Raw genomic sequence first — 263030 nt, 5'->3', positions numbered from 1 at the left:
TGACATCATTTGAGTCAATAGGAGGTGTACTTGTGGATGTATTTCAAGGCCTACCTTCAAACTCAGTTCCTCTTTGCTTGACATCATGGGAAAATCCAAATAAATCAGCCAAGACCTCAGAAAAATATTTGTAGACCTCCACAAGTCTGGTTCATCCTTGGGAGCAATTTCCAAACGCCTGAAGGTACCACGTTCAGCTGTACAAAAATAGTACGCAAGTATAAACACCATGGGACCACACAGCCGTCATTCCGCTCAGGAAGGAGACGCCTTCTGTCTCCTAGATATGAACGTACTTTGGTGCGAAAAGTGCAAATCAATCCCAGTACAACAGCAAAGGACCTTGTGAAAATGCTGGAGGAAACGGGTACAAACGTATCTATATCCACAGTAAAACGAGTCCTATATCGACATAACCTGAAAGACTGCTCAGCAAGAAAGAAGCCATTGCTCCAAAACCTCCATAAAAAAGCCAGATTACGGTTTGCAACTGCACATGGGGAAAAATATTGGACTTTTTGGAGAAATGTCCCCATGTCTGATGAAACAAAAATAGGACTGTTTGGCCATAATGACCATCATTATGTTTGGAGGAAAAAGGGTGAGGCTTGCAAGCCGAAGAACCCCATCCCAACCGTGAAGCACGGGGGTGGCAGCATCATGTTGTGGGTGTGCTTTTCTGCAGGAGGGACTGGTGCACTTCACAAACTAGATGGCATCATGAGGATAGAAAATTATGTGGATATATTGAAGCAACATCAAGACATCAGTCAGGAAGTTAAAGCTTGGTCACACATGGGTCTTCCAAATGGACAATGACCCCAAGCATACTTCCAAAGTTGTGGCAAAATGGCTTAAGGACAACACAGTCAAGCTATTGGAGTGGCCATCACAAAGCCCTGACCTCAATCCTATAGAAAATTTGTGGGCAGAACTGAAAAAGCGTGTGCGAGCAAGGAGGCCTACAAACCTGACAAACCTACAAACCTCCTCCTCTGTCAGGAGGAATGGGCCAAAATTCACCCAATTTATTGTGGGAAGCTTGTGGAAGGCTACCCGAAACGTTTGACCCAAGTGAAACAATTTAAAGGCAATGCTACCAAATACTAATTGAGTGAATGTAAACTTCTGACCCACAGGGAATGTGATGAATTAAATAAAAGCTGAAATAATTCTCACTATTATTCTGACATTTCACATTCTTAAAATAAAGTGATGATCCTAACTGACCTAAAACAGGGAATTTGTACTTGGATTAAATGTCAGGAATTGTGAAAAACTGAGTTTAAATGTATTTGTCTAAGGTGTATGTAAACTTCCGACTTCAACTGTATGTATTACAATTATACACTTCAACAGTGTTTACCAATCTTGGTCCTGGGACATCAATGGTTACATATTTTAACTAATAGACTAGAAACAGGATTTAACTAGTTAAAGGCTGATTTGTAATTCATATATAGAGAAATAAAATTTAAAAAACAGTACACTACACTTCCTATGCAAATACCCTAAAACCAGTTCATCTCAATATCTAATGCCCTTGAATTTATTTTGGGCAACATACATATGCACAATGTGGACCCTGTCGTCGTAATAGATGGACCAAGGCGCAGCGGGTACGTGAATGCTCATTTTTATTTAATAAAAAACGATAAACAGCCGAGAAAACAGTCTTGTAGGCAATACAAGAAACAATCTCCCACAAACATACTCCTAATTATAGGACCTTCAATCAGAGGCAACGATAGACAGCTGCCTCCAACTGAAGGCCCCAACACCAATTAGCAAAACATAGTAATACAAATGACTAGACAGAACATAGAAATAAACTAACATAGAACAATAACCAAAAACCCCAGAATACATAAATCTAACACCCCTCTACATACACAACCACCCCGAACCATATAAAACAAATACCCCCTGCCACGTCCTGACCAAACTCAAATAACAAATAACCCCTTTACTGGTCAGGACGTGACAGACCCAGAGGATATCACTTGAAAGTATCAATTAAAACGCTTATTTCCAAACTGGTCCTCAATGGTAAAAACAATAACACATGATTAAACGACAAGACAAAATAACAAACAACCATAAATACATTCATTTATATTGACATCCTAAAAAGTGGCACTATTCACTGCATTTCTCCCTAACCTTAAATCAACCATATTAATTTCACATTTAAACAATCTATTAATTGCACATCATACCAATCCTTCAAATAAATACACCTGACAGGCAGAAGGGGCACAAGGGGCAATGGAGTGGTTTCCCTTACTTAGACAACCTTGCCAAATGAAAAACTTTGCCTGCTTTTTAAAGCTATTTTTACTTTTTATTTGCTTGATCTCCAAGGGAAGGCTATTCCACAGAAAAATGCCTGGCAAGGAAATACGTGCTGTGTTGGTTATAGACCATATCAATGTGTTTTTTTAAGATGTCAAACATATGATTAAGTTTAAGTTGCTCCACTCTGGACTCCAAAGGTAACAAGCAAACCTCCCAGAACTCCTATGTGGGTCCTAGGGGGGACATTCAGCATACACCTGATAACATTATTTTGCATGACCTGCGTTCTCTTTTTCAGCTTTTTTGATAGCCCACTATACTAAGCAGAGCAGGCATCATCAAAATGACACTGAATCAAGGTTGAGACAAGCCGTTTATTAACTTTAATGATAAAATATCTAGTGTAACGATATAAAAATGTCAATTTGTTTGCCATTTTAAAAATAATTTTAGCAGCAATCAGGTCTCCAGAAAGGGATTGATCTAGGGACACACCAAGATAAGTTACACTTGTTTTAGATTCAATCTCCTTGCCTGCACAGTTTACTGTTATCTTGTCAGCCCTAAGCAATCTATGTTCTGTTCCAAGACCTAAACCAATTCACTGCTACATAATTTAGACCCATGCATTTCAGTTTCATCAGGAGAATATCGTGGTCTACAGTGTCAAAAGCTTTCTGCAAGTCCAATATGACCATACCTGTATAGTTCCCCTTCTCACTTTCCTGCTTAATGTGTTCAAAAAGGTGGATAAGGCAAGTAACAGTGGAATGAGCTGTTCTAAAGCTAGATTGTAGTTCATAAAGAAGTTTGTGCTCAAGAAGGTATCCCTCAAGTTGATTAAAAACTAATCTCTCAACAACTTTGGATAAGGTGCTGTGGATTGACACAGGCCTGTAGCTTCCTACATTTGGACTGTTTTGAGATCCTTGGGAAATGTACCACTACTAATAGAAAGGTTTACAATATGTTTCATCATTTTAGCAGTGACACAAGCACTATCCTTATGAATCGTTCAGGAAGGTTATCCAGCCCAGTTGCTTTGTTTGTGCTCATTAAGCATAGTAGATTGTTAACGTTGTCCTCTGTTACCATGCACAGCTCAAACAAATAATTTGTGATACTTTTGCTATGTTAAAAGTTGTTAATGAAAGACTGGCCAGTGTCCAGAGCAGTTAGGTAACTTATTAACCAGAGATGAGGTTATAGTGGTAAAAAATGTGTTAAAATAATTTGCAACCTTTGTCTGGTCATAACATAAAACATCATCAATATCCAGGCCAATACTACAGGATTTTACCTTATGGGGAGTTTTCAAGCCAATGTCCTTTAAAGTTTTCCACAGTATACGAGGCTGATGTAAGTTGTCATTAACAACGTCTATATAATGCATTGATCTGATAAACACAGGATAGGTGTAGTATTTCATCAAATGAGAGACTTAATTTCAACCAGTAGAGAATGTGAAATGCTTTATTGAAAGAAGTTCATTATCCAAGTGTTATAAATACATGCATTATACATATTATAATTGTAATATTATAAATAGAAGTTCAATCTGTACCTCAATACACATCTTTGGGGGGCATTATAAAAACAGAGGAAGAAAGAGGAGGTGGCGAGAGAGGTGTAAAAGACAGAAAGGGAAAGAGGTAAGAATATAGGAGCAGGGAAGGCAGCATATGACTAATGAATCAGTGTTACCCATATATTCTCTCAGTTCATCACAATTACATAAGTGTCTCTAGTAGAGGTCGACTGATTATGATTTTTCAACGCTGATATTGATTATTGGAGGACCAAAAAAGCCAATATCGATTAATCGGCCGATTTTTTAAAAATGTTTTAAATTTATTTTTATTTATTTGTAATAATGACAATTACAACAATTCTGAATGAACACTTTTATTTTAACTTAATATAATACACCAATAAAATCTATTTAGCCTCAAATAAATAATGAAACGTTCAATTTGGTTTAAATAATGCAATAACAAAGTGTTGGGGAAGAAAGTAAAAGGGCAATATGTGCCATGTAAAAAAGCTAACGTTTAAAAAAGCTAACGTTTAAGTTCCTTGCTCAGAACATGAGAACATATGAAAGCTGGTGGTTCCTTTTAACATGAGTCTTCAATATTCTCAGGTAAAACGTTTTAGATTGTAGTTATTATAGGAATTATAGGACTATTTATCTCTATACCATTTGTATTTCATATACCTTTGACTATTAGATGTTCTTATTGGCACTTTAGTATTGCCAGTGTAACATTATAGCTTCCGTCCCTCTGCTCGCCCCTACCTGGGCTCAAACCAGGAACACATCACAAACAGCCACCATCGAAGCATCGTTATCCATTGCTCCACAAATGCCGCGGTCCTTGCAGAGCAAGGGGAACAACTACTTCAAGGTCTCAGAGCGAGTGCCATCACTGATTGAAACGTTGTTAGCACGCACCCCGCTAACTAGCTAGCCATTTCACATCGGTTATACCAGCCTAATCTCGGGAGTTGATAGGCTTGAAGTCATAAACAGCTCAATGCTTGAAGCACAACGAAGAGCTGCTGGAAAACGCACGAAAGTGCTGTTTGAATGATTGCTTATGAGCTTGCTGCTGCCTACCACCGCTCAGTCAGACTGCTCTATCAAATATCAAATCATAGACTTAATTATAACATAATAACACACAGAAATACGAGCCTTAGGTCATTAATATGGTAAAATCCGAAAACTATCATTTCGAAAACAAAACGTTTGTTCAGTCAGTGAAATACGGAACCGTTCCGTATTTTATCTAACGGGTGGCATCCCTAAGTCTAAATATTGCTGTTACATTGTACAACCTTCAATGTTATGTTATAATTATGTACAATTCTGGCAAAATAATTACGGTCTTTGTTAGGAATAAATGGTCTTCACACAGTTCGCAACGAGCCAGGCGGCCCAAACTGCTGCATATACCCTGACTGCTTGAACGGAATGCAAGAGAAGTGACACAATTTCCCTAGTTAAAAGAAAGTCATGTTAGCAGTCAATATTAACTAAATATGCTGGTTTAAAAATATATACTTGTGTATTGATTTTAAAGAAAGGCATTGATGTTTATGGTTAGGTACACATTGGTGCAACGTCAGTTCTTTTTTCGCGAATGCGCTTGATAAAGCATCACCCGTTTGGAGAAGTAGGCTGTGATTCGATGAGAAATTAACAGGCACCGCATCGATTATATGCAACGCAGGACACGCTAGATAAACTAGTAATATCTTCAACCATGTGTAGTTAACTAGTGATTATGTTAAGGTTGATTGTTTTTTATAAGATAAGTTCAATGCTAGCTAGCAATTTACCTTGACTTCTTGCTGCACTCGCATAACAGGTGGTCAGCCTGCCACGCAGGCTCCTCGTGGAGTGCAATGTAAGGCAGGTAGTTAGAGCGTTGGACTAGTAACCGGAAGGTTGCAAGATCGAATCCCCGAGCTGACAAGGTAAAAATCTGTCGTTCCGCCCCTGAACAAGGCAGTTAACCCACCGTTCCTAGGCCGTCATTGAAAATAAGAATGTGTTCTTAACTGACTTGCCTAGTTAAATAAAGGTATATATTTTTTAAATCGTCCACAATCGGCGTTCAGAAATGCCGATTACCGATTGTTATGAAAACTTGAAATCGGCCCCAATTAATCGGCCATACTGATTAATCGGTCGACCTCTAATCTCTAGTCACCTGAAGGTTATCTTTAAGCGGGTGAGGTGGCGATGATGGGACTGGGGATTGGCATCCTCTCTCACATCAAAACAAATCTGCAGACGAGAGACAGATGGAGAGCGAGAGAGAGCATGTTTAAGCCTTGTGTTCTTATTTTTAATTCTAACATTGTTAGTCATCATAATAATCAAGAGGTGAAATGCAAAACTGACCTTGGATCATTAACTCTGGGACTACTGCATCTCTATCTGTATTTCAATGTAAAGCATCTTTTTAATAAAATTCCTGTTGACATGACCAAGTGACCTCTCACCTCTGATCATGCTGTGCCCTCTATGTAGCCAGTTCAGATGTGGGAGGGGTTCACTGACACAGCTGATATAACCTAGAGGATTTAGGGAGAAGAGGAGAGAGGGATGAAGTGAAGTTGAGAGACTGTTATTGAAAAATAAGGTAGTTAAAGTGACCGTGTTCAACAGGAATTTCTGTGTGGCCTCTCCTGGTGTCCACACCACACTAAGTGGCTGCAGAGTACTTTATGCTGAAAAACATGAACGGACACACGAGGACAAACAATATAGAGTAGTTATAGACATAATGAAGTATCTTACTATTCTCCATGATTGGCCCTCTTGCCTATTCTTTGAAGGTGGAAGGAGCCACAGTTACACACCTAAGCCTGCTTACTGCACAACACAATCCATCAATCAGATTGATACATGAGTGTGTGGGTTATTGGGTGTCTAATTGTTCTAAATTTTTTCAATATGGGTGATTTAAAATAGCCTGTTTTTGTACAGACATCACACCCTTACCTAAACAGCACCCTCACCTGAGAAGTAGAAATCAAAAGGAGAGAAACTGAAAATTGAATAACTGCAGTTGACATAGCTAAGTAAACGGAAGAATAATCTTATCACAATGTGAATGGCTCTTAAAAGAGCCTTTGTTGTGCATAGTGTAGTCTATGGTGTTGCCAGGGAACAGCACCCTCTTCAAAGGAGGTGAAGATCTCCCACACACTGATTGCCTCTCTTGCTGCGTTGTTGGACCCCATCCTTGAAACATCTTGCAGAGCAGCACACGGCGGCGAGTTTCAGATCCCCTCCTGGTCCTCGTGTCCATCCTCATGAAGTTATGCAGGACACAGGTAGCCTTCAGACACCTGAAATCCTCCAGGAGGCAGTCCCAGATGGCCCTGGTCACCCAGCCTTGCAGTGCCCTACATGTTAACTGTAGGCAATCGTTTTGAAGGAATCTCCAGTTACAAGGTGTCTGTAGGAATATGGAAGACAATGTAATTATTAGACTTTTACATCACCAGGTCATTGTGGATTACTGAAGTCAAATATCCCTGATAAGAAATCATTATAACATTGGATTGATAGATGCATGGGCACACATATGTGCATGGTTAGCATGTGACAATAACAGGGTCATATCAAGGATAGCATCACAAATGAATACATAAATGCCACTTTAAGCTTGATGATGAGTTGCTCATTTGAATCAGCTGTGCAGTGCTAAGGCAAAAACAAAAATGTGCACCCCTTTGAGTTCCCAGGACCAGGACTGAGAACCACTGCTCTTCATTGGGACCTCTTCATATGAAGACAGGCTTTCATAGCTCTCTTTATCTGAGGACAGAAATCCTCACAAGAAACAGACTTTATTATAGTGAAATTACACTGCACTGAATATTATGTTACTATTATCTCCGTCTTTACTTCTAGGGACAGGAACTACACAAAAGTACCTGCCCTATCCAGAATAGCCTACTCTTTCACTTTGACAGTTGTGGCTGCTATCCTTTCCCGCTCCTCCATGGCTGTTAGCTAGCTACCTGCAAATGCATTTGGAGTTAGTTTTTTACAGTGATAAATACATCAAGATAGCTAGCTAATATGAAGTTAGGTAGCTGGTGATATTTAATTAACTTAGCTAGCTATCTATACAGCATGTGAAGCTGTCTAGATTTAGCAGCTCATTTGAGTTAGCCTGCACTGTAGCTACAGTGAGGGGAAAAAGTATTTGATCCCCTGCTGATTTTGTATGTTTGCCCACTGACAAAGAAAGGATCAGTCTATAATTTTAATGGTAGGTTTTTTTGAACAGTGAGAGACAGAATAACAATAAAAATATCCAGAAAAACGCTTGTCAAAAATGTTATAAATTGATTTGCATTTTAATGAGGGAAATAAGTATTTGACCCCCTCTCAATCAGAAAGATTTCTGGCTCCCAGGTGTCTTTTATACAGGTAACGAGCTGAGATTAGGAGCACACTCTTAAAGGGAGTGCTCCTAATCTCAGTTTGTTACCTGTATAAAAGACACCTGTCCACAGAAGCAATCAATCAATCAGATTCCAAACTCTCCACCATGGCCAAGACCAAAGAGCTCTCCAAGGATGTCAGGGACAAGATTGTAGACCTACACAAGGCTGGAATGGGCTACAAGACCATCGCCAAGCAGCTTGATGAGAAGGTGACAACAGTTGGTGCGATTATTCGCAAATGGAAGAAACACAAGAGAACTGTCAATCTCCCTCGGCCTGGGGCTCCATGTAAGATCTCACCTCATGGAGTTACAATGATCATGAGAACGGTGAGGAATCAGCCCAGAACTACACGGGAGGATCTTGTCAATGATCTCAAGGCAGCTGGGACCATAGTCACCAAGAAAATAATTGGTAACACACTACGCCGTGAAGGACTGAAATCCTGCAGCGCCCACAAGGTCCCCCTGCTCAAGAAAGCACATATACATGCCCGTCTGAAGTTTGCTAATGAATATCTGAATGATTCAGAGGACAACTGGGTGAAAGTGTTGTGGTCAGATGAGACCAAAATGGAGCTCTTTGGCATCAACTCAACTCGCTGTGTTTGGAGGAGGAATGCTGCCTATGACCCCAAGAATACCATCCCCACCGTAAAACATGGAGGTGGAAACATTATGCTTTGGGGGTGTTTTTCTGCTAAGGGGACAGGACAACTTCACCGCATCAAAGGGACGATGGACGGGGCCATGTACCGTCAAATCTTGGGTGAGAACCTCCTTCCCTCAGCCAGGGCATTGAAAATGCGTCGTGGATGGGTATTCCAGCATGACAATGACCCAAAACACACGGCCAAGGCAACAAAGGAGTGGCTCAAGAAGAAGCACATTAAGGTCCTGGAGTGGCCTAGCCAGTCTCCAGACCTTAATCCCATAGAAAATCTGTGGAGGGAGCTGAAGGTTCGAGTTGCCAAACATCAGCCTCGAAACCTTAATGACTTGGAGAAGATCTGCAAAGAGGAGTGGGACAAAATCCCTCCTGAGATGTGTGCAAACCTGGTGGCCAACTACAAGAAACGTCTGACCTCTGTGATTGGCAACAAGGGTTTTGCCACCAAGTATTAAGCCATGTTTTGCAGAGGGGTCAAATACTTATTTCCCTCATTAAAATGCAAATCATTTTATAACATTTTTGACAAGCGTTTTTCTGTATTTTTTGTTGTTGTTATTCTGTCTCTCACTGTTCAAATAAACCTACCATTAAAATTATAGACTGATCATTTCTTTGTCAGTGGGCAAACGTACAAAATCAGCAGGGGACCAAATACTTTTTTCGCTCACTGTAGTTAGCTAATAATACATAGGTTTTTTTACATTTTCGAAATGTATTTACTTACCTGAATAGGGTCTTCCAGCCATGTGGCCAGTTGGAAACAGGTCAGCAAAGTGTGTTTGTCACGAGCGTTTTAGAGGATATTACTATTGAACTAGGTACCCATTTAATAACCAGACCTTCATACAAACTTGCTATGCTGAATTCTTGACCCACAATAGAACGTGCTCCTATATGCTGCCATATGCTGCCAGCACGCCCACAGCGAGTCACAATGGGTGGCCTAAGCGGCACGCGGCAATTTACCGCTATCTAGTGTACATGCACCGTAAGCCTTTAGCAGGTACTAAGCTCACATTTGGAATTGTTTTATCATGGTCGTACCATGAATCATTTAGCTATTTGATTTGGAATTTTAGGACCCCTTTAGGTATCCCTTAAAATTATTTGATAAAATATTGAATTTGGTCTTTACTACTATACCCCATAGAAACGCATTGAATTCATAAATGGCAAAAAAGACAGTCAAAAAATGTATCACAAGGTTTTGAAAGTGTCTGTCCTATATCTAGGAGATCAGGAAGTATGTTTTTTTGGACATATTTAACCCCTTATTTTTGTTGTCAAAAAACTACCTCCATACTTCCATTCGTTTGTATGTGTTACCTTCAGATGAGTCCCGTGACACTTTTGGGGGTCGTATAGCAAAACGGGAGAACAATATGGTGTCCGTGAGAGTTTCCATAGTGGGGTCATATCATACTGAACAAAAATATAAACGCAACATTTAAAGTGTTGGTCCCATGTGTCATGAGCTGAAATAAAAGAACCCAGAAATGTTCCATATCCACAAAAGCTTATTTCTCTCAAATGTTGTGCACAAATTTCTTTACATCCCTGTCAGTGAGCGTTTCTCCTTTGCCAAGATAATCCATCCGTGGCATATCAAGAAGCTGATTAAACAGCATGATCATTACTCAGGTGTAGCTAGTGCTGGGGACTGTAAAAGGTCCCCAAAAAATGCCACAGATGTCTCAAGTTTTGATGGAGCGTGCAATTGGCATGCTGACTGCAGGAATGTCCACCAGATCTGTTGCAAGAGAATTTAATGTTCATTTCTCTACAATAAGCCGCCTCCAACATCTTTTTACAGAATTCACATCCAGCTTTTTAACCTGCGGGATCATCTGAGACCAGCCACTCGGACAGCTGATGAAATTGTGGATTTGCACAACCGAATAGTTTCTGCACAAACTGTCAGAAACAGTCTCAGGGAAGCTCATCTGCGAGCTCGTCGTCCTCACCAGGGTCTTGACCTGACTGCAGTTTGGCATCGTCACCGACTTCAGTGGGCAAATGCTCACCTTCGATGGCCACACAGGAGAAGTGTGCTCTTCACGGGTGAATCCCGGTTTCAACTGCATTGGGCAGATGGCAGATAGCGTGTATGGCGTCGTGTGGGTTAGCGGTTTGCTGATGTCAACGTTGTGAACAGATTGCCTCATGGTGGCGATGGGGTTATGGTATGGGAAGGCATAAGCTACGGACAACATGCACAATTGCATACCGTGACAAGATCCTGAGGCCTTTGTCGTGCCATTCATCCGCCGCCATCACCTCATGTTTCAGCATGATAATGCACGGCCCCATGTCGCAAGGATCTGTACACAATTCCTGGAAGCTGAAAATGTCACCGTTCTTCCATGGCTTACATACTCACCAGACATGTCACCCATTGAACATGTTTGGGATGCTCTGAATTGACGTGTACGACAGTGTGTTCCAGTTCCTGCCAATATCCAGTAACTTCGCAAAACAATTGAAGAGGAGTGGGACAACATTCCACAGGCCACAATTAACAGCCTGATCAACTCTCTGCAAAGTAGATGTTGCGCTGCATGAGGAAAATGGTGATCCAGACTGGTTTTCTGATCCATGCCCCTACCTTTTTTTTTAAGGTATCTGTGACAAACAGATGCATATCTGTATTCCCAGTCTTGTGAAATCCATAGATTAGGGCCCAATTCATTTTATTTCAATTGACTGATTTCCTTATATTAACTGTAACTTAGTGAAATCTTTGAAGTTGTTGCATGTTGGGTTAATATTTTTGTTCAGTGTTGTCACATTGGTAACAATGATTCGGGAGACAGACGCAGGAATGCGCAATAGTTTTTTAAATTATACTCCAAATTATGGCCCGCCGTGTAAGGGCACAGGGACGAAGACCAAACAAACACGTAAAAAAAACACAGGGTTGAAACCCAAGCAAAAGAACGAGGAGTACTTCAAATAAATGACACACACGCACAATGATTAACCCACGGGACGAGACTAGTAATCATCTGGCAATCTTAGCACGAAAGCTAAAACACACAGCACAGCTACTGACACGCACCGACGGACATTGTAACAATAATCGACAGCACTATGGTGACCAAAGGGCACATATATACAAATACAATCAGTGGGAATAGGGGCAGGGGTGCGCAATGAAATTTCCAGAGGGATCCGTGACAAGTGTAGTACATTGAAAGGGGGAATCTCCTGAGGACCTACCAGTTGACCAGGAGCACTATCCTGTCCTGGAGGCCAAACAAGTCAGTACCAACTACTACAAATTCTGTATAACATATCTGTGGTGCGTAACAGCACAATCACTGATCGGGAATTCGGTTTTACCATCATTCAGGGTAAACAATGTGAAAAACATTGCATTACACGAAGTAAGATAATAAACAACATTAAAACATTTAGGTTTGGTGCAAAATTGTTGGTAGATAACATTACCAGCCATAACGTTATAATTAGCAGTGTCCCAGCCATAACTTCCCATATAGTAGACGTCCAGCTCCTGATGCACAAGGCAAGTTGATGGACAGGAGAGCTTGCGTGTTTGAGGATAGCGGGGGATAGTAATGGACTCAGAGTCATGGATGGATGGAGAGAAGGAGTTCCCTGCAGAAGGCCCTGTCGCCAAAGCTATGAAGCTTGGACCTGGAGATGACAAGGTGGCCAACTGTGGTAGAACAGAGTGAGTGTGTGGGTTGGTAGGGGAGAATAAGGTCTAAGAGATAAAGGGGGGTGCAAGGTGTTGAAGAGCTTTGTAGGTCAGAAGGAAGAACTTGTATTCAATGCGGTGGGAGACAGGGTGCTAGTGGAGTTCACGGAGAATGGCGCTGATGATGGGTGGCATGTAGCTTAGTGGTTTGAGCATTGGGCCAGTAACAGAAAGGTCGCTAGTTCTAATCCCCGAGCCGACTAGGTGAAAAATCTGTCGATGTGCCATTGAGCAAGATACTTAACCCTAATTGCTCCAGGGTCGCTGTTGATAATGGCAGACCCTGGCTGTGACCCCACTCTTCAAGGGGTATCTCAGGGAGAGTTGGGTTATGCAAAAATACACATTTCCAATTCACACATGCTTATTAATACACGTGTACATGTGTGAAATAGGACAAAAATAAGCACCCACCAAATTATTCTTATTGTATGCTTCCAGAACTTAGTGTGGGTGAGGAGTCAGGCTGCAGGGTTCTGAACAATTTGGAGCTTATGGAGGCAGCAGTAGTCGAGTCGTGAGGAGATGAATGCACTAACAGTTTGATGAAAGCTTTTTGTCCTCTTTTCTTTTTCTGTCAGACGGTCCAGCACCATCCTCAGACAATTGCTTTAATTTTTGGTGTAATTCTCATTTCTGGATAAGGCTTAAAATAAATACAGGACAAAGTCTTGCTATGTCACATGATTGCGCAAAACACAGGGCCCTATTTATAAACAACATCCTTAGAAGATTGTCAGTGTACGGCTGTAACTCGAAACAGAGATTTTAGGATCATTATAGTTCAGCCACCTTTCGTCCGTCTCAAGTGTCATCGACTGGGTGCCCTGGATGCGTTTGCTCACTGTGACCTCCAGCCTTGCCCTTTGCGCGCTACAGCACTATCCACAGCTGCTTGGCCAGGTCATCCGACAGGCCCTGCACCTCGCCAAAGTAGTTTTGAATGAGGTTCATGTTGTGCGTGTTCTTGCTGTCCATGCGGTACTGATCGTACATGACGTAAGTCCATGAGCCCTCCAGGTTCATCAGCTTGTGGTGGCCCTGCAGCAGCTCGGCTTGCTCTATCAGGTGTGTATGCCACCATCTCAGGCACTGCACAGGAAGGGAGGAGGAATATCAAATACATTGTTACCGTACAGCAGGGCTCTTCAACCCTGTTCCAGGAGATCTACCCTACTGTAGGTTTTCGCTCCAACCCGAGTGTTAATTTACCTGATTTAGCTTATCAACCAGCTAATAGTTAGAATCAGGTGAGATAGATTATGGTTGGAGTGAAAACCTACAGGACGGTAGCTTTCCAGGTGGAGGCTTGAAGTGCCGTGCCTTACAATGTCACATCAAATGCAATGCAAACCAACAATAATAGTTCCCAATCAAGTGGCATCTTATGTTGCAGCTGAGCATACCTGAAAATATATTCTTCAGGTTCTCCACAGCTGAGGCAATCTAACTGTGTTGCATCCCAGTATATTTTTCATCCTTCAGGATTCAATGATTATGCTTTGCCTCCAGTCCTTGCTGATGTCTACCGGGGAGATCTGGATGTCCTTCACGTCCCCCAGGACATAGTGGAGCTGACTAAGGCCTGTACGTACTCCGCCTAACTGGGACTGGCTGGCAGCTTGGAGAGTGGTGACAAACAATTGTAAATGGTTTAGATATGGCTTAACAGCAAGCAGACTCCATCAGTTTACACACACACACACGTTCTCACACTGAGGTGTCAGTATGTCAGTTCTCTCAATCTCCATCTCTCGACAGGCTTGATGATACGTTCTGATGTCCACCAGAGTTTTCTGGGAGTTTGCAGTTCCCTGTCTGAACTCGTCTTTTATTTTATTTTATTTATTTTATTTCACCTTTATTTAACATGGTAGGCAAGTTGAGAACAAGTTCTCATTTACAATTGCGACCTGGCCAAGATAAAGCAAAGCAGTTCGACACATATAACAACACAGAGTTACACATGGAGTAAAACAAACATACAGTCAATAATACAGTAGAAAAATAAGTCTATATACAATGTGAGCAAATGAGGTGAGATAAGGGAGGTAAAGGCAAAGAAGGCCATGGTGGCAAAGTAAATACAATATAGCAAGTAAAACACGGGAATGGTAGATTTGTAGTGGAAGAAAGTGCAAAGTAGAAATAGAAATAATGGGGTGCAAAGGAGCTAAATAAATACATACAGTAGGGGAAGAGGTAGTTGTTTGGGCTAAATTATAGATGGGCTATGTACAGGTGCAGTGATCTGTGATCTGTCTACAGAAGGAGTGTTCACTGGAGAGAATAGAATCAGGGAGAGAGAGTCAGGGAGAGGGAATCAAAGAGAGACTTCCAACTGTGGATCTAAAACGTTATTAAAAATGTCCAGAAAAATTACCTTAACGTTTTTATCACTCCTTACCTTGTCACTCTCCTGTCCATCTCGCTGATGTGTTCATTGTTCAGGTCCATGAGTAAATGGCTGGGCTCTGATTCCTGTCTGCACTCCTCCATTGGGACATTCAGGACCTCAGCCTTGGCCAGCCTGACATCTACAGGACGAAGGAGGGGACCACTGAATAAGGAATTCAAATCAACAGGCTTTTGGATATGTATTTAGAATTAAACATTTCTGTACTTTCTGTATTTTGGAATCTCTCTCTCGCTGTGTCTCTCACATAGCTAATAAATCAATGGCTAGTCCAACATTATTAGCTGTTCCAGCTGGTAGATATCCTTTGATACGTACAGTAGCTAGTGTTAATGGTAAGCAATACATTTTTTGGACCAACCTTTACTTGGCGGTACTTTTCTAAATTCCTGACTTGGAAACCATCGCTGTCTTCATGGTCAGTTGCAGGTGGAACGTTGGACTTTAGAAAATGCTCCGTTATTATTTTAAATATTTTCTCATTGATTTAGACAAGTGAGTGTCATTCAAAGCGACGCTTGATTTCCTAGATACCTTCATGACATGCAGCACTTTGGGGTGGACACCTACCCATCTCGCTGAGAGAAGATTTAAAGTAGACAAGATGGCGGCATACACATTGTTTGAGTTCTTCACGGAGTAAAAATATATACATTTTTAATAACGGAGCATTTTTTTTAAAATTCCAACGTTCCACATGTAACTAGCCATGGAAGTTTAGAAGATTTCCCTGCCTGATAAATAACAAAATAGCAGTAAATTATAAAATAGCCTCCACCAATCTTGCCTTACAATCAGTCCGTCAGTCTTGCATTAGAATAATGAGGATTAAACTTACTCTGCCAAAACGCACTGTCCTCTGGTCAAGCATTGTCAAAAATGCTTGATGTGGCATGCCTGGCGCAACCATCTTCAGCTTTTCATATGAAAAGGTCATGTTTGTTGAGAAGACAGCGGCAGGTCAATAGCCACTCCTTTGCAGGTCTTTCATGCCTGCTGTACCAGTCTCCTTGCCGTTCTCACAATGGAGCTCTGGCAATGCCAAATTCTAATGACCTAAAGAGAGGAATGGGTCAGGAAAGTAGATCGATTTAAAAGTCAAACATATTGGAATAAGACAAACTAAATAAAGATATACTGCATCCTTACCACTTATGGTTATAAGTCTAACAGACCTGCCAGGACAAACCCTAGTTGCCTACTGTGGACACAAGCCAAAATTTTGCAGTATCTCTACAGGCAGAATACGAGCTAAATAAATACATCAGATATCAGAATACAACTAACAAAAAAGGTTGTTCAACATGGCAAGGAAGGCAAATAAAATGAGTGATCTTTAAATCAGTAACAAATTGGTTTGGAGAAGGGCTGCCGTCAATCACTGCATTGCGAGGCAGTGGCTGTAGGAAGCCTTTAACTATGGCATCCCGATTGTGGACCACAAAAATGGAATGCCTGGCTCTGTCACAATTGGCACAGAAGAAGGGGCACGGAAGGAAATTTCTACCGCACATGACAGCTGGGTTGAACACTGTTGACATCTGGGTGATGATCCTCTACTGCCAGCCAGTTATCAATGAGATATGGCCTCGCCTCCTTCCATCCTTTTGAAGACATTTGCTGTCTGGTAGCCCAGTCTGATGAGGCCGTTGAGTGGTGGTGGTGAGGCCTCATCGTGGACATCGAAACTGTCCAAGAGCTCCTGGTGTTCTTGGAGTAGGGCATCTGTCCAATAAATAGCCGAAAGATTAAGAAAGTGTTTAAAAGTGACAGATCTAGGTATTATGCACTTGAATCATCACACAACTAATTCAAAGGAGTCAAAGGACCACAGCAAGAGGAGCATGGCAATCAACAATGGTCGCGTGTCACGAGCCGTGGAAGCCGAAGACTGCGGCCTCCCGCAAAGCAGTCTACACTCTCAACGAGAGGCCCGGAGCAGATACAAACAACTAATAGTTTCGCCACCCTGGAGCCTGATCTTCCTGCACCTTCGTCGCTGGGGGTACCTGTGTCTGGAGCCTGATCTTCCTGCACCTTCGTCGCTGGGGGTACCTGTGTCTGGAGCCTGATCTTCCTGCACCTTCGTCGCTGGGGGTACCTGTGTCTGGAGCCTGATCTTCCTGCACCTTCGTCGCTGGGGGTACCTGTGTCTGGAGCCTGATCTTCCTGCACCTTCGATGCTGGGGGTACCTGTGTCTGCAGCCGCTGTGCCTACTCCTACGTCTTCCCCTATGATTTTTAAGTCGACGTCAGCAAACTTCTGTCCCTGCTCTGGATCAAGCAGGGCTTCTCCATCTGTCGGAGACCTGCTCCAGGCACCGGGAGCTACGGGCTCAAGTTATCACGCCTCTTTCCTGTCCTTAAAGGGTTCTCCAAATCCTGTGAGGCGTGTGAGTAGGCGGATATCCTCGTCCATCTCGCTAGCTGGGTTTTTGGGCAGCTCCATGGTCAGAAACGTGACTGTTCTTGGTGCAAAAACAATGTCCTGTCCCGGAGCTTGAGTAAATTAAATTACTAAGCTGCTCCCGAATGTACTATGTCAGCACATGAAAATAGATTCTATCGTAGTCCATGTGGGTTTTAATGGCATTATGAAGGGTTCCTCTGAACAGTTGAAACTGGATTTGAAAGAGGTTTAGACACTAATAAAATACCCATCATATCTGGCCATGTGCCCTCTCTGAATCGTGGCATTGAACGCTTTAGCAGGATTCTTTCTCTTCACAACTGGCTATGTGATATTGTAGCTCAATGGGTGTAGTAGCTTTTGTTGACAATTTTGATACCTGTTGGAAAAAAAACACGTTTTATAAGGAGGATGGGGTCCACCTAAATCATTTGGGTTCCTGGATCCTTTCACAGCATTAAAATGCTGCGTTGAGACAATGACTTATCAATGACCTAAACCCAGCCCAGTTAATCCCTACCATTGGGTCACTGAGTTGTCATAATGCTTCAGCAATGTACATTATACCAGTGGCATTGGTAGACACAATGTAAGTAAGCAAGTTTATGTCCCTGAATGCTTCTGCCGATCCTACAGCTATTGTATGCAGAAATCATGTGCATATGAACCAGACTTATGCTTTTAGCACTGAGGCGGTGTGCCCTAGTAGGAAGTCCACTGTGTGCAGCTCACCCTGCGCTAACATAAATAACATGAGAATGTCTACTTCTGCTAACCTTCCCAGTAAAGCAATGAGAACAAGCAAGCATCCTCGAAAAGTGCTCAAAATAGCCCACGTTAACATATGTAGCTTAATTACTTGCTAGTAACGTTCATATTCTGACTATCTCTGAAACCGACTTAGATAATACCTTTGATGATACCAAGGTGGCAATACAAGGTTATAACATTTACAGAAAAAACAGAAATGCCAATGTTGGAGGTGTTGCTGTTTATATTCAGAACTACATTCCTGTAAAGCTTAGAGCTCATGTTAAATACTATTGAAGTAATATGGCTACAGGTTCATCTGCCAGAGAGGTATATTTTCTGGGTGATTTAAATATTGACTGGCTATCATCAAGCTGCCCACTCAAAAAAAAGCTTCAAACTGTAACCAGTGCCTGCAACCTGGTTCAGGTTATCAATCAACCTACCAGGGAAGTTACAAACAGCACAGGAATTAAATCATCAACATGTATTGATCCTATCTTTACTAATGCTGCAGAAATTAGCTTGAAATAGTATAGTTAAACTCTATAAATAGGAGTGAACATATTGATAGATTGACTGTATGGTTGAGGCGGCAGAGCCCACTGTGGTTCAGCACAATTGTTTTTATTGATTGCAACACTAAGGGATGGTACATTTCATGTTAACATCATGCTTTCATTTGTGTTTGGCGCTCATTATCAGTTTATAAGTTCGAGTTTTAGCACGCTAAATGTCCCTTAACTTGAGCTAAGAGCTCTTGGGGCATTTAAGACCTGAGCGATGCCTGACAGGCAACCCTGTCTCCCAGGGTCTATGCCATCCTCAAGACCATAGCCAATCACATGCAAGCAACAACACAGCTAACTTGGCTAGTCTTCTGAGTGAGTGAGTGAGTGAGCGAGCGAGCAAGCTAGTTAGCCAGTTAGCCAGGTAGTCTTGTTAGCTAGCTAGCTAGTGTCGTGTCTTTGGCTATGCCGGATTAAGTGATATGACATGCTATTCTATAAAATCCTTTCTCTGTAATTAATATTACCTGATTGAGCTAATCATGTAAATGTAATTAACTAGAAAGTCGGGGCACCATGAAAGAGTGTTTATAGAGCTGTTATCTTCCAAATAAACTCTGAAAGACCTAGTAATATTTTACATCAATAGCAGTCAATATTAATCGTCACCTTATTTCAGTCTCATCTGAAAGTTGTAAATTCTTGGTTATCTTCACAAACCCTGGCTAACAAGTTGAATCAGCAATACAAAATTGGGATAATTATTTATTTACTAAATACCTAACTAATCACACAGAATTACATATACACAGAATGCAAATTATGTCATACAGAAAACATCCCTGGGGCACAGAACCTGTATGACGGCTTGTTACACAAAGAGAGGGAGTTGGGCTTGAATGAAAGAGCGGGAAGACTGGGGAACAAAGGGAGAAGCTAAGCTTTTGTAAATACAGTATCTTATGCTTTCTAAATTACCGCCCATTTGGAAAAGGGAAATGCAATAAATATTTACTCTGAGCTGCGCTTCGGTAGGTTGGTCGAAGATGCTGGCCGTGTTGGCCAACAGAGATCTTCCTGTCCTCGGAAGAATGTCTCTGGTGGTAAATTGGATACGTTGTAGTATCTTCGTTGTATGTTAGACTGGATACGTCGTCCGTCCTTTCCTAGCCCACGCTTACAGCTGCTGTTGCTAACTCAATGGCTAGGAGGTCTCACTTATTTAGTGAATAAGAGTTCAAAGTTCATACCATTCACAACCAAAGCTCACGCTGAGGTTGGCTTAGTTCTGTAGTTGACATGTTAGTCCTTTTTAACGTATGGACCGTTGTCCTATCGTCCTCAGAACAGGAGGTTACATTTTTGTCAAGGGCTTATATAGTGGAGGGAGAGAAGGGTGTGTTTCATAGTTTATAACCCATGTCTCTTCACAGGGGCAGACCACTGATTGAGCAGGGCTCTAACCTTATGAAAACCCAATTCTCTCATTTGGAAGCTAAAATTACGTTTAATCTTTTCACAAATAGTTTCATTTAAATTGCATTTAAATTGAACAACAATTCCATGTGAATCTGATAACTAGAATGTGTAGACTTTCCCAGATACAGTTTATGTCGTCCTGTCATCAGTCATAATGTCTCAGATGACAACCGAACAGACATCATATTCATTAAGTACCAACGCATATTTTCAACTGGTTCTATTACCGAAATATGGTTCCTTTCCCCCCACTTGTTTGATGTTCCCAGACTCTCTATGTTTAACAAAGGCTATTCAAGAGTCCTTCAGTAGAGTCAGAGAGAGAGGGAAGGGAGAAAGGTATTTATGGGGGGTCATAAACCTTACCCACAGGCCAACTTCATGACACTAGCTTGTTATCTATGCTGGTTGTTAGCTTGCATAACTGATATGTGTATAATTGTACGGGACACTTCATGTTTTGTGGATAATATTTACATTTACAGTGGGTGAGCTCCATTCCTAACAGGCTGATCAGATTCCATTTCAGCCTCAGAGCTTGATCAGATTCAATATCAGCCTCAGAGGCTGATAAGTCAGGATTCTGCCTTGTAGGCTGTCTGCAAGGAGCCTTACATATGAAACAGCCTACAATGCAGCATCCTGACTTCTCAGCCTCTGAATATGAAATTGAAAAGGAGCTCACCCACTGTAAATGTAAATATATAAATATAAAGTGTCCCTTATAATCGCACACTTATAATTACACACAAATCAGTTATGCAAGCTAACAACCAGCATAGATAACTAGCTTACAAGACTACATAGCTAATTAGCTAGCTCACGTTGGAAAACAGGGTTGCCTGTCAGGCATCGTTAAATACCTGCATTGCGCTCAACGCAGCCACAGGGCTCCTTGATTAAGTGGTTATCGTGCATGTGAACAAACTAATGGATGATGCGTGGTACTTTTGATTATCTCATGATCTCTCCAAAACAACTTTTGTTATGATGCGATCATGAGACAAATAGGTTGTGCTCTCAACATAACGAGGGAACTATTTAAAAAAAAAAAGTTTACCCCTTTTTTGCCCCACTTTCGTGGTATCCAGTTGGTAGTTACAGTCTTGTCCCATCGCTGTAACTCCCGTATGGACTCTGGAGAGGTGAAGGTCGAGAGCCATGCGTCCTCCGAAAAACGACCCAGCCAAGCCGCACTGCTTCTTGACACAATGCCCGCTTAACCTGGAAGCCAGCCACACCAATGTGTTGGAGGAAACACCGTACACCTGGCGACCGTGTCAGCGTGCAGCGCACGGACCGCCACAGGAGTCGCTAGAGCGACATGGGACAAGGACATCCCGGCCGGCCAAACCCTACCCTAACCCGGATGACGCTGGGCCAATTGTGAGTCAATGTAGAAAATAGTAAAAAATAAAGATAAACCCTTGAATGAGTAGGTGTGTCAAAATGTTTGACTGGTACTGTACTGTAGATGGATGTGAATAAAAACTATTCCATAAGAGCATCCTTAACAAAGTCAAGGACTTTCGTTATCATCCTACAGATGGCAGTATTGCAGTACTAGTGTCAGTGATTTTAAAGAAGTTTATCACAAGTCCGGACTCGAACCCACGTTGGCAAGCATCCATACCAGAGGAAAGTGTATTGTTTATCGTTCTACAGTACACCTGTCAATCAACTGATCAACACATCCTATGGCACGCTGTAGACCTATTATTAATAAGGTGGTAACCTAACATAGCAGGTGTAAAATAAATGCCTGAGCGGCGTTTCTTTCTTTCGAGTCCTGACGAGAGAACAAAAACTGTCGGGTGGTTCTCATCTGCACTGTTTAACCAATCCTGTAAATGTGGAGAAGTTAAGATGGAATATCACCTTGTTAACCTGTTAGGGCTAGGGGGCAGTATTTACACGGCCGGATAAAAAAAACGTACCCGATTTAATCTGGTTATTACTACTGCCCAGAAACTAGAATATGCATATAATTATTGGCTTTGGATAGAAAACACCCTAAAGTTTCTAAAACTGTTTGAATGGTGTCTGTGAGTATAACAGAACTCATATGGCAGGCAAAAACCTGAGAAGATTCTGTACAGGAAGTGCCCTCTCTGACCATTCCTTGAGCTTCTTGACTCTTTTTATTGAAAACGTAGGAGCTTTGCTGTAACGTGACACTTCCTACGGCTCCCATAGGCTCTCAGAACCCGGGAAAAAGCTGAATGATGTCGAGGCAGCCCCTGGCTGAAAAACATTAGCGCGTTTGGATAGTGGTCGGTCAGAGTACTATGAGACTGAGGCGCGTGCATGAGGCAACCCCATGTTTTTATTTTCTCTCTCTTTGTACTAAAACACAGATTCCCGGTCGGAATATTATCGCTTTTTTACGAGAAAAATGGCATAAAAATGGATTTTAAACAGCGGTTGACATGCTTCGAAGTACGGTAATGGAATATTTAGAATTTTTTGGTCACGAAACGCGTCGTGCGCATCACCCTTCTTTACACTTCGGATAGTGTCTTGAACGCACGAACAAAACAGAGGATATTTGAACATAACTATGGATTATTTTGAACCAAACCAACATTTGTTATTGAAGTAGAAGTCCTGGGAGTGCATTCTGACGAAGAACAGCAAAGGTAATAACATTTTTCTTATAGTAAATCTGACTTTGGTGAGGGCTAAACTTGGTGGGTGTCTAAATAGCTAGCCCTGTGATGCCGGGCTATCTACTTAGAATATTGCAAAATGTGCTTTCACCGAAAAGCTATTTTAAAATCGGACATAGCGAGTGCATAGAGGAGTTCTGTATCTATAATTCTTAAAATAATTGTTATGTTTTTTGTGAACGTTTATCGTGAGTAATTTAGTAAATTCACCGGAAGTTTGCGGGGGGTATGCTAGTTCTGAACGTCACATGCTAATGTAAAAAGCTGGTTTTTGATATAAATATGAACTTGATTGAACAAAACATGCATGTATTGTATAACATAATGTCCTAGGTGTGTCATCTGATGAAGATCATCAAAGGTTAGTGCTGCATTTAGCTGTGGTTTGGGTTTATGTGACATTATATGCTAGCTTGAAAAATGGGTGTCTGATTATTTCTGGCTGGGTACTCTGCTGACATAATCTAATGTTTTGCTTTTGTTGTAAAGCCTTTTTGAAATCGGACAGTGTGATTAGATTAACGAGAGTCTTGTCTTTAAAATGGTGTAAAATAGTCATATGTTTGAGAAATTTAAGTAATAGCATTTCTAAGGTATTTGAATAATGCGCCACAGGATTCCACTGGCTGTTACGTAGGTGGGATGATTTCGTCCCACCGACCCTAGAGAAGTTAACATCCAAAAACAGGCTCTCTTTCCATTTCCCCTGAAAACCAGATGCATCCGGTTGATTCTGGCCAAAGGTATCACCCCAGTTCACTTTCACAAATTTCCTCAAAAGTTAATTTGGCCTATGCTGTAGTTCTGCTTTACATACAGCAATTACCAAGAACAAGCCTGCTTCTTTCTTCGAATAGGCTATAAGGCCTAGTATAAAAAAATAAAAAGTCCTATAGCTTTTATAGGAAATCTTTCCTGATGGACCTTATGGGTCCTTGAGGCAAATTTGTTCAGCATGTGTAAAGACGCCTACATATAAAGTCTAAGCCTAACTGGGCAGTGGATATGAGGGTTTAAATGAACTTGCTTATAACGGCGCCATCTATAGGCCAATCAGTGCCATTCTTTTTGACCAAGTTACTTATGGCCTCTAGTTTCTGTGTGCCAAATTAGAAAAGAAAGTGACCAGTCTATGCTTGGTTTATTTGATCATGTCAAGGAAAAAAAATTATAATCTAAGTATAACAAAAGGTTTCACAGCTTCACTGTGAACGCCTAATAAGTATCCAACAAGTTATTGTAGTCTGGCTTTTCCTGTGACTCCACAAGATTTAAGAGGATTATCTGAGGCAGCGGAGAGGCCAGGAGCGTAATTGTGCAACGTAACAATGGAGACAAACAGGCTTAAGATGTGTAGCCTAAGTTAGAAGCTTATGCATATTAGCCCATTATTCAATAGCTCAATGTTAGGATTACACACACACACACACACACACACACACACACACACACACACACACACACACACACACACACACACACACACACAGTAGTAACCCTCTAATATTACCACCTAATAAGTCATTACCTAATAAGTCCCGCTGAATTTGCAATTGATGTACAGTGAAGGGATACAAGCCATCCACTGCTCTGAGGTCAGCTTTGAACTTCCCTATTTCCCCTTGGTGTCTAACCCTTTGATCCTGAATCAAAGATAGACACGGAAGGGTCAAAGGGTTAAGCAGTGCATAGCAAAACCGATGATAAATAGATAAACCTTATCCCTCTCTCCTTCCATCCCTACTCCTCCCTCCCTTCATATTGTAAAGATGAGTCTTGTGTGGTTGAAAACCCATCATCATACAGAGACAGTAATATAACCCAACAGTCAGGGGCGGAAATCCCGGGGGGGACGGGGGACACACGACCCCCCCCATCCTGGGAAAAATATGATTTGTCCCCCCCAATATATCACTGAAACATAACTATGTAATTTAAATAATATTAATAATACGCAATGAAAGCAATTGTGCTGATTATAGACACTTAATAGCGCGTTTTCAAGTTTCAAAAGATTGCGACCCCCCCGCCCTTTGCCTCACAATGGTTTGATCCACTGCCAGTTACTTAGTTTGCACGTAACTGCGGTGAGGTTCAGCCAGTCAATCGCGCACACACACACTAGCTGAATATGCAGAGCTAGCGCGCAAATATTAACTATTAAGCTAGCTAGTACCTATTCCATTTATGTGGCGTCGTCAAAGATGGAATCTTTGCTATCGTCAATGTATTCCAAGATCAGCATGAAGATGATGATGTAAGTTAGTGCTTCAAAGTCCCTGTGATAAGGTTAGCGATAAACTGAAGTCCAAACTGAACAGAACTACACTCTCTTCTACCATTGTCTTAAATATATTTAATGGTCTCGTTGCAAAAGCTAAATTGCCGCAAGGGAACTTTTATTTATTTATTTTATTTCACCTTTATTTAACCCGGGTAGCAAAGATTATAGCAAACACCACTGAAACTGAATCGGTGCTTGCTAGCTTTGCAAATTCAGCTATTGTTGGAAGCCAGCCAATATGAAACAAACTATTAAAATTACAAAAGGTTGCAGCATATGTTGTGTAAATGGTGAACTCATACAGCTGTCAACTCTTGTCATTTTAATCCGTTTCACATTTGCTAGCTACCTTTTAGATCGAAGCCCAAATAGAATGATAAAAGATAAGATGATAGAAGCCCATCTCCTACTGTAAATAACCTACACACTGTGTGTGTCAGCCAGCCAGGTAGAAAAATGGCAGAAAAATAAGACAGACATCAGAGTATTTTTCAGTACACCAAAACGCAAAGTAAGAACCCTGGTAGCCTAATATCTCAAAGACTAGTTGATAAAATGTTCATAAGAAAGAAATTAAATTCTAATGGAAATGTTTCACAATGATGTCATTAGGCAGAGCAGGCAACAGATGGCACACAGACAGCAGAGTTGGGGACAGATATGCAGGGACAGACTGGCAGAGACGGAGTCTCAGGTAAGTTTGTTGAGTCTTTGTTTGGCAACATTATGAAAGGTTCTAAATTTTTTTGACTTGTAAAATAGGAACATAATTGGAAAATGCCATGGATACCCCCACTCTCAACTTAAACTGGTGACTGAACTAAGATTTGTTAAAGGCAATGGTATTGCTGTTGTGAGTAGTTGTGTAGTTTTGGGTACCGGTAGTTAGGAGTACGGCAAACACCTTATTTCTTTGGTTCCTCAATATACATTTACCATATTATAATGTAGGCTATGTGTTACACTATGTGTTACTACTTTTGGTGTCCCCCTCAGGAATTGCTCTCATGTAATTGTCCCCTCCAAAGTTGATATCAGATTTTCGCCCCTGCCAACAGTCCCAAGGTGGGGTTGATTAAATGGAATCAAATTGGATTTATAAAGCAAACATACAGTACCAGTCACAAGTTTAGACACACCTACTCATTCAAGGGTTTTTCTTAATTCTACATAGTAGAATAATAGTGAAGACATCAAAACTATGAAATATCACATATGGAATCATGTGGTAACCAAAAAGAAGTGTTCAACAAATCAAAATATATTTTATATTTGAGATTCTTCAAATAGCCACCCTTTGCCTTTGTAACGATGTGAGCTGAGAGTCGGGAAGCAAGTTCAGGGAGTGAGTGTTTTAATAAATAAATGAAACATAACACAAAACAAGAAACACGAACAACGTGAGGCGTCATTCTGTAACGATGTGCACTGATTGTCGGGAAGCAAAAGGAACAGCTAAGCGTTCAACACCATACTGCCCTCAAAGCACATCACTAAGCTAAGGACCCTGGGACTAAACACCTCCCTCTGCAACTGGATCCTGGACTTCCTGACGGGCAGCCCCCAGGTGGTAAGGGTAGGTAACAAGACATCTGCTACGCTGATTCTCAACACGGGGGCCTCTCAGGGGTGCGTGCTCAGTCCCCTCCTGTACTCCCTGTTCACTCATGACTGCATGGCCAGGCATGACTCCAATACCATCATTAAGTTTTCCGACGACACATCAGTGGTAGGCCTGATCACCGACAATGATGAGACATTATATAGGGAGGACGTCAGAGACCTGGCCGTGTGGTGCCAGAATAACAACCTCTCCCTCAACATCAAGACAAAGGAGATGATTGTGGACTACAGGAAGAGGAGGACCGAGCATGACCCCATTCTCATTGACGGGGCTGTAGTGGAGCATGTTGAGAGCTTCAAGTTCCTTCATGTCCAGATCACCAACGAACTATCATGGTCCAAACATACCAAGACAGTCGTGAAGAGGGCACGAAAAAGCCTATTCCCCCTCAGGAGACTGAAAAGATCCTCAAAAGTTATATAGCTGCACCATCGAGAACATCCTGACTGGTTGCATCACTGCCTGGTATGGCAACTGCTTGACCTCCGACCGCAAGGGTAGTGCGTATGGCCCAGTTTATCACTGGGGCCAAGCTTCCTGCCATCCAGGACTTCTGTACCAAGCAGTGTCAGAGGAAGGCCCTAAAAATTGTCAACGACTCCAGCCACCCTAGTCACAGACTGTTCTTTCTACCACCGCATGGCAAGCGGTACCGGAGCGCCAAGTCTAGGTCCAAAAGGCTTCTTAACAGCTTCTACCCCCAAGCAATGACTCACTCCCCCCTCTCTTTTACGCTGCTGCTACTCTCCGTTTATTATCTATGTATAGTCACTTTAACTCTACCTACATGTGCATATTACCTCGACTAACCTGTGCCCCCATACATTGACTCTGTTCTGGTACCCCCTGTATATAGCTTCGCTACTGTTATTTTTTACTTATCTATTTTTTACTTAACACTTATTTTTCTTAAAACTGCCTTGTTGGTTAAGGGCTTGTAAGTAAGAATTTCACTGTAAGGTCTGCACCTGTTGTATTTTATTTTATTGATTTGATTTAAAAGTTAATTTGTGATTTTTTTTTCCTTCTTAATGCTTTTGAGCCAATCATTTGTGTTGTGGCGAGGTAGGGGTGGTATACAGAAGATACCTGTCACGGATTCCCCCAGTACTGCTGCTCATTCCGTGCACCAGTCTTGGAGGTCTACGTCATCGGCCTCTAGGCGTCACTGAACTGTCTCATTACGCACACCTGATTCCAATTCCCCTGATTTGTAATTGTATATATGTGCCCTCTTTTCACCATTGTCTTGTCGGTTATTGTTCCTATGTCCGTTGGTCTTGTGAGTACCTGTGCATTGTTGTTTCGGCTTTCGTGCTGCGTGTATTGTGTTTTTGTTATTACGGGTCTCGTCCCATGTATTGTTATTACGGGTATTGTCCGTGAACTTATTAGAGGTTTAACCTTGCTCTTTTGTTTGGGTTACATGCCTGTGTTTTTGTATACGTGTTTGTTTTGGGGTTCATCCCCGTGTCTTTTCATGGCACGTTGTATTTTTGGGTGGAGTATTAAAACCCCCTATTACGTATTCCTGCGCCTGTCTCCAGTCCTTTATAGAACGTGACAATAGCCCTATTTGGTAAAAGACATAGTCCATATTCTGGCAAGAACAGCTCAAATAAGCAAAGAGAAACAACAGTCCATCATTACTTTAAGACATGAAGGTCAGTAAATATGGAACATTTCAAGAACTTTTAAAGTTTCTTCAAGTGCAGTCGCCAAAACCATCAAGTGTTATGATGAAGCTGGCTCTCATGAGGACCGCCACAGGAAAGGAAGTCCCAGAGTTACCTCTGCTACAGAGGATAAGTTCATTAGAGTTACCAGCCTCAGAAATTGCAGCCCAAATAAATGCTCACAGAGTTCTAGTAACATCTCAACATCAACTGTTCAGAGGAGACTGTGAATCAGGCCTTCGTGGTCGGATTGCTGCAAGGAAACCACTATTAAAGGACACTAATAAGAAAAAGAGACTTGCTTGGGCCAAGAAACACAAGTAATGGACATTAGACTGGTGGAAATCTGTCGTTTGGTCTGATGAATCCAAATTTGAGATTTTTGGTTCCAACCGCCATGTCTTTGTGAGACACAGAGTAGGTGAACGGATGATCTCCGCATGTGTGGTTCCCACCGTGAAGCATGGAGGAGGAGGTGTCATGGTGTGAGGGTGCTTTGCTGGTGAAACTGTCAGTGTCATCCCATCTGGTTTGCACTTAGTGAGACTTTAATTTGTTTTTCAACAAGACAATGACCCAACACACCTCCAGGCTGTGTAAGGGCTATTTGACCCAGGAGAGTGATGGAGTACTGCATCAGATGACCTGGCCTCCACAATCACCCGACCTCAACCCAATTAAGATGGTTTGGGATGAGTTGGACCGCAGAGTGAAGGAAAAGCAGTGAACAAATGCTCAGCATATGTGGGAAATAATTCAAGACTTTTGGGAAAGCATTCTTCATGAAGCTAGTTGAGAGAATACCAAGAGTGTGCCAAGCTGTTATCCAGGCAAAGGTTGGCTAAAATATATTTTGATTTGTTTAAACCTCTTGCATCTAGACGTTCCGCTAGCGGAACGCCTCGCCAAATATCCAATGGAAGAACGTGGCGCGAAATACAAAAACCTCAAATGCAATAATTTCAATTTTTCAAACATACGACTATTTTACACCATTTTAAAGACAAGACTCTCGTTAATCTAACCACATTGTCCGATTTCGAAAAGGCTTTACAGCGAAAGCAAAACATTAGATTATGTTAGGAGAGTACACAGCCAAAAATAATCACACAGCCATTTTCAAAGCAAGCTTATATGTCACATAAACCCAAAACACAGCTAAATGAAACACTAACCTTTGATGATCTTCATCAGATGACACTCCTAGGACATTATGTTATACAATACATGCATGTTTTGTTCAATCAAGTTCATATTTATATCCAAAAACAGCTTTTTACATTAGCATGTGATGATCACAACATGCATTCCCACCCAAAACTTACGGTGAATTTACTAAATTACTCATCATAAACGTTGACAAAATACAGAACAATTATTTTAAGAATTATAGATACAGAACTCCTTTATGCAATCGCTATGTCAGATTTTAAAATAGCTTTTCGGTGAAAGCACATTTTGCAATATTCTGAGTAAATAGCTTAGCCATCATGGCTAGCTATTTTGACACCCGCCAACTTCGGGGCACACTAAACTCAGAATTACTATTAGAAAAATGGTATTACCTTTGCTGATCTTTGTCAGAATGCACTCCCAGGACTGCTACTTCCACAAGAAATGTTGTTTTTGTTCCAAATAATCCATAGTTATGTCCAAATATGTCCAAATTGTTTGTGCGTTCAGGTCACTATCCAAAGGGTAACGCGCAAGCGCATATCGAGACAAAAGAATTCAAAATGTTCCTTTACCGTACTTAGAAGCATGTCAAACGCTGTTTAAAATACATTTTTATGGTGTTTTTCTTGTAAAATAGCGATAATATTCCAACCTGGAAAAATAGGAAAAGAAAAAACAGCATGGTCATGGGACCGCGCATCTCCAATCTCTTTGTCACTAGGCAGACCACTGACAAACTGTGCTAGTATACTCTGCCCAGAGACAGGAGACGCCTCAATCCGCTTTCTGAAGGCTTTAGAGAGCCAATGGAATCCTTAGAAAGTGCTTCATAACAGCTCAAATACTGTAGTTTTGATGGAGAACCAAAAGAAGAACTACAATTTCATAGACAGGCCACTTCCTGCTTGGAATCTTCTCAGGTTTTTGCCTGCCATATGAGTTCTGTTATACTCACAGACACCATTCAAACAGTTTTAGAAACATCAGTGTTTTCTATCCAAATCTACTAATAATATGCATATTCTCGTTTCTGGGCAAGAGTATTAACCAGTTTAAATCGGGTACGTTTTTTTCATCCGGCCGTGAAAATACTGCCCCCTATCCCAAACAGGTTAACACTTTTTTGGTTACTACATGATTCCATATGTGTTATTTCATAGTTCTGATGTCTTCACTATTATTCTACAATGTAGAAAATATATTTTTAAATCTTGAATGAGTATGTGTCCAAACTTTTGACTGGTACTGTATATTCACGGATTGCACGTTGCATCACAATACTGTTTTGAACGATCGATTTAGGATTGATGCCCCACTGAGCATTCTACATCCTCATTAGGTGCTGATGAAGATTTGGTGTAAAGTGCATTACTGGAGCTTTAAAACACGATGCCATTTCTAAAGGCGGCAAATACTTAGTAGGAAAACCTTTTGTAATCATTTTGATGTTGCCAGATTGACTTTAGTTACAGTATAACGTTAGCTAGCTAGCTAAGATTAAGGGGAGACCTCCAGATTTTAGCTAGCTAACATTAGCATTGCTAGTTATTTTTGATGAACTTTGCTAGCTAATGACAATATTGCCATCTGTCCAAAATATATTTCACAACATGATGATGATTGCAAAGTTGTTTCCTACTAAATATGTGCATACTTTAGCAATGTTATTGTATTCCCAAGCCCCTGTAGTGTAATTTAGACGACACAGTCATTAGCCCTTGTTAAAAGTCATTAGTCCCCGTCCTAATTTTGAGCATCAACATGGCTACGTGACGGTGCAACCCATGAGTACTTATATAATGTTTCACTAGGTTCTGAATAGCACCCCAGACCTAAACCCAAAAAGAGCCAGCTCAGGCAACAGTGGTAAGGGAAAACTGCCTCGTTAGGAAAAAGCAGATGCTTGTTTCTATGATTCACTGGGTCATTGTTATATTTCCCTCATTTATTTCCCTCATACGGCTGTCCTGGTCTGTGATATAACATTACGACTTGTATGGAAAGTGTGGTGGCTCTGCTAAGCGCAAAACTTCTAGAATAAAGAATTTATTAGTGTTCTATTCCAGAGTGGAATGTAAATGGTATGATCACTCTTGTCTCAGGTAATGGTGGTCCTTCTGTGTGTGTGTGTGTGTGTTCACTACCCTGTCCTCATCCTTTCACCCTACTGCAGTTTGTCATTACCTCTAGGGCCTATGTATATTATTGTTTAATATTACAGGGGTCAGAGCACAATGATGATACATACCCTGTTCTTATCTCTCCATCCTCTTATGATGGACACTCATCCATCCGTTTTCACCTTTCTCACTCTTCCACATGGTTTTAGTGAGGCTTTGAAACCCTTCCATAAATCTGCAGATTACTGCCAAGAGTCACTTAACCCTCCTGGATTTACCACTGCCATTTTCTTCTGTTCTTCATCTCATCAGTCTCTACTGCTTCTGTTCTCATATGTCTCCTCTGTTTTTCAATCTCTCCCTCTCAGCCCCCGACACACTGACCGGCCCAGGCCCTCTTAATGTCATAAAGATGTTAGACACGTTGTGATAATGATACTATAACGATGTTACAGAGTTAGGGAATAATTTCTCTGCTTTTACCTGTATGACTAGATAAGATGTGTGTAAATGTGTCAGAGTCTGTAACTATGAGCCCTTCAGGCCGTCTACTGTCTTATGCTCAATGATCCACAGCCACAAATATGTGATAGTCCGCAGGCTCATTATTACACATTTACTAAGCTAATTTCATTGGACGCTCACGGACGTATGTCACATTTACCGTGCAGCTCGGCGGCTTTGAACTCAGTAGCGTACTCTGCTGTGCTCCTCTGAACCCAGTCCTCTGTGTTAATGACTGTCAGTCATTGCAAACTAATTTAGAGGTAAACTAATACATCAGACAAAATTACATTCAATCAATGAGTTGGTGTTGGTGACTGATAACTCACCCCAGGCTAATCGTAGGCTAATTACAACCAACTGATCAGAGAGAGAGATGCCAACCATAGTTTGTCCTGTGTAATTAGGCATTTACAAAAAAAAGTGTCTGTTACAGGCTTTGGTTTTTATATTTTGAGGTTGGACATTAGCACGTGGGGTGCACCGATTGGTGTCACCTCGTTAGTCAGAACATATTACACCTGTGCTGGTTGGTCATCTCGATAGTGGGAAGGTGTTTCTCCTGTGCTGGCCCAGGTGCTATTTAAGAGTGGCTGGCCCAGTGCTTCAGTTGTCTTGAGAAACATGGAGGGTTAACACCTTGAGTTGGCTCTCCCAATTTGATTTCCAGACAAACAATCCCTTATCTGATCTTCCCTGTTTTTTGTTTTGCTCTACTTTTTTGTTTTCTTCCTGTCTAAGTTTGGTGTGGGATTTTCTTTTGTTTGCCTCTTCTTGGGCAAATTTAGTGGGTGCTGATAATGGATGTCTTTTAGGTCCCAGTTGTTGCTGCTAGTCAACCTTCAGTGGACACTCCTATAAGTGTCTTTCAAAACACCTCCTAAATCCCCACCAATTTGCGCTGTTTGTCACGCCCTGATCTGTTTCACCTGTCTTTGTTATTGTCTCCACCCACCTCCAGGTGTCTCCTGTGTTCCCCATAAGTCCCCGGTTGTCATGGATCCCCCCGGTACTGATGCTTATTCTGTTCACCAGTTCCTGAGGTCTACGTCACTGGCTTTCTAGGCTTCACTGAACGGGATTCATTATCATCAACCCCGGACTGTCTTGTCTGATTACACACACCTGGTTCCCATTTCACCTGATTAGTATGTTATATATGTGCCCTCTGTTCCCTCTGTCTTTGTCGGTTATTGTTCCCATGTCCGTTGGTGGTATGAGTACCTATGCGTTGGTGCAGCTGTTATGCTGCGTGCTTTATATATTGTGTATTACGGGTATCGTCCCGTTTTGTTCGAGGTTTACCCTCGCCCTTTTGTTTGGGTGCAGCCCAGTGTTTGTATACGTGTTTGTTTTGGGTGTATTTAAAACCCCTATTGTGTATTCCTGCGTCTGTCTCCAAATCCATGTACCAGTGTGACAGAATAACCCACCTGCAAAATGGAGACCGCAGGAAAGACTGAGCTGGCGACCATTGTAGGGACAGTACAGCACCACGAGGACTGTCAATCCAGACTTGGTATTGCCATGGACCGTGTGCCGGCAACCATCCTGCGCTTGGAGGGGAGTGTGCAGTCCCTCCAGTCTCCAGCACCGATTCCGGCACCAGCTCCCACACCCCGACCTACCTCCGTTCCATCCGAGCCGGTTCGTGGAATTCCCCTGTCCCACCCGGAGCGCTTTGACGGTGCACCAGCAAGATGCAAGGGTTTCCATCTACAATGTGACCTGTACCTCGCTCGCTACGCTGGGGCTGTTTCCGGAAGAGACAGGGTTGCCACCGTCATCTTGCCGTGGTCTGGGAGACGGGTGGACCTGAGGTTGAGTCCTACGAGCGCTTCACCCTCCTCTTCCGCTCGGGGTTTGATCATCCTATGGAGGGCCGAGAGAAGGGTGAGCGTCTACTCCGACTACGCCAGGGATCTACGCCAGGGATCTAGGACCGCCTCGGAGTTCACCCTGGAGTTCCGGACCATCGTGGCCTCCACCAGATGGAACGAGTTGGCTCTGGTCACCATTTTCCGCAGAAGACTGCAGGAGGAGGTACAGCTGGAGTTTTCCTGCTGTGATGAGAACCTGTCATTTGACCAGCCCTCCCGAGAGGACATGTCTATCCACTCTCCTATGCGGAGACCGAGGCCATGGAGACATATGTACAGGAGAATCTCCAGCAGAGTATTATCCGTCCTTCTAAGTCACCAGCCTCCGCAAGCTTCTTTTTTGTCAAGAAGAACGATGGGGGACTGCGCCCCTGCATTGGTTTATCAAACACTGAACAAGGCCACCGTCAAGTTCAGCTATCCTTTACCCCTCATCCCAACTATCATGGAACAAATACACGGCGCAGTACTTCGCGAAGCTTGACTAGAGGAGCGCCTACAATCTGGTGCGCATTCGTTCAGGCAATGAATGGAAGACTACTTTTTCCACAACCACAGGTCATTACGAGTATCCCGTAATGCCCTTTGGCCTGTCTAATGCTCCTTCAGTCTTCCAAGCCTTCGAGCCTGGACTATATGAAATCGTGAATTGGAACCTGGCAAAGAATAATGTGAAGGCGGACGCACTGTCTCACCTCTATGAGGCAGAGGAGAGGCAGGAAGAGGAGATCCCCATCATCCCTCTGTTCTGCATCATCGCACCAGGCCCTGCGTATGGAACCCGCACCTGCATAGTGCCTACGCCTACGTGCCCACAGGTGTGCGGGACCGTCTCCACAGGTGTGCGGGACCATCTCCTTTCCTGGGCGCACACGTCACTTGTGTCGGGTCATCCTGGGACAGTATGTACCATCGCCTGCCTAACGGAGAAGTACTGGTGGCCCACCTTGGCAAGGGACGTCCGTGTTTACATCTCGTCCTGCTTCATCTGCTCAATCTAAGACACCCAGACACCTCCCTTATGGAAAGCTCCTTCCCCTGCTGGTTCCACAACAACCCTGGTCTCACCTCTCGGTGGACTTTGTCACTGACCATCACCCCTCCCAGGGGAACACCGCCATTCTCGTCGTTGTGGACCAGTTTTCAAAGCTTATCACCTCCTTCCTCTGCCTGGGCTTCCATCGGCCATGCAAACAAACCACGGAGGCTCTTTTTACGCACGTCTTCCGGCACTATGGGATACCGGAGGATATTGTGTCAGATTGTGGCCCTTAGTTCACCACATGGGTATGGAAGGCGTCCATGGAACGACTGGGAGGCACGGTCAGTCTCACCTCCGGCCATTGGCCTCAAGCAAATGGGCAGGTGGAGAAGGTCAACCAGGAGGTGGGCAGGTTCCTGCGGTGTTACTGCCAGGATCGGCCGGGGGAGTGGGTGGATTTTCTACCTTGGGCTGAGTACACGCAGAATTCCCTCCGCCACTCCTCCACTAACCTCACTCCTTTCCAGTGTGTTGGGGTATCAGCCGGCCCTGGCACCTTAGCATCCGAGCCAGACCGAGGCTCCTGCGGTGGATGAGGGGTTTTGGTGCGCTGAGGAGATCTGGAACGCTGCGCACACTCATCTCCAGCGCGTCGTGCGTCGGCACAAGGAACAGGCCGACCACCACCGCAGTGAGGTGCCTGTTTTCTCCCCAGGCGACCGGGTCTGGCTCTCCACCCGGAACCTGCCCCTCCGCCTGCCCTGCCGGAATTTGAGACCGCACTGTGTGGGGCCGTTTACAACTCCCTGTTGATTACCGCGTTAACCCAACCTTTCATGTGTCTCTCCTCAGGCCAGTGGTGCCTGGTCCCCTCGCTGAGGCTGGACCCAGTGACGCCCCGCCTCCTCCTCTGGGCATCGAGGGAGGTCTGGCGTACTCGATGCGAGAGGTCCTGGTTTCGAGGCATCGGGGGGTGTCTTCAATACCTCATCAACTGGTTAGGGGTACGGCCCAGAGGAGCGGTGCTGGGTTCCTGCGGTGGACATCCTGGACGCTTGGCTGACCAGGGATTTTCACCGTCGGCACCCAGACCGACCCGCACCGTGCCCCTGTGGTCGTCCCGTTGCTGGTCGGGGGGGTACGGTACTGTCACGGATCATTCTGTTTACCAGTTCCGAACGTCTACGTCACCGGCTTTCTTGACTTCACTGAACGGGATTCATTATCATCAACCCCGGATTGTCTTGTCTGATTACACACACCTCGTTCCCATTTCCCCAGATTAGTATGTCATATATGTGCCCTCTGTTCCTTCTGTCTTTGTCGGTTATTGTTCCCATGTCTGTTGGTGGTGTGAGTACCTATGCGTTGGTGCAGCTGTTATGCTGCGTGCTTTATATATTGTGTATTATGGGTATCATCCCGTTTTTTTCAACAAGGTTCACCCTTGCTCTTTTGTTTGGGTGCAGCCCAGTGTTTTTGTATACGTGTTTGTTTTGGGTGTATTAAAAACCCCTATTGTGTATTCCTGTGCCTGCCTCCAAATCCTTTACACCAGCGTGACACCCGTGTATTTATCCCTGTGTTTCCTGTCTCTGTGCCAGTTCGTCTTGTTTTGCCAAGTCAACCAGTGTTTCTCCTAGCTTCTATTTTTCCCAGTCTCTGTTTTTTCCTAGCACACCTGGTTTTGACCCTTGCCTCTCCTTACGCCGTATCCGCCTGCCTGACCACTCTGCCTGTTCTGACCTCAAGCCTGCCTTTCCCCTTGTACTGATTGGACTCGGACCTGTTCACTGAACCCCTGCCTGTCCTGACCTCGAGCCTGCCTATCGCCTGGTACTGTTTGGACTCTGACCTGGTTTATGAACTCTCGCCTGTCCCTGACCTGCATTTGCCTACCCCTTTTGGTATAATAAATATTGGAGCTCAACCATCTGCCTCCTGTGTCTGCATTTGGGTCTCACCTTGTGCCCTTATAGTACTAACTGGCCATGACAGACCCAGCAGACTGGGACCAGCTCCATCACGCTGTCTCCCTGCAGGGAGCCACCATTGGGAGGCATGAGGAGCTACTGCTGGACCTTTTGGAAGGGCTTCATTCCCTGACAGAACGCCACGACCAAGGGTTCAAGGCTATAATGGAGCAAATCAGTGAGTTAGCTCATAGGCAGCCCACCACCTCTGAGACCTCCCAACCACCCAGTAACCTTTCTACTACTAGTGGAATTGTTCAACCTACCCCAGCAGGCAATCCTGGTACCTGACGGGCATTCCTTTCCCAGTGCTCCCTCATTTTCGAACTCCAGTCCTCTTTGTTCCCATCGGACCAATCGAAGATGGCGTATTTAATCACGCTAATGTCCGGAATGCCGCTCTCCTGGGCAACGGCTGTGTGGTAGCAGCAATCCGCTGTGTGCCATAGCCTGGAGGAATTCATGGCAGAAGTGAGGAAGGTTTTCGATTCTCCGGTGACCGGGAGGGCATCCAGAGGCTCTGTTTGACACCTTTCTCCAAAGACTGTCAGAGGGGATAAAGAACGAGCTCGCAGCTCGGGAAATACCACTGGACCTCGATTCCCTCTTTGCCCTAGCGATTAGGCTTGATGGGCGCCTACGAGAATGCCGGTGTGAGAGGTTGGGTTTCATGAACACTAGTTCATCTGCTGATGCTGGAGCCTGTCCAAAGGAATCCGGAAATCCCCGAAGTTTGTATTTCCGTTGAGAGCCGAAAACACCAGAGGTTCCCAGAGAATAATCGGTGACGGGTGAGGTGGATACTCCTGAGCCCATGCAACTGGGAAGAGCTAGGTTATCGTCGGTTGGGGAACACTCACATAGAATTTAGCCTAATTGTTGTCTGTACTGTACGGGACATTATATATCCACTTGCCCAGTTAAGAAACCCTTTTCTTTAGTGGGTACAAGTACTCTGGTGAGCCAGACTGGGAGTCCCCTAACTTCCATCCCCCGTCCACCTTTTTTTTGTGATTCTGCTGTGGGGAGACCTCCAGGTGCTCATTGACTCTGGGACTGATGAATGTTTTATGGATGCTACCATGGTTTCTGAATTAGGAATTCTCACTCAACTTCTCTCTGTCCCCATGGATGCAAGGGCACTGGACGGTTGCTCTATTGAAAGAGTCACCCATAGCACTGTGCCCGTTCATATACGGGTATCAGGAAACCACAGTGAGACCATAACAGTTCCACATCAATTTTCATTTATTTTTTAATTACATTTTGTTTAATTAATTCCCCCCCCCCCCCCCCATGTTCCTGTGGTTTTGGAACTTTCTTGGCTCCAGAAACACAATCCTGTTATTGACTGGACCACGAGCTCCATCCTGGGTTGGAGCCCGTTTTGTCATTCTCATTGCCTAAAAGCAGCACAGCCGTCCTTGAGACGTTCCCCTCAGGACGTAAGCAAAGCCACAGATGTCTCTGCTGTCCCCACTGAGTACCATGACCTCCTGGAGGTCTTCAGTAAGGCACGGGCTACTTCTCTTCCCCCGCACAGCACTTATGATTGTGCCATTGATCTCCTCCCAGGCACCACACCACCTCGTGGTCGGCTATATTCTCTATCCCGCCCGGAAACCAAGGCCATGGAGGAGTACATTGAGGATTCTCCGGCTACTGGAGGCATTCGTCCATCTACATCTCCTGCCGGCGCGGGGTTTTTCTTCGTGGAGAAGGACAAGACCCTGCGTCCGTGCATTGACTACCAGGGTCTGAATGATATAACAATCAAGAATCGTTACACCCTACCACTCCTCTCCTCAGCTTTTGAACCTCTACAGGGGGCCACCATTTTTTCCAAACTGGACCTTTGGAATGCCTACCACCTGGTTCGGATACGCGAAGGCGATGAGTGGAAGACAGCCTTTAACACAGCCAGTGGACATTATGAATACCAGGTCATGATGTTTGGACTCACAAGGCTCCAGGCTCTGGTAAACGATATGCTCCGGGACGTGCTAAACCGGTTCGTGTTCGTCTACCTTGACAACATCCTGTTTTTCTTTCCGGTCTGCCCAAGAACACATCCTTCATGTCAGACAAGTCCTTCAGCGCCTCCTGGAGAAACAATTGTTTGTGAAAGCAGAAAAGTGAGTTCCACCGCTCTACAATCTCCTTTCTGGGATATGTCATCGCTAATGGAAATGTTCAAATGGATCCGGAAAAAGTGAAAGCAGTGGTAGAGTGGCCTCAACCTACTTCCAGGGTACAGTTACAATGTTTCCTGGGGTTCGCTAACTTCTACCGCCGTTTCATTACAGTACCCTGGCGGCCCCCCTCTCTGCACTCGCCTCTCCCAAAGTACCGTTCACATGGTCTCCAGCGGTCGACAGGGTGCCTGTCACATCGGTCAAGCCTTCGTGGACCTGAAGCATCGGTTTCATCACAGCACCCATCTTTGTCCACCCAGATCCGTCCCGTCAATTTGTGGTAGAGGTTGATGCTTCTGATGTTGGAGTGGGGGCCATCCTGTCCCAGCGATCTGCCCAGGACTAGAAGCTCCATCCCTGTGCTTTCCTGTCCCATCGTCTCAATCCTGCAGAGAGGAACTACGACGTAGGCAACCGAGAACTCCTGGCAGTCAAGATGGCGCTGGAAGCATGGACGCATTGGCTGGAAGGAGCAGAACAGCCATTCTTGGTTTGGACCGATCATGAAAATTTGGAATATCTCCATATAGCCAAGCGCCTTAACTCCAGGCAGGCCCGGTGGGCTTTATTGTTCATAAGATTCAACTTCACCATTTCCTACCGCCCAGCGTCCAAAAATGTGAAGCCTGACACCCGTTGCCGCCTATACAGTTCCGCTGCCACACCCTCGGTTTCCGAAACCATTCTCCCTACCTCATGCCTTGCAGCTTCAGTGGATTAGGGTATTGAAACCTTGGTCCGCAAGGCACAACGTTCCCAGCCTGAACCGGCTAACCGGTTGTTTGTCCCCAACTCAGTCCGGTCCTGGGTCCTGGAATGGGCTCATTTCTCCAGGCTGACCTGTCATCCAGGTTCCCGTCGTACCCTAGCCTTCCTCCGACAACGTTTCTGGTGGCCCACAATGGTTCCTGGCATCTGCCTTCATCGCGGCGTGCACATTGTGTGCTCAGAACAAGACATCCTTCAGCCACTGCCTGTCCCTCATCGTCCCTGGTCCCATATCTCTCTGGACTTTGTCACTGGGCTTCCCCCGTCTGATGGCAACACCGTCATTCTGACAGTAGTGGATCGGTTCTCCAAGGCCATCCATTTCATCCCTCTCTCCAAATTACCCTCTGCCAAGGAGACGGCCCAGCTTATGGTGCAGCACATCTTCCAGATCCATGGACTCCCGTTGGACATGGTCTCCCACCGGGGTCCTCAGTTCTCATCTGGAAGGCGTTCTTGATAATTCTCTTATCTAATAAAGGTAAATGAATCAATAAACCATGATGAATTATTAGTCATACAGCATGGTTAATGAATAATCAATGTAATGATCAATGTAGTGATCGATTGGTCTGATTAGTCCCAGAAAGTCCAGGAACCACTGGAGAGGGAAAGAAATGTGTGTATGTAATTAGTGTAGAGAGCAGGGGACAGATGGTAAAGGGAGTAAAACTTCAAAAGGTTCCTAACCTTGAGGGAAAGGAACAGGCTGAGCTAGGTAGTGATAAACAGTGTGGGAAGTCAATGGGGGATGCAGGTCACCAACAGTTTGTGTGTAAATGCATGTGCGTAAGTAAGCAAGAACTATAAAATGACTTTTGTTATCCTGACCTCAGAACGTTCTCTGAATAAAGCTACAGAAACCTTTTGCAGAAGGCTGAGTCCTTGCCTAATTATTTAACCCATTGTCTTACAAACCTTGGGAATTAGTCAAGGCGAATTGATTATTGATTATAATCATCAAGATATCAAATTATTCTAACAGTTCTGCACCCTTATTGGGTCATCGGTCACCCTGTCTTGCGGATTCCATCCCCAATCCAACAGCCAGTCGGAGCAAGCTAACCAGGACCTAGAAACCACCCTATGATGCCTGGTCTCAACCAACCCCACTACCTGGAGCCGACAACTGGTCTGGGTGGAGGATGCCTGGAACACCCTTCCCTTTTCAGCCACGGAATTCTCCCCATATGAGTGCTCTATGGGGTATCAACCTCCACTCTTCCCAGAACAAGAGGTCAACGTACCCTCGGCCCAGATTTTTGTCCGCCGCTGTTGGCGTACCTGGAGAAGAGCAGACCAACTCCAGGTATCGTCGATAAGCGGACTGCCACCGGACTCCAGCTCCCCGCTACTGCATTGGGCAGAGGGTATAGCTTTCAACTCGGGACCTGCCCCTTTGGGTGGAGTCCTGCAAACTGTCCCCCTGTTTCATTGGTCCTTTTCCCATCTCCAGGGTCCTTAGTTCCACAGCTGTCCGTCTTGTGTTACCCCGTACCCGCCGTATTCACCCTACTTTCCATGTGTCTAGGATTAAGCCCGTGTCTCATAGCCCTTTGTCTTCTGTCTCTGTGTCATCGATGGCCATCCTGTATGCACGGTGAAACGCCTCCTGGGTGTTCGACCACGGGGCAGGGGTTTCCAGTACCTGGTTGACCAGGAGGGTTACGGCCCAGAGAAGAGGTGCTGGGTTCCCGCTAGAGACATCCTGGACCTGCTTCCCATCGCCAACTTTCACCGCTGACATCCCAGTCAGCCAGGTATGCGCCCAGGTAGGACGCCAGGTGGCATCCCTGGGGGGGGGGGGGGGGGGGGGGGGGTACTGTCATGTCCTGTCCTGATCTGGTTCACCTGTCTTTGTGATTGTCTCCACCCACCTCCAGGTGTCTGACCTCTCGCCTGCCTATTGCCTGGTACTGTTTGGACTCTGACCTGGTTTATGAACTCTCGCCTGACCTGCCTTTTGCTTTCCCCTTTTGGTATAATAAATATCAGAGCATAACCATCTGACTCCTGTGTCTGCATTTGGGTCTCTCCTTGTGCCCATATACTGTTTTTTAGATAAGTGAAACCCAATCTTTCATGAATAAGTTAATCTAAATCCTTTTGTTTTGCATATAGATTATTCAATGCTTCTTTAGTACATTTATCAACATGATGTGTAATGTTAGATTTTCTGTTGTAAGTCTTTTCTCTGTTGACCGATATTTTTGTATTTGAGATGAAAATTGTATTGAATGGCCTTTAAAAAGGTACATATAGGCATCCCATACGATAATTGGGTCTGCTGAACATGTATTGTGCAAGAATTTCTATGAATTCCTTCGTTTTTGTTAAGAAAGAACTGTCATTCAATAAACCCTGGTTCAATTTACAATATCCCTGTCCTTGTGGAAAGTCTGTCATAGTCATAAGGAGGGATATAAGTTGATGATCTGACTGAAGGACTGCTACATAACTTGGCAGACTTCAGTAGCTGTGCTAATTTATAGACACTCCTGTGAATCTCAAATGGCTGCAAATCAATCAGGGAGGCGACTTTGTGCAAACTGTCCCCATGGCCTACAAGTCCGAACGTGGATCTCAGTCTCTCAATGCAATCAAAGTCAAACAAGATTTAATATATTGGAAATCATGATTGATAAAAAGAACACATATCCAAAGCAGAGCGCTGCAAATCCAATTAAAGGCCCAATGCAGACCTTTTGGCAGAAAGGTTTGGAACATTGTGATGCCGCTATGGAAAGTGGAAACTCCCACCCTTGCAAACCTGCTGAATAGAAGGTCCTTGTAGATTATATTTTCAACCAGCAACTATTAGGAAATAACACTACACTCTTAGAAAAAAGGGTTCTTCATCTGTCCCCATAGGAGAACCCTTTTTGGTTCTATGTAGAACCATCTGTAGAAAGGGCTCTACATGGAACCCAAAACAGTTCTACCTGGAGCCAAAATGGTTTCTTCAAAGGGGTCCCCTATGGGGACAGCCGAATAACCCCTTTAGGTCCTAGATAAATGTTTTTATTGTAGCTATGTTTCCATGCAAATATTCTAAAATGCGCATACAGAAATTGCTGCGGATAAAAATCATTGCGTGATGACATGCTGCACACAAAATGTACTTTTTTGCAAATGTTTTCATGTACCGAATAAAAATCTAAAGTTCAATGTGTTTCTATCACATTTTCAACTCTACGGATTGTTTTGTCACAAAAACTGTTGAATAAAATATCAAATGTGCCTACTCTGGTCTTGGCACGTGCGCTCTAGCCAACAGCTCGCAGATACAGTGCGGGTAGGCTAGTCTACATTAATTGATTAATATGGATAAGAGCAAGAATATTTGAGCGAGTGGCACAGCGGTCTAAGGCACTGCATCTCAGTGCTAGATGCGTCACTACAGACCCTGGTTAAATTCCAGGCTGTATCACAACTGGCCGTGATCGGGAGTCCCATAGGGTGGCGCACAATTGGCCCAGCGTTGTCCGGGTTAAGGGAGGGTTTGGCCCGGGGGGGGCTTTACTTGGCTCATCGCGCTCTAGCAACTGCTTGTGGCGGGCCTGGCGCCTGAAGGCTGACCTTGGTCGTCAGGTGAAAGGTGTTTCCTCTGACACATTGGTGCGGCTGGCTTCTAGGTTAAGGGGGCGGGTGTCAAGAAGTGCAGTTTGGCGTGTCATGTTTCGGAGGACGTATGACTCGACCATTGCCTCTTAAGCAGTTGGGGAGTTGCAGTGATGAGACAAGATCCAAATTAGGGAGAAAAAGGGAGGTAAAAAAAAATATATACTAAATGGTATTGGTTGATTGGCCGATACACTTGGAATCCAGTACGATTATGAAATACACTTGAGTAGGAGAGCTGATCTAGGATCAGATCCCCCCTGTCCATATAATTGTATTCATCATGATCTAAATCAGGCAAAACTGATAACAGATCAGCACTCCTACTATGAGACTTTTGGAGTAATTGTGAATACTTTCTATGAATGTGGCCTGATTTAGGCCTTTTTTATGAATCGGTCTCTATTCCCCTGAAATGTGACCTGAAATTGTGAGGGTGGGAATGTGGTGGGATTGACGGATTTCACACCCATTCTGGCTCCTCAGAGGAGGAAGGGGAGGACCATCCGCAGTGAAATTCAGAAAAATAAACATTTAAAAAGTTATCCTTTTTAGATAAATCTACACAAAAAACATATTCACGTCACCAAATAATTGATAACACACTATTATGCAATGAAGGTATACAGCAGCCTCAACAGCACTCTGTCGGGTAGCACCATGGTATAGCCTTAGGACACCTAGTGTCACGTCCTGACCAGTAAAAGGGGTTATTTGTTATTGTCGTTTGGTCAGGGCGTGGCAGGGGGTGTTTGTTTTGTGTGTTTCGGGGTTTTTCGTTTATGTTCTACATTTTCTATTTCTATGTGTTTATCTAGTTTTTCTATTTCTATGTTGGGGTTTTGGTAGGACCTCCAATTAGAGGCAGCTGGTTGTCGTTTGCTCTAATTGGAGGCCATATTTAGTTGGGGTTTGTTTCACTTGTGTTTTGTGGGTGGTTGTTCCTAGTATAGTCTGTGCACCTTACTGGACTGTTTTCGTTGTTTGTTTTGTTTAAGTGTCTTCTCTTTAATAAAGTAAAGAAGATGATCAATATACCTGCTGCATTTTGGTCCACTCCTTACGATGCCCATTACACCTAGCTTCCGTCCTCCTCTGGGTACATTGACTTCAATACAAAATCTAGGTGACTCATGGTTCTCATCCCCTTCCATAGACTTACACAGTAATTATGACAACTTCCAGACCACATTCTTAAACCTATCAGAGCTCTTGCAGCATGAACTGACATGTCCACCCAATCAAAGGATCAGAGAATGAATCTAGTACTGAAAGCATACAGTGCATTCGGAAAGTATTCAGACCCCTGGACTTTTTTCACCTTTTGTTACGTTACAGCCTTATTCTAAAATGGATTAAATAAATAAGAATTCTCAATCTACACACCATACCCCATAATGACAAAGCGAAAATGGGTTTCTAGGCACAGATCTGGGAAAGGGAACCAAAACATTTCTGCAGCATTGAAGGTCCCTAAGAACACGTGGCCTCCATAATTCTTAAATGGAAGAAGTTTGGAACCACCAAGAGTCTTCCTAGAGCTGGCCGCCCTGCCAAACTGAGCAAGCGGGGGAGAAGGGCCTTGGTCAGGGAGGTGACCAGGAACCCGATAGTCACCCTGACAGAGCTCCAGAGTTCCTCTGTGGAGATGAGAGAACCTTCCAGAAGGACAAACATCTCTGCATCACTCCACCAATCTGGCCTTTATGGTAGAGTGGCCAGACGGAAGGCACTCCTCAGTAAAAGGCACATGACAGCCCGCTTGGAGTTTGCCAAAAGGCACCTAAAGAACTCTCATACCATGAGAAACAAGATTCTCTGGTCTGATGAAACCAAGATTGAACTCTTTGGCCTGAATGTCAAGCGTCACATCTGGAGGAAACCTGGCACCATCCCTACGGTGAAGCATGGTGGCATCATCATGCTGTGGGGATGTTTGTCAGTGGCAGGTACTGGGAGACTAGTCAGGATCGAGGGAAAGATGAACGAAGCAAAGAACAGAGAGATCCTTGATGAAAACCTGCTCCAGAGCGCTCAGGACTTCAGACTGGGGCGAAGGTTCACCTTCCAACAGGACAACAACCCTAAACAGAGTGCCAAGACAATGCAGGAGTGGCTTCGGGACAAGTCTCTGAATGTCCTTGAGTGGCCCAGCCAGAGCCCGTTCTTGAACCCGATCGAACATCTCTAGAGAGACCTGAAAATTGCTGTGCGGTAACACTCCCCATCCAACCTGACAGAGCATGAGAGGATCTGCAGAGAAGAATGAGAGAAACTCCCCAAATACAGGTGTGCCAAGCTTGTAGCGTCATACCCAATAAGATTTGAGGCTGTAATCGCTGCCGAAGGTGCTTCAACAAAGTACGGAGTAAAGGGTCTGAATATTTCTATAAATGTAATCCGTTTTTTATTTTGACTACATTTGCAAAAAATGCAAAAAACAGTTTTTGCTTTGTCATTATGGGGTATTGTATGTAGATTGATGAGGAAAAAACACAATCTAATCAATTTTAGAATAAGGTTGTAATGTAACAAAATGTGGAAAAAGTCAAGGGGTCTGAATACTTTACGAATTAGGTTTTTTGTAACTGGCCTATCCCCAATGCCCAATAATGTCAAAGTGGAATTATGTTTTTAGAAATATTTACAAATTAATAAAAAATGAAGAGCTGAAATGTATTCAATCCCTTTGTTATTGCAAGCCTAAATAAATTCAAAAACAATGTCTATTGATATCTTATATTCTGAGAACATGGCAACAATTTTGATGGAATATTCTCCTAACCATCAGAAAATGTTTTTGCACCGTCTCTTGAAACTTGTCCAGAACATTATATTGTATATTCTGAGGACCAGAGGAGGCTGGTGGGAGGAGCTATTCCATACATTACAATGATCCCAACCTTCTATAGCTTCTCTCACCAGCCTTCTTTGCTGAAAACATGGTAACCACATTCTGGGTAAGTTCTGTTAAGCAAAACATGCTAAATAGGTTCTCATTTGTTTTTTTCCAACATACAGTTGAAGTCGGAAGTTTACATACACCTTAGCCAAATACATTTGAACTCAGTTTTTCACAATTCCTGACATTTAATCCTAGTAAAAATTCCCTGTCTTAGGTCAGTTAGGATGAGCACTTTATTGTAAGAATGTGAAATGTCAGAATAATAGTAGAGTGAATTATTTATTTTAGCTTTTATTTTTTTCATCACATTCCCAGTGGGTAAGAAGTTTACATACACTCAATTAGTATTTGGTAGCATTGCCTTTATATTGTTTAACTTGGGTCAAACGTTTCGGGTAGCCTTCCACAAGCTTCCCACAATAAGTTGGGTGAATTTTGGCCCATTCCTCCTGACAGAGCTGGTGTAACTGAGTCAGGTTTGTAGGCCTCCTTGCTTGCACACGCTTTTTCAGTTCTGCCCACAAATGTTCTATAAGATTGAGGTCAGGGCTTTGTGATGGCCACTCCAATAGCTTGACTGTGTTGTCCTTAAGCCATTTTGCCACAACTTTGGAAGTATGCTTGGGGTCATTGTCCATTTGGAAGACCCATTTGTGACCAAGCTTTAACTTCCTGACTGATGTCTTGAGATGTTGCTTCAATATATCCACATAATTTTCCATCCTCATGAAGCCATCTATTTTGTGAAGTGCACCAGTCCCTCCTGCAGCAAAGCACCCCCACAACATGCTGCTGCCACCACCGTGCTTCACGGTTGGGATGGGGTTCTTCGGCTTGCAAGCCTCCCCCGTGTTCCTCCAAACATAACGATGGTCATTATGGCCAAAAAGTTATATTTTTGTTTCATCAGACCAGAGGACATTTCTCCAAAAAGTACGATCTTTGTCCCCATGTGCAGTTGCAAAATGTATTCTGGCTTTGGAGCAGTGGCTTCTTCCTTGCTGAGCGGCCTTTCAGGTTATGTCGATATAGGACTCGTTTTTACTGTGGATATAGATACTTTGTACCCGTTTCCTCCAGCATCTTCACAAGGTCCTTTGCTGTTGTTTTGGGATTGATTTGCACTTTTCTCTAGGAGATAGAACGTGTCTCCTTCCTGAGCGGTATGGCGGCCGTGTGGTCCCATGGTGTTTATACTTGCGTACTATTATTTATACAGATGAACGTAGTACCTTCAGGCGTTTGGAAATTGCTCCCAAGGATGAACCAGACTTGTGGAGGTCTACAATTTTTTTTCTGAAGTCTTGGCTGATTTCTTTTGATTTTCCCATGATGTAAAGCAAAGAGGCACTTCGTTTGAAGGTAGACCTTGAAATACATCCACAGGTACACCTCCAATTGACTCAAATGATGTCAATTAGTCTATCAGAAGCTTCTAAAGCAATTACATAATTTTCTGGAATTTTCCAAAATGTTTAAAGGCAGAGTCAACTTAGTGTATGTAAACTTCTGACTCACTTGTGATACAGTGAATTATAAGTGAAATAATCTGTCTGTAAACAATTGTTGGAAAAATTACTTGTGTCATGCACAAAGTAGATGTCCTAACCGACTTTCCAAAACTATAATTTGTTAACAAGAAATTTGTTGAGTGGTTGAAAAACAAGTTTTAATGACTCCAACCTAAGTGTATGTAAACTTCCGACTTCAACTGTACATACAGTACCAGTCAAAGGTTTGGACACACTTACTCATTCAAGGGTTTTTATTTTAGTTTTTACTATTTTCTACATTGTAGAATAATAGTGAAGACAAACTATGAAATAACACATGTGGAATCATGTAGTAACCAATAAAGTGTTAAACAAATCAAAACATATTTTAGATTTTATAATCTTCAAAGTAGCCACCCTTTGCCTTGATGACAGCTTCCTGTTTATTAGTTGCAACATGCATGCACATGGTGCTAGCAACCCAGCTCATCTGGAGGTGATATATTATACCCATTACCCACCTGGCAAACCTGGTCTTGTGGATCAATGGTGATGTTAGATGTTGTGTAATTTGTCTCCATTGCTCTCACACCCTTCAATCTTTCTTATTTTATCTCCCTCGGTTTTTCAATTCAATTTCTATTTCAATTTACATTTAAGGGCTTTATTGGCATGGGAAACATATGTTAACATTGCCCAAGCAACTGAAGTAGATAATATACAAAAGTTAAATAAACAATAACAATTAACAGTAAACATTAACTCACAGAAGTTCCAAAAGAATAAAGACATTTCAAATGTCATATTATGTATATATACAGTGCTGTAACGATGTGCAAATAGTTAAAGTACAAAAGGGAAAATAAATAAATATAAATATGGGTTGTATTTACAATGGTGTTTGTTCTTCACTGGTTGCCCTTTTCTTGTGGCAACAGGTCACAAATCTTGCTGATGTGATGGCACACCGTGGTATTTCACCCAGTAGATATGGGAGTTTATCAAAATTGGGTTTGTTTTAGAATTCTTTGTGGATCTGTGTAATCTGAGGGAAATATGTGTTTCTAATATGGGTCATACATTTGGCTCTGTTTTTCTCTCCCTCAATCCCGCTCTCTCTCTCTGTCTCTCTCTTTCTCTCCCTCCCTCCTTCTCTCTCTGTCTCACTTCTTCATTGTCAGACAGACCATAATTATCCTACTCCGTAGACACTTAAATAGCACTGCCTGTTAGTGAAAGAGCATCCGTGCATGCCTGAGTGCTTGCGTAGGTGTTCAGACTATGCAGATTAGGTCAATGTAGTTTTATTGTAGTAGTGTGGTGAAGTGTCAGTAACCGTCTGTTGTGGAAACCCAGAAACAACGTTTCTTGGTGCTAGGTGTTGATTGGGGCCATAAAGAAGTTCCGCCAATCAGATGACTAAGCTGAACGAGCCTCTCCATCTCTGGGGGTGTGTCTCTGTTGCTATGCCATCTCTGGGCAGAGTGAACCGCTCAGAACCAGAACTATGAGACAGGTTTACGGTCACTGATGAGCATTCAACCAAGGGTTTATGTAGAGCAGATGGACATTTTGGAGAGGGACATGTTTTTATCTCAGTGTCACATGCATTGAGAGCAGTGACCTACAGTACTACAGTCATGCCTCTTTGGGCTAATTCAGACCCGGCCTCGCTTCCACTCTCTTTCTCTCACTCTTGACCTCCGTCTGTCTCTCTTTCCCTTTCTCTTGCTCTATTTCTCTATATCTGAAACACACGTGCAAATAGATTCAGTACACTAAAGCTCTAAGTAAAACATTTTCCAAACGCCTCTCAGGTGGCCTGAGCAAAGCAATGAACATAAACACACAGCCAACACTGACTTTGACTGTATCATTTAATCTTGACACAAATAAGCGGATAGAGAGAACACTGAGACCTAGACCTACAGGCCACACTCTGCTCTGACACACACACACACACACACACACACACACACACACACACACACACACACACACACACACACACACACACACACACACACACACACACACACACACACACACACACACACACACACACACACACACACACACACACACACACACACACACACACACACACACACTCAGTGGCAACCATCTGGAAGGGTTACATATCAACACCTGGCATATCTGATCCTGTGTATCTAGTGTGTGATGTTGATCTTTGGGGGGACTTTACAGAAGAGAACATTGATTATTATTATTATGTGTTGTGTCCAGCGATCCTAGGCACAAACAAGCTACTGTAGATCATGGTACATGGTCCCTGTCAAATAAACAAATGGGAAGTTGAGAAACTTTAATCTATGAGCTATTTACAAAGTTAACAGCATCTTTAAATTAAGCACTTTGGGTTGCTGACCCAAGCACTGACTTCCAGTTCATTGGGAGGAACGAGGTCAGGTCACTCTATATGAGAAACGGTTATGGTCTTCTCTGATGTGTTCTCCATTTGGCCGTGTGTCTGTATTTTACACAGTGGTGAATTTAGGCATAGGCGGCAACTAGCCAGGGGCGGCACGGAGTGCCCGCACAATTTTTGGGGGAATGGTGACATTTGCGCGATCAGTTTTCTATCGCTCATTTGCACGTCACATCAATGATATCATGTTACCGTGTGGGACTGTGGGTTAAATAACCTTGTCGGAGTGGGAGACCTGATTCTAGTTTGTGAGCTAGGCAGGTTACTGCCTGGGAAGGTCTCCCACTCAGAAGTACGAGATGGGGGGGTAGGTTGACCTCCGGTCTCCCCACTGGAAGCCCGAGGTAGGGGGATGCGGGGGAATCTATCAAATAGCGCACCTCTAACTTTGTACAGTACTAATGCAATTAGTAAAATCAGTCACACTACGAAATGCTACCAAATAAACCACAATTCATTCATAATACTGTGAATATATAGTTTCACAGACATATCATTTTTTTCTGGTTTGTTCGAAATCGTTAAGAATAATATAAAACCAGTCTGCACACCACCAAGGTGAATTGGTTTAGTCTTGACTCTTGGTTGACAGTGTTGGGGGATGGATAATGTATTGATGCTCGAGTGCCAAATCAACACAAATTTGTTTCCATTTGTCTTTGTTACTTCTTTCTGATATTTATGAGTCTTTTTTCGCATATATTTGTATATTTATATAGTTTTATTTATGTGTTGTTCCAAATGTCTGAATAAAAATTACTGCTTTTTTGGGGGGGAGGGGCGAAGGGTGGGTTCGCCCAGGGAGCCATACAGGCTAGAACCACCACTGATTTTGCATCTCGTGTTCTTAAGCCAACTCTGTCCCTCGGTTATTGGTGATTCCAGGCAGAATTCCAATGTATTCCGGTCTTATGAAGTCAGGGCTCTTAGTATTTTTAGAAATACAGTTCAGAGACAGTTATACTGTTATTACTGTGTGTGTGTGTGTATGTATGCGTGTGCGTGCATGCATTTGTGCGTGTGTGTCTGACATGTCAGTGATGATGTGGCTGACGGATTCTGTTCAAATGTGATTTTGATCAAATCCATATTCTTTCCAGGTGTAATCCAAACAACAAGCCAAGTCAGTCTCTCCCTGGTCAGTGTACCGGAGGAGCAGCAGTCAAGTAGAGGGAACCCTCTGCACATCCTAAGGTTTGTTTGTTAGCGGCACGGACCACAGCAAAACACATAGGCCATGTTTCAGCGCAATTCTGTGTTATTGATAACTGCGTCTGATTCTGCATCTAGCAATTGACCCCAAGGGAAACTGGACACACAGAAATGTAAATAAGACATTAGGTCCCCCACTATGGACTGTTACGCTCACTCAGTTATGGGAGTTTATGAGTTATATATGTGTAAGGTACAGTACACTATATATACAAAAGTATGTGGACACATCTTCAAATTAGTGGATTCGCCTATTTCAGACACACCCGTTGCTGACAGGTGTATAAAATTGAGCACACAGCCATGTAATCTCCATAGACAAACATTGGGAGTAGAATGGCCTTACTGAAGAGCTCAGTGACTTTCAATGTATCACCGTCATAGGACGTCACCTTTCCAACAAGTCAGTTTGTCAAATTTCTGCCCTGCTAGAGCTGCCCCGGTCAACTGTAAGTGCTGTTATTGTGAAGAGGGAAATGTCTAGGAGCAATAACGGCTCAGTCGCGAAGGGGTAGGCCACACAAGCTCACAGAACCGGTGAGGGCTGAAGCGCGTGAAAATCGTCTGTCCTCGGTTGCAACACTCACTACCGAGTCCCAAACTGCCACTGGAAGCAACGTCAGCACAAGAACTGTTCATCAGAAGCTTCATGAAATGGGTTTCCATGGCCGAGCAGCCGCACACAAGCCTAAGATCATCATGTGCAATGTCAAGTGTCAGCTGGAGTGGTATAAAGCTCACCGCCATTGGACTCTGGAGCAGTGGAAATGCGTTCTCTGGAGGGATGAATCAGGCTTCCCCATCTGGCAGTCCGCCGAACAAATCTGGGTTTGGCAGAAGCCAGGAGAACGCTACCTGCCCCAATGCATAGTGCCAACTGTAAAGTTTGGTGGAGGAGGAATAATGGTCTGGGACTGTTTTTCATGGTTCGGGCTAGGCCCCTTAGTTCCAGTGAAGGGAAATCTTAATGCTACAGCATACAATGCCATTCTAGACGATTTTGTGCTTCCAACTTTGTGGCAACAGTTTGGGAAAGGCCCTTCCTGTTTCAGCTTGACAATGCCCCCGTGTACAAAGCGAGGTCCATACAGAAATGGTTTGTCGAAATCGGTGTGGAAGAACTTGACTGGCCTGTACAAAGCCCTGACCTCAACCCCATCGAACACCGTTGGGATGAATTAGAATGTCGACTGTGAGCCTAAACGCCCAACATCAGTGCCCGACCTCACTAATGCTCTTGTGGCTGAATGGAAGAAAGTCCCGCAGCAATGTATCAACATCTAGTGGAAAGCCTTCCCAGAAGAGTGGAGGCTGTTATAGCAGCAAAGGGGGGACCAACTCCATATTAATGCCCATGATTTTGGAATGAGACGTTCGACCAGCAGGTGTTCACATACTTTGGGTCATGTAGTGTTTGTATACTGTGTGTGTGTGTGTTGTATCAGCTCGCTGTTGCTCCTCTGTCTGTTCCACCATCCCTCCACCATAATATCCCTTATTCCCAGTAGGCCTATGCCTTTACCCTGCTCCTGTCCCCCTCACTTTTTCCCCTCGCTGGAGTCTTTCATGACTTTTAAAAATCCAATATCATCATGTATGGGAACTGTGTCATTTCACTCTCACACTCACACAGTGCTCTGTGGTTTCGTCCTGGGCTCTGATGGTGATTTAAATCTCTAATGGCCACTTAAGGAATTCTGGGATTTTGTTGATTTTTCAGCCAGAAGAACCTCAAGTCAGAAGTCAGAACGCTATGTACTCAATGGATGTGACCATAATGTAATACACACACACTCTCATAGACACACACTCATGCACGTACGCACACACACTCCCTCAATCACATATCTTTTAATTCATTGTCATTTGAGAAGTGAAACCCCTGAATTAAAAATAGAACACGTACCTCTGTAAGTGACAGAAAGATTCATCCATGAAGATAATGAACCCCTCTCCTCTGGCTCATATAGCGAGGATCGCTACAGTGCCCCCCTTAGAACAAGAAGGCATGTCCCCGTGCTTCGACTTTCTTTCAAGCCGCCTCACATGTCCGCCTCTTCATTTCGATGGCCTCATGGCCGCAATCCCACTTCTGACACCAGTGTAGCAAACGGTGGGGCAGGGAAGCGAACAAGGTTCACTAGCGTGAAAGGCAGACACCATTCGCATCGCATCAATAGGGTTAACCCACTTGGTGGGAATTGTAATGATTGCTACAATATAACTCACACACACACACACTCTCATAGACACACACTCATGAGCACACACTCCCTCAATCACATATCTCTGAAATCATTGTCCTTTGAGAAGTGAAACCACAGAATGAAATAGAACATCTCTATGAGTGACACAAGGATTCATCCATAAAGATAATGAACCCCTCTCCTTTATATATTATTCATTTACCATCTTAGACATGTATATGGGTATATGAGTCATTCTGATTGAACAGCTTCTGTTAATGTTTGATGCTCATCTTAAATAAGTCATCTCAGAGTCAAATGGTCTGTCATCTCCTAACTGTTCTCTGGGGGGCCGTGGCTCGTGGTGTTCATATGAAGTAATCATATCATAGCACACCAAGACAGTCGTGAAGAGGGCACGGCAAAACCTCTGTTCCCCTCAGGAGACTGAAAAGATTTGGTATGGGTCCTCAGACCCGCGAAAGGTTCTACAGCTGCACCATCGAGAGCATCCTGACGGGTTGCATCACTGCCTGGTATGGGAACTGCTCGGGCTCTGACCGCAAGGCACTACAGAGGGTAGTGCGTACGGCCCAGTATATCACTGGGGCCAAGCTTCCAGCCATACAGGACCTCTAGCGGGACCGGAGCACCAAGTCTAGGTCCAAGAGGCTTCTAAACAGCTTCTACCCCCAAGCCATAAGACTCCTGAACAGCTAATCAAATGGCTACCCAGACTATTTGCATTGCCCCCCTTTTACGCTGCTGCTACTCTGTTATTATCTATGGATAGTCACTTGAATAACTCTACCTACATGTACATATCAATTACCTCGACTAACCGGTGCCCCCGCACATTGACTCTGTTCCCGGTACCCCCTGTATATAGCCTCACTATTGTGAGTCACGTGGCATTCAGTTGCTATTCGATTGAATGCTAGAATGGGCAAAACGAGGTGCACCGGATCCAGTATGTCAGAAACGGCCGCCCTCCTGGGCTTTTCACGCACGGCCGTGTCTAGGGTTTAATGGGAATGGTGCGACAAACAAAAAACATCCAGTCAACAGCAGTCCCGGGGGTGAAAAACGTCTCGTTGATGATAGATTGAATGAGAATAGCAAGAATCATGCAAGCTAACAGGAAGGCAACAAACAGACAATTAACGGCGCAGTACAAGAGTGGTGGGCAGAATGGCATCTCGGAACGCACAACTCGTCGATCCTTGTCACGGATGGGCTACTGCAGCAGACGAACACACCGAGTTCCACTTCTGTGGGGAATGCTTTCCTGGCACACGTTAGGTCCATTGATACCAATTGAGCAACGATTGAACACCACAGCGTATCTAAACATTGTTGCCAACCAAACCCAATAGAGTATCATTGGGATGAGAAGGAATGGGCTGTTCGCAGTATGAACGTACCACCGTCCAATCTGCAGCAACTGCTTGATGTCAGCATGGACCAACATCCCTGTGGAACGTTTCTGGCACCTTGTAGAATCCATTCCCTGAAGAGTACAGGCTGTTCTGGAGCCGGTACTAAGTTGGTGTACCTAATAAACTGTCTGGTGAGTGTATAACATTCACATAGTAGGAAAGTTCCATCTTCGTCACTGTTTCCGCTCAGGTAATGATCATGGAAAGGTTCGATTTAATGTATGGTCTACCCACTCTAACCCCCTGATTTCCATCTTTCTCAACCCCCTCTATCCCCCTGCTCTACCTCTGCTCTCCATCGCTTGATCCCTCTTTTTCGCTGCCCCCCTCTCGCCCCCTCAGGCCACAGTATGACCATGTCAGCACTCCCACACTCACAGCCCATGTGTGAAACCTGCATCTGCTTAACGTTTCCTAATCTATACCAGAACAGTGTGAGTTCACAGTGTGTGTGTCTGCGTACACATAGTATGCGATGTGTATTTGTGTGTATGTGCAACAGCGCCTAGTGAAAGTCTACACACCCCTTCGAGTCTTTCCATTTTGCTGCCTTAAAATTACATTTAAAAAAAGAGATTACATTCGATTTTTCTTCCTGCAGATCTACACAACCGACTCCAGATCTTCCAAGTGAAGGAAAGTTCTAGAAAATGTTCCTAATACATTTTTCTAAAATAATTGCATATGTCCTCACACCCCAGAGTTAATACTTAGTGGAAGCACCTTTGGCAGCCATTACAGCTGGGAATCATTTTGAATAATATTCAACCAACTTTGCACAACTATTAGGGTGTGAATGGAATGTGTTTTATTATGCACTAATGGAATTTTTGGGATATAAATCAACGGTAATGTGATGGCTGGGGATTAATCAGTTGATACATTTTACTGTTTAGAAACGGACTCATTCTCTGTCTCTTTCCATCCCCCCCCCCCTCCCCCCCCCCCCCCAATTATATATAGAACAGTTGGAGTTGCGTGAAGTAAAGGAATGTATGGTCATCTAACTACATATAGAGGAGAGTGGGGTAAGTTTAGCCATTTATTGATTTTTTTACATTTGGCATTACTCCGTCAAGGGAAATATAGTATTTTTTCTAACAAAAGATATTGACATTTTTCAGGATGTTGTGTATTCCTGGAAATAATCAGAATGAATGTAAACATTACAGTTTGGACAAGCAATGTTTTCAAAACAAAGTGGTCTCTTGGCAAAACTTACCAAGCCTCATACAGCTAGGTAAGTTTGGCTACCCAGACTATTTGCATTGACCCCCACCCCCAATTTTGTCGCTGCTGCTAATCTCTGTTTATTAGCCATACACTAGACACGTTACCTACATGTACATATTACCTAAATTATCTGGAGTAACCTGGGCCCCGCACATTGACTCTGTACCGGTACCCCCAGTATATAGACTCGTTACTGTTATTTTATTGTTGCTCTTTAATTATTTGGGGGTTTTTTCTTTCTTTTTTACTTCAGTGGTTTTTAGTCAATAGTTTCCGAACGCTTATTTTTCTCAAAACTGCATTGCTGGTTAAGGGCTTGTAAGTAAGCATTTCACTGTAAGGTCTACACCTGTTGTATTTGGCACATGTGGCAAATACAATTTGATTTGGTTTGATATAGGCACCCTTATGAAAAGGGTCAGACGAGACAAATTGGACAAGACAAAGCTCTGGTGTGACGCTGATGTACGAGTTTGTATGTGTGAATGATATGGAATGGTGTGTGTGTGTGTATGTGTATCAGTGTATTTTTTAAGGCTCTGCCATAGAACAACCTGTTTTCCAAGGCATGCAAAAGTGCAATCTGTTTGAACTCAGGAGAGCGAAAATTAGGGAATGAAAGAGAGAGAATGATAGAGGGAGATTGACAAAAGGAGAGAATAAGATGAGAGAGAGATCAGGACTGCTGCTGTAGGGGACAGTGATGGGAAGGAGGGGGACCATTAATGAGGTTACATACTGGAAACAGTGAGGGGTAGATGGGCTGTCTGCGATCAGACAAACTCCTTTTAATTCTGTTAGGACTGCTCCAGGTGAAGAAAATCATTCCCAGACAATAGCTTCGTTGAACCATGTCTTTTTAAAGGCAGAATGGAATCTCATTCCCCTTTCATATTTGCCTTTCGGAATCTAGCCCCGGACTCCGGTGGGGACACGTTCCCATGTTTTGAGTGGGTTTCTTTCAGTTCATTTCAGGTAGCTGTATGCTTGTCTCCTTTAATCAAATCATCCCCTTGGGCCCTTAGTTATACTGGAATGGGATTTCCTCAGGGCGAGAGAGAGCGAGAAAGAAGGCTGTTTATCTCATTTTCTTATGTACAAATACACAGATAAGCTCCATGCACAGATAAGCTAGGACAGGAAACTATAGATCAAAAACAGACCATCAAAGCACAAAATGCCTCTAACCATCCACAACTCCATATATTAGTCAAATACATACATCCACTAATTTGCTGCTCTGTACTCATATCTACAGACAGTGAGAGACACAATGCTTTAAGCTAAGCACACCAGAAACACAGCCTTCAATCCAAAAACGGCACCCTGTTCCCTATACACTGCACTACTTTTGCCAGTGCCCAAGTGCACTATATAGGGAATATGGTGGTATTTGGGACTGAACCACTGTCTATCTATCTTTCGGGGGGGTGGCAGGTAGCCTAGTGGTTAGAGCGTCGGACTAGTAACCGAAAGGTTGCAAGATCGAATCCCCGAGCTGACAAGGTAAAAATCTGTCATTCTGCCCCTGAACAAGGCAGTTAACCCACTGTTCCTAGGCCGTCATTGAAAATAAGAATTTGTTCATAACTGACTTGCCTAGTTAAAATTATTATTATTTTTTTTATAATCAGATCTGGTAAATGAGGGTTGTGTAACATAGACATGGTCCTCTCCTCTCTCGGTCCGTGGCTAACCTAATAGAGCTGGGCCTGTGGCTGGCTTAAGTGATGTGATGAGGGCACTTACTGCCTGGTTAGTCTGAACAGTCCTCAGGGGCTTCAAGTAGCCTCATGGGGAGAGATACAGGGAGTTTCTAGGATTTGTTTAATGGGGTGGCCAAGGGGGGACCAGGAACCAGTCATTGGTGGCCATGGGAAGTCAGCAAATTATATCACAAATAGCATTAAAAATTGTCTTAAACAATGATGCATTGTATTGAATAACTGTTTATTTGTATCTGCCTTAACCGGTAGGCTACCTGTTAACCTTTTTATTCTAACCAATTTTTGTAAACCAACATTTACAATTTTTATTCCGAAAAATAAAGACAAATGGCATTGACAAAATGATTGGCACCCCGGAGCTAGTGCGTGGTTGTACAGCCTTTGGCCAAGATAACTGCAGACGAATGCTTATTGTAGCCAACAATGAGCTTGCTACACCTTTCTACGGACAATTTGGCCCACTTTTCACCAGCAAAATGCTTTCATTATTTAATATTTGAGGGGTGCCCTCTACTGCTGTTTTCAGAACTCGCCATAGGGTTTGGATGCGATTCAGATCTGGACACTTCTTTGGCCAGTCCAGCATCACTTAACCATTCATGGGTTCTTTTTGATGTGTGTTTGGGGTCATTCTCCTACTGGAAGACCCACAACCTTCAATGTAGACTCAGCTTTTGGACACTAAGTTGTACATTGGACTATACAAAACACCTGATAATCATGATGCCTTGCGCAAGTTCACGGCCCCCAGTACCAGAAGCAGCAAAGCAACCCAACAGCATTATCAAATCTCCTGCATCTTTGATTTTAAGGAGGGTGTTCTTGTCATTGAATGCTTCAATTTGGTTGTCAGTAAATTCAGCGCTGATCTGTATTGCCAAGGAGCTGTAATTTTGTTTCATTGCGCCACAAAACATTTCCCCCAGGATTTAGGCTCGTTTAGGTGGGTGTTTTAGATATTCAAATCAGGCATTCTTGTGTCTCCTTCACCAGTGGGACCTTTTTGTATTGTTTCTAAAAGATAAAATAACATCTAAACATAAATGTAAAAATAGAACACCCTCCCTACAATCAATTATTGGCGAGGTTTGATATTGCTGAGAAGTGCAAGGATGCCAATATATTAAATATTTTTTCCTCACGAATCTACACACAATACCCCATAATGACAAAGCAAAAACAGGTTATACATTTTTGCAAATGTATATTAAAAAAATACATAAATATCACATTTACATAAGTACTCAGACCCTTCACAAAGTACTTTAATAAAATAAACAACTTTGTTGACGCACCTTCGGCAGCGATTACAGCCTCAAGTCCTTTGGGGTATGACGCTACAAGCTTGACACACCTGTATTTGGGGAGTTTCTCCCATTCTTTTCTGCAGATCTTCTCAACCTTTGTCAGGTTGGCTGGGGAGCATCGCTGCATAGCTATTGTCAGGTCTCCCAAGAGATGTTCGATCGGGTTCAAGTCCGGGCTCTGGCTGGGCCACTCAAGGTGTCCTCCAGACCTGACACTTGGCATTCAGGCCCAAGAGTTCATTCTTGGTTTCATCAGACTAGAGAATCTTGTTTCTCATGGTCTGAGTCCTTTGGGTGCCTTTTGGCAAACTCCAAGCGGGCTGTCATGAGCCTTTAACTGAAGAGTGGCTTCCGTCTGGCCACTCTACCATAAAGGCCTGATTGGTGGAGTGCTGCAGAGCTGGTTGTCCTTCTGGAAGTTTCTTCCATCTCCACAGAGAAACTCTGGAGCTCTGTCAGAGTGACCATCGGGTTCTTGGTCACCTCCCTGAACAAGGCCCTTCTACCCCGATTGCTCGATTTGGCCGGGTGGCCAGCTCCAGGAAGAGTCTTGAGGTTGGTCCAAACTTCAATGTTGCAGAATTTCTTTTGGTACCCTTCTCCAGATCTGTGCCTCTTGTCTCAGAGCTCTACGGACAATTCCTTCGACCTCATGGCTTGGTTTTTGCTCTGACATGCACTGTCAACTGTGAGACCTTATATAGACAGGTGTGTGCCTTTCCAAATCATGTCTAAACCAATTGAATTCACCACAGGTGAATCTAGTTGTACAAACAGCTCAAGGATGATCAATGGAAACAGGATGCACCTGAACTCAATTTCGAGTCTCATAGCAAAGGGTCTCAATACTTATGTAAATAAGGTATTTGTTTTTTATTTTTAATAAATTAGCAAACATTCCTAAAAACCTGTTTTTGCTTTGTCATTATGGGGTATGGTGTGTAGATTGATGAGGAAAAAAAGTTATTTAATACATTTTAGAATAAGGCTGTAACGTAACAAAATGTGGAAAAGGTCAAGGGGTCTGAATACTTTCTGAATGAACTGTATGCCTTCATTCAGATCAGTGGCGGTCAGTGCCATTTATGAGGGAGGATGATAAAAAAAAAATTATGAGCATGGCCTTATTTCTATTACAGCATATTGGATGACTGTCATTCATATTCTATTCACCCAGTTCAAGGTAACATCGATAGGTTTAGGCTACTACATGATACTCTTACTTTTCCCTATACCCATCTATGAACGAAAGTTTACAACGTAGCTGAACACGAAAGAAAGACTTGAGGTGACAGACAGGGACACATGGACAGACAGTGACACATTCAATACTACCTTGCACACTCTTGCCTGCATCTAGCTGACCGAGGGTGTAATCATTAGTCCAGCAGTTGCAAACGAGAGCTTCTATTGGACAAATTCAGGTATGTTGATCCCGTTTCGTTTGCTTCCATTTAAGAAACGTTTTTCAATAGAATCAGAAGAATGAATACAAACTTGATCACATGTAAACAGTCCACTTTCATAGCTACATTCAAACAGCTCGTTGTATTCCTTCTCGCATCTATGCACTCTTTTCCTCTCACCTTTTCCCTTCGCTTGTGGACTTCAATGCACAACACATCAGCTGTCTGTGGCCAGGCGAAAAAAACGTTTCCAAGCCAAACCTTCATATCATAACCGCTACACATAGCCTATATCGTTGTCACCATATTAACTAAAGTAATGTCATAGTCAACATAGCTAATAGAACTAACACATTAGTAAACCTGCTACAATCATGCAGTACAGTGTACAGTCAGTAAGCAGTTTAGCACCGGGCCCCGGTGGCAATAAATTTGTTAACCTGTTATGGCTAGGGGGCAATATTTTCACGGCCGGATAAAAAACGTACCCGATTGAATCTGATTATTACTCCTACCCAGAAACTAGAATATGCATATAATTATTGGCTTTGGATAGAAAACACCCTAAAGTTTCTAAAACTGTTTGAATGGTGTCTGTGAGTATAACAGAACTCATATGGCAGGCAAAAACCTGAGAAGATTCCATACAGGAAGTGACCTGTCTGACAAGTTCTTGTTCATCTTGGCTCTTTTTATTGAAGACTGAGGATCTTTGCTGTAACGTGACACTTCCTACGGCTCCCATAGGCTCTCAGAACCCGGGAAAAAGCTGAATGATATCGAGGCAGCCTCTGGCTGAAACACATTATCGCCTTTGGTAAGTGGCCGATCAGAGGACAATGGGCTTAGGCGCGTGCACGAGTCGACCCCATGCTTTATTTTCTTTCGTCTTTTTACCTAAACGCAGATTCCCGGTCGGAATATTATCGCTTTTTTATGAGAAAAATTGCATAAAAATTTATTTTAAACATGCTTCGAAGTACGGTAATGGAATATTTAGAATTTTTTTGTCACGAAATGCGTCGTGCTCGTCACCCTTCTTTACCATTCGGATAGTGTCTTGAACGCACGAACAAAACGCCACTATTTGGATATAACAATGGATTATTTGGGACCAAACCAACATTTGTTATTGAAGTAGAAGTCCTGGGAGTGCATTCTGACGAAGAACAGCAAAGGTAATAACATTTTTCTTATAGTAAATCTGACTTTGGTGAGTGCTAAACTTGCTGGGTGTCTAAATAACTAGCCCTGTGATGCCGGGCTATCTACTGAGAATATTGCAAAATGTGCTTTCACCGAAAAGCTATTTTAAAATCGGACATAGCGAGTGCATAGAGGAGTTCTGTATCTATAATTCTTAAAATAATTGTTATGTTTTTTGTGAACGTTTATCGTGAGTAATTTAGTAAATTCACCGGAAGTTTGCGGGGGGTATGCTAGTTCTGAACATCACATGCTAATGTAAAAAGCTGTTTTTTGATATAAATATGAACTTGATTGAACAAAACATGCATGTATTGTATAACATAATGTCCTAGGGGTGTCATCTGATGAAGATCATCAAAGGTTAGTGCTGCATTTAGCTGTGGTTTGGATTTATGTGACATTATATGCTAGCTTGAAAAATGGGTGTCTGATTATTTCTGGCTGGGTACTCTGCTGACATAATCTAATGTTTTGCTTTCGTTGTAAAGCCTTTTTGAAATCGGATAGTGTGGTTAGATAAAGGAGAGTCTTGTCTTTAAAATGGTGTAAAATAGTCATATGTTTGAAAAATTGAAGTTTTTGTATTTTTGAGGAATTTGTAATTCGCGCCACGCCCATCATTGGCTATTGGAGCAGGTGTTCTGCTAGCGGAACGTCTAGATGTAAGAGGTTAAACCAAAAGCTTATCTTGACTTGAAAGAATTCCAGTGTTGGATAGTCATAGCCAGCTAGATAACATAACATCCCTCTTTTTGACCCAGGTGTTTGATTAGGCTAGCTGAATTTGCTAGCTATGTAAGTGAAAGTGAAAAGAAAATTACAAAATATCTCCCCCTCTCTCTCGCTCCTCCAACTATTGTCGTTCTCTCTATTTGCACTGCACTGCAGTGCAAGCTAGCTGTAGCTTATGCTTTCAGTACTAGATTAATTATCTGATCCTTTGATTGGGTGGACAACATGTCAGTTCATACTGCAAGAGCTCTGGAGGATGTCCTCCAGAAGTTGTCATAATTACTGTGTAAGTCTATGGAAGGGGATGAGAACCATGAGCCTCCTAAGTCAATGTACCCAGAGGAGGACGGAAGATTGCTTTCCTTCGGCTACACCATTGTGCTACCCTACAGAGTGCTGTTGAGGCTACTGTAGACCTTAATTGCAAAACAGTGTGTTTTACTCTATTTGGTGACATGATCATGTATTTTGTATAGTTTTATCTAAAAAAGGCTAACTTTTTAAAATGTTTCACTATTTTTATGAAATTCACTCAGTAGGATGGTCCTCCCCTTCATCCACTGAGGAGCCCCCACTGATTCAGATATAGATCTCTGTTCAATATCACTTACCCTTCCATTGTTTGACCAGTTGTCTGGGACTGGGATGTTGTTAAGAAGTACCAGTTCGTAGGAAAGTTCTCTGCACTTGAAGCCCATGAAACTAGACCACGAGATTTGTGATATGTTAAGCAAGCTCAGACTCCATGTCATCAGATAAGACATTGTGTGCCTCTGCTACTCTATCATAGCCTCTCTTTTGCACAGATACATGCTATTTTTGTCAATGTACCTCTTCAGGGTCATTCAGGCAGTTTTTTTTTATCCTTGCTGCTGTGCTAATGGATTTCTTCCCATCTCTTACTTCCTTGGCTGCTCTCTCAAGAACCTCAAGGGTGGCCAGACCAATGCTTGTTTTATGTTTGTGTGACGCACACAAATATACAGTGCTGCTTGAAAGTTGTTAACCCCTTGTGCAAGTACAGATTATTTTAATTCTGGCCATGAAATCTTCATTTAGAACCAATCTTTTTGATCTAACATAACAGGTTTATATTTACCATATGTATACACCATATGGAACCTGTTTCAGGAAACTAGGCATATGTCGCGGGTCACTACTTCACAGGAGAGCCGTTTGAATGTAAACTTTTTTTGTATTAAAATGAGTTTTTTGGCTGAAATGCCTTCTTGAACATGTGAACTTTCATGTGCCTTAAGAACAAACTTGTATGCCATCTGTAAATACAAATAAAATTGTTAAAATTACGAGCCTAGTTGGTTTAGCCACAGAAAAAGTCAACAACCTTCCCGCTAGCCATGATTGGCTGAGATAATGAGTGGGCTGGACATGCTAAGAGATGAGCTTGGATTGGGCTGCCATATAACACGCCTCTGTCTATTTGAGCTCGTCAGTATGTGTAGGTAATCCTGTCTAACGTAGCTTTAAAAAATGTTTTATTGCGTAGTAAAACTGCATAAGTGTGGCTCTCCACTTTCTGGAGGACTGAGTTTTGAAATCGGTGGAATTCGAGTAAGATAGCTAAGGAGACGGAGAAAACACCTGTCTCTGGATTACATCTTCAAACTAAGGGCAACCATGGCATCCGTGACAGGCTCAGGTCAGGAGACGCGTCCATCCATGATGTATACGGGTAAGATAGTCTAGCTAGCTACATTTTCAGATATTACACATCTCTAATTTTGACAAAGTGGTTTCATTTCAAGTTAAAATGCACTGTTAGCTAGCTAACGTTAGCTGGCTGGCTCGCTATGTATATGATCTTATTATTCCTATCGCAGAGCCATTTGCTTGGCTAGTTATAGCCTAATGTTAACTAGCTAACATTAAACCTGGTTGGTTAGCTACCTGCAGATTCATGCAGGGTAGTAACGTCATGAGTTGGGATTATTGTTCATTGTTTAGCTAGCTACATGTCTTAACAAAATACTCCACTATGCAAGTATCCATTTCAATAGAATGTCACTGCAACAAATGTTTCAGAGCACTCTCGTCTGAGTGTGCCAGAGCGCAAAATAACTGATGAATGCTGACGAAATGCTCAACACCTGTTGAATATGGCTGGTGTCAGTAAACATCGGGAAAAAAGCGTAATTGTTGCCAGGAGCACAGTTAGTAACCAACGCTCTGGATAACATGAAAACAGCCTAACCAGCTCTGCTAGGGTGAGTAAAATGGTCAGAGTTTTGGTCGGGGCTAAAGCTTAAGATGATTCTTATGGCATTGAGCACAGTCAGTGTGAAACAGTGACTTGACACAACGGGCCAAGCAAGCTGTACAAACAAAACGGAAATGACACAGGACGTCTTTTTAATGAAAAGGGTTGCAGTCAGCCGTGAAGCATTCATCTGAGTTCCCTGTGGCTCAGTTGGTAGAGCATGGTGTTTGCAACGCCAGCATAGTGTGTGCAACGCCAGGGTTGTGGGTTCGATTCCCATGGGGGGCCAGTACAAAAAACAAAACAAAAAAATGCATGAAATGAAATGTATGCATTCACTACTGTAAGTTGCTCTGGATAAGAGCATCTGCTAAATGACTAAAATGTAAAATATATGTATACGGAGGACGTTAGATGGCTGGCTCGCTAGCTGACATTATGTTTATGATCTGTGTGTAGTAATGTTCTCAGAATGTTTTTCTGCTACATGCATGATTTTTCCTCTCCACCAACATTAGTGTAGAGGAAATCATGCGTGTAACAGAAAAACTAAATTTAAAAAGGAATTAGTGCAGGTGCAAAAATAAGTGAACCCCAAGTTGCATTGGTTAAATCAAGTAGGTAAGTAGAATCAGGTGGGTAAATAATTGGGTACCAAATTAACCAATCAAAGGAGATATCATTAGGAAAGAGTTTGGGCGGGACTGATAAATAGAGATAAGAAACATGGTAAGTTTGGTGTTTACCCATCCAGGTGAATGCAAAGCAGACCATGCTGAGAGGAAAGGAGATCTCAGAGGACATCTGTCTGGGGAAGGCTATAAAATCATCCCAAAAAGATTTGAGCTCCATCAGTCCACTGTGAGGCAAATAATGTATTATATACAGAGCCTTTAACGTGCCAGCAACTTATGATAATGGGGCCAACATGAGATGCAAAAACAAAGATGTCCAAGCCAGACTTCTGGAAATTAATACAAGAGTTCTATTTGTGCCATGTGGGGCTCACACATCGAACCTGGTTGTGGCTGATGCTGCTAAAAGTTCTGTCGATGCCACAGGTTACTTTGGCATCTTACACAAACTGTACACCTTGTTCTCATGCCTCCACACAGCGATGGGCCATCCTGAAAAAAACATGTGGATCACTTTGAAGATGTGGACTGAGAAAGTGGGAGAGTAAAGATAAGAGTGTCGAGCCACTGAGGTGTCAGGCAGCAGCGGTGAGAGCGGCACTGATTGAGGTGAGGGATCAAACCAAAGACCCTGTGATAAAGATTGAGGCAGTCTCCCAGTATGCATGTGGATGTTGCAGTCAGTCTTCTCAGAAAGACAATGAGAGGTCTCAGCAACTACAGGGCAACAGGCGTTATGACTGCACAAACATCAGCCAAGGATATTTGCGAGGGTATGAATGTAGAGGACGTTCTACAACAAAAAAGGCTGAGGTCTACATAGCGGCACTTTTCATACGAATCATTTGAATCAATGGTAGCCATCTTGAATTATGTGGGGACAACAGACTGGGATAGGGAGCGATTGAATATGACCGTAAACACACCAGCCAGCTGGTCTCCGAATGCTTTGAGGACGCGGCTAGGGATGCCATCTGGGCCAGCAGCCTTGCGAGGGTTAACACGTTTAAATGTTTTACTCACGTCAGCCATGGAGGAGGAGGGGGGGCGGGTGCAGTCCTTGTTAGTGGGCCGCAACAGTGGCATGTATTATCCTCAAAGTGGGCAAAGGAGGTGTTTAGTTTGTCTGGAGGCATGACGTTGGTGTCCGTGACGTGGCTGGATTTATTTTTGTAGTCCATGATTTCCTGTAGACCCTGCCACATACGTCGCGTGTCTGAGCCATTGAATTGCGACTCCACCTTGTCCCTGTACTGGCATTTCGCTTGTTTGATTGCCTTCCGGAGGGAATAGCTACACTGTTAATATTCAGACATATTCCCAAACCTCTTTCCATGGTTAAATGCAGTGGATCGTGCTTTCAGTTTTGCGAGAATGCCGCCACCCATCCACAGTTTCTGGTTAGGGTAGGTTTTAATAGTCACAGTGGGTACAACATCTCCAATGCACATCTTTATAAACGCACTCACCAAGTCAGCGTATAGGTCGATGTTGTTCTCTGAGGCTGACCGGAACCTATTCCAGTCCGCGTGATCAAAACAATCTTGAAGCGTGGCTTCCGATTTGTCGGACCAGCGTTGAATGATTCTCGTCATTGGTACATACTGTTTGAGTTTCTGTCTATAAGACGGAAGGAGCAAGATGACGTCGTGGTCGGATTTGCCGAAAGGAGGGCAGGGGAAGGCTTTGAAGTTAGAGTAGCAATGGTCGAGGGTATTGCGCATGCGCTTAGCGCAATCAATATGCTGGAAGAATTTAGCTAGACTTGATCTCATTCGCTTTTTTTAAATCCCCAGGTATAATAAATGCAGCCTCAGGATGTATGGTTTCCAGTTTGTATATAGTCCGGTGAAGTTCCTTGGTGTCTGCTTGAGGGGGAATGTACAGGGCTGAGACTATAACTGACGAGAATTCTCTTGGTAGGTAAAATGGCCAGCACTTGTAAGGAATTCTAGATCGGGTGAGCAGAAGGACTTGAGTTCCTGTATGTTGAGTCGTTAATCATAAAGCATACACCCCCGCCCTTCCTTTTCACCGAGAGGTGTTTATCTCTGTTGGCGCAATGCATGATGAAGCCCGGTGGCTGAACCGATTCCGACAACATATCCCGAGAGAGCCACATTTTCATGAAACAGAGAATGTTACAATCTCTGATGTCTCTCTAGAAGGCAACCCTTGCTCAAATTTTGTCTACCTTGTTGTCAAGAGACTGGACATTGGCTAGTAGTATACTCGGGAGCGGTGTGCGATGTGCATGTCTACGGAGCCTGGCCAGGTGGCCGCTTCGTCTGCCCCTTCTGCGGCGTCGTTGTTTTGGATCGCCTACTGGAATTAGCTCCATTGTCCTGGGTGGTGGTCCGAACAGAGGATCCGCTTCAGGAAAGTCGTATTCCTGGTCGTAATGTTGGTAAGTTGACATTGCTCTCATATACAATAGTTATTCCCAGCTGTATGTAATAAGACTTAAGAGTTCCTGGGGTAACAATGAAAGAAGTAATACATAAAAAAACAAAATACTGCAGAGTTTCCTAAGAACTCGAAGCAAGGGGAACATCCCTGTCAGCACCATGCTGGTATTTTGCAGCCCAAATAAATGCTTCACAGAGTTCAAGTACCAGACACATCTCAACATCAACTGTTCAGAGGAGACTGCGTGAATCGGCCTTCGTGGTCGAATTGCTACAAAAAAAACACTACTAAAAGGACACCGATAAGAAGAAGAGACTTGCTTGGGACAAGAAACACAATCAATGGACATTAGACTGGTGGAAATATGTCCTTTTGTCTGATTAATCCAAATTTGACATTTTTGGTTCCAACTGCAGTGTCTTTGTGAGACACAGAGTAGGCGAACAGATGATCTCAGCTTTTCTGGTGACACTGTCAGTGATTTATTTAGAATTCAAGAAACACTTAACCAGCATGGCTTCCACAGCATTCTGCAACAATACGCCATCAGGCTCCCGAGTGGCACAGCGTTCTAAGGCACTGCATCTCAGTGCTAGAGGCATCACTACAGACCCTAGTTCGATTCCAGGCTGTATCACAACCAGCCGTGATTGGGAGTCCCATAGGGCGGCACACAATTGGCCCAGCATCGTCCAGGTTAGGGTTTGGTAGGCCGTCATTGTAAATTCGAAATTGTTCTTAACACACTTGCCTAGTTAAATAAAAGTAAAATATTTTTTTAATCTGGTTTGCACTTAGTCCCACTATCATTTGTTTTTCAACAGGACAATGACCCAACACACCTTCATGCTATGTGAGGGCTATTTAACCAAGAAGGAGAGTGATGGAGTGCTGCAACAGATGATCTGGCCTCCACAATCATCTGACCTCAACCCAATTGAGATGGTTTGGAATGAGTTGGACCGCAGAGTGAAGGAAAAGCCAACATGTAATGCGCAATGTGCAATATTAGACTCAAAATATTGAGATAGACTATGTAGTTAACCATGCTATGAGTTTGGTGATGTTTGAAGGCAATTGAAAAGAGTTTTAACCCGACTGAAAAACTGGTATTTTCCCCATTGTAAGTAATGAATGTTGACTAGGTTGCTAATGGTTTATATGTAAGAGAAGGGATTAAGATGGCGTCTGAACTTTTTGTACAATGTTTTATATCCTATTTGTTTTATTTTCTATGAACAAAGGCTCAGCTTAGTTCAGGTAATACAGTATATGTTAATATGTGATGTCACGATAAAATATGTGAATATTTATACGGAAAAAGCGTTTAACAGTTTGCTAGATTTATGTTAATCAAATTTAGCTTGGCTAAGCACTAACTAGCTCTAGTCTAAGCTAGTTGGTTTCAATTAATGTTAGCTGACATGTTAATGGTTTATGATGTAATGGTTGTAGCATTGTTTAGCACAGGCCTCCAGTAATTTATAGCTTTTTATAAATTGACACTGATAGTACATTTAAGCAATAAGGCCCGAGGGGGTGTGGTATATGGCCAATATACCACGGCTAAGGGCTGTTCTTATGCACTATGCAACACAGTGTGCCTGGACACAGGCTTAGCCGTGGTATATTGGCCATATATCCCAAACCCCCAGATACCTTTTGGCTATTTTAAACCGGTTACCAATGTAATTAGAGCAGGTAAAATAAATGTTTTGTTGTACTCGTGGTATATGGTCTGATATACCACGGCTGTCAGCCAATCAGCATTAAGGGTTCAAACCAGCCAGTTTACAATGAGTTATATACTGCTCAAAAAAATAAAGGGAACACTTAAACAACACATCCTAGATCTGAATGAATGAAATAATCTTATTAAGTACTTTTTCCTTTACATAGTTGAATGTGCTGACAACAAAATCACACAAAAATAATCAATGGAAATCCAATTTATCAACCCATGGAGGTCTGGATTTGGAGTCAAAATTAAAGTGGAAAACCACACTACAGGCTGATCCAACTTTGATGTAATGTCCTTAAAACAAGTCAAAATGAGGCTCAGTAGTGTGTGTGGCCTCCACGTGCCTGTATGACCTCCCTACAATGCCTGGGCATGCTCCTGATGAGGTGGCGGATGGTCTCCTGAGGGATCTCCTCCCAGACCTGGACTAAAGCATCCGCTAACTCCTGGACAGTCTGTGGTGCAACGTGGCGTTGGTGGATGGAGCGAGACATGATGTCCCAGATGTGCTCAATTGGATTCAGGTCTGGGGAACGGGCGGGCCAGTCCATAGCATCAATGCCTTCCTCTTGCAGGAACTGCTGACACACTCCAGCCACATGAGGTCTAGCATGGTCTTGCATTAGGAGGAACCGCACCAGCATATGGTCTCACAAGGGGTCTGAGGATCTCATCTCGGTACCTAATGGCAGTCAGGCTACCTCTGGCGAGCACATGGAGGGCTGTGCGGCCCCCCCAAAGAAATGCCACCCCACACCATGACTGACCCACCGCCAAACCGGTCATGCTGGAGGATGTTGCAGGCAGCAGAACGTTCTCCACGGCGTCTCCAGACTCTGTCACGTCTGTCACGTGCTCAGTGTGAACCTGCTTTCATCTGTGAAGAGCACAGGGCGCCAGTGGCAAATTTGCCAATCTTGGTGTTCTCTGGCAAATGCCAAACGTCCTGCACGGTGTTGAGCTGTAAGCACAACCCCCACCTGTGGACGTCGGGCCCTCATACCACCCTCATGGAGTCTGTTTCTGACCGTTTGAGCAGACACATGCACATTTGTGGCCTGCTGGAGGCCATTTTGCAGGGCTCTGGCAGTGCTCCTCCTGCTCCTCCTTGCACAAAGGCGGAGGTAGCGGACCTGCTGCTGGGTTGTTGCCCTCCTACGGCCTCCTCCACGTCTCCTGATGTACTGGCCTGTCTCCTGGTAGCGCCTCCATGCTCTGGACACTACGCTGACAGACACAGCAAACCTTCTTGCCACAGCTCACATTGATGTGCCATCCTGGATGAGCTGCACTACCTGAGCCACTTGTGTGGGTTGTAGACTCCGTCTCATGCTACCACTAGAGTGAAAGCACCGCCAGCATTCAAAAGTGACCAAAACATCAGCCAGGAAGCATAGGAACTGAGAAGTGGTCTGTGGTCCCCACCTGCAGAACCACTCCTTTATTGGGGGTGTCTTGCTAATTGCCTATAATTTCCACCTGTTGTCTATTCCATTTGCACAACAGCATGTGAAATGTATTGTCAATCAGTGTTGCTTCCTAAGTGGACAGTTTGATTTCACAGAAGTGTGATTGACTTGGAATTACATTGTGTTGTTTAAGTGTTCCCTTTATTGTTTTGAGCAGTGTATATAATGTGAGTGTGTAGATGTATGGTGATAGTTTTTTTGAGACCTTTTATTTTAGATACTTGGATATGTAATGGGAAGTATGAATAATACAATGAAGTTCTGGCCTGGTTTAGATCTTATCTGTCGGAAAGATATCAGTTTGTCTCTGTGAATGGTTTGTCCTCTGACAAATCAACTGTAAATTTCGCTGTTCCTCAAGGTTCTGTTTTAGGACCACCTATTGTTTTCACTATATATTTCAACTCTTGGGGATGTCATTCAAAAACATAATGTTAAATTTCACTGCTATGCGGATGACACACAGCTGTACATTTCAATGAAACATGGTGAAGCCCCAAAATTGCCCTCACTAGAAGCCTGTGTTTCAGACATAAGGAAGTGGATGGCTGCAAACTTTCTACTTTTAAACTCGGACAAAACAGAGATGCTTGTTCTAGGTCCCAAGAAACAAAGAGATCTTCTGTTGAATCTGATAATTAATCTTGATGGCTGTACAGTCGTCTCAAATAAAACTGTGAAGGACCTCGGCGTTACTCTGGGCCCTGATCTCTCTTTTGAAGAACATATCAAGACTGTTTCAAGGACAGCTTTTTTCCATCTAAGTAACATTGCAAAAATCAGAAACTTTCTGTCCAAAAATGATGCAGAAAAATGTATCCATGCTTTTGTAACTTCTAGGTTGGACTACTACAATGCTCTACTTTCCGGCTACCCGGATAAAGCACTAAATAAACTTCAGTTAGTGCTAAATATGGCTGCTAGAATCCTGACTAGAACCAAAAAATGTGATCATATTACTCCAGTGCTAGCCTCCCTACACTGGCTTCCTGTTAAGGCAAGGGCTGATTTCAAGGTTTTACTGCTAACCTACAAAGCATTACATGGGCTTGCTACTACCTATCTTTCTGATTTGGTCCTGCTGTACATACCTACACGCACGCTACGGTCACAAGACGCAGGCCTCCTAATTGTCCCTAGAATTTCTAAGCAAACAGCTGGAGGCAGGGCTTTCTCCTATAGAGCTCCATTTTTATGGAATGGTCTGCCTACCCATGTGACAGACACAGACTCGGTCTCAACCTTTAAGTCTTTATTGAAGACTCATCTCTTCAGTAGGTCCTAGGATTGAGTGTAGTCTGGCCCAGGAGTGTGAAGGTGAACGGAAAGGCACTGGAGCAACAAACCACCCTTGCCGTCTCTGCCTGGCCAGTTCCCCTCTCTCCACTGGGATTCTCTGCCTCTAACCCTATTACAGGGGCTGAGTCACTGGCCTACTGGTGCTCTTCCATGCCGTCCCTAGGAGGGGAGCGTCACTTGCGTGGGTTGAGTCACTGACGTGGCCTTCCTGTCTGGGTTGGCGTCCCCCCTTGGGTTGTGCCGTGGAGGAGACCTTTGTGGGCTATACTCGGCCTTGTCTCAGGATGGTAAGTTGGTGGGTGAAGATATCCCTCTAGTGGTGTGGGGGCTGTGCTTTGGCAAAGTGGGTGGGGTTATATCCTGCCTGTTTGGCCCTGTCGGTGGTATCATCGGATGGGGCCACAGTGTCTCCTGACCCCTCCTGTCTCAGCCTCCAGTATCTATGCTGCAATAGTTAATGTGTCGGGGGGCTAGGGTCAGTCTGTTATATCTGGATTATTTCTCCTGTCTTATCCGGTGTCCTGTGTGAATTTAAGTATGCTCTCTCTAATTCTCTCTTTCTTTCTCTCTCTCTCTCTCTCTCGGAGAACCTGAGCCCTAGGACCATGCCTCAGGACTACCTGGCATGATGACTCCTTGCTGTCCCCGGTCCACCTGGCCGTGCTGCTGCTTCAGTTTCAACTGTTCTGCCTGCGGCTATGGAACCCTGACCTGTTCACCGGACGTGCTACCTGTCCCAGACCTGCTGTTTTCAACTCTCTAGAGACAGTAGGAGCGGTAGAGATACTCTCAATGATCAGCTATGAAAAGCCAACTGACATTTACTCTTGAGGTGCTGACTTGTTGCACCCTCAACAACTACTGTGATTATTATTATTTGACCATGCTGGTCATTTATGAACATTTGAACATCTTGGCCATGTTCTGTTATAATCTCCACCCGGCCCAGCCAGAAGAGGACTGGCCACCCCTCATAGCCTGGTTCCTCTCTAGGTTTTGGCCTTTCTAGGGAGTTTTTCCTAGCCACCGTGCTTCTACACCTGCATTACTTGCTGTTTGGGGTTTTAGGCTGGGTTTCTGTACAGCACTTTGAGATATCAGTTGATGTAAGAAGGGCTATATAAATACATTTGATTTGAGTTGAGTTGTAATGTACTGTTTAATTGATTTTGGGAACAAAAGATGAACAAAAGAGAACAATATTTTAATACATCTTGGAGAGTACCTACTACTAAACACTAATGTTTCTCCGTCTCATCATCTCACCCTGTTAATTCAGGTTTCTCATCTGCTGACCACATCTCAGTCAAGGCGTGTTACATTTGTATACAGTGGGCATGAAGATAGCAATAAAAATGCACTACAAAGCAGATATCTTGAGTTCATATGCATGATACATTGCAAAAATACTATTCATGGGGGGGAATTCCAACCTGGGTTATTCATGAGTAAATGGAACTTAATTCCCTTTTGATTCACTATGCGTATTCTGACCTTGAATTTAAGCATGAAAATATCATACTATTCACCCGCTATTGATTTGGGGTGGAGATCAAATGAAGGTGTGGTGGAGGGGTGTCTATAGATACTCCATATTCTGACCTTGACTTAATTCCCTCATAATGCCACCATATTTACCCGTGATGAAACCATGAAAAAGGTTGAGCGAACCAGGTCCAAGTAGAAAAGGCATCTTTCTTCCCCCCCCCCCCCCAATAGAAATAACAGCATTCTCCAATCACTGTAATGTATAAATCGATAAAGAGTTAGGTAAATGAGTAATCCATTTGGAAAACGGGATTGTAAATACAAAGAGCAATTGTTTTAGATAATTTTTCCTTATGATCCCTGGAGACTAATGTGAAACCAGTCATATGGAAGCAAACTGAAAATCATTACAACGTGACATGTATTGCGGCCCATTTTCCACAGTGAAGTAGGCTATAAATAGCTGTGCCGTTATTCAACATTTTAATTGTAATTTGCAGGGATGAAATTTGGAGACCCAAGGGAAGGGAAGGGAAAATCTAGTCAGTTGCAAAGCATAATGTATCTTCTGCATTTAACCCAACCCCTCTGAACTAGAGAGGTGAGGGGGCTGCCTTCATCGGCTCCCAGGTAGCAGTTGTTGTTGGAGGTTAACTACCTTGCTCAAGGGCAGAACAGAAGATTCTTCCACCTTGCCGACTCGGAGATTTGAACTAGCAACCTTTCAGCTACAGGCCCAACGCTCTTAAACGATGGGCTGCACCAAGCAAAAGGCTTTTGTATCGCCGAACCGATCAAGTTGATTTATGCGCATTATGTTTTAATTATTTGCCCTGCCTTTTCTCAGTTTTATTTTACAATTAGTAGAATGTTAAATATTAGCCAATATCAGTAATACCCATATAATTGTAACTTTAGTGTTAGTTTCCTTCAATGTGTAGACTAAATGTTGCATCATTCCATTCCGTTACTTTCTCAGTAAGGAAAGTAGCTATTGGCTGTCCTAAGTCGTCATCACCTAATTTGCATAATTGGTCATGTGCATGTAATTGTGATGGACAGACACTGTAGGAGAGAGGAATAACGTCGTGGGAGAGACAAAAAGTGAGTAAAAAACACCCTAAATATGTTTAGAACTACAAATGAACTTTCTTCTGTCAATTCTTGGTTTTTTTTATGTCACAATTCCAACCCTCCTCCTTTACCCGGGCTTGGGACCGACAAAAGTGACCCAAAAGAGACACTCTGGCGGAGTTACTTAGTATTTTATTTAATTTTTTTTGTTTAGTTTTCTTAATTTGGTTTTTAACCTTAAGGTCCACTTAGGAGCCTACAACAAGTCGCAGTAAAACATGAACATTTTTAACCATAACATTTTTTTGGTACACAATCTAAATGTCCCAAAAAGAGACAATAGAAAAAAACTGTCAATGGCAATGTGAGAAAATTATGGTAACAAGTCTGGCCCTAATTCAGGTTAATATTTTTTTAAATGTAAGCCAGGGCGGGATCAGCCAGCGGCGGCTTCCCGCATGCGCGATTCATTTGCAGTCTGGACGAGGAGGGGTGAACATCTCCTGCTCTGACTGCAGCTGGGAGGGACTGCTACGCAAGGACTGGGCCGCCTGTGAGTGCTTTGGGACGGGGGTGGGGCCCACGGCAGCACCCTCTGCTCATTGAGAAGAGTAAGAACGATACGTGCTTTCACGTCAGAGTCTCCAATAACACCAGAAAAAGTCGCTAGATTTGTCGCTAGTCGCTTTTTTGAAAATGTGTCGCTCGAGGGGTCTGAATACTTGCTAAATATAGCGACAAAGTCACTAAATTGGCAACACTGGTCACATCCGTGTAGTTGTTCCTGAGGGTTGCTATAGTAGATCATATTAGGCTAACGTTGTGCAATAATTTGGGACATGTAGCCAATTTGAATCCTTATGGAATGCAGACCATACGTAGCCGTTTAAGCCTGGAGCACAGTTCACGATGACTGACCTTTGTCATTACAGTTACATTATTAGTGAGGATTAGGGTAGATTTATTGGACTAGCCTATTGTTCAACCCCTATTGTACACTTTTTTCACCTTCCAATATTTAATGGTTTGAACTTGAATATGGCAACTTTCAGGATGAATGAAACCCCAAAAATGTATTCATCAATACATTGTGTGTAAAAGCTCTCCACATACTTTCCTAACCTTAAAATGTGCCTAAATATCTACAAAAGCAGAGTATTTTTTAAACCAGCTGGTGCCGAAACGGAGACAAATATGCATGTATTTAGATGGCTTCCTTTCATTGATCACTAATATTCTGAAGCTGTTATTTCGATGCATTCTAGTGAGTCTGTGACCATATTAAAAGGTACACCGTATTTAAAGGGATGGCTTAAGGTTAATGTACTAAAAACTCAATTGAATGAAAACTCCACAAGAAAATCTGTTGGCCAGCAAGTGGGAGGGTTTTCAGTGGTTTAATAAAATGTATTCAGACTGTGGAAGGGAACCATGCCTGCGAAGCCGGTTACGCGCCTGCATAAGGTAAGTCTGAATACCAATTATTGAGAACTGCGTAGTAATGGCATACGAAGGAAAAACGTACATTTCCTAAGTCTCAATCGGCTCCATTATGCATAAAACAGCCAATTTACCCCATGGACATTGGCTCAAGTTACCCCAAGGCAAACATTTGTACTATATTAGCCAACACAGCTACAAGGATGCACTTTCATGCTAGGTTTAAGACCTCATATTGTAGACCCCAGCTGATGTATAGAACAATCTTAAAATGATATACTTATGTTTCATGACGCTTGTATCTAAACCAAACACATTAATTGACTTTGTGAAAATGTGTTTTATGAACCTAACTTGGTTACCACCCGTGTTGGGGAGTAGTGAACTACATGTAGTTCAATTAATGTCTTTAACTACATTTTGCAGTAGGTGGTAGTTGAACTAAATTTGAATCTAGGTAGTGTTTTCAGTACTTAATTACTTGTTTTGCCATGCAGCAGTGTAGCTAACTACTAGAACTACACCCTAATTGACACTTTATTTTTTATTATTTTTTTTTTGGGGGGGGGGGGGGGGGGGAGGGGAGGGGTTTAATAGGCTAAATTACACATTCTGTTATCATATGACCCCACAAAGTAGTTTGGATGGACTGAACTACTTTTTAAAAGTAACTATAGTTAAGTAAACCATTTTTCTTAAGGGTAACTTTAGTGTAGCTTAACTTCTTCTAGTGTGAAGTAATTGGTAGCTTGGTAAACTATATTTTCACTGATTCCTGCAGATGAGCATATGCTCTTAACCTCTCAACCAGGCCCAACATGATTGATTGTTCTCTATCCGTAAAGGGCCCGTGTGGGTGCAGGCTTTTATTCCAGCCCAGTAGCATGAAGTGCTTTGAACCGGATCATGTAGACCCCTCCCACAGTATCATATCCAACATCCTCTCTATCCCTAATTTGTCAAGCTAGATATGGGAGACCACTAGGGCCAACACAACAGCATGCCTGCCAGTAGGGTTCTGACATATTATTTAAAGGGTAATTCTACCACTTTTCAACCTCATATTCATTATCTCCACCAAGAAACCATGTATTATATAAATATATATACACACTATTCTATAAAGAGCTAGGTCCAGAGGATGTATAAGTGGAGTAACTAGCAGGACTCTACTGGCATCTGGTGGCAGCAGGGCCATAGGCAAGACTGCATCCTGAAGAGGGTTCTGTAGATATGCATAGTGTCACTAGATGGCAGACCAGTCTGCATCAACACACAGCGGAATGTGCAGGTCCTGGGGGCAGTGTAAATGTAAATCTTGGTGGGGCAAAAAATATGTTTTAGATACATGCCAGCAAACCCACAACACTAAACAATACATTAATTGCACTATAACGGTGACAAACGGTGCCCGCAAACTGTTAGCGTCTACATAAAGCTGTCCCAACAGCAGAGCTTTCTTTTCAGCACCCTGGAGTGAATCCTTACCACCGCTACACCTGGCTATCAGCAGAGACTTGTCTGGCAGCGAAACAGTTCATTCAGCCTCATTTACTGCCTTTAAAAAAATAACAATAAATGCTGATGTTACTGACTTGCTTAAACAAATGTGGTTTCTACTGACAATTGAGATGTACAAACTATTGTATAAAGGCACGATGAGCGGATCAGAGGCAATCCGTAATTTAGATGAAGACAATGAGCGTGCTAAGACGGACGTAGTCAATATAACTATTTGCTAAGTACTTTTGAAATGTACAGCGACAGAATTCAGAACATGGGCCATTCTTACAGTATTCTCCCTGTACACCAAGTCAGAATTGTAGGATAAATAAAGGGGGCATATAAGCAGACAATGAAAGCTCTTACAATATTCGATAATGACATTTCTATAGGCTACATGTGCACCACCAAGTCAGAACAGTAGGCTAAGTTATGAGGCGGAAAGGAACCAAATTATTAGGGTGAGGCACATATACTGTAGCTAAGAAAATAATACTAAGTGTATCTCCCTGGCATATTACATAATTTGTGCAGCAGCATACAAGACATTTTTGGACTCACCTTGTGCTGTGCTCACTTGAACAGGAAGATGGCGCGGCGGTCCTTCTTGTGGGCAAATTTTGTCATCAAAGTCTCATTTCTCAGTTCCAAGTTGTTTTGAATGCGGCAGAAGTCATGCTGGATTGACATGGCCAATGTAATCAAACTTTTCTGGCCCATGGTATTGCATGTGACTGTTTATCATCTTAAGCTTAAACCCAGACTTGGACCACACACCCTCTCCACTGAATAGCAGGCTAGTGATTGCTTTGCAACCGTTGCGGTTAGCCACTGATTCATTCCAAACCACTCATTGTTGAAATTGCGATTTCCAACATGTTGTGCAATGTATGTATGTATGTATGTATGTATGTATGTATGTATGTATGTATGTATGTATGCAAACACACATACATACAGTACCAGTCAAAAGTTTGGACACCTACTCATTCAAGGGTTTTTCTTTATTTTTTACATTGTAAAATAATAGTGAAGACATCAAAACAATGAAATAACACATATGGAGTTATGTAGTAACCCAAAAAAGTTAAACAAATCAAAATATTTGATTTATAGCCTTTGACCGCTTTGCACACTCTTGGCATTCTCTCAACCAGCTTCATCTGGAATGCTTTAACTGTCTTGAAGGAGTTCCCACATATGCTGAGCACTTGTTGGACACTTTTCCTTCACTCTGCGGTCAAACTCATCCTAAACCATCTCAATTGGGTTGAGGTCGGGTGATTGTGGAGGCCAAGTCATCTGATGCAGCACTCCATCACTCTCCTTGGTCAAATAGCCCTTACACAGCCTGGAGGTGTGTTGGGTCATTGTCCTGTTGAAAAACAAATGATAGTCCCCTTAAGTGCAAACCAGATGGGATGGCGTATCGCTGCAGAATGATGTGGTAGACATGCTGGTTAAGTGTGCCTTGAATAAAATCACAGACAGTGTCACCAGCAAAGCACCCCCACACCTCTTCTTCAAAGTGTCACGGTGGGAACCACACATGCAGAGATCATCCGTTCACCGATTCTGCGGCTCACAGAGACACGGCGGTTGGAACCAAAAATCTCAAATTTGGAGTCACCAGTCTAATGTCCATTGCTCGTGTTTCTTGGCCCAAGCAAGTCTCTTCTTCTTATTGGTGTCCTTTAGTAGTGGTTTCTTTGTAGCAACTCAAACATGAAGGCCTGATTCATGCAGTCTCTTCTAAACAGTTGATGTTGATATGTGTCTGTTGCTTGAACTCTGAAGAATTTATTTGGGCTGCAATTTCTCAGGCTGGTGACTCGAACTTATCCTCTGCAGCAGATGAAACTCTGGGTCGTACTTTCCTGTGGTGGTCCTCATGAGAGCCAGTTTCATCATAGCGCTTGATGGTTTTTGCGACTGCACTTTTTGAAGGTTCTTGAAATTTTCCGGATTGACTGACCTTCATGTCTCAAAGTAATGATAGACTGTCGTTTCTCTTTGCTTATTTGAGCTGTTCTTGCATATATGGACTGTCGTTTCTCTTTGCTTATTTGAGCTGTTCTTGCATATATGGACTTGGTATTTTAACAAATAGGGCTATCTTCTGTATACCACCCCTACCTTGTCACAACAACTGATTGTCTCAAACACATTAAGGACCAAAAGGCTACTCAACAGCTTCTACCCCCAAGCCATTAGACTGCTGAACAATTCATAAAAATCACCACCCAACAATTTACATTGACCCCCCCCCCCCATGTACAGATTACCTCAACTAGCCTATACCCCTGCACACTGACTCAGTACCGGTGCCCCCTGTATATAGCCTCGTTATTGTGTTACTTTTTATTATTACTTTTTATTTTAGCCTACTTGGTAAATATTTTCTTCTTCTTGAACTGCACTGTTGGTTAAGGGCTTGTAAGTAAGCATTTCACAGTAAAGTCTACAATTGTTGTATTCGGCGCATGTGGCAAATAAAGTTTGATTCAATTTTTGATTTGATGGAAAGAATTCCAGATAACTATCTCATGAAGCTGGTTGAGAGAATGCCAAGAGTGTGCAAAGCTGTCATCAAGGCCAAGGGTGGCTAATTTTGTACGCTTGCCCACTGACAAAGAAATGATCAGTCTATCATTTTAATGGTAGGTTTATTTGAACAGTGAGAGACAGAATAACAACAAAAAAATCCTGAAAAACGCATGTCAAAAATGTTATAAACATGATTTGCATTTCAATGAGGGAAATAAGTATTTGACCCCTCTGCAAAACATGACTTAGTACTTGGTGGCAAACCCCTTGTTGGCAATCACAGAGGTCAGAGGTTTCTTGTAGTTGGCCACCAGGTTTGCACAAATCTCAGGAGGAGTGATTTTGTCCCACTCCTCTTTGCAGATCTTCTCCAAGTCATTCAGGTTTCAAGGCTGACGTTTGGCAACTCGAACCTTCAGCTCCCTCCACAGATTTTCTATGGGATTAAGGTCTGGAGACTGGCTAGGCCACTCCAGGACCTTAATGTGCTTCTTCTTGAGCCACTCCTTTGTTGCCTTGGCCGTGTGTTTTGGGTCATTGTCATGCTGGAATACCCATCCATGACCCATTGTCAATGCCCTGGCTGAGGGAAGGATTTGACGGTACATGGCCCCGTCCATCGTCCCTTTGATGCGGTGAATTTGTCCTGTCCCCTTAGCAGAAAAACACCCCTAAAGCATAATGTTTCCACCTCCATGTTTGACGGTGGGGATGGTGTTCTTGGGGTCATAGGCAGCATTCCTCCTCCTCCAAACATGGTGAGTTGAGTTGATGCCAAAGAGCTCCATTTTGGTCTCATCTGACCACAACACTTTCACCCAGTTGTCCTCTGAATCATTCAGAAGTTCCTCGGCAAACTTCAGACGGGCATGTATATGTGTTTTTTTGAGCAGGGGGATCTTGTGGGCGCTGCAGGATTTCAGTCCTTCACGGCGTAGTGTGTTACCAATTGTTTTCTTGGTGACTATGGTCCCAGCTGCCTTCAGATCATTGACAAGATCCTCCCGTGTAGTTCTGGGCTGATTCCTCACCGTTCTCATGATCATTGCAACTCCATGAGATGAGATCTTGCATGGACCCCCAGGCCGAGGGAGATTGACAGTTCTTTTGTGTTTCTTCCATTTGCGAATAATCACACCAACTGTTGTCACCTTCTCACCAAGCTGCTTGGCGATGATCTTGTAGCCCATTCCAGCCTTGTGTAGGTCTACAATCTTGTCCCTGACATCCTTGGAGAGCTCTTTGGTCTTGGCCATGGTGGAGAGTTTGGAATCTGATTGATTGATTGGTTCTGTGGACAGGTGTCTTTTATACAGGTAACAAGCTCTCCCTTTAAGAGTGTGCTCCTAATCTCAGCTCGTTACCTGTATAAAAGACACCTGGGAGCCAGAAATCTTTCTGATTGAGAGGGGGTCAAATACTTATTTCCCTCATTAAAATGCAAATGAATTTTTGACATTTGTTTTTCTGGATTTTTTGGTTGTTATTCTGTCTCTCACTGTTCAAATAAACCTACCATTAAAATTATAGACTGATCATTTCTTTGTCAGTGGGCAAATGTACAAAATCAGCAGGTGATCAAATACTTTTCCCCCCTCACTGTATATAGACAGAGAGAGATACAGAGAGAGATACAGAGAGAGAGATACAGAGAGAGATACAGAGAGAGCACATACTTTTTGCTAAACAGGTGGGGCCCAAAACATGCGGTCTCTGCCCCACCTGCCCTGAATGACGGGTCGCCACTGCCTGGGGGGGATCCACTCCATATGCAAGTTTTCAGTACAAATAACTCCCATTCCAAAACTAACCCTGCGTTCATAACCAAGTGGGAAGGTGGTATTTACCACATACGCTGGGAAAAATCCACATGCTGACCTATAACGTAAGCAATTACCTCAATATTAGCATTTTTGGAAGTTAAATGCAAACAACAAAACATTATTTATAAAAAGCAATCTTGGTTTAATATGGTTTTTGAACACTATAATTTGTTTACAAGCATGATAGCTGTACTTTTAGTTTATGGTTCACACAGCTTGTTGCCATTAGCCAATTAAATCAAAATCAAATCAAATTTTATTTGTAACATGCGCCGAATGCAACAGGTGTAGACTTTACCGTGAAATGCTTACGTATGAGCTCTTTCCCAACGATGCAGAGTTCAAAATAAGAAAATAAAAACATGAGGAATAAAATACACAAGAATGAATCTACAGTATATACAGGGAGTACCAGTATGATATCAATGTGCAGGGGTATGATATTTGTGGTAGATATGTACAGTGCCTGAAAAGTATTCATACCCCTTCACTTATTCCACATGTTGTTGTGTGACAGCCTGAATTCAAAATATGTAAGTATTCACACCCCTGAGTCAATACATGTTAGAATCACCTTTGCCAGTGGTTACAGCTGTGAGTTTTTCGGGGTAAGTCTCTACTTTTCCCCAAACTTAACTCTTTCTATTCAGGACATGAAGTTAATTTCTTTGCCACATTTTTTGCAGTTTTACTTTCGTGCCTTATTGCAAACAGGACGCATGTTTTGGACTATTTTTATTCTGTTCAGTTTTCCTTCTTTTCACTCTGTCATTTAGGTTAGTATTGTTGAGTAACTACAATGTTGTTGATCCATCCTCAGTTTTCTCCTATCACAGCCATTAAACTGTTTTAAAGTCACCATTGGCCTCATGGTGAAATTCCTGAGCTGTTACCTTCCTCTCTAGGTTAGGAAGGACACCTGTATCTTTGTAGAGACTGGGTGTATTGACACACCATCGAAAGTGTAATTAATAACTTCAACATGCTCAAAGGGATTTTCAATGTCTGCTTTTTTTTACCCATCTACCAATAGGTTTCCTTCTTTGCGAGACATTGGTAAACCTCGCTGGTCTTTGTGGTTGAATCTGTGTTTGAAATTCACTGCTCATCTGAGGGACCTTACAGATAATTGTATGTGTTAGGTACAGAGATAAGGTAGTCATTAAAAAGGTGATCACTATTATTGCACACATAGTGAGTCCATGCAACCTATGTGATTTGTTAAGCACATGTATACTCCTGAACTTATTTAGGCTTGCCATGACACAGGTGTTGAATACTTTTTGACTCAAGACATTTCAGCTTTTCATTTTTAATTAATTTGTCAAAATGTCTAAAAATATTATTCCACTGACATTATGGGGTATTGTGTTTAGGCCAGTGTAACACAACAAAGTGGAAAAAGTAAAGGGCTAGGAAAATACAGAGATGTATGTTCCTAGGTCAAGGGGCGTGAATACTTTCTGAAGGCACTGTACATATAGGCAGGGGAAAATTGAAACAATCTGCATTTCTCAACGAGGTCAAAGCACGTGAACTCATCCAACTGGATTTACGGCTTCACAACTGGTAAATACCACCTTCCCACTTGGTTATGAACGCAGGGTAAGTTAAATGGCCAACTAGGCCTATTTTAGGTACTCCAGGTATAACTAACTATATTTATGACAATTTTCCATAGGATAATTCTTGGTAGATTTCAGTTAGTTGGTTGCCTTTCTAATTAATGCTTGGCTAGAGTGAAATCCAGTACTGTGTCCTCAGAATAAAAATTCAAAAAGCAACATTTGCTGCATTTACACACAGCCCAAATGTGATCTTTTGCCACTAATTGGTATTTTGACCAATCAGATCTTTTGCCAATAATTGGGCAAAAGATCAGAATTGGGCTGCCTGTGTAAACGCCGCTATTATGGCTTCTCATTATCTGTGTCATACAAGCCCTTAGAGCCCCTTTCAACTATATCCAGTCTTTCTCTGTTGGCACTTAACTCAAAGAGTTGAAATGTGTCTCCTCTCTACAGTAGAACATGTTATTTTAGGCTACCAGCAGGCACACACCTGTGTTGCACTGCTGACCCAAACCCCCTCTGAATGAATCTCACAAATTATCTAATTAGGATTTTAATAAATGACCTATTAGTCATAAATCCTAATTGGACACGGGTCCTATCCGACGCCCTTTATTATGACCGAGACACGAAGCACTATAAAGCCTTGTTCACAATGCATGCCTTAATGCTCAAATCAGTTTTGGAATACTGACTGTCCAAACAGAAATTTACAAGTGACCAAATCGGATGTGTGTTCAAACAGCAGTCATTTGCTGACTCGGCTACGCTAGTTGTCACTATGGGTGTGTGCACAGTGGTGTAGGAAGATTGGTGGTGGTGCTAGAGTGTTAGAACACTTTTAAAGCCTCAAAGGATAAGATGATCCAACTTTCAAAAACAAGTACTTTTTGGTTAGCCACAGCAGTCAACTAGCTAGCTAGGTAGTTGTTTGGCTTTAGCACATTCACTGTTTGGTTTGTAAACAATAAACAAGCTAGTTAGCTACCACATGTTCTTGTCTGTCAACAGAGTAGCCAGATATGCCAAGTAACAGTCTAAAAACAACTTGAGCGGAAATAATTCAGATTTGACCATTCAAACAAGTTACATGGCCAAGAAAGATTTGTATCTGATTTCAAAGCACCTACAAAAAGGTTACTTTAAATATCTGATTCCACGTGCTTTTTGGCTGTTCAGACTGCAGGAAAAAGAAGAGTTTCGAATAAATAAAATAAGATTTGAGTCACTTCAAACTGCCAATGTGAACAAGGCTTCAGTGGTCACGGTAGGCCTAACTGTCAATCATATCTGGGAACCCGCCCCCGAGTCCCACCCTTTCCCATGGCATGCTGGAGCGGAGTAGAGTTGACCATAGTTTGTATGAAAGGTTACTACAGTGTTAGATCACAGACACATACTGTACATAGTACTCACGCAAACACCCCGGGAGAGACTTGTACACGAGAAACTCCGGCGAACGAGAGACCAGGGTGTGCTCCGCTGGAAAACCTAGTGGGCGTGCACCCCTCTCTTACCGCAGCCCGGTGTGTGTGTAGGCTACTGCCGCTGCCTCTCCTGCGCTCATTGAGATCGCTAATGAGAAATTGTTTCAACCTGCTTCCCAGTTGACAGCTCACAGAGAACCCGAACTTAGCATGGCTCAGGCAGTCACTGGTGGCTCAATGGAGAGGGTGATTCTGGATGATTGAGCGTTTTATCCGCCATCCCTTGGGGAGGAATAATACATTCTGTTGTTGCGGCAGTGAGTGGATCTATTCCCTAGTATGTAACCTGTGGTTTGGGAGAGCGCCTCCGGCATCGTAGACGCGCGGTGGAGCGGAATAATCAAGGTTTGGACCGTTATCTGATTGACCATCGTTAGTGCGCCGACATGTCGAACCTGGTCAGGAGCAAGAAGGACAAAGAGATAATTGCAGAGTATGAAAGCCAGGTGAAAGGTATGCTTTTTATTAGTAAGGCGTCACACGCACGCGAACCTACGCACACACTGATATGTACGCACACATATACACCCCTCATACACACCCCTCTCTCATAGGCACATTCATATATATATATATATATATATATATATACACACACACAACACCTGCCCATGTTATGTCTGATTCTACTGCCTCTCACACAGGCTTGTTTGGAGAATGGATGTGTAGTGGGGATGACACCTCAGTATGAGACGTCAGTATTTCTGGGTTCATCCTGAGTGCTGCAAGGTGCCTGAGGGGGAGAGGATAAGGAGAGAGGGAGGAGGGGAATCTGCAGAGCCCTTGATCATTCTCAGCCATGTGGAAGTGTGGGTGTTTGACAGTAGTAGGTTACACTACAGTCAGTGGGTATAGAGTGGAGTAGTAGGTGGGTATAGAGTGGAGTAGTAGGTGGGTATAGAGTGGAGTAGTAGGTGGGTATAGAGTGGAGTAGTAGGTGGGTATAGAGTGGAGTAGTAGGTGGGTATAGAGTGGAGTAGTAGGTGGGTATAGAGTGGAGTAGTAGGTGGGTATAGAGTGGAGTAGTAGGTGGGTATAGAGTGGAGTAGTAGGTGGGTATAGAGTGGAGTAGTAGGTGGGTATAGAGTGGAGTAGTAGGTGGGTATTCACCATAGCTGGGAGCTCTGTCTGTCTCTGTCTGTGTTGGTCTGTTCCACTGTTGGTTTACATATATTGGTTTACCTCAGAGGCTGTGACTGCAGCAGGCTCCCCCCGGTGTGTGTGTGTGTGCGTGACGAACTGTATATAATGAGCACTGCACTCTGCGTATGGCGGGAGTGGGACACGGCGTAGGTTTCATCGTCTTGTCAACCCCACTGATGTCCTCGGAGAGAGGCTTGATGTGGTTACTGTGACAGTGACAGTGCTGTAACTATGGAACACAAACACTGAACATGGCTCTACACCCATCATAATTATATGGGCATGTTGCAGGGCTGTGTGGGATGAATTCTCTTCCTCTCTCACTCTCTCCCACAGAGCACATAAAACATATTCTCACTTTATCACCTGCAGTGCCTTCATGCCCACATGATAACTTATCTCAGAAAAGGAAATGGCTTTCACTTTTCACAGGAAAGAGCTCCACATTGTTGTGAAAAAGCCTGATGTCCCTGCAGGTTGATATCAAAGAGAAAGGAGGAAATGGAGACGGCTGTTGGAGAGTTTGGACTGAAATGGCATGACGTGTGTGTGTGTGTGTGTGTGTTTGTGTGTGCATGCATTCTGATCAGGAAAGGTCACAAATACATCCTCAGCTCAGTCACGCACACATTGCTGAAATTCTCATAGAAGAGCTTCTTTACTCTCATTCTCTCCCTCTCCCTCCTACTGTGCTCTTTCTATCACTGAGGAACTCTGAATGCACAGGCTCTTCCCTGGGCACACACACACTGAATCGACAGTGACATTGAGTGATTAGATTTAATGGAGAGCACCGGAGAGCGTGTGTGTGCGCCCATCCCCAGTCTGGCAGCTGGCCAAAACACTTGGGGATGCCCTGCATTACAATGACCACTTAAAGATACAGCGCCGCTTTGCTGCTGCTCTCTCCCGTCTTAGCGGAGGTACCTGTATGTATCTGAATTGTCGCTATGTGGATTTGCAGTCTGCCTTCCCTCCCCGGGCTGTGATTGGTCGGGAGCAGCTGTGTTTATGAGGGGGGCTGTTCTACTCACGTGAGGATGTCACAGTGAGAGTGTTGAGTGTCACGTCATCAGTGAGAGGGTTGATCTGAAGCCCAGGTATACCCAGGTATTCACACCTCTGTTATGTATTCCAACATGCTAATGTCTGGCTGTCTCTGTGTGCAAAGATATGGGAGATTTTTTAAATGTTTTATAACATCAAGTGATGGCTTGGATCATATAAGCCTGAATGATAAATACAAAATAGGGAAAGAGAGAGTGGGGAGAGAGGAATGGAAGTAGAGTGGGAGAGAAGAGTGAAGGAGGGGGGGGGCTGTGAAAGTGAGCTCTGCTTTTGCCTGCGTCTGCATGTGTGTGCGATTTACTGACCCCACATCTACATGCCTGGGAGAGGAGGAGGGAGAGAATGAAGGGGGAGGAGGGAAGAGAGGGAGGAAGCAAAGAAGGAGAGATGGAGAGAGAGAGCACTCACAACAGTGTGAGACTGAAGGAAGAAGAATTTGGTGACCAATGTCAACACTTCCGTGTGTGTGTCCCTTTATGATCATCCAGCGGTGTTCTGCCCTTGTGTCCTTGGACCTGGTTGTCATGGAAATGGGCCAGGATGAGATTCCTCTTCCTGTTCAGCTGTGACATCACACACACACACTCTCTCCAGGTGTCTAAGCCATGAAAGGTAATCTAGTGTCAGATTGGTGAAATGAATTGTTCTTGGACAATCTTAGACAACATACAAGAGCAAAATCATGGTGGAAGAACAAGAGAAGGGAAATGTTTTACTACATTTCAACATTGTCCAACAGAAATTGTGTATCTCACTCACTCCTCAGGCCCGCTCTCTCTCACTCCCTCCCCTGTGTCTACCCCTCCATTTCTCCCTTCCTTTCTTAATCCCTCTCTCCATCCCGCCCTCCATCTCTCGCATAGCACGTCTGTCTCTAAGGAGTCATCTTGGACCGCATCCTTTGGCCACAATAACATTAAAGAACACGCACACATTAAACCCACACAAACACATTATACAAACACACACACACACACCAATCCCACAGTCAGCATGGCAGTGCACACTTCAGTGGTTGTGCTGTTTCAGAGCGAGGGATCTATCTGACACAGGAAAGAGAAGAGAGGACTGGCAGAGAATGCACAATCATAACTCTCCCACTCCTCCTCTCTCTCTCACACACATACACACATTACATTTCCCTCTCTCTCTCCCTTCTTCATTTCCTTTCTCTCTCCTTATCTCGGTCTCTCCCTTTCACACGGTCTCTCTCATGCACACGCTGACACACCAATCTCCAGGGGACCCTCTCCACTCCACTACCTGTTGTCTTGGCAACCACACACTGTGTGTGAACCATGTGACGAAGAAGGTGAAGACGGAGCTCAGATCTGCCGCATCGACATTGACAAACACACACATATTATATATATATATGCACACACACACACATACATATGCACAGATACGCTTCATAAAGATTCCAATAGAATAATATCATGGCCTTTAGCCTGAAGAATCTGATTTCCAGTCATGCATGCTCTCTCGTGTGTGTGTGTGTGTGTGTGTGTGTGTGTGTTTGCTTGCACACGCATGCACGTCCCCCACTGTGATAGTGGATATCTAGTGGGCATGTGTTCTAACGCAAAATGGCTGCCATGTGCATCACCCAGGTGGGTGCCTAGCTTCACATTAGTGGGGGATGGAGAGAGGTGTTCCCATCATCTGTAAAGGGCTTTGAGACCTGGTGAAAAACACTATATGAATACAATTCATTAGTATATGGGCCAGTACTCTGCAAAGGTGTTACGTCTGCATATGTTAGTGAGTGTGTATTACTAGAGGTGTCTGTGTAACTGAATGATTGTGTTTGTCTGTAGAGGTCTGGTTTAGGGTGTACAAATTGTATTTGTCACATGCAAATACTCTGGGTAGTCATTTGATTAGGAGTCTTATGGCTTGGGGGTAGAAGCTATTTAGGAGCCTCTTGGACCTAGACTTGGCACTCCGGTACCGCTTACTATGCGGTAGCAGAGAGAACAGTCTATGACTAGGGTGGCTGGAGTCTGACAATTTTTTTAGGGCCTTCCTCTGACACCGCCTGGTATAGAGGTCCGGGATGGCAGAAGCTTGGCCCCAGTGATGTACTGGGCCGTACGCACTACCCTCTGTAGTGCCTTGCGGTCAGAGGCCGAGCAGTTGCCATACCAGGCAGCGATACAACCCGTCAGGATGCTCTCGATGGTGCAGCTGTTAAACCTTGAGGATCTGAGGACCCATGCCAAATATTTTCAGTCTCCAGAGGGGGAATAGGTTTTGTTGTGCCCTCTTCACGGCTGTCTTGGTGTGCTTGGACCATGTTAGTTGTTGGTGATGTAGACACCAAGGAACTTGAAGCTCTCAACCTGCTCCAATGCAGCCCTGTCGATGAGAATGGGGGCGTGCTTGGTCCTCCTTTTCCTGTAGTCCACAATCATCTCCTTTGTCTTGATCACATTGAGGGAGAGGTTGTTATTCTGGCACCACACAGCCAGGTCTCTGACCTCCTCCCTATAGGCTGTCTCAATGTTGTCGGTGATCAGGCCTACCACTGTTGTGTCAACAGCAAACTTAATGATGGTGTTGGTGTCGTGCCTGGCCGTGCAGTCATGAGTGAACAGGGAGTACAGGAGGGGACTGCGCATGCATCTCTGAGGGGCCCCCGTGTTGAGGATCAGCGTGGCGGATGTGCTGTTACCTACCCTTACCACCTGGGGGCAGCCCGTCAGGAAGTCCAGGATCCAGTTGCAGAGGGAGGTGTTTAGTCCCAGGGTCCTTAGCTTTGTGATGAGCTTTGAGGGCACTATGGTGTTGAACACTGAGCTGTAGTCAATGAATAGCATTCTCACATTGGTGTTCCTTTTGTCCAGGTGTGAAAGGGCAGTGTGGAGTGCAATAGAGATTGCATTATCTGTGGCTCTGTTTGGTGCAGTATGCAAATTGCAGTGGGTCTAGGGTTTCTGGGATAATGGAGTTGATGTGAGCCATGACCAGCTTTTCAAAGCATTTCACGGCTACAGACGTGAGTGCTACGGGTCTGTAGTCATTTAGGCAGGTTATCTTAGTGTTCTTGGGCACTAAGAACGCTAAGGTAACCTGTGTCCATATCAGTGCAGGGATGTGTGTAAACATGTCTGATTGGTTTACAGTATGTCTCTCTCTCTAATCGTATGTGTGTATACAGTATATCTCTGATTATGAGTGTATCTGTGTGTAGATGTGCGAGCCCAGCTGGTGGAGCAGCAGCGGTGTCTGGAACAGCAGACCGAGATGAGGGTGCAGCTGCTGCAGGACCTGCAGGACTTCTTCAGGAAGAAGGCTGAGATCGAGACAGAGTACTCCAGGAACCTGGAGAAACTAGCTGAGAGGTTCATGGCCAAGACACGCAGCACCAAGGACCACCAGCAGTACAAGTAAGAAGACGACGTGTGTGTGTGTGTGTGTGTGTGTGTGTGTGTGTGTGTGTGTGTGTGTGTGTGTGTGTGTGTGTGTGTGTGGTGTGTGTGTGTGCATAGCTCATACTGTATGTGTTTAAGTGTAAACAGTGGCTTAATGCATGTGTTTGTGTTGATTTGAGTACAACCTCTGCGATCTTTCTCTCTCCTATAGAAAGGACCAGAACTTGCTGTCTCCAGTTAACTGCTGGTACCTGCTGCTGAACCAGGTAATGAAAGTGTTTGTTTGAATGTGTGAAGGCACATATTGCTGACATGTTGGTTCTCTTCATTAAATAGTTGCCTATGTTTAGGCAATGTAAACACTTGATCTCTTTCTCTCTCTCTTCAGGTGAGGAGGGAGAGTAAGGACCACGCCACCCTCAGTGACCTCTACCTGAACAACGTCATCACCCGCCTCACGCACATCAGCGACGACTCCGCCCGCCTGCTTAAAAGAGTGAGCCAATCACAGCCTCTTCTCATGCACGTGTCACAAATGACTTTCCCAAGGGAATAGAGGGTTTTATAGCTTTAACGACAAGTCTGATAGTATGAGAGGGAGCAAGAAGAGGACTAGAAGAGTTAACGTTTTCGAAGGAAAAGTAAAGGCTCATATTTTCCCAGAAGCCTCTTAGTTTGAGAGGGAGCTATAAAAGGAGCCACAAAGAGTTAACCTGATGGGTTTTAATCAAAAGTACAGAATTGGCCCACATTGTCCCCTGTGTATTTTCAGTGTTTTCCCCTGTGTATGTTCAGAGAAGCCTGCCTCCGAGTACTGTAGAACAAGTTAAACACACACACCCACACAAACCCCTTCCGAGTTCAACTCATCATGTTCATTATTAATCTCTCTGTGGCTCCTGTTTTATTAATGAGAGCTAAAGTGCTGAGAGACCTGATAGCTGGTAGCTACATACAGTACGCCTAGACATAGAAGCTTCGTAACTGTGTTATAACTGCTACCCCTCATCACTGTCAAACGCTCCCTAAAACATTTCAGCGAGCAGGCCTTTCTAATCGACCTGGCCGGGGTATCCTGGAATGACATTGACCTCATCCCGTCAGTAGATGTTGCCTGTCTATTCTTTAAAAAGTGCCTTCCTCACCATCTTAAATAAGCATGCCCCATTCAAAAAATGTAGAACTAGGAATAGATATAGTCCTTGGTTCACTCCAGACCTGTCTGCCCTTGACCAGCACAAAAACATCCTCTGGCATTCTGCATTAGAATCGAATAGCCCCCGTGATATGCAACTTTTCAGGGAAGTTAGGAACAAATATACACAGGCAGTTAGAAAAGCTAAGGCTAGCTTTTTCAAACAGAAATTTGCATCCTGTAGTACTAACTCAAAAAAGTTCTGGGACACTGTAAAGTCCATGGAGAATAAGAGCACCTCCTCCCAGCTGCCCACTGCTCTGAGGCTAGGAAACACTGTTACCACTGATAAATCCACTATAATTGAGAATTTCAATAAGCATTTCTCTACGGCTGGCCATGCTTTCCACCTGGCTACCCCAACCCTGGTCAACTGCCCGGCACCCTCCACAGCATCCCGCCAAAGCCCCCACCATTTCTCCTTCACCCAAATCCAGATAGCAGATGTTCTGAAAGTGCTGCAAAATCTGGACCCCTACAAATCAGCCGGGCTAGACAATCTGGACCCTCTCTTTCTAAAATGATCGGCCAAAATTGTTGCAACCCCTATTACTAGCCTGTTCAACCTCTCTTTCGTATCGTCTGAGATTGCAAAAGATTGGAAAGCTGCCGCGGTCATCCCCCTCTTGAAAGGGGGTGACACTCTAGACCCAAACTGTTACAGACCCATATCTATCCTACCCTGTCTTTCTAAGGTCTTCGAAACCAAGTTAACAAACAGATTACCGACCATTTCGAATCCCACCGTACCTTCTCCGCTATGCAATCTGGTTTCAGAGCTGGTCATGGGTGCACCTCAGCCACGCTCAAGGTCCTAAACGATATCTTAACCGCCATCGATAAGAGACATTACTGTGCAGCCGTATTCATCGACCTGGCCAAGGCTTTCGACTCTGTCAATCACCACATTCTTATTGGCAGACTCGACAGCCTTGGTTTCTCAAATGATTGCCTCGCCTGGTTTACCAACTACTTCTCTGATAGAGTTCAGTGTGTCAAATCGGAGGGCCTGTTGTCCGGACCTCTGGCAGTCTATGGGGGTGCCACAGGGTTCAATTCTCGGGCCGACTCTCTTCTCTGTATACATCAATGATGTTGCTCTTGCTGCTGGTGATTCTCTGATCCACCTCTACGCAGACGACACCATTCTGTATACTTCTGGCCCCTCTTTGGACACTGTGTTAACTAACCTCCAGACGAGCTTCAATGCCATACAACTCTCCTTCCGTGGCCTCCAACTGCTCTTAAACGCATGCTATTCAATCGATCACTGCCCGCACCTGCTCGCCCGTCCAGCATCACTACTCTGGACGGCTCTGACTTAGAATACGTGGACAACTACAAATACCTAGGTGTCTGGTTAGACTGTAAACTCTCCTTCCAGACTCACATTAAGCATCTCCAATCCAAAATTATATCTAGAATCGGCTTCCTATATCGCAACAAAGCATCCTTCACTCATGCTGCCAAGCATACCCTCGTAAAACTGACCATCCTACCGATCCTCGACATCGGTGATGTCATCTATAAAATAGCCTCCAACACTCTACTCAACAAACTGGATGCAGTCTATCACAGTGCCATCCGTTTTGTCACCAAAGCCCCATACACTACCCACCATTGCGACCTGTACGCTCTCGTTGGTTGGCCCTCGCTTCATACTCATCGCCAAACCCACTGGCTACAGGTTATCAACAAGTCTCTGCTAGGTCAAGCCCCGCCTGCTCAGCTCACTGGTCACCATAGCAGCACCCACTCGTAGCACGCGCTCCAGCAGGTATATCTCACTGGTCATCCCCAAAGCCAATTCCTCCTTTGGTCGTCTTTCCTTCCAGTTCTCTGCTGCCAATGACTGGAACGAACTGCAAAAATATCTGAAGCTGGAGACTCATATCTCCCTCACTAGCTTTAAGCACCAGCTGTCAGAGCAGCTCACAGATCACTGCACCTGTACATAGCCCACTTGTAAACAGCCCATCTGTCTACCTACCTCATCCCCATACTCTATTTATTTATCTTGCTCCTTTGCACCCCAGTATCTCTACTTGCACATTAATCTTCTGCACATCTACCATTCCAGTGTTTATTTGCTATATTGTAATTACTTCGCCACCATGGCCTATTTATTGCCTTAACTCCTCATCTTACCTCATTTGCACTCACTGTATATACTTTTAGTTTTCTTTTGTTCTACTGTATTATTGACTGTATGTTTTGTTTATTCCATGTGTAACTCTGTTATTGTATGTGTCGAATTGCTATGCTTTATCTTGGCCAGGTCGCAGTTGCAAATGAGAACTTGTTCTCAACTAGCCTACCTGGTTAAATAAAGGTGAAATAAAAAAAGTAATGAAGCTTTCGTTTTAGAAGTGGGGGGACATAATGTTTTGTATATATTTTTTTACAGTTGGATAAACACTCCAAACAGCCTACCCGACCGCTCGGAGGCGTCCGCATGGTCCTAAAGCACATCGTTGCCTCGTTTTGTATCACATTCCAATGATAAAACTGGGGGGGACAAAAATGAAATTTCAGAATGTGGGAGGGACATGTCCCCATCCCCAGTGAAAGTTGCGCCCCTGTATGAAGCTCTAGTACACAGATGACACTTGTCAGTCACTGTGAGTGTGCCCAGGATGACACCGGCTGGTGACCATGACAACGCTGAGTTTCTGACAGCCTGGTGTCCATGGTGACAGGCTCAGCTGGTCCGCCTCACAGTAAGAAGGCTAGTGGAATGGGATTCATCCATTCTGGGATTTCAGAGTAATTTGGCTTAATGCAGTATTAATGCTCTACAGAATGCTATAACTCAAACTCCCAAACTGAAAGGAGCTGTTTAATACATGAGGACTCAGACACACACACAGGAGCTAGGAGCTGCAGCTCAGCTCCTGCCACTATATGTTTTATTTATGGATTCATCCGTTTATGGATTTATTTATTTATCTGATTATGAAACGTTTCTCATTTGCAGTGATGACCTGTGTGTGCGTTACTAAATTCTACAGTTCTCCTCCCTTCTCCACTGTGTTGATGAAATATCTCTCTCCCCTCTCTCTCGTCTACCCTCTCCTCCTCCCCTCCCTCCACTCTCAGAGTAAAGAGATCACCTTTCAGCTGCAGGAGGACTTGATGAAGCTCCTTAATGAACTCTACACCGTAAGTGACATCATCTATAACCGCCACACGCAGTCTCCATTAAACATATAACTTCAGGGCTTTTTTACGGTCACTTTTCCTGTGCTTAAACAATACATCAAAAACTGCCACACTTCATTTTAAACATTGCGACATGAACTTTGAGGAATGAGTCACTTTTGCTGTGCTCTACCAATACTTGTAATTTCAGCAAAATGCTGCAAAGGAAAGTTGCTGACTAAGTGAAAGCTTGGCAGCTTTAAAAGCTGCTGGTGTAAATAAATAAACGCATGAGCTAACAAGAACTTAGAGAGGGGACAGGTCTGTTCCTAACCTCACGGGAAGGGAGGCTTAGGGTGGGTGCAACATTTATCAGGTGTATTTCTATAGGTGACTGTGGTATGAGCAGTAAGGTCATGTTCAGGAGGCACGAAACAGGAGAAAACCCTTTCAAAACGGAGGAGGTACTACCTGAACTTGTCCAATGAGGGGCATTCTTTCTGCCTTCCATGTAAAAACATTCCCGTCCATTAGTGCCTTCTGAACACGACCCAGACGATTTGCCTGGGCAGACTTGTTGACAGATGGATGCATTGTGGGCTGTGGTTGCTAGGTGATGAAGACATACCACATGTACCATGGGGAGACGCTGAACGCGGAGACCAAGCTGAGGGATGCCGAGCGTCAGGTGGGGGTTGGCAAAGTGGGGCCTGGCGGGGGGGTGGAGCCGTTATTCGGCATGCGTATAGAGGAACGCCACCAGAGACGCAACGCCGCCCGCAAGATGGAAAAGATGAGGGAGAAGGTACAGAGACCCATGAGGGACACGCTCTCTTTTCCTGCATTCATTTTGAGTTTTTTAGGAGTCTAAAAAGTCTCACTGTTCTTTTCTCCCCACCTTCCTTCTCTCTTGCTCTCTCTCTCTCGCTCTCACTCCAGAGGAAAGCTAAGTACTCTGAGAACAAGCTGAAGTCTCTGAAGGCCAGGAATGAGTACCTGCTGACGATGGAGGCCACCAACTCCTCTGTGTTCAAATACTACATCCACGACCTGCCCGATATCATAGACGTGAGCACACACACAAACAAGCCGATCTCCCTTTTACCTAAGCAGTGTTGGCAAAAAGTGTTAGAGAAAGAAAGACACATTACCATCTCATCTCTCTCCCCCCCTCAGTGTTGTGACCTGGGGTACCACTCCAGTCTGAGTCGTGCGTTGAAGACCTACCTGTCTGCAGAGCTGAGTCTGGAGGCCTCCAGGCGGACAGGGTTGGAAGTACTGGAGGGGGCCGTAGAGGGCCTAGATCCTGCCCGAGACAGACAGCGCCTGCTGGGCCTCTACCCTACCGCCTTCTGCCCCCCGCCACGCTTCAGCTTCCAGCCCCACATGGGGGACCCGGTGAGTGTGCAAAAACACACAAGCACGCATGCACACACATACATACTCACACAGACATACGCACGCCCAGTGACACACACACCACCAGGTAAGCTCCCAGTCATGTTGTGTGTTGTTCCTGTTTCCTGTCAGGTGACCCAGATAGCCGCCCAGCCACAGGTGCAGGCAGAGCTCACATCTAGGCTGCAGCAGCTCCAGTCACGCCTCTCCACCCTGAAGATAGAGAACGAGGAGGTGAGACACACACACAGTCATATGTACTTCACTTTCCCAGTGTGCTTTGTTGTAGAGATGAGACCAGGCATATACAGTTTCCCAGTGTGCTTTGCTGTAGTTTGGTTGATTCTCAGACTACATGCTGTGGGGAGAAGGAGAGGAAGGTTGGGTTGATTTTGCAACAGATGTAGACCTACAAATAAACCGTTTTCGTGCCCTGAAGCTATAGCTTTTTTGGGTTATGTATAGTGTGTTTTTGGAGTGTGGATTACTGTTGATCAGATTGTATATGGATTGTTGTGGAATGGGAGGGCAGCTGTTGTCTCACCCTGAAGGGCACAGAAGTGTTGGTGGAGACTGGAGTAATGAGCTGCATCTGCAGGTCTCAGCACATACACACACACACACACACACACCGTAATTACCATACACAAATAAACACACTCATACACCACCTGCACCATACAGATTTAAGATGTGCGAACACACTCGCTCAAACCTCATCCACAAATACATGAACAGACATAATCTGTGAGTGATTACTTTGGTCTAACTCCATTTCCCCTACACCCAGGTGAAGAAGACATGGGGGGCCACTCTCACCACCCTTCAGGACATGACAGTGCTGGATGACTATGACGTTTCCCAGAGTTTCACGCACAGCCCCTCTTCAGAGTCAGTCAAGTCCAGCGTGTCGGACGGCTACCTAAACAAACCCAGCATTGCCAAGCGCCGTGCCAACCAACAGGAGACTGAGCTCTTCTACTTCACGGTGAGACACACACACACACAGGCTAGATGATAGACAGTTAGGTAGATGTACAGTTAATAAAAGCTGCATGTTCTTCTGTCTGTGGTCCATAGAAGTTCCGTGAGTATCTGGAGGGCAGTAATCTGATCTCCAAGCTACAGGCCAAACACGACCTACTGAAGAAAGCCATGGCCGAGGGTAAGAGACTCCACACTCTCGTCTTCTCATTCTTTCTCGCTGTTGACCCTCTTTCTCTCTGTTAGCCTGGTCCACCATCTTGAACGCTGCGCTCTCGTTTTGTTTCACTTGGATCCATGTAGTGAAACAGAATGTAAGCTCGCGATATCAGGATGGTTGAACGAGGCTCTCTCTCTCACTGCCTCTTTTACGGCTTAGAAATATGCCTTGTGTGCTAATGCCCTCCCTCCCTGTCTGACAATAAAACTCCTCTCTGTCTGCCTGTCTTTCATGTCTCTCCAGGGTATATAGCAGACACGCTGACTACCAGGTATAGCTCTTCAACGTGTTATTGACTTAAGCACTGTTTCTATCTTTTAGATTGTCTCACCTCTTGTCTTTGAGCTCTGCAAAACAAAACTGAGTCACTCTTGTCTCTGTTTCTCTCCTTCTAGCCGTGGACGAAAGAACTCCCATAGCAAACACCAGGTAGTTTTCAATCTTCCTCCTGCTGGTTGTGTGGTTGGCCTCTGCTGGTTGCTTAATTGCCTGGATGTGTTTTTTAGGATTCGACTAAAGCCATTCCTCTGCTGGTGGAGAGCTGCATCCGTTACATCAACCTCCATGGTGAGTCCGACTGTTGAAAACAACATGGTGGATCCTCCACTTAGCCTATTTGGGGGTTAGGAGCCAAATCCATACCGCTTACACCTTTCAAGTTCCTCTGATGTGTACTGTCTAGACTCTCATAACTGCCTCCCATCTCCTTCAGGTCTTCAGCACCAGGGCATATTTCGTGTGTCGGGGTCGCAGGTGGAGGTCAATGACATCAAGAACTCATTTGAGAGAGGTGAGAGGTCATTGTGAGGTCATCATACTTGTGCTTCCAGGTCAGGGGAGAGGAAACTGACCATGTCCGTCTCTCTGTTGTCAAGGTAATGACCCCCTGATTGATGAGGAGAATAACCATGACATCAACTCGGTGGCCGGTGTACTGAAGCTCTACTTCCGGGGGCTGGAGAACCCCCTCTTTCCCAAGGAAAGGTTCAATGACCTAATTTCCTGTGTCCGTGAGTAGCATTTCCTTTCTCTATGCTGTGGGGTGGCGGTGGGACAGGAGGACAGGGGTCACAGTTTTAACGGGGGGATGTTTATTTTTTTGTGTGTATGCAATTAGTGTGTGTGTTTGAAAAAAATGATCAGCTGTGAAGCTTTTGTGATTTACCATGACTGCGGGTGACATTTGAACAGCTCTAACATGCAATGTGTTGCAAAAACGACTTTATCAGCAGTCGATACGGCCCTTCAAAATGTATTTAAAATGCAACAGATTCCAATTGCTTTGCATGCTTCGCATAAATGCAGTTTGTTTTAGGTCTCCATAAATGATCAGCGGCTGTTCATTGACAAAAAGAGCAGTTTTGAAATGCAGTAATAAAAAGTCTTATGAGTAATACATTCCATTTTGGCGCTGTCAAAATGGGTCCCTCTATCTCTCTCTCTGTATCTCTCTCTCTTCCTCCCACACACAATCTCCCAGTCCCATTTCTTTGTCCCCAACTCAGTTTCTTTCTGTCTTTCTGAAACACACACAGAGCGAGCTGCCTCTCTGTGGGCTGCTTATATTTCAGGATGTGTCAGGATTACACTCATGAGTTCCTGGGAATATTACTGACAGCTGGTGTGTGTGTGTGTGTGTGTGTGTGTGTGTGTGTGTGTGTGTGTTCCCACAGGTATAGAGAGCCTGTATGACAGAGCTCAGTATATTCGTAAGATTCTACTGGGTGTTCCACGGGCGACTCTGGTCGTGATGAGATACCTGTTCGCCTTCCTGAACCAGTGAGTGTCTGTACGCTAACACAGAACCACGTCTGGGTTAATATAGAACCCACAGAACCAGTACTGGGTTAGTCTAGAACCAAGCAGAACCAGGTCTGGACTAGTCAAGAACACACAGAACCAGGTATGGACTAGTATAGAACCCAGAGAACCACACAGAACCAGTACTGGACTAGTGTTGCACACAGAACAAGTACTGGGTTAGTTGAGAACACACAGAACCAGTCCCGGGTTAGTCTAGAACATATAGGACTGCAATAGTCTAGATCACATACACAACACAGTCTGTCTGTATTTGGCTGAGCACGATGTCTCATCTCTGCAGCTCCAAATAGAGATGGAGGAGGAAGTGTGAACGGGAGGAGAGAGGGAGAAGTGTGAGGTGCAGGTGTGATCTACCACAGCAGAGAATGTTAGCTTGCAGAATGTTTGATTACAGTATTCGGTATGAGTATGATGGACATTCAGTATACTGCTATTTGTATCCTGGAGTGATTTGCTTCCTGCTTTTATTGCTGGCTCAGTAGCCCACATGTTTTATTTAACATTTATCAGGAAGTATTCCAAAAGCATGGAAATCTAAATATGTGCTGCCACTCCATAAGAGTGGGGATACAAATGATATTGACAACTGTCACCCCATTTCAATACTACCTTCTTTAGATAACATTCTTGAATCCTTGGTTAATGTACAACTTTGTTCCTTTTTATCTGATAATTGCACTTTTAATATAAACCAATCAGGGTTTAGACCTGGGTGTAGTACTACCACAGCAACCATGCTAGTTGTTAATAATCTTGTCAATGCCTTGAATGCTAAAAGAGCTGTGCTGCCTTGTTTATTGACCTGTCAAAGGCGTTCGACACTGTTGATCATTCTGTTATGCTGAAGAAGTTATAAAAAAATAGGCCTGGGATATACAGCCAGTTTTATGGTTTCAGAATTATCTTAGCGACAGAACTCAGGCCATCTTGACAAATTGGTTTGAATCTGAATTTCTTGAGAATCAAAAAGGTGTTCCTCAGCGTTCGATTTTGGGTCCAATATTGCTCACCTATATTAATGACACACTGTTAATACTTGTAACACTCATCTCTATGCAGATGACACAGTTTTGTATCCCTGTGCCACCTCGGTGCAGCAGGCCATTCGTGAACTTCAGCATGACTTTGTTTCAATTCAGAAATCACTTGCAGATCATAAATTGGTGTTAAATACAAGTAAAACCAGGCTCATGCTCTTCTCTAGGTCACGAAATGTTGACCCTGAGGACCTGCATAATTGCCTTACAAATGGAGCCCAAATTGAGCTTGTTTCTCAATAGAAGTACCTGGGTGTCTGGATTGATGACAAGTTGTCCTTCGTAACACATATGGTCTTCCCTGTGGCTCAGTTGGTAGAGCATGGTGTTTGCAACACCAGGGTTGTGGGTTCGATTCCCACGGGGGGCCAGTAAAAAAAAAAGTAAAATTATGCATTCGCTCTGGATAAGAGCGTCTGCTAAATGACTAAAATGTAAATGTAATGCATATAGAAAATCTGACTAAGATCCTAGATTTATTTCGATATAAAAAAACAATCATGCCTCAGTATTGAAAATGGGAGAAAGACTGTTCAAACAACGCTTCTCCCTGTATTGGATTTTGGTGATATTGTTTATGCATGCAGCAACCTCTATTTTGAGACCTTTGGACGCAGTCTACCATGCCGCAATACATTTTATCACGGGGGACAATTTTAGGACTCATTGTAGTCTGTATAAAAAGGTGGGATGGACCGCTCTCTGTAAGAAGAGAGCTGCATTCTCTTATTTATTTACAAAGCAATCTGACAATCTGCCTCCATATGTAACTTCATGAAGTTAAGAATCATAAATTATCAAATCCCTTCTCAGGAATGGATAACAATAGAGATCTCCACAGATTTGGGAAAATCTGCGTTTTTGTTTTTTTGCCTCTAATCTGTGGAACGGTCTGCAGAGTTCACTGCAGTTGCATGTGCTGGTGCCACTCAGGCAGTTTGCATTAATGATTGAGGACCTCTATGTAGTTTAATGTGATTGCTTTTATTAAATATGTTTATTTTGTTATTGTGTGCTGAATTATTGTTTTATACACAATGTATATGTACACAGAGCTCTGTTGTAAAATAGATTTTGAATCTCAATGTGACTCCGTTTTAAATAAAGTTTAAAGAAAAAAAGGAAAAAAAAAAAAAAGTGATGTGGTGTTTAATTAAGTACTAACATTTGCCCTGTGCCCCCTGCACAGCTTATCCCAGTACAGCGATGAGAACATGATGGATGCTGGGAACCTGGCTATCGTCTTCGGCCCCACCCTGCTGCCCACGCCCGACGCCCTGGACCAGGTGGCCTGCCAGGCGCATGTTAATGAGGTCATCAAGACGGTCATCCTGCACCACGACATCTTCCCCGACCCCCCGGAGCTGCCTGGGCCCGTCTATGAGAAGTGCATGACTGGAGACCAGTACTGGTGAGACAGATGGACTATACTGTATACTCCAGCCTTGCAACCAACCATCTGTGCTTTTATATTTCTGTTCATCCATTTTGTGAAATATCAAGAGGGCCCGGTTCTAGCAAGTTTGTCTAGTATTGCTGACTGCTGCAGTTATGGTACTTACACTGCCTTTTTCTTCCTTCTCCTCCCCCACACCCAAACTCTTTCTCTCCCCCTCTCCCTTTCTAGCGAGAGTCCGTTCAGCGAGCCGGGTGGGGAGGCGGAGCCCGACGGCGGCACAGAGACTCAGACCAGTGAGGAGGGTATGCTTTGACCTCTACACAATCACCCAGTGGGCTTCTCTCTCTCATCCACCAATGGATAGAGAGCTGTCTCCATGGCAACAGCTAGCATAGAGACCCCCCTCTCTCCCATTGAAGGGGGGAAGGGGTGCGGTGGAGTGATGGTTAGCTAAGACTCTTATGCTCCGATTTCTCTTTCGCGTCTGCCTCGTTCCTCATTGGCTGAGCTCTGGCAAGGTCGAGCCGGGGAGAAAAGTTATTGACAGGTCCCGATCATACGATCTGGCTCTAATCTCTCCTTTCTCTCTGTTTCTCTCTTCCTCCCTCCCCATCTTTCTTTCTCTCTCCGTTTCTCTCGGTCTCTCAGAGGGGGAAGCAGTTGAAGCGGTGGCCAGGTTTGACTATACAGGCCGGTCAGGGCGGGAGCTCTCCTTTAAGAAGGGAGTGACCCTGCAGCTGTTCCAGCGTGCGTCACATGACTGGTGGGAGGGGCGACTCAACGGCACCCATGGCCTGGTGCCTCACCAGTACATAACACTGAAGGACAGGCAAGTACACGGCTACAGCATAGCTAGCACATAGCATACACGCTAAGTAACACAACCATGCCAAGAGAAGATGTCTGTAAAATATGCCTTCAGCGGCATCCCGTTGTGGACTGTTATCAAATTAACTGTAGAATGAGGAATTGACGTATCAAAGGAACTGCCCATTTTTTGATTATTTAAACTTGTTTTTTGGGATTTATGGATTTACGACCAAAGTTAATTAAATTGCAGTGAACAATTACTGGGCACTGGTATTGATTGACTGATTTGATCATTTGTCTGATTAGTTAGAGTGCCCTGATTGGTTGGGTAACAGGTTCTGTTTAAAACTGATTTGGTTAGGGAGCAGGTTCTGTTTAGTGCTGATTGGTTGATATAAGAGGTGATGTGTGGTGTTTCAGGCCTGACTCTGCATCGACAGTGGACAGCGACAGTGGGAGCACTAGCAATGACGACAAGAAAGCCAGAAGTGAGCTGAGCTCTCCTACTGACAGACAGCCAGAAACCTACAACAGGTCAGTAGTTAGATCGCCTGAGACCTACAACAGGTCAGTAGTTGGATCGCCTGAGTGGAGGCCAAATTACAGAGGAGGAACTTCTTGATGCAATTAAAGCATTTAAGTCTGGGAAAACTCCAGGGCTGGATGGCATACTGAACTTTTTTTGATATACTCAGAGGACCATTATTAGCATGTTTCAACCAGTCCTATATAAATAGTAGATTATCACTCAACAAGGTCTGATTTCATTATAACTGAAACAGGATCCAAGTAGTGTGTGTATATATATAAAGATCCAGTCCATTTTTTTTTTTTTTAATCGGAGGCCTCTTACACTTCAGTGTTGTGATGCAAAAATTCTAGCTAAATGCTTAGCGCATAGAATTAAAAAGGTTTTGTCAGATATTATTAATCCTAATCAGACAAGTTTTTTTACATGGACGATACATTAGAGATAATAAGTCAAGTACTAGAAACAATAGAACACGATGAAATATCTGCAAAACCAGACTTGGTTTTCATAGCTGACTTTGAAAAGGCTTTTGATAAGTTTATATATAAATGCCTGGAATATTTCAATTTGAGAATCTCTTATAAAATGGGTTAAAGTTGTGTATAGCAAACCTAGGTGTAAAAAAGTAAATAATTGCTACATCTCAGAAAGTTTTAAACTGTCAAGAGGAGTAAAACAAGGTTGTCCACTATCAGCATATCTATTTATTATTGACATCGAAATGTTAGCGGTTAAAATTAGATCCAACAATAATATTAAGGGATTAGAAATTCATGGCTTAAAAACAAGTGTCATTGTACGCTGATGATTCATATTTTCTTTTAAATCCACAATTAGAATCCATCCACAGCCTCAGAGGATCTAGATACTTTTTCTAACCTCTGGATTAAAACCAAATTATTATATTACGTATTGTATCAACAAAAAAAATGCAACTTTTACATTACCGTGTAGTTTACCAATAAAATGGTCTGACGGGGATGTGGACATACTCAGTATACATATCCCGAAAGAAATAAATGATCTGACTCCAATACATTTTTCACAGATCTTCATTGTGAAGGGTTTAAACACTGTTTCACATGCTTGTTCAATTAACCATAAACAATTAATGAACATGCACCTGTGGAACTGTCAAGACACTAACAGCTTACAGTCGGTAAGCAATTAAGGTCACAGTTATGAAAACTTAGGACACTAACAAGGCCTTTCTACTGACTCTGAAAAACACAATGAAGATCTGATACTTGGATTTTTACAAATTATCTTTGAAAGACAGGGTCCTGAAAAAGGGACGTTTCTTTTTTTTTTGCTGAGATATAGATAGATATATATGGGATACAATCTTCCCAGCTCTCTAGATTTTGCTGCGAGGAGGCAGTCATTTGATTATTTATTTTGGTACTGTCCTTATGTAGCTCATTTTTGGTCACAGGTCCAGGAATGGCTGAAGAATCACAACATTTACGTAAAGCTAACAGTGCAAATACTGGGTGATTTTTAAAAGTCAGTCAATTGATAAATAATCTAATTATTTTCAAAAAAATTGTAATCTTTAAATTTACAATCTGTAGAAACTATGAGAATAGAAAGGTTGAATACTTTTGTGAAGCATCACGGCACAGTTGAAAAATATATGTCAAATAGAAATCTAATATGGATAGTGTTAAGAGATAGATGGGAGGGGTTGAATGGAGCTGAAGGGTGGGACTAATAAGATAAATGTAAAACATATGGGGTCTATAAAATGTATATAGGTTCAGAACTTTTGAAATAACAGTTACAAATAGAAATCAAACTGGATGGACATCAGAACTAGAGGAAGGCCAGGACTAAAAACAATCAAAATCTAACTATTGTGTATAGTATGTAGAAGCCTAAGTGTTTTTGTTTAATAGTTTACTTCAATTGGGGGAGGGGTGGTAGGGTTTGTGGGGAATAATAAAGGAAGGTAAATTCTAAAAATGTATATGGTTTATGTATATCAATATACCGGTATATATTTACCCAGAAAATATGGGGGATTTGAAATGATGCAGACAATTACATTTTTTATTTCTTTTTACCTTTATTTAACTAGGCAAGTCCGTTAAGAACAAAGTCTTATTTTAAATGACAGCCTATGAACAGTGGATTAACTGCCTGTTCAGGGGCAGAAGGACAGATTGGTACCTTGTCAGCTCGGGGATTTGAACTTGCAACCTTTCGGTTACTAGTCCAACGCTCTAACCACTCGGCATTGATGGAAGTAACAATCTGCAATATTAAGCTGATCCACCCCATAAAAAAAACAGGTGAGTAGTTAGCTCGCCTGAGACCTACAACAGGTCAGTAGTTAATAACACACCACAGACCTACAACTTGCACAAAGCTAAGCTAGCGGTTTGTGGAGTGTATTGATTTAGTCAAGCTCTAATCTTAGTTAACGGTCTATACTGTACGTCTCTCGACAGCAGCCACCGCAGGAAGCGGACTGACATTTTCCGCCGCCCCCTCGGTCGCTCTAAAGACCATGGTAACGTGGGTGTGTTGGAGAGGAACTCGCCGCCCGTCACTGGTCACTTCAGCCCGCGGGAGCTCCTTCTGGGGCGGGGCACTGGCTTAACCCCGCCTCTCGACAGCCCCGAGCGTCGTCGCCGTTCCACTGCCGCGGTAACAGTTACCGTGAGCCGCCACGATTCTCTGCGTCGGCCTGAAGACACGCCCATCCGGCGCTCCAGCAGCGGGCAACACGGCTTCAGCTCCAGAACCCTGGACCCAGACACACTGGCACAGGTACACACACATACAGTTGAAGTCGGAAATTTACATACACTTAGGTTGGAATCATTAAAACTTGTTTTTCAACCACTCCACAAACTATAGTTTTGGAAAGTCGGTTAGGACATCTACTTTGTGCATGACACGTAATTTTTCCAACAACTGTTCAGAGATTATTTCATTCACAATTCCAGTGGGTCAGAAGTTTACATACACTAAGTTGATTCTGCCTTTAAACAGCTTGGAAAATTCAGTCATGGCTTTAGAAGCTTCTGATAGGCTAATTGACATCATTTGAATCAATTGGAGGTGTACCTGTGGATATATTTCAAGGCCTACCTTCAAACTCTGTGCCACTTTGCTTGACATCATGGGAAAATCTAAAGAAATCAGCCAAGACCTCAGAAAAAAAAATTGTAGACCTCCACAAGTCTGGTTCATCCTTGGGAGTAATTTCCAAACGCCTGAAGGTACCACGGTCATCTGTACAAACAATAGTACGCAAGTATAAATACCATGGGACCACGCAGCCGTCACACCGCTCAGGAAGGAGACGCGTTCTGTCTCCTAGAGATGAACGTACTTTAGTGGACCTTGTGAAGATGCTATGCTGGAGGAAATGGGTACAAAATGATCTATATCCACAGTAAAACGAGTCCTATAGCGACATAACCTGAAAGGCCGCTCAGCAAGGAAGAAGCCACTACTTCAAAACCGCCATAAAAAAGCCAGACTACAGTTTACAACTGCACATGGGGACAAAGATCGTACTTTTTGAAGAAATGTCCTCTGAAACAAAAATAGAACTGTTTGGCCATAATGACCATCGTTATGTTTGGAGGAAAAAGGGGGAGGCTTGCAAGCCGAAGAACATCATCCCAACCGTGAAGCACGGGGGTGGCATCATCATGTTGCTTTGCTACAGGAGGGACTGGTGCACTTCACAAAATAGATGGCATCATGAGGATATATTGAAGCAACATCTTAAGACATCAGTCAGGAAGTTAAAGCTTGGTTGCAAATGGGTCTTCCAAATGGACAATGACCCCAAGAATACTTCCAAAGTTGTGGCAAAATGGCTTAAGGACAACAAAGTCAAGGTATTGGAGTGGTCATCACAAAGCCCTGACCTCAATCCCATAGAAAATGTGTGGGCAGAACTGAGAAAGCATGTGCGAGCAAGGCCTACAAAACTGACTGAGTTACACCAGCTCTGTCAGGAGGAACGGACCAAAATTCACACAACTTATTGTGGGAAGCTTGTGGAAGGCTACTTGAAACATTTGACCCATATTAAACAATTTAAAGGCAATGCTACCAAATATTGAGTGTATGTAAACTTCTGACCCACTGGGAATGTGATGAAAGAAATCCTTCTCTCTACTATTATTCTGACATTCGACATTCTTAAAATAAAGTGGTGATCCTAACTGACCTAAGACAGTTAAACAGAATTTTTACTAGGATTAAATGTCAGGATTTGTGAAAGTGAGTTTAAATGTATTTGGCTAAGGTGTATGTAAACTTCTGACTTCAACTGTACTTGCAGACAGACACCTGCTGCACACATCAAACTACACTTCATCTTATATTTTCTCTATTTCCTCCACCCTGCCTCGTTCCCCTCTCTCCGTAGGACATAGAGGAGAGTGTGAGTGTGGCTCTGGGGCAGCTGAAGCAGATGGAGCGTGGGGGCTGCAGACCGGCTCCTGACGTGGTCCTGGACACTCTGGAGCAGGTTAAGAACAGCCCAATCACAGCCTGCTCCTCTGAGTCACCCAGCCCCCACAGCACCCCCTCCACCCCAGGGACTCCTGGTACACCAAGTCCCCTCAGCCCTCTGAGCCCCCTCATTCCCCTCCCTGGCCCCCCTCCCGCACCACTCCGATCCACCAACCCCTCCCCCGACACCCTGGGCTCCTTCAAGCCCGTTTTGGGGACTCCACTCCGTATGGGGGCTCCACTTCGCCCCCCAGCCCTGAGGCCCAAACCCCTGGTGCCCCCCAAGAGCAACACCCCCCCTCTGCCCCCGCTGCTGGACAAGTCCTGCACCATGTGATGAGCCAAACCAGGCCAACCCGGGCCAAAATAAAGAATAGGAGAACAGGGTACCTGCTTACTGTTTAGAAACCTGAACATGGGTAGAAAGCGGTAGGACAGATCTGAAACTAAAAGGGTTTTATGTAGTAATACAAAATAATACATGATATACCATGATATTTATGTGTGTTGTCAGGTTGGTGTGTACTCTTGTTGGTGTATAGGAGTTAACTTTCTCCATGTATCGAAGCATTTATCAAAGGGTAGCTATGTAAAATGGGACTGCTGAATGGGAGAAGTACAAGAAAAAAAGTATAAGCTAAAGAAAGCAGAACCCTATCCTGTAAAAGAGATGTAGTCACAGATGTGTGGGAAGTGTAGTTCTCCAGTGAAATGTAGTTTCAGTGACGTGAACGTTGATTATGTAATGACAATAGGCTCTTCAGCTAATGAAGGTCTATCACCAAAAGGCTGCTGTATTCTTAGTGTAGTTCAATTGGCTGCTGTATCTACAAGTGATTTTCATTGGCGAAGCAAAAAGAAAGGGACAATGCGGAGTGAGGAGGTGCCTGATGGGTAAAGGGAGGCTCACACAGTGTGGAAACAAGGGAGGATGTCTGATCTTTTTTATTTCACTTGGTTCCGCTGCTAAGCTCACTAATGCCTCAACCAAAGCCTCTCGAGGCATTGGTGACAAAACTCACATTCTATTTAACCAATGTTCAGCTATTTTAATGAATGTTCCAGTGTTTAATTACGACTGTTCAGCTCTCTATTGAATGTTCAGTGGGCACTAATGTCACAGGGCCGGCGGTGGCGTTAACCCTCACTACTAGAAAACAGCCTTCTCTTGTGTTCGACCGATACACACACTCAGGCCAGGGGAAATCATTTGGAGGTACAGTGGGTTAGGAGTTTGTAGAGTTCGTTTCCCTCAGCCTGGGTATGTGTGATTTCTTTCCCCCTTGCCCTGTTTGTGTGTTTCCTCTGCCTGCCCTCGTTCTGTTCCTTTGTAAGTGCGATGGTGAATAAAATGGATTATTCATGTCTGCCTTTAGTACCAGAACATGTGCAGGACAGGGGTGCGTGTGTGCTGGCACTTAGTTTGTGTGGGAATATAGTGTGTCTGTTTGTTACACTGAAGTCACTAAATAACCTTAAGTTCACAGTAAGCAAACCGGGTGGGGCTCTTGGGTGTAAATGCCCAAAATACACTTGAACAACGGCACACTGAATGTGTCCTTTACTGGGTTGGGAACTATTGTGTGTGTGTGTTTGAGGAGTCCTGGGGATGTGTGTCTCCAAGAATGGGCTATGGGTGTGCATTGGTTTGTGTGTGTCAATGTGAAAGTGCCTTTTTTTACCCGTCTTTGTGGGGAGTTGTAATCCACTCACGCATGTCCTGAACGAAGAGCAGCAGCACTTAGAATGAAATAATCAAAATGTTTTAGTAGAAGACTGAATTATGAATCCTAGAGTTAATCTATTGTGACATTGCACTTTGATGTATAGGGAAAATTGTGTACTTGGCATGTAACATGTGAACAGGTGCATTTTAAGGGATGTTGGCTTCTCTCTGAATGTGTCTGATAATTAAAGGAAATGGTTTTGTCTGTTAGTGTTGCTGTATCTGAAACTCCTGAGCTTCCTAAAGATGAGCTCTTATAGCCAAATGCATAGTATCGATGTTGTATTTATATTATAAATAAAAAAAGGGAAGAAATTAACAAGTGCGTTTTGGATAGTCAAGCCTTCATTATTGCCTTGTTTATCACCTGCTGGGTGTGGGGCCGGGATGGAGATGTGCTACAGTTGGCCGTCTGAACACTCAGTAACGTCTCAGTCTTAAGAAACGTGTGAAATCACCTCTTACACACACGTCATGATGCTTTTTTTCTACAGTCATTTGGGAATTAAACCGATAAATAAGTACAACTAAATAGAGGATGACATACCAGAGAACTAATTAAGCACTTCTGTTGACGGTAAACAAACAATGTTAACAAAAGTATACAAATTAAGCAAAGGCTTTCAGTACATAGCACCATTATATCCCTGACGGGTAGGAAGTTGTCTAACCTGTGATGGAATAGAATCAAGTCAAAGAAACAGGTCAAATGTCTCAATAGTCAGTTCACTGTGAGAAGGCCACACTGCGTCAGTGACGCATCTCTTTTGGTCTGGAACTGATTTTACAAAACAAACTAAAGGATTCAAAGCATGATGCTCAACAGAACAAACAGTTGGACCACGGGTTGAAGCCATTCTCTGAATTAAGACAAGCTGATGTTGAGCTTCTAATTATATTTCAAGTAGTAAAGCAAAAGGTCCTGGCCGCCCAATTTAAGAAGCTAAAACCAATCAGAACGTTGCAACAATGTCACTCGAAGCTTTCCTAATGATTAGACAACTTGTTCATCCTGTCTATGGAACTGGAACAATGCCTCATCTCTGTTATAACGTTACACGCACGCACCTCTCTACCCCTTATGGGGACACAGTCAGTTTATGAAGCATGGCATATCTCTCTCTCAGCCCTTGGAGCCAGGTTTGAGGGTGCTGAATGGTTTGGAGTTCCTCAGCGAGCCAGAGATCTCCTGCAGGAAGGCGGCGATGTGCGAGTCCTTCTCGGACTTCCTACCGTCGAAGATGACCACCAGGGTGAAGTGTGATTCTGGTCGGGTCAGGTAGTAAGTGCTCTGGACTTTGTCGTCGTAGAAGTGTACCACCTTGTCCAGCGCGTTGAGCTCTGCCTCGCGGTCGCCCATCATCATGATGACGTTGGGCCAGTGCGTGAGCGGCCGCTCACCCCCGGGAAGGGACACCACGGCGGGGAACTGCTCCACCCCCTTGGGCGCCTCGCGGTACGAGTGCGGGTGGTGGTAGCCGTGGCCCTGGAAGCTGTCCAAGCCGCGGTTGTCGAACACCAGCGAGACGTTGTTGGCATCGTGTTTGCGGATAAACGAACAGATCTTGCCGTGGTAATCGGGCGCCGTGCGTGCAGTCAGGGCCTTCATGTCTGCGGACGTCGTCTGGCGGCTCAGCGCCTCATGGAAGTAGAAGCTGAATTTAGCAAGGAGCGCCCCCTGGAAGCGCTGCAGCCACATGTACAGGTGGGGCAGCTGCACGGCTTTCTGGGACTGGCCTCCGAACAGGTGCTTGCGGGTCTCCCTCTGTAGCTGGAGGAGCTGTCCCCAGGCGGTCAGCTTAGAGCTAGCCCCATGCAGGCTGAGCAGGGCGGGCAGGAAGTGCCACTCTGACACCTGGGCCTGGCAGCGCAGGAGCTGTGTTACTACATCCACCTCTGTCTGGAAGCCCCCCTCCAAGCGGCCCAGGATGGGGTGGTGGAATCTGGGAGGGAGGGGGGGGGGGAGATGGAGGGGGTCATTGGAGAGCAAGCTATTTCTAATATAAGGGAGAAATGCTGGTGTTGTCAGACGGCAGTCTAAAAACTGATCACACTCCACTACAAATCAATTGTGTTCACTATTCAGTAAGACCAATTATCCTAATGATAAATAGCCTTATTAGTACTAATGCTGATTAATATACTGGAAGAGATATTGGATGTTTCTGGTGTTCTGTGATGCAAAGGGTGTGGCGACTGGGTGTGGAGGTGCTGGCCCTGATTAGCAGTTAATATCCTGTGTAGTCTCAATGCTGATTACGTTCCCTGGCTGTGTCGACTGCTGTGCGAGAGTCACCTTCACCCCTGACTGCACAACCACCCATGTGTACCAGATTGTGACTCGCTGCAGTGTGGATCGTGGCTCGCTGCAGTGTGAACTGCAACTCAGCCGCACAGTGGGCTTTTCTGTGTTGGGCTTGCTTTGGTTCCGGCTGAGCTACATTTGATATCTGCTGATTTCAGCAGAAAGCTCCCCACCCCTCCCTCCCCGTCATGCTCCACCCACCCGCCCCTCCCCCCACATACTCTTGCCGTCTCTTTTTTCCTGCAATTTCTCAGCCACTTACACACTATTACAGCCTGCACGCACAGCTGAGCTTACACACGACACGTCCCACACACCTGGAGCTGTATTTCTGCACCACCGCCTCGAGGGTGGCGACCAGCTCCTCAGAGTTGATGTTCTTCTGGCTGCCCAGCGCGTGCATCGTCTCGTACAGGTCAGCCATCTCCATGCGGGCCTGGGTGAAGTGGCACAGCTGTTCCGACAGGTGAGACAGCAGGTCCTCCAGGTAGGGTGCGGAGCCTGGCTGGGCGTGGCGCCCCATGGTTACCACCTTCCTCAGCGCATTGAACAGGGAGGTGTAGATGGTGCGGATGGAGTCCTTGCGGCTGAAGAACGACTGGCCGCCTGCAAGAGTGGGTTATGATCCTGATTAACATATTGGAGCAACAGAGAAAACAGTCCATGTTGGAAATTGTTGTTTGGGGAGCTATAGCCTAATGTAGCTGACCTAAAAACACGCCAGAGCGGAGTCCCAACAACTGTTTTTCAGGGGAAATGGAAGTTAGGTTAAATACTGTATCTGTGAAAACCGGAAACATCCGTTTTCAGCCGACCCCTCAGAGAGTGGGGTAGACACGATGTGCTGTCTTTTTGTTAGGTGGGTTTATCTGCGGTTGGCATCCAACGTTATGGTGCATTACCGCCACCTACTGTACTGGAGTGTTGGAAAAGGAGAAACTAAATCATACCTACCAGCCCCATTGCTCTTAAAAAAGATCATATTTGAGACACATATACATACATATATATATATACACACGTGTATATATGTATGTATGTATGTATGTATATATATGTGTATATGTATATATATATGTATAGATATAGATAGATAGATATCGATATATATATCTATATATATACACACACACACACACACACACACATATATATATATATATACTGCTCAAAAAAATAAAACACTTAAACAACACAATGTAACTCCAAGTCAATCACACTTCTGTGAAATCAAACTGTCCACTTAGGAAGCAACACTGATTGACAATAAATTTCACATGCTGTTGTGCAAATGGAATAGAAAACAGGTGGAAATTATAGGCAATAAGCAAGACACCCCCAATAAAGGTGTGGTTCTGCAGGTGGAGACCACAGACCACTTCTCAGTTCCTATGCTTCCTGGCTGATGTTTTGGTCACTTTTGAATGCTGGCGGTGCTTTCACTCTAGTGGTAGCATGAGACGGAGTCTACAACCCACACAAGTGGCTCAGGTAGTGCAGCTCATCCAGGATGGCACATCAATGCGAGCTGTTGCAAGAAGGTTTGCTGTGTCTGTCAGCGTAGTGTCCAGAGCATGGAGGCGCTACCAGGAGACAGGCCAGTACATCAGGAGACGTGGAGGAGGCCGTAGGAGGGCAACAACCCAGCAGCAGGAGCGCTACCTCCGCCTTTGTGCAAGGAGGAGCAGGAGGAGCACTGCCAGAGCCCTGCAAAATGACCTCCAGCAGGCCACAAATGTGCATGTGTCTGCTCAAACGGTCCAAAACAGACTCCATGAGGGTGGTATGAGGGCCCGACGTCCACAGGTGGGGGTTGTGCTTACAGCCCAACACCGTGCAGGACGTTTGGCATTTGCCAGAGAACACCAAGATTGGCAAATTCGCCACTGGCGCCCTGTGCTCTTCACAGATGAAAGCAGGTTCACACTGAGCACGTGACAGAGTCTGGAGACGCCGTGGAGAACGTTCTGCTGCCTGCAACATCCTCCAGCATGACCGTTTGGCGGTGGGTCAGTCATGGTGTGGGGTGGCATTTCTTTGGGGGGCCGCACAGCCCTCCATGTGCTCGCCAGAGGTAGCCTGACTGCCATTAGGTACCGAGATGAGATCCTCAGACCCCTTGTGAGACCATATGCTGGTGCGGTTGGCCCTGGGTTCCTCCTAATGCAAGACAATGCTAGACCTCATGTGGCTGGAGTGTGTCAGCAGTTCCTGCAAGAGGAAGGCATTGATGCTATGGACTGGCCCGCCCGTTCCCCAGACCTGAATCCAATTGAGCACATCTGGGACATCATGTCTCGCTCCATCCACCAACACCACGTTGCACCACAGACTGTCCAGGAGTTGGCGGATGCTTTAGCCCAGGTCTGGGAGGAGATCCCTCAGGAGACCATCCGCCACCTCATCAGGAGCATGCCCAGGCGTTGTAGGGATGTCATACAGGCACGTGGAGGCCACACACACTACTGAGCCTCATTTTGACTTGTTTTAAGGACATTACATCAAAGTTGGATCAGCCTGTAGTGTGGTTTTCCACTTTAATTTTGAGTGTGACTCCAAATCCAGACCTCCATGGGTTGATAAAATGGATTTCCATTGATTATTTTTGTGTGATTTTGTTGTCAGCACATTCAACTATGTAAAGAAAAAAGTATTTAATAAGATTATTTATTTCATTCAGATCTAGGATGTGTTGTTTAAGTGTTCCCTTTATTTTTTTGAGTAGTGTATATATATACTCTAAACTAATTCCCTTCTCCCCTTCTCCCTCATACTAGATCTCATCCTCTCTCTTACCCTCTGATTCTGCCCAGACTGGAGCAATACATGCTCAACTGTCTCTGTTTCCTGGCAATAATCATACTTTCCTGTTGGATGCTTTCCTATCACATTTAAGGACTTATTCAACCAGCTGTGTCCTACCTTTAATCTTGTAAAAATAGTCTCCCTTCCTGCTGTCCTCCCCTCCCTGACATTCCTCTGTACTTGAAATAAATGCCTGCCCTTAGTATCTATTCCACTACTCCTGCCATCTCTGCACCATCACTGTCCATATCAGGCTTTTTACCTCTGCCGTGCTCATTGAAACTACAACATCAAACATCCCCACTAAGTGCTTGTTTAGCCAGTACATCAACTGCGTCGTTCCCCTCCACCCCCACGTGGGCTGGGACCCAAGTAAATCTTATCTGTATAACCATCTGTCTTATCCTGCCATGGGTTTGTAGTACCTCAAAGCAGGTCTTGTCTGCTACGTGAGCTAAAGAATTGACTTCCTCCACCCACTTCAAGGCCAACGGTATGGCCATTAGCTGCTCCGTATATACAGCCAGATGATCTGTAATACCTTTCCTGACTGCCATCTCACATTCCTGCACTACAAATGCTGACCCAGTGTATCCGGTCTTTGGATCTTTGAACCATCTGTGTAAATGTAACCATTTGCGTGAATAGCTACCATTGGACTAAACTCCCTTCCATACAGTCCCATCTCCCCCTCGCCTGGGTATTGCCCACCCACCCAAAGCTCGTGTTCTGTCCTCGCTCATGTTCCCAGCATGCCTGTAAAATCCCTTTTGCAGGATGCGACACCCCATGTCCCTGTAGGTTGACCCAATAATGAATTGCCAGCTGCTGTCTCCTAATCTGCAATGGCATATCCCCCATCTCCACCTGTACTGTAGTGCAGCCACTGGGGAGGTCCAAAACACCCCACTACATATTCTGAGTCCTTGCCCCTGTATGACATCTAGCCTTTCTAATGAGGTCCGAGCTGCCGAACCATACGCTATACTGCCATAGTCTATTACAGATCAGATCAATGCAACATACACGGTCCTCAATGAGGAACGCCCAGCCTCCCACTCCTTCCCTGTCTGACAGCGCATCACATTTAGTACCTTCTTACACTTTCCCACCACTCTCTCAATGTGTTCTGCCCAAATGACCTCAAGCATACCACATCTCCCACCTTCCTCCTGGTAAAGTGAGTTCTCTACAGAAAACCTGAATCCCCACAATGCCCACCGCTCTGCCTTATCAATCGCTTCCTGTACCTTGCTGACTATGTATGGCACATTTCTTCCCCTCTTCCATAAGGCCCCATCATCTGAAAATAACGACCTCCCAATATCCGGCCATACCTGAGAGTAAACATCATTGACCATAATTGAGAACAGAGGTCTAATCACGATCCCCTGCGGTGTACGGTTATCCACCAGGTAGCTGCTTGATAGAGACTTTCCCCACCCTCACCTGGATAGACCTTCCAAACAGGAAATCCTTTATCCAGTTGTACTTTTTCCTCCTACCCCCATAACATCGACGTGATATTAGCTGCTGAATACACAAGTCATAAAAATGTGGGCTTGTATCGCCACCTGCTGTTAGAAACCTACACCTCAACGTTCTATTATGGAACGTGACTTTCTCGTCTGGATAATAACACCATGGTGATACTAGTCCCACTTGTAATAGTGGGTATAATTTGTGTTACGTTCCAACAGGAATCTGTTCCAAAAACGTCGTAAAGTACAAGGTTGCCAACAAACAACGCATACAAAGTAGCATCATCAATTCAACTAGTTGACGAATAGGCATCAACTCACCACGTAGCGTATTCTTAATGTTTGTCCATAGGCTACCAGAGCGAGGACATACATTTTCCGGAATAAACGTGGTGAGTGAAAAACGTAATTAAATAGCCCACTGGTATGGTAGCCCAGTACTGGTATGGTAGCCCACCTGGTATTTTATTCTGCCACTATACAACTTTGTATGCGTTGTTGACAACCTTGTTATTTACTTAGTTTTTGGAACAGACAGGAACGTTCCACAAATTATACCCACCCCTTGTAATAGGTTACATTAATTGCACTGAGGGGTGTCATTTTGCCACACCAATGAGTTTTGTAGTGAAACAAAAAGGTCATTTTCTGTCGGTGCATGTTTACATGGGGTACTTTTTACCCAGTTTTTGACCCAGGAACGTCATGTTGTGATAGGCCTTCTCCGCTGCGGAAAGGTGAGCGAAGGCGGTGAGGAGAGCGGCCCAGATGGCCGCTGCGCTCTTGCTGCTGTCCTTCTCTTTCTCCACATAGTCCTTCGCTCGGTCGAACGAGAACATTCCGAGCTGCGTGAAGAAACTCTCCAGAATCGCCCGCTCACGTGGCACCGGCCGCAGTTCGTCCTCACTCGGAGCCTCCGTCATGCTTTTAGGATAGCTAATACAGCGAGTTAACTTGTGAATAGAATAGTTATTGCCGTACTAAACTGGTCGCATACTAGCTAAATACTACTGCTATCATGCTAGCTAGCCATCCATTTTTTAGCAACACCACTCTCGGCCCAAACTGAATTTCTGTCAGAATGTATTGTTCACCTAGTACTGGCATAAAATAAACCTTAAGCGTTAAATAAAAATGTAACTACCTTTCCGTAGACGCCATCTTGGTTTCACATCACAACACTACGGCAAATCAGAAGTGACTGGCGAGACCGTGGGAAGAGTTGCAATCCGAACCTCTAGCGGCCTCTTCTGGCTTGGACTGGTTCAAAACTACAAGTAGATACAGAAACACTTGAATGGAAATATGAAAATAAATAGTTTCATTCCATAATTTTCGTTGGATAGAGCTGTGTTAATATTTCGGTACTTACCAAGTTGTAGAGAGTGTCATGTCATCCCTATGCCATGGGAACGAAATACCACCTGGACTTACCATTTATTTTGTCCTTAATACCTGCGTTCTGTTTTGTATGATGTAAGATTGTACATTGTTAATCTGTATTTTGAATAAAAAAATAATAAAAACACCTGAATTTACCGTACAAAACATGCAAACAAACACCCAATGTAACACAATTTGGCTGTTAAAGTATCCTTGAACACCCTTCAGATTTGCTGGGGTGAGTGTTAGCAGCATTTGACATGAACTATTATTGGCTGATTTCAATACTCTAGAAAAAATGTAATCTTCTAAAACCTTACACAGCACATTTTTGCCACACAGGCAAGAAGAAGGTAATGGTTATTGTTAAGGTTAGGGTAGGGACGTCCCAAGGGTACTGGATAGCACTGACCACATTTTCATCTCTCACGCTGTTAATCAGTCACAGATGGATGAAATAATCAGTGACCACAGACCCAGAGAGAGGGGACAATCAAATCAAATGTATTTATATAGCCCTTCGTACATCAGCTGATATCTCAAAGTGCTGTACAGAAACCCAGCCTAAAACCCCAAACAGCAAGCAATGCATGTGAATTACACCACAACGACCAATAATGTTTATCAATAGTATAATATAGGGGCCAAAACTGATTGTGTGCCATATTGGTAACATATTATTGAAAATAGAATGCTTGAGATTTTGAATCAGAACACGTTCTACTTTTATCCACAACGGGGCGACAATCGCCATTGCATTTCTGTGATGCTCTGAATTGAACTCGATCGCCCCTGCGTGGAGAAAAGTAAAACTACTAGCACTGACAATCTGTTGCTGCTTTGCTGCTTCCGCCTTCCCATCCGCAAATGAGAGGCATCAACAATGTCCAACTACTCCAGAGTAATTCATCATGCCACCAGTATATTATGCAGCAACAAAGGTTCCCTGGCCCTCCAGCAATTGCACAGGAAAGTATTCCAGCGTGTTGAAATAACCGAGGACGACTTTTGGTACATCGTAAAGAAGTGTTCTCGGTTTGTTGCGGTGCGGAACCGAGAGAGGACGGACGACTGTGTGATTGTCGCCAAAACGTCGTTGCGACTATGTAAAAATTACACAAAGCAAGATTGCAGAGATTGCCAGGAGCTTCACCTTTGCAAGTATTTTGTTTATGGAAACTGTAGATTTGGGAAAGGCAGGTAAGAGAAACCTCGACCGTGGTGAGTAGTTTTTGCTAGGTTGAAGAGGGGAGTGTCTAGTTAGCAGCAGCATAGCATATATGAGCTAGCTATCACGCCCCCTTTTATTCTGTATTGATCAATCTGGACAAATAGCACCTGCATCCTCTAGTCTAGTCCACTAATGTATGAAAAACTTGTGTTAGCAAATTTTATTATTATCATCAGGTATATTATAAATACAACATATTGCCATATGATGCAGAATTGCCTATTTCCTTAAATTCCTTGATTTGGAACAAGGCATATCATGATCATGAGTTTTCAGTAGCCTACACACAAAAAAAATTATGCTTGATGTCTTTATGGTACACTCCTGTCTGTTTACCTACTCTACTCCGGTCTGTGTGTGTGTGCTGTTCTCTCTCTGTAGGAAGCAGTGTAAGTTCTCCCATGATGTGCGTTCAGAGCATAACTACACGCTCCTGAGGGAGTGCACTCTGCATGAGCTGCACGAGGATGACCTGTTCCTGTTACTGCTGCAGAATGATCCCACCCTGCTGCCGGAGGTAACACATACACACACCAACAGATTGCAGCCCAAATAAATGCTTCACAGAAACACACACAGCAAATTAATTCAGCACAGGCCGCTCCACTACAGACTAGAGCCCCACTACACACCTGGATGGAGCCTTACCATCCAGGAGGCCTGGTGGTCTCCATTATGAAATGAGCCCAGTTCCAATCCCTAGCACCTCTCCCTAAGCCCTTGTAGACTTTCATATACCCTTTCTCCCTTAGATGAATACAGTAGAAACGCAATGCTGTTTCTCATGCTCTCTTTGTGTGTGAATTTGTCTCTTTTGCTCCATGAAGTCTTGCTCCTTTAAGTAAAATGTGGGACATTTCTGCATTACAGGTTTCTGCCCTCAGGGAGTGTAGCAGTGTTCTGAGTGCTCTTTGTGTACGAGCTCATGGGTAGAAGGCGTAGACCTCTATCTTTCTCTCTCACTCTTTTTATCTCTCTCTCATTCTATCTCCCCAAAGAGGGAAGGACAGGAGTAGCTTACATCCTGGCATTCCAGAGAAGGGAATTCTGGACAAGTTTATAGGCAGGTTCAGTGCCAGTGAGAAGGGAATTCTGCACACTGATTGGACGATACAGCTCCGAACCACATGCACCCGTAATCTGATTGGACAACTATACAGAGGCCTTGGAGAGACAAACAAGTTTCTCAAAAAGAAAAAGGAAAAAACGTGTTCAGTTTAACGAGAGTAATGTTGGCTCATCCAGTCTAAACAAATATCACAGTAAATCAATGAAAAGGTTGAGAAGACAAAAGAAAAAAACAATGCGAATACCACCACGTCCAGCCTAAAGCCCAGTGTGGGTGAAGAGTGATCTGAGATGAAGACAAGCCACCACGTCCAGCCTAAAGCCCAGTGTGGGTGAAGAGTGATCTGAGATGAAGACAAGCCACCACGTCCAGCCTAAAGCCCAGTGTGGGTGAAGAGTGATCTGAGATGAAGACAAGCCACCTTGGACCTGTGGGACTTCTTGTGTGTAAAAAAAAAAAAGAACAAAAAAAAGAGCAAACAAAGAATGTTATATTTTTTTAAAGAAAAAATAAAGAAAAAAATGGAAATATAAAAACTTACGCTGTTGATGTGGGTTTGTCCCCAGGAAGTATTCGTTACCCAGAGAGGTAAAGTAGAACTTCTTGGTGTGTGAGGTTAGATCATTTCTTTGGCCGATGACCATGTAAGCCTTCTAAAGGCAACTGCTTGACCCAGCCCCTCTGGTTGGCTATGTGTGACTGCATTTCCACGATGATTGTCTCTGACATTGTTGCCGTGTGTTCCTGACGTCAGGTGTGCTCTCACTACAACAAGGGCTCCGGGCCCCACGGCACATGTACCTTCAGGGACGGCTGCACCAAGGTGCACATGTGCATGCACTTTGTGCATGATGACTGCATGTTCGGGCCTAAGTGCAAGAGGCAGCACGTCATCGACCAGCATGGCCGCCGCATGCTGGAGGAGAGGGGCCTCAGCGGTGACATCATCAACGACCTTCCCTTCGTCTACCAGAACCTCCACCGCCTCAACACACCCACTACACCCTCCATTGCTAAAGGTACATAAATCCCTCCCCTGGAGTGTGTGTGTGTGTGTGTGTGTGTGTGTGTGTGTGTGTGTGTGTGTGTGTGTGTGTGTGTGTGTGTGTGTGTGTGTGTGTGTGTGTGTGTGTGTGTGTGTGTGTGTGTGTGTGTGTGTGTGTGTGTGTGTGTGTGTGTGTGTGTGTGTGTGTGTGTGTGTGTTCGTTCTTTTGGCTTGATCTGCAGTATACAGTGAGGGGGGAAAAAGTATTTGAACCCCTGCAGATTTTGTATGTTTGCCCACTGACAAAGAAATTATCAGTCTATCATTTTAATGGTAGGTTTATTTGAACAGCGAGAGACAGAATAACAACAAAAAAATCCAGAAAAACGCATGTCAAAAATGTTATAAATTGATTTGCATTTTATTGAGGGAAATAAGTATTTGACCCCCTCTCAATCAGAAAGATTTCTGGCTCAAGGTGTCTTTTATACAGGTAACGAGCTGAGATTAGGAGCACACTCTTAAAGGGAGTGCTCCTAATCTCAGCTTGTTACCTGTATAAAAGACACCTGTCCACAGAAGCAATCAATCAATCAGATTCCAAACTCTCCACCATGGCCAAGACCAAAGAGCTCTCCAAGGATGTCAGGGACAAGATTGTAGACCTACACAAGGCTGGAATGGGCTACAAGACCATCGCCAAGCAGTTTGGTGAGAAGGTGACAACAGTTGGTGCGATTATTCGCAAATGGAAGAAACACAAAAGAACTGTCAATCTCCCTCGGCCTGGGGCTCCATGCAAGATCTCACCTCGTGGAGTTGCAATGATCATGAGAACGGTGAGGAATCAGCCCAGAACTACACGGGAGGATCTTGTCAATGATCTGAAGGCAGCTGGGACCATAGTCACCAAGAAAACAATTGGTAACACACTACGCCGTGAAGGACTGAAATCCTGCAGCGCCCGCAAGGTCCCCTTGCTCAAGAAAGCACATATACATGCCCATCTGAAGTTTGCCAATGAATATCTGAATGATTCAGAGGACAACTGGGTGAAAGTGTTGTGGTCAGATGAGACCAAAATGGAGCTCTTTGGCATCAACTTAACTCGCCGTGTTTGGAGGAGGAGGAATGCTGCCTATGACCCCAAGAACCTCCATCCCCACCGTCAAACATGGAGGTGGAAACATGCTTTGGGGGTGTTTTTCTGTTAAGGGGACAGGACAACTTCACCGCATCAAAGGGACGATGGACGGGGCCATGTACCGTCAAATCTTGGGTGAGAACCTCTTTCCCTCAGCCAGGGCATTGAAAATGGGTCGTGGATGGGTATTCCAGGCACGACAATGACCCAAAACACACGGCCAAGGCAACAAAGGAGTGGCTCAAGAAGAAGCACATTAAGGTCCTGGAGTGGCCTAGCCAGTCCCCAGACCTTAATCCCATAGAAAATCTGTGGAGGGAGCTGAAGGTTCGAGTTGCCAAACGTCAGCCTCGAAACCTTAATGACTTGGAGAAGATCTGCAAAGAGGAGTGGGACAAAATCCCTCCTGTGATGTGTGCAAACCTGGTGGCCAACTACAAAAAGCATCTGACCTCTGTGATTGCCAACAAGGGTTTTGCCACCAAGTACTAAGTCATGTTTTGCAGAGGGGTCAAATACTTATTTCCCTCATTAAAATGCAAATCAATTTATAACATTTTTGACATGCGTTTTTCTGGATTTTTTTGTTGTTATTCTGTCTCTCACTGTTCAAATAAACCTACCATTAAAATTATAGACTCATCATTTGTTTGTCAGTGGGCAAACGTACAAAATCAGCAGGGGATCAAATACTTTTTTCCCTCACTGTATGTGTATAATCCCTCTGTATATGTGTGTATCAGAGCGTGTAGGTGAGCTGGTCTCCAGTCCTGTGATCAAGAAAGAGGACAGGAAGGAGATTTGTCTGCATTTCATACGCAGGAACTGTAGATTCCAGGGTGAGCTCTCTTCTCCTTGATGTTATATATTTATTTATTTTTGCCTGTTGAAATTGTATTTGTCACATGCGCTGAATACAACAGGTGTATACATTACCGTGAAATGCTGACTTACAAAGCCTTAACCAACAATGCAGTTTGTGAAACAGTTAAGAAAATATTTACTAAATAAACTAAAGTTAAAAAATAAAATAAAAAGTAACACAATCAAATTTTATAATAATAAGGAGGCTATATACAGGGGGTAGTCAATGTGTGTGGGTACAGGTTAGTCGAGGTGATATGTACAGTACCAGTCAAAAGTTTGGACACACCTACTCATTCGAGGGTTTTTCTTTATTTTTACTATTTTCTACATTGTAGAATAATAGTGAAGACATAACAACTATGAAATAACACATGGAGTCATGTAGTAACCAAAAAAGTGTTAAACGAATCAAAATATTTTTGAGATTCTTCAAAGTAGCCGCCCTTTGCCTAGATGATAGCTTTGCACAGTCTTGGCATTCTCTCAACCAGCTAAATGAGGTACCTGGAATGCATTTAAATTAACAGGTGTGCCTTGTTAATTTGTGGAGTTTTTCTTCTTAATGTGTTTGAGCCAATCAGATGTGTTGTGACAAGGTAGGGGTGGTATACAGAAGATAGCCCTATTTGGTAAAAGACCAAGTCCATATTATGACAAGAACAGCTCAAAAAAAGCAAAGAGAAACGGAAAATGCCATGAAGCACTATGATGAAACTGGCTCTCATGAGGACTGCCACAGGAAAGGAATACCCAGTTAACTCTGCTGCAGAGGATAAGTTCAGTAGAGTTAACTGCACCTCAGATTGCAGCCCAAATAAATGCTTCACTGAGTTCAAGTAACAGTCATAACTCAACATCAACTGTTCAGAGGAGACTGCGTGAATCAGGCCTTCATGGTCGAATTGCTACAAAGAAACCACTACTAAAGGACACTAATAAGAAGAAGAGACATGAAACGTGAGCAATGGACATTAGACCGGTGGAAATCTGTCCTTTGGTCTGATGAGTCCAAATTTGAGATTTTTAGTTCCAGCCGCCTTGTCTTTGTGAGACGCAGAGTAGGTGAACGGATGATCTCCACATGTGTGGTTCCCACCGTGAAGCATAGAGGTGGTGGTGTGATGGTATGGGGTGCTTTGCTGGTGACACTGTTGGTGAATTATTTACACACTTAACCAGCATGGCTACCACATCGTTCTGCAGCGATACGCCATCCCATCTGGTTTGCGCTTAGGGGGACTATCATTTATTTTTCAACAGGACAATGACCCAATAACACCTCCAGGCTGTGTAAGGGCTATTTGACCAAGAAGGAGAGTGATGAAGTGCTGCATCAGATGACCTGGCCTCCACAATCACCCAACCTCAACCCAATTGAGATGGTTTGGGATGAGTTGGACCGTAGAGTGAAGGAAAAGCAGCCAACAAGTGCTCAGCATATGTGGGAACTCCTTCAAGACTGTTGGAAAAGCATTCATCATGAAGCTGGTTGAGAGAATGCCAAGAGTGTGCAAAGCTGTCATAAAGGGTGGCTACTTTGAAGAATCTAAAATATATTTAGATTTGTGTAACACTTGGCTACTACATGATTCCATATGTGTTATTTCATAGTTTTGATGTCTTCATTATTATTCTACAATGTAGAAAATAGTAAAAATAAAGAAGAACCCTTGAATGAGTAGGTGTGTCCAAACTTTTGACTTGTACTGTAGGTAGGGATAAAGTGACTGCATAGATAGTTAACCGTGAGTAGCAGCAATGTAAAAACAAAGGGAGGGGGGGTTCAATGTAAATAGTCTGGGTGGCCATTTGATTAATTGTTCACAGTCTTATAGCTTCAGTGTAGAAGCTGTTAAGGAGCCTTTTGGACCTAGACTTGGCGCGCCCCTTTTGGTATATTTTCTATGCTTTTGGTATGTTTTGTTGTGGTTCTTTCATGCTTGTGTGTGTAATGCGTTTGTGTGCCCAGACCAGTGTATCCGTGTGCATTTTAACTTGCCCTATAAGTGGGAGGTGTTTGATGGGAACGGCTGGATACGCCTGCATCACACTGAGGACATCGAGAGAGCCTTCTGTGACCCCCGGAACACACACAGGTCAGCGTTCACCACTGCCCACTAAAATTGAAAGTGGACTCTTACGCACCTTTCAAACCAAGACATTTTTCCTCCAACTTTAGCATCCTGCTAACTTTTATTTCAGCGAACCAACCTAGTCATGATTGCGGTAAAATTCTGCCTACGGCTTAGTATGAAATGTCGCCGTAATGCACTATGCTCTTAAAGGAAAATTCCACCCAAAACACCTTTATTTTTGTATTTTGGAAGTTATATATCTTAACTTGATTGCTGACATGCAAAACAATTTGGGACTATATCAACAATCGACTAATGAAACAAATACCAAAATATAGTTTTGGGGAGTTTTTCTTTAACCTCTATGGGACCCCTTCCCATTCTCATCCCGTTAACAGGATTGAGTTTGACAACAGCCAGTGGAAAATCAGAGCACCAAATTTAAAACAGCTAATATCTCATAATTCCATTTTCTCAAACAATCAACTATTTTACACCATTTTAAAGATAAACTTCTCGTTAATCTAACCACATTGTCCGATTTCAAAAAGGCTTTACGGCGAAAGCATAAAATTAGATTATGTTAGGACATAAACTTCACAAGAAACACCACACAGCCATTTTCCAAGCAAATAGATGCATCACAAAAACCCAAAACACAGCTAAATGAAGCACTAACCTTTGACGATCTTCATCAGATGACACTCCTAGGACATTATGTTACACAATACATGTATGTTTAATGATAATGTTCATATTATATCCAAAAACAGCCTTTTACATTGGCGCGTAATGTTGAGAAATGTTTTCCCTCCAAACCCCCGGTGAATCAGCACAATGAGCACACACAGTACGTAAATTCTCATCGTAAACATTGATCAATATAGAAGTGTTATGCACAGAATTATAGATACACTTCTCCTAAATGTAATCGCTTTGTCCGATTTCAAAAAAGGTTCACGGCGAAAGCACAATTTGCAATAATCTGAGTACACCCCAGATGACACTAACAACTAGCAAACAGAAACCCGCCATCTTGGAGTAAAAAAAACTAAGAAATTACATTATAAATATTCACTTACCTTTGATTATCTTCATCAGAAGGCACTCCCAGGAATCCCAGCTCCACAATAAATGTTCGATAAAGTTCATATGAGTTCTGTTATACTCACAGACACCATTCAAACAGTTTTAGAAACTTCAGAGTGTTTTCTATCCAAATCTACTAATACTATGCATATTCTAGTTTCTAGGACAGAGTAGTAACCTGTTTAAATTGGGTACGTTTTTCATCCGGCCATGAAAATACTGCCCCCTAGCCCTAAGAGGTTTGAAGCTCTTGATGGTAGCTTGGCAGCACCCTTACTACTATCCTCCTAGCCGTTCCAAACTTTGCGAGGCATGTCACTTCAACAAGCCCAGGACATTAACTGTTTTCGTAACCACACCTGGAAATATTCAACAATAATATCACTGAATGATGAACATATTGGAATAAAGTAGGCTAACGCAATTGAAGGCATCAAATTGTTGCTTACTGAAACTCCGAAAGTCACCATTGTTATAATACATTTGAAGCATAGCCTACCCGTGTGTGGTCAACTATTTCAGCACCGTTTTGCGCTGCTTTGAGACACGCGTGGGGCCTCTTGATAATTCAATCAATGTCAGATTTTTATTTTCACTGAATCTCCATTTGGATGTTGGTTAGGCTACAATTAGGCTGTGGAAATGTTAGCTAAGTTGAGGTAAGTGCTGCTCATAATTGTCTTGTCTAGTTGGCTCATGTATTGATACTGATCAGAACATTTTGGCAGTATGTTATGTGGATTATTGTGCTCTTCACTTGCAGTCGTTTAGTAGCCTAGTCCTACCAGACCAAAAGATTGTGACTTGTCTTAATCAATGTGATTTTCTTTCACTGAATCTCCGTCTGTAGGCTATATTTGGTTAATTCTCTGGCTGGGAAAATAAGTAGAGATGGTATAGCTCATCTATTTGTTCGCTTATTTATCACTGATAGAAACATTTAGCATGCAATAATGTAGCCTAAATCAAATATAGGCCTAACTCCAAAAGCCTGCAGAAGTTGTGAAATATGAACACGAGACATGCTTTTTAAAATCTAGATTGCTTCTATTTTCAGTCGGTTTCATGATAAAGATACTCTCAATCTAAGACCCTACCCCTGCTCCCTAACAAAGCGGTGTGAGGGTAGGAAAGTGATGAAACGTGGATTTAAAAAAAAAAAAAAAAAAAGCATGGGCTTACCTTGGGCTCTGTTTCAAAATAAAACTTTTTTATATGACAGCGGTTCCACACTTTGCCATGACGCAAAAATATCGGCCAGTCCTATCCTTTGTATTTTATACGTTCGTCTCCTTCTATAAAATACACTGAACAGAAATGTGACCGACCACCTCGATTCGGTCTTATGTAGCAAAATTTAAATGGTGTTTTTTTTACCTTGGATAAAAGTAGAGACTCAGAGCCACAAAATGGTATACCATACACTGCAGTGGAGGAACAACGGGAAAGTACTTCTGTTTCAAAAGTTGATAAACTTGTAACCTCACTTTTGAGAAAATGTCCCTTGAATGTTTTGGTACACCTTTTCTCTGTCTATTGTTCGCACCCTCTTAAGCCATAGCCCCACCCATCTCTTTTTAATGATTCACATGTGAGGCCATGTGCTGAACAGGGTGAGTAAGGCAGTGTAGTAAACAACCAAAGATTAAGACTAAAAGTGGTGAAAGTAGTGGCCTACAATAAGGAAAAACTCCAGGTAAAAATACACTTTATTTAGTCCTTGGCCTTTATCCTAATCTGACTTTGGTGCAGGTCATGTTGTTATTCACATTACCGTCTCTGGCAAACACACACTATATCAAATAAAATCTAAGTATATTTGTCACATGCACAGGATACAGAAGGTGTAAACGGTACAGTGAAATGGTTATCAAAAATAATGTGTCCAGATAAAAAATAATGTCTAAATATTTTATAATTATTAGATGATGCTTACCCAGACAGACACACTTGTCTAAATTGATGGGTCATGTGAAACAAATGCTATAACCACCTGCCAGCCACATCTACTTAATTGGATTGGTCACTATTGTCTAGACACGTTCATGAAATACAATAAATAGAATGTCGTAATCACTCCCAGACACACCTGGCTAACTTGATGGGTCATGTAATCTGGCAAAGTGGAGTCTTTTGTTTAGACATGTAGCAAAAAAATGAACCATAATCCCAACCCATACTACTAGCAATACAAACTGATTGTCATAGCTAGCCACCATGCATGAAATGCTATAGTATGAACCTGCAGCTATCTAAAGCTTACCAACTAGGTTCAATGTTAGCTAGCTAACATTAGGCTTTAACTAGCAATGCAAATGGCTTTCTAAGATACTAATAATATTACTACACAGATCATACATGTAACGTTAGCTAGCGAGCCAGCAAGCTGCTGTTCCCAAGCTAGCTAACAGTACGCTTTAACTTGCAATGAAAACAACTTTCTAATGTAATTTGAAATGTACAGTATAATATCTAAAAATGAAGCTAGATTCTTATACATGGATTGAACGCTTCACGGCAGACTGGAACCCATTTTTACTCCGTTACAACTTGTTTGGCCCCGTTGTGTCAAGTCACTCCAGTTCACACAGTCCATCACAACTTTTCCCTCTGATCTTTGTCGATAGCGCCTGCTAAATTGGTTAACATGTATGCTCTCGTTGACTGGCCCTCGCTTCATATTCGTCGCCAAACCCACTGGCTCCAGGTCATCTATAAGTCTCTCCTAGGTAAAGTCCCGCCTTATCTCAGCTCACTGGTCACCATAGCAGCACCCACCCGTACGTAGCACGCGCTCCAGCAGGTATATCTCACTGGTCATCCCCACAGCCAATTCCTCCTTTGGCCGCCTTTCCTTCCAGTTCTCTGCTACCAATGACTGGAATGAATTGCAAAAATCACTGAAGCTGGAGACCCATATCTCCCTCACTAACTTTAAGCACCAGCTGTCAGAGCAGCTCACAGATCACTGCACCTGTACATAGCCCATCTGTCAACAGCCCATCCAACTACCTCATCCCCATACTGTGTTTTTTTGTTGTTGTTTTTTTGCTCCTTTGCACCCCAGTATCTCTACTTGCACATTCATCTTCTCCACATCTATCACTCCGGTGTTTAATTGCTAAATTGTAATTAATTCGCCACTATGGCCTATTTATTGCCTACCTCCCTTATCTTACCTCATTTGCACACACTGTATATAGACTTTTTCTCGATTGTGTTATTGATTGTGTTTTTTTATTCCATGTGAAACTCTGTGTTGTTGTTTGAGTCGCACTGCTTTGCTTTATCTTGGCCAGGTCGCAGTTGTAAATGAAAACTTGTTCTCAACTAGCCTACCTGGTTAAATAAAGGTGAAATAAAATACATTCAGGGCACCAATGTTTTCGAGAGCAGTAGCAACACTTTTGCAGTTCTCCATTGATAACGTTATATCTTTCAAAAAAGCTGCAGTAACAAGGGTCATTTACACATACTGAGCAGCTCACGTTATAGACATAAGCATGCGAAATCGAAAACTGTGATTATTAAAAAGATTATTGAACCCAAAACTGAACTTACCTCAAAAAGCACTAATCGCTCTGCACTAGTAGTATCCTAAACCTATCGATGTTACATTTAGCTGGGTGAAATATGGTGTAATAGAAATAAAGCCCTGCTAATGAAGTAAAAAACGTCCTCCCTCGTCTTAAACGGCATCGACCGCCACTGTCGTCCACCCATATCGGCCCACATGCACTCTCTCTCTTTAACTTGCCGGCATGTGCACGCGAGATATAAAAGGCTTATCCAAGTAAGAATGTGGTAAAAATAGAACTGTATGAACTGGGTTCCAATAAACATTAGCAGATTTTTTTTTACAGGCAACATACCGTAAAGTCTGACTGTAAAATTAAAACAATTCATGAATGTCTCCCTCTCTCTCTCTCTCAGCCCGGGCTCTCGGCCAGTAGACTTCCTAACGATGACACAGGAGTCGGACCCCGTGCGGCGCCTGTCCACGGTTTCCTCAGTAACAAAGCCGGCTCACTACATCCTGACCACTGAGTGGGTGTGGTACTACAAGGGCGACCACGAGAACTGGATTGAGTTTGGAAGACCCGTGAGTCTGGAGGGAGAAGGGGAGGCATTGAGCTTTGTGGTGGTTGTTTTGTGGTTGAGATGTGGTTGAGAGGATTCAGTGATGTTAAGTTGTTGTGGTTGAGTTATGGTTTTAGAGCATTCAGTATTGATAAGGGACAAGATTCAATGCAAGGCGCTCTATAGAGCAGCACGTTACTCTAGAGTTTTAATTTAGCATGAGCCGACATGCACAGCGTTTACCGTGAATGCTATCTCCGCGAATGTCGGGGAAATTACCATTGAAAGGCGCATTGTCGGCTGTCCAGTGTGCTGCTCTATAAAACGCCTTGGATTGAATCCCGGCTAAAATATGTATTGGTGTTGCGGTCAGGACGATAAACAGCGTACGACATCCCTCTCGTCCCGGGAGCTGGAAGAAGCGTACCTGGCAGACAGATCTGCTGAGGTCACCATTATGAAAGGTCACCGCAACTACTACCTCAGTTTTCAAGGTAAAGCTCTTATTATATCCCCAACATGCACCTGCACTGAAATAGCTGTCTAATAAATAAACCTGATCAATATGTTTATATCAAAACATGCAGTGACCAGGACAAGGAGTCATTCATCTTTGACCTCTCCCTTCCTTCTCTTTATTGTACCCTTCCTTTCTCTGCCCTACCCTCATCTCCTCTGCCCCTCTCCTCATCAACTTGTCCTCCACTTTCAAACCTTCCTGCAGACATGTACCAGCGGAACCCCAAACACAACACCAAGAGGAGGGTGCGTCGCCGACCACGCTTCATCTCCGTCATGGAAGTGGAGAACAAGACTGCACCGTAGAGAGAGAGAGAGAGAGAGAAGGAAGGAAGGGAGAGAAAATAAATGGGAGGAATAAATGGGCAGATCTGTTCCTCTCTGAATGAATGTAGTACCTTTACTCTGGATCTGGTGAGTGGGGATAAATTGGACTGGCCGACAGTCACCCCAATACAACACAGTATGTAAATCACTCGATACCACAGGGATGACTACCAGATACAGCCATGAAGAGCCAGCAACAGGAAATCAGTGTGTTGATCATTTCAAATAATGTTACTGATATAATATGCATTTTGTTTGCAATCATTTTTTGGGGGTTCATTGGAAAACCTGGTGCCCTCAACTGAAGTCTGTTTTTACGTTTTCTGTAAGCAAGTAATCAATATCTAGGTACAACTCGTCTTTTATGTACAAACTGTCTGACTGTAGACAAATGAGGAAGTACGTTTTTTTATTTCCTGTATATTTTAACATTTAGAATATCTATCAAGTTATGAGTTAATCGCGGTCTGTAGTATATAACTCTATTTCCTAGCATGCATCTCTATATTTGTGTAAAGATGTAATAAACTATAGACTGGTCTGCCATGTTTATTTGTGGAATAGTTTTGTCTATTTTATGTTAACCAAGCAGGGGCGGAAATCCCGGGGGGACACGACCCCCCCATCCTGGGAAAAATATGATTTGTCCCCCCCAATATATCACTGAAACATAACTATGTAATTTAAATAATATTAATAATACGCAATGAAAGCAATTGTGCTGATTATAGACACTTAATAGCGCGTTTTTAAGTTTCAAAAGATTGCAACCCCCCCCCACCCTTTGCCTCACAATGGTTTGATCCACTGCCAGTTCCTTAGCTTGCTAGGTAACAGAGAGGTCGTATCTACTGTCTGAAAGGCACTCAATGCACGTAACTGACGTGAGGTTAATCCAGTCAATCGCGCACACACACTAGCTGAATATGCAGAGCTAGCGCGCAAATATTAACTATTAAGCTAGCTAGTATCTATTCCATTTATGTGGCGTCGTCAAAGATGGAATCAGCATGCAGATGATGTAAGTTAGTGCTTCAAAGTCCCTGTGATAAGGTTAGCGATAAACTGAAATCCAAACTGAACAGAACTACACTCTCTTCTACCATTGTCTTAAATATATTTAATGGTCTCGTTGCAAAAGCTAAATTGTCGCAAGGGAACTTTTATTTATTTTATTTCACCTTTATTTAACCCGGGTAGCAAAGATTATAGCAAACACCACTGAAACTGAATTGGTGCTCGCTAGCTTTGCAAATTCAGCTATTGTTGGAAGCCAGCCAATATGAAACAAACTATTAAAATTAGAAAAGGTTGCAGCATATGTTGTGTAAATGGTGAACTCATACAGCTGTCAACTCTTGTCATTTTAATCCGTTTCACATTTGCTAGCTACCTTTTACATCGAAGCCCAACTAGAATGATTGAAGATGATAGAAGCTCATCTCCTACTGTAAATAACCTACACACTGTGTGTGTAGCCAGCCAGCCAGCCAGCCAGGTAGAAAAATGGCAGAAAAATAATAGACGGACCTCAGAGTATTTTTCAATACACCAAAACGCATAGTAAAAACCCTAGTAGCCTAATATCTCAAAGACTAGTTGATAAAATGTTCATAAGAAAGAAATTAAATTCTAATGGAAATGTTTCACAATGATGTCATTAGGCAGAGCAGGCAACAGATGGCACACAGACAGCAGAGTTGGGGACAGATATGCAGGGACAGACTGGCAGAGACGGAGTCTCAGGTAAGTTTGTTGAGTCTTTGTTTGGCAACATTATGAAAGGTTCTCAATTTTTTTGACTTGTAAAATAGGAACATAATTGGAAAATGCCATGGATACCCCCACTCTCAACTTAAACTGGTGACTGAACTAAGATTTGTTAAAGGCAATGGTATTGCTGTTGTGATTAGTTGTGTAGTTTTGGGTACCGGTAGTTAGGAGTACGGCAAACACCTTATTTCTTTGGTTCCTCAATATACATTTACCATATTACAAAGTAGGCTATGTTTTACAGCACTAGTTTTGGTGTCCCCCTCAGGAATTGCTCTTGAGAAAATTTCATGTAATTGTCCCCTCCAAAGTTGATATCAGATTTTCGCCCCTGTATTCAAGACCATACTCAAACTATCATTTGCATGTATCCCCATGTTTATCATAATTAATTACACAGAAACCTTATTTTGAAGATCATTTGGCCCAAATATTCTAAATGAAAGCCATATAGATCCATGATTCACAAGGGCCTATGCCTTGCATCAAGCAGGACAAGTTAACCGGTATTTTGAGTGCTATTCTCCCAGCACACGCATTTGAGGAATGCTAGGGGTGTTGCAGAGAACGCTCTGCTGCAAAACCATCTAAGCGATGCGCGCCTCCCAATAATAAACCCAATTATAGCGTGCTCATGATTTGTGTGTGGAATCGAATGTCATTTTCGGGTATTTATGGACTGTAAATTAGAGGCGTTATGATAAATTCCTATTTGAGGCGGACATATGATACTGAGACGTGTCCAGAATCTCAGGTTTTCCAATGATGAGCGTGTGACGTTTCACCGCGAGATCAACACGGCGCGGCTTACGTTCAAGTGGTCGGCCGCGAACAGATTCAGTCATTACTGGCGACATTGGGAGTTATTTATCTAACGGAAAATAACTGGTTTTCAGGTTCTGCATTTTGCAACATAGTAATTGTGTTCGTTTTCTCCTTGCCGGGGAGCGCGTGGCTGCATGGGCCTGGGAGAGGCGTGACGCGCCTGTACCGCATCTCCGGGATGGCAGGTAGGCTCCATCACATCGCGGTGAAAAAATAGGCTATGGAAAGAAAGAAATGCGCCGAATGCTATAGGCTACCTGTGTATTTGAGATATTTTGATTAGGCTTTAGTCTTTTCTTTCAGTTACACATAGGTTAGTTTAACATTATCAGCCGATTGTCAGCATTGTCTAAAAAAAAAAAGGCTTCCAACATCTCGCCCTTGTCGCCCTTTTTTTTAATCACTGAAATGTATCAATTTGTCTATTGCTGCGAAAGTGTAGGCATACTGTGGGGAACTGTAAGAATGTCCGCTAGACGAGGTAGCCTAATGATACAGATAGGATATACGCTGGGAATTGTCATGACCGACAGTATTATAGGTTAATTATGATACAACTAAATCCGTTGACTATTTCAAAAAGGCCTAATAAATAAAGGAACCGCACAGGGGCCGTCGGATGTGTGAGATGCATGATGTTTGTTGGCAGACGTGGCCTAGTATAAGCCTCCCAATAATGGGGTCAGCCAGCTATCAAATGTGTCAGGACACTGGTAAGGCGTCTGTTGCTTTAGTAGCCTAGTTAAAAATAGGCATTAACCCATTCAATGTTTCTATACAATGAAGATATTTTTATTATTCGGCCTTTATCTCAATAGATTTGTATTATTAGATATTTGCATATAGGGCCTCCTGGTCGCCAGAAAGCATGCAGTGATGATGCTATTGAGGAGAGATGGCATCGCACGTGTGTGATGTGAGAACTAGCGTGCCATGGAGAGTCTGATTCTGATGAGCGCGTGTTCGAGGATGTGCCCCGGAGTCTCTCAGGGCCTGCGCACTAATTGCGCGCGCCTGCTGGTAGCTTCCTTGCTGGTGTCCATGACGATGTCAAGCTCACCAGTTGCAGGTACGTGACATATAATTGTCTTACCCTCATAGGCATGGATGGCTGATAAGATTTACTGTTCACACCTGGTTTCATCAAGGTACACTGTGAGACAGGGCCAGTATTTGACTTTTCCTTGACTTTTATTTGACTTTCCCAGTATTTGACTTGCCCTTGACTTTTGGAGCTGGCCTTGGTGCTGAATGCACTAACTTCCATATTCACCCCCATCTCCTCACTCGTCACCTAGTGTCTTTCTGTCCTTTTAACTCTGTTCATTCATCCTCCTCCATCTCTGTGACTCGGTTATGTTGTCAGGGACAGATGGACAGTGGATGCCTACACACACAGTCATCCCTCAGTCAGTCCCACTCACTGGCCTTGAGGCATCACACACACATACGGCACATACAAACACCCCCTCAAAGTCAAATATATCCTGACTTAAAATAAAGAAATCTGTGGGTAGCTGTGTGACAGGGGCAGATGGACTGCTGCCTGGTGATGAAGGATGTTTAGCACTGCTGATTGGATCATTGTCATCAAAGCAATGTGGATCGACCGAAGGGTGCTGCATGCTATTCTTAGAAACACAAGTCTTTTCTCTCAGCTATCTTCATTCCTGCAGTCTCGTTCTCTTTCTTTCTCCTCTCTCTCGATTACTCTTCCCCTCTCTACTTCTATTTCTCTGTATTTTTTTCTGCTCTCTCCATCACTAACTCCCTCTCTGTGTCAATGTAATGCGTGTGTGCGCGTGCGTGCGTGTGATTTGATCCTGCTGTTGGCTGGGACGCCTCTGAGCTGTGTGCCGTGTCTGCAGCATACCAATGAGCTCGCCGCCACACAGCACGTGACGCTGCCGCAATGCACGGCAGTGCCTAGTCAAGGCTAGGTGGAGGAGGCAGGGTGCTCGCCATAATGTAACTTACTATACTGCCGTGTGTATGTATGTGTGTGTGTGTGTGTGTGTGTGTGTGTGTGTGTGTGTGTGTGTGTGTGTGTGTGGATGGATGGATGGATGAGGAGCAGGGATTTATTCTGTTTGAGTCAAAGTAACCATCCCAGAGTGGTTATCATACATCTGTACTATAGCAGTTTGTGATACAGTATATTGTGCATAAAATCATGATAAATGAACAGTGGCACTGGGTGTTTTTCAATGCCTATGTGTGCGTGTAAGTGACGATTGTGTGTGCAGGGCCGACCCTCCAAATATGAGACAGTCGGGGTCTCAACTTACTGCTGAGAGTTAGAATAGTAGAATACACAAGGTGCCATTTTGAAATTTGGTACTGCATCAGCAGTTTTCCTTTTATGTCAGTCACTCAATTAGCCCATGTCGGCTAACATTTTAGCCAGCTATCTAAACCTTGTATGTAGTAATCATGCAGGGCACGTGCCCAGGGGCCCTGACCTCCAGGGGACCCCCATTGATTTGTTAGTCACTCACCCAGATATTGTATTAACATGGCTTAAGTCATACGGCAACATTTGTGGAATTGCTGGAAATTGGCATTAAAACCGAAAAAAAATCACCTTTTAGCAAAATGTGTATAAATTGCAGGAAATTGGATTTTAAAACTGCTACATTTCTCTGCCCCATGACAAAATGTGTAAAATTGCAGAAAGATGTATTTAAAACTGTCTCTATTCATGTCAAAATGTTTAAAATTGCAGGACTTTTTTATTTGTATTGAGCCAAGAGGGGGAGACACAAATGTTTTGCCCATGAGATAGAGGTCACACAAGCAAATCTCGCTTAGGGCCCCTAAAAGGCTAGGGTCGGCTCTCTCTGTGTGTGTGTGTGAGAGAGCTCAGTGCTGGCCTCTATCCTCTGCTCATTGTATTCTCTAGATGGAGCTCAGCTTTAACTAGGTCTCTCAGACACCAGCAGGGATTCTGCTCAGCCTGCTGTGTTCATACATGAATTTTAACCACGCCACATGTACACGGCCCTGCGAAAGACTAGCGTCCTGTCTAGGGAGCGTACTTGTACATCAAGCTGCCTCGCGCTACAGAAACAGGAGAGGCTCCTGCACTATGGGCCATTCTGGCCTGGACAGTCACATGTGTTGTGACTGTAGTTTTTCTCCACAGGCGGTGTGGACTCCAACGGAACGACAGCAACACGGTCCTCATCGCGGTCGTCATCGTCACCCTCTTCCAGATGGCCAGGTGCCACCCCACCCAAAGACACTAGTCACCATGGTAACACTGACGCTGCCTCAGTGGACGATGAAGCTCAGGGCATACATCTCCTCCTGAGACCCCCGGACCTGCTGTCCCCCAGCCACCCCCCTCCTCTGCCCCCCCACAGCCAGCCCACCCTCACCCCTCCCCCGCCCTGGGAGCACGCCCCCTCCCTAGAGGAGGCCTGGGAGTCCGGTGACTACCTGGAAACGCTCTCCTTCATGGGCCCAGAGGGGGAGGAACTGGCCCTGGCCACACCCTTACCCAGTCACACCTACGACCCTGACGACGGGGCCTCCTATGACACCTCCTTCCCCTCCCGCCCAACCCTCCCCCTGTCCTCCAGGCTCCTCCGACCCAATACGTCCCCCACCTCCCCCCTCCGGGAGGGTCTCCCCTTCACCCACCCTGCCCAGCCTGAGGGATACCCTCACTGGGATGAAGAAGACTATGACCTGGGGGACATCTTTCCTCTGGAGCCCACGGAGCTGCTGCTGCCGGATATGAACAGTCTGGAGTACTACACCAATCTGCTGGCCAGAGAGAGAGACGAGGAGAGGGAACGGGAGAGAGAGAGGGAACGGGAGAGAGAGAGGGAACGGGAGAGAGAGAGGGAACGGGAGAGAGAGAGGGAAAGGGAGCGAGAACGGGAGAGAGAGAGGGAAAGGGAGCGAGAACGGGAGAGAGAGAGGGAAAAGGAGCGAGAACGGGAGAGAGACAGGGAAAGGGAGCGAGAACGGGAGAGAGACAGGGAGAGTGATAGGGAGAGGGATAGAGATGGAGAAAGAGACAGAGATAGAGAAATTGTCATCCCACCCCCAAAGACCACCCCCAAACTTGGCATCACACCCACCACTACCACAAAAACACACACACACACTCAGCCCACATCCCCCTCCCCTAGCACAGGGCCCCCTCCTGCCCAGGGCCACAAGCACCCCCTTGTCCCCTCAGCAGGTCCCACCTCTCCCCTGACCCTCTCACCCACTCTCTGGGATGGTCAGGGTACCCCCACCCCTGGAGTTAGACCCACCTCCAGAGTACCCCCTCAGCCTCCTGTTCCGCGGCCCAGAGTCCCCCCAGCTACCCCTGGCAGACACCCTCCACTGCCCCCATCTAACACCACCAGCCTGGCTCGCCCCCCCATGCTGCGACCTCCAGGGAGGGACCCCATAAAACCACCACCACCTGTGACCGAGGTCCCCAGCAACCGACCGACGACCACTACCAAGGCAACCACTGTTACCACGACAACGCCTGGCACCCTGGCGAGCATCACCCGGACTCCCCCAGCCCCTCCAGGACGCCAGTACCTGTGTAACGTCACCAAGCCTGACATGTACCTGGTCAGAGTGGGTAAGACACCACCAGTAGAACTCATAGTAGACTAGAGATGGAGGTACATATGAGAGGCAATTGTATGCCAATATAGTAGATGGGGATGCATTACACTTTGCTCTACTGTTCAGGCCTGTCAATGTGTTGTGCTGGGATCTCATGGTCACCTGTTTTAAAGGGAACACATCCCTTGCTTAGCGTATAGCTTAGGAGTGTGTTTTCAGAGAATGCGTTGGCAATAGTTGAATGCAGGTTGTTTGAGGTTAAACCTGTCTCTTCCTAGTCCTGCCTAAGTCTGGCTCCACTGTGGGCTTTGGCCAGGTCAGGGACATCTTGAAGAGGGAGTTCAACTGCTCAGTGGAGTTGCAGGTAGGCCTACTATCAATACTCACTGGGGAAGCTTTGGGGAAAGAGCATGATTGTAATCATGAGATGCATTGCAGGAATGTGCAAATTTGCCCTTCACAAATGTCTTGAAAGCCACTCATGCCTGGCTTCCTTCTCCTCTCTCTCCCTCTGCTCTCTTCTCCCTCCCAACCTCCTCTACTCCACTCTCTCCTTCTGCTCTCTTCTCCCTCCCAACCCCCCCTCTCTCTCCTCTCTCTCTCTCTCTTCTTCTGCCAGTTCCTGAGAACTCCGTCTAGCTTTGCGTTCCGTGTTGTGGCGGGACCTCTGATCTTCACCGCCATGTCTGTCGTCAACGCTCTGCGCCAATCAACACAAAGCTCCTCCTTGTTCCCCACTGTCTCACCCCTCTACGTCATACCTGAACACAAGTACCAGATACACTCTGGTAGGAACCTCTCTCTCTCGCTCTCTCATACCTGAACACAAGTACCAGATACACTCTGGTAGGAACCTCTCTCTCTCGCTCTCTCTCACTTCCTCTCTCTGGCATATATGAATTAATCCTGCTATAGGACTCATTGCGACCAGCAGGTCAAACGAACGACTAAAATGAACGAGTCACTCAGAAAAACGAATCACATATGATTCGTTTTTCTGAGTGACTCGTTCATTTTAATCATTCGTCTGACCTGCTGGTCGCAATGAGTCCTATAGCAGGATTGATACACGCTCATATATTGGCACATGGAAGTAGCTCATGATGCAGGCAGCGTAGAGAAGAAAAATACATGTTCAGAACTGATCACTGATCTCCCGAATGAACTGAATGTTGTGATGACACCGCTTTGTAGAACCAAAACATACACCGCCTCTGCTCAACCAATTTGAATTGTTTAGGGGGCCGCAGTTTGAACGATATTGTGCTCATCACCCTCATGGCAGTCAAGCAATGCATTCCGCCAGGAGTCGTATGCCTTGCAATCTACAAATAGACATAGTTTAAATCAAACTTTTACAAGTCTGTCACAAAATGCAGCTCCAATAAGCCCCCCCTATGGTGAACAATGTGAACTAGAGGCTTGTAGAATCATGACTTGAGTTTTCAGTTCATCGTTGGCTGGTAGGGGTTCCTGCATGCTCTGGTCATTACTAACTCAAATGAACGGAATTAGTCGAAAGATTTGTTCTTTTGACTGAACATGTCAAAGTTCTGAGCCAAACTTCCTATCGCTAGTGTGTGTGTGCGCGTTTTAGTGCTGCATTGGACAATGTGTGTACTGTCAGTGTGATAATCTATAATGTGTGTATTTTCTAGTGCTGCAGTTTGTGCCCGGTCACGTGGATGTGCGCGTGTGTAACTTCAGTGAGCGAGTGGAGAGAGGACTGCTGATGGCCTACACAGAGACGCGCAGACGAGCACATGAATTTGGCAACGTTACTGTACAGGTAAGAGTCGTAGCCGTGAAAGTGTGTGTACTGGCCATTTACTTGGGTAGGTTCAGCGGAGCTGAGGAAAGAGATTCAGATCAATCAAAAAGTTTGTCAATCTGTAACGTGTGTGTGTGTGTTTACCTCCAGCTTCTGAACATCACCATGGGTCAGGCCAAGCAGCAGGGTGACCAGAAGGTTCCGGTGGACATCACGTTTGCGTTGCATGATGGGCGGGGCTACCTGTTGGGGTCCGAGGTCAGCGGTCACCTGAGACACCTAAGCACGGTGGAGTTCAGCTTCTACCTGGGTTTCCCTGCGCTGCAGATCGCTGAACGTAAATCACACACACACACACCACACACATCTCATCTACCCCTCACTGACACTACACGCACACCCCATCTATACACCAGTTACTATCCCACACATGCATGTGCACACACACACTGATACACTCTCACACCTGGGTGCTGTTTGTAGCATCCTGACCATATGCATGTACTGTACTCACACACATACCCATTCTAAATGAGTTACTTGCCCCACGGACATCAGTGAGTAACCTGATCGTATCTTATCCATCCTCTCCAGCCTTCCATTACCCTGAGCTGAACGTTTCTCACCATCTACGCTCCTCCTGGGTCCGCACAGGTACGAATTTGTGCTTCGGGACTTTCAGACTTAAGCTCAATGTTGAGAGAGTGACTGTGCTAGAGCAGCATGCTTGTGTTTGTGTGTTGCAGTCATGATGGCCGTTTTTGAGAAGTGCATTTGTGTTGTGTGTGTGTGTGTGTGTATTGCAGTGTTATTGGGTGTCCAGGAGCAGACTGTGACTGAGCGGAGCTTCAAGGCTCGTCTGGAGCGCCGTCTGGCCCTGCTGCTGGAGGAGGGGCTGGGGGAGGGGAGTAAACAACCCCGCTGGAAGAGATCCACGGCCGTGGGCAACAACAGCTTACAGGTACTCAACACACTTATACAATCTCACACCCACTATGGGTGCTGTTTGTAGCATCCTTACCACATGCACATGCTGTACTCACCCACATACTACACACATACACACACACACACACACACACACACACACACACACACACACACACACACACACACACACACACACACACACACACACTCTGACTCCATGGTGTTATCTCCAGGTGGTGCGTGTGTCGAGGCTGGCAGGTTCAGGGCGGACTCTGGAAGTGGTGTATTTCGTGGAGGGACCAGAGGGGGAGAGAGTCCCTGCTGATGCCACCGCTGCCACCCTCAACCGCCTGGAGCTGCAACGGGCTGCCATCGTACTGGGGCACCGCGTCCAGAGACCTCTTGCCCAACGTGAGTCTATGCATGCGTCCGTGCGTGTGTGAGTGTGTGTTCGTGCACCAGCGGGTGGCCGCATGTGCACTTGTGTATGTGGGATTTCGATAAGCAGTATCCAGTGATTTGCAATGTATGCCCATGCAGGTTGGCTGCACTCATTTCCTAATGTACAGTAGCATATTGCTTAAATAAAAGTGTAAGCTGATTGTATATGTACATCCTGTACTTGTCTTCTGTAGCTGTGGAGACCCTGACAGTGCCCCCGTCTGAGACTCAGAGCAGCAGTGTCTGGCTGATTGTGGGGGTGGTGGTGCCCGTCCTGCTGGCTATCTTCATCATCATCATCCTCTACTGGAAACTGTGCGGCTCGGAGAAGCTGGAGTTCCAGCCTGATGCCATCAATACCATCCAGCAGAGACAGAAGGTCAGGGGTGAAGGGTTGAGGTAGAGGGTCGATCTAGATGGGGGACTGGATTTGTTATCTGACTGGAATTACATCAAAATAAGAAGGGCATAAGGCTGTAGTCATGCATACATACAGGTCTTGATGTCCTTGGATCTCTACTTGTTCCAATCTTTTCTCTCTCCCCATCTCTCTTTCTCCCCTCGTTCTGTCTCCCTTTCTATACCCCCCCCACCCCCACCCCAAGCTCCAGGCTCCCAGTGTGAAAGGGTTTGACTTTGCCAAGCTCCACCTGGGGCAGCACAGTAAGGATGACATCATGGTGATCCAGGAGCCTGGTGCCCTCCCTGTGCCCATCAAAGAGGCCACCCCTTCTGAGGGAGGGGATCTCAACACTCCCAAATCCAAGGGCTCCTCCACCAAGGCTGCCCGCGCTAACCGCCGTAGGGGGAGGTTGGTAACATATCCACACGCAGGGATACATCCACACTAATCCACAAACCCACACTAACTGCTGTTTTTCTCTGATTGGCCAGGCTGTCCCCGTCAGATGGTGACTCGTTAGGTAGCGACCAATCAAGTGGCAGGGAGTCTGCAGAGGAGACCACCAGACATGTGGGCACGCCCCACGAGGGGAAACAGCACCGAAACAAAACGCCCAAGAATGGCAAGAGACACGCCCCTTTCTCTTTACCCGAGGCCTTATTCATAACATTCTGATAAAAATGTACCATAATAGAACAAACTGGATTCTTTGTCATGTAGATTAGAATGAGGAATCAGGTCATCTCTACATGTATACTGTTCTATCTACAACGGCCATGCTGAAACAGAGGAGAATAAGTGGTAGAGGGAGAGATTGTGTGAATGAGAGAGTGCGAGTGTGTATATGTGTGTGTGTGCGTGCGTGTGTCCTAGAGAGAGCTATGTGCTGAATCAGCAGGAGAACAACTGATTAAAGGAGTTGCATCAAAGAGAAAAACAAAGGGAGAGCGAGAAAGGGAGAGAAAGAGGTAGTGAGAGGGAGCAGGGAAAGAGGAGTGCAGGAAAGAATGCAGGATGGAGAGAGAGTGGTTGAGGGGGAGGGAGCAGAAGCGGAGGGGAGAAAAAACGTACAATGTGAACATGTCCTGAATCGCTCACTCTGATCACCAAGCGATAATGCTTCTTGCCCCCTCCCCCTCTCTGTCTCCCTCTCTCTATCTCGCCTCCTTTCTATTTGTTCTGGCCTGGATCATAGGGAGGAATAAGATGGGGAAAGTCCTCGCTTCATGTTGAGTGGTTCAGTAAAGCTGCAGCTTGCCAGGAAGAACCCAGTTTAGTGCTACAGTATTACTACAGTTTACCTTACTCTCTTTCTCCCTCTCTCCCTCTCCCCAGTCCCTCCCACAGGCAGTGGTCCAGATGAGCTGCTCTCCTCTTCCTCCATCTTTGACCACGTGGATCGTCTGTCCCGAGGCTCGTCTGACGGCAGGGGTCGCCAGGCCAACAAGGTCCAGCTGATTGCCATGCAGCCCCGGCCCAGCCCACCACAACACTCACACAGCCCCACCATCACAGAGAGGGTCAGTGCAGAGGTGAGAATACACACTATTACACACACATCTAGCTCACACACACACACACTCCTTAACATCTTGGTGTGTGTGTTTATCTAGGTGGCTCTGAGACATAAGTCGGAGATCGAGCACCACAGGAACAAGCTGCGTCAGCGGGCTAAGAGGCGGGGCCAGTGTGAGTTCCCCTCTATGGATGACATCCTGGATGGCTTCGGGCAGGCGCAGGAGGAGGCGGGGCAGGGAGGGTGTCCCCAGCGCCTCTACAGCTCAGCCCATGACCACATGGACAGCATCCTGCACCCCGACCACCCCTCGCCCCCCACCCCAGGGGAATCCAGAAGGAGGTGATGGTCAATACATACTCAAACTCTTAGTCTTACCTCCATGGTCAACTTGTTTCATAAATACCTCCCACTAACATCAGGTGGTTTTCATTCTTTCTATCAAGATTCTCCTTTTCGTTCTTCTGCATAGACCTCTAGATAGAAGATATTTGCATCCCTTGTACACGGTTTCGCTGTAGATCCCAATGAATAGTCACGCTGAATATGTGTGACCGATCCGTATTAGTGTCTGGGACTGAATTAGATGGTTGTGTGTGACTCCGTTGTATGAATGTGTCTGTGACGAATCTGTGCCGATGTGTTTCCCTGCCCTGCCAGGGGGAGGCGCTCTCCTCGGGGCCGGCGGAGGCAGCAGGGGAACGGCAGTCTGCCAGACACAGACAGACTGACGGACAGAGACCGCCTGCTCACAGACCACAGCGCCACCTACAGGAAATACCCTGGACTCAACAATGTGGCCTACATGGTGAGACACACACACTATGCGCATACTGTGTGTGTGTAGGTGCGCATAGTGTGTGTGTAGGTGCGCATAATATGTGTGTCTCACCATGTAGGCCACACACACACACCATATACATGCTCACTCACACTTCTTCCTCCTCTTCTCTCTCCTCCAGTCCGACCCGGACCTACCTCCAGACCAGGGCAGCCCCTCCCCTAACGACGAGGTGTTTGACCACGCCCCTCCCCCGCCCCCCTACGTGCCCCCCCAGCCGTCCATCGAAGAGGCGCGGCAGCAGATGCACACCCTGTTGGACGATGCCTTCGCCCTGGTGTCGCCGTCCTCCCAGGGCAGCGTCAGTGTTGGGGTCACGCAGGTCAGCCCCGCCCTGCCGAGCCCCTCTCCCTCCCCACAGACACACCCATCACGCCAGTGGGGCTCCTACCCCTCAGCCCCCACACACAGCCCCTTCTCTGCGGTAAGAGTGTGTGTTTGTGCTTACTCCCAGGGTCTCTTCTGTGAAGTATGAATCATACTGTCTCTCTCAACCTCTCAGCTTCTCTCTCTCCCTCTTTACTATTTTGCATCTACATGTTTCTCCTCTCTCTCTATATGTTCTCTCCCCTCTTCCTGTCCAGAGGTATGCAGAGTTGGGGATGTCTCCCTCGTCAATACAGGGCCTGTTGCAGAGGTGAGACAGATGTTACTATACTACCCAAGCTGAATTACATTCAGTGAATGTCAGCATTTCTAAAATCTGGTGTATGTGTGTGTTTCAGGCAGGGCCTGGGTTCAGGGGCCTATGTTGCTGCGGAGGAGCAGCTGCAGGATTCTGTCTACGCCAACAGGGGGCAGTATGAAGAGCCTCCCTCCTCCTCCAGACCTCGGCCTGTTGGGGGAAGCACAGGTAAAGGCACCGTGTGTGTGTTAATTGGGATTAATGTGTGTATGCTAAGTGTATAATGTGTGTAGCTAATTACTTACATATGGTGTGTTTGTGTTCTCAGGTGCTCAGCTGCATCACCTGACTCAGGTGGGCTTGTCGAGCCGGATCAGTGCGTACCCTGGGGTGGGCCGCAGCGTCTCTGGGCCAACAGGCTCCAGCTGGAACCAGCAGCCTTTAGACCAGGACCTCTCCAGACCCGAAGCCAGCAGGGAGACTGTGAGTCAGACTACATGATGACCAACAGGGACAGCATGAGACTGTATTGGGCGGACCACATGTCAGAGATGAAGAGAAACATTTGTTTTCCAGAGGAGTAATCTAGTTTACAGAGAAGTAATTTGATCTCTCTCTCATCCTATCTCTCTCGCTCTTTCCCTGTCTCGGATCTATCTCCCTCTCTTTAGGTGCTGTCGTTCCCTGAGTTCTCCTCCTCCGCTGTGTTTCAGATGCCCAGCTCCTCTCTGGGAGACCATTCTGTTCCCCCGATGCTCCTGGCCCCTCCCACTCCAGAGTTCCCCCTGGACGAGTCCTCCCCCTCAGCCCAAAGCTCCGCCTCCCTCATCAAGGCCATCAGGGAGGAGCTACGACGGCTCGCCCAGAAACAGGTTGCTGTGGCGGGCAGTTACTCCTAGACCAATGTGAGCCCCGACCCCATAACTGGTCATAACTACTGACTCTAAACTGGTCCGAACCAGTTTGAACTACTCATCCTAAGCAAGTATGGACCAATCGGAACCACTACCGCAAACTAGTTTGAAACAGTCAAAACCACTTTCCCTAAACTGGTCTATAGAGGCTCATACTGCTATTCATAAGCTGTTCTGAACAAGACTGAGCCAGTCTGCAACAGATACGATTTCCTTACAACAATAACATCACGGTTCTTTACAGGGTTCTCCTCTCTGTAAAGGTTCCTCGTTCGACAGCACAGTGTTTCCACTGGACAGGAGGATCGAGTTTGTTTTCTTCAGAGTTTCATAGAAATGCTTCCGTGAGAGGGTCCGTCTCTGCCCTTCCTGACCTCCTGTATGTGGTGCTAAACCCCAGCCCAATGTTTCCTGTCATTAAGTTAACCACGCATTGCCTTCAACACACATTCATCATCAACCATATTGGTGAGGTCTTGCACTGTAGAGAGAGTTGGAGTATAGTATACTGTGGGCATGGGGGGACTTGAATATACAGATGAAAAAAGTATATGAAAATATTAGCAGATATAAAAATCCCAAATGAGCACAATATGAATTAATAAGGGTGACCAATGGAGTATTGAAATTGTATTTATTTTTTATTGCTCTGAAAGTATACTTTAAATCCTTTATTTTGTTCAAAAGAAGAGGAAAAAAGACCAATACTGTTTGGATGTTCTATGGCTGTATTCTCCCTGTGTTTGCGCTCACTGTTGCCATGGATCTGATCATAACGTTGTTTATCGCAGTGGAGACGTCGCTTAGCATAGTCGCTCCCTGCTCGTGTGTTCATGTGTTGACGGTACAAAAATGAAGAAAAAAAAATAACATGGATTTGCAGATATAATGTGTGTGTATATATAGCTCTTTTCAGTAGATGTCAAAAGACTTGACATGGCATAACCTATCCCATCCACCACCAATGTGACCTTCTGCGGCAGAACAAAGGCATTTCTGGGGTGACGATTGACTGTTAAATTGTGATAGTGTTTCTCTTGTGAAATTCAAGATTGAAATAGGAATGATTTTATACAATGGTATGAACATCGACAAACGTGTTGCAAAGGTGATTTGAATTTGGGAATTTTGATGGGGTGGTTTATAGCGAGTGGAAAAACACCATGTCCAATTTCCCCCAAATAGATTCCTTTCTTCATCTCCTTTCCTTGGTCAGCTCTTATCCAAATGGATGTAAAGGTGAACCTCTCGAATGAGGTGGATTTAGGAAACAAAGCTATTTAGGACAAATGGACATACTATACTGTAGTAGTTGGTGGGTTTGGTGGTGGTTATGAAGTGCTCTTTGTCTCCATCTGCTGGTAGTATGGCTGCATGGCTGGCTTCCATCTCTGCTTCAGGCTGTTTTCTCTGTGGTCTTATTGTATTGGGTTTGGTCAATGGTCAGTAATGTGTGGGTTTGTGCAGGCAAGAGAAGGTTTGCCCATCCAGCTCTGTGCTCTAGCTATCTACAGCATGTTGACTATGTTTGAGGCTTCGGCTAGCTAGCTATTAGTGATGTGACAGTTAATTGTTGTCTTCTCTCAGGCATGCTGCTAAAATAAGAACTTTTTTTTTAAAACAAAAGTTAAACTGAAGAGTTGTAACACAAGTAAAGCGTGAGAAGTGCCATCCGAACATGATCCATCCAAGCACATAATACATCATGATAATCAAGCAGTAGAAAATATACACTATGTTGGTGTGATTCTGTTATACTCTTGTTTTGCCTTTTCTAATAATATTTTTGAACCTAAAATGAAAGTTGCTAACAATAAATATAGTATATAAAAGAAAAGAAATATAAGCGTAAAATATGTCAAACTATTTTATCTGTGATTGCTCAATTATATGGACAACCTTCCAACAGAAGGACTAACACATCATCTTCCCTGTGGGCCAATCTTGATTCAGAACTCTTCATCTGCTGGGACTTATAACCTTCCTGATTGGACCTAGTACATGTCAATAAGGCTGTGGGATTATACAGAGAGCGGCGTCACAGATGTGTGTGCGCGGACGACAAACCGATTCACCTGGTGCTACTAAGTAACAGACCCCTCACTCCCTCCGTACAGGGGGGTGGAGTGTGTTGATGTCTCCTCAGTCTAACAGCATCTCACACACAGCCTACACAGACACACTGATGTTGATTTGATATTCCTATCTAAAAAGATAGGATTCTCTTGTCACTTCAAGCTCTGGACTTTGAGTAGCTGCGGCGTCTCCTGAATGTTTTCTAGATCTGCGTTTTCATAGTTCTGTGTTTTCTAGATCTGTGATTCTCTGTGTGTGTCTCCAGAGTGTCGGAGCAGGTGTGCTGTTGGCACTGATATCATACCACTTATACTCTGTCCCCAGAGGGTATTTGTTTTGTTTACTTTTGAGACTGGGGCGGGCTCATCTATAGGCCACACCATGGGGCGTATCTTTGACAGCGTAGTAGACGCTCGGGTGTATTGAATGTCAGTCAAGGGTGGGGTTCCTGCCCGACTAGATTCACAGACATTGCATTGCGTCAACCAATGGTCGCATGCCACGTCATCGACTACTCAGTCAAAATCACATGTTGTGGTTAACTGGTATGTTAAACACCTATCCAGCTGTTGTGAAGTCTGCAATGTTGTCAGGCAGGACCACCAATACCTGTTTTACAGCTCTCTCACCTTCCCACTCTTCATACCTCTCTCCTTCTGAGCTGCATCCCTGTGATGTATTGAGTCTGAATGATATGTAAATCAAACATTAAAGAAATGTGTTTAAACTCGGCCTTTGCTGTCTTCATTTTTTTTTCTCTACAAAAGTGTCAAAATTATAGTATTTTAGTTGCTGGTACCTTTGTTGTTGTTGTAAAGATTAGCTAAGGTTTACAGGTGAGTGCAGCTGTGGAACAGAAGTCCTTCTGTTTAGTTTTGCACCTCCTTCCCAATTCTGATAACTGATACCTAACCCTTTTGTCCCTTCCAACACACACACACACACACACACACAGACTGAGAGAAACAACAGGATAAACCTGACTGAATAATGCCTGAAAACTATTGTCAACCCATAATCTGCAACCCAACCTCTCCCCTGTAGCTTTGCTCTCACCGGCAGATATCCTTCCACCCAATCTATCTCAACAATACCAGGTAGGCTAAAATATATTTATGTCCAAGGCAAGTAGTAATTCTCATTGGGTAGTCCTGTTTGAATATAATATATCGTGGACAGAAAAGGAAGTGGCAAACTTTCGGGATCATTTTACTTATGGGAAACCGAGATTGGTTTGAATAGGGTTGTTTATTTCCATTTACAATATGTGAATTAGCATATGTAGTTACAGACGTTGTTAGGCGGAACCTGAAAACGTGTTGTCATCAACTTCCTGATTTACCTGTCCCAAGGTGGGCAGAACTGGCCGAGTTTCTCCGTTGCAATTGATTCTCAAGATGGCCAATATATGAAAAGTTATTCTTCATTACAAAGATAGCCTTCTTCAATAAAGTTGCGAATTCATCACAAAGAGCAGGTAACAGTGATTCCCCGCAGTGGTGTGATTTACCGCATAGTTTACTTTGTGCATTATTATTGATGTGCGGTTAACTTCGCATAATAAGTCTATGCGCTGCTCAATGTATGATAACGTTCAGTAGATTCTTTTTTTTTTTTATTGAAAACTTTGCCGAATATTTGTAGTTGTGGGTTTATTTTAGCGGTTCTAAACGTTAATACAGAGTGTCGGGATTGTAGTTAACATGGAGTCAGCTGTGGTCCATTATGTTCAACTGAGAATCCAAGAGAGGGAAGCTGTAAACCCGCTTGGGCCCCCTTGTGTTCTTGAGAGCTAGTTGCCAGGTAGACTTAATGTTGTTGGTTATGTTACAGTATGGCCAGGTGACGATGTTATATGTTGTGGTAGGTTTTTGGCAGGACATGTTATCTGTAATAATATTAAAGGGACAATTTGTGATTTCTACTTATATTTTTGCACTTTAAAACGAATTGATTCTTAAAGAATATAACTTTGACATGCTTCATGAGCTAAATTCAACTGACCCCCTCAGAACTCAAAATATGCTTGTTTAACTCCGTTGTTAAAAACAATGTAATTGTGAACAAACTGTATAGCCTCAAAACATTATTAAAGCTATAATTTTGATCTCATGGGTCCTTGCATCCATAGCTCTGTCTGTGCATAAGATATTATATTAATAGTATGGTAATGGTGTAGACTGCAGTGTCAATGGGCAGTGTAGGGAGACTGAGGAGGTCCTCCATGAAGACTCAGCTGGTTAGTGCCATCCAGCTAGAGGAAGTGGAGATGGAGGTCAATAACCATCACCAAGAGGTCAACAGCCCTTACCAAGAGGTCAACAACCCACACCAAGAGGTCAAAGGTGAGCGCCGCTCATAAACCACTCAGTGGGGTAGAGTGTTTGGTCATGTGCTGGGAAGGGATAATGGGGGGGGGGGGGGGTGAAGTGTGTGGGAATTGAACTTTGACTTTGTGTTTCAGAGCCGCAGACGTACAGTGTGGAGGAAGCGGTGGAGACCATCGGCTTCGGTCGCTTCCATGTTCTGTTGTTCATCATCATGGGCAGTGCCAGCGTGAGTGTCTGTGTGTGTGTCTAGCTGTCTGTCTATTTGTCTGTCAGTATGTAAGTGAAAAGACTCTTGATAAAGGATGTGCACAAGCGTATAAGCATGCATGTATTTATTGTAGATAGCGGAGGCCATGGAGATCATGTTGCTGGCCGTGGTGTCTCCTGAGATCCGCTGTGAGTGGCATCTGGACGACTGGGAGGTGGCTCTGGTCTCCACGGTGCGGAAATACACCAATGAGCATGCAGCTACATTTAAATATGTGGTAGTACCTATTAAACATGTATATGATATAACTTCCTGTCTGTCTCTGTCTGTCTCAGATGGTGTTTGCAGGGTTCATGGTGTGTGGAGTGCTGAGTGGATACGTGGCTGATAGATATGGACGCTGGAAGGTATGTCCCCTTACAGGTTTATGTGATGAATTAAAGATCATCTTCCGGAACTGTTTTTATTGGTTTTAACAGTCTGTGTCAGAATGAATGTGTAGATGTGTCTGACAGTCTATCAATCTATCTAGGTGGTGTTTGGGGGTTCTTTGTGGGCAGCGTATTTCTCCCTGCTCACCTCCTTCTCTCCGTCCTACGGATGGTTCATCTTCCTTCGCCTAATGGTGGGCTGTGGCGTGGCCGGGTGCTCCCAGGGGTAAGACTGACACACACACACACATCAACACACACACACACACACACACACACAGAGAGGCACACACACAGACACACCTAGTTCCTTGTTCTGTGACACATTGTTACTGATGTCACTCTCCTTTCTCCTAGGTTTGTCCTAAAGACCGAGTTTATCCCTGCTAGCTACAGATCCTACCTGCTACCTCTCGCCTCAGTAAGTCACCATAGCCTCACTTAGCCATCATCATCATCATCACAGTTGTTTCAGCTTTGGTTTTGTCTTCCCCTTTAGATCTTCTGGATGGTAGGCTCCATGCTCATCATCCTGCTGGGTATGACTGTGGTTCCAACGCTGGGCTGGCGTTGGATGATCCGCCTGTCCGTCATCCCCAGTGTCATCCTCCTCCTCCTCTTCCAGGTTGGAGTCCCGCCTCCTCTGAGTCTCAGCAGCATCTCTCTTTGACACGCCCCTCACTCTCTGACCCTCTCCTTCCCTACTCCTTCTCTATCCCCTCCACCCCCCTTCTCTCCTCATGACTCCCCAACTTCAGAATAGTGTTGAGACTAGCCTCTCTGACACTCTCTTCCTGGTTAACTTTCCTGGTGTTCCCATGTATCTGTAGCTTATCCCGGAGTCGGCTCGCTACAACGTGTCAGCAGGGAACGTGCAGGCTGCCGTGGAAACTCTCCAGCGTATCGCCAGGATGAACAGGGCCTCCATGCCACCAGGGAGGCTCATGGAACCTGTGGTGGTGAGTTGGGTGTGTGTGTGTGTGTGTGTGTGTGTGTGTGTGTGTGTGTGTGTGTGTGTGTGTGTGTGTGTGTGTGTGTGTGTGTGTGTGTGTGTGTGTGTGTGTGTGTGTGTGTGTGTGTGTGTGTGTGTGTGTGTGTGTGTGTGTGTGTGTGTGTGTGTGTGTTGATGTCTCTGTGGTGTATGTGTTTCAGAAAGACAGGGGCAGTTGGCGCCTCCTGGTCAGTCCAGCATTCAGGAGTACCTCCCTACTACTGTGGTACTCATGGTAATGCCCCATACACTTTTCCTTCTCCTCCTACTCTTCCAACCTAAGAGTACTTCCCTGTTTGTATTTGAGTGTGTGAGGACGGCGTGGTGTGGAAGGGTGTATGACATTCTATTTTTCAACATCTATACGTGTGCTCTAGGTTTGTCATTTTCTTACTGCAGCTTTGCGCTGTGAAGCTGTAACTGTGTGTGTGGTTGTTTTATTCATTTATGTGTGTCTAGGTTTGTGGCGTCCTTCTCCTACTATGGCTCTGTGTTGAGCAGCTCTGAGCTGCTGGAGAAGAACCTGCTGTGTGTGACGGACGCTGACGCAGAGCACCAGCAGAAACACAGCCACCCAGAGGACGGGTTGTGCTACTGCATCCCCTTCGGCTTTAGCGACTACCAGACCCTCCTCATCAGCTGTCTAGGGGAGGTCGCCCGTGAGTGAGGGGTTGGAGGTGGAGAACTATGGGTGTACGCGTGCATGTGTAACACATGTCCAGTGAAGACAATAAGATTGGTCTCGGTACCAGTGTAACAGATCGTTCTTAGTAACTCTCTTGCGTTGTTTTTAAAGAAAGGAATACCCAGCCAGCGGTCCCAGTTGATTGGTGTTTATTCTGACAATAGACACAAGGAAGCACATTAGATGTGCAGGAAGACAGTATGTTGATGGCTGTAGATTCATGATTTGTCTGTTAGCATGGAAATAACTGTGAATTAGCAGGGAGCTAATGCAACCATTACAATTAGAGCATGCTAGCTAACTCGCTCTTACAGCAATAACATACTATTAGAGCATGCTAGCTAACTCGCTCTTACAGCAATAACATACAATTAGAGCATGCTAGCTAACTCGCTCTTACAGCAATAACATACAATTAGAGCATGCTAGCTAACTCGCTCTTACAGCAATAACATACAAAAGCACATCCCAGGATGCCCCAAATATCTAACAGGCACTATATTCTGCCCCTGAACAAGGCAGTTAACCCACTGTTCCTAGGTTGTCATTGAAAATAAGAATTTGTTCTTAACTGACTTGCCTAGTTAAATAAAGGTAAAAAAAAAATAAAAAAAAAAAAATATATATATATATATATATATATATATACTGCTCAAAAAAATTAAGGGAACACTTAAACAACACAATGTAACTCCAAGTCAATCACACTTCTGTGAAATCAAACTGTCCACTTAGGAAGCAACACTGATTGACAATAAATTTCACATGCTGTTGTGCAAATGGAATAGACAACAGGTGGAAATTATAGGCAATTAGCAAGACACCCCCAATAAAGGAGTGGTTGTGCAGGTGGTGACCACAGACCACTTCTCAGTTCCTATGCTTCCTGGCTGATGTTTTGGTCACTTTTGAATGCTGGCGGTGCTTTCACTCTAGTGGTAGCATGAGACGGAGTCTACAACCCACACAAGTGGCTCAGGTAGTGCAGCTCATCCAGGATGGCACATCAATGCGAGCTGTGGCAAGAAGGTTTGCTGTGTCTGTCAGCGTAGTGTCCAGAGCATGGAGGCACTACCAGGAGACAGGCCAGTACATCAGGAGACGTGGAGGAGGCCATAGGAGGGCAACAACCCAGCAGCAGGACCGCTACCTCCGCCTTTGTGCAAGGAGGAGCAGGAGAAGCACTGCCAGAGCCCTGCAAAATGACCTCCAGCAGGCCACAAATGTGCATGTGTCTGCTCAAACGGTCAGAAACAGACTCCATGAGGGTGGTATGAGGGCCCGACGTCCACAGGTGGGGGTTGTGCTTACAGCCCAACACCGTGCAGGACGTTTGGCATTTGCCAGAGAACACCAAGATTGGCAAATTCGCCACTGGCGCCCTGTGCTCTTCACAGATGAAGCAGGTTCACACTGAGCACATGTGACAGACGTGACAGAGTCTGGAGACGCCGTGGAGAATGTTCTGCTGCCTGCAACATCCTCCAGCATGACCGGTTTGGCGGTGGGTCAGTCATGGTGTGGGGTGGCATTTCTTTGGGGGGCCGCACAGCCCTCCATGTGCTCACCAGAGGTAGCCTGACTGCCATTAGGTACCGAGATGAGATCCTCAGACCCCTTGTGAGACCATATGCTGGTGCGGTTGGCCCTGGGATCCTCCTAATGCAAGACCATGCTAGACCTCATGTGGCTGGAGTGTGACAGCAGTTCCTGCAAGAGGAAGGCATTGATGCTATGGACTGGCCCGCCCGTTCCCCAGACCTGAATCCAATTGAGCACATCTGGGACATCATGTCTCGGTCCATCCACCAACAGACTGTCCAGGAGTTGGCGGATGCTTTAGTCCAGGTCTGGGAGGAGATCCCTCAGGAGACCATCCGCCACCTCATCAGGAGCACGCCCAGGCGTTGTAGGGAGGTCATACAGGCACGTGGAGGCCACACACACTACTGAGCCTCATTTTGACTTGTTTTAAGGACATTACATCAAAGTTGGATCAGCCTGTAGTGTGGTTTTCCACTTTAATTTTGAGTGTGACTCCAAATCCAGACCTCCATGGGTTGATAAATTGGATTTCCATTGATTAATTTTGTGTGATTTTGTCAGCACATTCAACTATGTAAAGAAAGAAGTATTTAATAAGATTATTTCTTTCATTCAGATCTAGGATGTGTTGTTTAAGTGTTCCCTTTATTTTTTTGAGCAGTGTATATATATATACAGTTGAAGTCGGAAGTTTACAACACTTAGGTTGGAGTCATTAAAACTCGTTTTTCAACCACCACACATTTCTAGTTCTGGCAAGTCGGTTAGGACATCTACTTTGTGCATGACACAAGTAATTTTTTCAACAATTGTTTACAGACAGATTGTTTCACTTATAATTCACTGTATCACAATTCCAGTGGGTCAGAAGTTTACATACACTAAGTTGACTGTGCCTTTCAACTGCTTGGAAAATTCCAGAAAATGATGTCATGGCTTTAGAAGCTTCTGATAGGCTAATTGACATAATTTGAGTCAATAGGAGGTGTACCTGTGGATGTATTTCAAGGCCTACCTTCAAACTCAGTGCCTCTTTGATTGACATCATGGGAAAATCGAAGGAAATCAGCCAAGACTTCAGAAAAAAAATCGTAGACCTCCACAAGTCTGGTTCATCCTTGGGAGCAAATTCCAAACGCCTGAAGGTACCACGTTCATCTGTACAAACAATAGTACGCAAGTTTAAACACCGTGGGACCACGCAGCCGTCATGCTGCTCAGGAAGGAAACTCGTTCTGTCTCCTAGAGATGAACGTACTTTGGTGCGAGAAGTGCAAATCAAACCTAGAACAACGGCAAAGGACATTTTGAAGATGCTGGAGGAAACAGGTATAAAAGTATATATATCCACAGTAAAAAGAGTCCTATATTGACATAACCTGAAAGGCCGCTCAGCAAAGAAGAAGCCATTGCTCCAAAACTGTCATAAAAGCCAGACTATGGTTTTCAACTGCACATGGGGACAAAGATTGTACTTTTTGGAGAAATGTCCTCTGGTCTGATGAACCAAAAATAGAACTGTTTGGCCATAATGACCATCGTTATGTTTGAAGGAAAAAGGGGGGAAAAGGCTTACAAGCCAAAGAACACCATCCCAACCGTGACGCACGGGGGTGGCAGCATCATGTTGTGGGGGTGCTTTGCTGCAGGAGGGACTGGTGCACTTCACAAAATAGATGGCATCATGAGAAGGAAAACTATCTGGACATGTTGAAGCAACATCTCAAGACATCAGTCAGGAAGTTAAAGCTTGGTTGCAAATGGGTCTTCCAAATGGACAATGATCCCAACCATACTTCCAAAGTTGTGGCAAAATGGCTTAAGGACAACAAAGTCAAGGTATTGGAGTGGCCATCACAAAGCCCTGACCTCAATCCTATAGAACATTTGTGGGCAGAACTGAAAAAGTGTGTGCGAGCAAGGAGGCCTACAAACCTGACTCAGTTACCCCAGCTCTGTCAGGAGGAATGGGCCAAAATTCACCCAACTTATTGTGGGAAGCTTGTGGAAGGCTACCAGAAACGTTTGACCCAAGTGAAACAATTTAAAGGCAAAGCTACCAAATACTAATTGAGTGTATGTAAACTTCTGACCCACTGGGAATGTGATGAAAGAAATAAAACCTGAAATAAATCATTCTCTCTACTATTATTCTGACATTTCACATTCTTAAAATAAAGTGGTGATCCTAACTGACGTAAGACAGGAATTTTTACTAGGATTAAATGTCAGGAATTGTGAAAAACTGAGTTTAAATGTATTTGGCTAAGGTGTATGTAAACTTCCGACTTCAACTGTGTATATATATATATCACACACACACACACACACACACACACACACACACATCAGGACATAGTGAACTCGTACGCATTGTAAATATGAAAATAGAATATAGTATTTCAGAACATGACCTACCGCTTGCATGTCAATATCAGACTGGAAGGAATTTACGTTCGGTATCTCTGCAAGCGTAACCAATGGCATAACACCTTATTGATATGTAAATTCAGCCAACCAGTAGAAATACATATGTCTACAGTGTCAAATGGAAACCCTGTTACACATGCATGTGTGAGTGGGCGTAGAGTTGTGGTCAGATTCACTCTCTTTTGTTTTGCTATCTGAATAATAGTACTATTCGTGTGTAAGTCTGATTCGTTTTTGTGCTCGCACTCTGTCTCTCTCTGTCTGTCTCCAGTCATCCCTCTGAATATATGCCTGTTGAACGTGTTTGGGAGGAAGTTGAGCATGGTTCTGCTGGAGCTCATGGCAGCCTTGTTCTTCATGCTGGTCAACGTTTGCTCTACTATGTATGCACTGTAAACACTTGGGATGGGGGCGTAGTTATTTGACTGTTTTATTTTGTCATCAATTTCAAATACAGTATCAATAATTTTGTTCATCAGATTCACTCTCTCGCTCTCTCTCTTTCTAGGTTTGGTTTTACCATTCTGCTGTTCTTGATTAGGTCTCTGGTCTCCATGAATTTCAATGTGGTTTATATTTATACTGCGGAGGTATGTGGACACGACTTTTACATTCCATCCGTAGATTTACTGTTAGTGTATAACAATGTATTGTACAGACCTCTCTCATGTGTATACCATGTGCCTGATGACTCCTTCGGTCTCTCAGGTGTACCCGACCGCAGTGCGTTCTCTCGGGATGGGGTTCTGCACTTCTTTTAGCCGCATCGGAGGCATGATCGCCCCCTTCATAGCACAGGTCTGTGACTGTGTGTTGTTCATGTTGGCTGATGATTGTGTGTATTATTTGTATTAATATGTGAATGTGTGTTACAAGTGTTTATTGTTCAATGTGGGTCTCTATTAATGTTTGACTGTGTGTGTTGTAGGTGTTGATGTCACATTCAGTGATTTTAGCTTTGCTGCCATTTAGTGTGGCCTGTGTGCTTTGTGCTGTTGGAGCCTTTCTACTGCCTATCGAGACAAAGGGACGAGCACTACTGGTACGACACTGTCTGTGTTATTGTGTGACATTAAGATAATACTCTATGTGGGATATACAAGTCATGGTTTTGTTACTTTATTTCATTCGATTCACTTTTTTTCTCTTCACAGCAAAGTTCCTGACTGTGTGCGTGTGATTCTCAACACATTCATGTCATTGTATATTTACGCATTAAAAGTTGTATACCTTGACAACTGTCTTTTTGTGTTTTAAATGATCTAGATATTGATATTTCAGAAAGTGTATATGTACACTTGAGTGAAAATAACTAGTCAGGCAGGGGAATTCCGTCTCACTTCCCATCACTAGATGGTGACATTACCCTGTAGGGAGATGTCACTGTCATCTATATAAATTATTATGTGAAATCGTAAGCAGACAGTGACTTGGTTGGGTTTCATTGGAAAGGTTGAGAAGCCCAGTCATGGAGAGGTTAATGTTAAAATTAGACTTTAACACCGCCTGCAGCTTAGTGGGGTGTGTGTGCATGTGTGTGTGTGGTGGGGAGTGGGCATTATACTGAAGGAGTTACTGGGAATATAGTATGGATCAGTGAAGGTGATCAGGTATTAGCTGCAGCGTAAGCCATGGGGTCAGAGGTTAGCCACAGTGTTCAGCCATAGATTCAGCCCTGTGTGACTTTTTCGTCCACCCTCTCATTAGGCTTGGGTCTTCAGCTATGGAAAACATTGATCATTTTGGGTTAGCAAAGATTCATATGACCCTAAGTTGAAAATTGTGGGTAGGCCTATAAACGTGTATTTGCTCTGTCATGTGTAGGTACCTCAGACAGAATGTATAACCCAACCCTTTCTCTGACAGCACTGTAGGGTTTGGGTTTTGTCCATATGCACAAATAGGCCTCTGTCTGTGTGTTCTGTTCCCACATACCCACTCTGTTTTTGTGTGGCTATGAGCGGGATCTCTCTCCCTCCGCGCCACGTTCTTACAGAATGATCTCTCTCTTCTGATCCCTCTCCTCTTTAAGCTTGTTAGATCCCAATCTGTTTCCCAGGGACACCATGAGATTAGGTGTGTGTGTGCCTGTGTGTGTGTGCGGGCGTGCCCGTTTGAGTGTGTAGCCTATGTGAACATGCTGTGTGGGGAGGAGTCTGTACTTGGCTGTTCCCTGACCTTGGATGAGAAAAGTGTCTGGGTGTGAGAGAGCGAGAAAGACAGACTTGGAGAGTTTGGCATCAACATAATGCACATCAAACTATAAGGAAGGGGAGGGGACAGACAGAGACAATGGGGGCTGCGGTATAGGCTACTGCAGTGCAGGTTTGTGGGGTGTTGTTTCTGTGGCTGAAGAGAGATTTGCATTAGGATTCTGAGGGACACCTGGCAACCCGTGGATGAGCTGAGGAGTGACGATGTCTGTACAGGCCAGACGACAACACAGCATACAGTAAGTCCTACACAGCAGTTTGTGTGTGTTCTTCTGTCAATGTGTGTTTGTGTGTGTACTTGAATGTGTTATCTAGAACGTATTGTGTGGACATAATGGACGGACAATACTGAAAGAATGAAAGCTTGTTGATGTCCAAGGTAATTACGTGGCATGTCTTAGACACTTACGCTATCCATTTTAGATGAGTCTATTACTTATGTAAGGTTGTTAGTCTTGTGTGGGCATTTGCTGCTGTTTATTTCCCTTTGGGGGATTAATAGAGTATCTATCAAATGTTCTAATTCAATCTAATAAACTACTATACTGTACATCTCCCCCTGCTATGCTGACATTGCAGTGTGTGTGGGTGCTGGAGTGTGTGAGTGGGTTTCTCTTGGTGCATGGTACGGATGGATCCACTATGTATGAGGTGCATTGTGTCCCCAGCCCTCACCCCACCCCCCCACCACACACATTCCCTCCCTCTTTCCCTTTGTATTGTCAGGTGACTGCTTTGGTTATTGTCCCAGTCTTAGAATATGTGCCCACATCCCATCTCCTCCCCCCCAAGTCCTTATATTTCTATATTTTTATTGTGTAAAAAGGGAATATGTTGATAATGTATTCAAATGATATGAGATAATGTTGGCTGATTATACCATAAAGAATATACTGTATAATGTGGTTTATGTTCACACACCTACGTGTGTGCAGGATATAGTACACTTTTCTGAGGGCTTTGATTGTGTGACAACCAGAGTCTCAGCAGCAGATATACTTCATTACCCATAAGCCCAGTGCACAGCATGGAGAGCTGGTTTATCTGGGATCTAACGGTATAAGAACATCTCTGGCCCTACCTCCTAGCAGGGGGCCTAACATCTGATATGCACCCAGCTCAGACCGAGAACACCTTAATCCACACACACACACACACATGGCTACTTGCAAACTTAGAAATGTACTTAGATGTTTTATAAGCAATTTATTACGCATGCAGCCTGGTCACATATCTGTTTGTGCTTTTGCAAATGCCAACTTCATTGCTGTCATTGGCGTGACAAGGAGTTGGAACGATAACACAAACAGACTGGCTATTAGGCATGGATTCTACGTGGGAAGTCAGTGTGGAAAACTGGAACGTTGTCTCTGTCTTTTCTCTCTCTCCAGGCAGCCAATGAAAGAGCCCGGAACAGGAAGCTGAGATGGAGTTCTCAGGGTGCCCTGCTGCTGCCGGTGTTGCCGACGAGGCCCAGGAGGCGGAGCAGGCGGAGAAGGAGGGCCACGCCCAGGTTCTATTTGATGAGTTTGTCCAGGCGTCCACCTGCAGAACGACACTCCATGCCTTCAACCTGCTGTGTGAGCACCTTCAGCTCACACACACACACACAGAGCCAAAGACATACTCCCCGACGCAGCCGCAGCGGCCTTTCTACCACACCCTCAAAGAACGGCTCGGCTACTGGAAGGCCAACGCACTGTGGGCCAAACTGGACAAACGGGCGGCCCACCACGAGTATGGGAAAGGCCGTGTCTGTGCCAACACAACGGTACTTATTAGTAATTTAATATCTGGGATTTAAAATGTTCAAATACATAGCACAAAACAAGTACATTTATTTGAGTATTTGAATGGTTTTTTGTCCAAACGAAATAGTCTACCACATAACATTTTCAAATATTATTTTGTAATATTGAGTCAGTATTTTCAAATACTTTCCAAGTGTATTTCCAAATACATTAAAATATTCAACTGCGTGTCTTTTCGATTAAAAGATATCTGAATACTTACATTCAAAGTACGTGAAAGTAATTGAGATATCAGAAATAGTATTTGAACCCAGGTCTGATATGTATAGTATATGGATATCAAGCGTGTGTGGCTGCACAGCGTGTGTATGTTTTAAGTGTGTACGTTTCTAGCTTCTCATCCCAGCTATCCTCTCTCCCAGTGTGTGATCATTGGGGCGGGGCCGTGTGGTCTGCGTACAGCAGTAGAGCTGGGGTTCCTGGGGGCCAGAGTGGTGCTGCTGGAGAAGAGAGATGCCTTCTCCAGGAACAACGTCCTCCACCTCTGGCCTTTCACCATCCATGACCTCAGGGGCCTCGGGGCCAAGAAGTTCTACGGAAAGTTCTGTGCTGGAGCCATTGACCACATCAGTGAGTATAGAATGATCCTTGACCCCTGAGTCTCCATGGTTACAGCAATGGGGCTTCAATGTTCATTAGAGAATCCTCTCTCTCATACCCTATTTCTCTCGCCCTCCCTCCCTCCCTCCCTCCCTCCCTCCCTCCCTCCCTCCCTTCTCTCTCTCTCTCTCTCTCTCTCTCTCTCTCTCTCTCTCTCTCTCTCTCTCTCTCTCTCTCTCTCTCTCTCTCTCTCTCTCTCTCTCTCTCTCTCTCTCTCTCTCTCTCTCTCTCTCTCTCTCTCTCTCTCTCTCTCTCTCTCTCTCTCGATCTCCCTCCTTCTCTCTGTAGGTATACGGCAGCTACAGTTGGTGTTATTAAAGGTAGCTCTGTTGTTGGGGGTGGAAGTCCATGTCAACGTAGAGTTCAAGGGACTGGTGGAGCCACCTGCGGACCAGGAGCAACAGAGTAAGACCTGCCGTGTGTGTGTGTGTGTGTGTGTGTGTGTGTGTGTGTGTGTGTGTGTGTGTGTGTGTGCTTAATGCCTTTGTGTGTGTGTGCATCAGAGGTAGGCTGGAGGGTGGAGGTGAAACCCAAGTCTCACCCTATTAACACACTGCAGTGTGACGTGGTGATCGGAGCTGATGGACGACGGAACACACTACCAGGTAAATCATCTAGTAGCACCTACTGAACCACTGAACTGAAACAGCAACAGATCTCATGCAGCATCAGTCAGACCTCCCATCACTGAAAGAGCAGACTTCTTAGTAAATGCCTTTATAGGAAGGGAATTTTTCTAGCCCTCTGATCCCAGACTTCCTGTTTGCCATCACATCCTGTCTCCCATGTGTCCAATCAGGGTTCAGGCGTAAGGAGTTCCAGGGCAAGCTGGCCATTGCCATCACAGCTAACTTCATGAACCGTAACACCTCGGCTGAGGCCAAGGTGGAGGAGATCAGCGGAGTGGCCTTCATCTTCAACCAGAGGTTCTTTCAGGAGCTACGGGACGCCACGGGAGTGGACCTGGAGAATATAGTGTACTACAAGGACGACACGCACTACTTTGTGATGACGGCTAAGAAGCAGAGTCTGCTGGAGAAAGGAGTCATTCTGCAGGTAACAACGCACACAGACGGGCCTCCCGAGTGGCGCAGCGGTCTAAGGCACTGCATCGGGAGACCCATGAGGTGGCGCACAATTGGCCCAGCGTCGTCCGGGTTAGGGGAGGGTTTGGCCGACCGGGATGTCCTTGTCCCATCGCGCTCTAGCAAGTCCTTGTGGCGGGCCCAGGCGAATGCACGCTGACTTCAGTCCCCAGTTGTACGGTGTTTCCTCCGACACATTGGTGGGGCTGGCTTCCGGGTTAAGCGAGCAGTGTGTCAAGAAGCAGTGCGGCTTGGCAGGGTCGTGTTTCGGAGGACGCGCGGCTCTCGACCTTCGCCTCTCCCGAGTCCATACGGGAGTTGCAGCGATGGGACAAGACTGTAACTACCAATTGGATATCACAAAATTGGGGAGTAAAATATATATAAAACAACGCACACAGACACTTACACACACACATACTGTATGACACACTGATACAACTGCATTGACTGTATCATTATTTTGCTCATGTTGGTCTCACTGCTGTGTTTCTGCCCTGATTTTGACTGTATAACTGTAATTGTTCAAACATTGATTGCATTCTATTGTACTGATGTTTACTCTGTCATACCTATCAGGACTATGCAGACACAGAAACACTTCTCTCACGGGGAAACGTGGACCAGAATGCACTGCTGGCCTATGCCCGCGAGGCGGCGGACTTCTCCACCAATCACCAGCTGCCGTCCCTGGACTTTGCCATGAACCACTACGGGCAGCCTGATGTTGCGTTGTTTGACTTCACCTGTATGTACGCCTCAGAGAATGCTGCACTGGTCAGACAGAGACATGGACACCATCTACTGGTCACGCTGGTGGGAGACAGCCTTCTGGAGGTGAGGAGCGAGGGAGAGGAAGAGAGGAGCAGAGTTGAGGGAGAGTAGAAGAACATTAACGTCAGCAATCCTGATGTACTCTGAAAGTAATTCTGTTGTAAGTAGCATATGGTTGTAATGTGGGTGTGTATGTGTCTGCTTGCGTGTGTGTGTGTTAGCCATTCTGGCCCATGGGGACAGGTATAGCACGGGGGTTCCTGGCAGCACTGGATTCTGCCTGGATGGTACGGAGCTGGGCTCAAGGCCTCGCCCCCCTGGACTTACTTGCTGAAAGGTGAGATGGCAGGTCTGCAGTTAGGAGAGCACGCACACCAGCAATCAGGGAATGGGCACACTGTCAAATTACACATTGTAAAACCTATAGACAAACACACACTGCCAAACCCACACAAACATAAATGACATGCCAAAATCATTGATAAACACACACAGGCACCTCGGCTAGGAAACCAAATGATCATTCACCTGATTCCATAACTAAATAATCCTCTCTCTCTCTCTCTCTCCTCTCATTCTCTCTCTACTCTCTTTCTTTTCTTCAGAGAGAGTCTGTATCGTCTCCTTCCTCAGACCACTCCAGAAAATGTCAACAAGAACTTTGGTCAATACACTGTAGACCCAGCTACCCGCTACCCTAACATCAACCCTCAACTCATCACCCCCGCACAGGTATACACAGGCATACACACACACACAGGTCTGATGATGATGTTGATGATGACAATCTCTGTAGGTGGGCCATCTAATATACACAGGAGAGAATGGAGGTTCAGGTGTGGTCCAGGAACCGCAACCCCGATCCCCCTTGCCGAAGCTACTACGACAGGGTGAGTCTGACCCTCTGAGTAATGAACGGTACACTAACATAACTCTAACCATTGGCTTGATCAGCATCTTCAATCATATTTGTTTTCTTCCTATATGGTTCCCCAGAGTCCTTCTCTCGCTCCAGTAAGCTTTTGTCGTGGTGCCAGCAGCAGACGCAAGGTTGCCGTGGCGTTGCTGTTAGCGACCTCACTACTTCCTGGAAGAGTGGCCTAGCTTTGTGTGCCCTCATCCACCACTACCGACCTGACCTCATGTGAGTCACCTCTGACCTCTAGCCTCCTGCTCCTCACAAATCACCTCGCCTCTCACCTCATCCCAAAGATAGCATTCAGGCGCAATGTAGTTGGACTGGAACGTTACCAATGCCTCACTTCTCAGCCCACCTCTCACCTTTCAAACCTTAGTCTCACTTCCTTTTCACGCAAGCTCAGGTGCATGTGTGTGTGTTTGTGTGTGAGAGAGGTGAGGCTGATGAGTCAGAAGACCATGGTCCTGATTAGTGCCCTTTTAATTACCTGATTGGATCAGTGCCTCTCTTTGTCCACTTTCTCTGGTGTGTGCGTTTGTAAAGTGTGTCTATTTGCACGCGCGTGTGTGTGTGTGACTCTCTTACTTTGACTCTTTCGTCCCATCTCTCTGCAGTGACTTTGACTCTCTGGAGGAGGACGAGGGGGAGGTGAATATGAGGTTGGGGTTGGAGGTGGCAGAGAAGGAGTTTGGCATCTCTCCTGTGATGACTGTAGAGGAGATGTCGTCTGTCAGCGAAACGGACACTCTCTGCATGGTCATGTACCTCAGCCAGTTTCACCAGCTCTTCAAGGGGGCACTGCCCCCAAGTGGTGAGTTTCTCAACCACAGTAGTCAGCTTAAGAGCTGTTCATGCTCAGTTCTCCTCATCACCCTCTATTCTTATCCTACCCTGTCTTTACAGAATGTTCAATACTCTCCTTCATCTCCAGCCCTCTCCTTCAAAACCACTTATCTACAATGCCTTACTAAGCAAAAGCAAACTGGTGAAACTTTTTCTATTCCTATCACCTGTCAGTGGTTGTGAAGGAAAGGAGATGAGGAATGGCCGCGCATGACTGTTCTTCTCCTCTTTTCTTTTCTGTAGAATCCCAGACTGAGAGCCCAGATGGGAGGGCTGCTGTGATCGGTCCTGCCTCTCTCCTCAGCCGCCTGGGCCACAGCCCATCCCGCAAGCGCAACCCCAAAGTACACACCCCTATTTGTTTACGCAGGGACTCTGTTTGTCTTTGTGTAGGTGTATAGGTGCATGTGTGTTTTACATGTATTTGTCTGTGTCCCTCCCATCAGGAGCAGAAGGAAAAGGATGCGGTGGGGAAGAGGAGGAAGACCGGTCGGCCATGTCTGGAGGACGTGAAACAAGATCTCAGATTAAGATCTCAGGACAGTTATGAGGTGAGAGGTGTAACCTGTAGCCCTGGGTTAGGTAACAGAAATTGTAACTGCCGGTAGTTCTGTGACTAAATGAATGAGATGACATGCAATAATGTGAAGTATTTTAGAAGTTAGAACAGCAATGCAACACCTTTGGCCTTAAAGTGACACTGGTCAAACTCTCCACCATTCTGCCTTCCACAGGAAGAGGCTGCCCTGTGCTCTGTGGGTGGAGCAAGCCAGAGCAGAGTGCGCTCGATGGCCAATCAGCTGCTGGCCAAGTTTGAGGAGAATGCCACTTGCCCCTCCTCCACGCCAGCTGCAGCTCTACGCAGACAGGTGAGAGGGGGTGAATTCAGAACTCCTAGCTGCTAAGAGTTTTCAGGTGTTTCTAAGAGTGGTTTCCCTCGCTCAAAGTTTAAAAAAATACTCTTATTGAAAATAAGTGCTTTTAATCTGAATAAAGGAACTTCTGCAGCACGACTTCTACAGCACGGTCTGTCATCAATAGCTGTTGGTAGTTTAGATCCTCCAGGTGTGAGCCGACTGACTGACTTCCTCTTGAGGTTTCAGAGGATAAGACAGATTAGCTGCACTGGGATGGGCATTTTGGGTCAGGGCCAATGGGACTCACTGAGCCATGGAGCAGTAAGTAAGGGTTAATTTGGTTGAAGGGAGCAGCTGTGGTTGCAGCAATATGGGTTAAGATCAACCGGTAGTCAGGGTTAACAGTGGTAGCTCTTGGCCTAGGCCCTAGACTCTTAAGGCTGTGGTTGTAGTATGGTGTAAAGGTAGCCGTGGCCGTCCCGGCTCCACAGCCCTCAATCCCTCTACTAACTGACCACCAGGGGGACTCCATGCCCACGCTTCCACCTCCTCCAGCATCCCCTGACCCCCAGGCCCAGCCAGCCCTTGTGGCCTCCGCTGCCACCTGGAAACAGGTAAAAATAGTAAGTCCCCCACCTGCTTCACTTGTGGTTCTTAGAGGACTGTAGTTATATAGCTGAATCTCTCTGTGTCACCACATGGGGGTGCATGATGTGTGCGGTGTAGTTCAGTCGCGTGGCATTTTGTCATAGCCCTTTCTTAGCCTTCGAGTTCCCTAGATATTACAGTATTTCACTATTTCGCTACGTCAACCACCCACTCACGATGCCATCTAAACCCCTCTAACCCCAGAAGAAGCGCACGCAGCAGCAGGAGCAGATGAGTTTCAAGTACAAGGAAAAGGTCAAATGTCACACTCTGCCCAGCAGGGGGGAGCAGGTAGGCCACCCCCCCCCCCCCCCCAGAGGATTCTGGGTAACGTAGTTGTGTGTAGACCAGATGGCATGTAGACAAGTAATGATGTCCCATGCCACCCATAAATGTTCATAGACTCCCCAAGTTCCCAGTAGCCATCTGTAGACTAATGTGTGTCATTGGTGTGAGGACTTTTGAGGTCTCTTCTCGGCTACATCAGTGGTTCCCTGATATATCTTCAGGACAGAAGAGACCAACTGTCAGAATTGTCTTTCGACAGGTGGCGTCAATCCTACGCGACTCGCAGTCCGTCAACCAACAGACGAATGTTGCGCTGTCTGGCGTAAGACAATGAATTGTTCTAGAGAACATATCAAATCCACGTTTAGATCTTGACAGATACATGGTGAACGTTGGCAGTAAGCGTTGCCCACGGTCAAAGCTTTAACCATACCCCTAGTGTGGACTTACCCCATTCATAGACACTAACTACCTTTAGCGCCAATTGACGATAGCATAGCCCCAAGGCTTGCGCTAAACATTAACACGCATCGCTTGCGGTACGGTTTTGGAAACATATGGAACCCGTCTTTCATATAAGCAATAAATCATTTTCAAAAATTACCATGTTAAATGACTTACACACCTTTTAGGGTCAGTGTTCTCACACAGCCATATCCATGTTGCAGTGTTTGTTTGTGGAAAACAGAGTGGAGTACCTGTGCTAATTAACTATCTGTGTCTCCGTACACCTCTGGGTAAACTGAAGACAGACGCCACAAATGTGTTGTCACTGAAAAAGGCAGTCGGCTGCAACTGGAATATGTATTTTTGAAATTATTTTTGATGTGATATGAAAGGGATTTGTTTTTCTGGAACCATATCAAAATTGAGAATTGATTCACATTTAGATGGATTATTTGGCTGTTTTGGCTTCCAGAACCAATTCAACCTTTAAACAGAACATGTACGATCATTGGACTATAAGGAGTAACGTTGGGCTCCATTAGGCCATTATTGGGCTAGTGTGGACCATAAGTGGGCTACAACTTGACCTATAGTCATTGAGTTCAATCTATGGGCCTCAGGGCAGTGTCAGAGGGCTAAATGATACTGTAAATCATATTAACAACTGTTGTTTCAGAGAAAGAGGATTCATCTGGACTGAACTGGAGTACATCTTGTTTGGTCTTTAAGAAAGTATATTTGTATCATTTACCGCAGGGCATGTGGCATGTGACAACACTGCAACTGAAATGTTCCTTTTTAAGATAAAAAAAATCAGAGGCCTGCGAATGGTTTTTGTTAATGTTTGCACAGCCTTCTTTCCTCTGACTCCTCTCTTATTTGCCTACAAATTCAGTTTGATTGGTGTGAGATAAGGGCCTAGTGATAACATTTATATTTATTATTTTGGACAATGATTACACTGCAACAGAAAGAGGGTTAAATGAGTATAATTATAGAATCCAATAGGGGTTTGATGCTTCTAGCTTTGTGGTCCATTTCCCCATCCATAACACCACATCAAAACTCTCTGTTTATGGCTCCGATTGTGTCATCCCTAGTGAGTGTGTCTGTGTGTGTTTACTGTTTGTTCTGTCCTTCGTCCTCATCCCGTCTGTCTTTTCTCCTGTTGTTTTTTAGAAATATGTTCAGATGTACACAGGGGGAGTGAGCTCATTGGCTGAACAGATATCCAATCAGCTTCAAAGTCAGGAGTCACCTTCACCCCAGCACACTCCTGATAGGAAGGAAACGGTAAGAATTGATTTGAATGAGTCGACTCACCCATACTAATACTGTCGATAGGCCGAAACTCATCCGGCATTGGATTATACCTTATCTAGGCTTGTTCTGAGGTAGGTCGTTTCCATGTAAAAGTACCCATGAGCACCAACATGTGAAGTTCATAGGAGCATGTCAAATGAAAGCTAGGAGTCCATTTTAATTTTTTTATTAAGGCATATATACATTTTTCAAACATTTTCCATTCCAAAAAATTGGAATAAACAAAGGCTTTGATTTCTGGACAAACAGATGGAAAAGGGGTCTTTAGAAAACATCTCCCAGAAAAAGTCTTAAAGGTATTATAAATGTATCAAAACACAATAATGTTGAAGTAAAGACCGCTGCCAACTAATATCAACACTTATATTTAGTTTTGGAGAAATGTCTGTAAGTTTAACATTGCCTTGTGCTGTGAAATTCTGTACCAAAAACCCACATATCTTGAAGATATTTTCTAATTTCTCTCCCTCATGAGGAGGGAGGATAACGAAAGTTCACAGAAGTAACAAGTAAAGGTATACCTATCAATTAGTTATAGTGTTTTTACCAGTGGTGTAAAATATTTAAGTAGAAATACTTTAAAGTACTACTTAAGTCATTTTGGGGGGTATCTGTACATTACTTTACTATTTATATTTTTGAAAACTTTTACTTCACTACATTCCTAAAGAAAATTATGTACTTTTACTTCATACATTTTCCCTGACACCCAAAAGTACTTGTTACATTTTGAATGCTTAGCAGGACAGTACAATAGTCCAATTCACACACTTATCAAAAGAACATCTCTTGTCATCCCTACGCCCTCTAATCTGGTGGGCTAAACACAAATGCTTCGTTAGAGTTCAGTACAGTACACAGTATGTATTTGGTATTTTATTAGGATCCCCATTAGCTTTTGCGAAAGAAGCAGTTACTCTTCCTGGGGTCCACACAAAACATGACACATTACATAATAGAGAACATTAATAGACAAGAACAGCTCAAGGACAGAACTACATCAATTTAAAAATGGCACACGTAGCCTACATATCAATACATACACACAAACTATCTAGGTCAAATAGGGGAGAGGCGTTTTGAGGTGTTGCTTTATCTGTTTTTTTAAAACCAGGTTTGCTGTTCATTTGAGCAATATAAGATGGAAGGGAGTTCCATGCAATAATGCCTCTATATAATACTGTACGCTTTATTGAATTTGTTCTGGATTTGGGGACTGTGAAAAGACCCCTGGTGGCATGTCTGTTGGGGTAAGTGTGTCTGTCAGAGCTGTGTGTAAGTTGACTATGCAAACAATTTGGAATTTTCAACACATGAATGTTTCTTATAAAAATAAGAAGTGATGCAGTCAGTCTCTCCTCAACTTTTAGCTAAGAGAGACTGGATATGCATAGTATTTATATTAGCCCTCTGATTACAATGAAGAGCAAGACTTGCCTCTCTGTTCTGGGCCAGCTGCAGCTTAACTATGTCTTTCCTGTACAATAATCAAGATAAGACTAAACTAGAGCTGGCAGGACTTGCTTGGTGGAGTGTGGTGTCAAAAAAGCAGAGCATATCTTTATTATGGACAGACCTTTCCCCATCTCGAAGAGCACACTAGAGTTGAGTACACTATAATGTACTGTATTGTACTGTACTATAATGTACTCTATTGTGCTGTACTGAACTCTACTGTGCTGTACTCCACTGTGCTCTACGGGGCTGTGCTTTGATATCCAAACTTGTGAAACAGACATCGATGATTGGTTCAGATTTGGTCGGGTCCGAATCCACCAAATTTGGTCTTGTTTGGGGGCAGCGCTCATTAAAATAATATAATAATAACCAAATATCTAAAGGAGGATATTGCATATTTATTATACCATGACATTCTGTATTGAGTGCACAAGCTTGAGCGTTTTTTATGGGCCTAATAATAAAGCCAATTTAAACAGTAAAAATGTATTACCTTTTAATGTGGCATGAACACAAACAGTTATGGTATTTTCATCTGATTGTCAAACAAATCACTTCAAAAAGTAGTCTACCTGCAGTGGCGGTTCTAGACCATTTCAACTGGGGGGGCCAAGCTGGGGCCAGTTGTACTGTTAGAGGGGCCAGTTACATTAGACGTTATTGTTGTCATATCGTTTTCTTCACTGCATTGCAGGCATTAGCAGGCAAAAGACCATGTTCATAATCAACATCGTTGCCACTGGATGTAAAAAAAGAACGATAACTAATTTTTGCTATGTAAACATTATTTCATACTCTACATTTAGGGGGGCCACATGGGGGTCCAAAATTGTTGTCACAGGGGCACTGCTCCCCCAGTACCGCTAGTGTCTACCTGTGCATGTTCCTCCAGTCCAAAATAATTCCAGCATCCAAACTGCACGTATAGGCCTACTCGCGCCATTTGATGATTAAATGATAATGCCCGAGAAACCAGTGTTTGGAGGATATATTGGCACGGGTGTTGTTACGGCAAACCGTGCCAATATATCCTCCAAACACCGGCTTCGAGGGCATTATCACTTTTATACAACGGGTTACGTACATATTCATATAATGATTGACATATTTTAATTAAAAAAACGTTATTTTGATGAATTTATTCATACTATGTAATCATTCCACAAGATATAGTCCCGAAACAAATCTAAGGATGCTACCCAAGCCGGCTGGTCGTTCGTTCTATTGGTTCGGTTGCCAGTCTTTTTGTTCTGTATCTACGGACGCGACCCAGTCGTTCGTTCTAAACGTTCTTATCCCTTGCTTGCTAGCCAACTACGGCTAACTTACAGTCACGTCAAACAGTGCAGCCAGACAGAATAACAGTAGCTGCATTTGTTTAAGCTGTTTTCTAGTGACATTTATTTGGATACATCCATAAAAATGTCCTAATGAGGCACGATTTGGCCTGGCATAGAAAATGTGTTCTCTCATCAGGACACTGCTGTTCAGAGGAGCTAGCCAACAACACAGCTAACACAACAACTTCCAACTGACGCTGGAAAGACTGCAAACTAGCTGCACTTAATTTCGTTTTACTTTTTTCAATTGACATTTCTTTGTATATATCCATAAAAATGATGCCATCTGATTCATGATTTCGCCTGGCTGAGAAACGCTGCCTGCCTCTCTGTCTCGTCCCGACTCCAGACCCCTACACGTTCATTACGATGGGACAGCTGGAGATCTAATTTGAATATTGAAACAATATCGCAAATGTCTGAGAGACAGACAGCAAGGTTTATACAAATCTTCTCTGTTAAAAACGAAATTTAATCTAAAAGAAATGTGAGATAATGTCTAGATGCTTTTTATAGTGGGGATCAAGTTTTGAACTTCCCTGCCTGGGCTGATGAGGCAGTGAACTGGTAATCAGATGTAACAGAGTACATAGTCATTTTAATTTCATAGATTTAGCCGGTGGTAATTTGTGGATCATAAACTGGGTGGTTCGAGCCCTGAATGCTAATTGGCTGAAAGCCGTGGTATATCAGACAGTATACCATTGCTTTGACAAAATATTTATTTTGACTGCTCTAATTGTGTTGGTAACCAGTTTATAATAGCAATAAGGCACCTCAAGGGTTTGCGATATATGGCCAATATACCACGGCTAAGGGCTGTGTCCTCCAGTGTTGCGTCGTGCATAAGAACAGCCGAAAACGGGAAGGTGTATTATCATAAACATCAAATAGGTTGACCCGTAGCCAGTCTGTAGTGGTAAATAAAAAAGGTGAGTAAATACTGATTGCAGGTGTTGTGCTGAAAATTCCCCCACCCTTCGCGTGAACGCGCACACACTCCATTCTTTAATGCTGTGACTTGCTTGCTAGTTGAGATTTCTGCTCTTCACTCTGTTGTCAGTTTAGCCTACATTTCACTGATTTTAGTAGCAGAAAGCATTTTTTATTTGTGTCCTTCAGGGCAGCTGTCAATGATCACGTTAAGCTACGTTTCATTGTTTTTTTAATGGCAGTTTTATCGCACGGGAGGCACTAATGTCTGCAGTTTTCAGGTTGGCTAGTTGTTTCAAATGTATTAGTCTATAAATAAATATCTTTGGCAAAATTCGTCATCTCTCTCATGTCTTATTCAACTAGTAGTTGTTCTGAAATGTTTATTGCTTGCCTACATTTTACTCCCTCCTCTATGTTTAATATAACACACATACATTCATTATTAATGTCGGTTGCCTATCCTGACGTGAGGTTTGTTCTATAGAAAGTATTTGACTCCAGCAACAAAATGAAGGAAATTAGAAGGGAGGGGAGGATTGTAATAATAACACATGGGAGAGATGACGATATTTTGCAAAATATATTTATTTATAGACTAATACATTTGAAACAACTAGCCAAACCGAAAACTGCAGACATTACTACTTCCTCCCCTGCGATAAAACAACCATTAAACAATCTAAAGAAACGCAGTCTAAATTCTGCTACTAAGATCAGTGAAATGTAGGCTAAACTGACAACGGAGTGAAGAGCAGAAATCTCAACACCTGTCGCGGTGGAAAAAAGAAACGCTACCTATACTTTCAATGCATTTTTATTTTAAAGTGTGTTGACAACGTTTACCCTCCACTAGGCCTACACTACTGCCAGTATCCTACCCTCTCAGCCATGGCAATTTTAAACACATGAACACACTCAGAATAGGTAGCCTAGATTCAATATAATACATGAGTTGAATCAAAATAGGTTTTGAGGTGTCCATAATTCATGAGTTAATGCTTTGAGTCTTCACAGATCGTGTGACATAAAACACGACCTTCCTTTCCTTAGATTAATGACAGTGTTATTTGTCATTATTAAGCATTTAACATTTGAATTAGAACAGTGATCTTCAACCCTGTACAAACCATGGATCTTGGACATATCGGGAAAATGCACTGTATGTGTAACTTTGGCTACGTAACGTTTCATTATGTTTCGCCGTGAAACAGTTTTCATGGGCACACAAATCCAAAATAATGTAGTCCTATACCATTGCAAAATCGAATGCTTCTAACAGAAATAGTCAACTATAGGCCTACTGTCAGTGATTTGTAGGCCAACTTGTTGGATGGATTGGATGCGCATTGGGGTCCAGCTGTAGGCTAGTTGTCTAGTGATATTGTCGACCATCATCCGCTGATCCAGGAAAGACAATTATTATTGATAGAGAATAATCAAACTAAATAAATGGTCTACTACTTCTGGCCACTGATGGCACGGAGAACACCAGCACCCACCTGAAAAACAAAGCAATGAGCACTCTAAACAGCTGACTGACGAAATCTAACAATTATAAATCAACGGAGAAGTCTAATGCATTGGAATAAAGGCATAGGTATTTTTTTTGGTCAAGGACGCATGGCAAACAAATGTCTCATTCAGTGAAGCTGAGGCTCCCCGTAATCCGCACCATGTTTATTATACCTTTTGTGTACCTATTTAGGAAACATCACCATGAAGAGAATGACATTCATATCCGTAATTATACATTTATGTGTGGTACAGATCAGGGACCCATAATCAAATTCCGTTTCCGCAATTCTGTTGCCGTTGTTCAATAACCAAAAAATATATATATATTTTTCCCTAAGTCAATGTGTCATGTCATAGTTGACACCTGATTCTTTCTGCAGACATAGTTGATTCTTAATTTATCAGATATTGAATCGACTTTGAAATCAACTTTGAAATCAATGTTTGGCATATATTTTAAGTGAAAAATCTGAATCTCAGCGCAATTCCGTAACCTCTTTGGTAGTAAGCTAACTCTGAAGTGAGGTGATTCATCTATTACAGCTTATTACTGCCCTACCACACACACACACACTGAAAATACCACTACCAGCCCAGCATTGTCTTGGCACCGAAACACTGCTACAACTTTTTATATGCTCTACCACAACTTGTGTTATCTTGAATGCAGCTCTGACCTGCAGTTTATGAGGGTTAGTGACACTCAATCATGCTGATTTTACACAGATTTCTCAAATCTGCACTCTGTGTTGATGTTACACCGCGTGATCACTTTGTAAGGCTTCCAGGTTATCAGCAGACCAGAGACCAACTTCGTTAACACATGATGAGCACAAACTCAGTGTGTTGTTTACTGCACCGTTGGGGCCTGGGGCTCCCTGGACTGACTGCGTGGTTGTTTATCTTTGATTACTGTGGAATACACAAGGTGCAAGAAAAAAAAGTGGTTGTGCATTAGCAGTTTTCGCTTCTTATGTCAAGTCACTGACAGTCACTCAATTAGCCATGTCAGCTAACATTTTTTTTAGATTAGGGGGCCCCTAATTGGGTAGAATTGCAGGAAATTTGTGGTAAAATTGTACCATTTTCTTTTGGCCCCATGGCAAAATGTGTAGGACTGCAGGAAATTAAATGTAAAACTTAAATGTTTATTTCCGCCGTGAATAGGAAGGCCACCAAAATGTTTTGCCCACAAGGTGGGGGTGGCCCCCCAACCAAATCTCACTTAGGGCCCACAAAAAGCTATGGTGTGTGTGTGTGTGCGCGTGTGTGCATGCCTGCTTGTGTAACTGTGTGTGTTGTACCTGTGTGTTTGTAAATGGAGGGGGGGGGGGGGGGGCAGATACAAAAGATGTCAGTGATGTCATGTCAGGAGCTGATTTCTAAGTTTAATTCAAACCCTTCAACCAATCAGGGATGAGGTGTCACATGATAGTCGTTTGAGTGTGAGGCGGGAGAGGAGTGTAGAGTAGACTATATATGAAGTGGTCTGTCAGTGTAGGGACCAGATCGAGTGTGTCTTCCTGTCAGTGTGTAGACCGGCGCTGTTTTCTATGGAGGAGTCACACTGTAAGACACAACTCTATTTCATTCTCGCCATTCCTTTCCGGGAGGCTGAGAGATGTAGCTTTTCCTCAATGTCAAGGGACACTGTTTTCTTTGTGTGGAAATGTGAATAAGATTTAGCTGAGGATGAGACTTGTAAGATATGTAACACTGTTTTCTCTGTACTTCTACTGTAGTTAGATAACACTTTGTTTTTGTTTAAAGTTCTTCTGTAAGATGCATGGGAGCTGCAGATCTCTGTTGTGCGGTTCTAAATCTGCAATTGTTAGTGTAGTGAGGTTCTTTAACTGCTGTGTGTAGGGCGGATCTATGAATAGTGTTCTAACACATTGGTTCTGTGTGTAGGGAAGTTCTACTGTAAGCCTCACTATGAGGTTCGTCTGGTTGGGCCGGTCCAGAGGAAGAGAGCAGCCCCTCTGACCTCCGATCAGCCCCCAACCCCCTACGAACGGACCCCCTCTCAGCGGACCCTCCTGGTAAGGACTTCTGCCTTTCCCCTCGTACTCTGGCTAAATGGAAGCTCTTGGCTGACCTGGGGTTTTAACTCCTGATATTTGTATAGACATAGCAACTAAGGTTTCATTTAATGACGAGCTCTCTCTCTGTATATTATATTGTTTTGAGGAGAATACATCACGTATGTATGAGGTTTTCTGTGGATCAATACACTGATCCTTGGAAAAATGTTTGGTAAAATACTCTTTTTTTTTTTCTTTGACCCCTCCTTCCAGGAGTCCCCAGCTGCTCTGTCCACTAACCCTCGCTCCTCAGTGACTGTGGTGACAGCAGATCGCAGGTCCTCAGGTAAGCCAAGAGGTTCATGTATCTGTGTCATGTGTGTGTTTTCAGTCGTAATGCTTGTGACGTGTGTGTGTGTGTGTGTGTGTGTTTGTGCACAGAATGTGTTTCTTAGTGACGCCGCTGAGTGTGTAAAGAATGTGCTGAGTGCCCAAAGAATGTGACATTGACTTTGGCTAAGTGTGTGTGTGTGTGTGTGTGTGTGTGTGTGTGTGTGTGTGTGTGTGTGTGTGTGTGTGTGTCTGGTGTGTGTTTCTCAGTGGCGTCTCTGATTGGGAGTGGGTCCGGCTTGGTAAAGCTTCTATGTGTGTGTGTGTATGTGTGCGTGCGTGTGTGCACTCAGTGGCATCTCTGATTGAGAGGGAGTGTGGCTTGGCTAAGCGCGTGCGCGGCACGCCAGAACGTATAGAGCTGGAGAACTACCGATTGAGCCTGGGGAGCCTGGAGACTGAACATCTAACAGACGAGCCGGAGGAGGTGCCAGAGGAGACGCTGACCAATTACAACCTCAGTCTGCTGGTGACAGAGGAGAAGAAGGCCAATCACAAGCGCAGCCCATTGCTGGACAAGAGCAACGAGGGCTCCAGGTCAGCATTACAAAAACAAACATTTATCTTTATTTCTATCTAGCGTGTCCTCTTTCTCTCCCGCTCTTTCTCTCTCGCTATCAATCTCCCTCACTCTCTCTTTCCCTCCCCCTCTTTCTCTCTCGCTATCAATCTCCCTCACTCTCTCTTTCCCTCCCCCTCTTTCTCTCTCGCTAGCTATCTCCCTCACTCTCTCTTTCCCTCCCCCTCTTTCTCTCTCGCTAGCTATCTCCCTCTGCCTCTGTCTTTTTCCCTCCCCCTCTTTCTCTCTCTCTCGCTATCTATCTCCCTCTCTCTCCCTCTTTCTCTTGCTATCTATCTCCCTCTCTTTCTCTCCCCCTCTTTCTCTCTCGCTATCCTTCTCTCTTGCCATCTATCTCCCATGGCCTCTCCCTCTGTCTCTCTCCCTCTTTCTCTCCGCCTCTTTCCCTCTTCCCCCTTTTCTCTTGCACACACACGAACACACACACACTAATTGCCTTCCTCTCTCCTCATAGTTCGGAATCAGAGACAGAGGAGGAGGGGGAGAGGCAGCGGGCTCTAACCAATGACCTGGCTAGAGACTCCTGGAGGAAGGCCATGGAACTACACGCACGTCTCCGAGGAGAGAGAGGAGACGACGAAGAAGAGACAGGAGAGGAGGAAGGAGAGGTTGATGATGATGAGGAGGAGGAGTTATCTAGTGATGGTAATTGTGCCTTTTTCTCTGTTTTCCTGTGTGTGTCTCTATGTGCTGTCAGTCAGAAAGATTTATTTTTAGACTAGTTTCCTTTCCTCTCTCTTGTTCTCTATTCTGGTCTCTCAAACCTCTTTCTCTCGGTATCTGTGTCTGTGTGTCCTCCCTCCCTGTCCGTCTCTCTATCTGGTGTGTCTCCCCCTGCTGGTAGAAGGGGAGTGCTCTCCGTGGAAGAGGGAACGTCACTCAGGTCTGTGGCTCCTCCCTCTAGAAGAGGTGGAGGAGACGGGTAGCACCGCCACAGGAGAGAAAGCTAACAAAACATGTTTATCCTTTTTATTATGGTAATTGTTTTGTTACTAACCATTTAGCATGTTTTATTGTGTCGTTGAGAATAATGACACACTAGTAGGCAGAAATGACAGTAACTTCCTCACCTATTGCACCCCATGGACTGACACAAGTGATTCTTGCACCACTGTCCAGTGGTTTTGGTGACTGTGGTTGCCCAAACCTTATTAATAATATCATTTTCCTCATCAAGTCTACAGTGTTTCCAAACAACGGCCAAAACCCCTAATACCTACTCTAGCTCAATGCCAACTGTGGCTCACAAGCAACATTTCCTATAAGACACAGGAGGTTGCTATCTAGAATCTCTGTAGAGATTCTGACTTTCTCTTTACTTCCCCTCTCTCTCTCTCTCTCTCCCTTACTCTCTATCTCTCCCTTCCGTCTCTCTTACTCTCTTACTCTCTCTCCTCATCCCTCTCTTTTCCCCCTCCCTTTCTCTCCCTTTCTCTCTCTCTCTCTCTCTCTCTCTCTCTCTCTCTCTCTCTCTCTCTCTCTCTCTCTCTCTCTCTCTCTCAGAGGAAGGATCATCCCCCCTCACCGCTGAGGAGGTAGCCTCGTTGGACGAGTGGCAGCAGAGCACACACTCTCAAAACACACACTCTCCAGACACACTCACGCCTGACACACTCATACCTGACACACTCATACCTGACACACTCACGCCTGACACACTCATACCTGACACAAACACGCCTGACATACAACTGCCTGACTCGACAACACCCGACACACACGGTCCACACAGCCCCACCAGTGTACCCAATATCACCTTCTCCACTCCAGCCACTGCCTCAACACCATTCACACCCTTAACGTCACATGCACCCACACCAATGTCCTCTGTCTCAATTCCAGACTCCTCTGTCTTTACCTACTCCTCCACCACCCCGGGCTGCTCCCCCGGTCCGGAAGTGGGAGAGGAGGATGGGGAAGAGAAAGAGAGGAAGGAGAGAAAAGAGCGAGAGGAGAGGGAGAGAGGGGGTAAGGAGAGGGAGAGGGTGCGTGACCCCAGCAGTAGTTCGGGGATCGGTGTGGGCGGGAGCTCCACCACCTCTACCTCGGACCCTCTCACCCCTCCCTGCATCCCTCCCCCCGCCCAGCACAGGGCATGCTGGGATAGCCTGCCCCACCCTGCTGTGGAGGCGGAGTCACTGCAAAGTCCCGCCCCTCGCCCTGCCCCTCGATTTGCCCCCGCACCGATCATGGCGCCGGCTGTTGTGCCGGCGCCATTGTGCCGGGGGGTCAGGGGGGTCAGGGGCAAGAAACTGAATCCGTGGGACGTGGGTGGGGGAAGGGGGCCTGCTGCAGGGGGGTCTGTTGGAGGGGGGTCTGTAGGGGCAGGGTCTCTTGGGGAGCAGCTGTGTAAGGGTGAAGTAATAGACCCCTTAGAGGACATCAGCCCCCCCTTGTCCCCCCTGAAGCCCCTTAAGGCAGTGCCCAGAGACGAGAGAGAAATCGGGAGGAAGAGGGAGATGGAGAGGAGGAGGGAGATGGAGAGAGCAGCCATGGGGGTGGGCTGGGAGGACATGAAAATCACCCTAGGAAGGGAGCCTACCCCAGGGAAGAGCAGAGGAGGTCTGAACCCCAGCAGACTCACAGAGAGCCTACCTCCCCTCCTCCTCACACAACTCCAGGGGGGCTCCCTCTTCCCTTCACGTAAGTGCCGCAGGGACAACCAGCTCCCCAGCCAGAGTGTGTCTGAAGCGGGCATAGGAGAGGGTGGACCCCTGGGCCTGTGGAGAGCTGTCATCTCTGGCTATAAGAGGGACAGGAAGAAGAAGGGCAGGACTTCCCTTCCCAATATGACAACAGCCCCAGCCCCCAAAGAGCAGGGCAAGAGGAAAAGTTCTGCAGAGAGAAGAGGTAACACACACACACACACACACACACACACACACACACACACACACACACACACACACTGGTGATCTGGTATAGTGAATTCCTAAGGTGAACCTCTGTGTTTGTGCAGGTGTGAAGTTCAGGGAGCGCCAGAGCTGGTCAGAGCCGGAGGAGTCAGACATCACCTGCTCTGTTGTGATGGAGAGATGCTCCAAGGCCAATGTAAGAACGTCACTACAAACACTACCACTTATCTTAGAGCAGCAGGCTGACATTACACTACAGCTCTGACTGTGGGAGTCAGCGATGTCACTACAGACCTCTGTTCAGCACCTACAGCTCTGTGTATGCCAGCAATCTTTACGGTGATTGTTTGGAGGAAATTCATTCACGCTATAGGAGGCTGATGTCGTATGTGTTAGGGGATATCTGGTCTTTGTTGTCTACCATATCATCTCCTGTCTTCAGAGGCTCAGGTAAATCTTTTAATGGATGAATGTTTTCAGCTTCGTCTGGAGCTGTTTGACCTAGCGTCAGACCTTCAGAAGGAAACCATTGAGGAGGAAGAGGAGAATGAGGAAGGAGAGGTATACTACTTTGTGGCAGTACGATGCAGGCTGTTGTGTCCAGGTCTAGTTAGAGATAGTTACAGCAGAGTTACTGAGAGAGGTTACACTTCTCCCATTGTGTAGATGGGTCGTTTATAGCTGTAATAAATAGTTTGTAAGTTCCGATTTAGAGTACGTTTTGTGTGAACTAGACATACCATATATTGTGTGCCCTATTTTGATTGTTTTTTTGGTCTTCATCTTTCCAAGTCTGCATATGTGCCTCATGCCCTGGCCTTTCAGAGGGCGTATGGCATTAAGGTAGTGTGAACATTCCCATTAAGGCAGTGTGAACATTCTCATTAAGGTAGTGTGAACATTCCCATTAAGGTAGTGTGAACATTCCCATTAAGGCAGTGTGAACATTCCCATTAAGGCAGTGTGAACATTCCCATTAAGGCAGTGTGAACATTCCCATTAAGGCAGTGTGAACATTCCCATTAAGGCAGTGTGAACATTTCCATTAAGGCAGTGTGAACATTCCCATTAAGGCAGTGTGAACATTCCCATTAAGGCAGTGTGAACATTCCCATTAAGGCAGTGTGAACATTCCCATTAAGGCAGTGTGAACATTCCCATTAAGGCAGTGTGAACATTTCCATTAAGGCAGTGTGAACATTCCCATTAAGGCAGTGTGAACATTCCCATTAAGGCAGTGTGAACATTCCCATTGGTTGCATCAAGCTGTTCTGTGCTCTGTGCTGCGTCCTTATCGTCCCTAAACCTCAGTAGTGTGTATACTCAGAATTTGCTGCTGTGGTCGAATCTTAATTGTGTGTGTGTGTGTGTGTGTGTGTGTGTGTGTGTGTGTGTGTGTGTGTGTGTGTGTGTGGCGTGCATGCTGTGTGTGTATCTGTGTGTAGCCTGCTGACTTTCTCTCTTTCAACCTACAGAGGAACGTGGGGAAAGAGAGGGAGCTGGACAGCTCCCCCCATATGGATACACAGCGGAAGTCATCGTGCCCTACGGAAGTGGTGGGGGTACTAGTGCACATGAAGGACCTGAAGGACCCGTCCAGCCTGAATGTGTCAGAGGCCATGTTCCACAGAGAGAGAGACCCAGAGGAGGAGCAGCTAGATGCCAGGTTAACACGCAGAGTACAGAGGGCAGCGCGCAAACAGGCCAAACAGGAGCAACTCAAGAGACTGCACAGAGCCCAGGTACGATGTAGGTTTCTCCTGTATGTGTGACTGTGCATGGTTTGTTTGAAGTCACATTGATATTATAGATGGCGCTAACATGCATCTTCTGTCCTGATCTTGTCCACATTCTGATTGTGCCCACATTTTCAGAAATATGTCTAGTCGTGGTATTAAAATATCTCATATCTGTCCACTGTGTCCACATTCTGACTAGATTTCCTGGTCCCTCCCTGTATGCAAATGATTTGACAGCTATTCTTTATTGATTTATTTTAAGACAGATGTTGATTGGAAGCTATAAAAACAATAAATAAATGACTGGGAGTTTATACATCGAGTCTGCGACTCTCTTTGTTTTTATAGCTTCTAGTTTATTCCCCGTTAGTCAGCACCTCTACACCAATCAGAATGTGGACAAGATCAGGACAAATAATGCATGTTAGAATCAGGTATAAACAGGGCTTGAGTGTATAAAATGGGCCTTGTCAGATGATCCAAAGGCAGTTGGAGCAGGTGGAGGAGAAGCAGAGGCAGCTGGAGGAGAGGGGTGTGGCTGTGGAGAAGGCCTTGAGAGGGGAAGCAGGTAAACACACACTATTTATAAACCTATTTGACATCATGGTTTGTTTTACCTATATTACTCTTAGTTAGTTTGACTAAGGATATGATCAGTGTACGTGTGGTCATGTGGTCAACTGCCTGGTATGTTCTTATTTTAGACTACTGGGGAGAGTCGAATGACAGTGAAGAGCTGGACTTGAACCTGGGAGGTATGTACCTCACATACTATGCTGTATTCCATCCAGTGGATCTGCTGAGGGGAGGACGGCTCATAATAATGGCTGGAATGGCATCAAACACCTGGAAACCATGTGTTTGATGTATTTGATAACATTCCACTGATTTCCCCACCCCCCCACCCCTCCCTTTTCCCCACCCCTCCCTTTTCCCTCCACCCCTCCCTCCCTTCTCCCTCCTACCCATCCCTCCCTCCCTCCCTTTTCCCTCCTACCCATCCCTCCCTCCCTTTTCCCTCCTACCCATCCCTCTTCCCCCTACCCCTCCCTCCCTCCCTTATCCCTCCTACCCCTCCCTCTTTCCCCCTACCCCTCCCTCCCTCTTCCCCTCCTTCTTCCCCCTACCCCTCCCACTTCCTCTCTCTCCTTTAGTCATGGGCAGGCAGGATGATCCAGCTCTGATGCAGCAGTGGTTCAAGCTAGTCCAGCAGAAGAACTGTCTGATGCGCTATGAGTCAGAACTCATGATATTGTGAGTATCTATATGACCTTTGACCTCCTATGTCACCACTGGACTCAAATATATGAGCACTGATGACGAAATGGCAGTATGTAGTATGACTGGGTGCAGTATGCAAATATCTGAGTCATCAGTGTCTTTGTGCTCGACCCTGTGGACTGACGCGGTCTCCATGGCAACTGTCTCTCCCTCAGTGCTTGGGAACTGGAGTTGGAGGACAGACAGAGCCGTCTTCAACAGGAGCTCAGAGAGAGGATGGCCGTGGATGGTAAGTACACTCATACATATGCAAACACACGTCATACAGTACCATAACGCTCGTAATATATTCTCTGTTTTCAGCCTTCTCTCACTCCCTCTCTCCCTCTCTTTCAGACCACCTGAAGGGTGAAGCAGAGCTGGCTGAGGAGAAGCTAATCCTGGGGGAGATGTTGGAGGTGGTGGAGCAGAGAGATGCTCTGGTGTCTCTGCTGGAGGAGCAGCGGCTGCAGGAGAGCCAGGAGGACAGAGACCTGGAGGCCGTCATGCTGTCCCGGGGCCTGGGCCTGCACAACTGGGCCTGAACCTGAACAACTGGGCCTAAGCACAGACACGTCACTTCCCCTCTAAAGCTGCGATCAGGGTCACAGTTGTGAGGTCACTTCCCCTCTGATACAATGTTATGACCAGGATCAAGGTGGGACTGTGTCTGGATGATCAGTTTTTAGAATTGGAGATGTTTCCCCAATCCCCACTGCAACACACATCCTGCTATACCCCTGACTGACCTCTGAGACTGATGGCTCTATGCTCACTATACTCACCCAGGCTGTTGTTATGGCGATATGTGGCATGTTTGAATGATTTGTATTGTTATTTATTAACCATTTAGAAAAATGTATATTATGTAAAAAGAAACGGTACTCATTTTTTAAAACCTTTTTAAAATGACATGAATGATGTTTTACTTCACACATTGGATAATAAAGACATTCTGACATGATGTTGTCATGTTTGAACATTTGAGATGATAAGGGGGACTCCTGTCGGGGAGAGGAAGACCTGGGGCTGGGGATTCCACTGAGATAGGGAGGGAAACTTTTTATGCAGTCTGCCTCCTGCACAGGTGTGGATATTATGTGTAGTCAGAAATAGCTGCTGAGATTACTCTGTTTGTTCATTCCTGTCTAAACCTGCCACTTGTATGAAGGGGAGTGGCAAGATATAGTATGTGAAGGAGTCTGTGGCTCTGGCCCCCAAAGCACATAGTTGTAGGCATGAATCCAGGTGCCTGCTCTGAAGCATGGTTGGATATTGAGGCCTTCAATGGTCGGTGAGTCAAGGCCACCTGAGGGAGTGGCTGCCACACAATGATGGCTGATTGGATGGGAGGCGGTAAATTCCACGGGTTCGAAAACGTGGACGGCAACTGTTATGGAGAAAAATCGCCTGGAAAAAGTGTCCGTTTAAAAAAAAAAATCAAGATCAATGTGTATCGCGGAAGTTCAGCGCTAAAGCCCAATTGTAATTTAAAGGCAATGTTTCCGCGTTGCGGAGACTGCATTTAACGCTGCATACAACTACATTAATGGGAAACTACTTTAAATATCGCGCAACACGTCAGCGATACAGACTGAATAGGGCCCTTTGTTTTTAAATACAGAGAAGTCTCTATTGAAAACATAAGTGCCCACTTTTTCTGGGAGATTGTTTCAATAACCGCTGCTCATTGACTGAGTAGCATCCCCTCGTTCTGAATTAAAGCGTTCCAGTGCTGCAGGCAGGTCTTGAACTTTGACCTGTCATTGGAGGGTAAGCTCCTTACACCTGAGGCACCAGCTCGTTTACACTATAAACATGTCTCTTCCTATATGTATATTTAACATAGACTATGAAAATGCTTTCAAAATAGTCCAGGCAGATGGGTTGCCTCCCACATTAATGTCCAGCATACTTGTGCTGTTGCCTTACGTCTTGGATTTCTGAGGCTACGTTCAACACAGAGTGGAAATTTGAACCCACAACCCCATAATTGCAAGGCAAACTCAGGCAGGGATTCAATCAGATCACGTGTTATAGGTATTGCAGCTTTTAAAGGCAATGTTCCCAGAGATCCCATTCACAGTAAAAGCTGCATGCTGGCTCAATCGCAAGTTATATGCCTATAACCCGCAATCGGATTGAATCCTGGCCTCAATCTGGGTGCCCTATATCCTACACAGCACATATCCCAGATCCAGCACATCTACCTACCAGCCTTTCTCTCTCTGTCTGAAGCCAGCAGAATGTGATGGAAGTCTGTCGAGAGTCCAGTGTTGATTGGTAACCATCTCTCAGATTCTTTCTTCACTTCTCAGGATTACTGCTAGAGGGCAAATTGTGGGACGTGAAACTGCCTAATACTGTCAACTGATCATGAGAAACACGAGACATTCACTACTCTATGATCATGGTGTTTAATGGCATCAAATAAAGGATGAGATATTGTAACTAATCCACACAGGTTCTGTAAGTGATTCTGGACAACATTTAACCATTCTAAAATGAGTTTCCGCCCCAAAATTAAAGACGTATCTTATAACTACTTTTCTGCCCTGAGATGAATACCTTGATGTCAGAGTTGGGGTCAATTCTGAATTGAGTTGTGAATTCTCTTCAAACTATTTAAAATAATGACAGTGGTGTGAAATACTCTAAGATCATGTTGTGGGTTGTCTATAATTTCCTTAATGTCTTTACATTTCCCAGAACGCATTAGATCAAACACTAGTATGAAGGGAATAAGCTAACATCTCATGACAAAGAAAAATACTGGTTTGAGTTATAATCAAACTAAAGCCTATATTCAATCAGATCAAGTGTTAACCGGCAATAGTCTCATTTGCATTAGAAATTCAGAACAAGAAAGTGTATGCTACATAGAAATAATCATGCCCAAATTGAAAAATCATTTAACAAAATAATGACGATTTCTATCATCCTAATCGAGGTGTAGATTACAGTGTTCAAACTTGTAAAAAAGGCTTCATGGGATTTCTTTTAATGCAACGCCATGCAGCCAATGGCAATGTCCGCTTTAGGTAATAATGCTGGGAGTCGCTTGTAGATTTGACAGATCTAACAGTTCCACCTCCGTTGTCAAAACAACCACTATGCAGATGTCTGCTAAAGATCTGATTGAATAGAGCCATAATATTTGACATGGTATGTGTATTCTTTGCATTAACAAGTGGCATATGCTTTTTATAAAAGATTTGTCAAATTAATAGACTTTCATGTCTTAGTTTAATTGGTTTGAATTAAATTCTATTTCCTTCAATTCAAATTCTGCTTCCTGTGGGCTGTGGCAAATTAAATTCAGAATTGACCCCAACTCTGCTCGACGTATCATAAACCTTAATGTAAAACAAACAGAAACAAGCCAATTCTGAATAGCTGCCGAGCAAAGTAGACAGTTATTAAAGGTGGGGGTGTGACTGGAAGCTTCTCTCTAGCTTTCTCCGGTCGTTTTGGGGAATGGGGTGGGGTGTGTCCCGGTTAAAATGCCGGTCTCGGAGTGCTTCCGGTGGGATTCCAATTAGAATCAGGTGCTCTTGCCAGTGTCCACCTTCAGGTCCTTGGCCACCAGATTAGACGTTACCGGGTGCATGGCTGCCCGGTGGGCTATGAACACACGCACCGCCTCCTCACGATACTTATCAAAGTTGTACACCTCTCTAAAAGAAGGGAGGGAGAAAGAGAGGGATTAGGTAGAACACAAGCACAAAGGGTCCCTAAGTAAGAGAATAGGACTCGTGTTTTTAACAAGATGTTGCCTAGAAATTATTCGATCCAGAAAGCACAACAACGCATGGCATCTAATAACACAGATTGTCTCTCAGATAGTGGCGCCGCTGGTTACTTGAATAGTGGCCGTGTGAACTTCATCCTCCCCTGCTCTGTCGCCATCTTCAGCGCCATGGGAACGGCATCCTCCCACTTGGACTTGACACACAGCCGCAGCCACCTGGAAGAAGGGAGCCAACCGTGAGAGACAATGACGCACACTTTGCCTGTACATACTGCACGATGGGACCCCAGAACAGGAACTCACCTGAAGCGGATCTCTGCGTTGTTGAAGGCGTTGAGTTGGTACACTTCCTGCATCCTCTTCACATGGCTGAGGGGGAGGGGCTCCTAAGGGGTAGAAGATACGGTCATTGGTCTGCTTTGGATTACAATAGAACGATCACATGGCTTATGGAAGGTTGCTATGATGACCAGGTGAGTGACAGTGAGGCGTGTCTACCTCTTGCAGGAGCAGAGACAGGAACTCTATAAGCTGGTGGGTGGAGAGAGTCTTCACATCCACCTCACTGAAATTCCCCAGATCCCCCTCTTTGGTCTAGAGGGAGAGAGAAATGAACATACAGTAAAACTTGTAAAAATGTTCTACCATCATGAGGTTCTAGAACATACACATTATCAATGTGGAGCATGTACCCTCACCTTCACCCATCTCTTACACAGCGCGATGCAGGCATCTGCCATGGTGGTGTCATATCTGGGAGAGGAGGGTGGCATTGATTTAACACACACACACACACACACACACACACACACACACACACACACACCTCATATTGAGTGGACAGGTAAACAGTGACACAGCTAAAAACAGACCCACAAAATAACAGAAGTGTGGCTCAAAAGGTGTAACAGTTGAGTGATTCCCGAGTGAAATGGTTAGGTAAGGTAAACCCACTGTGGTTTGACGGGGGGCATCCCAGGGGTGTGCATCCAGGCGTTCCAGTCCACCTTATTCAGGATGTCCACCTGAGATCGGACAGGGAGCAGTAAAGGTGAAACAGAGAAACGTTCAAGAGCCACAGCAAGGAGCTTTGATAGCAGCTTGGTTAGGTGGAGAGTGGTGGTTACTGTACCTTGTTTTTAAAGTAGGTGAAGAGGTACTTCTTCCACTCCTCAGTAGTGACGCTGCTGTAAGCAAACATCTGGATGTACGACTTCACAAAACCCATAAACACCTCTGTAAGAGACACAGCCAATTAACACGAAGCAAGTGACTTCAATAAAAAAAAACTAATTACTGAATGAAATGTGTGTGTGTGTGTCTCACCAGGTCCTCCCATGAGCTCCTCCAGGTGGTACAGAAGAGAGAAACCCTTCTCGTAGGGGACAGAGGAGAAGGCATCGTCAGGGTCCACCTCATTCATGTTGGGAACCAGGTTGGTCAGAGGGTTGTTGGCCCCAAACGTGTTCACCTGGGAGACAGAGGAAACAGATCAGATAAGGTCGGGCACACACACACACACACACACACACACACACACACACACACACACACACACACACACACACACACACACACACACACACACACACACACACACACACACACACACACACACACACACACAGGTAGAAATGAACATGTAAGTGGCTTGTCTTTCAGTGAAGTCAGACATTACTTAAGCCTTGTTCACACTGCATGCCTCAATGCTCAAATCCGTTTTGGAACACTGACTGCCCAGACAGCAAGTTACAAGTGACAGAATCGGATTTCTGTGTGTCTACGCTAATTGTCATAGTAACGAAGGGTGTGTGCACAGTGGTGTAGGCTGATTGGTGGCGGCGCTCGTGCCTCCTATCACTCAGAAGTTATGTAGCAAGCCAAGGTGGACGTTTCCTAGTTACTTTGAATGATCAAAATCATAGCGTTAGAACACATTTAAAGCCTCAAATGACACGATGATCTAACTTTCAAAAACAAGTCATTTTTTGGCTAGCCACAGCAGTCAACTAGTTAGCTAGGTAGCTGTTTAGCTCTCTACCGCTCACCTCACTCATTTGTTGGTGAACAATTAACAAGCTGGTTAGCTACCACATGTTCTTGTCAAACTGTCAATAGAGTAGCTAGCAAGCAACAAGATATGCCAAATAAAAACCACTTGAGAGCAAATTAATCCGATTTGACAAGTCGCATGGCCAGGAATCAGATGTATATCTGACTTCAAACCACCTGCGAAAGGTGGTTTGAAATGTGACTTGAAATATCCGATTCCGTGTTCTTTTTGGCTGTACAAACTTCGGGAAAAATAACAGATTATATTAAAAAAAAAATGGATTTGAGTCACTTCAAACTGCCAAATGTGAACAAGGCTTTGTGTACCAGTGTGTGTAACAGTGTACTCATGCATGCGTGTGTGTTCTCTCACCGATTCCTGCAGGTCCTTCCAGCCGCCCATGGCCTTGAACTGTCTGAACTGTTCACTCTCCATAGACCTGCCAATCATTCTCTCAAGGTACACCGTGTGACCCTCGTTCAGCCTGGAGAAGGAAGGGTCACAGACACCAACTATGAACTCAATAACTCCGGAAAGCGATCTTCCTTTTCTATCTCTCCATCCCATTTGTCTGATACTCAGTTATGGCTAATTTCACCAATTGACATGATATCATTCCCATTCATTCAAGTGAGAAAAGAACATTGAGAGAATGTTCTCTCTGTGCCGTACCAGAAGTGCTCCCACGTCTTGTTGGTCACCAGGTTGCCAGTCCAGCTGTGAGAGATCTCATGGGCTATGACCTGGAGAGAGAAACAGGAGGACACGGGTTGACACACCATTACACAGATATAAACACATACTCGAGAAGACAAGTACACCTGTGAACTGTGTTTACTTACATTGGACAAGGATCTGTCTCCAGCCTAGAAGATAAACATAGGAACAAAGGAAGGTTAAAAGAAAACACACAGGAAGGGGGATTTGGTATTGTGATGTGTGTAAGGTGTCTCACCAGTAGTGTGGGGGTGGCAAAGGTAAGGCAGGGGTTCTCCATGCCTCCATACGGGAAGGAGGGGGGCAGGACCAGGATGTCATACTGGCCCCACACATACGGCCCCGCAAGGTCCTCAGCTGTCTTCAACATGGTCTCTGTCTGAGAGGGTCACACACACACACACAGACACACACACACACACTTCAATATTAAACTCTGCTGATGTAGAATGAGTGGGACATGGACAAATCACCTACGTACCTCACAGATACACTAAATACTGAGAAACTCACCTCTGAGAACTCAAAAGCTGCCTTGTCCACAAACTCCTTCTCTGACCAAACACGAGACCTGGGCCCAATCTCTCTTGTAAAACAACAAGAAAACATTTATTACTAATAAATCACTGATCATTTATTAATTTAAAATAATTAGTAGGAAAACAGGGTAATAGTTACATGTATGGGCGTGTGTGTGTGTGTGTGTGTGTGTGTGTGTGTGTACCTGCTCTCCAGAGCTCCCACCACGATGGCAATGAGGTAAGAGGGCATGGGCACCTGGGAGGTGTCAAAGGTCAAAAATGGTGAAATCAATCAAACACAGCGGTCAGACACACACAGCCATGTACCTGCTCCAACACCAGTCTCTGAGAATGTACTTAAATTCAGATTGCAGGCATGCTAAGACGGGTTCCTTTTGTTATCTGGCTGTTTCATCTAAACTTTCCTTGTAATGAACTCGTTATTGCTTGATCAGCAGCTACTTTGGCAGCGCTGTACCTTGAACAGTCAAGCCAAAAAGCAAGACTGACAGTATTAAGCTATGGATGACAATGGATGGTTGGATGGAGAGATGGATAGAAAGTGATAGAGAATAGAGACACTGACTGGTTGTCTGAAGCGGTAGATGACCCGGCTGCTGTCCTGGGGATCAGGCTCCTGTCCGTCCCGTACAGCACTCATCACAGCCACCAGCTCCTTGGGGACAGACACCTGGGCATAGTAGGTGTGTTTCATAGCGGGGGTATCCTGGCAGGGTACCATGCTCCTGCAATGGGTGGCCTGGAGGGGTTTGAGGTGGTTATTAGCACATTGCTACATCAGCCACCTAATCTGGATTTATCTCCAAGAGGGGACAAATACAATGAATTGAAGTAAACAAAGTAATATTGAGTGCAATAATATAGAAGGTTGTTAATATCAATATCAGCGACAAAGGAGCCAATGATCAAGGTCCTTTCATAAAGCTTATCTGTGCTGCAGCTGAACACTGCACCTTTGGACACACAGGTGATACAGGAAAAAGAGGGAGAAGAGGGATATATAATGAAGAAGGAAAGCAGGGGCGAAAGCAACCTCAACTGGCACAGGTTACTATAAAATGATTACATCTTTCTTCTGCTAAGAACTTCAAAGAGCAGAACAGGTTTTTGTGTGCGACTACAATACAATTGGCCGGATGTTGCAGAAGATGGGGTTGGGAAAGTGTTATTTTGTGATGTCTTTTGAGGCAGTCGTACAACTACTCTGACAGTTAAAATGACCGTTGGGCAAGACTGGCATCCAACCAAAAATGAAGACGTTTCATGTTTGTAGAAGTGCATAATTCGTCTCACATCTTGCACTGGTTATGACCATTTTACAGCACTTTTCCTCTGATAAGAACTTCTAGCTACAGAAGTGTGCGTGACTACAGGTACACTGGGCAGATGTTGTGTAAATGTTCCATTTTGATGCCACAGCAACTGCTTTTACCATAAAAGTACTGTTCATGGCGCAGTCTTTTGTAAAAAAAAAAGAAAACAAAAAGAAGACTTAATGTTTGTGCATGTCCATAAACTCACAGTGTGTGTGTGTGTGTGTGTGTGTGTGTGTGTGTTACCTGGCATTGGCTGAAGAGGTAGGGGTGTTTCTTCCCAGCAGTCTGTTCAGGAGTGAGCCACTGCAGCGCAGAAGCACTAGGTGCCGTCTCATAAGTCACCTCCACGATCACATGCTGACCCCTGAGAAACAAACACACACACTAAATATTACCCCTAAACCAGCATCCATCAGTTCAATGTCTGAGGGTTGAGTTACCTGGGGTGCAATCAGTGATGTGCAGTCTTCTGAACGTTACAGATAGAAATGGAGTGAATAGAGAAGACACTATTCCCTACTCTATATGACAAGCAATCATATGTGTTCTACACAATTCATTTCTATCTTAATGTTCTGTAACATTACATCCTCCTGAACAGGCCCCTAAGGTGTGGTTACCTGGAGAGGTCAAAGGGCAGTGTGATCTCCAGAGGGGTTCCCTTGAAGCTGTGCTTGGGTCCCAGAGCGAACTTTGCTGCCTGTCCATTGGCTGTTACCTTAGAGATCTTCAGGTCCTTCGTGTCAAGGGTCTGATCATAGGAAGGATGGAGAGAGAGAGAGGAAAGAAAAAATAAAAAGAAAGAGAGGAAGTGGGGCAATAAGTTTGGGTATCCAACAGTGTGTCAGCAACTACAAGAACCACATCATCCATCTTCCCCCAGATTGTGACTGTAAAACAGCTGTCACCATAAGAAATACACTGCTCAAAAAAATAAAGGGAACACTTAAACAACACAATGTAACTCCAAGTCAATCACACTTCTGTGAAATCAAACTGTCCACTTAGGAAGCAACACTGGTTGACAATAAATTTCACATGCTGTTGTGCAAATGGAATAGACAACAGGTGGAAATTATAGGCAATTAGCAAGACACCCCCAATAAAGGAGTGGTTCTGCAGGTGGGGACCACAGACCACTTCTCAGTTCCTATGCTTCCTGGCTGATGTTTTGGTCACTTTTGAATGCTGGCGGTGCTTTCACTCTAGTGGTAGCATGAGACGGAGTCTACAACCCACACAAGTGGCCCAGGTAGTGCAGTTCATCCAGGATGGCACATCAATGCGAGCTGTGGTAAGAAGGTTTGCTGTGTCTGTCAGCGTAGTGTCCAGAGCATGGAGGCGCTACCAGGAGACAGGCCAGTACATCATGAGACGTGGAGGAGGCCGTAGGAGGGCAACAACCCAGCAGCAGGACCGCTACCTCCGCCTTTGTGCAAGGAGGAGCAGGAGGAGCACTACCAGAGCCCTGCAAAATGACCTCCAGCAGGCCACAAATGTGCATGTGTCTGCTCAAACGGTCAGAAACAGACTCCATGAGGGTGGTATGAGGGCCCGACGTCCACAGGTGGGGGTTGTGCTTATAGCCCAACACCGTGCAGGACGTTTGGCATTTGCCAGAGAACACCAAGATTGGCAAATTCGCCACTGGCGCCCTGTGCTCTTCACAGATGAAAGCAGGTTCACACTGAGCACGTGACAGACGTGACAGAGTCTGGAGACGCCGTAGAGAACGTTCTGCTGCCTGCAACATCCTCCAGCATGACCGGTTTGGCGGTGGGTCAGTCATGGTGTGGGGTGGCATTTCTTTGGGGGACCGCACAGCCCTCCATGTGCTCGCCAGAGGTAGCCTGACTGCCATTAGGTACCGAGATGAGATTCTCAGACCCCTTGTGAGACCATATGCTGGTGCCGTTGGCCCTGGGTTCCTCCTAATGCAAGACAATGCTAGACCTCATGTGGCTGGAGTGTGTCAGCAGTTCCTGCAAGAGGAAGGCATTAATACTATGGACTGGCCCGCCCGTTCCCCAGACCTGAATCCAATTGAGCACCTCTGGGACATCATGTCTCGCTCCATCCACCAACGCCACGTTGCACCACAGACTGTCCAGGAGTTGGCGGATGCTTTAGTCCAGGTCTGGGAGGAGATCCCTCAGGAGACCATCCGCCACCTCATCAGGAGCATGCCCAGGCGTTGTAGGGAGGTCATACAGGCACGTGGAGGCCACACACACTACTGAGCCTCATTTTGACTTGTTTTAAGGACATTACATCAAAGTTGGATCAGCCTGTAGTGTGGTTTTCCACTTTAATTTTGAGTGTTACTCCAAATCCAGACCTCCATGAGTTGATAAATTGGATTTCCATTGATTATTTTTGTGTGATTTTGTTGTCAGCACATTCAACTATGTAAAGAAAAAAGTATTTAATAAGATTATTTCATTCATTCAGATCTAGGATGTGTTATTTTAGTGTTCCCTTTATTTTTTTGAGCAGTGTACATAATTCTATCTCTACCTGGCCCTAAGTCGCTGACTACATTTTCTACACCTGCTCTGAGAAACACAGTATGAACTCAGTTCTAAAGTTCACGTGTCTGGTATCACATGCCAACTCGACCTGTCAAAGTCTTACTGTCACTGAGCAGAACAGTGCCATAAAGCACATATGGCTAGCTACATATCATTCCTGAATTGACCCACTAATGATCAGATTTACAATGAGTGATATTCAGAGCTTGTCTTGCAGCAGTGTGTGATACGTTGTGTCTGATAAACTCAACCAAATGCTTTGTAGTAGTGTACTGAAACAGGTGAACTGAAACAAGGCTTTTTCCCACGTCAAGTTTAGTAGTAACACAAAGGCATTTTCTAGCAAGAATGAATGAACTTGGCTAGCTCGTTTAATAGCTTGCTGGCTAACCAGATTGAGAAATGAGATGAATACTGTACCAAAGACGTGAAATTATCCACTAAAACCTCCACGGTGAGCGCGACCTTAGCTTTGATGACATGGCTGTCAAAATCCACATGGTAGGTGAGATTCAGGTGCTTGGTAACGCACTTGGAGAAGGAGGAAAATGAGCAGGGGTCTGTAGCTGAAGCCATGTTCTGTCCAGGATCATGAAGAGTGAGCGCAAAGAAACTTGCATTAGCTGTGAACTACAACCCGGCTCACCGCACGTCCACGTGACAGCGCCCTGCTGCATGCATTGTGGGGGTTGTAGTTTAGTCTGGACCTGAATGTGTTGAGTTTCTTTCTAAATGAATAATCAAACCACTACATGTACCAGAATGAGCTGGTTGCATTTCCGTTCCCTTTCAACAATCTATTTCTTTGCGTTAATAAACACGCCGGGGAAAACATTTTAATCATATGAAAAGTTATGTAGATTTCAAAGCAGTCTTTGTATTTCGCTTGTTTTTAGCTTTTATCAGAACAACTATCTGCTGTTACTACAGGACAGGGGGATTCAGCTGTCATTTCAAGCCCTTCTCACTGGAGGGCGAAGCGTCTTGCTTGCATGTCACGAAGTAAATAGCCAACAGGGCAGCACAATAATTCAGGGCAATGAGGAAATGGACCTCTGAGTCGTAATGGACCCGTTAGACAGCTCCGAATCGCGTCTTGTTGAGTCGGCGAACGCGGCAGAGAATACAGAATCGAGTTTGCCATGGGCCCGTTTCTCGTCGTGGCTGGAGTGTGTCTGCGTCGTTACCTTCGACCTCGAGCTCGGCCAAGCCATAGAGGTATTGTGGGTTGCAATGTACTGTACTGTAGCATCCCTAGCAGGTGTTGTTGACATCCGATCTAGCTAGCTAGCGTGCTAATGTTCCTGTGTACAAAGTCTTGTTTGCTTGCAGAACGTAATCAACATGATCCACGTAACCTGGCCCACATCAACCTCTCATGTGTTTCATAATCTGGCCTGCCGGCGCATGTTTGGAATAGTGACATGACATTTTGGCACTTTCTCCTCTATTCCAGCTTGTGTACCCACACGATGTAAAACTAACTGAGAAGGAGGTAAGAAATGAATTTATGCTCTTTTTGTGATGCCCCCCATATATAACAAGCTAGTTGCCTGTCAATAATTGTGTATGTCCATGATTGTGCTTCCTCTCCTTTAAACTCCAGAAAACTAGCATTTGCTACCTGTCCTTCCCTGACTCTTACTCAGGTTAGTGTATTAGATTACACAAACTATCATCACAAAATATAATACGGTCAGAGGCCCGACCCCAAATCGATCCAGGACCCTAGGCACTTGTGGAGATCTGACATGATTTGATGGCTTTTAGCAATATGGTGAAACTTCCACCAATCCTATCAGAAGTTTGAACTATTACCATATTGCAGGGTTCCCCAACTGGCGGCCTGCGAGCCGAATTTTGCCCACAGGTGATTTGATTTGGCCCCCAAAGTTTTCTGAGCAAAAACAACAATTGTTTAAAAATATTTATATTGTTGGACACAAAAGACTGTAAAAACACTAGCAAATCAGCTCCAAGTGACTTTAATTTTGGAAATCTGTTCCAAAGTATTCCCACACATAATAGAGAGATACATGTGATCGTATACAAATGGAAGCAAGGTTTGAAATTATTAGGTTTTAGTCAAATATTATATCCGTTTGGGCTACGTGCGGTCAATTTGCAGTCTACAAATTATTTGTAATTATGTCCCGGCCCTCTGAGCATGCGCTCAAGAAAAGATCTGCCCGCGGCTGAATCAAGTTGATGATCCCTGCGAAATTGCTTACACTGTCAAATCCACTCAGATCTCCACGTGTAGGGTCTAGGGGTCGATTTGGGGATTGGGCCAAAAATCTATATCAGTCACATGACCTGTGTGATGTGTTTCCCAGGATGCCTTGGAGACACCCAGTTCAGCTTCAGACTGCGTCAGTCTGTGGGCCGCAGGGGCTCCTGGTTCGGAGAGGAGGACGCCTACAGCAGAGACGCACCTGTCACACTACAGGTGAGCCCTCTGTCTGGCCCAATCCCAAATCACACTTTTGGAGATCTGATTAGATTTGACAGGTGTAAGCAATAGGGTAATAGCTCCACCTTACCCTCTGATAGGCTAGGTGAAAGTTTCACCATATTGCTTATATCAACCAAATCCTTTCACATTGCCACAAGTGCATAGGGTGTAGGGCTTAGTCTTAGGGGTTGATTTTGGGATTGGGCGTCTGTCATTGGTCTGACTGAATAAGTGGTCCAGGCCAGGGACAGTTTGGTTACTTACCTTTTAAGGTTATGGTTGGTTCTTTGGTAGGGACAGCTAATCTTAAATCAGTGACTGGAGTTGAATATAATGTCAGCCACCACTAATCGTCTGTCATTGAAATAGCTTGATTATTCTCATCTTTCCCTTTCTCCCTCAGCGAGAGCTGGCCCATTTCTATGGCTACGTCTACTTCAGACAAGTCAAGGATGCCGCCGTCAAAAGAGGCTACTTTCAGAAGGTGAGAAGCTTATGTTACAGATCTGGTTCGTCATCAGAACCACAATGTATTCACATTTTGTTTTCTCTTTCATTCTCTCTCCTGCCTTTTCTCTTTCACTCTCTATCTCTCTCTAGTCTCTTGTGCTGGTGTCCAGACTACCATATGTCCACCTCTTTCAGTCCCTGCTGCAGATCATAGCTCCAGAGTACTTTGAGAAGTTGGAGCCTTGCCTTGAAGCAGGTCGGGAGATATAACTTCTTGTCTTTTTTTTCTTCCCAGTCAATCTCATTTCTAATTCATCTCCCATTTATAGTTACCTAGGGCTCTAATGTACTGCCTGGACTCTACTTCCTTAACCTTTTCTTTCTCACTCTCCCACCATGCAGTGTGCAACGAGATTGACCAATGGCAATCTCCGGTGCCAGGGCTGACACTCAACCTGCCTGTGATGGGCGTGGTCATGCAGGTCAGGATCCCATCCAAAAACGACAAACCAGGGGGAAGCCCGGAGAAACAGGCACAAAAGGAGGTTGGTGTAGCTTGTTATGTAATGGGCCACATGCCCATCAAAATACGACTTCTCCACGATGTTAGTAAAGTTGATGTTAGTTGATAGGTATCGCTAGAGGACCGTTCATCTAAAAAAAAAAGTATGTTTCTGTTATAACCAGAATCTTCTACCAGCCCCTATGATGCTACCGACCATACATGAGCTTGACCTGTTCAAGTAAGTGAAAATCTAAACTTCATATACTGTAAATAGTTGTGTGTCTGTTTGTGTTTATGTAAATGGCATGGCTTGAACTTAGCTGTATTTTCAGTTTAATTTGAGGATGCATTGTATTAGTGAAAGCAGCATCCATCGCATATGAACTGACCTTTGCCCTCTGACCTGCCCAGGTGTTTCCAGTCCTTCCTGATCCACCTGCAGATGCTCTGGGAACTCATGCTGCTCGGGGAGCCCGTGGTCATCATGGCACCCTCTCCCACTGTCTCCTCGGAAACCGTGCTGGCCCTAGTGAGGTAAACAGAAAATGCATGAAATATGCCATATGCTGTTTGACATTTAGCGTCACGTGTATGTAACGTAACTCGGTGAGTTTGTAAAATGAAATTCTTATTTCTCCCATCCTACAGCTCGATTGCGCCACTGCGGTATTGCTGTGATTACAGGCCCTACTTCACCATACACGACACTGAGTTTAAGGAGTATACCACTAGGACACAGGCACCGTGAGTAGGGCTTACTCTAAACACTGTGTTTATACTCTATCTTTCCCGGGGGGAAACTCAACTCACCCTGCTCCATTTCTCTCTACAGTCCCAATGTGATTCTGGGGGTCACTAATCCCTTCTTCATAAAGACCTTCCAGTCCTGGCCCCACATTATACGCCTTGGAGAACTCAAGATGTCAGGTGATCTGCCCAAGCAGGTGAAGGTGAAGAAACTAGCCAAGCTGAAAACACTGGACACTAAACCAGGTAAAACATCTGGAGGTATGGAGCCAACATGGTTTGAGAGTGAGTTATTAGTGTGTAAAAACATGTTCTCCCTACCTGTAGGTATCTACACAGCACATAAAATGTTCCTTCAAAAAGACAAGTCCCTCATCAAAAGACTCCTAAAAGGGATCCAGAGGAAGAGGCCGTCTGAGGTGCAGAGCGCCATCTTGAGGAGACATCTGTTAGAACTCACCCAGAGCTTCATCATCCCACTGGTGAGGGGACTGCCCTCCCTATCACACTAACATCCCACCCTTATATAGACTGTCTGTCCTGCTGTGTGTCCCACCTGTCTCTCTGGCTGTCTCCCCCAGGAACGCTACCTGGCCAGCCTGATGCCTCTGCAGAGGTCTGTGACTCCTTGGAAGGTGGGTGATATTGATAACAAACATGTTTCTATAGTATGTTGATACTGTTTTGAATATGGTAATAACGTGTGTGTGTGTGTGTGTGTGTTTCAGACCCCTCCTCAGATCCGTCCCTTCAGTCAGGAAGAGTTCATGGGGACTCTGGAGCACGCTGGACCTCAGCTCACCTCTGTGCTTAAAGGGGATTGGGTGGGCCTGTACAGGTGACTATGTTCACCTGCCACCTCTTCTGTCATTTCTAACTATTGTATCTTGTTGTGGCATATGTTTTTCTAAACAAATCATCCATAATGCATTGCACTTCAATGTATGGCCTTGTAGGAAATTCTTCAGGTCCCCCAACTTCGATGGCTGGTATCGCCTGCGACACAGGGAGATGACCCAGAAACTAGAATGTCTCCACCTAGAGGTCGTCTGTGATGCTGTGAGTTGATCCCCACAGCCTTGTTCACTCACACCTAAAGACATTAGTTTAACTCTACTTACAGAGCATCATGTGACCAATAAACTCAACCACACGACTCCACTGACTTTACTTCAGTCAGGAGTCCTTTCCCTACCCATAGGCGTTGATAAGTTTAATGTTTTGTTTATGATCTGCTCGCCCAGGACCTGCTGGGTTGGACCAAAGACAAGTCAGAGGTGGAGATCGTGGACCTGGTTCTGAAACTGAGAGAGAAACTGGTCAGTAAAACCCATCAATATGTCCATTACACTCACCCCAACGGGTGCCATTTTGTAACATTCCATTTTTAGTGTTGGGAAATAAATTCTGTGCCGCAAACCATTGCGTACTCCAGTCTCTGTCTGTGTCCCCCACTCCAGATGAAGGCTGGCAAGCAGCAGCTCCCGGTGAAAGAAGGGGTGCTGGAGAAACTAGAGGGATACCTCCAGACTGTCATCAGCTCTCTACCAGAGGACCTGCAGACTGTACTACACAGATACTGAAGCTAACACTGACGCACTGCTGAATATATACAGAAACTGACACTCAACAGTGTTTTGTTTGACGTCTTTTTAATAACAACCTGAAACTAAAAGTATTGCCATCACCCAAACCACTACCCCCACTGAGTAAGATAATGAAGATGTATAACTAGAAGTGTAGGTAATATAATAAACATAGCTGTTTCATCATGACAGTAACATTAGGTCAAGGGGAATAGAGAGTAGCTTTATGAGATTATGCCTTCATTAAGTATTGTGATTGTTACTAAAGGGATTGAAGCATATACCTGTGAAGTGTGGGTATGTGGGTATAGCCTTTTGCTCTAATCCAGATATTTAGATGTAACATGCGTAGTTCTTAGCGTAAAATATAACTAGCATATGCACCTTTTACATTTTTATTTATTTGTCATTAAACCCATAAAAGGGGTGAATTACATTTAAGTGATTACATTTTGAGGCTTTCATCAATCTCAGTATTTTCTATTGATCAAGCACAAACAAATCACACTACATTGAAACACCTCTAAATATCCAGGTTATAGAAGCTTAGATTTCAGTTTAGATTTGTGTGTATGTACAAAAAAAAGTATGTGGACACCCTTTCAAATTAGTGGATTTGGCTGTTTCAGCCACACTTATTGCTGATAGGTATATAAAACCGAGCTCACAGCCGTGCAATCTCCATAGACAAACATTGCCAGTAAAATGGCCCGTACTGAAGACCTCAGTGAATTTCAACGTGGCCCCATCATAGGATGCCACCTTTCCAACAAGTCAGTTTGTCAAATTTCTGCCCTGCTAGAGCTGCCTCTGTAAACTGTGCTGTTATTGTGAAGTGGAAACGTCTAGGAGCAACAACGGCTCAGCCGCAAAGTAGTAGGCCACACAAACTCATAGAACGGGACCCCTCCGAGTGCTGAATCATGTAGAAATCATCTGTCCTTGGTTGCAACACTCATTACCGAGTTCCAAACTGCCTCTGGAAGCAACGTCAGCACAATAACTATTCATCGGAAACTTCATGAAATGGGTTTCCATGGCCGAACAGCCACACACAAGCATAAGATCACCATGCGCAATGCCAAGCGTCGGCTTGAGTGGTGTAAAGCTCACCGCCATTGGACTCAGGAGCAGTGGAAACATGTTCTCTGGAGTGATGAATCACGCCACACCATCTGGCAGTCAGGCGGAGGAATCTGGGTTTAGCAAATGCCAGGAGAACACTACCTGCTCCAATGCATAGTGCCAACTGTAAAGTTTGGTGGAGGAGGAATAATGGTCTGGGGCTGTTTTTCATGGTTCGGGTTGGCCCCTTAGTTCCAGTGAAAGGAAATCTTAACGCTACAGCATACAATGACATTCTAGACGATTCTGTGCTTCCAACTTTGTGGCAACAGTTTGGTGAAGGCCCTTTCCTGTTTCGATATGACAATGTCCCCATGCACAAGCGAGGTCCATACAGAAATGGTTTGTCGGAATCAGTGTGGAATAACTTAACTGGCCTGCACAGAGCTCTGACCTCAACCCCATCGAACACCTTTGGGATGAATTTGAACGCCGACTGCGAGCCAGGCCTTATCGCCCAACATCAGTGCCCGACCTCACTAATGCTCTTGTGGCTGAATGGAAGCATGTCCCTTTTCCAACACAGAAGAGTGGAGGCTGTTATAGTAGCAAAGGGGGCACCAACTCCATATTAATGGCCGTGATTTTGGAATGAGATGTTCGACGAGCAGGCGTCCACATACTTTTGGCCATGTAGTGTAATTGGTGCACAGTAGACATATGGCTGAAACTGAGCTCATTTATTTAACGTTATAGTGGTCAATGAGTGCATAAAACACATGCAGTACATTATCTTGTGGGTATGTACATTTTTTATTTATTTTTTACGAGGTTGACAGTGCCAGTCCTAGCCAAAGCCACACCAGCACCAAGCTAATTCTGCTAAGATATTCATCCATCAGCTAACATCTTTCCTAAACTACAACCACTCATTACATTGCAGGTTAACAGTGAATGTAAAACAAATGCAGCTGATCAGGGCTTCTACCTCACTCCCTTTTGTCTGTCTACAAGGCCTGCGTTTTACATAGGCAGTCCAATTATGATCATTGTTGAACTAATTGGTCTTTTGATCAATCAGATCAGCTCTGAAAAAGATCTGATGTGAAAAGATCTGATATGATTGGTCAAACGACCAATTAGTGGAAAAAGATCAGAATTGAGCTGCCTTTGTAAACGCAGCTCTATTATTTCTCAAATAGGTACAGTATATATGGTACTTAAATACTTTTTCTTCAGTTTGTTTTGTGAAGTACTGTAAAGGCATTTGGTCACTAGGGAAGCAGTAAACTGCAGTTTGCAGATGAGTATTGATAATACTGATATACTATTTGGATCCTGGTGTTTACTTATTTGTAATAACCTATAGGTTTTTTTGTATATAAAGAAAGTTTATGGTTTCTGATGCAAATATATTGTTAGTGTTACAAATAAAAGTTGGAAACTGTGCTAAAAGATAACTCAAAGGCTGTGATACATCCATGCACCCACACGTTTAGAGAATCGCTGAGAAAAATTGTTTAATTTTCATGTTGAGGGAATCAAAAATATGCATTTCATCAATAAACATTGTATTATCCACACAAAACTGTATACTAGAAAATACTGTAATTACCAAAGTATTATGTTTTTTTTATCATACAATTATGTACAACACATCTAGCATTAAAGGGATACTTCGAGATTTTGGCAATGAAACCCTTTGTCTACTTCCCCAGAGTCAGATGAACTCCAGGATGCTATTTTTATGACTATTTAGGAAGTTAGCTCAGCGAGCCAATGCTAACTAGTGTTAGCGCAATGACTGGAAGTCTAAAGTATCAACTAGCGTAATAGTGGTTACCATAGATTTCCAGTCATTGCGCTAACGCTAGTTAGCAACTTCCTTCAAACCCGCAGACAGAAACATAAAATGAGTTCAGGGAAGTAGATAAAGGCTTCATTGCCAAAATCATGAATAATCCCTTTGAAGCTTATAGTAGCTCAGTATTAAAAAGGAAATATTTACCCATTTAGAAGTTGTGCATCTCTGAGCAACATTCTATCGATTCCCGGGGTCATTTCATGTTTATCGGAATAATTCGCCCTTCGAGCAGACAGAAAGAGTTTTGCATAATTTTTTCCACTAATTGGTTTTATTTCAATATGATGCAAAACTCATCATACCCGGCTGTATTTCTGCCTGCTTGAACAGGGAATCTTTCCTTTAACGTCATTATGGCTGTGTTTACACAGACATCCCAATTATTAGTAAAATATCTGATCTGACTGGTCAAAAAAGCTACTTGTAGAAAGATATCAAAATTGGGTTGCCGGTGTAAACGCAGTCTATCTCACCAAGTTCAATCAATGATTTATTTTCAATATATGCAGAGGTATAGTTTAAATATTGAAATAGAAGCAGGAGATCACTAATGAACAAAGGCAGATGAGGAACCTCAGACAACAGAATTTGACCTGTGGCGCACGTCCCTTGACCGAGATGGACAACCCAGGAGATAATCAGTGTTGTAAAGAGAAAAACAACTCTCACACAGGTGATAAAGACTGAGGTTGTCTTAAAGTTAGATTCTGTCCTTATCCCTGTGTAAGAACAGTCAATATTTGGTTACCTTTTGACAGAAACACAGATGTGAGCCTCATGCTATGATTCCATCTTATCAAAGAATCAAAACAACCAAACATGCTGCTTCACATAGAGACAGTGACAAATACAAACCCACACTTCTAGAGCCACTCATTAGATTGCGTAATCCAATGTGTGCTTTCACACATCAAGCAATCATTTTGAATAAAGTCTTGAGGAAAATAAAATGTAATCAACAGTGTCAAAGCTCAAATGTTGGTTGCCATTTCATTTGACACCACACCAGAATCCTGGGAAAACGCACCAAAATAAATAGACTTTATTCAGGAAAACTAACCACACACTTGTTGACTGTCGGAATGTTTCAAATGAGTTCTCATTATTTGAAGAGTGATGAGCTGAACTCATCATTATCACCTCATCCCTGCCGTCCACCACGCCTGGTTCTGGTGCTGTTTGACCACCACCTGCTTCTCCTGGGGGCTGAAGTGCAGGATGGTCAGTATGGCTGTGAGGGTCTGCTGACGCCCCCTAGTGTCCTGAAGGGTGAGGAACTTGTAGATGACGTTCTTGAGGTACTCCAGGTTGGCCCCCTCCCTGCCCTGGTCCCTGTGCCGTTTGTCTAGCTGGCCGCGGAGCTCAGCCACCTCCACTTCGTAACCCTCCCCGTTGGCGATCAGCCTCCCCTGCAGCTGGTGCACGTCCTCCTCCAGCCGATGCTTCTGCCGCCGCAGTGAGCCGATCTCCACCTCCTTTCTCGCCAGCTGCTCGGCGTACAGGAGGAGCGTGGGCTCGTTGGGCCCCGCCAGCCGCAACGCCTGGGTGATGATGTCACTCTCCTCCTGCGCTGGGTCGTCCATGTTGTTGCCGTTTTTGCTCCTGCCGGCGTCCGTGGTTGCTCTGAAGTCCGCCCCTGTGTCTACTTCGTCGCTGTGGTGGCCTCTGTAACCAGCAAGACTGTAGCCGATAGATTTTAGCTTCTCCAGCTCCTGGTCCTTCTCTTGCAGCAGGGCCATAGTGCGGTCCCTTTGCCGGTGCAGTTCCCCCTCCAGCCTGAGGAGGCTCTCTCTGTATTGGGCCTCAGCCCGGTCAAGCTCCTGTTTATGACCCTGCTGCAGCATCCCTATCCCCTGCTGACACTCCTCCAGCTCCCGGCGGTGCTTGGCTTCCGCCTCGTCGTCATGGATACGCAGGTTGATGTACTTCTCCTTGAGCTCAGCCAGCTGGTCACGGGCCTCCTCCAGCTCTTTGGCCAGGCTACAGTCTTTAGCGTTCTTGTTCTTCAGCACCAGCTGCGCCCGCACCTTGTAGCGCTCAAACTCCTCCTTCAGCTGCCGCAGTTCCTGCTGGTAGTAAAGCGCCGAGGCCTTCTCCCCGTCTGACGACTCCCCCCCACTGCCCATCCCCTGACCAAGCCGCCCCTCCATCTCAGCCAACTTCTCTATCTCCATGGTCTGCTCTGGGTGGTTCTTCTGTGTGGCTAGCAGAAGAAGCCTCTTCACCTTCTCCAGGCGCTCCTTCAGCACGTTCACATCCAGACTGGCCTCGTCCATGCTGAGGTCCAGGGGGGAGCCCCGGGTGGAAGCGGCGATGGTCAGGGTCTTGTTCTCCGTGTCCAGCTGCAGGATGCGCTCTCTCAGCCGGTGGGCGTTCTGCTGGTCCCTTTGCCGGGCCTTCTCGCAGGCCCCAAGCAGCTCAGACAGCTCAGACACCCGCAACTCCAGGCTGGCCACACGGCCCTCCTCCAGCTGGGATTGCTCCTGTAGACGCTCCTCTGCCTGCGACACCTGCAGATAGAGAAAGGACAGGCACATGACAGCCATGAGACATAAATAGACAATGGAAGACAACAGTTAATGTATTGTGTTCCTTCTTCCTTTCCCTGAAAAGCAAGTGTCCTTATTCTCTGCCATGGCATTTATGTTTTATCAAGATATTTCTAATACAAGAGGACAAGGGTTGTTGAATACATTGTTAAAATGCAGGTCATTCACCTTAATACAGGATACATTTGTAAAATCAGTGCAGGGTGAATCCATTTGAACTCAATCACTTTCTGACAGCACCCCTTTTGATTTGAACGAAACACTCCATACATATTTTCCCATTATAAAAGTGCTCAGAAATTTACGTTTTGATACTGAACGCCAAAACATTCAAGAGATATAGTTGATATAGTTGCTCAAAGTTGACCTATTTTGCATAACCCGAGACATGCATGTTTTCATCACTGGAAAATAAACTATTGAGATTGATTTCATTTAAAAGCTTTAAAACAGAGTTGTCAAACTATTTCATAATAGATTTATATTTTTTACAAAAATTGTATTTTTTACCTGAAACGTTAATTATATAAATATGCGTAAGCTCAGATATTTTGTTCATATTTGCAAACGCTGTAGTTTAGACCCTAATTTACATAATCTAAGGTTGTGTTTTGCCCACCATCAGTTGAGACAACATGCTCTTTAATACACGGTGGGTGTCAAGTTTTGGCTGATAAATGTACTAAAATTGAAATGTCACCTTTCAAATGATACCCAAAGATGGTTGGAGGTCCACACACCAGAGAATGTTGACTTGAATGGGAATATTGGTTTGAAATTATACTTTCAATCCTCCATAGGAAATCTATTGAAATCATATAAATATAGATAATAGAATAGACATGACCATTTAAATTGACATTCGAGGGTGGGTGGACAGGCGGCCATCTTTGAGGTAGTAATTAGTTCAATTGAAATGGTGTACCAGCTAAATTGCAGTGGTTTGAAGGGATAGGTCCATTCTATGAATTACATTTCTATGATTGACATGACAACCGTGTATTCAAGAGCATGCGTCTCAACCGATGGCAGGCACAACACAAACACCTCAGCTGATGTAAAGTAGGGTCTAAGCTACAACATATGCAAATCTAAAAAAAATCTAAAATCAGAGTACACGTTTTTAGATAACTGATGTTTAAGGTTAATTAGATAATTTAAAGAAATTATCAAAAAGTTTAACAACCCTGTTTGGAAGCTTTTAAATTATACCAAACTGAATATTTTAAAGTGATGAAGACATGGATGTCTAATGGTCTGGGTATTTCCATCTTTAAATGGACACGAGCAACAACATGTGAAGTGCCGTCTTTTGGATGGGACCTTAAAAACTGGTGTCCTGACTCAATGAAGATCCCATAGCACTTATCGTAATAGTAGGGGTGTTAACCCCAGTGTCGTGTCCAAATTCCCCATCTGGCCCTCATACCATCATGGCCACCTAATCATCCCCAGCTTCCAACTGGCTCATTCCTCCCCCCTGTAACTCTTCCCCAGGTCGTTGCTGTAAAAGAGAATAAGGGTAAAGAAAATAAAGAGGATGTCAAATGAGAGTTAAGAGTCAATATTTCTGTGAAATTACATTTTTCAACCATTTTCCATCCTACAAATTAGGAATAAGCAAAGGCTTTGATATCTGGTCAAACAAATGGAAAAGGAGTCTTAGACTACCAGAAAGTCTTAAAAAAGGTATCATAAATACATCAAAACACAATAATGTTGACGTAAAGACCGCTGCCAACTAATAAACATTTCATTTTGGATACATTTACCTTCTGTAAATTTAATAAACATTGCCTTCTGTAAATGTAATAAACATTGCCTTGTGCATTGTAATTCTGTCACTAAAAACCCACATTTTAAGATATTTTCTAATTTCTCTCCCTCATGAGGGAGGATAATGAAAGTTTACAGAACTAACAAGGTAGACCTACCAATTAGTTAGTGTTTTTACTGATATCAAGTTTGTTAATGAATAATTAAGTGATTCAAACTCATTCTTTTACCAAATCGGTAATGGAATTACTGAAAAATCTGTATCAGACTTACTGCAATTGAATTGGCTACAATCTCCCGACTCTTGACACCGGCCCCCTTTCCATTTACTGTAAAAAGCATCCCACTGAGCACCAGATGTCCACGGACCTTGAGAAGTCGTTGAAATTTGGTCAGTCCGCCCTGGCCGGACCAAATCTGAACCAATCGTAGACTTCTATGTTTCACAAGTTTGGACAGTACAGTACAGCAGAGCACACAGTACAGTTAAGAACAGTTATGTACTTCATTGTACTGTACTGAACTCTACTGTGATGTCCAAACTGGTGAAACGTAAGACTTCTATGATTGGTTCAGATTTGGTCTGATAAAGACCAACCAAATGCGGTCTTGTTTGGGGGCAGAGCTCATTATAATAATAGCCAGTGTGTAGAATACCCAAATGTGCAAAATAAAAATATTCTGCATGTTCACCTTCGTGTATCTACTCAGGATACATCACCAGGAAAATAATGATATCCATAATTCTGCATTTCTGGATTGTACAGATCAGAGACCTGTGTTGTAATTCCCTTACCGGGTGTAAATCTACTTCACCTACTGTGAATAACCTAAGTATTTTTTTTGTTAAACTAAGGTGTCATGTCATAGCTGACACCCCATTCTTTCTGCAGACATCTTTGAATCTTAATTCAGAGCAGATATTTAACAGTGTTTGGAAAATGTCGCTTATATTATTTTTTATTTTTTTAAATGAGTAGTCCTTGTGCATAGAGTTGTATGGTATGTTAAACTCTGAAATTAACGGTCTTGTTTGGCATACATTTTAAAGTAAAAAATCAGTGTCATAGCGTAATTCCGTAACCATGGAATTGCCTGTATGAAAAATGGGTCAACTTTGAGTACCTTTATCTCCTGAATGTTTTGGCATTCAGGTCCAAAAAGTCACTTTCTGACCACTACTCCAAGAGGAAACATACATGGAAAGTGTTGTTAAAATGTGATTGAATTGAAATGGATTTACTGTACAGTCTTTCCTAATCATTACCATACCTTTCTGATCTCATGCTGCATCTGCTGCTGAAAGTGGTTCTTGAGCACCGTCAGCTCCCGCTGCAGCTCCTCCACCCGGGGGTCTGGCTTGTTCCTCTCTGCCTCCGCAGTCTGAAGGCTCCTCCTCATCTCCTCCCTCTGCTGGGTCACCTCTTTTAGCCGGGCCTCATAATCGTGCCCCCGATCTGCGGCCTGTGTGACTTCCAGCAGGACCTCCCTGGCGTCCTCCAGCCGAAGCTCGGTATCCTGCCTCTGGCCTCTCTCCTCCTGCAACAATTTCTGGAGCTCTCTGAGCATGTGGGCGTGGTCACCCTGCTCCTGCTCTCTCTCATGTTGCTGGGTGATAACCCGAGCCTTGCTCTCCGCCAGCTGCTCATGCAGGGCATGGATCTCTGCTTCATGCTGCCTCCTGGACTCCTCCAGCCTCCCCTGGAGCTCATCCATGTCCTGCTTGATCTTCCGCTTGTCGGCCTGGAAGTTGGCCTCCATCCTGGACTTTTCCTGTGTGACCGTGGCCAGGGAGCTGGTCAGGGTGGTCAGCTGGGTCTTCAGCTGGAGAACCCTCCGGTCAGCCTCCATAGAAGAGGTGGGTGGGGGTGTAAGGTGCTGCTGAACTTCAGACCCTCCACTACTGCTGGAGCTGATACCGCTCTCTGACCCATTAGCCTCCTCAGACCTCTGGGACACTGAGGGTCCTCCAGGCCCGGTCGCCCCCATCTCTTCTGGGCTACTACCCTGCTCCTCTTCAGCCTGGTCGCCCTTGGTGCTCCCACTGGTAATGCTGGTAGCAGTGTCGGCAGAGGCTGCTGTGTCCAAACTGTCCTCGCTGTGCATGGAGCAGTGATCATCTTGTAATTCAGAGGTCAAATGGCTGCCACTGGCAGAGCCGTCATCTCCACGCTGGCTGAGGTCGACCTCCTGGGAGACAGTCAATACCTTCAGACTAGCCTCCAGAGCCTCCTTCTCCTTCAGCAGGCTCTTGTAGGCCCTGACCACATCCTTGAAGCGTGTTTGATACTGGACCATCTGCTTTCTCTGAGTCTCTATGGTGTCCAGAAGCTCCTTCTTGCTGGGGCCACCCGCAAAGCTCATCCCAAACTTCTCCATGGCTCAGTGGGTTTTTGGTTTTATTTTCAGTTGCTTGACTTCCAGCTGGGATCCATGATTTCTGGCTCAAACAAAAACCCTGCATGGAATATAGTAAGAGGAACCATTGTTAGACAGCATCATAAAACAGTAGCAAGCTAACGCTAGTGCCAAAGACACATTGGATTCAGAAAGTATTCATACCCCTCGACTTATTCCACATTTTGTTGTGTTACAGCATGAATTTAAAATCGATTAAATAGTTTCCCCCCTCCCCCATCCACACACGATACCCCATGAAGACAAAGTGAAAATGTTTTGAAATGTTTGCAAATATATTGAAAATAAAATACAGACATCTCATTTACATGTTTTCACACCCCTGAATCAATACTTAGTAGAAACACCTTTGTTGGCAATTACAGCTTTAAGCCGTCTTGGGTATGTCTGTCAGCTTTGCACATCTGGATTTGGGGGATTTTCTCCCATTCTTCCTTGCAGATTTTCTCAAACTCTGTCAATGGTAGTGAACAGCAGTCTTCAAGTATTTCCACATATTTTCAAAGGGATTCAAGTCTGGGGAACTCAAGGACTTTCACATTATTGTTCTGAAGCCATTCCAGTGTTGCGTTGGCTGTATGCTTGCAGTCATTGTCCTGTTGGAACGTAATTCTCCCCCAGTCTAATGTCACTTGCATTCTGAAGCAGGTTCTTGTCAAGGATTTGCCTGTATTTGGCTCAATTAATTGTTCCCTCTATCCTTATCTCCCAGTCCCTGCTGCTGAAAAGCATCCCCATAGCATGATGCTGCCACCACCATGCTCCACGGTAGGTAGGTATGGTGTTAGACAGGTGATGAGATGTGACTGGTTCTCTCCAGACATAGCACTTTGCATTCAGGCCAAAAAGTTAACTTTGTATCTCAGCAGACCACAGAATCTTTTGCCTTATGATCTGTGTCTTTCTCATACTTTTTTGCAAACTACAGGCGTTCTGTCATGTGCCTTTTTCTCAGGAGTGGCTTCCGTCTGGCCCAATGCCCAATTGGTGAAGTGCTGCAGAGACTGTTGTCCTTCTGGCAGGTTCTCCCATCTCAGCCAAGGAACTATGTAGTTCTGTCAGAGTGGTCATTGGGTACTTGGTCACCTCTTAGACCTAGATCATGGTCTTTCTTGCCCGGTTGCTCAGTTTTGTTGTACGGCCAGCTCTAGGCAGTCTGGGTTGTTCCATATTTTTGTCAATTTCCCAATGATGGAGATCCCTGTGCTCTTGGAAACTTTCAACACTCTAGAAATTGTTTTATACCCTTCCCCAGATATATGCCTCATGACAATTCTCTCTCTGAGACCTACAGACAGTTCCTTGGACTTCATGGTATAGTTTCTGCTCTGACATGCAATGTCAACTGTGGGGCCTTATATTAGGCAGGTGTGTTTCTTTCTAAATCATATACAAACAATTGAATTGGCCACAGGTGGTTTCCAATCAAGTCGCAGCGACATCTCAAGGACGTTCAAAGGTAACTGGATGCACCTGATGTCAATTTGGAGTGTCATAGCAAAGGGGTGTAATTACTTATGTAAATTAGAGATTTCTATATTTCATTTTCAATAAAATGTGCTCAAATTTTCTAAAAACATGGGTGACAATAAATTTTTATTTAATACATTTTGAATTTAGGCTGTAACAAATGTGTAATAAGTCAAGGGTATATGAATACTTTCTGAAGCACTGTACCTGTGTTCGTGTTGTCTACTGTTCTGCTTACTTTACAAGACATATTTCAACCGACCTGGGCAGACTAGTTGCAAATAATAATAATGTATTATTCGACAGCTAACATTAGCTATGCTAAACTACACAACAATCTGTAATGGTCTTCGCGAAAGACCTCTCTCTCGCCCTCTTCGACAGCATACAATTTGCAACAAACAGTTCGATACACCAATGTATAATCAAAATTTCACTAATATAATCAGGACGTGTAATTTCACAACTTTAAAGTAAACTCACATTCGGAATACGACGTGTCAACAGACGACGGTGTTCAAAGCTACTTCCTGTTCTTCACAGTAGGATTTTTTTTACGTTAAAAAAATGTACTAGAAGTAGTCTGTAAAAGCGGCCATTTTGCAAAGGTCGAAATAATCCGTTATCTGTCAAATACAGAGAAGATTCTCTGTTTTCAACATTCTCAATGAACGACTTGTGTGCATATTTCGATACTATACACTATATGCATTGTACAATGGAAAGCTCAATAAACGACAGCTACATGGTTCAAAATGAAGGAGAGAGTCTGTGAATAAAGTTATGTGAAAGCCCTGACGTCATATATTCCGCGTTGGCCTGGACGTGGCATCTGAGAAGACTGCGAAAGGGAAGCTGCACCCACTCTCTGTCTGGTTACAACAAACAGCTTTGGTTTTCTATTTTCTTATCGTCACGCGGAGCTCTTTCACAACATGGGGCTAACAATTTCGTCGATATTTTCCAGGCTTTTTGGCAAAAAACAGATGAGGATACTTATGGGTAAGCAATCCTCTTATCAACCTGGCCAAGGAACTAGCTGGCTGCTAGCAAACGTTAGCTAGCTAGTGGGAGGGGGTTGCCATATCAGGGATGTACTTATCTTTTTGTGAAATATTACAGTTATAGTAAACTACCTGTTCACATGTCTTGTAACGTAAACATTCCTCGTTTGAGAGCAATCGGAGTAAAAACACAGACTAGCTAGGATAACACTCAGGCTTAGGCGGAAAAGTGCTAGCTATTTGTGCTATTGCACAATAATTACTGGTAGTTTGTTCACTTAATACCAACAAATGTCTTAGCTACGTCATATCTCAGGTCTATACAAGTTGGTAGATGTAGTGAACTTTTTTTAATGGGTCTATAGTTTTCAATACAACGCATCTAGAATCATGTCCATCCCTCTTACCATAACGTGTACACCTATGTGTTGGACAGCCTATATTTTGGGGTTGTGGATGCTGTTCCTAATTTGAGCTAAAGGCACAGTTGCTACCCTATATATTTATATACGTTGTCCAAATCATTGCAGTTTGACAGCTGATGGAAAACTAGGCACCTGTCAGCTGTCAGAGGGATTTCATTTGACACGAGACAGACCTGTTTTGTAATAGATGCCTATCTCTTTCATGAAGTTGCAGTACAATACGTTTGTCTTGCTTGTTTTTTTTCTTTATTAAGTTACTTATTTTCCATACAAAAAAATCTATATGGGTTTATTATGATTGAGAAGTTTGACATTACTCTTTTCTTCTGTAGTTGGTTTGGATGCTGCTGGAAAGACCACTATTCTCTACAAACTGAAGCTGGGGGAGATTGTAACCACAATTCCAACCATTGGTAAGAAAATCTCTGGCTATGACCAGAGCCAAAGATGGATAGATCTCTAGCATACACAACCATATGCAAAACATGGGCCCTCTCAGCTCCTGGCAGACTGTCTTTAAAAGCATCTCTTCAATAATCTGATTTAAATGGGGGACTTGCTTTCTCATGGAGCTTGTGTGCAAATGATTAAGATTTCTTTTGATGTCTTGTCCTGGTTACTGATGTAGCATGACACACACACACACTGAGCCAAATCTTTGATGTGTCGCCATGGTAATCAAGTCCAAGTGTTCAGGAATGTAGGCCTACCTTGTTTAATGCTCATGGAAATGGTCAGTAAGGTCCACACAGAGCTGTGCACTCAACAATTCAGTCTGTCAAATTTCAGCCAAAAAAACATTTTGGGACATGACGGTGAGGTATAGAACTGGAGCTGAATGGTTTTAAGTCTTGCATAACCATAGTTCTGGGACAAAGAACAGTAGATGGCTACACTGCCTCCATGCTCCAGAGCTGTTGGGGCTTGCTGGGTGAGGGGGGACTCTTTTGATGGAGCAGATTGGTCGATAAGTGTCTAAACACCTAGACAAAATAAGTAGGGAAGAAAATGGTTTGTCCCACCTGAGATCAGATAGACCGAATTGGGTCACCATTCCATCGTTTTTCAATTTGAGCTACAGGTAATAGTTTACTCCTATTGCAAATTGGTTTTAATTATCTTATTTTATACAGAAACTTATTTCTACCATAGTGATATAGATCGGAGCTATTTATGCTGGTAGAGGTCAGACTAGTGATTCTGGATCTAGTCTCTGTGAATTGCTGTTGCTGATGCTCTCTTGCTCTTCGGTGACTGAACAGGTTTTAACGTGGAGACTGTTGAGTACAAGAACATTTGTTTCACCGTGTGGGATGTGGGCGGTCAGGACAAGATCCGCCCCCTCTGGAGGCACTACTTCCAGAACACACAGGTATGACACACCTGTGACGGCAGTGACATACATCAGTGATGTCATCAAAGCATATCTTTTATCTTAATTCAACTATATAAATAGTGCTAGAATCAATGTGTCAGAATGGACCCTGTCAAAAATAAACAAGGGTCATCTTAAAAGCTAGGTGAATATGCAGAGTAGACAAAATGCATAACAGTAGCCTGACTTTTGAACCTTGACTTCACAGGGCCTTATCTTCGTAGTGGACAGCAACGACAGAGAGAGAGTAGCAGAGTCGGCAGAGGAGCTGTCTAAAATGGTAAGTGTTGCATACATGTCTTTCTTTATAAGCTACTGTTGTTTTTGGTCAAGGAACAGTAGGCTTTTTGTGTTGGCATTTACCATATTTCTGTGGAAAGGAACCTAAAACTGAGCTCATGGTTGACATGGGAAAATAAACTAATTCAGTGGTAAATAATGGTGTTATTTATATAGTTGCCATTGTGACTGATCATTCATCATCCGTGTTGACACACACACAGCCTTCTGTGGCCAATGGTTTCCCTTTGACAATGGCGGCCTCCATAAATGTTTTCCCTCCCCTTGTTCTCCCTACCAATTTTCTAATTTATTTCTCTCTCTACAGCTGCAGGAGGATGAGTTGAGGGAGGCAGTGTTGCTGGTGTTTGCAAACAAACAGGACCTGCCCAATGCTATGGCAGTGAGCGACCTCACAGACAAACTGGGCCTGCAGAGCTTGCGCAGCAGAGTTGTGAGCATATATATATCTCTCTCTTACACACACACTTGAACAGTCCTTTCTAAGAGTTATATAGTAAAATGTATTTCTGACCAGATAAAAATGTTGTCAATGTAGTATACACTGTGGCTATGCAGTTATTCGTGTATGGCATTACTGGCTTATTTACAACAACTCATTATGTCTCTTTCCAGTGGCATGTCCAGGCTACCTGTGCTACCCAGGGCACTGGGCTATACGAAGGACTGGACTGGCTTTCCAACGAGCTGTCGAAACGCTAAAGAATGGAGAAATCGCAGGACCGGAGCGAACGAGATCTGAACACACGAGCAAGAGAAGGGGTGCAGGCTGAGCATTTCATCAATGGAAAAAAAAAAACTGCAACTTTTTAAATGATCAGTGTGTCTGTCTGGTAGAACTTGCAGTTATGGACTTTGCGATCAGTTCCTGTTCTGAAACCTTTTTTAACCATTCTTCCCTTTTATTCCCATACCTGCAGATGTTTCTTAGACTGTTTCTTCCTTTATGACACCCAACTTCCTCAACAGTAAAATTAAGTTGCATGTTTTAAAAAAAACAGATTCACATGATGGTTGTGTGCTGATGTTGATCGTTGAGGAATGGAAGGGTGGGCCACTAGGTTTTGTTGGGTGGGGGGGTATTTGGATACCTGGAGTTTGTTGGAAACATATTGGGGAGGGCAGGGGTGGGGTTTTGGATGCAAAACCCCTCTGGCCTTCCCTGACTGAGTCATTCCAGAGAGCTGAACCTGAAGGCCAGTTCCATTCCTAAACAATGTGAAGCGAGCAGGACCTTCAGTCATTTCAAAGGCCATTATGATGCAATAAAATGTTATTTTTCTTTTCTCAACTGTTGAAACATTGTCTTCTGAGTGCGAGGTGGGACATAGTTGGTCATGAAGGAATGGAGAATATTGAGATGTGGCCCTGGTTCAAATAGTTGTGGCCCTGGTTCAAATAGTTGTGGCCCTGGTTCAAATAGTTGTGACCCTGGTTCAAATAGTTGTGACCCTGGTTCAAATAGTTGTGACCCTGGTTCAAATAGTTGTGACCCTGGTTCAAATAGTTGTGACCCTGGTTCAAATAGTTGTGAATGTTTCTTCATAACAATTTTAGCCTAAACAACCTGTTCAGTTTTAGTTTGTATGTTTTAAGCAAAGAGAGCAGATTCTCTTAGGTTTATCAACAACTCATACTTTGAAAAGTAAATTGCAACTTACAGAAAAATGGTGTAGTTGGGAAAGTAAAGTGCTTATAAAAACAGTTCCATTTACATTTCCCTCTTAATTTTCAGATTAAAATCCTACTTATACTGCAATATGTAACTTTTTGGGCAACCTGACCAAATTCACAAATGTAAGTTAAAGATACGTAATTCATTGAAAGCAAGTCTATTTTTATTTAACTAGGCAAGTCCGTTAAGAACAAATGACTTAATGACGGCCTACCCCGGCCAACACTGGGCCAATTGCGCGCCTGCCTATTGGACTTTCAGTCAAGGCCGGATGTGATACAGCCTGGACGCAGTAGATTTATTAGATTTCTATGCTTCACCTTCCATTTAGTTTTTGCATCTTTTACTTTTGCTTTTGTACAACAGCGTCAAACAGCTGAAAATATATTTTTGGTTATGGAGAAAATATTTAAAGTTTAAATGCTACAATGATTCTCTACACTATGCTTACTGGTTTTGTCGCAAACTATTAGAATTTTAGCAACCAGGAAAGGGCGTTGCAACTTTAAAAAGGCATTTATAAACAAGTTCAAAGCATGTGGATGTTTATAAGCAAAGCTTTTAAAACCAAGGTATTTCATTTAGAGAAGGACCCTAAATCTTCCAGACAATTTAACATGCAAAGACAATAGCTCACGATGAAACAGTCATTGCATGTGTATATACACACATTAGTACTGATAGCAATTACATATAAACTTTGCACACGAGACTCAGTTCAGGTTAGAAAAAACCAGCAGTCACCCTAAAAATATCAATTTCCATCAAGCCACATTCCGTAGGGCACGACATTAATACATAGAAATGTATTAAGTATAACAAACATACCTCCGATAGAGCTGACATCTTTTGAATACCTCTATCTGTGGTATTTCTATCTGCAACATTCAGTATGTAAAAAAAAAAAAACCTGCTGGGTTATTAGGGAGCATTCAAACTAAATAGCAAGTGCACAGATACTCTAAACTGAATAGATTGAATTCCAGTCTACCTGCCACACACAAACCAACAATTCATTATCACATACTGTAGGGACTAATACACCACAGCACTATTTTGTTCCATTTCTCATTACAAACCAAGTTACCAATTAAGATTACATGCAGTTTGACAGGCCTATTTTGGCCCATTCAATGTGAATTCTTCAATATCTTTACTGAACAAAAATATAAACTTAACATGTAAAGTGTTGGTCCCATGTTTCATGAGCTGAAATAAAAGATGAAAGAAATGATTTACGCACAAAAAGCTTATTTCTCTCAAACTTTGTGTACAAATTTGTTTACATTCCTGTTAATGAGCATTTCTCCTTGCCAAGATAAGCCATCCACCTGACAGGTGTGGCATATCAAGAAGTGTATTAAATAGCGTGATCATTACACAGGTGCACCTTGTGTTGGGGACAATAAAAGGCCTCTCTAAAATGTGGAGTTGTCACACAACACGATGCCACAGATGTCTCAAGTTGAGGGAGCCTGCAATTGGCATGCTGACTGCAGGAATGTCCAACAAAGATGTTGCCAGAGAATGTAATGTTCATTTCTCTACAATAAGCCACCTCAAACGTCATTTTAGAGATATTGGCAGTACATCCAACTGGCCTCAACTGCAGACCACGTGTAACCACGCCAGCCCAGGACCTCCACATCCAGCTTGTTAACCTGCGGGATCATCTGAGTAAGGGAATGGGGGGTGCTGAGGAGTATTTCTGTCTGTAATAATGCCATTTTTTGGGGAAAACTCATTCTGATTGGCTGGGCCTGGCTGCCCAGTGGGTGGGCTTATGCCCTGCCAGGCCACTGCCCACTCATGTGAAATCCATAAATTTAGGGCCTAATGAATTTATTTCAATTGACTGATTTCCTTCTATGAACTCTAAGTCAGTAAAATCTTTGAAATTGGTGCATTAATATTTTTGTTCAGTATAACTTCATGTGCCGCCTTCTGTTCTAAAACCTTATATAACAAGGAATGGAACAAAACAGTTCAGTGGATTACAGAGTCCCTGTCCTGTGTGAGTTGATTGGAGTGATGTCCTTCGTCCTCCCAACCCATCTTCCCTACACGGTTCTACACCACTACAGGTTCCCTCTTGTTGTTCTGACGTTTCACCACAAACACCTTCTGACCAGACACGGTCACTGTGTACACATAGTCCTCTAGCATGACTGTGAAGAAATAGAACACAGGGAGGTCTGGTTAGAGCGGCATGTTGGTAACAGCAATACTGTGTGTATGTGCGATCGAGTGAGTGACCCTAGGTCCCAGGTGTGTGTTGTCTGACTTACCTGACATGCGTTTGAAGGGTGGCTCAGCAGCACCCTGCAGTCTGAAGCGACATGCTGTCCGCACCATCTGCATTATGACCCCAGCTGTGTGCTCATCATTCTCCAGCTCCCCCGCAGACTGAGAGAGGGGGGTAACAGGGAGTCAGTTGGAAATAAGATGAGTGGAGGATAGGCGTGCTGCAACCTGGGCTTTATCTAAGCTGCTACCAGGGCAGGACATATATGTACGCATATTTGTGTGAACATACTGCCAATACGCCCTCCTCACTGATCACCAAATACCCCAGTTGATCAGGGATCCTCTCCAGACCTTGTGTCAGAGCGCTAGTAGTCTAAAACACAAACAAATGACATACATGGACACATGTTAGGATCTGTGGGAGAGGTACAATTACCAGCCACCAAACACTGTTTTCAAGGCTCAAAGGAGATTAACTTTGCATTAACTCTGCTTTTGTCAATAGTAAAAGTGGCCACAAAGAATCAGTGTTCACAGCTAGTTGGCGAGACATCGGAGCCAGAAAACTATCACGCGCACTACAGTACACACAAAATAGGCTACAATGTAGCTGATAAAACAGTACGAACCACTGAATACGTTGCTTTTACACAATACAACGTCACAGAATAGCAGTAAAGCAGAATATAAGAGTTTATACCATTTTCACTTGTTTTGCCCGATGAGGAAGCCCATCTGATGCGTTTCCTCTTTTTTTCCCACGTGACTTCATCGGCTGCTGTGACGTTACGTCATTCCGATAAAGAAGGATTTTATCCTTCGATGAGGCATAAACCCAAAACCACTACTTCGTTTACAAAACAATTTAAAGCTATTCAATGTATTGCGTTATCATTGATAGACAGTCATGTTTTCCTGCTCGCCATTTCATGATATGGAAAAAGATATAGACCAGTAGATGGCGCTATCTGCGTTTTGTGACAGCTGACATCTTCCAAAGAGCTCACCAAAAGCGGAAGTACTGGTCAGCTGACAGTTTCGTGATTCAGAGAAGGCAAAACAATCCAGTCATTGCTTGTTTTTGCAGTTTTATCTTGTAGAATTGAATAATGGCTGGGCGAGGGAAATTAATTGCCGTTATTGGTGATGAAGACACGTGTACCGGGTTCCTACTCGGTGGCATTGGCGAGCTGAATAAAAATCGTAGCCCGAATTTCTTGGTGGTCGAGAAGGAGACAAGCATCGCAGAGATAGAGGAGACCTTCAAGTAAGTTATAGCTAGCTATCTACCGAATTTTGAGTCCGAAGAAAAATAGCTAAAAGCAGACAAACTGTGCGCTTGTTTGCACACAGGGTGAACACAGTTGATGCTATATTATGTTTGTAATTGCATTGGTAACATCGAAAATTATCTGTGCTTCACCTAATAGTACCTATCCTGTAACTCCCAGTATAATGGATACCATTTTTCTGGGGGGGTAAATAACATTATCTGATGCTACAATCTGTAGGTAGGTGGTATCATGATATCTGTATTCCATTAGGCCTAGTTGTGTGATTTGATTAATCATATCACCTTGAAATACTACTAGTATCTCTTTCAATCCATATAAGTTACTGCTGGACAACATACCTTGTTTTTTGGTGTTTAAAGGCCTGCACTGTAATGTTCACAGTCATCGTCTCTCTAATTTACTTACTTCTGTTATGCTCCCCCCTAGGAGTTTCCTGACCCGCAATGACATCGGCATCATCCTGATCAACCAGTTCATAGCAGAGATGATCCGTCACGCCATCGACCAACACATGGAGTCCATCCCTGCCGTGCTGGAGATACCCTCCAAGGAGCACCCATATGACGCCTCCAAGGACTCCATCCTACGCAGGGCCAAGGGCATGTTCTCCGCTGAGGACTTCCGATAAACACACAACACGTACCCAAAGATGCAGGGACAGAGATGGCAGAGGGGGACTTTGGAGACAGTCATGATCCTAAATGAGTTATCTTGTGTAATACCAAGAAAGGCTGTAAAGTATGAATTGGCCTGATGGCAGTTTCATGTGTTATCCATATTGACTGAGGCCATATGTGGTACCTACAGTCCCACTCTCATCTCTTGCCATGGTCCTGCTCCATCCACCTGGCAATGCATTTTCTCCAGACCCAATGTTGAATTGTTTGATGTAATATTTAGTTTTTCATTCCTTTGCCTGGAACATTATGGTATTACTATTCATTGACCACATTGATGGTTGAATTGTTTTGCTGTATGCCTTTCCGGGTTATTCATGTTGTTGTATGAAATCTTACGCAGGTACTGTATCTTGTGGTCTCATCTAGTCTGATTTTCAAATGCTTGCTTCATTTTGTCATAACCTTAGGGAGAGTGTGCTTACATAAGACATCTCAGCAAAGAATTGTGGCTAGTCATCTGCAATTAAGGGAATGTAACATTTGTCAGATCATGCATGTTACCATGACTGTCTGTTTTAACTTCCCATTTGTAATTTATGTAAACATTCCCTATGCCCCTATGTGTATCTTAAACTGTAAAGTAGCATTTCATCATCTGGTGACATGTACCCTGTGGATTGGAGAATAATACTGTACATCTCATCAACAGAAAATCCACACAAAAAAATGGCACAGCTTGAAAAAACAGTGTTAAGCACTGCAAAATGTCGTAATGTATTGCAGTTGTGACAGTTTTAACTTATACCTGTAAAAAAAAAAAAATATGTTAAAAAAAATATATATTCTATCCCAACCTGTGCTGTGTAAGTTATTAATGTCAAGACCAGCACAACTGTCTTAAATGTTTGATATTAGAAGACAATCACACTATTCACAATCTCACAAAAGCCAGAACAATACCCTGTATGTTAGCTTGGAAAACTTCATACTGTACAAAATCTTGAAATTAGAACCAGCAATCCTCCATGCTGATTCTAAAGCCTTATAGTGCTAGTAGCCTGAAGTAGGACAAGAACCTTACATGGCAGTCATAATGAAACCCCACTACCAACTATGCCTATCTCCAACCCTGTCTGTAACAGAGATACAAGCTTTCCTCATGATGTGACTTAACCAGGTAGTTTCTTTTGGGAAGTAGGGTAAAGTTCCCATGCAGTCAAAGTTTGTTTAACATCTCACTGCATAGTTTAGGCAGAAGTGAAGTACTTCCCAGCATCTCTGTGCCAGTGGCGGAGGACAAGCTTCAATCACAGATTTTTTTTCTCAAAAACCTTAAAGCCCAGTATGTTATCCCTGACAATAAATCTGATTCAGAGTGGGTCCCATGATTAAAGCCCGACCCTGAGACTGAACCTGATGTATTACAGTATGTGGGGGCCTGCACACACGGATGCTGTGAACCAACTGGAAAATATTTGAACAACCTTGTGACGGGCCTCATCATTTATCTTGCTGGACGTGTGAGTCCTTCAATTCTCTCATGTTCTTCAGTGAACCAGGGACAAACACCAACACACAAACACAGCTCTGTTCTACTACCTGCGCCTTATAAAGATATGGAAGGTTGGCCAAGAGGTGCTCAGTGAGCTATATAAGAGGTCCTCCCAGAATGAACCTGTACCTGAACACTGGGGATTTTTTCACGGACCTGACGGCCCTTCCGGAGAACAGATGATCCCTGCCTGGTCTCTCGGTGTCCTCCTCCTGGGCTACGTCTTTGGATTCCCAGTCCCCTTCAACAGCACTCAGAGGTAAGACATCTATCTACCTGTGAAAATAGGAGATTAGAGGTTGTATGGATGGATGAATAGATGGATAGAGTTGTAACCTGTGAGGCATGTGCATTTTACTTCCTCTGTAGACAATATGAATATGAGACTCTTCTTCAACTCAACGACACAGTGGGCAACACTACACAGTGAGTGTTGGGTTCTAATACTTCTAAAAACAAGGATGAGTTTGACTAAATGTGAGAATAGTGAGACCAACATACTGCTTTGCTCTTTCAGACCCTTCATGTCGAATGACACAGAGTCCAATGAAACAGAGATTCCCTTCCCCTTTCAGTGAGTATATTTATGGGTTTATATTTGTATTTTGTTGAAACCAAATGTTGTAAACCATTTAGAAGAATGAACGACTACATTGCATCTCATGTTGGGCGGCAAGTAACCTAGCGCTTAGAGAGGCGAGCCAGTTTGAATCCTGGATCTCAAATCCTAGATGCCATTGCCTACCGGTATGCCCTTGAGCAAGGGACTTAAACCCCCACAACAACATCTCCCTGGACGCCCAGTGTGGCAGCCCCCCGTACCTCTCCAAAATCATGTGTGTGTCTTTTCGGAGGGGTTGGGTTTAAAGTGGAAGTACAATTTCGGTTGGACCTTGTGTGCAATTGACCAACAAAGTTGTTCTACCTTGTTCTATCGTTACAGAATTATACTTCCTATGGAGAATATGAGTCCATTATTGTAAGTCAGCTCTTCAAACTCAGCATAGCCCCTGAGGGCCAAACACATGTACTTTAGCGTGCTAAAACACTATTGACTCACGATTGACTCTTTTCAATCTTGTTTTGCCAGATGTGAAAGAACAAGTTTTATGGATTCACACACATTTTTCTAAAATATCTCGTATTTTTTTCTTTCTCCTTCAGGGATTACAACCATGCAATACCGTAAGTCTCCCTAAATGTACACAAGTACAATGCGATTGAATAATTTGACTGAGCACACAAGCCTGTGTGTGTGTCCAACTGTTGTGTATGTGTCCAACTGTTGTGTGTGTGTGTCCAACTGCACTATTGTTAAAGTAATAGTGCAAATACATAACCTTAACTGTTTCTTTAGTAGCAGTGACACGGTCATTGCTGCATGTCTCACCACCCAGCAGGAAACATTCCAGACCTCTAACTTGATACTCCCCTCTTTTCAATCCAGAGGCAGTGTGTCTCTCTGCTACCTTCCCACCTGTATGAACGCTAATCTGGGGTCAGCCCTGCAGAAAGGGGACGAGATAGCGGGCGCCTCCACCAATGACCCCCATGGGATAGGCAGAAAATGACACTGACACAGGACAGCTTAGATTGGCACACAGTTTTTTAATAACACGTGTTATGACATTGGTTGCAGCATGACTTTGGTTTTGTGGCTCTCTAACAAAAAAACTGCACTACAACTATTTCTGAAATGTACTGCACCAGAGTTGAAGTAAATTGTGAGCATGAAAAGGAAACTGTTATGCTAGGGGGAGTTTTAAAGTAGATTAACTATTATAATAGTTCATAACTTACATTCAATGTGTTGAGTACTTTATGTCAAATACGTACATGTTTTGTGTAAAGTGACTAAACCAAATATATTTCACTTCTTTTGTACGCAAATAAAAGCTTTTTACAAACCAGGAGTGATGCAATAAATGCCTGCTTTTCACATAAAAATATCATCATAAATGTCTGTCAGCACTTTCCTTGATTCAATCCACACTCACTCTGGTTCATAAAAAATTATAGGCATTACTCTACCATGAATATCTAGTTGAGCAGAATGACGCAAAGGGATAGAAAGTACAGACAGACAGAGTAACTGATAAAGTGATACTCTTCTGTTGAATCTAAAGGCCTTGATGTTAGTCCATGACCTGTGTGTGTTTTTTTATATGTATACTGTATGTAGGTGAGGAAACCCAGCTGAGTAAACAAGAAATGTTCTATAACTTGACGTGACAGTGTAGTTTAACTCACTACTGATATCCCCGCTGTATCCACGCAGGCTCTCTATTCTTTGGAACAGCTCTGACACAGAGTATGGCTCAACGTGAGGAAGATCATTGGAGGAAAGGGTTGTGGGTATGCTATAGAAAATATATACTGTTACAGTTCAACTCCCACTCTGTTGTTGCTCTTTTGCCAACAGGCCTGAGGAGTTGATGCAGAGTCAGAACGAGACAGATAGCAACTCAACATTAACTACGTGAGTTCTCTTATTCTATTATTATAAACAGGCATCTACCCTTTAATTTTGCACATGTTCCAATATGTCATTAATCATTTCTTTCCCCTCTACTGCACACAGATACAGGTTCAACAGTCCTCCTTCCCATATTAATAAATTGGAAAGAAAACTTCCATTGTAAGTATGTGTATTCAGTCACTCATCATACATTTTATCAGTAGGTGGCGCTTTATCTCTAAAGGAGGGAAGACCAAAAAGCATTACAAAACTGTACATCGTTGAAGTGAAATCAATGTTTCCTCTGTCCTTCTCGGCAACTCTTTTTAGAGCTCTTGCAGTCTGTGGGGTGAGTCTCTGTGTCCTGAATAACCTGGGCCATGCACTGAACCGCGGCGGAGACGAGAGTGCAGGCGGAGCAACCAGAGACCCACATGGCAACGGCAAGAGATGAGAGGAAGAGCAGTGGAGGAAGATGAGAAGAAGTGTGATGTGGGGCCTCATACAGTAGCTGCTGGCTGTGCTCTATTTGTCTTAAACCATTACTTTTCTTTGTCTGCTTTCCTTTGTCACCACTGATCTGGAAAGACAAGAGGATTGAGAGAAATTTGGAAATATTGTAGTCACTCCACCGGCCTATTGCTTATGTGCAGGACTTGGTGATGGAGGAGAGGACACAATAGGAGAGGAGTTGTACAGAGGGTGTAATTTGTGTGTGGTAAACCTAAAAAGTTGCTATTTATTATAGACAGATTAATAATTATCTTCTTAATTAATTTGAGATTATCCACTTTTAATAAAGAAAATGATGAAATATGTGTCATTGTGTACAACAGGGCCTGCTTCACATAAGTGCTTGTTTAGGGCCCCCGGCCCCCAATCGGGTTCTCAACTGTTGAGAGTTAGAATATTAGAATTTACAAGATGCAAGTTCGAAATGTGATTGTGCTCAATTAGCCATGTCAGCGAACAATTTTTAGATTGGTAAATTATTCTAGCCAGGTATCTAAACTTGTAGTAATCATGTCCGAATAGCAACCTTGCACACAGGGCACATGGCCAGGGTCCTGTACTCCAGGGGGACCCCATTGATTTTGTTAGTCACTCTCACTCAGATATCATTAGCATGGCATAAGTCATGGCAAAATGTGTAGAATTGCAGAAATGTAGCTTTAAAACAGCATATAGCTTACCATATTTCTCTCTGGCCCATGTCAAAATGAGTAGAATTGCATGAAATGTATTTTAAAATGGCAAAATATTCTCTCCGCCCCATGGCAAAATGTGTAAAACTGCAGACAACTTGCTTTAAAACTGCAACATTTTCTCAACACCCCATGGCAAAATGTGTAGAATTGCAGGAATTTCACTTTAAAACGTACATTTTTTTGTCTTCAATGTCAACATGGGGGGGGACAAAAAATATTGACCGCTTGGCCAATCAAATCTCACTTAGGGCCCCCAAAAGGGTGGAACCGGCCCTGGTGTGACGACATAAACCTATTGTTACGCAAATGTTTGGAGAGGTTTCACGAGCGCGCCATGATACCCGCATACATTTTGGTGATGGAAAATTCAAGCCTACATCTCGTGTAATTTCTCTTGCACATTTAATGTGATGTGGATTGTATTGGTCCTGAATGTATCCAGATAATAAAAGAATATCCAAAATATTGAATTGCTTTGGGTGACAGTTGTGCTTAACCTCAATCCGCAAGAAGGCTAGCTGGCTTTTGGGAAGAGCAGCGGACATGGATTCTCAAAAACAGGAGTTTTGGAAGGAGGCTATTTTGAAAGAAAAAATTGTCAGACTGAATTGGTTTCGAGATAACTGGATCAAACCTAAACTCGTCAAAAAGGTGGGTGAAAAACGAGGGATGAAACTGCCACAAATCAACGAACCTCAACGTGAAGCAAAACCGGTGAAAACGCTGACCACAGAAGGGGCGCAGGTCAAAAGTAGAGATGAGAAGGTCATTATCGATGTGATGCGGCCGGTATCGGGAGAGACTCGGGATGTGCTGTATGATGGCTTTTCAGAAGAGGAGACTGGACGCTACAAATACCTCCTCCTCAGGAAGCGAAAGGATCCTGAGGTCAAGTACCTCTACCCTATAACCAGCAACTGGCAGTATGGATGGGGTCTGGGTAAAAAAACAACACATTTTTTCTTTGAAATTATTAGGCTTAATAGTTGATTAACCAATTAAACAGCCATTCTAGCAACATGGTAAAACCACTCATGGATTTGGAATGTTTAAATGTTTTCTACTTTGAAATAGCCAAAACATCACATGTAATGGGGCATACAGTAGAAAAACTATTCAGGGGGTGACATCATGGTCCTGCCCAGCTTGTAACTCTACTACATTCCATGTCTTATCTCCAGTTGTCATGGTAACTGTCCCTGCTGCGCCCCTTCTGAATGCAGGTGACATGAACAAGACCTACGTCCCGATGTATGCATTCAACGCCATTGTGAAAGAGAGCTTTTTCCGCAAGAACGGCGTCTTCCCTCGCTCCGCCACCTCAGACACCGTGGCGTGATGGTGCCTACCGGATCACACAGGACTCAACTGACAGTACAGGCCCACCACCAACACCTGCACTGGTCTTGTGAAGACGAAAATCGTCATTAAGCTGATAAATAGAATGTGTAAAATAAAAGTGTGGTTCTGGAAACTTGTACCACTGGAGTTTGAGATGGATATTGCCATGTTGGCCTAAGTGCCCTCCCCCCTTTCAACACACATTGTCTAAATTATAAGTAAATAAATTATCAATGTGTAATCCACCAGACACTCAGACCTTTGTCCCTGTTGGCTATGAGGCTATGGCCTAATGCCATTAATCATTCACCTGCTGGATTAATATCGTATTAAGTCCTGCTTTTCACAAGTGGACAGATCAGCTTACTATCACCTGGCTGCCACAGGTGGGCAAGGAGAGTAGGTCTGCATTCAGGGATGAGTGAACCAACGCTGAGCCCAGAGAATAGAGTGGATTCTATTACAGTTGGCTACTCTGGTAACAGGGAGAGGGATTGATGGCCAGACACAGGCCCTGAATGTGTAGGGAAAGAGGCATGCCCACCAGCCCCCTTACCTCCCATCTCTCTAATTAGAGGGAAGTAAATATATCCCCTCGCCACAGTTTGATAGGTAGTAGCCTATTAAAGACAGACTACCTAAATCAGAGAGACCCAGTAAAGCTCTGCTGTGAGTCTATTTGTACAGTCACCACAAGGGGGAGCCCACACCTCACAATAGACAGAGCAGTGAGCATGACAACGTGATATGGCAGCTTGGTCGAAAGGCTCTCTGAAATTACATGAATGGTCATTCAAAGCAATATACTGTAACCCGAGGGACAAAGGCAGGCATTTATGTGAAATGTAACTACCCCAATTTATTACCTACTTATGTCAGTCAAAGATTCTATTTGAATCATAGCGTTGACCACCAGACAACAGGGGAGAATGACCACCAGAGAGTGCCACTGTTTTTTCATAGACAGATCAATGCCAATACTCTATTGTAACAGAGAGCATTAGAGGAGATATTGTCAAAAAAATGTGAGACGTGCGATGGCAATTCACTGCATTGGCACTTTAGCTATCATACAAATAGGAAATTACAGGCTCCTCTTATTCGTAGTCTGATGATGCTCTCTCTCTCATCACAGGGCCCCATCAGGACAGCAGACAGTGCTCTGTCAGATAAATAGCTCTCATTACCCACCCAAACACTCCCATAGAGACAGCATTAGCACAGGCAGCCAAATGTCACCACAGCCAGATTCCGAAGCACTGTGATGGGAGCAGTGAGAATAGAAATATACTAAACAAAAAAGATAATCCATCCACCTGACAGGTGTGGCATATCAAGAAGCTGATTAAACAGCATGATCATTACACAGGTGCACCTTGTGCTGGGGACAATACAAGGCCACTGTAAAATGTGCAGTTTTGTCACAAAACACAATACCACAGATGTTTTGAGGGAGCGTTCAATTGGCATGCTGACTGCAGGAATGTCCACCAGAGCTGTTGCCAGAGATTTGAATGTTCGTTTCTCTACCGTTTCTCTGCTGCCTCCAAAATCGTTTTAGAGAATTTGGCAGTACGTCCAACCGGCCTCACAACCACAGACCATGTGTAACCACGCCAGCCCAGGAACTCCACATCCGGCTTCTTCACCTGTGGGATCGTCTGAGGGGGTGCTGAGGCGTTATTTCTGTCTGTAATAAAGCCCTTTTGTGGAGAAAAATCAATTCTGATTGGCTGGGCCTGGCTCCCCAGTGGGTGGGCCTGGCTCCCAAGTGGGTGGGCCTATGCCCACCCATGTCTGCGCCCTTGCCCAGTCGTGAACTGACTGATCTCCTTATATGAACTGTAACTCAGTAAAATCTTTGAAATTGTTGCATGTTGCAATTTGTTTAGTATACCATTATTAGAATGGTCAAAGTGCATCAGGACATTGGCAATGTTTCAGACTTCTTAGAAGCTGATTATTGTTCCAATCAGTGAGTGAATCAGCTTGTCGTTTTCGAAGAATAGAGCTCCTTGCCAATCAAATTAAATAACCAATATCTTCCTGGTCGATGGCCTATTACTTGATTTTCAAAATTGGTCCTGGATGATTTTTGATTGTTTCATAGATAATAATTTTTGATTGTTTCATAGACATGTCTAGTTCCTCCTGGAACACTTCCACAGCACAACAGCGCTAATGAAAAAATAAAACCATCTCTGAGACTCCAAAGGGATATTTACAAAAGTTTCAACCACCCACTTCTATCAATAGGGATGCATATATGCAATTCAAAATAGTTAGTAGTTAGGGGCAAATTACACCAGTGCCTATGTTAATCCTCTCTATCATGACTCATGGTGTGTGTGTGTGTGTGTGTCTGTCCGTGTGTTGCGTTGATCTGCAGACTAGTTCTTTCATCCTATCCTGTGACTCACTGCTGCCATCCTCATCTATAACAAGGGGTCAACCCTGCTACGCTTCTCCCACCCACCTCTGGTACATCACATATTTGTTTTTACTGAGTGTGTGTGCCCGTGCGTTTTATGTGTGTGTTGCCAATAGAGACAAACTGCACACTTGTCAGATGAGTTATGAAAGGTCTTGTCATCCTAACCCAGGCAGAACTGATCTCTGGCACGGTTAAATAATTCACACCTCCATTTATGACTATTATCACCTGCCCTTTCACCATTGGACAGATTATGTCCATACAGGCTCTATACTGGTCTCCAATTGGGCAGAAAACAAAGATGGAAGATTTGGCACGGACCCATAGATCAGTGGCGTGGCTAACAGAGTTTAATGATTCAGAGTAGATTGTAAAGATGTTTTGTTAATGGTTACATATCGGACCTCCAGCCTTCATTCTTCATATGAAGTGGGTTTTAATGAGAAACCACGTTCAACCTACTCAGCGTCCGCCAGCGTTTAATGGAGTAGAATAATCTCTCACACGTATGAGTGATTCTGAATAAAACGCCAAAGATTAGCTAACCTCAGTCTGCTGAAAACTTTGCTTATGACCCTTTGCCCCAGCAACCCTTCTGTCCTTGAGTTTTGGGCTAAGTCCTTGACTCTGTTTAAACTATAGGCAGATTAATTACTAATGCTTACATGCCGTGAACGCTGTATAGTTAGACAGAACATGCATGGTTAAGTCTTCCTAAATAATCAAGTATCTTAACCCTTTTTCTTTTCATTCCCTCTCGCTTTCTTTTTTGTCCATACTTCATTCTGGTTCAGTCTCAAAGAGATGAGGGTGTCACTACCAAGTTTGCTGAAAAGGTTAGTTTTCAGTGCTTCATCTCTCTTTCTCTGTCTCTCGCTCTTCTAACCGTTTCCAGCTGTCCCTCTTGGTTTTTGTTTCCTCTCTCTCTCTGATGTATGAAGATGACTGTGATCTTTGTGCCAGTGTTGGTGAAGCATATTTTTACTTCTATTTTTGAGTAAAAACAACACCTGCCATTTTACCTGCAGATATCAATCCTGCCAACAGTTTATTTCCCCAAAGTCATAACCGTCCAACAGTACCACTTGGTGCGTGAAACAAAGTGGTCCAAACATGATCCCATCCCATTCCAAGTCTCGCAGAGATAACAGAACATGTTATTCTGTCTGTGTTCTTAGCCCCTATATCCCCTGTTTACTTTAGTAATTCTATCAGTAAAAAGACCAATCCAATCCCGGAGACAAGAAAACACAATCCATGACATCACATTCCATTTCTTGTGTTGGTCGTATACTAATCATTTCATCAGAGAGAGGGAGAGGGTTAACTGATTGGGAATGCAATCACACTGCGCTGCTGCTAGCTGATTAGATGATTATATCTTAGGCTGGGCTGCTCTTTGAGCAATCAAACATGGCAGGGAGAGACACAGGAGCAGGTGTGTGTCACAGCTCTTTGTCTAGGCATGTGTGGCTGATGCAGGGTGAACACAGGGATGGAATACAGAAACAAAAGCCCGGGGAGGAGAGAGTGATGCAGAGAGACAAAGAGAGATGCAGAGAGAGAGAGAGAGGCAGAGAGAGAGAGAGAGAGAGGCAGAGAGAGAGAGAGGCCTTCTGTTCCAGGGGATCCTGTCCAACTGGCGACTCAGTGGTGCGCGGGGGACAGTGCTTCAACTTTTTCATATAATACCAGCATGTAGGCTGCCACGAACACAAACACACACCCACTCATAATAGCACACAGTAAGCATTAAGCACACACAAAAGTCATGACACATGCATGTGCACACACCAGTGGAGGCTGCTCAGGGGAGAACGAATCATAATAATGGCCGAAACGGAGCAAATGGAACGGCATCAAACACCATACCATGAGCCCATTCTCCCCAATTATTGTGCCACCAATCTCCTGTGGCACACACGCACCCAATCACACAAACATCGGGCCATTTTGTTAGTGTGCTGTCGAACCTGATCAGTTTTAATGGCTGACACGATGGGGGGGTTGCTTGTACGTTCACATCACTCACAGCTAGATGGATTGGCCTGGGAGAGCGATTGACAAGCACAAGCACCTCTTTATGTGTTTGTCAGTATTACAACTGTTTGGAAGAGGGCTTTTTTGTTTGTCCACCCGCCTCTTGAGGATTGACCACAAGTTCTCAATGGGATTAAAGTCTGGGGAGTTACCTGGCCATGGACCCAAAATATCGATGTTTTTTCGCCGAGCCACTTAGTTATCACTTTTGCCTTATGGCAGGTGCTCCATCATGTGTTGGTAAAATTCTTTATTCATGGCTGTGTTCTTAGGCAAAATTGTGAGTGAGCCCACTCCCTTGGTTGAGAAGCAACCCCACACATGAATGGTCTCAGGATGCTTTACTGTTGGCATGACACAGGACTGATGGTAGCGCTCACCTTGTCTTCTCCGGACAAGCTTTTTTTCCGGATGCCCCAAACAATTGAAAAGAGGATTCATCAAAGAAAATGACTTTACTCCAGTCCTCAGCAGTCCAATCCCTGTACCTTTTGCAGAATATCAGTCTGTCCCTGATGTTTTTCCTGGAGAGAAGTGGCTTCTTTGCTGCCCTTCTTGACATCTATTCCCCACCCTAACAATAGATGTCGTTTTCCCAAAGGCTGGGAGGAAGGCGACACGCTTAGGTCCAAAATAAGCCCGTAGAAAAGCATTGGGGTTATTTTGGACAGATTTTGGGAGAGTGAAAACCTCTTGCTTCGTCCTCATTCTGTAAAAAAAAACAGGTACAATGGATTATGGTCATTGTAGTTAATAAACATGTTTCTGAGCTGAACTAGGTTGAATATTTGCTTAATGAAAACTCCCTTCAGCCCAGCGTCCCACATAGTTCTTGACTTGATTTCTCTCCTGTCATGAATTATTTGATTTCTATCTAGAGAAATTGCTGTTGGGCTCCCAAAAAATCAAACTAAATGGAACCGACTTCCGTCAATTAGTTGTTTAATAACTTTTTTTTATTTTTTATTATGTTGCTTTATCGCTTAGTACTACCAGACAGTCCACTCACCGGGTGTCCCAGGACTGAATCAGCCTCTGATTAGAGAAGAAGAATGAAAATCAGAACTATTTCTCACCTGGAGGACCGGGTTTCAGAAAAGGGGGTGTAATATACTGTATTTGTGCAATAGTGCAACTCCTTACCCTACCACAGGAGAAACTAGTGAGACCCTGTTGCTTATCCGCCGGAACAGTATAAGATAAATCTCCTATATATGTACTGTAACTATGTACAGTCGTGGCCAAAGGTTTTGAGAATGACACAAATATTAATTTCCACAAAGTTTGCTGCTTCAGTGTCTTTAGATATTTTTGTCAGATGTTACTATGGAATACTGAAGTATAAATACAAGCGTTTCATAAGTGTCAAAGGCTTTTATTAACAATTACATGAAGTTGATGCAAAGAGTCAATATTTGCAGTGTTGACCCTTCTTTTTCAAGACCTCTGCAATCCGCCCTGGCATGCGGTCAATTAACTTCTTGGCCACATAGTGACTGATGGCAGCCCATTCTTGCATAATCAATGCTTGGAGTTTGTCAGAATTTGTGGGTTTTTGTTTGTCTACCCACCTTTTGAGGGTTGACCACAAGTTCTCAATGGGATTAAGGTCTGGGGAGTTTCCTGGCCATGGACCCAAAATATCGAAAAGTTGCTCTCGGAGGATGTGTTGGTACCATTCTTTATTCTGTGTTCTTAGGCAAAATTGTGAGTGTGCCCACTCGTCATTATATTCAGATCTCTGGACGGATACACTTTTACGCCTGATACAGTACGTTAGGTGACATACACCCAGAGAGAGAGAAAATGTAGCCTACACCACACAACGACGACACGGACAGAGACAGTTTGTGAAAGTACGCCTTATCTATTTTGAAGAACTAGTACAATGATTTTGTCAGACAGCTCTGCAGCATACTTTAGGCAGGCTAGCTAAATAGGATGACTAAAGACAGTACAGTATGGGTAGAACATAGACAACTGGCTGGCTGACTGCTACTGCCTGAACAGAGATGAGATGACGACTTTAAGGAATGAAACATAATAAAGTCATCAAATAAAACAAAGTAATATATACAACTGAAATGTTGTATTATTTCAAAGTAATTTCCTATTGATGTCTACCCAATGTGGACCTGACAGAGACCATTTAAAAAAAATGTTTTGGCAATTTAATGTTGACTATTTTGGGCTTTGGAATTTCCATTAAAAAGCTCTATAATCATTGTAATGTCATAATTTGTTTAATTATAGAAACTCCGTGATAATATTTTAAATAATTGAACCGAAACCGAACCGACCTAAAAAAGCATTCATCGCTCAGCACTACTCACTGGCTAATCAGTGATGTCAATCAATCACTTATTAACTTCCAGAGAGAAAATAAAATCAGAAGTATTTGGGGCTCGGATTTGAGTACCCCTGCAGTACATACCCTAGACTCACATGCCAGGCCTCTAGGCTAGCCACCAAGAAGCAATTACGAAACCGGTTAAATCAACTCCTTTCTCTTTGACTTAAAAACCTAAAAAACACTCCATTCAAGATGGTCATCTGCACAGAAGTGATCTAGTTGTAATGAAGTCATGGGTCACCAAGGTCAATGGAGGCTTAGACCTCTGTGACGTCCCAAATGGCCCCCTATTCCCTATGTAGTGTACTACTTTTGACCAAAAGCAGTGCACTATATAGGGAACAGGGTGCCATGTGGGATGCAAGCTTGACCTGGAAGTTACACAAGAGGAACATCAACACTTCTAGATGGGTGATGAAGGCTTAATAAGAGAACGACTGCCCTAGAGCCTTATATCTAAATATATAAAGATTAGCTTAGCTTCAGAGACAAGACAGCATTGGGATGCAGGGTGGTATGCTGCTGGTAGACTCCAGCTAGGAGGGCTATTGCAGTAGATTAACTGTTAATTTATCCTGAGCACAGCTATGCAGCATTTGTGATTGGTAGCAAACTCTTTAGTGAGTGTTTATAGGCCTAGAGCTGGTTGGGGACAGCCTGTCCTCTTTTAACAGATGTTAGATCAGGTGGTATTTGCAAACAGTCTAAATGTAATGAATTCCTCCAGTGACAGACCAGAGCCAGGCTTATTAATGTAATTCCTCTTTAATTAAAGCTAAGGACTGTCAGGCACTGCTGAAACCATAGCCCTCTGTTAGCCTGCCTGCTCATCTCTCTCTATATCCCTCCCTATATCACCCTCCCTCCCTCGCTGTCTCTCTCTCTCTCTCTGTCTCTCTCTTGCTGGCTCTCTCTCGCTGTCGCTCTCTCTCGCTGTCGCTCTCTCTCGCTGTCTCTCTCTCGCTGTCTCTCTCTCTCTCAAACTATTTCTATGCCACCCCTCTTTTGGTCCCCTTCTCTCCCCTATTTTTTCCCCTCTTTCATCCTTCCCTCTGCCCCACTCTTTATCTCCCTCTTTGTTCCTGTATTTTTCTCCCCCTTCACAAACTTCTCCTCGCACTCATATCAGGAAGTGTTACATCACTTACGTGAAGTGCCATGGTGGTATAATAAGGAATTACTTTAGTCTAGACTGTAAAGTGAAGTCAAGTGAAGACCGCACACTGCTCAGATGGAGAGAATCACGCTGTTTACAATAGGCTGCCATTTGTCATTGTTCCTGCCAATAGTGTCTGATAAAAGTTTTGATTAAATATAAAGCTCCTTGGTGAGAGTTTTGATCTTCACACAACGGCTCTCCTAATATGAGCCAACTAAGAGCAGACTGAAAATAAAGAAGGAGAAAGAGAGCGAGAGAGAGGGGGAGGGGAGGAGGAGGAGGTGGATAGACTGCTTTTAACCTGTCAAGCTCACTTCTCACCAAGTCAATCATCTCCGACAGAATAAATAACCCTGTAAAGTGGATGATTTATAAAAGGTCACACACACACACGCACGCACGCACACACACACACACACACACACACACACACACACACACACACACACACACACACACACACACACACACACACACACTACTTTTACATGCACCCACCCTCTCTCTAAATTGGAGCTGTTTTTCCACATCTGAGAAACATTCAGACATTCAGTGCATAACAGCATTAGACATGACATTCACTCGGAAAAGCTCCTTGCTTATCTAAACTACTTTGCTTTCAAACGGTGTGCACTCTCAGTGTGCGTACAGATCTCCCAGTGCTTTACAACAAAGACAACAGCAATTAGGATGATGATGGTCATGTTATGGTAAGAATCCCTCCTGGACCTTTTCTACAGTGTTTCTCTGAACGGGTTTGATGTTCTTCAGAGGGCCCTTCAGCAGAGAATGATGGAGCACACACAGCTCTGATTTCCTTTCAGCCGGGTGACTGGCATTTATGCTGAGACAGTAAAACGACTACAAGAAAGGCACACAGGATGACAATCCAGAAGATTTCTGTGATATCTCATCCTTAAAAAAACAATGTTTTTTTTATGTTGTAGCCGTATTGCAACTGTTTCTACTGAGGTGTCGTTTGAACACTTGAGCTGGTGGCAGGTGTTTACTTGTACAGGGCAAAATGAATGACTAAATTACATCTAAAACAGATTGCTCTAGTCTTAACCTTATATCCACACCTGAACCCTTTACTGTTTACGTAAAGGTGTGTTAAAGCCTTTGAAGGAGTAGTCTCTGTTTGAAATCCCTTCTGGTGCTGATGAGTGATGTTCCTATCAGGTATCAGGGGGAAGCAGGCCATCAGCACAACTCACATGGGACAGGTGAGAGCAGACTAGGGGCAGTCAGGGGATTATAGACAGGCCAGCCAGCACTCAGCCCAGCAGGGGAGATGGGGTCTGGGGGGGAGGCAGGGGCACGTTAGTGGGCTCAGCTGGCTCTGATCCACCAGAGAGAGAAGTCCCTATTTGACCACCTGTGGAAAGGATGAGGCGGGTGAGGAGGGAAGGAAAAGAGAGATGGTTGGTGAAGGTGAAAGAGAATAGGAGAGTAGGAAAGAGAGGACGATGGTGTAGTGGATTACGTGGGGAGAACAGAAGGAGTGGACAAGGGAATGGTTATAAAGGAGGAGGGAGAGATGAGGGTTGGAGAAAGGGTGAAGGTAGAGGAAGATGTAGGGATGGGGGAAGAACAAAGCAAGAACGTTACACTTGAAGGAAGCTATGAGAAAGGAGGATAGAGAAGGAGGGGGGATCTATGTCCTCAATCCCTCCCATACCTTTTTAATATGAACAGAGTCACACTCTGATACATACATAAACACACACACACACACACACACACACACACAGACTTGATGGTAAGAGATGGTTAATGGTAAGAAGAAAAGGGAAGGTGTCTCCAGCATATTTGTTCCCTGTATCTTTTATGGGGGATATAAAGAGAGAACACATAAGTGTTTTGGAGCAGACAATGTCAGAGTGGGAGACATCCGGCTCAGGCATCCACTCAGAGGAAGCAGGAATGGGAGGGAGAGGGGCTAATAGCCTCCTAAAATACGCAGTAAAAGGAAGTGGCCACAGTCATGGCCCTCATAAAACTCATTTTCAACTGATCCATGAAGGATCTATTGTCTAGAACAGAACACTCCATGTAATCACATTAACAAGGAGACACAGCACAATCACACCCATCCACAGACACACACGTGCAGAAGACGCGCACATACATGCACACCAGTGGAGGCTGCTGAGGGGGGGACGGCTCATAATAATAGCTGGAACAGAGCGAACGGAACTACATCAAACAGATGGAAACCTTATGTTTGATATATTTGATACCATTCCACTTATTCCACTGCAGCCATTACCACGAGCCTGTCCTCCACAATTAAGGTGCCACCAATCTCCTGTTAAACACACCCAACCACTTACAAACATACACTATATATACAAAAGTATGTGGACACCGCTTCAAATGATTGGATTCAACTATTTTTTCATGGTTTGGGCTAGGCCCCTTAATTCCAGTGAAGGGAAAACCTTAATGCTACAGCATACAATGACATTGTAGGCGATTCTGTGCTTCCAACTTTGTGGCAACGGTTTGGGGAAGGCCCCTCAACCCCATCAAACACCTTTAGGATGAATTGGAACGGCAGCTGCGAGCCAGGCCTAATCGCCCAACATCTATTGCAAAGTCTTCCCAGAAGACTGGAGGCTGTTATAGTAGCAAAGGGGGGACTAACTCCAAATGAATGCCGATGATTTTGTAATGAGATGTCCGATGAGCAGTTGTCCACATACTTTTGGTCATGTAGTCTATATGCGCAAAGAAGACTTGCCTAATTAAATAAAGGTTAAAATGTTTTTAAAAAGAAGACTTGCATAGTTAAATAAAGGTTAAAATGTTTTTAAAAAGAAGACTTGCTCTATAGCATCTCTCTCTCTCTCTCTCTCTCTCTCTCTCTCTCTCAGTATAGGCTGACAGCCATTCTCGGCTCTCGCTTGGCTCCTCTATTTCCCATAATGCTGGGTAATAAGGCAATCAGTGCCTAATTGGAATGGAAACATTCAGCTGTGAATGTATCATAATGCTGGAACAAAAAGCTTTTGTCAGGCTTTTAACAACACCACCATCACCAGCACTGGGCCCGGGTCCAGATGACGAACCATACACAGATGGAAGTTTAAGTACGCTCTCATTGTAATGTTAACACTTTTTTTTGTAAAATCTGTAGTTATTGTTTCCACCAGGCAGTTACCGCTCAAATTAGCAATAAAATACTTTTAGGGTGGTAAAGGGGGGAGATGTTGCCAAAAGTATCGTAAAATATGTCCCCACTAAAAAAATAAGGTTGGGATTCTCAAAGGGACCTTTAATTTCCACTACAGAAATGTCCTTCATACTTCAAAACGTGTATGATTATTCTCTCAGAGGGAAATGCAGAGGTCACGGTTGTGTTTTTATGTCTTTTTTTCTCTCAGAGAGATAGGAGTCCATTGTATCCGGGCCGGTTGAGGTCTAAGGAGTGGGTTGTCTCTGGAAGCTGCATTGCCACAGTTGAAGTCGGCGTCATCTTCATAGCTTTTCACTTTGTCATTTCTTCCAGACCCCAGGGGCCAAAAGTTTTGGAATTCCCACTTTAATGGTGCAATATTATTGGTAATCCACCTCCCTCTCCTCCTACTTATGCATTTAGTACTTCAGCCACATTCACTTTCATTCCAAGATATGGTAATATAGCTTTTAGTATGCAGCCAATTGACTGGCTTGATTAAGTAAAACCAAGAGCAGAAAATAAAATAAAATGACCCAAAAATGTGTACACCCCTACACACTGACACACACTCACATACACAAACTGAGAGCTGGGGACTATAAAAAGATGATTCTGAGATAATTGGCTTCAAAGCTCCGAACCCTCATTGGTTTGAATGGTGTCAGCAATTTCTATTTTGTATTCTTTTTAACTTAACATGAATTGGGGTATTTCTAGTACTTTCTAGGTAGACAACATTGAACAGAACAAGGCTATGTCAATAACTACATTAGAAAAAAAAAAATGCAGATTAGAACCATGCCCTCCAAATGTCAAATGGCAGTCTATAACTTTGAACTGTAGGCCTATCTGAACTGTAGGCCTATCTATATATTTCATAAATATCGTAATATGTAGTCCACTGTAATAATGTCTATGGCCATTACATCACAACATACTTCTCTAAATTCAGAACACTACTTATCTTCTCCTCTGTGTCTCTTCCAGCCCGAAACCAGCATTTGGAATTCAATTATGAGAAGTAGCCGGAACCACACAAACTAAAGAGGTCCGTCTTTTTAACGTATTGTCAATACTGCCAATAAGTCTCCGTTTTACATCTTATGCAGGTTCCTGTAATGTTTACTGCCCTGTTTGAGAAGAACGATGGATGAAGGGAGAAGAGCCAGCCCTGTTGGGATAACCCCAGGGTTTTTACATTACTGAGCACTTTCAGTGAGGTCTTCTGGAAGAGTCTCTCAGGGGACAGAGGCATCCAATTAAAAGGGACCTGGTGAAGGAACAGGCGTCAGGGAAAGGGTGACAGATATGAAAAGGACTTGGTGACATCCCCTCAACTCAACCATGGGCCACACAAACAAACAAATGTTTTCTGAATAAATGAATGCGGCTGTAAACACATACTGTAGGCACACGATGACACACAACATAGGCACACAAAGACAGAGATACACGCATGCACGCACGCGCACGCACTCACACTCTTGTGAACCCTTCTGTCCTCTGCTGCTTATTAGCTGCTTATTAATGGTCCATGCATACAGCATACGTCTCCTTGGGCCCCATAGTGTGGGCTTTGAGGTCATTTATTGTCACACACATCGCATGCATGCACACACACACACACACACACACACACACACACACACACACACACACACACACACACACACACACACACACACACACACACACACACACACACACACACACACACACACACACACACACACACACACACACACACACACACCCTGAGTCTCTAGACAGAACATATGCGGACGTCAGCAGGTCCCAGCCTATCTTTTCTTTCCTCTCTTTCTCTCTTTCTTCATCTAAGAATCTCTAGATCCCTCACACACTCTCCCCACACAGTCACACTTGTTCTCTACACTCATTATTGTCCTATTCATCCCTCCAAGGACACACGGGAAAAATCCGCTGTCTCAGTACTTTGTGAAAATGATACAGCTGCATAGTTCGAGGAAATGTTTTGTAAAATGAGGATTCTGTGAACCGTATCTCTTTTCATGGCATGACAAATGTTACAGTGCATTCGGAAATTATTCATACCCCTTGACTTTTTCCAAATTTTGTTACGTTACAGCCTTATTCTAAAATTAAAATCCCCAATTCTTTGTGATAGGGGGCGGTATATTGACGTCCGGATGAAAAGCGTGCCTGCTACTCAGGCCCAGAAGCTAGGATATGCATATAATTGATAGATTTGGATAGAAAACACTGAAAAGTTTCTAAAACTGCTAAAATTATGTCTGAGAGTATAACAGAACTTATTTGGCAGGCGAAACCCCGAGGACAAACCATCCAGGATTTTTCTTTTTGAGTTCACTGTGTTTTCAATTGGTATTCTATGATAAACTAGATTTATGAGGGACCTGGTTGCAGTTCCTATGGCTTCCACTAGATGTCAACAGTCTTTAGAAATTGTTGATGTTTTTCCTTTGAGAAATTAAGAAGTACGGCTATTCAGAATGAGAGTCAAGCCAAGTGGACTGTTTTGTTTGGGGCACGCGACATGTAGCTCGCTCCACTTTGATTTTATCTGCTATTAGGAAAGTTGTTTAAAATGTTTGGACAAAGTTTACAGGTAACTTATTAGATCATTTGTAGTCATGTTGGGCGAATTGGAACAGGTGTTTTTCTGAATCAAACTTGCCAAATAAATGGACATTTTGGGGATATAAAAAAGGAGTTTATCAAACAAAAGGACCATTTGTGATGTTTCTGGGACATATTGGAGTGCCAACAGAAGAAGATCTTCAAAGGTAAGGCATGAATTATATCGTTATTTCTGACTTTTGTGTCGCCATCTGCCTGGTTGAAAATGATTGTTATGCATTTGTATGGTGGGGTGCTGTCCCCAGATAATCGCATGGTTTGCTTTCGCCGTAAAGCCTTTTTGAAATCTGACACCAAGGCTGGATTAACAAGAAGTTAAGCTTTATTTTGACATATTGCATGTGTATTTTCAAGAATGTTAAATATTTACAATTCTGTAGTTTGAATTTGGCGCCCTGCACTTTCACTGGATGTTGGTCAGGTGGGACGCTACCGTCTCACCTAGCCTAGAGAGGTTAAATCGTTTTTTCCCCTCATCAAGCTACACACAATACCCCTTAATGACAAAGCAAAAACAGGTTTTTAGACATTTTTGCAAATGTAATAAAAATAAAAAACTTAAATATCACATTTACATATGTATTCAGACCCTTTACTCAGTACTTTGTTGAAGTACCTTCGGCAGCGATTAGAGCCTTGTGTCTTGTTGGGTATGACGCTACAAGCTTGGCACACCTGTATTTGGGGAGTTTCTCTCATTCTTCTCTGCAGATCCTCTCATGCTCTGTCAGGTTGGATGGGGAGCGTTACCGCACAGCTATTTTCAGGTCTCTCCAGAGATGTTCGATCGGGTTCAAGAACGGGCTCTGGCTGGGCCACTCAAGGACTTTCAGAGAATTGTCCCGAAGCCACTCCTGCGTTGTCTTGGCTGTATGCTTAGGGTCATTGTCCTGTTGGAAGGTGAACCTTTGCACGAGTCTGAGGTCCTGAGCGCTCTGGAGCAGGTTTTTATCGAGGATCTCTCTGTACTTTGCTTCGTTCATCTTTCCCTCGATCCTGACTAGTCTCCCATTCCCTGCCACTGAAAAACAGCCCCACAGCATGATGCTGCCACAAACATGCTTCACCGTAGTGATGGTGTCAGGTTTCTTCCAGACGTGACGCTTGGATTTCAGGTCAAAGCGTTCAATTTTGGTTTCATCAGAACTGAGAATCTTGTTTCTCAAGGTCTGAGAGTCCTTTAAGTGCCTTTTAGTAAACTCCAAGCAGGCTGTCATGTGCTTTTCACTGAGGAGTGGTTTCCGTCTGGCCACTCTACCATAAAGCCCTGATTGGTGGAGTGCTGCAGAGATGGTTGTCCTTTTGGAAGGTTCTCCCATCTTCACAGAGGAACTCTGGAGCTCTGTAAGAGTGACCATTCGGTTCTTGGTCACCTCCCTGACCAAGGCCCTTCTACCCTGATTGCTCAGTTTGGCCGGGCGGCCAGCTCTAGGAAAAGTCATGGTGGTTCCAAACTTCTTCCATTTAAGAATGATGGAGGCCACTGTGTTCTTGGGGACCTTCAATGCTGCAGAGATTTTTTGGTACCAAACAACCTTCCCCAGATCTGTGCCTCGACACAATCCTGTCTCGGAGCTCTACGGACAATACCTTATATAGACAGGTGTGTGCCTTTCCAAATCATGTCCAATCAATTGAATTTACCACAGCTGGACTCCAATCAAGTTGTAGAAACATTTCAAGGATGATCAATGAAAACAGGATGCACCTGGAGTTCAATTTTGAGTCTCATAGCAAAGGGTCTGAATACTTATGTAAATAAGGTATTTCTTTTTTTAATATTTAATACATTTGCAAAAATTCCAAGACCTGCTTTTGCTTCATAATTATGGGGTATTGTGTGTCGATTGATGAGGGGAAAAAACAAATTCAATCAATTTTAGAATAAGGCTGTAATGTAACAAAATGTGGAAAAAGTCAAGGGGTCTGAATACTTTCAGAATGCACTGTATGTTTGGTTGATCGTGTTTTCTGAGTGCTGGAAGGAAAGGTCCTCTATTTATTGCATTACAAATGCACAAATAATTTCCAGCCTCAGTCATGCCGTTCATGGCACGTATTGCTACCTTCTTCATGCCTAACAATGACAGGTATGCCATAATTACAATCATATGGAGTGTGCAGAGTGCAGTGTGTGCTGGGTGAACCCTGATGCGCACGCTGTGAATTACTTTCTTTCCATATCAGCCTGCTTGAAAAATCACCATATAAAGAGGTACTGTACGTGTTCTTTTATGACACCAATTGTGGCCTTTTTCTCTGTGCTGTAACAAAATGTATACATTCATAGAAGGAAGGGATGGTGAGAACAATACAAGACCTCAAGGACATCATTAAAAACTGAGGATTGATCAGGTTTAACAGCCTCACCCGTTGGTTATGGGGCCACGGGTTGTAGACACACACACACACACACACACACACACACACACACACACACACACACACACACACACACACACACACACACACACACACACACACACACACACACACACACACACACACACACCCCCTACACATCTAACATTAGCATCACTCCAGTCTCCTCATCATCTCTCTGTATCTTTAATAGTTAGTTGAGTCCCATTAAAAACATAATGGACAACTGGACTTCCAAGAACTGTACAATCAGGTTAAATTCAATGAATTCTAAATCATTACTATGAGAATAGGTTGACAACAAAGGAAGAAAGACAATTACATACAGCACATAATGCTTTCACAGAGGTGGTTGTGGTGGGGGGGTTCCTAATTACACCATCTAGGTGTCACATGCTGATCTGTTTCTCCTGTCTTTGTGTTTGTCCCCACCCCTCTCCAGGTGTCATCCATCTTCCCCATTCTGCCTGCCCTGACCCTGAGCCTGCCATTCTGTACCTTGTAACACCACACTGGATTATTGACCTCTGCTTGCCCTGACCCTGAGACTGCCTGCCGTTCTGTACCTTATGGACTCTGATCTGGATTACTGACCTCTGCCTGACCTCTGCCTAGTAATACAATTTTGTTACTTCGGTACTGTCTGCATCTGGGTCTTTCCTAAAACGTGATACTAAGGCTGTTATTAAAGGAAGAAACTTCTATCAAAGTTGTCTGTAATTGTCTCTAACCTCCTACAATAAGTGTTCAATTCCATATGCTTTAAATCAGCATTATACTGTACTGGACTGGCATCATACAACTTTATTTAATGTTGAGACATTCCAGGTTGTCATAATAATGCTGTTGCCTTATTACCTTTCTTTGACTCACATTAATCTCCAAAGCATTATGTTGGCTATGGTGCTATACTCCGTAGGCATTGCGGCTAATGAAAGAGCCTCTAGGCTTATAATTGTGTCTCCACTAAGCATTCATTCAGCATCGACAGAGAAGCAATATAAATGCAACACTGATATCGTGTTTTTTTTCTGTCTTCGGGCCAAGTTCGGCTGACTTTCACCCTTCACCGAGCCTCCGCTGACCTCTCTCACTGCCAGGGGCGGCTTCCTACCTGTAAATTACAGTATGTGATCAAGCTCGCATGTCACTCTCACAGACTATTCTTACACCTGTGGGTGAAAGGGGATTTGTGTGTGTTTGTGTGAGAGAAAGAGAGAGAGACAGAGGGAGAGAGTGTAACAGTGCCAGTGTGTGACTGTGTATATTGTGTGGGAGGATGACACGTGTAAATATGTAAATGTGTAAGCGTAGTCCTGTGGGCAGTTGAACCTATTCAAACTAGTCCATTGCACCAATGAAGCTCTGTAGAAATAATAATAATAATGCCATATAGTCTTGAAATGTGACATGTTGTTTTGAATGACCAATTTATCCTAGAGCCAAGAAACTTTCGCAGCCTAAACAGGGAAATGATTACGTTCAATGCAAGGTTTTTCCAGGACGCTGACAATGGGCTGAAACCTCCATGAAGGCATTTCAACTGGCTAAACATAAAAGCTAGACCTCCAGTTCTCTCTATGACCCTTTCCCTCTAGGTTGGATCATTCCCCTTTGTCTCAGGGGTCTTGATAATAAGCCATTCTCTGTCTGCAGTCCTATGGGCCATGGTCAACAGCAGGTTAGCGTTTTTCATCATGAACTTCCTGGTTCTGGAGGCAGCTCTGCAAAGTGGTCACTAGCTGGCACAGCCACAAAGTCGTAAAAATCTGACTAAACCTAACCCGTTAACCCCACTGCTAACCCTGATTCTTAACCCTAACCTTAAATTAAGACCAAAAACCATGTTTTGTCAACAAATCATGCCCCCTTTTGCCAAGCTCCATAACAGAAGACAAACAGCAGAGGGACTAATAATTTTAGAGATGGGAAACGGGCCAATAAACCGGGGGGAGAGTTTGCGAGATTCCACCTGGAGGGGCAGATCCCAGGTGGATAGCCATTCCTTCTGCCCGAGACGATACCGGGGTCGGATGGCGATCCGCTTGTCGTCGATACCTGGGCGTGGTCTTGAGGAGGACTGACCGGGCTCTCCTCCAGGTACGATGACAGTGGCGGACAAACATCTGGGCAGAAGGTATGCCGACCTCTTCCTCCTGCTCGGGGAAGAGCGGGGGCTGATACCCCAGGGAACATTCAAAGGGCGATAGGCCCGGGGCAGAGCAGGGAAGGGTGTTGCGTGCGTATTCCACCCACACCAGTTGCCGGCACCAGGTGGTGGGGTTGGCGGAGACCAGGCAGTGCAGGGTGGTTCTCGAGGTCCTGGTTGGCTCGCTCCGACTGGCCGTTAGACTGGGGGTGGAACCCGGAGGACAGGCTGGTCGACGACCCAATGAGGGTGCAGAAAACCTTCCAGAACCGGGATGAGACCATGTCCACGGGCAGTCCATGATCCGGAAGACGTGCTGCACCATGAGCTGGGTCATCTCCTTGGCAGAGGGTAACTTGGGGAGAGAAATTAAGTGGGCGGCCTTGGAAAAGCGATCCACCACAGTCAGGATGGCGGTATTGCCATCAGACGGGGGGAGACCTGTGACAAAGTCCAGGGAGATGTGAGACCAGGGGTGATGAGGGATGGGCAGAGGTTGGAGGAGGCCAGCCAGAGCTTGTTGAGGGGTCTTGTTCCGTGCATAGACCGTGCAGGCGGCGACAAAGGCGGCAATATCCGGAACCATGGTAAGCCACCAAAAGCGTTGTCGCACGAAGGCCATGGTCCGCCGGAAGCCTGGTGGCAGGCAAGCCTGGAGGAATGGGCCCACTCCAGGACAGCGGAATGGCCAGCATCGGGCACGAACTTCCGGTTATCTGGGCCCCCCCCAGGGTTCAGCTGGGACCTGTTTCCCAATACCCAAGCTGTGCCGTCGCCTGGCACTCTGCCTGGGGATAATGAGGAAGATGGGCGACACCTGGAGGGGGGTGGAGACAATCACAAAGACAGGTGAAACAGATCAGGGTGTGACATTACCGAAACAAAACAAACTACACAAGAGATTTTGTTGTAGGCGGAACTCATCAGAGTAGGATTCTATTGCGCATGACTCAGCCCATACTCTACCTAGACCGGTGTGGCATAACCAATCAGAGCTGCAGTAAGCATATATGCAAATAGACCATTGCCATATGGATCTGTGCCATTTACTTTGAACTGGACTGTGTTTACAGCATGAGTAGATGCGCTTGTTTTGAGATCAAAGCAAGAGCTGCATGTGGCCACGTGTGCACATTTCTTTCATATCCTTTGTTAGTTAGTGAGTTATTAGCCCAGTTATAGATAATTTGTAGTCAGAAATAGGGGAGTGATTGGGTCTTACAAGAGCACAAAATGTGTACATTTCTAGACATTTCAGGTAAATAGCTTTTTGTTTGTCTGAAAGGGGCAGTCTTGTATTTGGAGACAGGGTTGAAGAAGTGAAGTAGCCAATAGGCAGAGGGTAGCATAATTTGTCTGATTCTCTGTAATAATAGTATGGGAATAATAATGCATTTTATTTTGTAAAGTGGTTTCTTGCATCAAACAAAAAAGTATGTCACCTTATCTGAAGGACAAGTGGATAAACAGGTCAATGTCAAGCCTGTTTTTTTCATTTCAGTCTCATGGAATGTAGGCCTACATTAAACACAACACATTGGCTGCAACTGTAGGCTGAATGATATAACAGCTATTTCCATATTAAACTGTTATGGGACACATTTTTTCCATTGTTTTTGACGGTAGGCCACTCTGATAGGCCTACATTATGATCAAATAGTCACAGTAGCCTACTTGGCCACTGTTAAAACTGTAACTTAAAGCGGGTAGTCTCAGTGTTCACAGTAAACGTGCGCTGGAAGTTGCACAGAATTTTAACAACATTCAAGTTTGCGCTCACCAGATCTGAAATTTGCTCAGTTCTGCCGTAAAAAAATAGCTTGAACATTGGTGGTCACCAACCTTTTCTGAGTCAAGATCACGTTGAGTCAAAATGCATGCCGAGATCTACCACTCAGACTTTTTTTTTTAAACATGACTTCAAAAACGTAAGCCTATGCAACATTAACTAATTAAAAACAGTTCTATGGCAATGAAGTGTGTGCAGTAGGCTATAAGCCCAATACATTATCACTGCATATTGGCTATGCTTGTCACGTCCTGACCATAGTAAGTTGTTATTTTCTATGGTAGAGTAGGTCAGGGCGTGACAGGGGGTGTTTGTCCGGTTTTGTATTTCTATGTTTAGTTTCTAGTTTTGTATTTCTAGATTCGTTTTTGTTATTAGAGGCAGACGGTTGTCGTTGTCTCTAATTGGAAGCCATTTTTAAGTTGATGTTTGTCCCACTGGTGTTTTGTGGGTGATTAATTTTGTGAGTAGTGTATGCTCTGCGTCACGGCTTTCTTGTTTTTGTATTTCAAGTTTATTGTTTATTGCATTAGTTTCACGATTTAATAAAAGATGTGGAACTACGATCACGCTGCGTATTGGTCCGATCCTTCGAACAGCCGTGACAATGCTTGAATTGCCTTGCCATTGTTGTTCTTCTCAGACCATTTTGAAAAGATATTAAACAATTGTAGGTATATGATCACACTGGTAATAGATAATGTATTGTGTTACATGTAAGGCACAGCTGAGTGAGCATAATAATTAGCTTCTTTTTCTTTTACTGGACTGATGGCCTGTATGCACCTGATTGTCAGTCTGAGGGGAGGTGAGGCTGCTCCCTCTCGTCTGTCCTCTCCCTCCCTCCTCCACTGAGAAAAGAGGACACAGTTTTCCAATGATGTCGAAACTTAAGTCGCATTACATTATTTCAACCTCATGCACCAATTCATGTTGTTACTCCTGTGACCAGAGAAAGTTAAATATTCCTTGCAGCTAATAATAACAACGCAAGCATATTATTGGAACACTCTGCTATACTCATTCATTGCAGCTACAGTGCTGGTTGTAGCGTGAGTGGAAGGAGAACGCTATTTTATGGCTTATTAAAGTGTTGAACAAAGTGTTGACAGTGCTGAATAACTTAGACATTAAACTTACTCATAAAAACAGCAGCTCTTTGCTGTATTCGTTGAGTCTCTTTCTAGTCATGGTTTTAAAAGTTTAGAAATCACACATTATCAACTTTGCTATGCTTTTCTGGCTTCTTTTTACAGTCTATTGTGCGAGAAAACTGTAGGCACAGTGATCTGAGCTATCTGATTGGCCAGAGGTAGACCTATAAGTGCATTTGATTTGCTCACTGGGTCTGCTGGGTGTTCCCAAAATGGGAACTCTTTGCCTTCATGGCACGAGGACTGCTGAATCGAGCACCTACCGCCAACAGTGTGAAACAAATTAAAAAATAGGAATGCAAGCCTTTATTCGTAGTTTTTTTCTCCAAAAATGTTTGATGATTGTCTAATCAAATCAAATCAATTTTTTTATATAGCCCTTCGTACATCAGCTGATATCTCAAAGTGCTGTACAGAAACCCAGCCTAAAACCCCAAACAGCAAGCAATGCATGTGAAAGAAGCACGGTGGCTAGGAAAAACTCACGAGAAAGGCCAAAACCTAGGAAGAAACCTAGAGAGGAACCAGGCTATGAGGGATGGCCGGTCTTCTTCTGGCTGTGCCGGGTGGATATTATAACAGAACATGGTCAAGATGTTAAAATGTTCATAAATGACCAGCATGGTCAAATAATAATAATCATAGTAGTTGTTGAGGGTGCAACAAGCACGTCCGGTGAACAGGTCAGGGTTCCATAGCCGCAGGCAGAACAGTTGAAACTGGAGCAGCAGCACGGCCAGGTGGACTGGGGACGGCAAGGAGTCATCATGCCAGGTAGTCCTGAGGCATGGTCCTAGGGCTCAGGTCCTCCGAGAGTAAGAAAGAAAGAAAGAAAGAGAGAAAGAGAGAATTAGAGAGAGCATATTAAAATTCACACAGGACACCGGATAAGACAAGAGAAATACTCCAGATGTAACAGACTGACCCTAGCCCCCCGACACATAAACTACTGCAGCATAAATACTGGAGGCTGAGACAGGAGGGATCAGAAGACACTGTGGCCCCATCCGATGATACCCCCGGACAGGGCCAAACAGGCAGGATATAACCCCACCCACTTTGCCAAAGCACAGCCCCCACACCACTAGAGGGATGTCTCCAACCACCAACTTACCATCCTAAGACAAGGCCGAGTATAGCCCACAAAGATCTCCGCCATGGCACAACCCAAGGGGGGGCGCCAACTCAGACAGGAAGACCACGTCAGTGACTCAACCCACTCACGTGACGCACCCCTCCCATGGACGGCATGGAAGAACACCAGTAAGCCAGTGACTCAGCCCCTGTAATAGGGTTAGAGGCAGAGAATCCCAGTGGAGAGAGGGGAACCGGCAAGGCAGAGACAGCAAGGGCGGTTCGTTGCTCCAACCTTTCCGTTCACCTTCACACTCCTGGGCCAGACTATACTTAATCATAGGACCTACTGAAGAGATAAGTCTTCAGTAAAGACTTAAAGGTTGAGACTGAGTCTGCGTCTCTCACATGGGTAGGCAGACCATTCCATAAAAATGTAGCTCTATAGGATAAAGCCCTACCTCCAGCCGTTTGCTTAGAAATTCTAGGGACAATTAGGAGGCCTGCGTCTTGTGACCGTAGCGTACGTGTAGGTATGTACGGCAGGACCAAATCGGAAAGATAGGTAGGAGCAAGCCCATGTAATGCTTTGTAGGTTAGCAGTAAAACCTTGAAATCAGCCCTTGCCTTAACAGGAAGCCAGTGTAGGGAGGCTAGCACTGGAGTAATATGATCAAATTTTTTGGTTCTAGTCAGGATTTTAGCAGCCGTATTTAGCACTAACTGAAGTTTGTTTAGTGCGTTATCCGGGTAGCCGGAAAGTAGAGCATCGCAGTAGTCCAGCCTAGAAGTAACAAAAGCATGGATTAATTTTTCTGCATAATTTTTGGACAGAAAGTTTCTGATTTTTGCAATGTTACGTAGATGGAAAAAAGCTGTCCTTGAAACAGTCTTGATATGTTCTTCAAAAGAGAGATCAGGGTCCAGAGTAACGCCGAGGTCCTTCATAGTTTTATTTGAGACGACTGTACAACCATCCAGATTAATTGTCAGATTCAACAGAAAATCTCTTTGTTTCTTGGGACCTAGAACAAGCATCTCTGTTTTGTCCGAGTTTAAAAGTAGAAAGTTTGCAGCCATCCACTTCTTTATATCTGAAACACAGGCTTCTAGCGAGGGCAATTTTGGGGCTTCACCATGTTTCATTGAAATGTACAGCTGTGTGTCGTCCGCATAGCAGTGAAATGTAACATTATGTTTTCGAATGACATCCCCAAGAGGTAAAATATATAGTGAAAACAATAGTGGTCCTAAAACGGAACCTTGAGGAACACCGAAATTTACAATTGATTTGTCAGAGGACAAACCATTCACAGAGACAAACTGATATCTTTCCGACAGATAAGATCTATACCAGGCCAGAACTTGTCCATGTAGACCAATTTGGGTTTCCAATCTCTCCAAAAGAATGTGGTGATCGATGGTATCAAAAGCGGCACTAAGATCTAGGAGCACGAGGACAGATGCAGAGCCTCGGTCTGACGTCATTAAAAGGTCATTTACCCCCTTCACAAGTGCAGTCTCAGTGCTATGATGTGGTCTAAAACCAGACTGAAGCGTTTCGTATACATTGTTTGTCTTCAGGAAGGCAGTGAGTTGCTGCGCAACAGCTTTTTCTAAAATTTTTGAGAGGAATGGAAGATTCGATATAGGCCGATAGTTTTTTAGAATTTCTGGATCAAGATTCGGCTTTTTCAAGAGAGGCTTTATTACTGCCACTTTTAGTGAGCTTGGTACACATCCGGTGGATAGAGAGCCGTTTATTATGTTCAACATAGGAGGGCCAAGCACAGGAAGCAGCTCTTTCAGCAGTTTAGTTAGAATAGGGTCCAGTATGCAGCTTGAGGGTTTAGAGGCCATGATTATTTTCATCATTGTGTCAAGAGATATAGTACTAAAACACTTTAGTATCTCCCTTGATCCTAGGTCCTGGCAGAGTTGTGCAGACTCAGGACAATGGAGCTTTGGAGGAATACGCAGATTTAAAGAGGAGTCCGTAATTTGCTTTCTAATGATCATGATCTTTTCCTCAAAGAAGTTCATACATGTATTACTGCTGAAGTGAAAGCCATCCTCCATTTGCGAATGCTGCTTTTTAGTTAGCTTTGCGACAGTATCAAAAAGACATTTCGGATTGTTCTTATTTTCCTCAATTAAGTTGGAAAAATAGGATGATCGAGCAGCAGTGAGGGCTCTTCGATACTGCACGGTACTGTCTTTCCAAGCTAGTCGGAAGACTTCCAGTTTGGTGTGGCGCCATTTCCGTTCCAATTTTCTGGAAGCTTGCTTCAGAGCTCGTGTATTTTCTGTATACCAGGGAGCTAATTTTTTATGACAGATGTTTTTAGTTTTTAGGGGTGCAACTGCATCTAGGGTATTGCGCAAGGTTAAATTGAGTTCCTCGGTTAGGTGGTTAACTGATTTTTGTCCTCTGACGTCCTTGGGTAGGCAGAGGGAGTCTGGAAGGGCATCAAGGAATCTTTGGGTTGTCTGAGAATTTATAGCACGACTTTTAATGCTCCTTGGTTGGGGTCTGAGCAGATTATTTGTTGCAATTGCAAACGCAATAAAATGGTGGTCCGATAATCCAGGATTATGAGGAAAAACATTAAGATCCACAACATTTATTCCATGGGACAAAACTAGGTCCAGAGTATGACTGTGGCAGTGAGTAGGTCCAGAGACATGTTGGACAAAACCCACTGAGTCGATGATGGCTCCGAAAGCCTTTTGGAGTGGGTCTGTGGACTTTTCCATGTGAATGTTGAAGTCACCAAAAATTTGAATATTATCTGCTATGACTACAAGATCCGATAGGAATTCAGGGAACTCAGTGAGGAACACTGCATATGGCCCAGGAGGCCTGTAAACAGTAGCTATAAAAAGTGATTGAGTAGGCTGCATAGATTTCATGACTAGAAGCTCAAGAGACGAAAACGTCATAGTTTTTTTTTTTGTAAATTGAAATTTGCTATAGTAAATGTTAGCAACACCTCCGCCTTTGCAGGATTCACGGGGGGTATGGTCACTAGTGTAACCAGGGGGTGAGGCCTCATTTAACACAGTAAATTCATCAGGCTTAAGCCATGTTTCAGTCAGGCCAATCACATCAAGATTATGATCAGTGATTAGTTAATTGACTATAACTGCCTTGGAAGTGAGGGATCTAACATTAAGTAACCCAATTTTGAGATGTGAGGTATCACAATCTCTTTCAATAATGGCAGGAATGGAGGAGGTCTTTATACTAGTGAGATTGCTAAAGCGAACACCGCCATCTTTAATTTTGCCCAACCTAGATTGAGGCACAGACACGGTCTCAATGGGGAAAGCTGAGCTGACTACGCTGACTGTGCTAGTGGCAGACTCCACTAGGCTTAATGGGGAGAACCGGTTGAACGTTTCTGTCGGCTGAATAAGCGACACCGGTTGAGCATTCCTACAGCATTTCCCTCCAGAAGCCATGAGAAAGTTGTCCGGCTGCGGGGACCGTGCGAGGGGGTTTATACTAACGTTACTATCTGTACTTACTGGTGGCACAGACGCTGTTTCATCCTTTCCTACACTGAAATTACCCTTGCCTAACGATTGCGCCTGAAGCTGGGCTTGCAGCACAGCTATCCTTGCCGTAAGGCGATCGTTCTCCTGTATATTGTAAGTACAACGACTGCAATTAGAAGGCATCATGTTAATGTTACTTAGCTTCGGCTGTTTGAAGTCCTGACGAACCATGTCCAGATAAAACCTCCGGGGTGAAAAAGTTGAATGAAAAAAGTTGAGTGAGGGAAAAACTAAAAATATACGGTAATGAAAAAGTAAAAACCGTGAGGTAGTCAGGTAGCAAAGTAAGATCGGCAACAAAACGCACAGCAGCACGTAAAACAAGTCTGCAAGTCTGCAAGTTGACTAGGAATCCCTTGGAGATCGACCACTCAATCGCAATCAACCGGGATGGTGTTCTTCGGCTTGCAAGCCTCCCTCTTTTTCCTCCAAAAATAACGATGATCATTAGGGCCAGTTCTATTTTTGTAGTTGCATTCCACCCTGTGCTGTGCTGTGCTGTGCTGTGCTGTGTTCCATCGTTTTTTCACAAGTCAGGTAAATAAAGAAAAGAAACATAGCACAGAGCACAAACAGGAAATGGTATTTCATCCAGGTTGCTGCCCCCTGTGTGTGAGTCACTCACTCTGTGGGCTAACAGATCAATTGAGCAGCAGGATTAGTCAGGAGAATGGTAAAAAAGAGATGTGATCTCAGACAGAGCACCCTATTCCCTATATAGTGCACTACTTTTGACTAGAGCCCATAGGGCTATGGTCAAAAGTAGCGAGCTATATAGGGAATAGGGTGCCATTGTCTTCTTATTAACACTGCCACGACATCTCTAACAGCTCACTCTCCTTGTCCTGCTGTGATAGCAGGGTTGTTGTGACTCAGTGAAATCAAACAAGTCAAATACTGTACAGGAAAAATCTATAAAGAAACAACATATTGTACATACTTTCTGAGGGAGATAAAAAAAAACTGCTTCCCAAATGGCACCCTATTCCCTATAAAGTGCACAACTTTTGTACACTATATAGGGAATGGGCTGACATTTGAGCCCCCACTCAGCACAGACAAACCCAATGTCGTTGATTCCCATCAGTGTGGCCTTTGGCAAACTGCCAGTCCCAATGAGAGGGCTCTGACCCATTGAGTGATCCATCGTTCATGGCGTCTATTAGGTCAGTCTCGGGACATCAAAATGGCAATGAAGCTTTAACCTTTAGCCCTGTTCCTGTCTTGGCTGAATTGAATTACAGCGTTGAATTGAAGTTGGGAAATGTTATTCGCAAGGTCGACGGGGCTGGAATATCTGAGACCCACAATAGATTGTCAAGGTTCTAAGGTGCAGAAACGCTTGTCTGTCTGCCTCTAATTCCTTTCTCTCTCAACCCTTATTTCTTCTCCTCTTTTCTCTCTGGTCTGTCACACTCTATCTGGGCCTCTGTTTCTTTTTATTCTTGTCTGCTTGTCTTTGTCTGTCTGTCTTTTTTTGTCTTTATTTTGTACACCCTTCTCTCTGTCTCTCCCCCTCCCTCCCTCTCCTTCTCTCTCTCTGTCTCTCTCTCTCTCTCTCTCTCTCTCTCTCGCACTCAGATGACATTGTGTGTGGGTATGATGGTCCGTCCCTTGTTAATCTCAGATAGCCTTGAGGTCCAGATTAATCTTCTGCCCAGGGTGAGAGAACAGAGTGGAAAAGGGGGAGGAGAGGAGGGAGGACGTAAGGGGACACTTGGGGGCCAGTGAGGGAATGAGAGGGGAGAAGGCGAGATGGGACAGGATGGGGAGGAGGATGATGGTGTGTGAGGGTCAGTGAAGACTGTTAGGGGTCAGGAGGGTTGAGTGAGTGAGCACTTCAAATCTGCACTTAATCAAGAGAGTGAAGCAGAATCTACTGCTATTGCCAAAGGCTCAAGTTGGTTTTATTCAGATTGTCTGTCAAGGTTGGGAACCTTCTTGCGCATCAAGAAGGACATAGAGAGATCAGAGCCACGGACGACTGGCACATGAAGCGAATGATGAAGCGTGATTACACTGTGAGAGCAATTTCACAGAGAGGTGAGACAGAGGAGCGAGATAGAGAGAAACGGAAGACAGAGAAGGAGAAAATGAGAGGGAGAAAGAGAAGGGGGCAGACAGAGAGAGAGTGACAGGAGAGAGATAGAGAGAAATGGAAGACAGAAGGAGAAAATGAGAGGGAGAAAGAGAAGGGGGCAGATAGAGAGAGAGTGAGAAAGAGAGATAAAGAGAGAGAGGAGGAGGTGAGACAGACACCTGAGATGCAACTGAAATTTTGCAGGGGGGGAGAGAGAGACAGAGGATGGAGGAAGCTTGCCTTGAAGTGCTGGGCATCTTGTTCTCACATGCATTATCTGAATTAGCCCATCAGAATTATACCTACGGAGTAGCGTCTTCTATGGAGGAACTTTGAATGTCTTTTAATGCTGTACCAGAGAAAACGTTAGCTAGCTAACGAGCTTTTGTGTGCAGAGCAGCACTAGAATTCAAAACACGTCTTATCTTTTTGAAGTTAATGAATTCAATGAGAAACGTGATACCTATAGTATCCTTAACTAGCATTGGAAAAGTTAATGTATTCTCTCCCTAATTTTTGAATCATGCTTGTACAGTAGGCTACAGTAACCTATGCTTCAAAGGGGAGGGGCAGGTACCCTACATACACCCACTAGGAAAGATTTCCGGCTGGCAGGCAGACAATGGAATACGTTTCTGAGTGACATTGAGGGCTTTGCATAGGCGCTTTTTTTGCCTGGAATGTTTTAAAAAATGTATTAACCCGGTTCCTATGCTTTTAAAATAACGGTTTGGTTCCGGAACAGTATAGATCACTTTTGTTTCCGGTTCGGGTTCTGTTCCTCAAATAATTTCGTTATTTTCCTGTTTTCGGTACTGTTCCCTGAACCGGTTCCAACCCTTGCAATGGACCAAGGAGAAATAAAAGACTAAACCTCTCAGCTGTCAGCTCCGACACCTGAGGGTAACCATGATGCCAAAGGCTTGACAGCTTCGCCACTGGAAGGACATAAGTACAGATGTAGGCCCAGTGGCAGTGATCAATGTGAAGAGTGCCAAAGAGATGTGTGGCACTGTGTGTGTGTACTGTATGTGTGCGTGCGTGTGTACATACATGTGTGTGAATGCGTGTTAGTAGTAGTAGTATAGTGAAGCGAGGGAATTTTTATCCACTTTTTCATTCAGCCGCAGCACACGCCGTACTGTAGGGCAGAGAGAAAGGTCAGTATCTAAGCAGCTAGAGAAGACAACAGTTGAATGCACATTTCTATTTAAGAACTACTGTTTCTATAAATGTATGCTTGTAAGAATAAGAGCACATTTTTCGCTACAGTAGTTCTCTGTTGAAATGGGCTGTACCTTAAAAGCACAAACATGCAGTGCCATTTCTGTACAAATGAACTAGTACTCTATCTGTAACCTAGAATGTAGCCTACGCTGCATCTGCTATATTCCAGATTTGACAGAGGTTTGATACCTCTGTCCCCACCATCCGTCATCTCTTCATTCTACCTTATGAATGGGCATAAAAGCCCCTTTCGCTTTCATCTCTCTCAAAATGCAAATGACAGGCAGAACGGTGGCAGTCAGTGTACCGTGTTCAGGGGCCTTCAGAGCTGACCATTTGCATAGCGACTGTCACCGTGGCCTTGCACTCTAATAGAAACCCTCTGACAGTGATAAAGAAGACGGTGGAGAGACAGACCAGCAGGAAACCCTCTGTATTTGAAATGTACACCTTTTTTACCTTTATTTAACTAGGCAAGTCAGTTGAGAACAAATTCTTATTTACAATAATGGCCTACCAGGGAACAGTGGGTTAACTGCCTTGTTTAGGGGCAACACGACAGATTTTGACCTTTTCAGCTCGGGGATTCGATACAGCAACCTTTTGGTTATTGGCCCAACGCTCTAACCACTAGGCTACCTGCCACCCCAAAAGACCGGTTAGGACAGAATGCAACCTTCACAAAGCCTTAATATAAAACCACAGCAGGTATGATAAGAGTGAGCCGACCTGGCACATGTTTCTTGAGGAATCAGTGTGGAAAAATGTCCACATAATAACAGATTTGGATTCAAAAGCCACCAACTAAAAGGGAGGGACTCTGCTTTGCAAAATGATCAAATAAACAAAAAGCTAATTCTTCTTTTTGACACATATTTTTCTGTTTAAGAAGAAGAATGTATTTAAAATGTAGCCGGTGTGAGTCACTGAAAACACACACGACAACAGCAAGTCACAGCGTGTGTTAATCTCTCAAAGCAGGACCCTGATCTCTCCCCTTCTCCCTCTCTATGGCTACATATCTCATCTCCTCCTTTCTCTTTTTATCTGCCTGAACAACAGACAAATAAAGGGAAGCGGATGGGAGGCTGCCAGCCTAGATCAGAGGACTTCAACCACACAACCAGCAAGGAACTCTGAGAGAGATACAGTGCCTTCAGAAAGTATTCATAACCCTTGACTTATTCCACATTTTGCTGTGTTATAGCCTGAATTCAAAATTGATTAAATATATTTTTTTCTCAACCATCTACACACAATACCACATAATGACAAAGTGAAAACATGTTTTTTTTAATGAAATACAGAAATATCTCATTTACATACAGTACCAGTCAAAAGTTTGGACATACCAATTCATTCAAGGGTTTTTCTTTCTTTTTACAATTTTCTACATTGTAGAATAATTCTGAAGACATCAAAACTATGAAATAACACATATGGAATCATGTAGTAACCAAAAAAGCATTAAACAAATCAAAATATATTTTATATTTCAGATTCTTCAAAGTAGCCACCCTTTGTCTTGATGACAGCTTTATACACTCTTGGTATTCTCTCAACCAGCTTCACTTGGAATGCTCGTGTCTCTTGGCCGAAGCAAGTCTCTTCTTCTTTGTGGTGTCCTTTAGTAGTGGTCTCTTGCAGTAATTCGACCATGAATGCCTGATTCACGCAGTGTCCTCTAACAGTTGATGTTGAGATGTGTCTGTTATTTGAACTCTGTAAATAACTTATTTAGGCTGCAATTTCTGAGGCTGGTAATTATAATGAATCTATCCTCTGCAGCAGAGGTAACTCTGGGTCTTTCTTTCCACAAATTAACTTTTAACAAGGCACACCTGTTAATTGAAATGCATTCCAGGTGACGACCTCGTGAAGCTGGTTGACAGAACGCCAAGAATGTGCAAAGCTGTCTCATCACATTGAAGAATCTCAATTATAAAATAGATTTTGATTTGTTTAAGTCTTTATTGGTTACTACATGATTCAAATGTGTTATTTCATAGTTTTGAAGTCTTCACTATTATTCTACAATGTAGAAAATAGTAAAAATAAAGAAAAACCCTACAATGAGTAGGTGTGTCCAAACTTTTGATTGCTACTGTAAATATTCACAGCCCTGAGTCAATACTTTTAAGAAGTCTTTCTGGGTACGTCTCTAAGAGCTTTGCACACTTGGATTATGCAACATTTGCCCATTGTTCTTTTCAAAATTCTTCAAGCTCTTTCAAATTGGTTGTTGATCATTGCTAGACAGCCATGTTCAGGTCTTGCCATAGATTTTTAAGTAGATTTAAGTCAACACTGTAACTCGGCCACTCAGTAACATTCACAGTGTTCTTGTCAAGCAACTCCAGTGTAGATTTGGCCTTGTGTTTTAGGTTATTGTCCTGCGGAAAGGTGAATAAATCTCCCAGTGTCTGGTGGAAAGCAGACTGAACCAGGTTTTCCTTTAGGAATTTGCCTGTGCGTAGCTCCTTTCCCTTTCTTTTTTATCCTGAAAAACTCCCCAGTCCTTAACGATTACAAGCATACCCATAACATGATGCAGCCACCAATATGATTGAAAATATGGAGAGTGGTACTCAGTAATGTGTTGTATTGGATTTGCCCCAAACGTAACACTTTTTATTCAGGAAGAAAAGTGAATTGCTTTGCCACATTTTTTGCAGTATTACTTTAATGCATTGTTGCAAACAGGATGCATGTTTTTGAAAATGTGTATTCTCTACCGGCTTCCTTCTTTTCACTCTGTTATGTTAGTATTGTGGAGTAAAACAATGTTGTTGATCCATCCATCCTCGCCTATCACAGCCATTAAACTCTATAACTGTTTAAAAGTCACCATTGGCCTCATGGCCGCCATTGGCCTTCCTCTCTGACAACTGAGTTAAGAAGGACGCCTGTATCTTTTCACTGACTGGTTGTATTTGTAACGGGTCCTAGGTGTAGCTGGTGTAGAGAGTCAGGCGCAGGACAGCAGATATGAGTAATCAACGTATTTTTACTAAATATGTCAAATATACAAAGTAACAAATACACGCACACCATGACACACCGAAAATACAATAAACAATCACTCACAAAAAACCATGGGGGAACAGAGGGTTAAATACTGAACAAGTAATGTGGGATTGAAATCAGGTGTGTAAAACAAAGACAAAACAAATGGAAAATGAAAAGTGGATCTGCGGTGGCTAGAAGGCCGGTGACGTCGACCGCCGAACGAACAAGGAGAGGGACCCACTTCGGCGGAAGTCGTGACAGTATTGATACACCATCCAAAGTGTATTTAATAACGTCACCATGCTCAAAGGGATATTCAATGTCTGTTTTTACATTTTTACCTATCTACCAAAAAGTGCGAGGCATTGGAGAACCTCCCTGGTCTTTGTGGTTGAATCTGTGTTTGAAATTCACTGCTCGCATGAGAAACCTTACAGATAATTGTATGTGTGAGGTACAGAGATGAGGTAGACATAAAAACATAATGTTAAACACTATTATTGCATACAGAGCATGTCCATGCAACTTATTATGTGACTTGTTAAGCACATTTTTACTTCTGAACTTATTTATGCTTGCCATAACAACAGGGTCGAATACTTATTGACTAAAGACTTTTGAGTTTTTAATTTTTTATAAAAAAAAAAAAATGAAAAATGAAAAACATAATTCCAATTTGACATTATGGTTTATTGTGTGTAGGCCAGTGACACAAAATCCAAATGTCATACATTTTAAATTCAGGCTGTAACACAACAAAATGTGGAAAAAGTCAAGCGGTGTGAATACTTTCTGAAGGCACTGTATGGGGTGAGTCTGTGATATCACAAGTATTAAGACGCATGAATTTATCTAACTAAAGCTAGGGTTTCAAAACTGCTTGTCATTTACTAAAGTTACCGGAACTTTCAGTAATTTTGGTAATTAACAGGTAATCTATGACAATCTATGGTAACGTTTGTAAGGTGATAAATAACTACAAAAAATGTATAATGCATAGTATTAATTTTGTATGTGTCCATATTGTCCATAAGTTTCTAATGACAAAATAGCCTAATTAATGACAAAGCATCTAATCAACAATGGCATTTTTTTTCAATTAACTCTTCCAACTACTGAATTTTTTCACAACTGCCACCTGTTTGGCGCCAAAACATTTAGAACAAACACATATTGACATAGTAAAAAAAATGTAAGTATGTAAAAAAAATATAAAGGATATTTCATGCTGTAACCCTCATATTTAACATCAGTGGTATTCACTAAATTGATGGTTTGCATTTAGGATCATGTTTTTTCAGCTGTATCATTATATATTTTTAATTGAAAATCATCTAATTTGATTACTTTATATATTTTAAATGTTAAAAGGCCACACAGAAGGCCAGAGTTAATTACAGACACCTGTGATAATCTGAAGTACCACAAAAGGCCACTAGATGTCATGTGATAAAATTCCCAAAAACGTGAAAGTTACCAAAATTCTTGAAAAAGTTACCAGCAATATACCCTCTCTTTGCAACCACAACTAAAGATTAAACCATGCATAAAACATGGTTAGAGCAATTTAAAAAAAGGGACATTCTAACAGGAGACAGGTAGAGAGTTATGAGGAGCATTTAAATGGCTTTTTGCAGACATTGTGGGAGCCACTAATCGGAGTAAAGCTTGGTAAAGCTGGATGGCTTTGTGATGTGACAGTCAGTGTAACTAACACAAACATGCACCCACACACACACCCAGGTGCGCACACACACACACACATACATGCGCACACACACACACACACACACACACACACACACACACACACACACACACACACACACACACACACACACACACACACACACACACACACACACACACACACACACACACACACACACACACACACACCTTTTGAAATCATTATAGCACTTTTGAAATGTACAGTGACAGAATTCAGAATATGGGCTGTTCTTCATGGGCTACTTCTGTCATCAAAGTCTGGCATTCTCTAGATTTATGTTGCTTTCAAAACAAATGGAGGCCGGATTTACAATTACGAGTTGGATGACCATTCAAAACCTATTTTCCCCAGTAGGAGCTCGTTTATTCCCGACTTCCCAGATGTCTTGAACTCACTGAAGTCATGTTTTCGCAGTTCCGAGTTAAGAGTTGTTTTGAGCGCTGCACAAATCATGCCTCAAGGCCAATGTTGAATGTTTACCATTTAAACTTGGGAAACAGCCCCTTAATCACAGGTTTGGGACCACATAGCTACTGTCACTGATTCCTTCCAAACCACTCGTTGAATTTGCGATTTCCAACTTGTTGTGTAATGTTTATGTCCAATGGCCGATGAGCACCGATACGTTTTATCTATAGTTTCTCTTCATTATTTCTCTTCAAATGACAAGGATTAAAAAGGATTTGCCAGTAGATTGTCGACTTGATTCATGATGATGACTGCTAGCTAAGATTGGGAAAGTATGATGTTGACATGATCAGTCCAATCAAAGATACTGTACATATAAAGTGATTTGATGTAATTTTATCTGTGCCAATGACCTTGAGCCTTCTTGGATGGCACTTCTAATATACCTCTATGGCAGCACCAAAAAGACTAGATTTTCGGGCACTGACGTAGTGTCCCCATGAGTGACAGAACACTGAGCCAATCACGGCGCAACGCTCCGTATTTTCTGCTGGCTTGCCCCACCAAAACAGAAAGCATTGAGCTAGGATTAAACACCTGCATTTTGGAGCTACCTTACTCAAGAAAACAAAAAAGAGACTATCTTTGTCTGCAGCTTTATTAACTCAATGATATATGACACGTATTAATGCCAAAATAACATGCAAAACAGGCAAGCCCCCCCAAAAATTTTCTTTTTTTTTTATTGCAAAAAATGTGGGGCTCAAAACCCACCTGCCCTGAATGACGGGTCGCCAATGACGGTATCAGCCAAAAGTTTCGACACACCATCATTCAAGGGTTTTTCATTATTTTTAGTATTTTCTACATTGTAGAATAATAGTGAAGACATCAAAACTATGAAATAACACATATGGAATCATGTAGTAACCAAAAAAGTGATACACAAATCAAAATACATTTTATATTTTAGATTCTTCAAAGTAGCCACCCTTTGCCTTGATGACAGCTTTGCGCACTCTTGGCATTCTCTCAACCAGCTTCATGAGTTAGTCACCTGGAATGCATTTCAATTAACAGGTGTGCCTTGTTAAAAGTTAATATGTGGTATATAGAAGATAGCCCTATTTGGTAAAGGTCCAAGTCCATATTATGGCAGGAACAGCTCAAAAAGCAAAGAGAAACAATAGTCCATCAATACTTTAAGGCATGAAGGTCAGTAAAACGGAACATTTCAAGAACTTTGAAAGTTTCTTCTAATGCAGTCGCAAAAACCATCAAGCACTATTATGATCCTGGCAATCATGAGGACTGCCACAGGAAGACCCAGAGTTACCTCTGCTGCAGAGGATAAGTTCATTATAGTTAACTGCATCTCACATTGCAGCCCAAATAAATGATTCACCAAGTTCAAGTAACCGATGGAAATCTGTCCTTTGGTCTGATGAATCCAAATTTGAGATTTTTGGTTCCAACCGTTGTGTCTTTGTGAGACGCAGAGTAGGTGAACGGGTGATCTCCGCATGTGTGGCTCCCACGTGAAGCATGGAGGAGGAAGTGTGATGTTGTGGGGGTGCTTTGCTTGCTGGTGGCACTGTCAGTGATTTATTTAGAACTCAAGGCACACTTAACCAGCATGGCTACCACAGCATTCTGCAGCGATACGCCATCCCCTCTGGTTTGCGCTTAGTGGGACTATCATTTGTTTTTCAACATGACAATGACCCAAAAACACACCTCCAGGCTGTGTAAGGGCTATTTGACCAGGGAGAGTGATGAAGTGCTGCATCAGATGACCTGGCCTCCACAATCACCCGACCACAATCACCCTCAGAGCTACAAAATGGTATATCATACATGACAGTTGAGGAACAATGGGAAAGTCATTTTGCTTTGAAAGTTGATAAACTTGTAAACTCACTTTTGAGAAAAGGGCCTTTGAATGTGTTGGTACTACTATTGTAGAGCCCTTCTTCGTCTACACCCATTCAGCATCGTTCACACCCTCTTAAGCTTTAGCCCCACCCATCTCTTTAAGTGTTGATCAGAATGTACTAACAGCAGTCAAGCACCCAAGCTAACTTACTAGCTACTTCCAGACATCTAAGTGAGAGAGAACAGCTCACTGAACATTCCTCACCCTGGCAGAGCTGGTTAGGCTGTTATGTTATTCGTAAATTCAGAGCGTTTTGTGTTCAGAGGGCACACCGGACGCTCTGGCTGATGAGTTTACTGATGTTTACTGACACCAGCCATATTCAACTGGTGTTGAGCATTCGTAAATTCATCAGTTATTCTGCGCTCTCTGGCACACTCAGACAAGAGTGATCTGAAATCGGAGTAGATGGCCAGACTGAATTTACAAACGCACCCAAAATGGTTACTTGCATAGTGAAGTCTTTTGTTAAGACATTTAGCAAGCTACATAATAATCACAACTCGTGATGTTACTACCCTGCATGAATCTGCAGCTTGCTAGCCAACCAGGTTCAATGTTAGCTAGCTAACATTTGGCTATAGCTAGCTAAGCAAATGGCTCCGAGATACGAATAATAAGGTCATACACATAACGTTAGCTAGCGAGCCAGCCAGTTAACGTTAGCTAGCTAGGTAAACAATGAACCATAATCACAACTAATGATGTTACTACCCTGCATGAATCTGCAGGTAGCTAACCAACCAGATTCTATGTTAGCTAGCTAACATTAGGCTATAACTATCCAAGCAAATTGTTATTT

The 263030-nt window shown here is 44.0% G+C and overlaps 14 protein-coding genes across 23 annotated transcripts; 10 read left to right on the top strand and 4 right to left on the bottom strand.

Moving 5' to 3' along the window:
- Positions 1 to 85537: 85537 nt before the first annotated feature.
- On the top strand, positions 85538 to 110251 carry LOC106576039 (SLIT-ROBO Rho GTPase-activating protein 1). The gene is made up of 23 exons (XM_014152862.3): positions 85538 to 86158; positions 91113 to 91308; positions 91505 to 91559; positions 91682 to 91789; positions 95588 to 95650; positions 96243 to 96434; positions 96569 to 96697; positions 96806 to 97027; positions 97160 to 97261; positions 97818 to 98015; positions 98108 to 98192; positions 98475 to 98502; positions 98627 to 98660; positions 98738 to 98798; positions 98944 to 99021; positions 99107 to 99241; positions 99905 to 100010; positions 102282 to 102503; positions 102720 to 102793; positions 103140 to 103320; positions 103722 to 103835; positions 106287 to 106608; positions 108230 to 110251. The coding sequence occupies exons 1-23, from the start codon at positions 86092 to 86094 to the stop codon at positions 108650 to 108652; spliced, it is 3195 nt and encodes a 1064-aa protein (XP_014008337.1). The 5' UTR covers positions 85538 to 86091; the 3' UTR covers positions 108653 to 110251.
- Positions 109245 to 117862, bottom strand: LOC106576040 (KICSTOR subunit 2). Its single transcript, XM_014152865.3, has 4 exons — positions 117777 to 117862; positions 117315 to 117568; positions 112664 to 112952; positions 109245 to 111984 (listed from the first exon to the last, which is right to left on the bottom strand). The coding sequence occupies exons 1-4, from the start codon at positions 117791 to 117793 to the stop codon at positions 111165 to 111167; spliced, it is 1380 nt and encodes a 459-aa protein (XP_014008340.2). The 5' UTR covers positions 117794 to 117862; the 3' UTR covers positions 109245 to 111164.
- A 971-nt stretch (positions 117863 to 118833) lies between these two features.
- parp12b (poly (ADP-ribose) polymerase family, member 12b) lies at positions 118834 to 131949 on the top strand. The gene is made up of 8 exons (XM_014152861.3): positions 118834 to 119215; positions 119628 to 119763; positions 121070 to 121334; positions 123188 to 123283; positions 125281 to 125407; positions 130409 to 130577; positions 130929 to 131049; positions 131280 to 131949. The coding sequence occupies exons 1-8, from the start codon at positions 118899 to 118901 to the stop codon at positions 131378 to 131380; spliced, it is 1332 nt and encodes a 443-aa protein (XP_014008336.1). The 5' UTR covers positions 118834 to 118898; the 3' UTR covers positions 131381 to 131949.
- A 1763-nt stretch (positions 131950 to 133712) lies between these two features.
- On the top strand, positions 133713 to 148829 carry LOC106576037 (UPF0606 protein KIAA1549). 2 transcript variants are annotated; one of them, XM_082963802.1, is made up of 21 exons: positions 133713 to 134184; positions 134832 to 135068; positions 137145 to 138593; positions 138859 to 138944; positions 139200 to 139368; positions 140239 to 140369; positions 140502 to 140688; positions 140946 to 141005; positions 141158 to 141312; positions 141515 to 141692; positions 141917 to 142101; positions 142328 to 142533; positions 142617 to 142747; positions 143461 to 143657; positions 143739 to 143983; positions 144302 to 144449; positions 144604 to 144906; positions 145067 to 145119; positions 145208 to 145335; positions 145436 to 145590; positions 145779 to 148829. In XM_082963802.1, the coding sequence occupies exons 2-21, from the start codon at positions 134933 to 134935 to the stop codon at positions 146004 to 146006; spliced, it is 4530 nt and encodes a 1509-aa protein (XP_082819928.1). In that variant the 5' UTR covers positions 133713 to 134184; positions 134832 to 134932; the 3' UTR covers positions 146007 to 148829. The 2 variants fall into 2 exon arrangements, with proteins under 2 accessions (XP_082819928.1, XP_082819929.1); XM_082963803.1 differs by having other exon boundaries at positions 133713 to 135068.
- A 200-nt stretch (positions 148830 to 149029) lies between these two features.
- On the top strand, positions 149030 to 157955 carry svopl (SVOP-like). Of its 4 annotated transcripts, none has more exons than XM_014152858.2 (16): positions 149030 to 149194; positions 150284 to 150442; positions 150562 to 150653; positions 150769 to 150867; positions 150971 to 151042; positions 151168 to 151292; positions 151424 to 151487; positions 151566 to 151691; positions 151897 to 152025; positions 152219 to 152292; positions 152517 to 152716; positions 156989 to 157100; positions 157226 to 157307; positions 157426 to 157515; positions 157646 to 157759; positions 157872 to 157955. In XM_014152858.2, the coding sequence occupies exons 2-16, from the start codon at positions 150289 to 150291 to the stop codon at positions 157881 to 157883; spliced, it is 1545 nt and encodes a 514-aa protein (XP_014008333.1). In that variant the 5' UTR covers positions 149030 to 149194; positions 150284 to 150288; the 3' UTR covers positions 157884 to 157955. The 4 variants fall into 4 exon arrangements, with proteins under 4 accessions (XP_014008333.1, XP_014008331.1, XP_014008334.1 ...); XM_014152856.3 differs by having other exon boundaries at positions 150277 to 150442; XM_014152859.3 differs by lacking the exon at positions 149030 to 149194 and adding an exon at positions 149361 to 149574.
- Positions 157956 to 158064: 109 nt separating this feature from the next.
- LOC106576093 (protein-methionine sulfoxide oxidase mical3b) lies at positions 158065 to 183586 on the top strand. Its single transcript, XM_082963328.1, has 29 exons — positions 158065 to 159169; positions 160322 to 160701; positions 161104 to 161311; positions 161630 to 161746; positions 161845 to 161946; positions 162141 to 162397; positions 163006 to 163263; positions 163422 to 163537; positions 163806 to 163932; positions 163997 to 164090; positions 164197 to 164344; positions 164734 to 164930; positions 165206 to 165306; positions 165409 to 165513; positions 165697 to 165831; positions 168382 to 168495; positions 175658 to 175816; positions 176072 to 176144; positions 176482 to 176725; positions 177223 to 177413; positions 178272 to 179618; positions 179728 to 179819; positions 180104 to 180184; positions 181099 to 181365; positions 181837 to 181930; positions 182067 to 182117; positions 182517 to 182616; positions 182799 to 182872; positions 182980 to 183586. The coding sequence occupies exons 2-29, from the start codon at positions 160357 to 160359 to the stop codon at positions 183165 to 183167; spliced, it is 5385 nt and encodes a 1794-aa protein (XP_082819454.1). The 5' UTR covers positions 158065 to 159169; positions 160322 to 160356; the 3' UTR covers positions 183168 to 183586.
- A 1439-nt stretch (positions 183587 to 185025) lies between these two features.
- LOC106576033 (leukotriene A-4 hydrolase) lies at positions 185026 to 194246 on the bottom strand. The gene is made up of 18 exons (XM_014152853.2): positions 193953 to 194246; positions 191622 to 191752; positions 191245 to 191365; positions 190251 to 190424; positions 189868 to 189920; positions 189657 to 189729; positions 189382 to 189522; positions 189269 to 189292; positions 189099 to 189169; positions 188799 to 188910; positions 187700 to 187844; positions 187506 to 187609; positions 187328 to 187398; positions 187072 to 187126; positions 186872 to 186967; positions 186677 to 186759; positions 186485 to 186589; positions 185026 to 186299 (listed from the first exon to the last, which is right to left on the bottom strand). Exons 1-18 carry the CDS (start codon positions 194106 to 194108, stop codon positions 186167 to 186169), a joined length of 1848 nt encoding a protein of 615 aa, XP_014008328.1. The 5' UTR covers positions 194109 to 194246; the 3' UTR covers positions 185026 to 186166.
- Positions 194247 to 194285: 39 nt separating this feature from the next.
- On the top strand, positions 194286 to 201800 carry dennd6b (DENN/MADD domain containing 6B). 2 transcript variants are annotated; one of them, XM_014152855.3, is made up of 17 exons: positions 194286 to 194750; positions 194989 to 195027; positions 195139 to 195181; positions 195869 to 195981; positions 196391 to 196471; positions 196633 to 196693; positions 196840 to 196982; positions 197125 to 197180; positions 197354 to 197476; positions 197591 to 197686; positions 197775 to 197935; positions 198017 to 198171; positions 198271 to 198324; positions 198418 to 198527; positions 198646 to 198748; positions 198934 to 199008; positions 199150 to 201800. In XM_014152855.3, the coding sequence occupies exons 1-17, from the start codon at positions 194598 to 194600 to the stop codon at positions 199270 to 199272; spliced, it is 1689 nt and encodes a 562-aa protein (XP_014008330.1). In that variant the 5' UTR covers positions 194286 to 194597; the 3' UTR covers positions 199273 to 201800. The 2 variants fall into 2 exon arrangements, with proteins under 2 accessions (XP_014008330.1, XP_014008329.1); XM_014152854.2 differs by having other exon boundaries at positions 194288 to 194750; positions 196588 to 196693.
- Positions 201801 to 201843: 43 nt separating this feature from the next.
- On the bottom strand, positions 201844 to 211182 carry LOC106576029 (GRIP and coiled-coil domain-containing protein 1-like). 2 transcript variants are annotated; one of them, XM_014152844.3, is made up of 3 exons: positions 210901 to 211182; positions 207802 to 208987; positions 201844 to 204714 (listed from the first exon to the last, which is right to left on the bottom strand). In XM_014152844.3, the coding sequence occupies exons 2-3, from the start codon at positions 208906 to 208908 to the stop codon at positions 203341 to 203343; spliced, it is 2481 nt and encodes an 826-aa protein (XP_014008319.3). In that variant the 5' UTR covers positions 208909 to 208987; positions 210901 to 211182; the 3' UTR covers positions 201844 to 203340. The 2 variants fall into 2 exon arrangements, with proteins under 2 accessions (XP_014008319.3, XP_014008320.3); XM_014152845.3 differs by having other exon boundaries at positions 210625 to 210907.
- Positions 211183 to 211214: 32 nt separating this feature from the next.
- Positions 211215 to 214812, top strand: LOC106576031 (ADP-ribosylation factor 4). The gene is made up of 6 exons (XM_014152851.3): positions 211215 to 211419; positions 212179 to 212259; positions 213109 to 213218; positions 213430 to 213501; positions 213829 to 213954; positions 214137 to 214812. The coding sequence occupies exons 1-6, from the start codon at positions 211353 to 211355 to the stop codon at positions 214221 to 214223; spliced, it is 543 nt and encodes a 180-aa protein (XP_014008326.1). The 5' UTR covers positions 211215 to 211352; the 3' UTR covers positions 214224 to 214812.
- Positions 214813 to 215697: 885 nt separating this feature from the next.
- On the bottom strand, positions 215698 to 218391 carry LOC106576032 (ragulator complex protein LAMTOR4). The gene is made up of 4 exons (XM_014152852.3): positions 218144 to 218391; positions 217733 to 217816; positions 217485 to 217602; positions 215698 to 217364 (listed from the first exon to the last, which is right to left on the bottom strand). Exons 1-4 carry the CDS (start codon positions 218213 to 218215, stop codon positions 217267 to 217269), a joined length of 372 nt encoding a protein of 123 aa, XP_014008327.1. The 5' UTR covers positions 218216 to 218391; the 3' UTR covers positions 215698 to 217266.
- A 121-nt stretch (positions 218392 to 218512) lies between these two features.
- Positions 218513 to 220167, top strand: atp6v1f (ATPase H+ transporting V1 subunit F). The gene is made up of 2 exons (NM_001141237.1): positions 218513 to 218710; positions 219165 to 220167. Exons 1-2 carry the CDS (start codon positions 218553 to 218555, stop codon positions 219364 to 219366), a joined length of 360 nt encoding a protein of 119 aa, NP_001134709.1. The 5' UTR covers positions 218513 to 218552; the 3' UTR covers positions 219367 to 220167.
- Positions 220168 to 220981: 814 nt separating this feature from the next.
- zgc:193726 (uncharacterized) lies at positions 220982 to 225041 on the top strand. 4 transcript variants are annotated; one of them, XM_014152846.3, is made up of 8 exons: positions 220982 to 221169; positions 221280 to 221336; positions 221428 to 221484; positions 221854 to 221889; positions 222075 to 222095; positions 223333 to 223389; positions 223492 to 223548; positions 223699 to 225041. In XM_014152846.3, exons 1-8 carry the CDS (start codon positions 221090 to 221092, stop codon positions 223820 to 223822), a joined length of 489 nt encoding a protein of 162 aa, XP_014008321.1. In that variant the 5' UTR covers positions 220982 to 221089; the 3' UTR covers positions 223823 to 225041. The 4 variants fall into 4 exon arrangements, with proteins under 4 accessions (XP_014008321.1, XP_014008323.1, XP_014008324.1 ...); XM_014152848.3 differs by lacking the exon at positions 221854 to 221889; XM_014152849.3 differs by lacking the exons at positions 223333 to 223389; positions 223492 to 223548; positions 223699 to 225041 and adding an exon at positions 222358 to 222820.
- Positions 224911 to 226054, top strand: atp6v1fnb (ATP6V1F neighbor). Its single transcript, XM_045698640.2, has 3 exons — positions 224911 to 224931; positions 225063 to 225516; positions 225800 to 226054. Exons 1-3 carry the CDS (start codon positions 224911 to 224913, stop codon positions 225913 to 225915), a joined length of 591 nt encoding a protein of 196 aa, XP_045554596.1. The 3' UTR covers positions 225916 to 226054.
- The last annotated feature ends 36976 nt before the right edge of the window (positions 226055 to 263030 follow it).

Source organism: Salmo salar, chromosome 17 (genome assembly GCF_965601325.2).
Source record: "Salmo salar chromosome 17, fSalSal1, whole genome shotgun sequence".
NCBI classification, from domain to species: domain Eukaryota; kingdom Metazoa; phylum Chordata; class Actinopteri; order Salmoniformes; family Salmonidae; genus Salmo; species Salmo salar.
This window is presented reverse-complemented; position numbering and strand designations above follow the sequence as displayed.

What these genes read in the sequence shown, in the direction of transcription:
- LOC106576039 (XM_014152862.3), top strand. Translation starts at nt 86,092, where the DNA reads ATGTCGAACCTGGTCAGGAGCAAGAAGGACAAAGAGATAATTGCAGAG. An exon ending in ACCTGCCCGATATCATAGAC is followed by an intron (nt 96,698 to 96,805) that starts GTGAGCACACAC and finishes TCCCCCCCTCAG; the next exon opens with TGTTGTGACCTGGGGTACCA. An exon ending in ACCCAGACACACTGGCACAG is followed by an intron (nt 106,609 to 108,229) that starts GTACACACACAT and finishes CTCTCTCCGTAG; the next exon opens with GACATAGAGGAGAGTGTGAG.
- LOC106576040 (XM_014152865.3), bottom strand. An exon ending in GTTCCTGGGTCAAAAACTGG is followed by an intron (nt 112,953 to 117,314) that starts GTAAAAAGTACC and finishes CCACTCTTGCAG; the next exon opens with GCGGCCAGTCGTTCTTCAGC. An exon ending in GTGCAGAAATACAGCTCCAG is followed by an intron (nt 111,985 to 112,663) that starts GTGTGTGGGACG and finishes CCTCCCTCCCAG; the next exon opens with ATTCCACCACCCCATCCTGG.
- parp12b (XM_014152861.3), top strand. Translation starts at nt 118,899, where the DNA reads ATGTCCAACTACTCCAGAGTAATTCATCATGCCACCAGTATATTATGC. An exon ending in ATCCCACCCTGCTGCCGGAG is followed by an intron (nt 119,764 to 121,069) that starts GTAACACATACA and finishes TCCTGACGTCAG; the next exon opens with GTGTGCTCTCACTACAACAA. An exon ending in GACCCCCGGAACACACACAG is followed by an intron (nt 125,408 to 130,408) that starts GTCAGCGTTCAC and finishes TCTCTCTCTCAG; the next exon opens with CCCGGGCTCTCGGCCAGTAG.
- LOC106576037 (XM_082963802.1), top strand. Translation starts at nt 134,933, where the DNA reads ATGGAGAGTCTGATTCTGATGAGCGCGTGTTCGAGGATGTGCCCCGGA. An exon ending in TGGGCAACAACAGCTTACAG is followed by an intron (nt 141,313 to 141,514) that starts GTACTCAACACA and finishes TGTTATCTCCAG; the next exon opens with GTGGTGCGTGTGTCGAGGCT. An exon ending in CAGAGAGGGTCAGTGCAGAG is followed by an intron (nt 143,658 to 143,738) that starts GTGAGAATACAC and finishes GTGTTTATCTAG; the next exon opens with GTGGCTCTGAGACATAAGTC.
- svopl (XM_014152858.2), top strand. Translation starts at nt 150,289, where the DNA reads ATGGGCAGTGTAGGGAGACTGAGGAGGTCCTCCATGAAGACTCAGCTG. An exon ending in ATAGATATGGACGCTGGAAG is followed by an intron (nt 151,043 to 151,167) that starts GTATGTCCCCTT and finishes CAATCTATCTAG; the next exon opens with GTGGTGTTTGGGGGTTCTTT. An exon ending in TTTATATTTATACTGCGGAG is followed by an intron (nt 157,308 to 157,425) that starts GTATGTGGACAC and finishes TCGGTCTCTCAG; the next exon opens with GTGTACCCGACCGCAGTGCG.
- LOC106576093 (XM_082963328.1), top strand. Translation starts at nt 160,357, where the DNA reads ATGGAGTTCTCAGGGTGCCCTGCTGCTGCCGGTGTTGCCGACGAGGCC. An exon ending in TGGGAGACAGCCTTCTGGAG is followed by an intron (nt 163,264 to 163,421) that starts GTGAGGAGCGAG and finishes TGTGTGTGTTAG; the next exon opens with CCATTCTGGCCCATGGGGAC. An exon ending in CCCGCAAGCGCAACCCCAAA is followed by an intron (nt 165,307 to 165,408) that starts GTACACACCCCT and finishes CCCTCCCATCAG; the next exon opens with GAGCAGAAGGAAAAGGATGC.
- LOC106576033 (XM_014152853.2), bottom strand. Translation starts at nt 194,108, where the DNA reads ATGGCTTCAGCTACAGACCCCTGCTCATTTTCCTCCTTCTCCAAGTGC. An exon ending in TCTACCGCTTCAGACAACCA is followed by an intron (nt 189,921 to 190,250) that starts GTCAGTGTCTCT and finishes GACACCTCCCAG; the next exon opens with GTGCCCATGCCCTCTTACCT. An exon ending in GGAAGGACCTGCAGGAATCG is followed by an intron (nt 187,845 to 188,798) that starts GTGAGAGAACAC and finishes TCTGTCTCCCAG; the next exon opens with GTGAACACGTTTGGGGCCAA.
- dennd6b (XM_014152854.2), top strand. Translation starts at nt 194,598, where the DNA reads ATGGACCCGTTAGACAGCTCCGAATCGCGTCTTGTTGAGTCGGCGAAC. An exon ending in AGCTCGGCCAAGCCATAGAG is followed by an intron (nt 194,751 to 194,988) that starts GTATTGTGGGTT and finishes CCTCTATTCCAG; the next exon opens with CTTGTGTACCCACACGATGT. An exon ending in GATTGGGTGGGCCTGTACAG is followed by an intron (nt 198,528 to 198,645) that starts GTGACTATGTTC and finishes ATGGCCTTGTAG; the next exon opens with GAAATTCTTCAGGTCCCCCA.
- LOC106576029 (XM_014152844.3), bottom strand. Translation starts at nt 208,908, where the DNA reads ATGGAGAAGTTTGGGATGAGCTTTGCGGGTGGCCCCAGCAAGAAGGAG. An exon ending in TGCAGCATGAGATCAGAAAG is followed by an intron (nt 204,715 to 207,801) that starts GTATGGTAATGA and finishes CTCTATCTGCAG; the next exon opens with GTGTCGCAGGCAGAGGAGCG.
- LOC106576031 (XM_014152851.3), top strand. Translation starts at nt 211,353, where the DNA reads ATGGGGCTAACAATTTCGTCGATATTTTCCAGGCTTTTTGGCAAAAAA. An exon ending in ACAGATGAGGATACTTATGG is followed by an intron (nt 211,420 to 212,178) that starts GTAAGCAATCCT and finishes TTTCTTCTGTAG; the next exon opens with TTGGTTTGGATGCTGCTGGA. An exon ending in AGAGCTTGCGCAGCAGAGTT is followed by an intron (nt 213,955 to 214,136) that starts GTGAGCATATAT and finishes GTCTCTTTCCAG; the next exon opens with TGGCATGTCCAGGCTACCTG.
- LOC106576032 (XM_014152852.3), bottom strand. Translation starts at nt 218,215, where the DNA reads ATGAAGTCACGTGGGAAAAAAAGAGGAAACGCATCAGATGGGCTTCCT. An exon ending in GGGCAAAACAAGTGAAAATG is followed by an intron (nt 217,817 to 218,143) that starts GTATAAACTCTT and finishes TTTGTGTTTTAG; the next exon opens with ACTACTAGCGCTCTGACACA. An exon ending in ACCCTTCAAACGCATGTCAG is followed by an intron (nt 217,365 to 217,484) that starts GTAAGTCAGACA and finishes ATTTCTTCACAG; the next exon opens with TCATGCTAGAGGACTATGTG.
- atp6v1f (NM_001141237.1), top strand. Translation starts at nt 218,553, where the DNA reads ATGGCTGGGCGAGGGAAATTAATTGCCGTTATTGGTGATGAAGACACG. An exon ending in GAGATAGAGGAGACCTTCAA is followed by an intron (nt 218,711 to 219,164) that starts GTAAGTTATAGC and finishes GCTCCCCCCTAG; the next exon opens with GAGTTTCCTGACCCGCAATG.
- zgc:193726 (XM_014152846.3), top strand. Translation starts at nt 221,090, where the DNA reads ATGATCCCTGCCTGGTCTCTCGGTGTCCTCCTCCTGGGCTACGTCTTT. An exon ending in CCCTTCAACAGCACTCAGAG is followed by an intron (nt 221,170 to 221,279) that starts GTAAGACATCTA and finishes CTTCCTCTGTAG; the next exon opens with ACAATATGAATATGAGACTC. An exon ending in ACAGTGGGCAACACTACACA is followed by an intron (nt 221,337 to 221,427) that starts GTGAGTGTTGGG and finishes TTGCTCTTTCAG; the next exon opens with ACCCTTCATGTCGAATGACA.
- atp6v1fnb (XM_045698640.2), top strand. Translation starts at nt 224,911, where the DNA reads ATGATACCCGCATACATTTTG. An exon ending in TGATACCCGCATACATTTTG is followed by an intron (nt 224,932 to 225,062) that starts GTGATGGAAAAT and finishes TTTGGGTGACAG; the next exon opens with TTGTGCTTAACCTCAATCCG. An exon ending in GCAGTATGGATGGGGTCTGG is followed by an intron (nt 225,517 to 225,799) that starts GTAAAAAAACAA and finishes TTCTGAATGCAG; the next exon opens with GTGACATGAACAAGACCTAC.